The sequence below is a fragment of the Mytilus galloprovincialis genome, chromosome 3, assembly GCF_965363235.1.
Source record: "Mytilus galloprovincialis chromosome 3, xbMytGall1.hap1.1, whole genome shotgun sequence".
NCBI classification, from domain to species: Eukaryota; Metazoa; Mollusca; class Bivalvia; order Mytilida; family Mytilidae; genus Mytilus; species Mytilus galloprovincialis.
In genome coordinates this window covers 90,368,734-90,638,059 of record NC_134840.1, presented here as the reverse complement: position 1 = coordinate 90,638,059, position 269,326 = coordinate 90,368,734, and the positions used below count along the sequence as shown (strand labels likewise).

Below are 269,326 nucleotides of genomic sequence, written 5' to 3'. Positions count from 1 at the left end.
GTATTGTAGCTTGTTCAGGTGCAATCAGTGTTTTTTTGTAGGCTACACTTTTGTAAGGTTTGTAATACTCTTTTCTAATTAGTAAGAAGTTCATCTTGTTTATAGCCGCAGCAATATAGATCGTCGACAATTTACGCTACGACGCCCTCTTGTACTAGGTGTCATAGCACATGACAAGTAAGTTTCTATAACGCCGTCTCAGATTCAGGCATCCCCATTGCAGACCACATATACTCTAACGCCATAGATTTGGGCTGTGAAACAACAGTACTTCATCAAGTCCCTAGATAACATAATTTGATAAAAAGATTTAGACAAATCAGAAACCACAATGTGTTTCCACTGAGCAATTTGTCGAAGTGTAGAATCTACATCTGGCATTAATCAGGGTTGAGGTTTACTGTAGCGACTAACATCGGCAAATGCTGTGACAAGTCGAAAACCCCCGGTCGACTTTTTGATAAGGAAGGATGGATTGATATATTTTTCTGTAACACCTATAATATCTTCTTGTCTTTTCATTACCCCTATGTCTTCGAGTTCATTGAACTTTTCCTGCAAAGTAGTAGCTGCGTTTTGGAATATTGAGGTATCCGCCCCTTTCTTTTTGGTAGTAGAACTGGTCCCATGTAAATTTCTGCTTCGAGAGCTCCAACTGCCTCCATTATAGCCTTTAAACATTGGACAGTGTGATACTGTATAAGGAAGGCCTTAATTATTTACTAAACAAGGTTGTAATTAACCATCGGGGTCAACTTGAACAAGATCGGAATGTAGTAGGTAAACCATATGGACTTGAGATTTAGTAGCAACAGCATATTCCGGATTTTGAATGTCATTATTTCCGGTGAATATGTAGAACGTACGTTACATAAATGTTCATTACGTTTCAAAACGAGTGGTTATTTAGTGAGGTTAGGTACTCGTAGTTTTCCTGCAATGCTAGAAAATTGGGTTTAGGCCAAGTAAAGAGATTTTTATGAGAACCATTTTTGTGAGGATTATTAAAATTTGTGTCATCAGTTGAAGCTATGTTAGTAGGTATTTTTTGCATCTATGTAGTCTCCTGTCCATAAAGTTGTGACGTCTGATGGTGCTCTTGTCATATGTGCTCTGTTAGAGGTTCCATTGACAGAAGAATACATTTAAATACAATAATTCCCTATATACATCAGAATCTAAGTTCGCAACTATTAATCCCGTAAAATACAACTGGTGTTAATCTCTCGTAAATCTGAGTCTTGTTTCTCCCAGAACTGTTGAATGTGATGATAATTCTGCTAAACGGGCTGACTGTGAGATTCCAGTTTGCATTAAGTTTTGTAGACCTTGAGGTACGTATCAAGTCCAGTAACACCCTGTCAAAGTTAAGTCTTATAGGATTGTGACCATAATTAATGTTAATATAAAGTTATTGTTGAATCTGAACTCTGTTTGATGCGACGGGGAACCGGTCTTGAAAGGTTTAATCATTGTTATCTGAATCACTTTTGTCAGCATCATAAATTTCAGATACAACACGAGCTTTAGCCATAAACCGTCGATCATTTTGTGGTAAGTATGTCCATTGACTAAGAAAATGACCTTCTGGTCGTCCTGATTTTTTGAAGATTATTTTATCTTTGGAAAGCGGTTGACAGCTGCTTCCATGGATTTTGCATCCTCCGTTGTACCTAATTCTTATAGAAGTAATTCTAGAGCTTGTGATATTTCTGGTTTTATAAACGCTAGTGTTCTCACCCGAAGCTCTGTACCATATTTCTGTTTTAGGTAGCTCAGGATGGATGATCAAAACCCAATACCAAGAGAATTCTAATGTAGCTGATAAATCTTTGACGTCATCTACGTCCTCATCGTGGTGAGTTAAGTCCATATTTTTTCCTAACAGACTCTTTATAAAGGTCATTAATCGATGATACAGATTTCCTGTCTCTCACCTGTTCTTTTCCATCATTTTCATTTTTGTTTTCTTTTTCCATTTGGTTACAGACACAAGCATGGGTGCAACGTTTTTGTCTAAAGATATTGTATATATAAGGTTCTGGCGCCAGTTTTCAAAAGTGTTCAATATTTGTTAAGCATCAATGATTCGTTGTTTGGTGAAAGTAGTCATGTTTAGCATGATGTGTGTTGTCATTTACTTGCATTCACAGTAATGGGTTTTTTTATTACTGAATGACATACACACATTTGTACGAAGAACGTGGGAATTAATCTCACTTCCACCATGCTAATTTTGAACATCACCACACAAATGTACACAATAAAAAGCGAAGTCATATTAATGGTACAACAGGACAAAAAGAAAGTTAATGTTAAATATCAAAGGCACATCGGAAATCCGTTTCCGGAATTTAAAACTACCTGACGTAGGTAGATGAGAATAATTTGTCTTTTTAAATTCAAGGGATAAAAAAGGAGGCCTGATCATACCTTCTACTTTGAAAAACAAAGTTTCTTGTCATACGTTTCTGTTAAATATTATCTCAATGTATTGTAATTCAATCAGGATCATTTTAAAAATACTAATCAAAGAACGACAACTCGGTCGTCATATAAATGTTAGTTGCTTGATGAAACAAATATTTTTAAGGTTAGTTTTTGTAACAGTAAATCATTAGTACACTTGACTGTTCAACTGCACGTTACGCCTCTTATTAGCTTAGTAAATTGCAATACACAGATCTTTATTCATAATTTATGATGCAATTAACATAACAATAAATGCCTCCATATTACTCTTTTTTAATGTCATTGGGTTTATCTTTTATTTAGTTCATTTCTATTATAGTTTAAGTGTCAGGTACGAAATAAGACGAATAAGATTTTGAAATTTACTATCGCGTTCGAATATATTAAACTTTCACTTGGCTATTCAATACCAAAAACTGAATATCATGGACCCCCCCCCCCCACACACACACACACACACCACCACCACCACCATCACCACCACCCCGCACCCAATAAAAATTAAGTTAAACTATCTTTATTTTAAAGGAATATTTTTATCCTAATGTAAATGTTTTTCTGAGCCGTATATGGCATAACGTTATAGAACTTGCCTTCAACTTTGCATTTGTTTTTGCCTTCTAATTGTTTTATCTTGTGTAACACTGATATAGTAAATCACAATTTTATTCTTGTATTCGCCAAACATATAAACACATACATTATATTTATTACTTCTTCGTCTAACTAAATAGCTTAACTCGAAAGTTGATTTGATTAACTGAGAATGAAGTTTAATGGCCCATTCATCAGCTATGCACTAAAATCCGTTTTTCTCTCCTGTGTGTGTTCAATATCAATCAATTACATGTACCTCGATCCTTATCATTGAGTTTGAAATTACATAAGCAACACGACGGATTCGAGGCAGGATCTCCTTACCCTTTCGATCACCTGTTTATTTCTTCATATGATTTGTATTGCTCAGTCTTTGGTTTTCTATGTTGTGTTTGGTATACTGGGTTGTGACTTTTGGTCTTTTTTCGTTTTTTGTCTTCGACTTTTGATTATTCATTTGGTATATTTCACCTCTCGTTTGTAACCAACGCCTAAATGATTGATACAGAAGTCGAACAGACCTGTGAGGATTTCGAGTTTTTATGTCCCTCTGGTATCTTTCGGCTCTCTTTTCAGTGTGTATTAGGATTCGAAGAATTGCACGAAGAAAAATACATTGAAAGCTTTGAAAGGATTTCATCTAGCTATCAGAAATTCATGCGACTTAAGAAATGGTGACCATGACATGTAAGCTGTAAGGAAACATGTTAGTACATGTAGACCAATCAAGACAACAAGAACAGTCAGCAACTATAGCGACGCTAACTTATTGTTTTCCTGTTTAATTTGTTTTCTTCAATGGGCAATTTTTACAATTTTTAATACCGGTTTAAATTGATAACAATTTTTCTGTGGCTATCTTTCTTTCCTTATGTGCGTTTGTCATTTAGAAATATGCTGATGTCAGATCATATGCTGTCCTTGTTGAACTAAATCAAAGCATATTAAGAGACTTACTTTGACTACTTAAGAATGCTGATTTTGTTTTTGAGACTCCGATTGTTATTCAGCTTGGTTATTACTAAAAGGGATAAAGTGATATCTATATGTACTCAGCGTATTATTTTTCTCCTTGTGCTTTGTACTCGTATTTTTCACCGTAAAGTTAAAACTGACGCAATAATGGGATTGCTGACCTTGAAGGTATATTTAGTTTTCCGTTGCCACGATCCTTTTCACGTCTTTATTAATGAATTTTGATTGTTACCAAGCACCAACATTCAACTGTTTTAATTCAGATTTCTGCGCTGTTTCATGTTTTTTTTCATATGATTTTTTTGATAGGTTATGATCTTGTCTATGAATTGGTCATGAAAACTTTCTGAACTTTCATAAAAAAAACTTTCCAATGTTACTTGCAAGTCATTTATAATGGTAAACAAAAACTCTTCAAGATACCATGTTTATAATTTTGTTCTATATTTATAATACACATCAGTGACGCTTGAGTTAAATCAGCGGAAAGGCCATATCAAATACAATGATCACGAGCATTACAAACCAAAACTTCTAAAAACCTTTGCCAAATAAGTATGTTTAGAAATCTAAAGACTGAGAAACACGAAATCTACCACAAACCGGCGGTGATCTCAGATACTCTTGCCGGGTAGGCAGATTCTTCTCCGGATAAGTAAGGGTAATATAAAAACTAGTCCGCTCTTGCATATTGCTGTATGTTATTATATATTGTTTTTATTTGTGTGCTTTTATTATTTTTTCTTTTGTCATTCTGTAACATGTATTTCTTTTTTGTCTTCTTGGTATCTTCTCACTTTTTCAATTAATAAGTACAATAAATGTAACAGTAGTACCTCTTCAACAAAATTAACAAAAAGTACTATGATTCTACAAAATATTTGAAAGCTGATCCGTCAGATTTGTAAGTAAGTAGACGATAAGTCTGATTGTCAAGATAAAGATCCATAATCTCTTTGTCCCGAACTAATTCTTTACTTCGCTTCCCGTCCTTGGAAATATAATAGATGTTTCCCGAAACATTACCAGCAACGAAAACATCCCCATTTCTGTTGACCGTTAGTCCTATTGGGCGATGTAGCTTGTTCTTTTTAAACTGCCACTTTTCATTCCCTGCTAAATCAAAGCAATAAACAGTATTGAATATCCAGTTAGTGTAAATAATGCTATCGTGCGTAACAAGAAGAAAAGTTTTCTGATTTATTTTGATTGGAATTGTCTTTATCAGTTGCCCAGTTGTATGGTCTAGAACAACAATTCCACGACCTTCTATCACAACGTATAAGTGGTTGGAAACATTTGCAATTCCAAAACAGTTGGTTTCCCAGTTAAATGATTTCACAGCATCCTTCGTTGTCAAATCTATTATTTCGACATAGCGATTTTCACCAAAGCTGACTGCTATGAGTTTACTTGAAATAATAGCTAAATCAAAAGGCCGGCCGGAAAGGTAAATCTTACTTTGAAAATGCCCTTCATCATCATGGATAAGAAGTAATTTTAGATTTGGTTCTGTAAAAATCATGCATCCATTTGCCAAAACCAAACATTTTTTCATAAGAATGTCATGATGATGAGAACTCCCACTGTTTAACACCTTGTCATTCGCAGATTTAAATTTCTTCCATAAATGTAATTGCACATTAATTGTTTGTCTTGTAGGATTGGTTAACCTTTTAGTTTCAGTTACAGTATTGGAGGCTGAGGTTGATTGACCGATATTGTCAGAAGAATTGTTTGCTTGAAATGATGTTTTATTTTCAGGTTGTTGAGGCTTAACTGCAAAAGATACTGCATGTTGAAGTTTCTGCATCTTTTTGTTCACTGAGAAAAAAATATATAATCATCATTACTATTATGTAAAAGTTTTTTTTTTTTTTTTTGCTATTAATTTTATTTAATTTAATGTATATAAATTACCATTCTTTACGACATACAGCTGTTTTGCAAGGTTCACCATCTACCTGTCACCATCTACTTGTCACTATACATCCTTTACTGTGTTACAAACCCCAAAAAGATGACAAGGAAAGACATTAACCGACTCAAGAAAGCTATATTGTTTAAATTAGGTGATCTTTTTATTATTGCGAAAAATGCACAGGGTTATCATCGCAATAATTAAAACTGACACTTTGATATTTTTTTTTATATAAATCAAACAGGATTTTTCTGAATATCGCAAAAATTAAAATCGCATTTTAGTCTAAAATGACAAAATCGCAGTTTAATATAAGTACACGCAATAATTTCTGAATTTAAGGTAGCCTATTTGGTCGAGTGATCTGTGGCGATGAACACATTGCAGGCGGTGTGACACGATGGATCAGCGAATCCCACTGAGGGAGGACAACAATTATCTAACGCAAATTAGCAGATATAACTTTTTTGAACCAAAATTGAGACTCAGTATATATAGTAAATTAGGATGTTAGCCCTGTATAACCACAGGTTATCCGATCGAGAACGTCTGTCGTAAAGTTGTCAAATATTTAAAGATTTATATACATAATAGAAGTCTTCAATTTTTATTTAGAAGACGATTTTGAAAACAGAATAAAGCAGAAGAAACCTTACAAGTGCAAGACTCCACGAAATAGCCTAGCGCATGCATTAGGTTAATTTTTTTTTAACGTTTAAATACTTGACCAAAGATTTGAATATTTGAGATAAAATAAAATGGACAGTACCATATAGTGACTTCTACAGTTGAATGAATAATCTAGATTGCTTTCTAAAAAGGGATGCAAAATGAGAATGATTTTAACAACCTGTAAAGACATTATCAAATACAACTAAGTTTCGCATAAAACTCAATTCTCAATGAATATGATTTATGAAAAAAATACAAAACATATATAGTTTGCTGTCTCAAATTCACAAGCGTTCTGAAATCTCGATAATAGATTGGAAGATAATTTATTACAAAAATCATTTTTGTTGATCTTGCATAGATGATAATTCTATCTGTTTACAGTTTTTCTCTGTCTTCTTTAACAAATCGTCATTGAAGGGCACTAACTTCAATGAAAGAATCTTTTAACGATTTCATCAAACTTTTCTCATTGGTTAATTTTGTCCTGCTGATCATGTTTGCTAAATGTCTATCTATCTTTCATAATTTCAAAACCAAATTATTGGTAAAAATCGCAATTACTCCAATTACGAGTCGACTGACAATTTCGGCCATTATTTTTAGATTTTTTTCTTATTAATCATTTGCTCTTTAAAGTGTCTCTCTATCTATTATAGTATATAAAAAAATCACAAGTGCAGCACATGAGTTAATAATCGGTGTTGTAGTATCACGAGTTGTAATTCGAATTTTGTAGTGCCCAATGTATGTCAAATTATTTTCCCGTTGATTTTCACATATGTATGTCTGTATATTCTTTTTAATTGATCATTTCTTTAAATGAACATACAAAACAAAAGATACATTGTTTGTATAACTTTTTAACTTAAAATCATTATTTTCATAAATAAAATTAAAAAAAACTATTGATAGATATTGATAGATGAAAAACTTACAGTTTATGTGAAATGCCAATTTCCCCTTTTGTTTAACTTGGTTGAAGACGGTCCAATTTCAGTAATGATCTCGAGGGTATTGAAATAAATTCACCGAATGACTAAGTTTGAAAAGAAAACCCTTTCGTTTTTGTTTAATTTCATTCAACAATGAACATTCAAAATAAAACTACAAAAGTTTAAATTACTCGGGAAAAGTGATTTGTTTTGACAGTGTGTTTTATAAACTCGTTCTGTCGCTATTAACAATGTTGTAAATAATGAAATATCGTATATAAAACATTGAAAGGTTTAGCTTCTTTTTATTGAGTAAAAAGTTTTATAATTATTAATAGGTTATCAAAGGTACCTGGATTATAATTTAATACGTCAGACGCGCGGTTCGTCTACATAAGACTCATCAGTGACGCTCATATCAAAATAGTTATAAAGCCAAACAAGTACAAAGTTGAAGAGCATTGAGGATCCAAATTCAAAAAAGTTGTGACAAATACGGCTTAGGTTATCTATTCCTGGGATAAGAAAATCCTCAGTTTTTCGAAAAATTCAAAGATTTGTAACCAGAAATAAGGATTGTAATAAATTACAGAACTTAAGCTGATTAAAAATATTGACGAGTAAACGGGCGACTCATTCCACTCATCAATTGAAAAAAAGTTTGATGAACTTTAGGTTAACTTTGTGATTTACAGCCAATTTACAATAACCTTGACAAATCTCACTACTAGTCTTGTTTGTAGTCTGCTCGACTGTCTTCTCTACAACTTCATTGTCCTTTATTGTTCTTTGTATCCCAATGAGTTCTTCAGAAATTTATTTAGTAACTCTTCGAATACCAGATAATTAGTTAACTTGACCGTATAAACTCGTCAATGGGTTGATAAGTAATTATTATATTATAAATAGCCTCGGAATAAATTTTATTTTATATTACTGGTTTGGGCATAGTAGTATTCACCTTATGTCAGATTTAAATACGCAATCATACGAAGTTCCCTATTATAATATAGATAGATCTATGGCCATAGACCACAATTAAATTCCTCTATTATAATTAGTTCTTTGTAAAGTTTTGTCTCATTAAAAAATGTACCAAGTCTTCTTGTCAAATATGTTGTCTGTGTTAGGTACAGTACTAGTCCAAAAATATATCCCCAAATCAGAAAGATTGAATTAATCCATCTTACGAATTAGCCAATTCACATCCACACCCTTATGGACAAACTAGTTGAGAGATGTTCAGAAAACTGTAAATATGACCCTGTTGCCCATGGCCTAATTATCTTTCCATATCAAAATCAATTGAAATACAACATTCATCAAAAAATATTTATCCTTTCTTTTCATTTCCGGCCTAAAAAAAATAAAAAATGAACGAGGAAGGGAAAGAAAAAAATTGAGAAAATAATACACTTTAATTAAAATGATCTATATTCGTAAAAGAATCACATGTACAAATGGTTTTCCGTGTGAGTATATAGGTCATCGTACGACCTTCAACAATGAACAAAGCAAAGTCTGCTATAACAGGCTCCAAATTACGAAAGTAAAACAATTTAAACGAGAAAACTAACGGCCTAATTTATGTATAAAAAATGAACAAAAACAAATATATTACCCACCAACAAACGACAACCACTGAATTACAGGCTCCTGACTTGGGACAGGCACATTCATATAGAATGTTGCAGGGTTAAACATGTAATTACCGGCATCCAAATCCTCCCACTAATCTGGGACAGTGGTGTAACAGTACAACATTAGAACGAACAATAAAAATCAAGTGAAAAAGGCTCAACTTATCAGATGGATACAAACAGATATACTACACAGAGTGAACATGGCCGGATACTTGTATATCCTATCGACAAAATGACACTAGATACAGATCTGTGAGTACTCGCAGTTACTTACAGATAGTTCAAAGCCACTTACAACTAATTAAACAAAAACATGCATCTTAGTCTATTTCTAGATGAAAACTCTTTATCGATGGAAATTAGAATATGCTAGTCCATTTAGAAAGTCTTGAATTTTGAAATTAGCATACATGTATATAGTTTATTATCTACCATATCCCGTCCGTCATTCGTCATTGTCGTTTTTTTACATACCGGTACTCCAATATGTATGGTATTTTTCACGGATAAGAAAAAAACTGTTGTCCTTTAGATTATGGTTTACTTATATAATTCAGTTAACAACCAGTTGCTACTTTTGGAGGAAGCTAGAATTTTTTTCTGAGGGAAATTAATTTTCAACTTTGTACGATTTTGATGTACAAACATTAATTTTTACTTTTGTACACTTTTTTCTACATTGTTTTGGGTAAAATATTTATAATTTCATTCTGTTTGGTGAGGTTATTTATTTTGAAGTCTTCACCAGGCCAGACTATTAATTTTCACAATTCTGTACCTCTCTTCAGAATATGTGATGGTCCCTTAACATACAGAGTCAAAATAAAGGTGATTACAGCAACTATAAGTAATCAAACGGTCTACACCACTATTAGCAAACCAGATACCTTGTAGTCAATGAAAAGGAACCCGACATTACAAAATGTGAAACAATTCAAACGAAAAATACAACTAATTCTCGAGACAAATAAAGGCAACAGTACTATACCGCTGTTCAAAACTCATAAGTAATTAAGTAATTGATAAGCTATATATACCAAACAAACTAATTTCCTCCCGGTATTCGAAGCGTTACTAAATAAATTTCTAAAGAATTCATTGGGATACAAAGAAAAATAATAGACAATCAAGTAGTAGAGAAGACAGTCGAGCCGACTACAAAAAAGACTAGTAGTGAGATTTGTCAAGGTTATTGTAAATTGGGTGTAAACGTTTTAATCTGTTGGAATAGTTGGTCACTGGTGAGTGTTTTATAGACGAACATTGAACATATGTTTAATCCTGGTGTCTATGATGAGTTTATTCAATACCAATTCACTCCATAGAATAACCTTTTAAGGAATGACTGAAAATTTTTTGCTGTCTATGAATAAATAACATCAAAAAATTCGTGCATACTGAAGAATAGCCCGCGTAGCGTGTTATATTAAAAGTGTGTATTACAGTCATTCCTTATAATCTCGTTCTAAATTCCATTTTAGCCGAAATAAATCATGAGCAAACGTTGATGGTCACGGTCATGTGACAAAATTATGCCTATGAGCTGATAGACAACACACTGTCAGCTAATCAGAAGAGACATTACATCCAAAAATTAGTTATTAATAAATACCACTTATATAATATACAAATCATGGAAGTTATCAACATGTGAAGCACAGTTTTGATTGAGTTGGAATTCATATTTATGATCATGAAACACTTTGATACATTAATAAGTGTTTGGCTGTCAAGAAGCTCACAAATGAAACAAGACTTAACATACATTATTGAAATGACATTGTATCATTAGTTCATGTTTTATTGATTATTTCAATGCTAAATATCGTGAGTTCATATTTAAATCCCCTCTTCATTTTACTAAATTATTTAAAATGAGGCTCAAATCTGAGTTGAACAGTCATATTAAATAAACTCATTATATATACCAGGACTAAAGTTTATTTTTATATACGCCAGACACGCGTTTCGTATACAAAAGACTCATCAGTGACGCTCGAATCCAAAAAAGTAAAAAAGGCCAAACGTAAACACAACTTATGTAATGAATCTGGATTTTTGTTGTTGATAACTAGTGTGTTGTTTGTGTATTTTCTTTCACAAGAGATATATCGCTCAGATTTTCCACTCGCCGGGTATCTGCAAAAGTCCATACAGAAAAAATCATGTAAAATATTTATCTCAATTAGTTTTCATGGAGATAGATGATCATTGTGCGATTTCATTTGTTTAGAGCGTTGGTTTTTGCTAATGTCTTCAGGCAGAGAAATAATGGGAATAAACTTTAAATATTCAACTAAACTACTTTTAAAATTTGTTACTTAACAGATATGTTATGCTCATGATCGGTATATGCGACAAATACCAGCATTGAGAAGAATGTCATTCGTCAATTCGTCCCACTCAATCGAAACTGTGCTTCACGTGTTGATGACTTCCATGATGTGTATATTATATAAGTGCTACTTATCAATTTATTCCAAATGGTGAAGTTGAAATCATCCCGGCGTAAATTTTACGGACGCCTTCATGACTTGGTTGACCGTTATGGAATAACCGTTTCACAGATGATATCGGATATGTTCCTTACTTCGTAACCACAACCCCCTTCAATTTCATGAATGTGACCTATCGAATTAGACTATTTACCGGGTTTGTAATAAAATGAGCAACACGACGGGCGTCACACGTGGAGCAGGATCTGCTTACCCTTCCGGAGCACCTGAGATCACCCCCAGTTTTTGGTGGGGTTCGTGTTGCTTAGTCTTTAGTTTTCTATGTTGTGTCATGTGTACTATTATTTGTATGTTTGTCTTTTTCATTTTTAGCCATGGCGTTGTCAGTTTATTTTCGATTTATGAGTTTGACTGTCCCTTTGGTATATTTTGCCCCTGTTTTAGATTATGTCTTCTCGGCGCTTGGTATTTTCCGTATTCCCATGAAAATGATAAATCTGTTCGAAATTAATGACCGTAAAGCCGGCCAAGCTGGTTGGATAAATAGCCACTTCAAAATTATAATAGACGGATATTTTACGTGGAAGCACATCTTCTTGCGAACTATGAACAAATTGAAACAACAGAATAGACTGTTTTCATTTGTCAGATGACGTGCATAACGTTGGTGACGATAGGCAAGCAGATTGATAACAATCTATGTATTTCTTCGATCGTTAAACAATGAGCCCTTTTTGTCATATTTGCTTTGATTTAGTTTGACTCTGGTTCACCACTTTGTCAGTATAGACCAGAAATCTTCTAATCACATTTGAACTTAACTAGTTATTGAAGGTATTCAATATGACAGCAAGGAAGATGGCAATCTACAAAAAAATGTATATAAATAGCCAAATATTAAAATCTTCGGACATTAAAGAACCGAAACAGTTGAGAGCTACATGTATATGAATGAAATACCTTAAGAAATAACCAATGTATTCACACTTGCCACATTTCATGTTCAATGTGTACACTTTTTCACTGATGCGCCAACTGAGACTTTACACATATGGTCCTTCATGATATGTTATAGTGTGTCTTTCTATATTTTGTATGTTACACTATTGTTTCAGATAAGAGTAGAGGTTTGGTACCATTAAAATGTTTAAACTCGCTGCAATTGTTTGCAACTGTCCTAAGTCAGTTATCTGATTTTCAGTTGTTGTCGTTGTTTCTCATTTCTCGTTTTTTTTTTCATATATAGATTAGACCTTTGGTTTTCGCGTTTGAATGGTTTTACACTAGTATTTTTGTGGGGCCCTTTATAGCTGGCTGTTCGGTGTGATTCAAGGCGCCGTGTTGCAGACCGTACCTTGACCTATAATGGGTTTCTTTAATAAATTGTGACTTGCATGGAGAGTTGTCTTATTGGCACTCATACCACATCTTTCTATATCTTTACAACAATCATTTTGGAGAAAACAAATTGAAGGAATAAAAATATTGGTATTCATGTGTCGGTCACAATTAGTCCTGGTATCTATGATGAGTTTATTCACAAACCAATATAACTCACTGGAAATTTCAAGTGTACAAGCAGCACTTAAAAAATCAGTAAATCTATTACAACAGCTTAACTAACCACTACTACATGCCAGACATTTGAATTGGGATGTACTTGCTATGTTATTATTGGATGCACATCGAACATCAGTTATAACCACAGCATGGGAAATGTAAAAATATTAAAATTTGAGCCTTCAATAACTTAAGTTAAGTTAAGTTCAAATGTGATTAGAAGATTTCTAGTCTATACTGACAAAGTGGTGAACCAGTGTCAAACTAAATGAAAACCAATATTACAAAAAGGGCTCATTGATTAACGATCGACAAAGAAGTTAGCTCTTCAATGAAGCTGCTGGAAAATATGTTTACTCATCTATCCTACCACCCCACCCTTGTTTAAAGACCCAAAACATTTCCCATATTCAAACCAGTTCTTACAAAAACGTGCATGGTAGGTGTACGAAACATTTTTGCTGCTAATAAGATAAAAAAAAAAAACTAAATCAATCAATGGCTTATTCAATTGATTAGTAGAAATTATATTCGAACTTCATCATAGCCCTTTGTCTTCGTGTAAGTAGTTTTTGTGGTTCGTGCCAATCTGATGAGTGAACCCATTTTCGACTGACATTATAGTTTGTTCTTGTGGTGTCCTGTTACATCACTGATCCAGGACAGAAGAGGGGGATATAGCGCTAACACAAGTTTAACCCTTCAATTATCTTTGTGAGCCTGTCCAAAGTCGGGGGCCAGAAGTTTAGTGAGTTTTTAGCTGTATGCTATTATCGGGTTTCGTTTATTCTATTTAGCATAATCAGGATGTTAGTTTTCTCTTTTTTGAAGACCAGAGTGCCCTATAGTATAAGTTGTTTTGATCCTCTTCCAGAGGATCGTTGCCTCACTAGCAATCATACTACATCGCTTAATTTTCATACTTACTGTATTTGCTGTATGATCTATTTCAAATTCATTGTTGTAGATATGATCAACGTTTTAACGACATTATTTATATTGAAAACAGAGAGTTAAAGAATAAAAGATATCTTTTCATTCTTCATGAGGAGCCCATGAGCTGTCATTTACGGTAAAAAGCCGTCGAGGAGAGAAGCACTGGAGGATGACACAGATATGCAAACAGTTTGTTTACAAACATGTCCATACAATTGCAGAGATCGTTTAAATTTGAGTTGAGAAAACTTTCTAAGAACATACATGTATCCAGGAAACAGGGAAGAGATAAGTGACAGTTATATGTATATGTCACAATATGAAGCATAGTACCAAATATCAAGGTGATTTGACTTGGTATTAATAAGAAAGTTGAAAAAACTTATTATCATATACATCAATGAAAAATAAAATTCTGGATCAGCATTTAATGAAAATACATAATTTTTATTATTAATTAAATCTATATAATCATATATGATGTGGATTAAAATGAGTGAGTGGAAAGTAAAATATGTATATCAAAACAAGACATTCAATGAACACAATAACTGGCTGACTATATATCATAAATAAAATAAACGTATATACAATGATTTTGTTCTATATAAACAGCAAAATATTAGAAAATAGTTAGCAGTAAACTAAGATTTATTGTTATCACATTAAAACTTTTATATTTGACATTCTCACCTATCAAAAGTCTCTTTTCAAAGAATAAAAAATACATTCTGGAAAATTACCTCAACAAAATAAAGTTTAATTATAAACTTATGTTGTTATATTGTACAGCAGAGTGAAGGGTTTTCTTTGATTGTGGTGATTAACGCGTTTCATAGAATCAAATAATATTGGCAACTACATCTCAAGTGTTAAAAATGTCTTTTGTGTTTATCATGCTAGGTTAATATATGCATACTTAACGGTATATCTCCATATATTTTACAGATCATTGAAATAAGGATATACGAGAATTTCCCGATACTATATTAGATCTTTATATTGATATAAGTTATAGATCAACAGGAGGACTCTCCAACGGTAACACCAGCTGCACTTGGTCGTTTCTTAATGTGCTTATTCATCATCCAGGCAACATAGCACATAACAATATCATCTAAATTATGGCCCTATCAAAATAAATATACAGTTAGAAAATAGAAGCGGAAAAATAAAATAGATAAGCAAAACTCATAAGTCAAATTAGACAGACAATACAAGGGCAAAACTTTAAAAAATCAAGATTCACAAAAACTGTACATGGATGACTAAGGTCAAAAATACGACACTCTAATGTTATAACATTTCGTTTGGTTCAGTTGCACACAAAATTTATCACATTTTTTTTATGACAGTTATAAAACATTTTCGTAAAGAGGAATATACATCTTTTTGTATACTAGTATCATTTAATACACCAGAAATATTGGAACTATGCATAACTTAAAATTAAGTACTGACCACATTTGTTTCCAAGTAAATCTTCACAGCACTCGACGATTCACCAACAACCAATGTGAATGAGTTTTCATCATAGGCCCAGTTTGGAATCTTGTTGTAACCATATCTTGCTAGTATACCCTGAAAATTTTATAAATTACAAGTGCTACAATCAAATTTATGTAATAAGTGATAGCTACTAGATTTTGTTTATCTCTTAAAACTCACAAAAAATGCCAGCCTTAAAATTTTGTGAGCACTGACATTTTTTACATTAATCTGTGTGAACCACAATCATGTTGTATTGTGTTCTTTATCTGCTTATATGTGTTATTGAGCTTTTTTGTTTCCTGAACATAAACTTTATAAATTGTTTAACTGTTAATAAAATATTTTGGTGTTACAATAAATAATATTTAATACTAAGTTATCATAAACAATGTTTCAAAACTTCTGACTGATGTTTGAAATCTTTATTTCATAGAATTGTCAATCATTTTTATATAATAAATAAATGTAAGATTTTTTAAACGCTATTTCTCTCATTTAGTTACCTTATTACTAGCGTCAAGAAAAATAACACCATCTTTGTTAACAGCAAGCAAAATATTCTTCGGATAAGTCTTTACACTTCTTTGCTAAAATTACATAAGAGAAAGTTGTGTTATTATACTGATTAAATTGTAGAATTCACAAAACAAATGAATAGTTAATATCAGTGCAAATGATTACTACGAATAAAACCACACCATCAAAAGGGCTTATTGCCACACCTTATGTTATTTGAAGCATTATAAATATTATATTCCTTGTTTATACTTTAAAGTTAACTCATTCTCTTTTTCCTAAACATGTAAATTTCTAAACATAGTTATAAAAAACTCATCATAGATATCAGGACTGAAATTTTATATTAACACCAGACGCGCGTTTCGTCTACAAAAGACTCATCAGTGACGCTCGAATCAAAAAATGTTAAAAAGAACAAATAAAGTACGAAGTTGAAAAGTATTGAGGACGACCCAAAATTCCTACAAGTTTTGCCAAATGCAGCTAAGGTAATATATTCCTGAGGTAGAAAAGCCTTAGTATTTCAAAAATTCAAAGTTTTGATAACAGTAAATTTATAATTACTATAAACATATCAATGATAACTCAAGTCAACACTGAAGTGCTGACTACTGGGTTGGTGATAACCTCGGGGAATTAAAGTTCACCAGCAGTGGTTCGACCCAGTGGTTGTAAAAATCAAACGTTCTTTAAGAAAATATTAAGGAAATAAGGAAAAATTCTCGCAATGATATGTTCCTGTATCTAAGCCTCAAATAACACAGGACTTTTTTTTTATTTTTGTTTTTTACTCAACCTAAAGAAATAGAAAAAGACAAATATGATAACGAAAATCTGAAAATTTGCCCACGTAATTGTAGAAGCACAGTATCATAAAAATAATTGAATATCTGTGAGATTGTTGTGAGTTTCTTCGTTTTTCATTTCAACTGTTAACTTTGTGTTCTACAATATTTAATATACCTTCACTTCAAAGAACACGGATCCATAGGTGGGAAGAGTACTCAATATTTTCAGAAATTCAATTTTGGCGTCTTCTGACTTCATGGACTTGTAATTTTGTAAATTACTTTCTATAAGCTAAAACGATAAATAAATTATCTTATAACAACATAATGCATTAAAATAACTTTTTTCAAATTATTATAATTGAAATTGAAGTAATGCGGGTTTTCCAAAGTTTTTAAAGCTTATGAACATGAATAAAATATAAATATACTTTCATTTTTAGATTATATACAATAGCCAATGGAGACACAACTACCTTACTTAATGTAGGAACAAATCATACCTTATCGTTTTGTAGTTTTTATTTTTCCTTTTTTTTGCCATGGCACTTTCAGTTTTTTTTTTTTTTTAGTTCATTTGAATATTCATTTGGTATCTTTTGCCTCTCTATTGTAAAACGCTACTCTGATTGAACGGAACAAGAATGTGTCCACAATACACAGATGTCCCACTCGCACTATCATTTTTTATGTTCAGTGGACCGTGAAATTGGGGTAAAATTTAATTTGGCATTTGAATTTAGAAAGATCATATCATAGGGAACATGTGTCATAAGTTTCAAGTTGATTGGACTTCAACTTCATCAAAAACTACCCTGACCAAAAACTTTAACCAAAAACTTTAACCTGAAACTTGCACAATCATTTTCTATGTTCAGTGGACCATGAAATGTGTGTCAAAAATTTAATTTGACATAAAAAATTAGAAAGATCATATCATAGGGAACATGTGTACTAAGTTTGAAGTTGATTGGACTTCAACTTCATCAAAAACTACATTGACCAAAAACTTTAACCTGAAACGGGACGAACGAACGCACAGACGAACGAAAGGACGCACAGACCAGAAAACATAATGAAAACATAATCCCCCTCTTATATCGTAGGTGGCGCATAAAAATCTCTGAAACTGACATCATCCAGTTTCTAAAGCTTGCATACTACATTAAGGGCAGAAGATAGTCATATTAAATGGTTTGAACAGAATTACAGGTAAGCAACATACACCAGCAGGTTGTATCATTCAGATAATGTATTCTTCAAATTTCATCAGATTTTTTTTTGCGTTTGCCTTCTATAATAAACGTTTATTTCTTGTTCCGATTTAAAAAAAATCCTAAAATGTTGTTTTAATACTTCAGTTCAGTATTTTCAACATTTTAATAGATAAAACTGAGTATTTATCGGGCGTTTTATATTGCACTCAAAACGTTTTACACGACAACTAGAGGCTCTAAAGAGCCTGTGTCGCTCACCTTGGTCTATGTGAATATTAAACAAAGGAAGCAAATGGATTCATGACAAAATTGTGTTTTGGTGATGGTGATGTGTTTGTACGTCTTACTTTACTGAACATTCTTGCTGCTTACAGTTATCTCTATCTATAATGAACTTTGCCCAGTAGTTTCAGTGGAAAATGTTAGTAAAAATTTACAAATTTTATAAAAATTGTTAAAAATTGACTATAAAGGACAATAACTCCTTAGGGGGTCAATTGACCATTTCAGTCATGTTGACTTATTTGTAAATCTTACTTTGCTGTACATTATTGCTGTTTAAAGTTTATCTCTATCTATAATAATATTCAAGATAATAACCAAAAACAGTAAAATTTCCTTAAAATTACCAATTTAGGGGCAGCAACCCAACAACGGGTTGTCCGATTCATCTGAAAATTTCAGGGCAGATAGATCTTGACTTGATAAACAATTTTACCCTGACAGATTTGCTCTAAATGCTTTGGTTTTTGAGTTATAAGCCAAAAACTGCATTTTACCCCTATGTTTTATTTTTAGCCATGGCGTCCATCTTGGTTGGATGGCCGAGTCACCGGACACATTTTTTAAACTAGATGCCCCAAAGATGATTGTGACCAAGTTTGGATTAATTTGGCCCAGTAGTTTCAGAGGAGAAGATTTTTGTAAAAGATTACTAAGATTTACGAAAAATGGTTAAAAATTTACTGTAAAGGGCAATAACTCCTAAAGGAGTCAACTGACCATTTCGGTCATGTTGACTTATTTGTAAATCTTACTTTGTTGAACATTATTGCTGTTTACAGTTTATTTCTATCTATAATAATATTCAAGATAATAACCAAAAACAGTAAAATTTCCTTAAAATTACTAATTCAGGGGCAGCAACCTATCAACGGGTTGTCCGATTCATCTCAAAATTTCAAGCCAAAAACTGCATTTTACCCCTATGTTCTATTTTTAGCCATGGCAGCCATCTTGGTTGGTTGGCCGGGTCACGCCACACATTTTTAAACTAGATACCCCAATGATGATTGTGGCCAAGTTTAGTTTAATTTGGCCCAGTAGTTTCAGAGGAGAAGATTTTTGTAAAAGTTAACGACGACGGACGACGACGACGACGACGACGGACGACGGACGCCAAGTGATGAGAAAAGCTCACTTGGCCCTTTGGGCCAGGTGAGTTAAAAATGCGATTCATTTTCAAAAAGCCTACTGTGCATGAAACACATCAGAATTGTACTCTCTGATACAAACTTGGTCATGTATGTGTCGATATCACCTCAGGTAAGCCTCAATGATTTATACACAGTTTGTCTATTTTAGTTCTCTAAAGCAGTTGTGGTGAAATTTGCAAAACTTTATAATTCCGTTTATGCAGGAAATATTTGCCACTAAATATTCAGCTAACATCAATATAATTATCTTACAAATATTAACTTAATATGAATATTTTAGTAAGAATATTAAAAACTCAAAGGTTAGCGTACTTACTGATTTCCACTCACTTCCTGGCTTTTCTCCATGCATTGTTTGTGGAATTAAAAACGATTGGTCCTTTCTGTAAGAGTCAGATAAAAATTATTTAATCACATTTTACTTGTATAATATATGAAACTATCTGACTGTACATATGAAATTATGGTTTTGCGCAAAATATGAATAAAACAAGAATGTGTTCCTAGTACACGGATGCCCCATCGGCATTATCATTTTCAATGTTCAATGGACCGTGAAAATGGGGGGAATCTCTAATTTAGCATTAAAATTAGAAGATCATATCATAGGGAACATGTGTACTCAGTTTCAAGTTGATTGGACATCAACCTCATCAAAAACTACCTCAACCAAAAACTTAAACCTGAAGCGGGACAGACGAACGAACAGACGGACGGACGCACAGACCAGAAAACATAATGCCCATAAATGGGGCATACAAATCAATCACTTTGTACATACTTCAGTTTCAATGTTTTTAATTTGAGCGTTCACGATGAAGGTAAATTAAGACGACAGTTGTTTACCGATGTTTAAACTTTTAAATCGAGTAAGAATATACAAATCAAGAAAAAAAACTAAACTGAGGGAATATCATAAACTAAACGAGCAAGACCAAGTTCGTTGGACGGTTAAATGGACACTAACGTTCAAATTAATGTCCACCGATTTGACTCAAATTCTCACATTTGATTTATATCAATGCAAAACATTTATCTAAATCATAAAAAGTCTAAAATTAACAACTTATAGGGCATGGGCTCCATATTATTTAACTTTGATTCGTGTGTATTTTAGTATAAACACCAGCTAATTAACTATCGAGGTGACCTCGGAAGACCTCCGATAGCCTTTGTTTCACTTTCAATGTAAATCTAGAATAGTTCAGCGGACACAATAAATATATACACTGTTATTTTTTTATATTTTTGCATCAGATATATAAAATCATTCGGGAACTAAGGCTTCGAATCCTCAGTCAACTTTGAGCCTAGACTGTTTTAGCTACATTTACTATTTGTTATGTCTAATATTTGTCATTTGGATAATCACATATTTATACATAAAAAGTATTTTGCATTCCAATAAAACAACTTATTCCCCTTGAATATGGTCTATGCCAAGACAAGAAGGCGACATTCAATCACCATCCATTTATTGGTTCAGTTAATTGTTACAGTCGAATGTAATTACTAATTAGCCATAATTTAAAATAAAAAAAATATTTTGTATAACATTTTTGTAAATACTAAAAAGCGATCAGTCAAAAAAGATGAAAATCAGCAAAAGCAAATCCAAGCATAAGTGTCATAATGTCATTAACAAGCCCACGATATGAAAGCAGACACTTACTCTAAATTCTTCAAAGCAGTGACATCCTGACCATGCTGAGCAGTGTATAACAAAGATGACAATTTCACAGTTTCCTCCATTTTACATTTGTGATAGCCGCGAAGGTAATTTGGCACTTCCTGAAAAAAATCAATGTTGAATGAATCTTCCAAGCTGGACTATTGTAACAGTTATTTACACTTTAAGGACCCCCTCACTAGCTTGTTGACCGTATTGCAATATTTGTTTCACAGAATTCAACGGATATGTTCTTATGTTATTACTACAAACCCGACCCCTTTCTCCGAAGCTCATCTACCGAATCAGACTTTTTACCAGGTTCGTTTTTACATGAGCAACACGACTGGTGCCACATGTTGAGCAGGATCTGCTTAAACTTCCATAGCACAAGAGATCACCCCAAGATTTTAATAGGGTTCGTGTTGCGCAGTCTTTCTATGTTGTGTTCTGTGTATTATTCTTTGTTTTTTTTTCTTTTTTAGCCATGACGGTGTCCGTTAATTTTCGATAGAACATAGTCGGTTTATTATTTTGAAAACCGAAGTAACAACACAAAAGCACAATTAATCAGAGAGAAAAGTATTATTGATTTTGAATACAGGATGATTTTGATTTTTAGAAATACGTCAACAATTATCCAGCATGAATTTGATGTATTACCTGTGGAAAATGAAATTCAACATCTGATAACACCTCCTCTCCTGGTACAGCATCAACCCACAGCTTCTTCATGAAGAATATAGTTAGATCAACTTTCTGTGTAGTGCTTGATGCTAAAGTAACATAAATATCTGTGTTACGAATGACAAAACAAAAGGTAAAAGAGGAAAAATACCGAACTCTACGGAAAATTCAAAACGGAAAGTCCTTATCAATGACAAAATTAAAACTATCAAGTATTATAAATAATTATTACTATGCAAAATCGTAATACATTAAACCTTACCCTTTAAAACAAAGTACGGTATCGACCTTGATAATCCAAGTTGTTAAACACGAAGGTAGTGTTTTATTGTTCAAATGCGGAATACTGATTTTCGTTGAGAAACTTTTTATTGGTAAACATTGTATGTAAAAAAGTGATAATAAGTTTGAATAGATTTCAAATAACAGTTATTTTCATACATTTTTGTGTTTCAGCATATATAACACTCATTTAGATATCATACTTACTGCCTGGCGAAATTGGTTCCGGTTGCCGTAGCCAAAACCTTTCTACATGTGTAAGAGCATCCATGAAATATTCTGTTTCCCTAGCATTTATCACTAAAAAAAAAGAGGTGAACAAATTTAACATTTTATATCTAAAATGAATGGAAAGTTAATTTATTTTTGAAATATTTAAAGTATATTCCTTTTGCTGTTACAACATAAACAAAATGAAGTTTCGAATACTATTATGAAATTAATATTTTCAAATTCAAAATAATATTTTTTCAGTAATTTTTTGTCTTAACACAAGGTATTGCAGTAAAAATAAACATTTCAGTAGATTTGAAGAAAGAAAACTTTAAGACAGTAAATGTTGCTTTTCCAAAATTTAGAAACTATGAAATACAAATAGTCTTATATTTCTTTTATACACTTTCTTCATTTTCGATAAATGAACCTTCTTGACAATAGGTTGCACATTGTAAATAGTTTTAAGTAACACATATTGAAAATTTGCCGTATGCCACTTTTGTACAATATATTTATCAATATTTTCCTAGTGCTTAAATATAGAAATGACATGCAACATTTAATTTTATTTCTTAATAATACAAAGATCATCTATCTCTTAATTAATTGGCAGTTGTAGTGATTTGAAAAAATATAAATAGAAAGTCAGAAACCTTTTAAACGCATGATACATACATTAAAAATGTGCAAAATAATAAAAAAAAATACAAGGTGCAACTCGATATTGTTTTTACTAATAGAATGACAAGACTTTTCCTAGATAATATTTGTAATAAATAATGCAGATATATGTAGCATACAATACTAAATGCAGTCACGTCCTTTACTTCTACACCAGAAGCTTCTCAAGAAGAGAATATATTAAAAAGGTAGCGACAACTGCTTGTTCGTGAGAATCAAACTCCTTATAAATATGTATGTATTGCTTTATATACGAGTACCTCTGCCATATTTTCATTCCATATAGTTTATGTGTTTGATTATAATCCTATATAACAAGTAGAAATAAACACCTATACTTTATTTATTTCATCTTTAATCACATGCACCATACACTTCTGAATCAGATGAAATATCTACACCACAGGCGGAACAATGAAAGTAATATATCGTTTAATGATTGTCATCATAACTTGCAGTTAAATGATATAAACTTTTCAAATGAATATACTATAAATATCGATAAATGGTGGATCTTAAAAAAATATCAACTCATATTTTGTATGAGTCAATATTCTGGAATTATAGAAATCCGAATTTTAGCCTTCATTTACCGTTATTCAAAATGAGTTTGCACTTATATGCTTGCTTTTTTTTTATTATTTTTTCAGTCGGATTGATTACTTCTGGATGCATTCTGAATTCTTTATGTAGAAACTTCCAAAGCCCGTATGTTTGAAATAGAAAAAAATGGACAAATTGTGAGCGGATCAATATTTAAGGGGTCAAAGATAAATGGCAAAAACTGGTTATTGTCATCTTTGTCTGGGAAAATAAAAAATACATAGTTTTCACCAAATAATATTTTTTCATTTCGTTTCTAAAAAAAAACAAAACATCTGAAAGATACATTGAGTTTTACAAAGTTAAAAACTGAAGAGATCAACTGAAGTCAAAGAAGTAAATAAAAGGAAGAATTAGTTAGTATGTATGAAGATTATTTAACTAGAGGCTCTCAAGAGCCTGTGTCGCTCACCTTGGTCTATGTGCATATTAAACAATGGACACAAATAAATTCATGACCAAATTGTGTTTTGATGATCATGATGTGTTTGTAGATCTTACTTTACTGGACATTCTACTTGCTATAATTATCTCTATCTATAATGAACTTGGCCAAGTAATTACAGTGGAAAATATATTTTTGTTAAAAAATGACTATAAAGGGCAATAACTCCTTAATGGGTCAACTGACAATATTATTTTGGTCATGTTGACTTATTTGTAGATCTTACCTTGCTGAACATTATTGCTGTTTACAGTTTATCTCTATCTATTATAATATTCAAGATAATAACCAAAAACTGCAAAATTTCCTTAAAATTACTAGTTCTGGGGCAGCAACCCAACAACAGGTTGTCTGTTTTGTCTGAAAATTTCAGGGCAGATATATCTTGACCTGATAAACAATTTATCCCCTGTCAGATTTGCTCTAAATGCTTTGGTTTCAGAGATATAAGCCAAAATCTACATTTCGCCCCTATGTACTATTTTTAGCCATGGTGGCCATCTTGGTTGGTTGGCAGAGTCACGCCACACATTTTTAAAACTAGATACCCAAATGATGATTGTGGCCAAGTTTTGTTAAATTTGGCCCAGTAGTTTCAGAGGAGAAGATTTTCTAAAAGAATACTAAAATTTTAGAAAAATGGTTAAAAATTGACTGTAAAGGGCAATAACTCCTTAATGGGTAAACTGACAATTTTGGTCATGTTGACTTATTTGTAGATCTTACTTTGCTGAACATTATTGCTGTTTACAGTTTATCTCTATCTATAATAATATTCAAGATAATAAGCAAAAACTGCAAAATTTCCTTAAAATTACTAATTCAGAGGCATCAATCCAACAACAGGTTGTCCAATTTGTCTGAAAATTTCAGGGCAGATAGATCCTGACCTAATAGATTATTTTACCCCATATCAGATTTGCTCTAAATGCTTTGGTTTTAGAGTTATAAGCCAAAATCTACATTTTACCCCTATGTTCTATTTTTAGCCATGGCGGCCATCTTGGTTGGTTGGCAGGGTCACGCCACACATTTTTTAAATTAGATACCCCAATGATGATTGTGGCCAAGTTTGGATTAATTTGGCCCAGTAGTTTCAGAGAAGATTTTTGTAAAAGATTACTAAGATTTACGAAAAATTGTTAAAAATTGACTATAAAGGGCAATAACTCCTAAAGGGGTCAACTGACCATTTCGGTCATGTTGACTCATTTGTAAATCTTACTTTGCTGAACATTATTGCTGTTTAAAGTTTATCTCTATCTATAATAATATTCAAGATAATAACCAAAAACAGTAAAATTTCGTTAAAACTACCAATTTAGGGGCAGCAACCCAACAACGGGTTGTCCGATTCATCTGAAAATTTCAGGGCAGATAGATCTTGACCTGATAAACAATTTTAACCCAATGTCAGATTTGCTCTAAATGCTTTGGTTTTTGAGTTATAAGCCAAAAACTGTATTTTACCCCTATGTTCTATTTTTAGACGTGGCGGCCATCTTGGTTAGTTGGCTGGGTCACCGGACACATTTTTTAAACTAGATACCCCAATGATGATTGTGGCCAAGTTTGGTTTAATTTGGCCCAGTAGTTTCAGAGGAGAAGATTTTTGTAAAAGTTAACGACGCAGGACGACGCAGGACGACGACGGACGACAGACGCCGGACGCAAAGTGATGGGAAAAGCTCACTTGACCCTTTGGGCCAGGTGAGCTAAAAATGATGATCGTTTCTACAGTAGGTATTATTTAAGAAATATAACATAAAAAAATGTGGTGCACACTGAATAAGCCGCGTAGCGTGTTATTTTAAAGTGTGCATCTTATCTTTGATGTTATTTTGAATACACAGAACAAAATATTACGGTCATTCCTTATGATTTAATTCTTAATTCCATTTAAAGACGGAATAAATCATGACGTCCTGATTACAGATAGACAAAATACTGTCAGCCAACCAGAAGAAGCGTTACATCCCAAATCAAGTTTTTCATGATAAGAAATTGCAGGCAGATAATGGTTTAATTGATTTCATTTTGCAAAAGTTCTACTGGGAAATCTAAAATAGGCAAGCTCTACATGAAGAAGAATTTCGATCGTATTTTTAGACATTTTGAAAATCAAATTAAAACGAAGCAATGATGGTGATTTTTCTTTTAATATCCACCAATTAGTAAATGTATGTACTGTGTTTTAAAGAGCACACCCATTTTTTTCATATTCGTTCTTCATTTTTAATAGTTTATAAAATTGATTTAAACAAAATAATGATTATAAGTTACAGGCTTTTTAAACATTCAAAAAATATATAAGATAAGTTTGGATAATGAATTTTGCTATAACAATGAAGTGAACCAAAAACACAGTGACAGTACATTGAATTAGAGTGAGGGTGAAGAATACGAACACACAGCCAAAGATGATGAGTAAAGGTTGGAACCTCTGTCTTGTAATCCAAAGAATATCCCGTAGTCTTCTGCAACTGCAAGCCCAAGTTTGTTTGCAATCAGGTTTCGAAAGCTTCCCACTCTTTCTGTTGGTTCAATGTCAAACGTCTGGATAACAACAGAAATATATTTAAATTCACAGCATATATTTAAACCAACTATAAACATTGCTGAAAACCAATGGGCGTTAAATCATATGACTTACAATTACCAAAACAAAAACATATGTACGAGAACATTTAGTACTTTCATATATATCTATATTTTGAGATTTTATGAAAACATTGATTTTTGAATTATACATTCAACGATTCGTAATTGTAATGCAACGACTATGAATATCGTCGATAAGTATCGTTATTAATCACAGTTGTATTGAGTTAACCATTACATAATTATGTGTACGAACAAGTGCTCATGGAGTTAAAATATCAAAGTACCTGCTGTTCTCCAAATGGAAAACGGATCTGAATAGAAATCTTTTGAGTAGTATAGCTGAATGATTCATGTTCCCTTGTATGAGGAGGATAACGTCTACAGCCATCTCTGGAAATATATAATATGAAAATAAAAAATGATGGCCTGACGACAGCGTTTGGATACTTATGCTTTATTTATGATCACAAACAACTGGGTTTGAAATGGAAAACAATACCTTTCTTGTTTTTATTTATGTTTATATCTGACTTTTTCTAAATCTTTATATAAACAGTAACTATTTTTCATAAAACAATTTAAGATATTTTCTGATCGTTCATTTGAATTATGGACAAACTGAAGACAATGCCAGTTAGACGAATTATAGTCAGGTTGTTTAATCAACTAATCTTTTCCATGGCAACCAAATAATAATACATGCAAGTAAGTATAAGTGTTTATAAAAATCCCTGAATGGTATTGACACAATTAGGGGGGGGGGTATTAAGATAATACATGGGTTGATCAGCAATGTGCATTTCAGTATATTTGAAATCCCTCACCTTACACAAGATATTGTATGACATACACCATTGCAACATTAATTATTGTGACTTTTCACCTTTGCACTATTGTTTATTGTGACTGTTTATCATTGCAGCATTTTTTATTGTGAATCTTATCAACATAGCAATACAACAATACTATCCAATTTTAATTCTATTAGGAAGTAGTGATAGTAAGTAGTGATAGTAAATGGCAATGTACAAACTTCAATTACACTGTATATCAAAAAATATATATGATAACATTAATGCTAAAAAAAAATAAAGCTCAATTTATTGAGCAAAATGTAAATTGTTAAAGACTATCAAGACAACTACAAAATTGTATTCAAATATTCAAAATATTTCTTTAAATATTAAAAAAAAATCAAAAAGAGCAATTGCCTAAATACTACACTACTTCTAAATAATACTGCCTGGCAAATCACAAAGCAATACTTGCCTGCATTTTGTTACTCCAAATCTAGATAACCATAGCACAATTATTTTTATATCTTTTTAAATTGTCAGTAAAAGAAGTACAGTCTACCAATTAGTGCTTAAATATCTTAATAAATACAGAATTTGGTAGCTGTACACAACACAATTTAATTCTTTCGCCTACAAAATCATGTTTTTACAGTAGAAGGTCAAATATATATTTATTTTTATTTTTTCGTTCTGAAGTAATTGTCAAAGAACGATCAGCGACTATTGAGCAATCAATCGTCCTAAATGTTAATAGGGAGAAAACTGCATTCAATTAGACTCGTGATAGGGTATTTAAGTTGTTATCTAGTATGCTTACACTCATCAAAAATACCAGGATTATGCTTTGGTATACCAGACCCATGTTTCTATATAAAACTCATCGTCGATACTCGGACAGTTAGAAGGTCAAATAAAAATTCTAATGCAATTTTTATGTAACATTTTTTTTTCATTGGCTAAAAGTTACCGTCAAATCTTCAGTTGACCAGGCGTAACTAAGGAGGAACCAGCCATTTTGAATTGATTGAATAAACAAATGTTCGAATACTGCTATATAATCGAAAATAAAACAACACCTATCTCGAATTTGCAGTTATAATTTAATTTTATCCGAATTTGAATCGTACAGGTTACATAATATCCTCCAGTTCGTAAGTTTTCATTTGTATGACGTCTGGTTTACCCATGACGTCTTTGCGCCAAAATCTTAATTTTTGGCGGATTTTTTTTTTTATTTGTCAAATTTAGACATTTTATCAAGTTTAATCGTACTATTTCTTTTTGTAAGGCATTAGAATCGGAATAACAGTACTATAGTTGAAGAGTTGCAACCGTCAATTTTGATTTGACGGTCGCAAATCTCCGTTTTACTGTCTCCGCTACGCGTCCCCAGTAGAACTACATTTGCGACCGTCAAATCTACAATTGACGGGGGCAACTTTTCAACTACAGTACTGTTATTCCTTAAATTTAAAAATCGTAAATACCGAAAGTTGTACCAACTACAGTTTTGACAATCTTTAACATTGTAGAAAACCGTGAATGTAACGAATGATTCATCATTTCATGAACAGTAAATGTAAATAAGATGAACATATCAATGATATTTAATGTGATGAATACTTGGCTGTTGACACTTTTGTGGACTTAACGTCCACCAGCAGTCTCATCAACCCAACAGTTGAAAACAATCATAAAAATACCAGGTTTTTATATGGTCAGCTAGGCGCGCAATTCGGGTACACAAGACTCGTTAGTGGCGCTAGCTTCAAAACAGTCCGAAGTTTAAGAGCGTTAAAACCAAACATTCCGGAGTTTTGCTAAATACGGCTAATGCAATCTTTTCTTTTGGTTAGAAATCACTTAGTGTTCTAAATAATTCACCATTTTAAATTAACAGAAAACAATAGTCTAATACCATTTCAGTTCAACACAGTACAAAATACATATACATGGACATATGATTAAATGAATATACAGACATACATCAAAAATGTAAGTAGTTTTTGAAGTGACGGGGAATAAAAATTTCAAAAGGAATTTTTAAGGAAAACATATGGTAAACTGCAAAAGAAAATACGACCTTCTGTGTAAACGGGTTCGTTAGTTCTATTCCAGACGGTCTTTTTAAAAGTTTACGAGACGACTAGTTCCCTATATGATCTAAATAACTAACAAGCTATTTCATCAGTCTAGCCAAAAATTACATAATATCCCCTTCTTCAATTTTTCCTAGTAACTTACTGCTTTGTTCGTCGCAAACTATCCAAACAAATCTTCGCCAACTTGTGCTTGTTTCCTCTTAAAAATGCTTCACAGTGTTGGGTTAATTCATAGCTTGGGGACACAGTCGAAGTCAGGAAGTATAATAGTTTGAATCCCTTTTCTGTACTTCCCCTGTAATAAAAAAAACGCATAAAATAGTCAATATATCTAGAATTTAAAAAAGGTTAAGAGAATAAAAAAATAGAAAAGGACAATTATTTCGAAGTAGCAACATTCCAGCAGAACCTGCATACGGTGTATATATCTCCTAATTGATTCGATATTCCCGTGCTTGCATTTCCTATCATGATTTTTTTTTTGATAGAGGGTTGTTGCTCACAAGGAAGCTACTCAATCAAGAGTTCCAAATGGTGAAGTTGAAATCATATCTTCGTAAATTTTACGGACGTCATTACGAGTTGGTTGACCGTTATGGAATAACCGTTTCACAAATGATATCGGATATGTTCCTTACGTCGTAACTACAATCCCCGTCCCTTCCATATATTGACCTACTGAGTTAGACTATTTACCGGATTTGTTATCTCATAAGCAATACGACGTGTGCCACATGTGGAGCAGGATCTGCTTACCCTTCCGGAGCACTTGAGATCACCCCTAGTTTTAGGTGGGCTTCGTGTTGTTTATTCTTGAGTTATTTATGCTGTGTCATGTGTACTATTGTGTGTCTGTTTGTCCTTTTTATTTTTAGTCATGGCGTTGTCAGTTTATTTTCGATTTATGAGTTTGGCTGTCACTCTGGTATCTTTCGTCCCTCTTTTATGGTTAATACATTAAAAGTTGTGAGTTGCTTTAACTCTGACAAGATGCTAAGGCTTTTTCTATATAAAGTTATGTTTATTTATATAATAAAAAATTTTAAAAAAAGTGCTTCTTGTGATACGCAATGTATCTGTAAATCTTGAAAATGTATATAACTCACTTTTCAGGATTATTTGTCAGCTGTTTTATTAACTGGCAGTAAACTTCTTCTCGAATGTGACGCTGGAAAAAACGAAAAGAAATTGCCAGCACTCATTGTTATAACTTACAATTCATGTGCTAGTAGTCAGAAAAAACTTACACAGAATTAAAAGAATTCTAATGGTTTTCATGCAAAATCATGAAATGTGTCTCATGATTGTGCTTATTATAGATATTAGGTAGTTAGAATGCACAATCAAACTCAACTCGATAATTCAGATACATACCCATACCACAAGATCCTATTCATCAGCTTTAGTTTGCTATGGAAATCGTGTTATTTTTTTTGGCAAAGGTATATAATACATTCTGAATGTTTATCCATTTCATATTTTTTTAATCGAGTATGAAAATACATTTAACGCCCAGGAACATCAAAACTTAGAGGGATACTACAGTCGAAGAGAATTAACAAGAGTGAGTATGCAGAACTGTAAAAAAAAAAAGTAGAAGACCAATTGAGATGATCAATACAGACCTGTCAAAACAGCCGACGACAAACTGATAGGCTGTTTGAATTTCATGTTCTCTTACAAAACATTTTGGCTTTTCTAATTTTAAGTGACGATCATACCCGATGACGTTTATTCCTGATTCACGAGTTGTGTGCATGGAAATTATATCCTTTGTTGTTTGTTTCATATATAAAATGTGTTCAGTTGTTCATGATTTAAACATAAAATCAAATAACAAAATATAAATACTTACGCTTCTTATAGCCGGATTAATAATATAGTTATTCACTATATCTGACTCGGCAAGTCTGTCCTTATTGATAGCGTCTCCCATATATTGCTGAATAGGTTATATTGTCAAGGATGTTTATCAACTTAGATTTCAAAAAGACATACAAAATATATGAGCAGAAAGTTACAAATCAGATAACTAGTTCACAAATCAAAAGCTAACCTAGCACTAAGTTGATTTTTTTAAAATAAAGTAGTATTTCACATTTGAAAGTTTTTAGATTATTTGCCATCACAAGGCTTTCTTAAATAATAAATACAGTGCAAAACTAAAAGGATATCTAAAAAGCATCGACAACTCGTTGATCGTAGTTCTTCTTTAAATGCTGTTTTGCGTAGCAATGGTTTCTTGATTGGGTCTTTTGAGAATTGCCATGGCGTTGCTGACTTTTCTTTTCTAAAAGATACCTGTTTCAGCACCTTAGTTACTGTATTGTCATTGGAAGGTCTAGAAAAAACAACAAATATTTCAATCATAGAACATATAAAATACCTTACGGTTCTGGATTTTATAATTTCTTTCTAATGTGTGCTTGACAATTCATCTTTTAACGAATGTTCTTGCAAGTGTTCTTTCTATTCAACACTGTTAAAACGCCGTATTTTTCAACCGTACACTAAAAATCAATTAATATAAAAAAAAAGTGGAGTTGCGGTGTGATTGCCAAAGAAGCAACTATCCACCAAATTTTAAATGAAAGTAGATTAAACTGTTTTTCAATTCTTATCATTTCATCAATTTAAAAGCTATCTGGAATGGAGTGACTTGTATCTTTGGCAGTTGTTATCAAATATTCCGTTTCTTTGTATGTTGGTGTTTGTTTTAGTAGCAGCAGTGAATCTGTTATGCCGTTGTTTTCCTTGTATTTGGCAAAACTTTTAGGAATGTTGGTCCTCAATGCTCTTCAACTTTGTACTTTGTTTTGCCTTTCTTTTTTGGATTCGATGGTGTCACTGACGAGTCTTATGTAGACAAAGCGCGAGTCTGTAGACAAAACGCGCGTCTGGCGTAAGTACAAAATTTAAATCCTGGTATCTATGATAATTCTTTTCCTATCATAGTTGATGTGCTTCTCTCGCTCGGTTTTTGTTTGTGACCGGATTTGTATTCACTTAATCGATTTATGAGTATGGAACAGCGGTATACTTTGTTGCTTTTATTTGTATCATCAATGACAGTTCTAAAGTTTACATCTCATACGGTATAAGACTAAGTGACGGTTCAGTATTGATTACATGTTATTCATATTGACGTCCTTAATTACATGTATTTATAAAGGTCATACATAATATGAACATTTTAAGCCTTAACCTCTTAACTTCTCTTCTTCTTATTCTTTGTAATCCAAAAACTCAGTATTGATGTGAAAAATCTCATAGAGACGTTCGTTGCACTGTGTGTACTTATTCTAATATTTAGTTTCGTTTTAATGATACAGTGAGACAATATCGATTAAGAGGAAAAAGCCTAGTGCTTAAAAATTTCGTTAAAGACGTTTTGTTCCACTCTCTGTTTTTGTTTGCCTTTTTCATATAGTAATATATAATTATATCAAATTCATTTTTGTAAGTGTTTTAATTCAGATTTGAACTAGTGTATGACATAATGTTTAACAATCAGAAAAATATAAAACGAAAAACAATAAGTTTAAACTGACCGAAAATGAACTTTGGAATATGCTTCCAGTGTGTGTTCTGTCTTTTCACTAGCTGATAAGTTAATAAATACTGTTGGGTCCTTTTTCAGTTGCATAGTGAGCATACCCTAAAATGTAAAAAATGTTACCACTTTAGTAAAAACAATAGGGAAGAATTTTCAGTAACTTTCAAAAGAATTTCTGCTTTTATCGTACAGATCATCAACAAATCTATACAAAGAAAATTTTTTGGTATGGAAGGTCAAATAATCACATCCAAGAAGGAAAAATACTATTTGCCATTTATGATTTGTTAATTATACCATATATCTTCGAAGCTGTTTATCAAAACACATAAACCATAAAAGATATGATGTATTAAACATGGTTTTTTTTTACAAATCAACACAAATAAATACAATAACACTATGACATATTCACCATTGAGTCGGATGCAGGTTCATCGGGGGTAGGAAGTATGTACAGCAAATCACGTGGCATCACACTTATCTTGTCTGTACGTTTGCACATGCCCGTAATTATATCTGCATCTATATAATTTTCGTAAGGTCCATCTAATATAACTAAATCTCCTTTGGCTACATTCACACCTATTGCACCTTCTACAAATAAAAAAGATAAAAGGTTTAAGGTTTATGTACCCTTCTGTAGCCATTTTTGTACGAATTTTTCAAACCTTAATTGTATCAAAACTAAAGATATAATAAATAATAGAGATAGGCCAATTAGTACATGTTCCAAGGGGAAACTTGATGCAAAGCATTATTTTTTACTGTTTCATTGCATTTGATAGATAAGAGGACTTTGTGACAAATAAATCAAGATTTTTATAGAAAATCCACAGCCTTTAATACAGAGATTTTTGTTATAAAATTTGAAACATAAATTACTCACTTGATTTTCTATGATGTGCTAGTGTTTATTTTTTACAAAAAGTTCTAAGTAACCTGTAAATTCCAAAACACCTCGTGCTGAGTCACTAAAGTCGAGCGCACCCTAAAAGGTGTATTTGATTTTGGCCATATTTATACTTGTCTTAACCAATAACTACATTTATAAACTTGTTTTAAGGAAATCAATGCTAGCACTGCATGCAATAATCCTATATCTATCAGTCATGAAATTGCCAAATATGAGAGTACAAGGATGAAGGCTGTGGATTTTCTATAAAAATCGTGATTTATTTGCCACAACGTCCTCTTTTTCTATTAAATGCAATGGAACAGTAAAAAATAATGCTTTGCATCAAGTTTCCCCTTGGAATATATACAAAATGGCCTATCTCTATAATTCATAATATCTGTAGTTTTGATACAATTGAAGTTTGAAAAGTTCGTACAAAAATGGCTACAGAAGGGTACATAAACCTTAAATAAAACTACATCGTGAATGGATGTTTATCTCTACTTACATGACATAGGAGAGACTCTCTATTGCGGAAGTTTTTTCATTGTGTTTTGGGTATTTTTTTTATATTAGAAAGACGTTCATATGAATAATGCAAAGTGGAAATTTTACTTTAAGCTATATTTAGTGAAGCTGAACGAGAATAACAGCCTGATGAGCAAACCTATCAATAAATATATTACGGTTTTTGTTAAAATATATTTAATCAAAAAGTGTACAACTGTTTTTTTGTTAGTTTAATGAAATAAAACGCATTTAAATATATATAATTGAGACAAACAACACTGACAACGCAGAAAAACAAATTTTATGGTTTTGATTGTCCTTGAAGTTTTGGATGGTCATCAAAATTAAGGAAAATCAAAATGAATATTGCCAACCCTGGTAATATAAGATGAAAGGTGTTTTAAAACAATGTATTGCCATTTTGATATGTCAACAGTTTATATATTTAGATGTTTATCAATCTCTCAAACCTCTATTTTGAGGGAATTGATGCATCAACTATTTGACTTACCCAACTGGGATGAATCCTGAACAACTACAGCATATTTTGATTTCCGCTTTAATCCTTCTAAGAATTGTGTAAGATGAGAATGGAGGTCCTCTGAATGATTTGAATGCATAACATATTCCTCACCGCTCAAAGTGGTGATGGTCGTCGAATTCCTATAACATAAATTATGTCATCAATAACATTTACATGATTTAAAAGACTATTGTCTCATTTGGTGAAAATAAGGAAGAAGAATCATATGAATTATTTGCATATAATTAGTTATCAAAGATACCAGGATTATAATGTAATACGCCAGACGCCCGTTTCATCTAAATAAGACTCATCAGTGACGTTCAGATCAAAATAGTTAAAAAACCAGACTAGTGCAAAGTTGAAGAGCATTGTGGACCCAAAATTACCAATACGGCTAAGTTATATACTCCTGGAATAAGAAAATCATTAGTTTTCGAAAAAATCAAACTTTTGTTAACAGGAAATTTAAAAAATTGACCATATAATTGATATTCATGTCAACACTGAAGTGCTGACTACTGGGCTGGTGATACCCTCGGGGACGAAATAAGATTAAATAAAAAGATTACGACATAAGTATAACTCATTTCAAGAAAAATACTACTGTCATACATTTCAGTTTTTTAAAAAGATATAGTCATTAAGTATGTGTAATACATACGACTACGATAACTGCAAAGTATTGCCTTTAGGCATTTGGGGGACCGTTCCCTGAGTTTTATTCAAAATGTTTTTCCCATTTCTCATTTGTATACTTGAAAATCTTAACCCCGTTTCCGCAAACGAATTCATTATTTTAAACGATGTTTCTATACTCTTGCATTGCAATTAAAATTAAAATACAGCAAGTAAACATTTAACGCAAAACAAATGAAATATAAAGATAAATGATACAAAATATAAATGAAATAAACGTTTTAGAATATGGATACGCTTGTTCTTAACTACGGTAGATATGTTACATATATATACGTTGTATGAGACATATCCTACCTTGTTCTCGATACAGTTCCAATTTCAAGAAATGTTAAATGGTTTCGCGCATTTTCTTTTTCGTCCATAATATCAATTTGTTTTGAATTTACACCAACTATTCCATTCTGTAATGTCATTGCAGGTGATATAACTTTTGATGCATCATAAAACCTAGAAAACTGCGAATGCCATTTATCCTTTGCATATGTCACAATGTCAGCTCTAAGAGATTCGGCTGTCACTTTTTTTCCTTTTGGAAATTCTTCTTTAATAGCTTTTTTCACTTGTTCTTCCCAAAATGCCATGTCTTTTGCTTTTTTAGATTCCTCTGGAAGCCATGAATTTAAAAATGATGTCAAGTTCATTGGTTCGAAACTATCTTGAGATTCACAAAAATATCTTTGAGCCGCCATCAAGACTAGAATTTCCTCCTTAAAAATATAAAATGAAAACAATTAGTACTATGATTGTTAGTTTTACTTTGAACTGTTAATGTCCTTAAAAAAATACACTTAATTTGGGACACAGATTCTCCTGAATTTGATGTATGCTGTATACATGTAACAACTCTACTGATGAATACTAGAAGTTGAAATTGTTAAACAGAAAACTAAATTGGTTACAGTACAATATATTTATTTCAGTAAAAATATTGCCATAATTGATATCTGTGTATTATCATTTGAGTCAAAACCCTGTGATTGTTTCCTGATTGTAACCATTTCTGCGTCTGTCGTAAAAAATTGTAATCCTGATAGTTATGCTGAGTTTATTTACTCCACTGGGTCAATGTCACTGCAGGATTATGTTTCTCCCTGAGGGTATCATCAGCCCAGTAGTCAGCACTCATTTTTTGACATAAATTATCATTGATATATGGTCATAACAATAAATCAACTGTTTATAAAACTTGACATTTATCGAATTTCTCATAAATTTCTACCCTAGGAATGGGTTATCTTAGCTGTAGATGACAAAATTTTTCGAACTTTTGGATGCTAAAGGCTTTAACTGAGCAAACTATATAATGTTTGATTCAAGCGTCACTGTTGAGTCTTTTGTAGACAGAAGCGCGTCTGGCGTACAAAATTTGAATCCTTGTAGCTATAAAATATTAACTACAGTGTACCTTTAACACAAAATATTGTCTAAAAATGCATTTTTATACATCTTTCACACTTGTTGAAAAAAAACAGGGAACTGCCATTTCGATATGTGAACCTATAGCAGTTTCTTTTGTTACGGATATTCTAATTCTTGAAATTCGCTATGATTGCCCCTTTCTTTCACCAGAAGTACTCAAGCATCAACATACTGCGCATTCGATCAGAGGTAGACCAGTGCTTATTTTGGATGGCATTATAATTTTTAACTGCTAATCGACAAATGTAACATTTAGAATGGTAGATACCTTGTCACACTTGTATTCACCAACAGATATTCCTCTCATCACTTGGTGATAAACAAGTTCAGTAGAAATCTCGTCCAATTTTGCATTATGCCATGGAACAAAATATTCTTTCCTGAAATAAAGTCTCCAAGCTGAACTGCTTTCTCTCATTCCCATTTGTTTTGTGTTCTGTTCGCATTCAGCAACTGCATCCATAATTCGATGCAAACCATGACCAAGGCAAGATATCTGTAGAAAACATTTTTTTTACAGCACAAATTCTAAACTTCATTTTATCAATTTGAGTCATAAACAACTTCAACTTACGAATAATATCATCTTTTTTAATTAACATTAAAATTTGAAAATTTTGTTACTCTGTGTTTAGAGGAAAAATGAACAATCAATACGATAGAGTCGAAAATTAAGAATTTAGCAATGTTCTTAATCTAAATTAATTTTCAATACACATACATGTAGTAAAAACACATTTATTTTTAAATACATGTAGACTGATTTTGTAATTACATTAGCTTATAGATTAAATTTATTTTTTTCAGTGTATGTTCACTTGTTTATATTTTTATATGACTTTTGATTGAATTAAGCCATTTCAATTGATATTTTATAGTGTGTCTTTCTATGTTGTGATGTAACACTATTGTTTCAGAGTAGGGTAAAGGTTGATACAATTAATACGTTTAAACCCGCTGCATTTGTTTGCACCTGTCCTAAGTCATGAACCTGTTGTTCAATGGTTATCGTTTGTTGATGTGGTTCATAAGTGTTTCTCGTTTTTTATATGGATTAGACCGTTGGGTTTCCTGTTTGAATGGTTTAACATTAGTAACGTTCTGGAATCTTTAACCGCTTTGTTTTAGGTGTGAGCAAAGGTTCCATGTTGAAGACGTACTTTGACCTATAATGGTTTAGTTTTAAAAATTGTGACTTGGATGGAGAGTTGTCTTATTAGTACTCATATCACATCTTCATATATCTTTACTAGAACACACCCGTGATATCGCGGGTCCGTGACTGAATTAAAGTATATAACTATGCGCAAGCCTTATCTTAGTATTAGTACTGTCATCTGATAAAGTCATGCCGATTATAAGATACACAATTTTCTCTGCTTTCAAATCTTTCTGTTTGAACCCGTCGAACTGGAACTTATCAATTATTGGTAATATTAATTATTTGGAAAACAAAAGGTCCTGGAATGGAGTATTTTTTAATCAAAAGCATTGTCCTATATTAGTTATAAATAAAGTTGAATTTTTGATTCGCTGTTTTACGTCATGCCCGCTAACAAATTGAAACTTATTTTTAGTCCAGATTTTTAGTATTCGTATTGTTATCTTAGAAAGTCTTACGGATTAAAATACTACAATAGGTAACAATTTGACAACTTAGTAGTGTCAACCCTGTGATTATGACCCGTGTATATAGCATATTAATCCTGAATACACCGTTTGGTGGTGCGCCTGTCAGATGCGGAACGTACAGATAAGGTAATAGGTAACAGGTGATTACACTATTGGTATCGGTATCGGACTCGACCCGGAACTTCCTAATTATTGGCAATATTAATTACGTGGAAAACAAAAGGGCCTGGAGTGGTGTAATATTTAATCTACACCTTTGTACTATATAAGTTGTATATAAAGTTGAATTCTTTGATTCGTCGTTTTAACGTGATGACGTCTGACAAATTGGACCTCGTAATTTTAGTATTATAGATATATGCAAGCTGTGAAGTGCATGTTATTTGCAGTAATGGATTCCATTTTTCAACAAATCAAACTAAACTTTTCTCGTTTTTCTTCATATTACTAAAACATTTTGGAATGATTGAATATAACTAGAAATATTCTTTAAAGTAGTGCATACCCTTTGCATCAATGTTATATATACAGAAAAGCCTGAATCATCTGTTATTCCTATTCTATCACAGATCTGATGGCAAAGTTCCTGAACAGTCGTTACAGAATCAGCAGTTACTAACATTCTGTGGTTGTTCATCAAAGCTATAGGAATTAATATTGGTTTTCCATTCTTAGCCGCCTGCAATTATTACACATTGATTAAAACGCATTTTTATAACTTGTTTCCATTAATGAACAACCGTAACAGCCTTTTAAATTGTCAACATTTAAATATATTTTGTTCATGGTCGATAAAATATACAAATAATATATAAGAAGATGTCGGTTTATGTACTTTTTGTTTATCATCTACTGATGGATATTAACAGGGACATAATTGATATCTTACAAAACTTGTTAAAGCCTGTCCTATGCCAGTGACACTTTCAGTAACATTCTAATGTTTTGGTTTTTTTTATCTTTTTTATGAATTCAGTGTTAATGGCAAATCTTTGATCAATTTCGTTAAATTTATTCAAAACAATTGATGATTGTTATTATTGTCATGTACTAAGGCTGCTGTCTCGCTGAGTATACCTCACATTCCCATTTGTTCATATTTAAATTTATTACAAATTAATGACAAACCTGAAACTCCAACCAACTAGGTGGAAACCCACGTGTACCAGAAATAAAGGTCCTTCTAACCAATCTCTCCACTTTTTCTGCAAACACTGGAGAACTGTCTTTTAAAAACTGTAGGAAACTTGGGGCAAGCTACAAAATATCCCAATAAAGTAACTTTTTTATTTATCTGATTGTTAATTTACCATAACATTTCAAACATGCATCAAATAGCTTTTGAAATATCAATAGTAATACCTGTCAAAATTTATCATTATTATTAACATTAATATTTTCAACATTCATTTATGTAACTTAACTTAACTGAAAGGTCAGTGATATGCTTCTCTACACTCGATTTAGCGCTTTTATTACTTACCCGTTCTGATGGTGCAAAGCTACCAGCAAACAAGCTTAATAAAACCCAACCTCTGACTGTGCTGTTTCTCGAAGGATTATTAGTTAACTGTCTACAAACTTGGCAATATAATTCATCTCTGAAATAAAACAATGATAATATTTATATTTTGGAAAATACCGAAATTTGTGACAACATAATATAACTGGAATAAAGAAATAATACGTTTACTTAATGTTTGTCTTTAAAAAGTTTGCACCTGTTTGTTCTAATTAAGACTGGTTATAAATTTTTTAACTCATTTTTTTTATATCACTATAACAGCTCATTGTTCAGAAAGTGTTTCGTATGCAATAAGTTAAGTAAAAACAATATTTCTTTAACTACGATCGCTATTTACAAGTTGTTCATCTTCCTAATGATGAATACCGCTTTGGTCAGTTTCATTAAATGGTGTCAGTTTGTGGTGATCTTATCTATAGTGTTGTTTGTACCTGATTTCTGGTCGGTATATTCCTAACGCTGTAACATACTGTACTTTGTCTAACATACCACCACTTCTTTCAGGTAAAAATGGAATACTGGTTACTCCAGAATGTGCAGGGTCTTTAAACTATACAAAGAAATACACAAATAAGTATCTTGCAACACAAAGCAAAAGAAACATAAAAACTGAAGTGAAATAGACAATACCATAGGCAAAAAATGTTACTTTTTAACATTGAATTTATTATGTGTACAGCATTAAATATCTAAATAACTTAATTACTTAGAAATAATTACTATTAAATATCATCATGGGAATCATGGTAAACTAATTTAAAAAAAAAAGAACATTGCATCTTTAAAAAGCGTTTAATGATTTGGCGTTATTGATAAGATATGATAAATATGTTAGATTGAACCATTTCTTAGCAATGCTTGTGTTAAATATTTATAATTACCAGTTCTGAGTATCTTTTCTGTGTTTCTTCAATGTCTTTCTTTGTATATTTTTTTTGGAAGTATTCTCTAACTGTGGTTACAACAGCAGGTGCAGTCTAAATGTTAAAATATTAAACATGTAACATACAATACATAGTTTTTAAGTCATATCAACTGTAACTGCGTATTTATTGTGGAAAACAATGAGATTGTTACGGTTCTTCCGTTGACAACTCAAAAGCATAACGGCATAGCTAGAATATACTACAACAAAATACAGCCAATGAACAAATAGAACTCAAAAGCTGAATCCATTAAACGACTTAACATCAAGATAAGTTTAAGATAATTTAAGAAGTTTCTAATCCTTAAGACGTAACTTCAATGATGCAATGAGCTCCGGGAATGCAATTAACTTTACTCATAATTGCAAGTTTCCAGCGAAGAAGTTATGAATACTTTCTAATCTTTGACAATACACATTAAAAAATCACAATGTGGTAAAAATTATAAAACCTACCCCTGCTACTGCCAAAGTATCACCTACATCTGCATCCGGAAGATCTCCCATTATTCGTAATATTGTCACCCAAGATGCCAAAGATGCCTGGAGAATACAATAAACTCGTCATAAATTCATATGTACCAGATTTATAATTGTGAACGCCAGACAACGCGCATTTCTTTTACAAAAGACTTATCAGTGACGCTCGAATAAAAAAAATTTAAAATGGTAAAAAAAAAAAATTAAAAGATGAAATTGAGCACTCAAAATTCCGAAAGATTTTGCCAAATACAGCTAAGATAAAACAGTTGTTTTGAATATAATTTCAATTATCTAAAATATTGTGAATGAATATCTTGCATGCTAAGAACTGATTCAATTTTGAGTAAGTATAAAATATATGAAACAGCCATGTTATATTAATAATGTTATCTTTCTGCATATGGTTTTTAAATGAATCACGAAAAAAAACGGGATTAGACTATATATTGTCCTTAACATATGAATTATGTATCAATACACTGAAAACATCAAAATAAGGTATCAAACGGTTTATATTGATACCCAAACGTGAAAGTAACTTGATTATATCTGTCCTTTTAGTAAGTGCTTTCTTTGTCACCTTCCAAATGAGTTAACAATAGAATTATTCACAAATATTTGCTAAATAGTGCGAAATAAAATATTAAATCATTTTGAAAAAAATCTTAAATATAAAATAGAAAATGTAATATTACCAAGTGGTCACTTCTGTCTTTCTTGGGAAGAAGTGGTTGTTGTAAGGAGGAACAACTGTAACTATGGCAACCTTTTGTCTGAAAATATGTCTGAGCAAATTTTGCCCAGCTACTACTGGATGATGACGGGTCACTAAGTTCAAAAGAGCTGGAAGATGAAGCAATCTCATCTGAATGTATACTAGATGGGCCTTCAGAGTCTCTGTCCGTACTTCCGTTTCCATTAGTGAGTCCATTTTCTTCAGCATTGGCTTGCTCATTGAGTGCAGCAGCCTGTAAAAATACATATAAGTATACAATCTTAATTAGAACACAAAATTCTCATTAATCACATAAATGGTAAGGGGAATTCAGCAATCTTTATCGCATTTGATATAACAAAACAGTAGCTCTTAGAGAAATAGGAGACCATGATTACTTTCTGAATGAATGAATGATTTTATGAATGATTTTCTTATAAAGTTTAAATACAGTGGCATGATGACGATCCGACATTTAATCTGTCCGTGATACATGTACTCATGATTTAAAAATAAGAAGATATGGTATGATTGCTAATGAGAAAACTTTCTACCATAGTTCATATAACGTATGCACATGGAAAAAAAAGTATTGCAACACCGAATTGAAATTAAAATTAAAAAAAAAAACACTCTTTATTGTTTTGTGATATAATTTGTTGAAAACGAACTACTTAAACATTCTTCAAATCTCAACTGAGTTTAATCAATAAATGTCGACTCGATAAGTTTTAATTTGCACATGCAGACAATGCACTCGTTAACAATAAAAAGATTGTTTTTATCCTCATTGTTTTTGACGTTTCAAATAACCAAGATTGTAAAGTTAAGTGATTGAAACCATGTAATGGGTCGTCTACAACTCTCAACTGCAGCAAGATGGCAGATTATCAGCATGAGAGAAGCAGATATGTCGCTCTGACAAATTGCTCGTTTTGTTGGTCATCATTCCACTAAGTCGTTTTGTGAATAAAATTCGGCAACAAATGAAGTTAAAGACCTACCGAGATCAGGAAGACCCCCTATAACATCAGCTAGGGTAAACTAAGTCTTATGACTGTTGGTCAGAAGGAAACCCTTTACAAACAGTACAATACTAGCGGTTGTCTTACAGAAGACTTTAAACAAAAACTGTTCGAAATTGACGAACAGACATAAATGGCCCGTATGCAATGTTGCAAAGCTCGCCAACGTTAGAAATTAGCACCTTGGAGGAAGACCCATTGGTCTAATGAAAGTCGGTTTTTCTTCCTTGACCTGATCGTAGACCGGATTCGAACCATATCAAGGAAATATGGGACACTATTGTGCGTGAAATGAGCGAAAGGACACCCTCAGTCCAAACACTTCATGAAATAAACAATGTCCTTTATCAGGAATGGTTGTTGTTATCTCAGCAACACATTCGTCAATTAGTGGCATGAATGAGATGACGTTAAGAGGTGGTTATCCGCGTGACACCAAGTATTGATTCTTTGGTGCCTAACGATCAATCATGATGGGAACAATCATATTACGATTTAATTTTGAAATGTCCGAAAATGCATTTTTTGTACAAAAATTACTTCCTTTTGTTATCAAAACTGTGGTTAATTTCAATATATTTTTCATATTTTTCTTTAATTCATTTTAATACCAATGTTATCATTAACAGTGTTTCAATATAATTATACAAATATTTCATCAATACTGTATCCAAAAAAGAATTTGTATAGAAGTGAGCGCTTATGGGTAATTGTACGGCCTTCAACAATGAGTAAACCCCATACCGCATGGCAAACAATGAAATGCACTGACATTACACATGTAAAACAATGCAAACGAGAAGACTAAGCAGTTTTACTTTTTGAAAAGTTAATTTTGTTTTTTTATTTATACACCATGAATCACAAAGGACTTTTAATATGGAATTTTTAAAATTTTCCACTTTTGAAAGTCAGTTTTATAATATAAAAATAAAACATCGCAATACAGATTTAGCTAAAAGTTGCAACTCTTTTAAACCAAACACATTGCGACCATGATGAGTTCTATATGTCTTCTCTCCGTCGAACTTAAATTAAAAAAAATACCTACACATTTACGTTACATATATTGCAAACACAACATTTTAAGCCTATTCCCTGAATTTTCTTAAATTTTTCTTTTATGCTGACAACAGATGACTTTCTACAAGGAATTTAATCCTATTTTCAAGTGACATTGCACAATCTATATAATTGAATGTATTAGGATTAATACATGAAAGATGTCATTCAAATATTGGAAGAAGGGAGTCATTCATTCGTAAATATTTGTGTATAAAATATATGCATCAATATTTATGTGGTAAAAACTGCCGGTATTTAACTTTTATTTACAATATTTCTTATATAATGTTTAATGCAAACACATTTATCCAAAATCAAGATCAATGCATAATAATAAAGGTCAAAACCTCGTCTAAAAATACTGAAAATACCATAGAAATAGTCAAACTCCTTAGTCAAACTCCTAAGTCGAAGACTTAAATCATGAGTACATGTATCACGGATAGCTAAGTAATTCATGAGTACATGTATCAAGGACGAAAGATACCAGAGAGACTGTCAAACTCATAAATCGAAAATAAACTGACAACGCCAAGGTAAAAATGAAAAGGAAAAGGACAAACAGACAAACAATAGTACACATGACACAACATAGAAAACTAAAGAATAAACAACACGAACCCCACCAAAAACTAGGGGTGATCTCAGGTGCTCCGGAAGGGTAACGCCATTGAATATTCTGTTCTGAATGATAATTTCATTTCATCGTGCGACCGAGGAGCATTCCTAGAATTACCCTTCATAAGGAATGCTCAAGCCCAAATAGTTGAAAGCCAAAGATGTGCGAATACGTAACAACGTTTGAAGCTATATGACCAAAATAGACCAAAAATGAATAGCCCAACTCATCTTATGTCCTCAACTTTATTTATATACATTGATTAGAAGTTGATTTTTAATTCTCTCACTGTGACACTGTTTATAAGTTGCTTAAATCAAAACGTTTAATATCGCAAATAGTTTAAACTTGTAAAAAATATTTTCATTCAGGCAGTCTCACCGGACTTTGAAAATGAAATTGATCGATTTTATTATTTGTATAAGGAACACGATTAAACGTATAAATCATTTGCACAGTAACACATTAAACTACTTCCCCAAATTAGATGTGTAACTTGTCCTAGGAATTGTAAAATGTCTTCGATCAAATTTAAACTTGAAAATCACCGATGATGCAAATTGTGCTTCTATGCAACCAGACATATCGAGCTGTGCGTCTTTTTAATGTTCTTATCCGTTTTATGAATTATTTATATAGGAATAAAGCGGATAAGGTACCAATAGGTTATCAAATCCATATAAGTTGAAGGAAATTTTCTTTGGTCTAACCTTACGTGACTGTGTAATAATATAATATTTCCCAAAAAACGACGGTTTCGGTAGGTGATTTGAAGGACTCTTGTGCATGTAGAAAAATATGTATTAAAAAAAGTTAAAATTCAGTATAACAGTGGTGTGCTGAAAAGTTTTCTGTTTATCTTGATGTTTAATATCAATGAGAATTGTTAACAATGTGAAATTGACAAAAAAGAACTGTTTCCAATGAAGTGTTTTGCAATATTTGTTTGTGTGTTTTTCTGCAACATAATCTACCCAAGTCTAGTTTTGTGTTATACTTCCTAACAAGAAATAGACAATTTTGAAATATATCTCTAACATTCCGAATTTACTAATACATGTATGTAAATATAACACTTGTATATTATTTTGTAAAGTTCTATTATATACCACTTTTTCTGCTATGGGTGCTGATTTGGACAATGTACTGGTACCAAATTTTGGATTAAGCTCCGCAATGTCAGTGGATGTTGATCCTCGCTTAATGCTTGTCCTGTTAGAAGTCTCATCTGCTGCAAGTGACGTGTCAAAATGGCGATCGTCATCATCAAAAGCTGAGGCTGATATTTTCGATGGCACAGCCCGTTCCTTTGTAACAGATATATTACTAATGTTCTGAAATAATAATTTAGAAATATAGATATTGGTATAAAACAACACGTGACTTATTATACTTCTGTCCTTAAACACGAATTGAACAGATATAGGAATATGTATTGAACCGCTCGCTCTCTATGAACAAATACATTGCGTTTATAGAGTTTATTTCTTTCTAACACAAACGATACAAACGGTTCAGCGAACCTACATTGAGATTATTTGTTTCTAACATACGTTTACAAAGTGAAACTATACACGCGCTGAAAATGCGTCTATAGTTTGTCGTTAGTCGTTTGTTAGAACGACTCGCTCCATTTCAACTTCAACTGTCATTTTCAAATTACTTTATCAATTATCTACACAAATTCTTCCCACTGAAGAGATTGATTCTGTGGATTTTATTATTGGCATAACTCAAAACAATGTCAAAAATTACTCAAATTTAGACATCGCACTCCTTTTTCATTGTTGTTTTTTTAATAAAAAGGTTTTATCATCACTTCCTTGTACATTCATCTGATGAAGTAATGAACTGACAATAAAAATTATATATTCAAAGAAAAGCATGTCCTGTGTGTCTATTAAAACATCCCTTCTCTAAAGCTATTTTCCCGCGTAATAAGTTACAAACAAAATGTGCATGCATTTTTTAAAGTTCAAACAGGGTTATTATACACTTATTAACGATGCATTAATTTCTATTTTTGTTAAGGTTATCAAACTTTAATAAATGACATACAAATCTTATAAAATTTTGGTTAGAAGGCAATGCACTCATAAAGTGTATTACGGAATCAGTAAGAAAGGTTAAACGAACATGCACGAGGCAACCCCATATAATGAAATGCAAAATGAACTACAGTAACATTTGGCAATAGCTAAATTTCGATTAAGATTTTAATTTTATTAAGTTGATATTTAGTTGCGTTTTTTTAAGTTGGGAAGTACATGTGAACGCATATGCATTTGATACAATAATTTAATATCAGGTTAGCCACCTGACATGTTGTCGCCTGTTAAATATATATTACTAACAAAATAAAAGTGCAAGTACATATGAAAAACGATTACAAATTTGAAAATTGACAATAACGAACAAAACAATTCTTGCTTCCTAGCAAAATGAACTGAATGAAAGGTTGAAGGTCAATGCTATATTTCAAGTCTGTTATAAGTGACATATAATGTTTTCTTTCAATTAATTTAAACGATCTTAAACGATATCGCCTAAAGTTTGGCTTCAAATGGAGTTGTTATGAAGTCAGAAGATCTGTGGTACAGTATTGGATTTGCATTCTTTAATCCGAATCTCTTTGTTATCGTTTCACTTCCGTCCGCCTTGTTGTCATATGTAATAATGGTGTTATATAAGTGTAATGCTTTGTCTATACTGATTGTTTGGCAGTGAAGAATCAAAGAGAAACAGTGGCGGATCCAGAGGGGGGGGGTTCCGGGGGTGCGCACCCCCCTTTATTTTGGCCGATCAATGCATTTGAATCGGGACAATCGGGACATATGTTTTGCACCCCCCCCCTTTTGCCCTGAGCTAGCACCCCCCCTTTCGAAAATTCCTGCATCCGCCACTGAGAAACATTTGCATTCTTTAATCCGAATCTCTTTGTTATCGTTTCACTTCCGTCCGCCTTGTTGTCATATGTAATAATGGTGTTATATAAGTGTAATGCTTTGTCTATACTGATTGTTTGGCAGTGAAGAATCAAAGAGAAACAGTGGCGGATCCAGAGGGGGGGTTCCGGGGGTGCGCACCCCCCTTTATTTTGGCCGATCAATGCATTTGAATCGGGACAATCGGGACATATGTTTTGCACCCCCCCCCCCCTTTGCCCTGAGCTAGCACCCCCCCCTTTCGAAAATTCCTGCATCCGCCACTGAGAAACATTTAAGAATTGAATGCTTCTTTTTGTAAATTTATTGGGGTGTAAAAGCGTTGACCGAAGTACATTTTGTATGAAGCGCGGAAGCGCTTCATTCTAAAAATGTGCGCACGGTCAACGCTTTTACAACCCTATAAAGTTACAAAAAGAAGCATTCAATACTTATAATTACATTTTTTAGCTATGATATGAAAACACGAATTTTATATATTTTTTTATTTAATTCACCTGTGCACTTTATTGTTGGACCACGTGTTATCATGAATGAAAAGTTGTATTGAACAATGCAACTGCTTACGGAATAACACGTGATGTGCAGTTAGCCAATCAGAATAAAGTATTATAATGAAACATACATCTAATGTAATTATTTTACCATAAATGGCCTTTTACGAAAAGATTCGGATAAAATGAATACGCAACAATCATAACACATAAGACGTTGACCCAAAAGAACGTCGCTGCATAAAACACGGCGTGGCAAAATGCTATTTTGGGTAAGATTGTTACTTACCTAATATCTAAAATAATACAAAAATGTGAAACAATTTTAACAATCTCGTTTATACGTTTCCTCGTTTAAAAGAAGCTTAAATATATGGGTAATATGTTTAACAAAATTAAAATATTAAAGAATCAATATCTGACAAAGGTATTGAATAGTGGAGGTTCCCGTGTGTCCGGGGGTTGGAACCACCCTTTTTTAACGATCAATGTTTCTGAATTAGGACATGTAGTTGGAACCCCCTTTTAGAAAGGCCCTGTTGTAGACATCTGAAAATGTTATTTGTTACATGGAACATAATGTAACCTTGTATTTTGAATTTTCGAGTTCAAAAGGCCAAAAGCTTGATCATGTTATATCCTCTTGTTTGTCCTTTAACCTGGCTGAAACATTGAATAAATATATCCACAAACAAAGATCTAAAGATACATTTATTAATTTATTTATCTACATTATTCACGTCTATTAACTTGATATCGAAAATAACTTTCTCGCCAAATTTAACAGATATGAATCTAGATTTATTTCAGTCTCGCGACCTAGTCGCGCAGTTCATCCATCAAATATACTTACTTTCTTAAAATCAAAGAACAAAATGTCAATAATGATAACTTCATGCAATAAAATATCAACGAAAAATTTACGAAAGAAGATAGTGTAGTGTTAACTTTTTCACAGAATAAACTGTCGATTCAACAAAATAATATGTGCAAGTTAAATGACTTTAATTATATGCGATGGAATCGAACAAACAGGACCATCGAGTTTAGAATCGGATACATATCACCACTGGTTTAATTGGTAAACGGCATGTGAAATTTGCATGAATCATTGCCCTAAATATTTCTGGTTCTATCTTAAGAGACAATTAGTACGGTAATATGTTATCTGTTCACCCCTTTTATAATTTACATAATTATAAATTGCCCCGAAGAAAACACGTATCTTTGTATCTTATTTTCGTATGAAAATGAATATGAAATCATGTTCGACAAAATCATATAGAATTCCACAATAAAGAATATCAATGCAAATTATCTTTTCTTTCATTGGGTGATATTGTTCATTTATTGGACTCAAGTTATGAAACTCTGCAGCAGCTTGCTTTTCTTATTGTGATTTGCTTGATAGAAGGTTGCTGCTTATAAGGTATGTATTGAACCAAAGGTTCTGATAGTTAAAACCGGGTGTTTCCTTTGAAATTAAAAAAAAATGTCATCACCATAAGGTTGACCGTTATGCCATATGGGTATCACAGATGACATCCGCAATGCCATCCTTTTTTTTAATTGTGACATCTCACCGAAGGATCACTTACCGTGAGCTACACGACAGGGTATTATTAGTTCTGATAACCTACATGTAAGATAACCCCAGATTAAGTGGCCGGGTTCGTGTTGCTGAGTCTAGTTTTCTGTATAGTGTTTTGAGGTCTGCAGATTATTTGTGCTTTTCGTCGTTTTTCTTTCTTTTTCTCAAGACATTTTACGGTTTTCTTAGGCTTATGAATTTTGAATGTCCATATGGTATCTTTTGTTTCTACTTTCACCAATGCTCTTAATAAACTCCTATTTACAATTATAATAATAATTAACACAAAAAACTATCAAAAAAATAACGATTAAAAGATACTAGGTGTATAATTTGTTACGTAAGACACGCGTTTCATCTACACAAGACATACTAGTGGCGCTAAAATCAAAACAAAAATGGAAATTCCGAAACATCAAACAGTGTGCATGGTCTATTCACTAGTTATTAAGGTGCCCTGAACTAGTTATCAGATACTGAAAGTACTCTTTGGTCGGTGATAACGTATTTTTGTGCTTAATACCTTATGGTAAGTCAAATTCGTTTTCGTTGATTTTAACAATTTGTTTATATCATAAGCCATATATCAACTGTTACATAAAGGTTAGATAAAAACTGAATGTTCAAAATGATTAACCTTGCCATATACTATAATTATATGCCTCACCCGACCCAGGGATCAGTAGTAAAGGGGTGGTCGTACGTTGTTTTATGTGTCTGCTATAATTTTGTTTTGCTTCAAAAACGGTTGGTTTGGCTTCTTTTCTTTTGAATTACTTCACATTTACTGTTCCTGTTACTGTTATAGCTTACTATACAATATTGGTTTTGCTCATTATTGAAGGCTTTAGTTTGACCTGTAGTTGTTTCCAATCTTGTCTTTGGCGGATCAGTGTCTTATTGGCGATCTTTTTTTTTTTTGCAATGACATTTGATTGGATTATTTATTCAGAATTCATTTATCTGTATCTCTGTCCCATAATTTCTTCGATTAAGGCAGTTTATAACTCTCTATACAGAAATCAAGAAATATGGTAAGTGTTAAGACATTGAATAATCGAATATCTTTGAAGTTCATCAGAAAATAATAACTCCACATCGCTCTTATAGACCAAACATGATGAAACTGCATTACCTATTATTTTACATAGGAAGCTAAAACCAACATGTCAAAACAGGGTGTACACTATACTTTTGTAATCAGGAACAAAAATATGAATAATTGAGGTATATTATAATGTTGAAAGGGGAAGTTAAATGTAGTCACATATGTCTAATCTTTGGTAAAAATGGAAAGCTTAAGCATTGAGGAAGTCCTTTTATAAGTGAGGATTTTTATAATTCAAAAGAGTTTGTAGATTGTTCTGAAATCGATTTTATCCACACAATAAGATGTAAAGGGACTTTTAAAGTTGTGACATGGAAGCAATAATGTTGTCTTTTTAAAACAAGGGAAAAAGAGATTTCAGGGTGAAACCAGTAAGGTTAACAGCAAAATCTATCTTTCCAGAAACCACATTACCTACTTCGACATACCTGTGAAACTATATAAAGCGGTAATCGCTTGCTTCCTTGAGAAGTCGGTTTAGCCGGAAAGAGTTAGGTGTTTAGTCGGTGATTAAAGAAAGGTTGAAGATTTTTTTTTAAAATAGATCACACGTATAGCACGTATTTTCTTCTATTGCAAAACAAACTGATAAAATATCCTTGTGAAAAAAGACATGGGGTATAAGTACCCCCCCCCCTAAAAAAGCATATAGAGGTCAACATACTATCGTCATGAAAAGAAATGATATGTGCATGTTTTCAATCCCCAGCACCACCACGACTCTCCTTTCCGACATTATACGGTTTTCACCAATAGACAGGTGTAGATGTATTATTCTAACCTAGATCCCCCCTTTTTGTCGTAAAATCTAGTTTTTAAATATAACTGCATACTATTTACAACATGTATTCTACGACTACGAATCCTCTCATTTTTACAAGTACAGGTACAAGTATATATAGATATTGTATGAATTGTTTGTCGATGAAGACTAGCAGATACATGTACTAGTATTATCAACCAACCGTTAAGTTCAAACATTTCAATTATTACAAAAATTGCATAATATTGATTATAGATTGTCTATTGATTTCCTTTATAAAATGTAGATTATCAGGTGTAAAAACTTGTAGTTTTACAGGTTTTAAGTATGCTGTCATATACATGACAAATCAATAAAAGAAACATGAAAAAGTTATGTCCTTTTTAATGTAAATTAATCACCATGCTTAAGGGTGTGGATTTGTTTATATTTATGTAATTCCGCCAACAAACAACCACACAAAGCTGATATAATCTTATAATGAACAACGTCACAACCAGGTTAAAAAACCAGATTTGAACTCGTTTAAACAATGATTTACAACAAAATTGTAGATGTTTTATTTGTTACACCTTTCAATGACCTAACGGATAAACCTAATCTTAATAAGTATAAACAAGAAGCTGAATGACTTGCAATAATTGGCATACATGTATAAAATTCCTTCTAATAAATGAATATGATAAATATTTTCCCTCAAATAAAACAATTATACAAGAAACATGTTCAAGACAGGGCCGAAGAATTGAACAAAATATTATCATATTTTAAGTTTAAGAAAAAAAGAACAAATTTATAAAAATGTAAAGATACACAAACTGGATGGATAACTACAGTTTGTTGTAAAACATTGTTTTCATTGGTTGGTTGACATTGCAGAATTACAATTAAGTTATGTCCTCTGATGACCGAACCGATGACAATGTCCCCTTAACCGCCGTTACTTCATATCTTGTCTGATCTTGCTGGGTGTAAAGACATATAAGTATCTAATATAAATAATGCATAAACTTAACTTATTGTATTTATCGATAGGATCTTATTTTCATTTAACACCTTTTACAAATATCGATTATAATCAGACAGACAACATTAGAAAGAAACTTTTGGAATATTGTTAGCTTACCTTAGACCTTCTCTCAGCCATATTGGCCAATTAATCCATAACAATCAAAGTAAAAATTGAAATATAACCAACTTTCTTACGATTAGCGAACCATTTGTCAAATTCCAAACAGGATAAAATAGTGGTTCATATATTGACAAACAAAATTAATGATACTATATCGATATAAAACGTAACTGTTTATCTCAGCTTTCACTATACATGTATCCTAAAGCAAATATATTTAATTCCTTTATCACCTAGCACTTTCGATTTAATTTAACTAAACTTCATTTGAATTCATTGTTCGATATATACATCAGAAACAGCCGCCATGTTGGGTGCGATTACCCTTCCATTTAGAATTCTGTTTTGCTCCGATGGTTATTTGACAATGCGGTTTCGACCCAGTTGTATTAAATGGCGAAAGAATGTGTATAAAGTTAAACCGAACGGGATAGTTTAAGTTACCTGAAGGACAGGTGTATAAATAGATTACGTATGTTATAGCCATTCAAATTTTTGATAATTTAAAAAAGAAATTATGAATTAACAGGCGTGTACCTGAAGCATACATAATATCCGGTTTTTAATTTTGAGTCATGTAATGGGTGGTTTTGTTGTCTGCCTAATATGATCGCTTTAAGTATTGCTCGATATTTCATTAATCCCTGTAAAAAATGTTAATTTACGTGTGAAACTTTTCGTTTAACATAATTATATGCATTTTAAAGTTATAGAATGCGCATCTTATTGAAATTTGTCTATTTAAAGTGCATATTGCATTGGAACGATAAACACAAAGTATTCCAACGATGCTTTACTGTGAAAAGAGACTACCACCCCTAACTACATGCATGGCTTATGATCAAATTTGGAGATACCCATTCGAAATTGCATTGAAAAACATGGTAGCTATTTTGGATAATTCATTAGTAAATAACTGTATACATATAACAGCAAGTATATACAAATATACTACTACTGACACAAATCAATCTTATGTTGAACGTATATATGTGGATTACGTGTTGGGTTAGATAAGTGATCATTGTAGCAGCAGGCTATCAATGTATGATATGCATTTACATAATATTTTGTATGAGAATTGGCTGTCAGGGTTCAATAATCTGAGTTGTCATTGAGATATGTAAAGTCATAGTAAAAGTTTTGAAACATCACCTACGTCAAAACTTAATCAGCTGAATAAAAGAAGATTGTTATGTTATAAATAAATGAATAATTATAAATAAACATTGCGTCATATCCAAACGTACCTACAAAGAAGATCATAAGCCAGATAAGGTAACCATAGCCTGCAAGGGCTGCCACTATTTTGTATTTCAATTATTTAAATCTGACCAGTACCGAAATTATTAAAAGCTTTTTTTCAAATCTCAACTGAGCATTTCATCTTCCCTATTTAGACTGAATGGATTTTACCGAGTCGGGAATATGGCAGTTGTGTTTTACTCGTTTCGTTAAGTAGTGTCACTTTATTTCGTCAGTTTTTATGGACTTCTCTCTTGTTGAATTTGCCTTAGATATCGGTGTATTTGTTATACTTTTTATATCCAGTCATAAGTTTTGTTCACGTTAAAGTATACGTAAGACTACCATACATATCTTATCCTTTATTGAACAAGAATCTATGCATTTGAAATTGAATTTGACAATAGTAATTTTCCAGCATCGTGTAATGATGAATCTCGATATGACTGTAATATGTGCCACTGGACATGAATCTTAATCTTTGTGACATTGTAATACCTAGAAGAATGGGAAAAAGTTAAAGCAACTTAGCTTTCAACTTTTATCAACCCTTCTAGAGGAAAGCTAAGTATTTAGAAAATACCTTAGGAATGCAAGGACCAAGCAACATAGAAGGGACCTATTTTTGAAGGTTGATGCATGTGTCCATCATATTACATATGTGGCAACCTTTTGTAAAAGACATGACATAACACCTCAACTTCATGTTTAAATATATATATATATTATTTACGTGTGTATTGTGCATCAATATGAAATATGGGGTAAACGTCAATGAGACAGCAACCTAGCAACATAAATAACCAAAAGATAAGTATTTGGTTTGAATGGAAGCAGATATATGCGAGTTGTTTTGACTCAACGAGATAGCATCTCAACGACAAAAAATGTATTTAAACGAACTATGCACTTGGCTACTGTTCTTTTTTTTAAACTCTTTTTAAAACCTCTTGCTATATTCAATTTGAGAGATAAAAAACAAAACTACTATCAAACGAAAACTAGATCAAGTGAGAAAGAAGCTTCTTTCATAAGTACAAATTATTGCTTCATTGCTTATTTCAGAGTTCGAAGCTTGGTCCGACACCAAATCTATGTTTGACAATTTTCCAGCCGAATGTCAGTAGTTTTCTCCTGGTGCACCAGCTTTCTTCACCATTATATAGCTGGTCGCCATGAAATAGCCAAAAATAATGAAAGTGGCGTTAAAGACCAATAATGAATAAATCAATCATTGTAAATATCAGACGTTTCACACACATATCTTATCCTTTATTGAACAAGAATCTATGCATTTGAAATTGAATTTGACAATAGTAATTTTCCAGCATCGTGTAATGATGAATCTCGATATGACTGTAATATGTGCCACTGGACATGAATCTTAATCTTTGTGACATTGTAATACCTAGAAGAATGGGAGAAAGTTAAAGCAACTTAGCTTTCAACTTTTATCAACCATTCTAGAGGAAAGCTAAGTATTTAGAAAATACCTTAGGAATGCAAGGACTAAGCAACATAGAAGGGACCTATTTTTGAAGGTTGATGCGTCCATCATATTACATATGTGGCAACCTTTTGTAAAAGACTTGTACTAAGTAAATATTATTTAAGTTCCATTGCTAACTTAAAGTCGACACCTTATAATGTAGAATATCTTTTTTTAATAGAAAAGGGTGTTTTAGATATTTGACGATTGCAAAATTTCCGAGAATGAATCGAGCAGTCCCTATTCGAATGCAGCATTCACTATCTTAATAGACATGTCTTTGACAAGCAATACTGTGACCCACTGACAGTGTCTTTAAAGATCCAATGTGCAAATATGTCAAAAAGGGGTTACAGAGTATTGTCCCTGCTAAACAGAAGTGTGCATGTTTCAGCTCTGGTGGTCCCAGTGAAGACATTTTTTTTTCTCAGTTAAAACATTTGAGGTACACAGTCTGTAAAATGAAACAAAAGTTGAAAAGATGATGCTCGTCTTGGCGTATAACCAAAAACTTACTTATTCGGAACTGGTTAGAAATGAAATGAAGTCACAAGAAAAGTCGCTGCTTGAATAGACACAGTTGCCCTTTGTACAACTTCTGACACGTTGTCCCACAATGGCTCAATGATCTAAAGCATAATAGGGGTAAATTCAGTAAAAAATCTCCCTTTGACTTTAATGCTAATCTATGTGTGGAAATAAATTTATACCTGATTTACCTTTAGAAATTAAAAACTTTCATACATCATTCATGAAAGTACAAATGTAGCCCTATCTTTTGCAACAATAAAAACATAGTGTCATGCGGCATTTTTGGGCATTCACATGGCCTCAGTGGCGGATCCAGGGAGGGTTCCGGGGGTTGGAACCCCCCTTTTTTTGGCCGATCAATGCATTTGAATGGGAGCATATAGTTGGAAACCCCCCCCCCCCCTTTACTCTGGGTTGGGACCCCCCCTTTTTAAAATGGCTGGATCCGCCACTGATTTTCCAGCCGAATGTCAGTAGTTTTCTCCTGGTGCACCAGCTTTCTTCACCATTATATAGCTGGTCGCCATGAAATAGCCAAAAATAATGAAAGTGGCGTTAAAGACCAATAATGAATAAATCAATCATTGTAAATATCAGACGTTTCACACACATATCTTATCCTTTATTGAACAAGAATCTATGCATTTGAAATTGAATTTGACAATAGTAATTTTCCAGCATCGTGTAATGATGAATCTCGATATGACTGTAATATGTGCCACTGGACATGAATCTTAATCTTTGTGACATTGTAATACCTAGAAGAATGGGAGAAAGTTAAAGCAACTTAGCTTTCAACTTTTATCAACCATTCTAGAGGAAAGCTAAGTATTTAGAAAATACCTTAGGAATGCAAGGACTAAGCAACATAGAAGGGACCTATTTTTGAAGGTTGATGCGTCCATCATATTACATATGTGGCAACCTTTTGTAAAAGACTTGTACTAAGTAAATATTATTTAAGTTCCATTGCTAACTTAAAGTCGACACCTTATAATGTAGAATATCTTTTTTTAATAGAAAAGGGTGTTTTAGATATTTGACGATTGCAAAATTTCCGAGAATGAATCGAGCAGTCCCTATTCGAATGCAGCATTCACTATCTTAATAGACATGTCTTTGACAAGCAATACTGTGACCCACTGACAGTGTCTTTAAAGATCCAATGTGCAAATATGTCAAAAAGGGGTTACAGAGTATTGTCACTGCTAAACAGAAGTGTGCATGTTTCAGCTCTGGTGGTCCCAGTGAAGACATTTTTTTTTCTCAGTTAAAACATTTGAGGTACACAGTCTGTAAAATGAAACAAAAGTTGAAAAGATGATGCTCGTCTTGGCGTATAACCAAAAACTTACTTATTCGGAACTGGTTAGAAATGAAATGAAGTCACAAGAAAAGTCGCTGCTTGAATAGACACAGTTGCCCTTTGTACAACTTCTGACACGTTGTCCCACAATGGCTCAATGATCTAAAGCATAATAGGGGTAAATTCAGTAAAAAATCTCCCTTTGACTTTAATGCTAATCTATGTGTGGAAATAAATTTATACCTGATTTACCTTTAGAAATTAAAAACTTTCATACATCATTCATGAAAGTACAAATGTAGCCCTATCTTTTGCAACAATAAAAACATAGTGTCATGCGGCATTTTTGGGCATTCACATGGCCTCAGTGGCGGATCCATGGGGGGGTTCCGGGGGTTGGAACCCCCCTTTTTTTGGCCGATCAATGCATTTGAATGGGAGCATATAGTTGGAAACCCCCCCCCCCCTTTACTCTGGGTTGGGACCCCCCCTTTTTAAAATGGCTGGATCCGCCACTGATTTTCCAGCCGAATGTCAGTAGTTTTCTCCTGGTGCACCAGCTTTCTTCACCATTATATAGCTGGTCGCCATGAAATAGCCAAAAATAATGAAAGTGGCGTTAAAGACCAATAATGAATAAATCAATCATTGTAAATATCAGACGTTTCACACACATATCTTATCCTTTATTGAACAAGAATCTATGCATTTGAAATTGAATTTGACAATAGTAATTTTCCAGCATCGTGTAATGATGAATCTCGATATGACTGTAATATGTGCCACTGGACATGAATCTTAATCTTTGTGACATTGTAATACCTAGAAGAATGGGAGAAAGTTAAAGCAACTTAGCTTTCAACTTTTATCAACCATTCTAGAGGAAAGCTAAGTATTTAGAAAATACCTTAGGAATGCAAGGACTAAGCAACATAGAAGGGACCTATTTTTGAAGGTTGATGCGTCCATCATATTACATATGTGGCAACCTTTTGTAAAAGACTTGTACTAAGTAAATATTATTTAAGTTCCATTGCTAACTTAAAGTCGACACCTTATAATGTAGAATATCTTTTTTTAATAGAAAAGGGTGTTTTAGATATTTGACGATTGCAAAATTTCCGAGAATGAATCGAGCAGTCCCTATTCGAATGCAGCATTCACTATCTTAATAGACATGTCTTTGACAAGCAATACTGTGACCCACTGACAGTGTCTTTAAAGATCCAATGTGCAAATATGTCAAAAAGGGGTTACAGAGTATTGTCCCTGCTAAACAGAAGTGTGCATGTTTCAGCTCTGGTGGTCCCAGTGAAGACATTTTTTTTTCTCAGTTAAAACATTTGAGGTACACAGTCTGTAAAATGAAACAAAAGTTGAAAAGATGATGCTCGTCTTGGCGTATAACCAAAAACTTACTTATTCGGAACTGGTTAGAAATGAAATGAAGTCACAAGAAAAGTCGCTGCTTGAATAGACACAGTTGCCCTTTGTACAACTTCTGACACGTTGTCCCACAATGGCTCAATGATCTAAAGCATAATAGGGGTAAATTCAGTAAAAAATCTCCCTTTGACTTTAATGCTAATCTATGTGTGGAAATAAATTTATACCTGATTTACCTTTAGAAATTAAAAACTTTCATACATCATTCATGAAAGTACAAATGTAGCCCTATCTTTTGCAACAATAAAAACATAGTGTCATGCGGCATTTTTGGGCATTCACATGGCCTCAGTGGCGGATCCAGGGGGGGGGGGGGGGGGTTCCGGGGGTTGGAACCCCCCTTTTTTTGGCCGATCAATGCATTTGAATGGGAGCATATAGTTGGAACCCCCCCCCCCCCCCTTTACTCTGGGTTGGGACCCCCCCCTTTTTAAAATGGCTGGATCCGCCACTGATTTTCCAGCCGAATGTCAGTAGTTTTCTCCTGGTGCACCAGCTTTCTTCACCATTATATAGCTGGTCGCCATGAAATAGCCAAAAATAATGAAAGTGGCGTTAAAGACCAATAATGAATAAATCAATCATTGTAAATATCAGACGTTTCACACACATATCTTATCCTTTATTGAACAAGAATCTATGCATTTGAAATTGAATTTGACAATAGTAATTTTCCAGCATCGTGTAATGATGAATCTCGATATGACTGTAATATGTGCCACTGGACATGAATCTTAATCTTTGTGACATTGTAATACCTAGAAGAATGGGAGAAAGTTAAAGCAACTTAGCTTTCAACTTTTATCAACCATTCTAGAGGAAAGCTAAGTATTTAGAAAATACCTTAGGAATGCAAGGACTAAGCAACATAGAAGGGACCTATTTTTGAAGGTTGATGCGTCCATCATATTACATATGTGGCAACCTTTTGTAAAAGACTTGTACTAAGTAAATATTATTTAAGTTCCATTGCTAACTTAAAGTCGACACCTTATAATGTAGAATATCTTTTTTTAATAGAAAAGGGTGTTTTAGATATTTGACGATTGCAAAATTTCCGAGAATGAATCGAGCAGTCCCTATTCGAATGCAGCATTCACTATCTTAATAGACATGTCTTTGACAAGCAATACTGTGACCCACTGACAGTGTCTTTAAAGATCCAATGTGCAAATATGTCAAAAAGGGGTTACAGAGTATTGTCCCTGCTAAACAGAAGTGTGCATGTTTCAGCTCTGGTGGTCCCAGTGAAGACATTTTTTTTTCTCAGTTAAAACATTTGAGGTACACAGTCTGTAAAATGAAACAAAAGTTGAAAAGATGATGCTCGTCTTGGCGTATAACCAAAAACTTACTTATTCGGAACTGGTTAGAAATGAAATGAAGTCACAAGAAAAGTCGCTGCTTGAATAGACACAGTTGCCCTTTGTACAACTTCTGACACGTTGTCCCACAATGGCTCAATGATCTAAAGCATAATAGGGGTAAATTCAGTAAAAAATCTCCCTTTGACTTTAATGCTAATCTATTTGTGGAAATAAATTTATACCTGATTTACCTTTAGAAATTAAAAACTTTCATACATCATTCATGAAAGTACAAATGTAGCCCTATCTTTTGCAACAATAAAAACATAGTGTCATGCGGCATTTTTGGGCATTCTCATGGCCTCAGTGGCGGATCCAGGGGGGGTTCCGGGGGTTGGAACCCCCCTTTTTTTGGCCGATCAATGCATTTGAATGGGAGCATATAGTTGGAACCCCCCCTTTACTCTGGGTTGGGAACCCCCCCTTTTTAAAATGGCTGGATCCGCCACTGCGGCCTTGTTTACAAACAATGTAGATTCGCACTGAATTCCTATACTGACCCCCATTACTTTTCAACCCTGTAGGAAATAAAATTAGTACATACAGCATTTATTTTTTTTATTTCTTTCAACTCTAGTTTTGATCCATCTACCAAAAAATATTTATTACAAACATTATCTACCAATCAGAAGAGCACTTGACTTCAGTTTTAGACAGAAAGCTCTCCCCCAAATGGGCGGTACCTGATGACGTATATTTATTTACTGAATTAACCCCTATAAAAATATCATAAAGTTCACTATTAAAGAAATAACATGAATACTACTTTGAGCCATTATAGATTGTTATATGAAAAGGGAAACCACAGCAAAAATAGCTTAACTACATAAAAAAAAACCAGGAACTATATTCATAGACAACCGATTACGAGCGACCAAACAGGTCATTCTTAAACATCAGATCATTTCGTCTTTTTCTATTTAGTTCTCTGAGTATCTCTTTTGCTTTTTTTCTTTCACTTATTTACGCATGACATAACACCTCAACTTCATGTTTAAATATATATATATATTATTTACGTGTGTATTGTGCATCAATATGAAATATGGGGTAAACCACTAGTACCGGTGCAGATGGACTTTCAAACAGCACAATAGCCAATGCGTCCACAGTTTATGATATATTGTAAAACTTTATTTTATGTATAGAATGAAATTCAAAACAGTGTGGCTGTGGCCATTGATTGACATATTAAATTCATCCATTGACTGGGACAATTTACGTGAACGTTTGTCTGTAACGACCACTGTTCACGACGTACCTATGATAGACATTTAAACTGTGGGGTCACCAAAGGTTTCTTAACGCCTTTAATTATAAAATAATTCGAAAAATTAATCAGGAATAATCTTTATGTTTTGATTTATATAATTGATATAAATCAAAACATCGTGTTATTTCTGATTAATTTTTCGAATTACTTTATTAAGGTGTTGAGAACCTTTGGCGACCCCATAGTTTAAGTGTCTTTAAAAAGTACATAGTGAGCAGTGGTCGTTACATACAAACGTTCACCTAAATTGTCCCAGTCAATGGATGAATTTAATGTGTCAATTAATGGCCACAGCCACACTGTTTTGAATTTCATTCTATTAACTTAATGTACAAAAACCAAGGCTGCAACCACTATAAACTTGCAATGCTCCTGTTTTAGGTTTTTCCTTTTTAATCATGATATTTTCATAAAAAAATCACAGTTTACAGATAACATTATGAATATACTTCTAACTAAGACTACACACTCACTCACTCAGGCATATTTTATGACGGTTTTGTAAGTTCTAATACGGTCATCTCAATAACACATGTCGTTGTTACGGAAACATGAATCCCACATTAAACTTTATTACTTCCAAATCGTCAATATAACTTTTTAGGTTTAACCGTCTCCATAAGAACATGCGTACCAAGTTCTTGTCAGCTGAAGCATCGTTACTTGCATGATTTCAATGATACATTTTAAATATGGTTAAGAATTATGCAATAATACTTAAACAGAAGTTTCATTTCCCTCCTTCAAAGTTGATCAAATATGATGATGCCTGCAAACATAATTCTTATTTGGCTTTCCAAACATTTGAGAGCTGCATGATGTCTATTCCGGAAACATGTCTCATGTGCCTTGAAATCAGTACTACCTGATCATGGTAAACTATAAGTCCTCGAGGATACTAAATAATAACTCCAAAATGCAGACTTGGCCTTTAGATGGTAAAAGCGTCTAATAAGGCTCATTAGATTTGTTGATTAAAAATTCTTATGCATTTGGTCTACCAAAGATTTGTTCCCGAAACTACAGTAATAAGTGTAATGCAATTATTTTAAAAAATATTGTTCTATTTTCTTTAATACTCCAGAAAGGCATTGAAATTCATATAAGAACAATAAAATTGAATTTGCAATTATAGCCCGCTCTTAACACGATCAGACTACGACCATACTACGTTCAGTAATTTTCAAAAAAATCAAGAAGGAAGGTTCATACTCGATTCGTAACTCGTTCATCGGTCAACTGATCATAATGACCAAACTGAAGTTTCCTTTCGGTTGATAAGGATAAACCTTAGTCTTAGATGCATGATTTTTTTTTATTAGTTGTTAGTGGCTTTGAACTAGCTGTCAGATAACTGCGAGTACTCTCAGATCTGTTCATTGTGTCTTTTTGTGTCGGGATGTATATGTACCCGGCCACGTCCACTTGTAATTTTTGTCCATCTGATGAGTTAAGCCTTTTTCAACTGATTTTTATAGTTCGTTCTTATGTTGTACTGTTATACCACTGTCCCAGGTTAGGGGGAGGGTTGGGATCCCGCTAACATGTTTAACCCCGCCACATTATTTATGTATGTGCCTGTCCCAAGTCAGGAGCCTGTAATTCAGTGGTTGTCGTTTGTTTATGTGTTACATATTTGTTTTTCGTTCATTATTTTACATAAATAAGGCCGTTAGTTTTCTCGTTTGAATTGTCTTTTACATTGTCTTATCGGGGCCTTTTATAGCTGACTATGCGGTAGGGCTTTGCTCATTGTTGAAGGCCGTACGGTGACCTATAGTTGTTAATGTCTGTGTCATTTTGGTCTTTTGTGGATAGTTGTCTCATTGGCAATCATACCACATCTTCTTTTTTATACCAACAGATTGGTTCTCTCAATACCACTACCAAGGTCTGGTCGTAATGATTTTGTATCTGTATAAATGATTGTAGAAGCATAACTGCATGTACATGGCCTTGTGTTATCATGGTTCAATTGAAATTGATGTTTCAAACAAAACCTGTAGAGCTTTGACAATGTCAATGCGAATGACTAGAACTCAAATGTTTGTAATATGAACGAAGTCAGGTCGTAAGAAGAGCGTGATGAGGATGACATTCAAGTGCTAGAATCGTGGGTTAATTTCCATATCCAATATAAACACTCTTGAAAGATACGAGGCTAATTATAATAATTGGGTACGTCAGCTACATACGTCTATCTTCGATAACTGTACGTCTATTTTTGATAACTGTACATCTACCTTTGATAACTGTACATCTACATTTGATAACTATACGTCTACCTTTGATAACTGTACATCTACCTTTGATAACTGTACATCTACCTTTGATAACTGTACGTCGACGAAAACATTTCGTACAAACAACGGTACCTTGCCGGCTCATATGCATATTCTATAAAGGAATTGTCCATTAGATTGACAAGATGTATGTCCGAAATGAAATAGGAATTCATAATTACTATGAGACGGTTTTCCTCGCGTAGTAGTACTAACCATATGCATGTGGACTCTAAAAATTCTTAAGAATTTCTGGATAATTTTAAATCTCGATCTTTCTCTGAGTCGGAATTCCTTCAGACAACAAAATATCAAAGAACCCAGCTCATTTAATTTCACATTTTAATATATTGATGATATCGATGTTCTTTCACTTGCGAATCCAACATTTTTCTGATTGTGTTCCATTAATATAATGATCAGAACTAGAAATAAAAGAAACAACAGACAGCTTTGTAAATTATTAACCTTTACTATTGAGGACATTTTAGTATAATTACACCTTATGTAAGAATCCTGGGTTTTGGTTGGTTGGTAGCGGCAGCCAGTGTATTTTTCACCAATTTACTGTTATCAATAAACTCATCATAGATACCAGGACTAAATTTCATATATACGCCAGACGCGCGTTTCGTCTACAAAAGACTGATCATTGACGCTCGAATCCAAAAAAGTTTTAAAAAGTCAAACACAGTACGAAGTTGAAGAGCATTGTCATTTAGATCCAAAATTTCCAAAAGTGTTGCCAAATACAGCTAAGGTAAATGAATATCGTTCATTTTGTAACGCCGCCGGGGTAGATATGCAAAAAGGATATGACGTTACGCACGGTATTGGTGCCACTCAGCGTTACACGACGTTCCTAATAAAACGACGATTTTGACGTTGTTCCACGGAAAGTTTCAAACGTTGACCTTATATTTTACTCATGTGAAAAGGCCGCTTAAAGTAAAGAGATGTTCGAAGTTGCTTCTTTATATGGTTTTATTTTTTCAAGCCGGTGCAAATGCAAAATTCCATTGAATTAAAACAAAATTTTAGATACATGAACAATTTTTAATTTTTGCGAAGAATTGTCTGCAACAATAGCACAAAATGACAATTTGATGTCTTGTAAAATGATTTAAATATATAAAAAGAAGATGTGGTATGATTGCCAATGAGACAACTCTCCACAAGAGATCAAAATGACACAGACATTAACAACTATAGGTCACTGTACGGCCTTCAACAATCAGTTTCTTCTATTTCTTAAAATTAAGCAATGCACTCTCTGCCAGAAGACGTCTCCTATCTTTGCTAGTGAAATTGTAAATATTTCGTTTCTTGTTTCTGTCTCTTTTCCCCAATTACACGTTTATATATGTTTGTTGTAATTTGGTAATTTCGCTCCCTCAATTAATATTCAAATGCTTCTTGATTTGTCTTTGATTATGTGAAAGATGTAGGTAGTATATCGCAAGCTATTTTTCTTTACATAATCTTATTTTATCAACACTTTAATCCTGGGACTATTATACTGTATACTAACGTTAATATAAAAGTCCAAGAATTTGGTTTTATTTAATTTTTCTTAAACAGTGACTTATAATTACATTATAATTCATATTATTTATTTTAACGTCCACAATCTTAATATCAATCCCGATTTTATGGAAAATGTTAACTATATCATTATTTAAAAAATCTCTAACAAAAAACTTTATAAAGTGTGCATCATGTTTGAAAAAGAAATACGTGCTCTTATGCATGCTGCTTAAATTTTTTAAATCAGGATTGTTTTACCAGGCAAATAATTAAGAAAATTCATGTTATGTAGGAATTTACACATTTTGCACATAAATCAGGCCGTTAGTTTTCTCGTTTGAATTGTTTTACATTTGTCATTTCGGGGCTTTTCATAGCTGACTATAAGGTAAGGGTTTTGCTCATTGTTGTTTGCATATAGAAATTATTAATTGGTCTTATACGGCCGCATCTTCTACTTTATTATGAAAATGAGAACCGTGATTCTGTATTGTTTTGTTTTTGCTTTCGGAAACATATTTTGCAAGCTATCCTTTCATCTGATATTTTTTCACAAACTCAAGCTTCAAAAAAGGGTCGGCAATCAATACTTTTTTTTTTTAAATATTTGAAATTATAGAATTTGGCAAAGTATGGAAAACTTTTACACAGACCAATACCTACATCACAGATTACCAGCAGGTCGAAATCCGATTTTGAATAATACAACTTTTTTTTTTACTAGATGTGATTTTTTAAAGTAACTGCTATGTGTGCATGTTTACATAGTTCAGTGTTTTCTCAAGCGAACAACTATGGACCGTCAGGAATGCATTTCATGCATTTTTTATACTATACAATATTTTTGGTTCCGCGCTTCCATTTCAACATATCACTGAGTATCGGTTTACACAAAATCTTCTTTGACATTCATCTGATTATTTTTATGTTTTCGGTTTCAATCTTTTTGGTTTCGTTTTTACATTGTTTTAAAAGTATAATCAAAGTACTGAAGAACTGAACCTCGGATGACCGCAAGTTCTTGTGGATGGTCACAAGCACTTGTCTCAGAAAAAAAAATTCTTCCGCATGCGTTAGCACAATTTTTCTGTACGTGTGCATTTTTTAATGCATATAAATATTTGTAACGACATAATATTTTCGTATTATAAATTTCTGTTCTTATGAGTATTCATTAAAGAAGTGAATTTATAACAAGCGATAAGAAATGTTATTTTGCACTCGATGATATCCGCTATGTAAAAATTAAAATTCAAGCTATGTTTTGTGGCGTTGTGCGAAGATAAAAAAAAAAGATCTACTTTACACCGCAGATTGATTGGTTGATTTTTTTTTTGCTAGAATGAGTTGGGAGTGTCTGTAAATTAATACCTTGGAGCTAGCTGCTACATGTTTTGTGTGCCATCCATCATATATGTCGGACAACTACTCTCTCACTCTCTCTCTTTCGTTCTTTCTCAAATTATGTTAAAAGAAAAGTTTCAATTTCAATTTACTAGTTTCATCACATGCCTAGTATGTACCAGGCAATTCTGTTGGAGATTCGAGAAAATAATCTTCATTCTGCCACACTACTTCTAAATGTAATAACCTTATTTTTCAAACACATATTGCTAGGTAGATGACTAGGAATTGTTCTACTCACAGTAGATAAAAAATGATCGTTAGCTATACTGAAATGTTTATGACATACAAGTATTTCTCTGATAAAACGTTTTGTTAAATGAGTCAATGCGACAAAAAAAATGATTGCACGTTTTACTGAAATGTTCACGACTAAGGTGTACTTTTTCTCATAAATTTTTTGTGAGAATTTTCATTCATGTGTATAGCTTCGAATCTTTTAATAGCAACGCTAGGAATTACAAATACTATCTGGCTTAGGTGGATAATTAAGAAGATCTCACTTTTGATCGCATTTTCTTTTTCAATGTATCTTGCTTTTATAAAGTGGGAGTGTGGTTATTAGTAAGGTATTTCTGTGTTATACCTCCGGGGCCTTGTCTTTATGAAATATCCGAGTTAAATATTTCGACATCTTATATGCATGAATTAATGCAGATCTGTATTTTAATGCATATTAAACGAGAACTTTATTTTATATAGATTAGACCATATCATGAAATTATGTTATGCCAAATATGCAAGAAAATTCGTATACAGTTTAACGTTATTATAACGCGAACGTCAAATTACGGTTACGGGGACATTTCATTGGACATCTTAGATCGTTTCGGATTTTCTAACTGCAACTCAAACAAAAGTACATATCATATCATTTTAAAGGAAATTAAATGTATTTTCCATTCATATCAGTTAACAGGTGTTAAAAAATTGAGATATAGTAGAATTTCGTTTGATAAAAAGCCTCTGAATTATTCTTTGTGTTATTTTGTCCATCGGGACATTTTATTGGACACGGGAAAAATGACGATGTTTTAAAAATAAGACCGCAGTTACTTAATGATGACTTCAGATAGCTTCTTCGGGACATGTATAATTTTTCTGATATTATTAAAATCCATTTTCGTCCGTTATATCTTATGAAAGTGAAGACAGAAAAAAAATTTACGGGTTGAGCAGCTAATTGGGACATTTTTTCTCTTTTTTATTTAAACTCTTTTGACGATCTTCCTTCTCTTAAAGTTAAAAACGTCTATTGCTTCTTTTTAAGTTAAATTTATACAAAACAATTGCAAAATTTTTAACCATTCTACTTACTAATGAATCCGCACTGGGATTTTAAAGACTCACATAAAACAAAATTGTAACAGCGGGACACCTTTGAAATGACGTTATAGGCATCGAAATGAGCAAAGTTTTTCATTAAAAAATAGACAAAGCACAAAATCATCTATGTTATTGATTTCTGTGGTTTATTTCCATTCGAATGATATGCATAACATGGATATTTATTGTATAGGATAAAAGCTTGAATTTGAATAACCCGCCTTCTAACCCATATTTCCGAAGAGACACCAATATCGTGCGCAACGTCTATGCCTTTTCTACCCTCTCTGCCGTGGTATTTGCCAAAAAATACTTCTATCCGACTGGACGCTTGTAACGTCACGACCATCAATGCGTTTTTGAACGTTAACATTCGGTGTAATTAAAAAGATATAGCATGTTCTTGAGGGGTATTTGCAAAAAATAACAGTATTGAGAAAGAATTTCCCTCGCCTTGTGGCTCGCGAAATTTAACATTCTCTCGACTGGTATTTTTCGCAAATATCCCTCCTTAACATGATATATCTGTTTAATATCCTATGGCGTGGCACGGTACTTATACATCCCGCAATTGTGTTATTGTGCTAAATTAATTGTTTGTATTCTTGTCTTGACTTTCGTTTATGTGCTTTCATATTGTCTATATGCCATTTTGTTTTTCTTTGCTGACAATATATTTGTTTTTGAAGTGATAAAGATTATAACACAATGTTGGCTGTTGAACCTCTATTTTGACATTTTTACCAACTATGTCTGTTTGTCAATACTCACATTGGAACACTCAACATCCCTCCCCCCCCCCCCCCCCAAAAAAAAAAAAATCCCAAGTTATCTTATACTTGAAATGACATCTTATTTATTGACAAAATTTGAGAGAACATTAAATCTGTGAACGAAAACTGAGTTAAACATTTTCAATATGTTGATGTTAACGTCCTTGAAAAGTATCATAAATGTCTTCTAACCGAATCGAGAAGATCACAGATGATTTTCCTCCGACTGTGTTACATTGTAAAACACACTACCGAAACGATAAAAAATATCAATAATCAGAAACAAAAGATAGTTTAAATGTCTAGTGATTATACATAATAAGAAAACACCAATGAAGTTGGTATTGTAAATAATGAAACAAAAAATCCTACATATAAATGTTTTACCACAATAACCACCATATATATTTTACATAGATTAGCATGATGGATGTCATCGTCAAATATCATGCTGTCCAAGAGTGTAAAACAGAAAAATATAAAATAATTATATATACAAAAAAAAACACTAAGTAAACACACACAAGAGTACACACACTGAAATGTCTCGCCTTCTTTACTAATCATTGATAGTATGTTGATAGTCCTAAATATAAAGATTTACTACAACTGTCACATAAACTTCACATTTACCAAGAAAGCTAAACATTGACCAATGAACCATGAAATTAAGGTCAAGGTCAGATGAACCATTTCAGAAAGACATGTACAGCTAACAATTCTTTCATACAACAAATATAGTTGACCTACTACTTATAGTTTAAGAAAAACAGACCAAAACATTAAAACTTAACACTGAGCAATGAACCATGAAAATGAGGTCAAGATCAAATAAAACCTGCACGAATAATATATAGATCATAAAATATTTCCATACCCAAATATAGTTAACATATTGCATATAGTATTAGAAAAAAAGACCAAAACTCAAAAATTTAACTTTGACCACTGAACCATGAAAATGAGGTCAAGGTCAGATGACACCTGCCAGATAGACATGTACACCTTACAATCCTTCCATACACCAAATATAGAAGACCTATTGCATATAGTATAAGAAAAACAGACCAAAACACAAAAACTTAACTATAACCACTGAACCATGAAAATGAGGTCAAGGTCAAATGACACCTGCTAGTTGGACATGTACACCTTACAGTCCTTCCATACACCGAATATACAAGACCTATAGCTTATAGTAACTGAGATATGGACTTGACCACCAAAACTTAACCTTGTTCACTGATCCATGAAATGAGGTCAAGGTCAAGTGAAAACTGTCTGACGGGCAAGAGGACCTTGCAAGGTACGCACATACCAAATATAGTTATCCTATTACTTATAATAAGATAAGATAAGATAAGATAAGATATTTTATTTTCCAATTATGGGCCCCAAAGGGCATAAACATTACAACATCAATAATTTTTTCATAATACAATACAAACAATGAGATAAAAAAAAGAAAAAAGTTAAACGAGAACTATTTAAGTTCTTAAAGAATACGTAGATAAAGAATCTATAGTATGTTTTTTTTTTAATACTAATGCATTTTATTGCAAGTGTGGTTGATATAGATAACAAACAAGCAGCCCAAAAAGAAAAAAAGAAAAATAGATATCCACATATGTATAGTACACAAAAAGTTGGATCAATTAAATATATAATAATTAGCCAAAAAGAAAGTAGAAATTAAACATGTCCATGACTCATCCTGTGTCAGCAGCAAATAGGAAAGCATTATGGTTTCCTAAAGGCAGCTGACACCAGGGGGCGATACCTTATGGGCCATAGGCATGTAAAATGTGTGTAAATGTCTCTTTCCTACCTGTATCAAAAGCAAACAAGGAAGCATCATAAGTTACTTGAATGCAGTTGATACCAGGGGACGATGCCTCAAGGATATAAGAGAACATTTGAATAAATAATATATCTTAACAATTAATTTTTTTTTTTTAATCGGCTAGTATGTTTGTGATATTCAGATGAATATAATTTTCTATGTCCAATCAAATGTATATACACACATAGATTTCCTTTAACTAATCTTCACTAAGGAAGATGTTTGTATATAAAATTACATATTATTTTAAGTAACTCAACATTTTCTACACTAAATAACCAGATAATTTTGCTTTGACTGTTCATATGATTAAAATAAGAATTATATTGTGCAATACTAGCTAACATACAATTTCTATCATCCTCAAATTTGTTACAATCAAATAGAAAATGAGCCTCATCTTCGACAGTATTGGAAGAACATTTATTACATATTCTGTTAATTCGGGGAATACCCTGATATCTACCTAATTCTATTTGTAATCTATGAGAAGATACACGTAATTTAGTAAAACTTCTTCTAAGTTCAAAATTCTTGATCAATGTTAGATATTTTTCAAAACCAAAATTTGTTTTATATAAAAGGTAGGTTTTCAGTTTACTGTCTGAAAATTTATCTATTTGTTTTTTCCAACAGCTAATAAACAATATTGATAGCTTGGTTTGTATATATTTCTTAAATTTGTATAAGGATTCACAAAATGGAGCATTTATGGCATTTGTATAGTCAATACCAAGTATTTTAAAAACAACATTTATTGAACCATACCATGATGTTATATTCATGTGATGTAGTGTCTTTGATTGTGTATATGCCTCTTTTAATAGAGGAAAATTATTACCTAAATTCTCTAATCTATACCAGTACAATAACATTCCTTTTATAATATTAAAATATATTGGAAATCTTCCAAGTTCAGATAACACTGCAGCATTTGTTGTTTTCTTGTGTACCCCAAGTATAAATTTACAAAATTTTATATGAAGTTTCTCACAGGGTAAACCTGAATACAATTTTTCAAAAGATATATCTTCCTTCTTACATTTAGAGGAAAGAGAATTAAACATCCCCCATATTTCGCTACCATATAATAAAATAGGTTTTACAGTGTGGTCAAAAACATGAATACTTGTTTTTACATCAGGATTAAGTGATAAAAGATCTTTCCTTAATTTGAAATGAGCTTTCAGGGATTTTTTGTATAGTTCATTTTGAGCATAACTGAATGAACCAGATGAGCTTAAATATAAACCTAGGTATTTGTATTTTGAAACACATTCCAGATTTATATTCTGAAATGTGAATATCTGTTTTACATGTCTGCCTGCCTTGTTGAAAATCAGCACCTTTGTCTTATTAGTATTCACATTGAGACACCAATCTTTGCAAAATTTATCAAGCATTCCCAGCTTTTCTCGTAGTCCTTCAGCTGATGTAGATAATAAAACAATATCATCAGCATACATTAAACAATGTAGATCTTTGTCATAGACATTAACTGGGTCTCTAGTATCTGACAAATATCTGGGCAAATCATTTATGAATATCTTGAATAAATTCGGACTGAGGTTGTCACCTTGTTTGACTCCAATATCTAATGGGAAAAAATCACTTACTTGATTTTGAATTTTGACACATGATTTGCTAATTTCATACATACTTTTAATAATGTTATAAAAATAAGACCCAGCCCCAATATCTAGTAGTTTAATCTTGATCCCTGTATGTATAACAGTATCAAAAGCCTTCTGAAAATCAACAAAACAGGCAAACAGTCTATAATAAGAGAGAATTTAACATTACAAAAAATTTGAACTTTTTTTTCAAGTAGTCACTGACCCATGAAAATGAGGTCAAGCACATTGGACATGTGACTGAAAGAAACTTCGTAACATGATGCATCTATATACAAAGTATGAAGCATCCAGGACTTCCACCTTCTAAAATATAAAGTTTTTAAGAAGTTAGCTTACGCCGCCGCCGCCGCCGCCGCCGGATCACTATCCCTATGTCGAGCTTTCTGCAACAAAAGTTGCAGGCTCGACAAAAATGTAAATTTTTTATTTACAGTGGAGTATTGACATACATTTTTATGTAATTTCTTAATGAATGGCTGTTATTTATTTTGAATTTATTGAACCATAAAATTAATTTTTGACTCTTCACATTGAATAATCCGCGAAGTGGATTATGTTAAATGTGAAGAGTCAAAAATTAATTTTATGGTTCAATAAATTCAAAATAAATTATTGCCATTCATTATAAATAAATTTCTATCAAAAATAAGGTTCAAAGATGTATATTAATACGAATAACAACGTACACAGATGTTTGCGTATGAATACACAACGTTAGAGTGGGCGTGTCGCCATAAAAAATGATAACATTGAAAATAAAGCTAATTCTTTTAACCAATCAGAAGACAGTAAATACACCAAATTTATTTATTTATGTATGTAGAAAAATCTGCCTTTAGACTGAATATTAATAAACATAAGTTAAGGGTAAATGCCGTTCCAACTACATTTGTACATACAAAAACAGAAACTCCTACAGCTCAATACTGCGACCATTTTAAACCAATAGACATGTATCTTAACAATAACCAAGCTTTAATCAAGACACAGTAGACACATTGTAAACGAATTTTACAAAAAAACAAAAAAAGAATCCCCAAAGGACAAACACATTAATATTATTACATGTCTAAAGATACATATGTAACCACTTACGAGGTTCCCGATTTGAACGGTACATGTATGTGCATGTTGCTGGTCTTAACAAGTTTACTTTTCAATATGCTTTTGATCTTGATCATGACCATTATAAATAAAACGGTACGTAAAATCACATAAAAAACCAACGAGAACGGTATGATACATGTAGATAACAAAATCACGAACACAATTTAAACCAGATTTATAATGATACCGCACAAAGAAAGACTCACAGATACTGAAAGGAGGACCAGGACAATACACTTTGTTTTTATAACCATAAAATGCTGGGTGTAAAAAACCAGAATTTTATGGTTAGTCATATATTACTTCTTTAATACATAGCTACATTAGGGGAAACATTTAGAAAAAACTTTCTCAACGATTCTTATATATCAGTTGTAAACATTATAAGTTTTAACTTTCCACGACTAAGGGGACGACCATTTGATATTCTGATGGTGGTGGGGGGGGGGGGGAGGAGAATTTTGTGGTAGTTTGAAAATAAATTACCTGACTTGCAATATATTGAAAATAAATAACTCAGCAGGTCTTATAGAAAGTATGAGATGGCACTAGATTCTTCATAAATTCATCTTTTCCCCCAAAAAAATCGGGAAAATCTTCCCAATTTTTTTTAATAATAAAAGTATAAATATTATTCAAATATACTTGAAATGTCTGAAAATTGGTTTCATTTTACTTGAGGTATATTGTCTCAGGAAACCTTGCCTCACTTTTATTTTAACAGGGCCGTAACTACATTGAGGCAAATGCCTCATGTAGGAAATTTCAAAACCAAACGCTTGTCTCCATATCAAATTGTGTTCACGGCGAGTCCCTTGCAAGAAGCAAGTTCTGTTTTCCCTCGGACGTAGCCCTGATTTTTCATGATCAATGTTTCTTATTTATTTGTCTTTTATTCATTGTTTGCATGACCTTCTGTATTCTGTTAGTGTTGCATGCCTTTTTGTCATCTAGTAATTTTGGTTATGAACTTGATCATGAGTTTAAAAAAAAACAGCAGCCACAGACTTAACTATGTGAATTCCATTTATGCTTTGCTTTTGCATTTTGCTTTGAGACCAAAATATTATCAACAAATTATTAAAACAAAACTTGTATTTTCAGATTATAAAAAGGTCTTCGGAACACACATAAAGCATATTTTGCATCATTTGTTCTATAGCTTCTTGGGCCTTCGGTAGCTCCAAAACCCTTTAAAAAAAATTTGGCCTCGCTCCGCTCGGTTAAATATGTTTGTCAATACTTTTAAAAGGGGCTAGTTACAACCAAACTTTAATACTATGTATGTATGCAATACATGTATATGCAGTTGGGAATATAAAAGATTCATTTCTGCAGAGGATGATGATTAATTCTGATTAAATGCTAAATAATGACTTGACTATACATATACTATTTATAATAAACAAATCGTTTAAAAATTGTATGTTTTCGAATATCATAAATATAGTTGTGAAAATGAATAATCATTCCATTGCTTTAATTAAAATGAAAAATCTTGCTTCAATAGTGCAGAAAATGAATAAACGATCAAAAACAAATCCTCCTGGCCCCCAAGAATATCAAATGGTCGTCCCCTAACCTCTATCTAACTTTCTACACGAATTAAGCAGGAACTGCCGCTACCCCTTCCGCTTTAAACTGAACAAGAATTTGTCAATTTTCACAAAAAAAGATCATGTCATTGTTAGAACTAAGAAAACCATGATGAATATTATTATTATAGAACCGGTGCGCTTGTCAAGAATTTTTAAAAAGAAAACGATATGAAAAACATACAGACTTGCTGACTTCCCCTCAAAAGCTAACCAAACCTTTAAACAGACTTATTAAGAAGGGATAGATATAGTTACTATACTGTTGTCAGGTCATTAAAGATGACACATTTTGGCTTTTATATTGATGCACTTATTGATGTATTGGAAATAAACACATTTATTATAAAACCAATTGTTGGCATGATACAGGTTATGTTCTTCTCATATACTTTATAATGGTATGATACTTAACCCCTAACGGGACGAATTGTGCTTGAAAATTATATGATGAAGACATGATCTTTCATCAGTTTAATTAAGGTCTGGAGCTGGCATGTCAGTAACTGCTAGTAGTTCTTTGTTAATTTATGTATAATTGTCAGTTTGCTTAATTTCTTTTGTTACCTATTCTGACATCTAACTCTGATTTCTTAAATCTGAGTTTTACTATGTTTGTTTTTTGAAAACTTTTTTCTGCGTTGGCTAGATGTATAGAGGGAGTGTTGATATCTCACAAAACATGTTTAACCCCCGCCGCATTTTTGTGCCTGTCCCAAGTGCCTCTGGCCTTTGTTAGTCTGTCTTGTATGATTTTTTTTTAAACTTTTAGTTCATTTATATGTTTCGAAGTTAAATATGACGTCCATTTTTACTGAACTAGTGCACATTTTTGTTAAGGGGCCAGCTGAAGCACGCCTTTGATTGCAGGATTTTCTCGCTGTGTTAAAGATCCATTGGTCGTCTTCGTCTGTTTTCGTCTTTGGTCGGGTCTCTTTGACACATTCCCCATTTCCATTCTCAGTCAATTTTAATGCTTAAACGCCCTTTATATAAATGGGTGCGTGATAGTGTCCGTAGTGTTTTTTTAACCATTATACAGTTCCGTACTTCTAGTACGAGTCATGAAGTATTTGCCACTGGACGTTAAGCAACCGACACTTAATCAATCATTTAGCAGTATAGACCAAGAACATACTTTTCAATACAAGAGAGATAACTCTATCGCTTGAAATTATATCTATTTCATTTGAATTCTATAAATCATCACAAATTAATCATTAAAAATAAAAGTTTTGACTTAATCATCATTAAAAATAAAAGTTTTAAATTAATCTATCAATTACATAATGTAACTTTTTCTTTAAGGTGCAGCCTGGTATAAAATGACGTTCAAGATTAATTATACAATTGTAACTTAACTTGCCGTCAGACAATTCTCGGTGTTTAATACTGGTTCTCTGTATTTGTGAAATGTGTATAATGGTCAATATCTTTGAAATTTAGCAAAGGTAGTGACCTTTTTGATTTTTTTTTTTTTTTTTTTTTTTTTTTTATTTCATAGTATTGAGCCAAATACTAATATCAGACGATTGTCTTTTGGAAGAATATGCATATATGCTGCGATCATGACTTATTTCTCAAGGATTAGTTATGGATGATTTCATCTCGATTTTTATAATTAAGCTATTTTATCAGATTGTAAGAATGCATTTACTCAAACGCATAACATTTACAAGGTTTTATTTTTATTTACGAGCACTAAGTCGATATCACTGCTGGTGGACTGGTATTGCAAGAGGGTAAGATCAACTCAGTTGTCAGTATTTTTTTAAAATGTATGAAGGTTCTAACTTCCTCATTCAAAGTTGAACTCAGCAGAATAAAGATATTAATTTTAGGTCCTTTTTTGGTATATGCATATCAATGCTTCTTCGTTTTTATAAACTCCTAGTAGATTGAGCGTGCCCAATGAAGTAATTGCACAAAATGCTTTTCTATTTCTTTTGAACGATAAGACTAGACATCAGTTGTATCAGCTTTATCATTAAAAAATTAAAACGGCCATAACATTTAATTTAATATACAGAAATAGTCGCACTGTCATTCTAACTGCTCGGCATTGAATGATATTCCTGAGATTCGCCATTTTAAAATTTGATAATGATTATGTCTTGTGAATATTATTGCAATGCAAATACTTTGTGTCATATGAATTTTCATAAAGATCTTCAAGTAGCCCGTGCTAAAATTCCAGAGATTTTTCCATTATCGAAAGGTCTGCGCAAAGTTAAAATACTTCTCGAACATGATAGACAAGGGCAAGCTGTTGGACCTACTGTTAAGGTTTTGATTAAACCGAACGGATTTCGACAAACAATAATACTGCTCAGAAAGTAAGAATATTTCATTGCAAATATATTGAGCCTCAAACTCAATATTGTCTCTTAGACATATATTTATATTCATTTTGTTGAAGATTTCCCAAAAAGCTCGTCCTGAATAGCATGGCCAATTTGTCACTGGGCGTTCAGTAAACGACAATCAATCTCTCCTGCAATGGAAATTTTAGTGAAACATAAATCAATGTTTTCAAATATTTCGGCCACACGCATTTTTAAGAGAAATCGTTGTGTGAATATTTTTATAATGATATATTTCCTATTTTTAATAATATAGTTGTAAAATAATAGATTAAATTTTAAAGCGCAAAATCATGCATGAATATTTGACTTACATGTAAGGTGGATAGGGCGTCTTAATTAAAATTGATAGAATTTGTCGATAACTTGTCAACATGAAGTTTTTATCCTGATTTTTTTCAAAAATATATTAAAAAGTATGGGTCACCGGACTTTTTTTTACGCTACAGTTAAAACTGTTTGTGCAAAATTGTCAGATTTTGTATAGATTATGCATGGAAAATCAAATGTGTGTGATGAAAAGAAAACGCACTATCATAACTTAAAGATAAAATTTGGGAAGATTGCTCTTGTTACATCCTTTCAGATAATTAAAGGAAATAATGGGGTCACCGAACTTGTTTTCTTGCTACATATCAAAATAGGTAAATTCATAACACTTTCTATTATAAAAATTACTTTATCTGAGTTATCTCCCCTGATTTGGCAAAGTTAAAAAAAAAAACAAGAATATGTCCAAAGTACACGGATGCCCCACTCGCACTATCCTTTTCCATGTTCCATGCACCGTGAAATTGGGTAATGATTTAATCTGGCATTAAAATTAGAAAGATTATACTATAGAGAACATATGTACTAAGTTTTAAGTTGACTTTAATTTCATCAAAAACTACCTTGACCAAAAACTTTAATCTGAAACTTCCACTTTCATTTTCTATGTTCAGTGGACCGTGAAATTGGGGTCAAAAGTCTAATTTGGTTTTAAAATTAGAAAGATCATATCATAAGCAACAAGTGTACTAAGTTTCAAGTTGATTGGACTTCAGCTGCATCAAAAACTACCTTGACCAAAAACTTTAACCTGAACGGTACGACGCACAGACGAACGGACGAACGCACGAACGGAGCCATAGACCAGAAAACATAATGCCCCTCTACTATCGTAGGTGGGGCATAAAAATAATCAAACACAAACAAGGTGTTTTTGAGAAATTACAGCTGTAACTATGATAAAACACACAATTTTCTATATTTATATCAAAAGTGTTTTACATAAAATACATACAACTCTCAAAATTTGCACATTTCATCAAACATCTAGATCAAAGTTATCTGCCTCTTCAAAATCCAAGATCGAATTTGTGATAAATGTTCGAACAAGTAAAATCACAAAAATACTGAAAATCAATTCGGAAAGTCCATAATCACATGGCAAAATCAAATAACAAAACTCTCTGTTTTCTCCCATACAATATGAGGCAAAATAGTTTGCCCCTTAACACCCATTTAACTCTTCATATAAGACTTAATAGCTCATAAAAAGGTCATTTGCCAAAATTTAAGCAGATTCTTAATTTTTTTCTTTGGATTTGAAACCCAAATTAAACCAATTCAAATATATGTAAAAGTTCAAGTCAGTCTTTTTCCGCCATATTTAAAAAATCAAATATCTCGAAAAGGAGCTGCATGACCTATCAATATGTATAGGTTATTTTGTTCCTTAACTAATACTCTTCTCATTAAAAGTATCAATTTTAATTTCTTGATTTTTTTAATTTCACCTAAGTACATCCTTAATCATAAAAAGTTATATAGGAAAGAATACAATATACACGAAGAGTTACTCTTTGTTCGATTGGTTTGGTGTAATAGACAAGCAGCTTATATAAATAAAACATCCCCTTGTATGGAGATATAAGACTGAAAAAGTCTAATTTCCATGTCCCATCTTTCATTATCTTCGCTATCCAAGGGTTACGATCCACTCCCGTTCTCTTCGCTAGCCAAGGGTTACGATCCACTCCCGTTCTCTTCACTCTTGGCGGATTGAGATAAAATTTCGGAGACACAAGGTAAGGATTTTTATTGGTTACAGTAGAAGAGAACGGAAGTGGATCGTAACCCTTGGCTAGCGAAGATGATCTTTCACCAGCAATTATTTTTTTATTCAGGCATCTTTTTGGAAAATTTTAAGTTTCAATATTAACTAGAGTATATAATGCACCATCTGCACCAAATTAAACATTCTTTTTAATATTTCTTCTAATAAAATATTATAATTTAAATGGTCACCCCCCCCCCCAAAAAAATCATATTGTCCCCTGTTATTTTCTGAAAACTAAATCATTCAAAGAATATCTATATTAAGTAAACAGCCTTCCGATTTTCATAAATCTGATAGATTATATAAAAACACTTCTCCATTACTGGCCTGATTTTGTTATAACTAAAACATGTAAGAAAATTTTGCATTTTTAAGGGTCTTTTAAATGTTGTCCCCAGGGGTAATTTCCCTCCTGTAGCCGCTGGGTTTTTAGGACTTGTGGACATGTTTGTAAGACCAACAATTTATTTCTTGTAATGCAATGTGAAGAGCATCATTTCTTGAATGTATGACTACATATGTTTAGGTGAATAGCAGCCAGTTTGAAAAATCTGAACACCCCAAAGATCAGAATTTGGAGAAAATAATTTTGTTGTTCTCTCCTTTTACAGCCTTTTTGTATACATTCTGAGATTATTTCATTGTCAGCCCTATAACAGTATATGTATTTGTATAGTATCTTATCAAATTGACATGTAGATGGAAGTAAACTTCTACACAATTCGTGTAAATGAACAAAAAGTACTGCGTAATTCCCTTCTGTTAATACATTCTGTCATGTTACCTGATAAAAAGTAACAGCATAACCGTAATCAGTAACATGAAGGATGTTCAAGACAATTTCACTGATGAATCAAAAAGTTAATCTACTATATGCCAAACATTTCATTTAATATAAGTTATCATCCCCATATTAAATAGATTTCAAAATAATATACATATATTGAATGAAAAAAAATTTTGCTGTTATCTTCCAATTGTGTGACCAATCTGAAATGATGTATCTTAAAATAAAACTATCTACTATATGCCAAACATTTCATTTAATATAAGTTATCATCCCCATATTAAATAGATTTCAAAATAATATACATATATTGAATGAAAAAAAATTTTGCTGTTATCTTCCAATTGTGTGACCAATCTGAAATGATGTCTAAAAATAAAACTATCTACTATATGCCAAACATTTCATTTAATATAAGTTATCATCCCCATATTAAATAGATTTCAAAATAATATACATATATTGAATGAAAAAAAATTTTGCTGTTATCTTCCAATTGTGTGACCAATCTGAAATGATGTATCTTAAAATAAAACTATAAAGCATTTTTTGGAGACAAAAATCCTTTCTGTTACGAACTCTGTCCTGTTACTCAAGATTCTGTCATGTTACCGACATATCTGACTATATTTTAGTATATTTCTAAACCTTTTGTATTTGATAAAGTAGAAGTCCAATCAACTTGAAACTTAGTATACATGTTCCCTTTGATAAGATCATTCTAATTTTAATGCCAAATTAGAGAATTTATTCCAATTTCACAGTCCTTTAAACATAGAAAATGATAGTGCGAGTGGGGCATCCGTGTACTGTGGACACATTCTTGTTAGAATTGATTCACTTTGGTAACAGGAAAGAACTGGATATTTTTGTACCATTTTTAAAATTGCCATTGTTACAATGTACCACGTTTAAGAATTGTTTGAATTACAGACAACAGTTTCTAGATCCTCAATATGTGTTCTTCGATTTGTGCTATTAAAATACCGGGTCTAAAGACATTTTTTTTTTTTTTTTTTTCTTATTGCCAAAAATTAGACTTTTTCAGAAATTGTCTCAGATGTATCCCTTTATTTCTATTGGAGATAGGTCATGCATTTTTAAACGGTTAAATATCCCCAATTTAGGGCTGCTGATACAACTGGGATTGTTGTAATTCTGCACTGTTTTATTTTAAATTTATTGACAAAAAAACGTAATTTCATTAGCAGGTAATTACTTCCTATTGTTTTAAAAGGTTCCAAACATAATATATACAAGTAAATATATATAATTCTTCTCAAATGTATCCCATTTAACATCATGACGATTTAAGAACAGACATTTCTGAATGAAAACACATAAAAGCGTGACACAATGTTTGCCTACTATTGAATATATGTGTATTTTTATATTTACTTTTTAACTTCGGAAAGAAAAGGTGATTAAATTCAATTTATAATTATATATATGTGAAATTTTTCGGTGTAGTTTCGAGATTCATGTTGACAACAGATTATAAGAATCCTTTTAATTCCCAACCGCCCGCCTGACAATGCTATGCTATAACCCGGTTTGCACTTCGCAGTTATTTACGGATCATTTATTTTGGGTTATTAAATGTTTGTATATAATGTTTTTAATTTTTTCAAATCAATTGAAAAACACCAACAATATGATGGACATCACATATCTATCCTGCTTTCAATTTAATATATTTATTTATTTATTTGGGATAGGAGTGGAGCGAAAAATTTCCCGCAAATTTATAAATGATTGCTGAAAGAAAAAATGACGAGTGTAACAGACAAGCAAATTCCACTTTTTAAATATCAATAACGAGAAGCGCATGCGTCATGTTATAATAAGAATTGGTATGCACATATTATGAGAGTATGGAAGAAATGTTATAGCATACATACTATATCAAATGCTTCGAGACTTTTAAAACATCGAACATTCATTGCATTTTGTACATAAATGGATGATAAATGTACCGCCACCAATCGAAAAACTTCAAACACAGCTGTCCGATAAGAACTCCATCATCGGTAATCGAATGCAAATGAATACCTAGCCCGCCATACAATTTAAAAAAAAAAAGGAAAAATTTGCATAAAGATTAATAAGGGGACGACCATTTGATATTCTGGGCGGGGGGGGGGGGGGGTGTGGCAGGAGGATTTTGAAAATAGATAATTCAGCCTTGATAATCACAAAAATAAATGGTTTGTTCTGTGGTAGTTTCAAAATAAATTACCTGACTTGCAATGTATAGAAAATAAATAACTCAGCAGGTCTAATCGAAAGTATGAGATGGCACCAGATTCTTCATAAATTCATCTTTTTTCCCAAAAAAAATCGGGAAACACTTCCCAAATTTTTTAATAACAAAAGTATAAATATTATTTAAATATACTTGAAATGTCTGAAAATTGGTTTCATTTAACTTGAGGTATATTGTCTCAGGAAACCTTACCTCACCTTTATTTTAACAGGGCCGTAACTACATGTAGGAAATTTCAAAAACAAACGCTTGTCTCTATATCGAATTGTGTTCACGGCCTTGCAAGAAGAAAGTTCGACTTATAGCCCTGATTCACTGTGCTTAAACGGCTGTGGGTAACTTAAGTTACCCACAGCCCAAGATGGCGGACTCTAAACTCGTTGATATTTAATTCATACAAAATGTACCTTTTGCGACGTTTTTCATGCAGAATGTAAATATTTATAGGATTATTGAATAAAGAAATGACTAACAATTACCATAAATTTGTTAATATAGAGTTCACTAAAGCGCAAGGTCAACTTTAAAAAATGCATAAGATGTCCGTAACTTTTTGATCGAAACTAAGCAGACTGTCCGTAACTTTATTTTTAGATGTTGGTAACTTTGATTTAAAATTTTAAGAATTATAATTTCAACAATTAGAAGACAATTAACATCATATTTGTAACTTTCGCGGCCGTTTATACTACTCATTCACCACCAAATGTTACACCACAGAAGTTTTATGTGGGGTTTGTGGTACTCCATCCTGGTTATGGTTTGAACTTTTATTTACTGATGTGCGTCTTATCGACGTTTTTCGCTTGTCGGACCAAGGCTTTTCCATACTCTTTAATGTTTTGAGTTTAATTATATGTTTGCGGTTTACCTTCACCTCTGTTTCTTTCTATGTGTATTTTGATGAATACTCTTTGAAGCGGCTCGGTATTTATACATCCCACCAGTTAGTTATAGTGTTATAATTTTTTGAATATGTTTCCTAGTATGTTTTTTTTTCTCTCTTTGTATGTTATCAGGGGTTGTTAGACTATTAAATTACCCTGTTGTCCTACGTAGTTATTTATATTTTTATATACTATGTCGAATTGTTACACTATGTTGACTGCTCTTTTCCTTTTATTGTCACTGACTTTTACCTATTGTGTCTTTTAGTTTTATTCAGTTTAATGAGATTTAATGCAACTTGCATACAAATGAAATATGCAGCTAGCTGTAAAACTAGGTTTATTCATTTATACAAAATGTCCTTTTTTAAAGTTTTCCCATTTACTGTATTAAATATTGGCTAGGGTGCCGCAATATCACCGTGCGCAACGTCCCCGTGTGTCCAGATTGACACCCCTTTTATTTTACTGTCAATGCTGATGGGATTTGTTTTTGTGGGGATGAGAGAAAGGTGTTTTTGGCTTTTTCCAAAAGACGGGAAAAGTTTGTGCACTTAAGTCTCGTATAGTCTATCCACTGCATGCCTGGGAAATTTGGGTTCCCCTCCAAAATCCCGGATTCACGTACGCTACCCTTGTCGTTGCTGGCAGAAAATCAGTAAGTGTACTGTATACATGCTACATGTATGTGTAAAAAATACTTGTGTAGTCTACTTGTTCAAAAATAAAAACGAACAATGATGTTTCAACAGTTTATCTGCTATGATCGGAAACAACCCTCCGAACTAGGCGATTCGGGTACCTCGACGTTATACAAAATGAGACCCGAGTTTTGCGGATTTATCGTGATTTTTTTCATATTTTTTCCAATTTTGTCTTCCATCGATACAATGAATTATATCATACTAGACATCTACTTCGTTTTGTGAATATGTATTCGATGCAATCTCTATCATCAGTTTAAACATTACATCCGCGTATGTCGATTCTTTGAAAGTTACGGACATCTCTATTGGTATGATGAAAAAAGTTACGGACAAGTTGTTTTGAAGTTACGGACAGCCTAAGTGTTTTTTAAAATCGTGCTGTGATCGTTTATTTTGTAGAATTTAATCACCTTTCCAGTTTAGGAGTTTCCCTAAACGATTAATACAACTTTTAAATTCAGTTGTTTAATTGATGCATTCGTGGTATTGTTATTCTATAGAAGAAAAGTATCTAACCGACGCAAGGCGGCTCCATCTTGGGCTGTGGGTAACTTAAGTTACCCACAGCCGTTTAAGCACAGTGTGATTTGTCGGGATCAATGTTTCTTATTTATTTGTCTTTTGTTCATTGATTGCCCTTCTGTATTCTGTTAGTGTTGCATTCCTTTTGTAATCTAGTAATTTTGTTATGAACTTGATCATGAGTTTAAAAAAAAAACAGCAGCCACAGGCCTAACTATGTGAATTCCATTTTTGCTTTATCATGCACATTGATCTTTTGATGTTGTCCCTAGAAACTTCAGTCTTGCACTGAATTTATACATTTTGCTTTGAGACCAAAATATTGTCAAAAAATTATTAAAACAAAACTTCATTTTCAGATTATGAAAGGGTCTTCGGAACACCCAGAAAGCATGATTTTGCATCATTTGTTCTATAGCTTCTTGGGCCTTCAGTGGCTCCAAAATCCTTCAAAAAATTTTTTGCCTCGCTCCGCTCGGCGTAGTATGTTTGCCAATACATTTAAAAGTTCCTACTTATAACTAAACTTCAATACTTTGTATGTATGCAATACATGTATACATATGCAGTTGGGAATTTAAAAGATTCATTTCTGCAGAGGGGGATGGTTAATCTAATTAAATGGTACATAATGACTTGACTATACTATATGTATTATTTATAATAAACAAATCATTTAAAAAATTGCATGTTTTCGAATATCAAAAAAATGGTTGTGAAAATGAATAATCAGTCCCTTGCTTTAATGAAAATGAAAAATCTTGCTTCAATAGTGCAGAAAATGAATAATCTGTCCTCTTAGTTTACAAAAATAAATAACCGATCAAAAACAAATCCTCCTCCCCCCCCCCCCCCCCCCCAGAATATCAAATGGTCGTCCCCTAACAGGAAATGAGTTTTGCAAGTACAATATATAAACTCCTATAAAGATAACACGATTGTGTTATAGAGAGTATCCCAGAATCGGTAGGCACTTAAAGTTAACCATCGAGAGACGTTAACCACCGAGAGTCGGTTTTTAGACCCGCCCAGTGCACCTAAGCACGCCTACTTTTGGAGCTCTTTAGTATGAAGATAAGAAAAATATATGAAATTACGGAACTATATACCCTGTTTTATCATTGTTGTTGGTGTTTCTTGCGCATGCGCACAAAGCACGGTGATAGTTACGGTTACTGACTCAGGAACCTTGTATATTATATACCTCGGTTTACAGACGTTTAATAAACTGGATCCCTGTTGAGTTCACTTATCGGTACACTACGTTGGAATTACGGACCAGTTTAACATAAACATGGTAAATAGATATATAGACAGCTGATAATCATAATTGATTAAGAAATAACCTGGAAGACGAAATGAGTTAACTATTGATTATAGCAGAGACGAGAATGCCATCGTGTTTGTTCTGCTAAAAAAAGCAGGAACATTGGAGTTTATGGTTAGATTTTAAATATTTATTGTCTCCAAACTGAGTAAATTTGATATAGTAACAACTCCCCCCCCCTTTTTTTTTAAATAACTCGAGAACCACACATCGCGCTCGCTTAACAAAGTAAGAATAAGAAATAATAATGGTTAGTTTCAAGAATAATTAATCGTCAAAACTTTTCCCCTCCCCGACATCAAAGGAAGTTAAATGTATTATCCCAAAATTAGACCAAATTATTATGATATAAGGACGTCTTGACAGGCTATTATTTTATTTTGTTTTGTTGGTTTTTTTTTTTGCTATGACGTCTTCCTCCTGTATGAAAAAAACATAATAGACCCCCCCCCCCTTTTTTCCCCCATAATATAGCTTTTTAAGAAGTCATAATTATTTGGACTACCCCTGAATATATTTCAGACAGACTCTTCCCTAAAATAATGTAAACATGATTTGAGAGAAATCTTTGGAATAGTTTTTTAAATGATTTAATTATTATGTCATGTATATAATTAACATTAACATAGTTATAATTTTTTTTTTTTTTTTTTTTTTTTTTTTCAATTCAAATATTTATTGTCATATAAACTCTGAACAATAAGTTTGTGACAAATAATATAAACATACACAAAATACATTTAACAAACAAAACCATGAAAACAAAAAAAGCAAAAAAGCAAAACAATCTATCTATATGATATATAAATATCTATACTATTAAACGAGAAGACCTCATTTTGGGTGTCGCTTCTCCTCTTTCCACAATAAATTAATCAAGACGCCTCTGTGCCCTGTAGGTTTGGTACATAGTCACATTTGTCATCTATTCATATGATTATTCAGATTAAGTTATTTTGGGAGAAAAACGAGAAAAAAGGCATCCGGATATTGTCCCGCCATTGGACGAAATTTTAAGTCAGATTAGACTTCCGGTTTGCGTTTTTCTGTAATACTTTGAACATACATAAGAATAAAGTGTATTTTCAGAATTCTATCTGCTATCATTTTCAAGTTTACTATCAACGGCGGTCACAGAGTTTATTAAATAGAGAGGGTCTGTATACTATATCAATGACCACCATGGACCGATTAGTAAACTTAGAATTGAAAGTAAATACACTATATTTATAAGTAATGAATTTTCATAATATACAGATAAGCGCTAAAAATATTCATGTGAACTTTTGATACCTTTTCTGAAATTCTCCAGTCATTAAATCTTTTACAAAAAAAAGAAGATGTGGTATGATTGCCATGTTGAGTCAATTCTCCACAAGAGACCAATATGACACTGAAATTAACAACTAGGTCACCGTACGACCTTCAACAACGAGCAAAGCCCATACCGCATAGTCAGCTTTAAAAGGCCCCGAACTGACAATGTAAAACAATTTAAACCAGAAAACTAGCGGCCTTATTTATGTACAAAAAATGAACCAAAAACAAATATTTAATACATAAACAAACGACAACCACTGAATTACAGGCTCCTTACTTAAATGTCCATAACATACTAAATGTATGTTCATATTGAAATTGATAGAAAACCAAAAATTGGGAATTTGGAAATAAAGGAAGAGGGATGAAAAAAGGCATTTTCCTGTCCCCAATAAGCTATAACTTATGATACTTTTGCTGAAATTCTCCAGTCATTCAATATTTTACAAAATTCTCCCAACAACACTTTACATACTTTAAACTACGCTCTGAATGCCCGCGATATCGCGGGTGTGTTCTAGTATTTTATAAATAAATCAAGAGTCCCCTGTCCTCAGTTCTAAACTGAGACTACTACTATAACACATAGTGTTATAGTAGTCTCAGCTATAAACTTTCCATTGTATTGACCAATATGACTAACTCATATGCTCTTTCCCATAAATGTCACAATATCAATATATTACAGTAAAACTGATAGTTTGATGACATTGTTTAAGACTATTGACCTCAGGTCAGCCTAAACTGAGTTTAAAACTGTAATTTATTCATTAAAACAGTTCAAGACATGTACCTTCTGAAATGTGATTGCATCATAATTAAACCTAAGGCATAACATACTTAGTGTGCAGGAAGTGCCACCAAATAAATACTGATTTGTAAAATTAGATGATGATATTTGTGAAGTCAAAGATATTATAGCTAGTTATAACTGGTTTTAGATATAAATCTGAGTAAAAGGTTGATTTATATGTGCTCTTTCATGTTTAGAAATAATTTAAATTTAATCTTTTGAAGTTTTTTTTATAATATTAAGACATTAAAATCACAATTATTTATTTATACACAAAAAAATAATTTTTGTCCTTTTTTAGTTGAATGACTGTACACAAACATTATACACACATAATTTTGATAATTCTGTAATGTTTTTTTTCTATAGCCCCAGAATGTGACAAAAGACTTATTAATCCAAATTTACAAAAAATAGAAATAATTCAGCTACCATAAGACTGCTATGACATAAATTCTGCAGTTTCCAGAATTTGAGGTAGAGTATAGTTAGGAATAGTTTGATTATGCAGATGCTTAGTTTGCCATAAACAATTATGCCCTTGATACAAAAGCAGAGGAAACAAAAAAGTATGAAAATAGTTGAAAAAAGTAATCATTATTACCTAGTCATATACTGTAAATAGAAAAAGAGAAAAGCACTGGTTATGATTTGGTATTTTTAATAGCATTATCATTTGTCCATAACTTGGAATATATACTGGATTGAGCTTGACATTTATTTAATATCATTGACACATGGTTGCAAGAAATGGAGATGGTAATTTAAACCTAGCAATTTTATTAAGATTTAAAAAAAAGTTATTGATTTGGTAGAATATGACTTTCTTTGTTTAAAGCTCGACATGTATGGATTTAGTGAGACTACTGTTAGTTTTTTTTAAGTTGTACCTGAATAACAAAAGGTATACATTTGTAATGTTAACTCTGAACAACAACATGTAAAATTTGGTGTTCCCCAATGTTCTATACCTTGTCCTCTATTGTTTGTGCTATTTATAAATGACCTTCCCTTATGCATTAAAAATTGTGAAACAGACCTATATCGTTGTATATGCTGATGACACCACTATTCATAAATCAGGGGAAACATCTAGAAAATATAAATGATGATGTTCAAGAAGATTTATACAGGGTTGAAGAGTGGTGTAAAATGAATAACATGTTCATAGATGCAAATGAAACAAAATGTTTGAATACTGGAACAAAGCAGAAACTATTCAGACTTTTCAACCAAACTTGATAATAAATTAAAGTATTACAAAATTCTTCATGTGAAAAAATATTAGTTTCAAAATTGACAGCCCACTAAGTAACTGGAGAAATCAAATTGACCAAGGTTGTGCTAATATATCATCCAGAATATACCATCTTTCTTAAATACATTTTTTTTTATATAACTGCAAGAAAACATAATACAATGGGTGTTATGCCCCTAATTGACTACTGGTGTATTATTTGGGATGAAAGTAAAAATTGAGGGATAACAAAAATTTAAAAAATTCAAAAAAGGGCAGCATGATAAATTCTAGATGCAGATCCGTTATCCCTCTTGGTATATAGGAGCACTATATTCTATGTTATCCTCCGACAGTAGGTATAAACAAATACTGTTGATAGACGGTATATAGGAGCACTATATTCCATGTTAACCACCGACGGTAGGTATAGACAAATACTGGTGATAGACAGTATATAGGAGCACTATATTCTATGTTAACCACTGACGGTAGGTATAGCCAAATACTGTTGATAGACGGTATATAGGAGCACTATATCTTATGTTAACCACCGACGGTAGGTATAGACAAATACTGGTGATAGACGGTATATAAGAGCAATATATTGTATGTTAACCACCGACGGTAGGTATAAACAAATACTGTTGATAGACGGTATATAGGAGCACTATATTGTATGTTAACCACCGACGGTAGGTATATAGAAATACTATTGATAGACGGTATATAGGAGCACTATATTCTATATTAACTACCCACAGTAGGTATAGATTAATACTGTTGATAGACGGTATATGGGAGCACTATATTGTATGTTAACCACCGACGGTAGGTATAGACAAATACTGTTGATAGACGGTATATAGGAGCATTATATTGTATGTTAACCACCGACGGTAGGTATAGACAAATACTGTTGATAGACGTATATAGGAGCACTATATTGTATGTTAACCACATACGGTAGGTATAGACAAATACTGTTGATAGACGGTATATAGGAGCACTATATTGTATGTTAACTACCGACGGTAGGTATAGACAAATACTGTTGATAGACGGTATATAGGAGCACTATATTGTATGTTAACTACCGACAGTAGGTATAGACAAATACTGTTGATAGACGGCACATGGGAGCACTATATTGTATGTTAACCACCGACGGTAGGTATAGACAAATACTGTTGATAGACGGTATATGGCAGCACTATATTGTATGTTAACTACCGACGGTAGGTATAGACAAATACTGTTGATAGACGGTATATAGGAGCACTATATTGTATGTTAACCACATACGGTAGGTACAGACAAATACTGTTGATAGACGGTATATAGGAGCACTATATTGTATGTTAACTACCGACGGTAGGTATAGACAAATACTGTTGATAGACGGTATATAGGAGCACTATATTGTATGTTAACTACCGACAGTAGGAATAGACAAATACTGTTGATAGACGGCATATGGGAGCACTATATTGTATGTTAACCACCGACGGTAGGTATAGACAAATACTGTTGATAGACAGTATATAGGAGTACTATATTATATGTTAACCACCGACGGTAGGTATAGACAAATACTGTTGATAGACGGCATATGGGAGCACTATATTGTATGTTAACCACCGACGGTAGGTATAGACATATACTGTTGATAGATGGTATATAGGAGCACTATATTGTATGTTAACCACCGACGGTAGGTATAGACATATACTGTTGATAGACGGTATATAGGAGCACTATATTGTATGCTAACCACATACGGTAGGTATAGACAAATACTGTTGATAGACGGTATATAGGAGCACTATATTGTATGTTAACCACATACGGTAGGTATAGACAAATACTGTTGATAGACGGTATATAGGAGCACTATATTGTACGTTAACTACCGACAGTAGGTATAGACAAATACTGTTGATAGACGGCATATGGGAGCACTATATTGTATGTTGACCACCGACGGTAGGTATAGACAAATACTGTTGATAGACAGTATATAAGAGCACTATATTATATGTTAACCACCGACGGTAGGTATAGACAAATACTGTTGATAGACGGTATATAGAAGCACTATATTGTATGTTAACTACCGACAGTAGGTATAGACAAATACTGTTGATAGACGGTTTATGGGAGCACTATATTGTATGTTAACCACCGACGGTAGGTATAGACAAATACTGTTGATAGACAGTATATAGGAGTACTATATTATATGTTAACCACCGACGGTAGGTATAGACAAATACTGTTGATAGACGGTATATAGAAGCACTATATTGTATGTTAATTACCGACAGTAGGTATAGACAAATACTGTTGATAGACGGTTTATGGGAGCACTATATTGTATGTTAACCACCGACGGTAGGTATAGACATATACTGTTGATAGACGGTATATAGGAGCACTATATTGTATGTTAACCACATACGGTAGGTATAGACAAATACTGTTGATAGACGGTATATAGGAGCACTATATTGTATGTTAACCACATACGGTAGATATAGACAAATACTGTTGATAGACGGTATATAGGAGCACTATATTGTACGTTAACTACCGACAGTAGGTATAGACAAATACTGTTGATAGACGGCATATGGGAGCACTATATTGTATGTTGACCACCGACGGTAGGTATAGACAAATACTGTTGATAGACAGTATATAAGAGCACTATATTATATGTTAACCACCGACGGTAGGTATAGACAAATACTGTTGATAGACGGTATATAGAAGCACTATATTGTATGTTAACTACCGACAGTAGGTATAGACAAATACTGTTGATAGACGGTTTATGGGAGCACTATATTGTATGTTAACCACCGACGGTAGGTATAGACATATACTGTTGATAGACGGTATATAGGAGCACTATATTGTATGTTAACCACTGACGGTAGGTATAGACAAATACTGTTGATAGACGGTATGTAGGAGCACTATATTGTATGTTAACTACCGACAGTAGGTATAGACAGATACTGTTGATAGACGGTATATGGGAGCACTATATTGTTTGTTAACCACCGACGGTAGGTATGATAGACAAATACTGTTGATAGACGGTATATACATTGTAGGAGCACTATATTGTATGTTAACCACCGACGGTAGGTATAGACAAATACTGTTGATAGAAGGTATATAGAAGCACTATATTGTATGTTAACTACCGACAGTAGGTATAGACAAATACTGTTGATAGACGGTTTATGGGAGCATTATATTGTATGTTAACCACCGACGGTAGGTATAGACATATACTGTTGATAGACGGTATATAGAAGCACTATATTGTATGTTAACTACCGACAGTAGGTATAGATTAATACTGTTGATAGACGGTATATAGGAGCACTACATTGTACGTTAAGTACCAACAGTAGGTATAGACTAAAACTCTTGATAGACGGTATATAGGAGTACTATATTGTAAGTTAACCACCGACAGTAGGTATTAACAAATACTGTTGATAGACGGTATATAGAAGCACTATATTGTATGTTAACTACCGACAGTAGGTATAGACACATACTGTTGATAGACGGTATATAGGAGCACTATATTGTATGTTAACTACCGACAGTGGGTATAGACAAATACTGTTAATAGACGTTATATAGGAGCACTATATTGTATGTTAACTACCGACAGTAAGTATAGACAAATACTGTTGATAGACGTTATATAGGAGCACTATATTGTATGTTAACTACCGACAGTAGGTATAGACAGATACTGTTGATAGACGGTATATAGAAGCACTATATTGTATGTTAACCACCGACGGTAGGTATAGATAAATACTGTTGATAGACGGTATATAGGAGCACTATATTGTATGTTAACCACCGACGGTAGGTATAGACAAATACTGTTGATATACGGTGAATAGGAGTACTGTATTGCATGTTAACCACCGACGGTAGGTATAGATAAATACTGTTGATAGACGGTATATAGGAGCACTATATTGTATGTTAACTACCAACAGTAGGTATAGACTTAAACTCTTGATAGACAGTATATAGGAGGACTATATTGCATGTTAACCACCGACGGTAGGTATAGACGAATACTGTTGATAGACGGTATATAGGAGCACTATATTGTATGTTAACTACCGACAGTAGGTATAGACAAATACTGTTGATAGACGGTTTATAGGAGCACTATATTGTATGTTAACCACCGACGGTAGGTATAAACAAATACTGTTGATAGACGGTATATGGGAGCACTATATTGTATGTTAACTACCGACAGTAGGTATAGACTAATACTGTTGATAGACGGTATATAGAAGCACTATATTGTATGTTAACTTCCGACAGTAGGTATAGACTAATACTGTTGATAGACGGTATATAGGAGCACTACATTGTACGTTAACTACCAACAGTAGGTATAGACTAAAACTCTTGATAGACGGTATATAGGAGCACTACATTGTACGTTAACTACCAACAGTAGGTATAGACTAAAACTCTTGATAGACGGTATATAGGAGCACTACATTGTACGTTAACTACCAACAGTAGGTATAGACTAAAACTCTGGACAGACGGTATATAGGAGCACTATATTGTATGTTAACCACCGACGGTAGGTATAAACAAATACTGTTGATAGACGGTATATAGAAGCACTATATTGCATGTTAATCACCGACGGTAGGTATAGACAACTGTCAATAGAATGTGTAAAGGAGTATGTTAACCACCGACGGTAGGTACAGACAAATACTGTTGATATACGGTGTATAGGAGCACTATACTGTATGTTAACTACCGACAGTAGGTATAGACAAATACTTGTGATAGACTGTATATAGGAGCACTATATTGTATGTTAACTACCGACAGTAGGTATAGAAAAGTACTGTTGATAGACTGTATATAGGAGCACTATATTGTATGTTAACTATCGACAGTAGGTATAGACAGATACTGTTGATAGACGGTATATAGAAGCACTATATTGTATGTTAACCACCGACGGTAGGTATAGAAAAATACTGTTGATAGATGGTATATAGGAGCACTATATTGTATGTTAACTACCGACGGTAGGTATAGACAAATACTGTTGATAGACAGTATATAGGAGCACTATATTGTATGTTAACTACCGACAGTAGGTATAGACACATACTGTTGATACACGGTATAAAGGAGCACTATATTGTATGTTAACTACCGACGGTAGGTATAGACAAATACTGTTGATAGACGGTATATAGAAGCACTATATTGTATGTTAACTACGGACAGTAGGTATAGACACATACTGTTGATAGACGGTATATAGGAGCACTATATTGTATGTTAACTACCGACAGTAGGTATAGACAAATACTGTTGATAGACGTTATATAGGAGCACTATATTGTATGTTAACTACCAACAGTAGGTATAGACAAATACTGTTGATAGACGGTTTATGGGAGCACTATATTGTATGTTAACCACCGACGGTAGGTATAGACAAATACTGTTGATAGACGGTATATAGGAGCACTTTATTGCATGTTAACCACCGACGGTAGGTATAGACAAATACTGTTGATGGACGGTGCAAAGGAGTACTATATCGTATGTTAACCACTGACGGTAGGTATAGACAAATACTGTTGATAGACGGTATATAGGAGGACTGTATTGTATGTTAACCACCGACGGTAGGTATAGACAAATACTGTTGATATACGGTATATAGGAGTATTGTATTTTATGTCAAACATCGACGATAGGTAAGGACAAAATCCAACAAATACTGTATACAGACAGTGTATAGAAGTACTGTATTGTATGGTAAACACTGACGGTTGGTATGGACAATTTCTGTATCATGCATCAATTGTAAATAAAAGTATCATGTGAGTGACACAGGCTCATTGAAGCCTCTAGTTTTGATATTATTAATGTGGAGATCTGGTCTAATTTATCATTTTCTCTATTACATGCATGATAACTGCAACAATTGAATTGAAATAAAAGTGATAATATTTCTGTTGTAGGTTATCAAGATTTAGTGTTTCCATGCAAGTGACAAAGATTAAACAACAAAAACATCTCAAACTTTACAGGACAGAGTAGACTTTTTTCACTGTGCTTAGTTTTGTCTTTATGTCTTAATTATGATACCTTTAAAAAAAACCAATAAAATGTGGAATAACATTTATTTCTATCTTATAAAGTGGAGTGAAGAAATAAGGGGTCATTGAAAACATAAGAATATATTGCTATCATATATGCAGATCAGCAGCCCATACATTTGCTATAGCACATAAATATGGGACCAATAATTTCAAGTTGCCTTTTAAAAAAGACCTTATTAATGTTATGCGAGATACCACCAAAGACCACTAGGTGTTGATCAAATGATATTGTAAATAAGAGGGTTGTCCAAAATATTTCCAACAGCTGTTTGATATACACTACCTTAATCAAACCACAATGGTAAAAAAACAGTTTTGGTCAGTCTTAAAAGAAGCAAATATAATTTAGAAAAAGTGCAAGCTGTTGATAAAAACTACAAATAACTGCCAGTCCTAAATGTGGGTGGAGATTACCATTTAGCACAAATGAGTTTCTGGACTAAAGAAAGTAATTTCGGCACAAACCGATTATACCCTTTCAAAAACTATGTGTAGTCCCTTTTATAAAAGTGGCAGATTATCTTTCTATCTAGAGTATCTATGACAACTAAGTGCTGCTCCTAGTGACGTTAGTCTTTGGTTTTTGAAAAGATTGGATATATTGTCACAATTCTTTTCTAAGGTACCGGTCTGATAAACAGGAAGTAGCTAGATTAGCTACTAAATATATGCACACTGAAATATAGTCCCTTAAAATTCCCATGGCTGTGTACATGTTCAGATACGAACTATGAAAATTTTGTTTAAATCTTTAGAGAAGTAAAATCAAGTATGTATGTCTTTAGTTTTGTCAAATTGCTGTCTTGTTTTGTCCTGTTATTAGGTAACAGTACTGATACAATACTGTAAAAATACGGAGATGTGGTATGATTGCCAATGAGACGCCTACATGTATCCACTCAAGTTCAAATAAAGTGGATGTAAGCAGTTATATGCAACCATACAGCCTTCAACAATGAAAAAAATCATATCAAATAGACCCTTGTAAATAGGTGTTGATCAAATGATATTGTAAATAAGAGGTTTGTATATTTCATGACGGTATAATACTAAACCCCTAACAGGAGGGATTGTGCCTGATATTCATATGATGAAGACATAATCTTTCAATCAGTTTAATTAAGGTCTGGTTCTGGCATGTCAATAACTGCTAGTAGTCTGTTGTTATTTATGTATTATTGTCATTTTGTTTCATATTCTGACATCGGACTCGGACTTCTCTTAAACTGAGTTTTACTGTGCGTATTGTTTCGCGTTTTTTTTCTACATTGGCTACAGGTATAGGGGAGGGTTGAGATCTCAAAAAACATGTTTAATCCCGCCGCAATTTTGCGCCTGTCCCAAATTAGGAGCCTCTGACCTTTGTTAGTCTTGTATGATTTATAATTTTAGTTCCTTGTGTATAATTCGGAGCTTAGTATGACGTCTATTATCACTGAACTAGTATACATATTTGTTTAGGGGCCAGCTGACGGACACCTCCGTGTGCGGGAGTTTCTCGCTACATTGAAGATCTATCGGTGGCCTTCGGCTGTTGTCTGCTCTATGGTCGGGTTGTTGTCTCCTTGACACATTCCCCATTTCCATACTCAATTTTATAGTATGATTTACATCTACAATAATCACGAAACAATCAAAGACAAGTTTGGGTCTAAATCTGTATGTCCCACATAATCAAATTGACCGAAGAGAGAGGCGAAAGATACTAAAGGCTTATTCAAACACATAAGTCAATAATAAACTGACAAAACCACGGAAAAAAAAGAGAAAGATTAAAAAACAAACAACTGAATGCAAAACACAACAAAGAACATCACAGACTGAACAAAACGAACCTCGCCAAAAAACTGGTGTGACCAAATGACTAATTTATCTCAGCCTTACATTATTTAGCAGACCCTTTATTATACCAAACCAAACAAAGTTCTTTATGGTACAATGTTTTTGATCCATCGGTCTGTCAGTCCTGTTCTCGTTATTGCAACTCCTCTGAAACCACATAACAGAGTTTTATAAATCTTTGTAGATAATGAGGAAATTATGAAATTATCAATTCATTGATTTTCTATATACTCCTACAACAGTTTGTCATAAAATCTGTCTAAAGACCACAACAGAGTTTCATGAATTTTTTAGATAGTTAGGACATGCTATGTAAATGTGCATATTGGCTGAAAATCATGATTAATTTTTTTATGCCCCACCTACGATAGTAAATGGGCATTAGTTTTCCGGTCTATGCGTCTGCTCCTTCGTCCGTTTTTTCGATTCAGGTTAAATGTTTTGGTCAAGGTAGTTTTTGTTGAAGGTCAGGTCCAATAAACTTGATACTTAGTACATATGTTTCCAATAATATGTTTTTTTCTAAGCTTAATGCCAAAGAAGGTATTTTTCCCCTATTTCACGGTCCACTGAACAAAGAAAATGATAGGGCAAGTGGGGAACGGTGTACGATGGACACATTCTTGTTTTTGTCGAGCCTGCGACTTTTATCGCAGAAAGCTCGACATAGGAATGGTGATCCGGCGGCGGCGGCGACAGCGTTAGTTCACTTCTTAAAAGCTTTATATTTTAGACGGCGAACGACCTGGATGCTCCATACTTTAAATACAGATGCCTTAAGTTTGGAAGTTTCCGTCTGTCACATGTCCATTGTCCTTGAACTCATTTTCATGGTTCAGTGACTACTTGAAAAAAAGTTAAGAGTTTTTGTAATTTCTCTCATATTATGGGTAACTATGTTTAGTATTTGCGTACCTTGGTCAGCATGCCCATCAGACAGTTTTCACTTGACCTCGCCATCATTTCATGGATCAGTGAAAAGGGTTAAGTTTTTGGTGGTCAAGTCTATATCTCAGATACTATATGAAATATGTCTTGTATATTTGGTGTATGGAAGGATTGTAAGGTGTACATGTCCAACTGGCAGGTGTCATCTGATCTTGACCTGATTTCCTTGGTTCAATGGTCAAAGTTAAGCTTTTGAGTTTTGTTCGTTTTTTCTAATACTATATGCAATAGGTCAACTTTATTTGGTGTCTGGAAATATCTTATGATGTCAGCCTCACAAGTCTCATTTTACCTTGTCCTCATTTTCGAGGTTCATTGTTCAGTGTTTAGTTTTTGTGCCAAGTGTCATCTGACCTTGACCTGCTTTGCATTGAATGATTGTAAGGTGTAAATGTATTCCTCATTTTGGTCATATGACCTTGATCTCATTTTCTTTGGTCATGTTATTAATAAGTTTATGTGATAATTGTAGTAAAACTTTATATTTAGGTCTATCAACAAAAATAAGGAGAGAAATTTCAACGTGTGTACTCTTGTTAGGAATTAGGAACTATGCCTTCTGAACTTAGAATTTCGGCCTAAATATACTTCTGCATATCTTCTGAAATTACACAACAGAATTTCATGCGTGTTTGAACTAAATAATCTGTTGAAATTTTGTTTGCTTAGTGACAATGTCGGGCTGTGAAGTATGTGAGCGTGCTCACAAAGGTTCTTTGATTACACACAGTCAATGCATTGTCTGTGCTTCCCAGATACAGTCTGTATGCATTTTCTTTGTTGTAAATTAAATTAAGTTTATGTATTGTACGTCGTTCTTAGTCTTTATACATTGTTTATATGCTTTGACTATGAGTCTAAGATACTTCTATTGTCGGTATATCTTAGATTTAGTCGGTTAACACTGTCTATGGATCAGAGACACAGTATGTATGCATTGTAAGTTGTTCCAAGTTGAAATAAAAGTCTGTATGTTTTGCCTGTTACTGCAAGATAAAGTGTTTCACTGCCTGTGGCTCTTATATACAGTCTGTATGCATTTTCTGTATGCTTTATCTATGGGTCTAATTTTTAGATACAGTCTGTATACAAACTGTATCTCTGACCCATATACAGTGTCCAAAAAAACTCTGTTTTAAGATCTCTAACCCATATACAGTGTGAAAATGATCTTTGGTTCTAAGATGCATTTTGTTTGATTGGCTGAATGCTTAGTATATATTGGTTTCGATATATGGTCTGTATGTATTGTATGGATCTTATATATTTGTATTTTTTTCCATCTGATGAGTAAGCCTTTTTCAACTGATTTTTATAGTTCGTTCTTATGTTGTACTGTTACACCATAGTCCCAGATTATTGGAGGTTTGGGATCCCGCTAACATGTTTAACCCCGCCACATTCTCTATGTATGTGCCTGTCCCAAGTTAGGAGACTGTAATTCAGTGGTTGTCGTTTGTTTATATGTTACATATTTGTTTTTCGTTCATTTTTTGTATATAAATTAGGTCGTTAGTTTTTTCGTTTAAATTGTTTCACATTGTCATTTCGGGACTTGTTATAGGTGACTATGCGGTATGGGCTGTGCTCATTGTTGAAGGCCGTACGGTGACCTATAGTTGTTAATTTCTGTGCCATTTTGGTCTCTTGTGGAGAGTTGTCAGTAGTGTTTGTGGGACAGAATAAACCCATAAAGGTGGACGTCGGACGCTAACGCTATATTTGGACCTGGGTGTGAACGCCGACGCCATATTTGGGCCTTAACGCGGACGCCATGGTCGACTATGAAATCGGGACGCGAATTTGAGGTTGGACCGTATGATTCGGACATCGAGACACCGACGCCATATTTGGGCTCTAAACTTGGACGCTATACCTTAATGTTGCATCAGACTACCCTTTAAAGTGACGTCATATCCTTAAAAGTGGACGGTATATTCTCGAAAATGGACGAGAATTTGTCTTTGATAAACGCTTACCCAACCCCTAGGTAATAAGTCTGTGATAATTCTGAAAAGAATCTTCTACCTCTTAAATAATTAACTGCTTATACATGTTTATAACAACTGTAAAAATTCTCCAAGATATACTATTTATATTAATCAGAAAAACTGTCACTTAATGCAGTAGGCGGAACTATTCCCGTGTAAAAAGAATTGGATTAAAATGTTTGATATCAATACATAAAATATTTGTCTTTATCTTTTTAATTTTTGGATTTCTTATCTTATTAACATGACAATCGTGAAACATTCAGTAGTATTGCTTTCTACGGAAGCCCATTTAGGACCTCCCAAAAGTATAATTTTAATTCGAAATCACGAATTTAAATTGTTATCACGAATTTTATAATTCGTTTTAACAGATTAAATTTGTGATAATGAATTGGTGGAAATCGTTATAACAGATCTTGTAATTCGTTATTAAGAATTAAATTCCTTATCACAATTTTTTTGTAATTTGTGATAACGATTTTATCGTTATAACGATTTTATTTTATGATTTCAACCACATATAATTACTATCATATGATTAGGATTTCAACCCAAATGATTAACTAAAACCACGTCTGGTCATTTAAAATTGTTTCTCATATAACATAATCTTATCTATATATTTGAAAGTTCCACGGTCGTAGTTGGTTTTTATCTTCAAAAATACACGGATAATATATTTAATCAATCAATATGTATATACAAGTAGTTTGGATTGGGTTTACAGAATAGAGAATAATGGACGAAAAAATAAATAAAGAATGATATGGGCGAGAAAAATAAAGAATAAAGAAATATGACCAAAATAAATATAAAGAATAGTGAAATAGGGACTGGTAAAATATATCGAATAGAGAAATATACGGCTGCTTAAATATAAGGAATTAAGAATTATGGGATGTTAAACTATAAAAAAATTTATAGAGGAATACAAACAAATATGACTGTATATAATTGCAGTAGCATTTTTTGTTTGTTTGTGCACGTGCAAGAATTATGTCCGTGCAGAGAAACAAGAACCGGTTTTAACCGGTATAAATGAGATGATTCTGGCTCTGTAGGTGGCCAGCTCTTAGCATACGGTCCAATCAAACAAGTTTTATGTCTATATAGTCCTCAACATAAAATTATGATGAAGATTACTAAATGCTTAAGGAAGAAAGATGATCAGGAGGATTCATTAATTATACAGAAACAAAAAAAAATTGTATTGACTATAATAATTATTTCAGCCGTATAGAAGATGAAGTAGTCTACTTTACTTATATAGTTATATACAACACATTTTAGCCTATTGCAAGGCAAAATTTATGTTCCTATCCAATATATCCTTTATCCCGCGGGGTGGCCTCTTTTACAAGACCTATATATGTATTTATGGTTAACGTGTTCTAAACATTCATGAACTATTTGCCACTGGACGTTAAGCAATCAATTACTATTTCCGTTTATTTCCTTAAATACGGGTTTGAGTATAACAAAGCTATAAGAGAGATACTAAAGGTTTCACTGGAATTAACACTATGGACGAGTTCTGTTTATTTATTAATAGCGAAAACTGGCTTTCATCCATCGTTTGAAAATAACGTACGTGGCAATTTCAAGGTGCGCCTTCCAAAACGCGATACGTTGGATGGATCGTGGGAATGTGCATTGAAGGTGTCATCTTCAAATATGTCGTCTCAAAGATGACCATGTATTTCTCTTGCTATATTTTCGAAAGAAGTGAAGTAAATCTATAAGAGGAAACTACTCACTGTCATTTAGAAAATTACGAGTATGTTTAATTGCAATATTTGCCGTAAAGTATATGTGTGGCCGCACGATCTTCAAAGACATATGAGAAGTAAGCATTCTTCCTATGAGCCACTATACCACCCAGGTGTTACATAGCAGCAGCAAAAGCAGCAACAGCAGCAGCAGCAAAAACAGCAGCAGAAGGCTTTCGTGTTTAGACACCATTTCACCATGATTGTGTCCGGTCCAACCTCCTACGGAAAAACTTATTTTCTTTTATTTGTTTCAACACATAAGAAGGCGGTGAAGTCCTAGTCTAGACAGGATCGTTTGGTTGTATAAAAGGTGGCAACCTCTTTACGAGGAAATACAACGAACAGTGCTTCCACGCGTGAATTCATTCGTGGAATTCCTTTTGATCTTGAAAGGGACGATTTTTTCGACCCAACATTCGAAACATGATCCTATAAGATGACCTCATGTCGACATCGGCCAAAGACTCCAGAATAAATTATTTGTTTACGGAAGGGTGTCACCATAGGAATTTATCGGTCGTCGTTTTAAATAAGAATTTATACTTTGGCAAAGACCCCACCCAGAGACGAAACTGTCATTATCTCGTTCTCTTTAATAACCCCATTGATCGACAGCCCATCGTGACTCTTGGCCGACAGATGTATCCTTCTCGAGGGGACTTCTTTCTACAGAAAATTTGAAGAGGCAACGAGGACACCTTTCGGGTACCTTCTTGTTGACCTAAAAGCTAGAACCCCAGAAGCCTCCAGATTGCACACAGAAGTCTTGCAGGTCGGTCAAGGAGAGACACCAGACGGACAGAGGGATGACGACCGTCTCTCGAATACTTTTGAAGACGATAGTTCGGTCTCATCAGACGAAGATATTGCCGACGAGACAACACATAGTTCGTCAGAGGATGCTGAAACACGAAAAGATCTCATCGCCTGTCAGGATTGCGGAGTAGTGTTTGCTCACCTACGTGGATTAGAAGCCCAACGTCAGCTAGGATGTGGGAATAAAAACGGCATTGCTCTCCTGATGACCGGGAAAGATGTAGAGGATGCTTTGAGTGGATTGCCCGTGACCGTTTGCTGTGCAGAAGACTTGCCTAGATATACGAGCGACGGGCGTAGAAGGTTTGTGGTCAATACGGACAACTGTGATCAAAAGGGGAGTCATTGGGTTGCATTTCATTTCCCCGCATCGGGTCCATCAGAATTTTTCGACTCCTTAGGACGATTACCGGAAAAGTACCAACGCTATTTCAGAAATGTACTCATTGTCAATGGACCGAAATACTGTGTGGTTTGCAATCAAATCCAACCCGATGATTCAGATACATGTGGCCTGTATTGCATTTATTACGTCAAATTGAGATGTCGGGACTCGAGATGAAGGACATTATCAACAACTTTTCATCCACTGACACGATTCAGAATGACAGTAAACTCGTAGCCCTATTTGGTTAAATGAAAAATTATGATACAAAAAAAAAAAGAATAAAAAAAGAAAGAAAAAAAAACAGAAGAAAAGATAAAAAATCTTAAAACACCTACATGGGTGTGTAGCAGGTCTGAAGTCTTGAAAAACTCTCTCTAGGGTCACTAATAGTATCCACCCTGGAGGGTAGCCTGGTCAAACATTAAGATATAGCGTCCAGGATTTAAGCCCAAATATGGCGTCGGCGTCTCGATGTCCGAGTAACTTGGTCCAACCCGAAGTTTGCGTCTTGATTTCAGGGTCGACTATGGCGTCCGCTTCAAAGCCCAAATATGGCGTCGGCGTCCGCGCCAACTTTCAAATATGGCGTCAGGGTCCGACGTCCACCTTAATGGGGGTCATTCTGTCCCACAAACACTACTGTTGTCTCATTGGCAATCATACAACATCTACTTTTTTATATTATATATATATTATCTATACGCATATATTTTCTATATACGAATTTTACATGTTTAGATGATGCAATGAAAATTCAGAAGATATGTGGTAATATTGCCAATTAGAAACTTATCCATCAAAGACAAACGAACGTGAATCACCCATGAGTTACACATATGTATTCATGTAAAATGCTATTAAAACCCATTCCTGACTAGATGTGACGAAAAACGAAAACTAACAGCCCGATTAATGCTGTAACGATAAACGTCAAAATCAATATCAAAGACAGCAACCAATAACAATACAGTGCTCCTATTTACCGGCTACAAACAGTATTAGTCTATACCTACTGTCGGTGGTTAACATGCAATTCAGTACTCCTATATACCGTATATCAGCAGTATTTGTCTATGCCTACCGTCGGTGGTTAACATACAATATAGAGCTCCTATATACCGTCTATCAACAGTATTTGTCTATACCTACTCTCGGTAGTTAACATACAGTATAGTGCTCCTATACACCGTATATCAACAGTATTTGTCTGTACCTACCGTCGGTGGTTAACATACAATACAGTGCTCCATTACACAGTCTATTGACAGTTGTCTATATCTACCGTCGGTGATTAACATGCAATATAGTGCTCCTATATACCGTCTATCAACATAATTTATCTATACCTACCGTCGGTGGTTAACATACAATATAGTGCTCCTATATACCGTCTATCAACAGTATTTGTCTATACCTACTGTCGGTAGTTAACATACAATATAGTGCTCCTATATACCGTCTATCAACAGTATGTGTCTATACCTACTGTCGGTAGTTAACATATAATTAAGAGCGCCTATATACCGTCTATCAACAGTATTTGTCTATACCTACTGTCGGTAGTTAACATACAGTATAGTGCTCCACTACACAGTCTATTGACAGTTGTCTATACCTACTGTCGGTAGTTAACATACAGTATAGTGCTCCATTACACAGTCTATTGACAGTTGTCTATATCTACCGTCGGTGATTAACATGCAATATAGTGCTATATACCGTCTATCAACATAATTTATCTATACCTACCGTCGGTGGTTAACATACAATATAGTGCTCCTATATACCGTCTATCAACAGTATTTGTCTATACCTACTGTCGGTAGTTAACATACAATATAGTGCTCCTATATACCGTCTATCAACAGTATGTGTCTATACCTACTGTCGGTAGTTAACATATAATTAAGAGCGCCTATATACCGTCTATCAACAGTATTTGTCTATACCTACTGTCGGTAGTTAACATACAGTATAGTGCTCCTATACACCGTATATCAACAATATTTGTCTGTACCTACCGTCGGTGGTTAACATACAATACAGTCCTTCTATATACCGTCTGTCAATACTATTTTTCTCTACCTACCGTCGGTGGTTAACATATAATACAGTGCACCTATATACCGGATATGGACAGTATTTGTCTATACCTACCGTCTGTGGTTAACTAAAAATACAGTACTCCTATAGACCGTCTATCAACACTATTTTTCTATACCTACCGTCGGTGGTTAACATGACATATAGTACTCCGATATACCATATATCAACAGTACCTCTCTAGACCTACCATCGGCGGTTAACAAGCAAAACAGTACTCCTATATACCGTATAGTAATAGTATTTGTCTGTACCTACCGTCGATGGTTAACATGCAATACAGTCCTTCTATATACCGTCCATCAATAGTATTTTTATACTTACCGTCGGTGGTTAACATACAATACAGTCCTCCTATATACCGTATATCAACAGTATTTTTCTATACCTACCGTCGGTGGTTAACATACAATACAGTACTCCTATATGCCGTATATCAACAGTATTTTTCTATACCTACTGTCGGTGGTTAACATGCAATACAGTACTTCTATATACCGTATATCAACAGTATTTGTCTATACCTACCGTCGGTGGTTAACATATAATACAGTGCACCTATATACCGTATATCAACAGTTTTTGTCTATACCTACCGTCAGTGGTTAACATACAATACAGTCCTTCTATATACCGTCTATCAATACTATTTGTCTATACCTACCGTCGGTGGTTAACATGCAATTCAGTACTCCTATATACCGTATATCAACAGTATTTGTCTATACCTACTGTCGGTAGTTAACATACAGTATAGTGCTCCTATACACCGTATATCAACAGTATTTGTCTGTACCTACCGTCGGTGGTTAACATACAATACAGTCCTCCATTACACAGTCTATTGACAGTTGTCTATATATACCGTCGGTGATTAACATGCAATATAGTGCTCCTATATACCGTCTATCAACATAATTTATCTATACCTACCGTCGGTGGTTAACATGCAATGTAATGCTCCTATATACCGTCTATTATCAGTATTTTTCTAAACCTACCGTCGGTAGTTAACATGCGATATAGTGCTCCTATATACCGTCTATCAACAGTATTTGTCTATACCTACCGTCGGTAGTTAACATACAATATAGTGCTCCTATATACCGTCTATCAACAGTATTTGTCTATACCTACTGTCGGTAGTTAACATACAATATAGTGCTCCTATATACCGTCTATCAACAGTATGTGTCTATACCTACTGTCGGTAGTTAACATACAATTAAGAGCTCTTATATACCGTCTATCAACAGCATTTGTCTATATCTACTGTCGGTACTTAACATACAGTATAGTGCTCCTATACACCGTATATCAACAGTATTTGTCTGTACCTACCGTCGGTGGTTAACATACAATACAGTGCTCCATTACACAGTTTATTGGCAGTTGTCTATATCTACCGTCGGTGATTAACATGCAATATAGTGCTCCTGTATACCGTCCATCAACAGAATTTATCTATACCTACCGTCGGTGGTTAACATGCAATATAATGCTCCTATATACCGTCTATTATCATTTTTTGTCTAGACCTACCGTCGGTAGTTAACATGCGATATAGTGTTCCTATATACTGTCTATCAACAGTATTTGTCTATACCTACTGTCGGTACTTAAATACAATATAGTGCTCCTATATACCGTCTATCCACAGTATTTGTCTATACCTACAGTCGGTGTTAAACATACAATACAGTCCTTCTATATACCGTCTATCAATACTATTTTTCTCTACCTACCGTTGGTGGTTAACATGCAATACAGTCCTTCTATATACCGTCCATCAACAGTATTTTTCTACTTACCGTCGGTGGTTAACATACAATACAGTCCTCCTATATACTGTCTATCAACACTATTTTTCTCTACCTACCGTCGTTTTTTTACATACAATACAGTCCTCCTATATACCGTATATCAACAGTATTTTTCTATACCTACCGTCGGTGGTTAACATACAATACAGTACTCCTATATGCCGTATATCAACAGTATTTTTCTATACCTACCGTCGGTGGTTAACATGCAATACGGTACTTCTATATACCGTCTATCAACAGTTTGTGTCTATACCTACTGTCGGTAGTTAACATACAATTAAGAGCTCCTATATACCGTCTATCAACAGCATTTGTCTATATCTACTGTCGGTGGTTAACATGACATATAGTACTCCGATATACCGTATATTAACAGTACCTGTCTAGACCTACCATCCGTGGTTAACAAGCAAAACAGTACTCCTATATACCGTATATTAATAGTATTTGTCTGTACCTACCGTCGATGGTTAACATGCAATACAGTCCTTCTATATACCGTCCATCAACAGTATTTTTCTACTTACCGTCGGTGGTTAACATACAATACAGTCCTCCTATATACTGTCTATCAACACTATTTTTCTCTACCTACCGTCGGTTTTTTACATACAATACAGTCCTCCTATATACCGTATATCAACAGTATTTTTCTATACCTACCGTTGGTGGTTAACATACAATACAGTACTCCTATATGCCGTATATCAACAGTATTTTTCTATACCTACCGTCGGTGGTTAACATGCAATACAGTACTTCTATATACCGTCTATCAACAGTTGGTGTCTATACCTACTGTCGGTAGTTAACATACAATACAGTACTCCTATATGCCGTATATCAACAGTATTTTTCTATACCTACCGTCGGTGGTTAACATGCAATACAGTACTTCTATACATCGTATATCAACAGTATTTGTCTGTACCTACCGTCGGTGGTTAACATACAATACAGTGCCCCTATATACCGTATATCAACAGTATTTGTCTATACCTACCGTCAGTGGTTAACATACAATACAGTCCTTCTATATACCGTCTATCAATACTATTTGTCTATACCTACCGTCGGTGGTTAACATGCAATTCAGTACTCCTAAATACCGTATATCAGCAGTATTTGTCTATGCCTACCGTCGATGGTTAACATACAATATAGAGCTCCTATATACCGTCTATCAACAGTATTTGTGTATACCTACTGTCGGTATTTAACATACAGTATAGTGCTCATATACACCGTATATCAACAATATTTGTCTGTACCTACCGTCGGTGGTTAACATACAATACAGTCCTCCATTACACAGTCTATTGACAGTTGTCTATATATACCGTCGGTGATTAACATGCAATATAGTGCTCCTATATACCGTCTATCAACATAATTTATCTATACCTACCGTCGGTGGTTAACATGCAATATAATGCTCCTATATACCGTAAATTATCAGTATTTTTCTAAACCTACCGTCGGTAGTTAACATGCGATATAGTGCTCCTATATACCGTCTATCAACAGTATTTGTCTATACCTACCGTCGTCGGTGGTTAACATACAATACAGTGCTCCTATATACCGTCTATCAACAGTATTTGTCTATACCTACTGTCGGTAGTTAACATACAATATAGTGCTCCTATATACCGTCTATCAACAGTATGTGTCTATACCTACTGTCGGTAGTTAACATACAATTAATAGCTCCTATATACCGTCTATCAACAGCATTTGTCTATATCTACTGTCGGTAGTTAACATACAGTATAGTGCTCCTATACACCGTATATCAACAGTATTTGTCTGTACCTACCGTCGGTGGTTAACATACAACACAGTGCTCCATTACACAGTTTATTGGCAGTTGTCTATATCTACCGTCGGTGATTAACATGCAATATAGTGCTCCTGTATACCGTCTATCAACAGAATTTATCTATACCTACCGTCGGTGGTTAACATGCAATATAGTGCTCCTATATACCGTCTATCAACAGTATGTGTCTATACCTACTGTCGGTAGTTAACATACAATTAAGAGCTCCTATATACCGTCTATTAACAGCATTTGTCTATACCTACTGTCGGAAGTTAACATACAGTATAGTGCTTCTATACACCGTATATCAACAGTATTTGTCTGTACCTACCGTCGGTGGTTAACATACAATACAGTGCTCCATTACACAGTTTATTGGCAGTTGTCTATACCTACCGTCGGTGATTAACATGCAATATAGTGCTCCTGTATACCGTCTATCAACAGAATTTATCTATACCTACCGTCGGTGGTTAACATACAATATAGTGCTCTTATATACCGCCCATCAACAGTATTTGTCTATACCTACTGTTGGTAGTTAACATACAATATAGTGCTCCTATATACCGTCTATCAACAGTATTTGTCTATACCTACTGTCGGTAGTTAACATACAATATATTGCTCCTACATACTGTCTATCACCAGTATTTGTCTATACCTACTTTCGGTAGTAAACATACAATATAGTGCTCCTATATACCGTCTATCAACAGTATTTGTCTATACCTACCATCGGTGATTAACATACGATATAGTGCTATTATATATACCGTATATCAAGAGTTTTAGTCTATACCTACTGTTGGTAGTTAACATACAATATAGTGCTCCTATATACCGTCTATCAACAGTATTTGTCTATACCTACTATCGGTAGTTAACATACAATATAGTGCTCCTATATACCGTCTATCAACAATATTTGTCTATACCTACCGTCGGTGGTTAACATACAATACAGTCCTTCTATATACCGTCTATCAACACTATGTTTCTAAACCTACCATCGGTGGTTAACAAGCAATAATGTACTCATATATACCGTATATCAACAGTATTTGTCTATACCTACCGTCGGTGGTTAACATACAATACAGTCCTTCTATATACCGTCTGTCAATACTATTTTTCTCTACCTACCGTCGGTGGTTAACATATATTACAGTGCACCTATATACCGGATATGGACAGTATTTGTCTGTACTTACCGTCTGTGGTTAACTTACAATACAGTACTCCTATAGACCGTCTATCAACACTATTTTTCTATACCTACCGTCGGTGGTTAAAATGACATATAGTACTCCGATATACCGTATATCAACAGTACCTGTCTAGACCTACCATCGATGGTTAACAAGCAAAACAGTACTCCTATATACCGTATATTAATAGTATTTGTCTGTACCTACCGTCGATGGTTAACATGCAATACAGTCCTTCTATATACCGTCCATCAACAGTATTTTTCTATACCTACCGTCGGTGGTTAACATACAATACAGTCCTCCTATATACTGTCTATCAACACTATTTTTCTCTACCTACCGTCGGTTTTTTACATACAATACAGTACTCCTATATACCGTATATCAAAAGTATTTTTCTATACCTACCGTCGGTGGTTAACATACAATACAGTACTCCTATATGCCGTATATCAACAGTATTTTTCTATACCTACCGTCGGTGGTTAACATGCAATACAGTACTTCTATATACCGTATATCAACAGTATTTGTCTATAACTACCGTCGGTGGTTAAAATATAATACAGTACTTCTATATACCGTATATCAACAGTATTTGTCTATACCTACCGTCGGTGGTTAACATATAATACAGTGCACCTATATACCGTATATCAACAGTATTTGTCTATACCTACCGTCAGTGGTTAACATACAATAAAGTCCTTCTATATACCGTCTATCAATACTATTTTTCTATACCTACCGTCGGTGGTTAACAAGCAATACAGTACTCCTATATACCGTATATCAACAGTACCTGTCTATACCTACCATAGGTGGTTAACAAGCAGTACGGTACTCCTATATACCGTATAACAACAGTATTTGTCTGTACCTACCGTCAGTGTTTAACATACAATACAGGTTTCTATATACCGTCTATCAATACTATTTTTCTCTACCTACCGTCGGTGGTTAACATGTAATACAGTGCACCTATATACCGTATATCAACATTATTTGTCTATACCTAACGTCGGTGGTTAATATATACCGTCTATCAATACTATTTTTCTCTACCTACCGTCGGTGGTTAACATGTAATACAGTGCACCTATATACCGTATATCAACAGTATTTGTCTATACCTAACGTCGGTGGTTAATATATACCGTCTATCAATACTATTTTTCTCTACCTACCGTCGGTGGTTAACATATAATACAGTGCACCTATATACCGTCTATCAACACTATTTTTCTATACCTACCGTCGGTGGTTAACATGACATATAGTACTCCTATATACCGTATATCAACAGTACCTGTCTATACCTACTATTGGTGGTTAACAAGCAATACAGTACTCCTATATACCGTATATCAACACCTACCGTCGGTGGATAACGTATAATGTAGTGCTCCTACCAAATGTATATACTGTCTATTAAAATTATGTGTCTATACAAACTGTCGGTGGTTATCATACAATAAAGTGCTCCTATAAACCGTCTATCAACAGTTTTCATTTATACCTACCGTCGATGGTTAATATAACGTATTATATGGTCCATATTATATAGTGCTCATATATACCGTCTGTCAAAAGTATCTGAATTTACCTACCGTCGGTGGTTAACATACAATATAGTGCTCCTATATACCGTCTATTTACATCATTTCTTTATAAAATTGAGAATGGAAATCGGGAATGTGCCAAAGAGACAACAACCCGACCATAGAAAAAAAAACAACAGCAGAAGGTCACCAACAGGTCTTCAATGTAGCGAGAAATTCCCGCACCCGGAGGCGTCCTTCAGTCGGTGGTTAACGTAAAATATAGTGCTCCTTTATATACAGTTTTTCAATAGTATTTCTTTATACCTACTGTCGGTGGTTAACATAGAATTTATTGCTCCTATATACCGTCTATCAACAGTTTTTTGTCTATACCTACCGTCTGTGGTTAACCTACACGATTGTGCTCCTATATACCGCCTATGACCGTATTTGTCTATACCTACCGGCGGTTGTTATCAAAACAAACGATGTTCAATCGGCAGACCAAAGTTTCGTATCTATATACTTCACTCTGAATGACCGATGACATTTATTTGACCAGTAACATTCCCTATTGTATTCATTATTTAGTTTTCTCCCTGAACTTGTCTGAAATATTTGCGGCTGTACTGATGGCAAACAACAATCAATTAATTTCTTAAAGTACTTCTTAATGTAAAAAATATATTTTTTTTAATCTAACCAGTAATATGTGATTGGTGAATGTACGTATGACAATTACGCCAATTTTGAAAAAGCAAATTTTTTTTCATTTGCGCACATTGACATTTTTTAATTTGCGCCAAATTGATTCGAAAGGTTAGGTCTGATAAATTTAGATGTTAAAATTAAACTTTTTTTAACCAAACGCAGCAGTTCAATGAACACAAGCTACAATATAAATAAATGTGTATATAGACACATGTTGAGCTCATGCGTATCATCATTTAATCACACTTCTGGTACCCGAAAATTTACTTTCATATATGGAACCGATGCCATAAAGAAAAAAACAGGCATTAACTTGTAAAAATGATAATCAGATCTCTCAACGTGGCAGCAAATGTACCATAACATGAAAAAAAAATTAATAAAAAAGGGGATGCTTTATTGTAGGGAAGATATCACAAGGTTGCAGTTCAACAGAAGTGTTGCATGACAATACTCAGTTAAAAAAGATTTGTGCATATGCAAATGTGCTTTTTATGTCAAACTGTTACAATCTTATTTTATAAAGTGCTACTTCAAGTGTGATGTACACAGTTTTTGCAATAAACTTATCCTGCTTTCAATCCCCCTCCTCCTCCCCGTCACGTGTGAGCAAGTGGCAGGTGGCAAAAGGCCTGAAGGAATATTTTTGTTATTATTATAAATAAATTCTATACATCTTATATGCCTCATGACTTGTGTTTACCTGTTAATTTGTGCAAATGAAGAAAATAAATTTGGCGCAAAGAAATAAAAAAAATAGGCGCTAATTAAGTGCAGATTGGCTCAAATGGAAAAAGCCGAAGCAAATATAATCTTTTCTCGTATCAGATCAAATTGGTGTTTTCTTTCTTTTTTTCATTCAGTTTCATCTAGTCCATTTGTTCATTTGACTCTGTCTCCATCACGACTAGGATGCATTTTAATTTATGATGTAAAGTCGTTCAGGTTTTTGTTTTATTATATAAAAAAAGAAGATATGGCATGATTGCCAATGAGACAACTCTCTAAAAGAGACAAAGTGACACCAGAATTAACCATAAAAAAACCTTTAACAGATCACGGTACGCTCACGGTACAGATGTCTGTAAATTCAGAAATTAATGCGAGGTTTTTATTATTGCGACAATAATTAAGACTCGCATGTTGAAATATTGCGTTTGAATTAATCAGGATTTTTTCTTAATCGTTGTAATCAAAATCTCATTTCAGGCTATAATGACACTCACCGCATTAAACATTTAACAATTGCACGCAACAAATTTACATTCAAAGACTATGATTTTGATGTATATTTGACTAGATCAGTATGTTAAACTTGCCAAATATTCTATAATTAGTGTATTATTCTCCCAAGTTTATTTGAAAAGGTATAATTCCTCTATACAAATGGCAAAATCTTCCATAAAATATCCAGTAAGTTGAATAAACGTTTACCAAAATCATCCCAATACAGTTTGATATATATATATTCACTTTGCTATTCCGTTCTTGCACAGTGATATAGTTCACTTTGCGTCATCTCATATTCTAGCAAAGGGAGATTATCTCAGCATCACCGTTACATTAGTAATAGCTCTCGTACATAAAATAGTTAGCTCGAACTGTATGATCCTGTGTGAATCTGATCTTTATATTAAAAGTGCATAAATTATCCACATATAGGTCTTATTTAAACATTAAACAGTATCAAAAACAATTAGTGCATTATAATATAACCAAATAGGCATGCAAAAAAGAATCAATAGGCAAAATATGCTTGTCTACCGTCGAATTCTAATTGCTAATATTTACTGTATTGTACATAGCTAAATTCCATTCCATTCAATTTTATTTATTTTTTAATTTTCAGCAGAAAACAGTATTTCTAACAATTAAATTGAATTAATTTGATATGACGTTGACACACGGTAATCACTCTCATGTTTTTATTTACATCGCTGTCAATCATCCGGTAAAGATGAATATTCATTACTACCCTCGGTAGTTAACGACCCTCGATGGTTAACTTTAAGTGCTTACCCCCAGAATCACTACAACTGTATATCGAAATAGTTTTAATTTTGGATGTAACGCGTCTTGTCTATAAGCTCATAGACATAATTTTGTCATGTAATATCAACGTCAACGTTTTTTCACGATTTACTCAAATTTAGAATTAAATTATAAGGAATGATTGAAATATTTTGTATGTCTATTCGAAATAACATAATAAATGTGTTGCACACTTTAAAATAACACGCTATGCGGATTATTCAGTGTGCATTACATTTTTGATATTATTTTTTCATATACAGAAAAAATAATCAGTCATTCCTTAAATAACATTAACAGTGTTTTGCAAGGATTGAAGAATTTTACTCTTAAATTGCAATTTCAGATACGATAATTTAGTTATCCACTGCTGGTTCTTTATGTATGGTGTTCCTATAAAATTTTATATCACTGAGATAGAAAAATTCTAAATGGTATCTGCATTGCAATAGAGTGAGAATTATCTCTTTCAATTCTTTCATATATATGATGTTATATTTAGTTAAAATCCAAACTGACAACAGAATGATACCTCGTTTTAAGACACAGATTTGTTTCAAATGGGTTCAGAAGTTTTTTTATCTGTTTTCCTGTCTAGCTAAAAAAAACTGTTTCTGTTTTCTTCTAGCCTATTAAGACTTTTGCCATGATTTAACATCAAAGTAAACTAAACATGTAAATGAAATAAAAGCAGTCCACATAAGGACCATAAATAGCACTCAAACCTTCTATAATGTGATGTTTCTCCGTTAAAATGTTTCAAGTGAGTGGCGGTTAAAGTCAATTAGACCACTATTTGGTAACTGGCTATAAATCTCATTAGAGACAAGTCAATAATTTATACAGTGCCTTCTTTTACAGGAATGCCTTAGCGAGTGTATTCACAGACAGCATATTATATCTATCAATACAAAAACTAAGGAGTATAAGCTCTAATCTACTATATACACATTATAATACAGATTTGCATTACTATTAACAGGATGACAACTTAATTAGCTAAAACTGCAATCAATTTCCTGTTATGAGTTTCTATTGAGTGATTTTTTTCTTTGGAATAAAACTTTGAAAAGAAAACTCATTCATCATGGGGTCAGCTGATGGATCCACTACTAACGATAAAAAGAAAAACGTTCATAGAGATAGTGACATTGTTGAAATCAACGAAAAACATGGACCTCTGTATAATGCTATTCCACGGATGCATCCTGCTGCAGCTATTATATTGTGTTTACTAAATATCTGTGCCCCAGGTTTTGGTAAGTATATACGCTTGTAAATAATGTATTTCTCTGTTTGTTTTCAGTTGAAAGTAGGTAATCAATTATGTTTCTGCTAGTTTGACGTACGTTAGGCGTTACTGTTCGTCATGCATATTCTTTTAAAAATAAGATAACATTAATACGCTGCTTAGTGCTCAAAGTTTAACTAAGAAAATATAAGAGTTATTACTTTGATACATATATTTTGACACACGGCAACTGTGAAAGAAGCTGTTGGTTATGTTTCATCTTGTAAATTATTCAGAGATATTTATGATTAACTGGAGCAAAAACCAGTAAATTGTAAAAGTTCGAAATTTTGCGACCTTTGATCGCTTTTTCTTCAACATTTTAATATATAGAGCACCAATATAATAAGTCCTCTTTCTGTTTTGGCCATATTATCAACCTGACTTGAAAAAATCTTATAAATTTACTCTCTCGAGTTTCATATAAATATCTCTCCTACTCAACAAATCTGTAACTGATGTTCAGATAAAATACTTCAGATGTAAAAAATGTATACTAGTATTGGAAAAGATGTACAATTGTATTTTTGGGGTAATGGATATATACTGAGGACGAACAGGAATACAGATTTTCTATAACAATTTGCTAATAAAGATATCTTCTGTCAGGTTTTTTTTGGCAGGAGTTCGTCAGTTGTCATTCTGAATAACTGTATCCCAGTTATTACGTAGAGACGTAGATAAAACATACAGATATCCTTTGCTGTTAAATGCTTTATTTATATTCAAGGCGACAATTACATATGATCTTCCAAGGATACGCCTGCATAGATATGCACGAGAAGTATTCCGGAAATAAACCGCAGAAGAAATGCATAGAAAGTAATATCAAAAAGCAGTTGCTCGTGTCATGGCAATGCAGACCTTCGTATAAAATCTGCAAGCATGAAGGCCAAGTAAAATAAACACAGTTGTATAAACAGATAAAAATATGTTCAAATTCATGGATATAACTACTAAAAAATGACCATACAATCACTAGTTTGAGTCTGAGAAATGTTTTTAATTTACATAATATCAGTTAATAAATAAATATAATCTTTTAAGAAAAAATGAAAATTTATTCCCAAAAAGCCACACAAGCAGCTGAATATTTATTGTCGTGTCCTTGTGAACATGTTATAAACTGGACCTTTCAGTTCATTGAAAATATTCGCCACTTTTATGTTGCATTGTTTGTATCGGTTTAATTTCACATCGGAAACACATCTGCATGGGCATTGCTGTCCAGTTCAACATACCAAAGATATAGAAATATCGTGATTATCCCCCCAGCAAAATTAATAGTACATTTCAACTGATATGGCTTTACAAAATAGTGGTATTGATACCGTTTGTTATATGGTGTACATTGTATCTCTTTCCATGTGATTTGTTAATTTAGCCAAGGATTTGTGAATACATATAGCACCATAACAACTATGTGTTGTCAATAACTTGGTTTATATAGTGTAAATGTGTATTCATGTGGTTTTTTGTTTAAATGTACTTTAATCATTCTAATCATTTTCTGTGCTTTATTTTGTAATTCATTTGATTGTATAGCTCAAATTTTGGGCACCATGATTGGTTAATAAAATTATCTATCTATCTATCTATCTATCTATCTATCTATCTATCTATCTATAGCAGAATAGCGATGAATTATATAAAAGTACTACTCGCATTCGTGAATCAATGAGTTGTTTTGTCTTGTTGAAATTTTTAGATATTTATTGTTTTTGCAGATTAGTAATTCTAGAAATATAATCCTTGTCGACATTATAAAACTTAAAAAAAAACTACAAATTGTAGATTGGTTATCGTCAGGGTATGCTTTGCAGAACGCCATCAAAAGGGATAATTGCAAGTGGGTAGGGGGATCACAAACCACCAGTCGGCAAAGACAATTGCATGACCAAAACATAAACGATGAACAATCAATTTTAAAGTATGAATAAAATATACATATAGGAATCTAAAAACTGAACAACGTGATATCTCCATCATATAAGGAGAATAAACTCAGTTGCCCCGGAACGGTCCGGAGTTCCTGCTTGTCGGCTGACACCTGTCGTAATACAAAAATAAAAGTTTATTGCAAGGTAATACACCTGTTTTGAAATATCTGCATCGTCATGTTTGATGTCTTGGAATTTCAAACGGTAGTTCATAATAAATGGAAGAACGATTGGTTCTTACTTTGTAGTAAAAGTCGTAAAATACTTCTAATGGTTCTTATACAAATCTTGAACATTATTCATATTTGACGTGACTTTGTCTTGAATAATAAGCATAAGGGTAAAATAGATCTTCAATCTATGAGGAAAGGTATGTTAAGGACCTTTAATCATTATCTCCTGAATGTGTTATGATGACTTAAGCATTCATTTTGTGCAAAGAGATCAGTTTGAAGTTACAAACTTAATCGTATTTAACCTACAGCAAGAGAAAAATCTGAAGGAAGATTTATAAAACATCATTTGATGTAGAGCAGATAGACAATGTTATCAATCTAATTTATAGAAATAACACATTTTTCATATTTAACGGTGAACGAAAATGTAATTTGATTTACAAAACAGAACCTAACGTTTATGATCCGCACTAGAATGAGGGAAAGTTGTAGCATAATGCATAATTTGAATTCAAATATCGCAGAACGTATGAGGAATCTAAGAAACTAATATAGAAATTCTTTGCTGTTATTAACAAAACAAACAAACACATGACCTGATTGTATTCTAACACTTCAAATGTAACTGTGGAAAATATTTGCCGACAACCATCAACTGGAGGGGGATACATTTGTGCGGTCATTTTGTGCTGTTGACTAATTATGTTCAAACAATTCCCTTAAATTGTGTGTCATAGATAGTTTTATTTTAAACTTCTATTGGATCTTTTTAAGATCTCAATGAACCTCTAATTCTTAAAGAGGACACATGATTTAAACAACCCTCTAAAGGGGTACACATGGTTTCTATATGGTAGAAAGGAGAAAATATGATTAAAAGCCACTATTAATGTTAGAAAGGAGAATACACAATTAAAAGCCACTTTAAGTGTTAAAAAGAACACACCATTGAAGCCCTCTAAATGTTAAAAAGGAGAACACACCATTAAGGTCTCTTTAAATGTTGGAAAGGAAAACACATGATTAAAAACCCCTCTAAATGTTAAAAAGGAGAACATCTGATTTAGATGACCCTCTAAATCTAAGAAATGAAAATACATGATTAAAAGATCCTTTAATTTTTGAAAGAGGAATTCATGATATGAATGCTCTTCAAACTGTCAGAAGAAAAAAAACGTTTCAACTGTCTTGAGCATATTTGAAAAGATTTATGATTGAAGTTGCCAAAAATTAATTAATGCAATGCAACGAGATTTTTTGGTTGATCGTGACACTCTTAGCATTTTGCCCTGTCAATGTTTTTGTTAACTTATATTGGTTTCTTAGATACACGACAATTAATGATTTTGTAGCATTTTGTTATATTTTAAGCCATGGCAGTCTTGTTTACTGACTGACCGGGGAAACGCAAACTTTATATTACCTTCCCTAAGGATCATTCACACCAAGTTTTGTTGAAAGTGATTTAGTAGTTTCATTTTCTATCATTATTTCCTTGATAGATATAAAGAAGCTATATATAAAACCAAGAGTTCTACGCGGTGAAGTTGGAATCATCCGTTCGTAAATTTATGGACGCCATAACTAGTTGGCTGACCGTTATGAAATATCTTGTTTCACAGATGACGACGTAAATTTTCGTAACTACACTCCCGTTCTCTATTCCCCGATTGCCACATGTGTCGCGGGATCTGCTTATCCTTCCAGACGGTGGTTATGATGCTCAGTCTTTAGTTTTATATTTGTGTTTTTTTGTTTTGTTTTGTACTGGTGTTGGTCTATTGGTCTTTTCCTTTTTTGTCATAGCGTTGTCACTGTATTTAGACTTATCAATTTGAATGTCGCAATTGCATCTTTATTCTTTTTTCCAGAGTAGAATATCTTTGAAAAGTCTACGATAAAAAAAAATGAGTCAACAATAGTCGATTAATGCTAGAAATTGGTACAGTAGCTTCTGAGAACAGTGATAAAAACGTAGACTATGAACCCGATATTGTTTAAAAAAATATTCGATTAATTTATAACTCCTTAAAGATTTAACTAATTGTTTAGGTTTTATTGGCATTTTTGTAAATCTTGTATTTCTGATTTAAATTTTAAGACCGAGTGACGGCAAAAGCTGAGACCAGGTGAGGTAAAATTAGTTTAAAACTTCCAGATCTTTATAACAGAGGAGCGAAAGATACCAGAGGAACAAACTCATAGGCAGAAAATAAACTATAAAAAATCAAAAAAAGACAAACAGACAAACAGACAAATAATAGTACACAAGACACAACAAAGAAAACTAAAGACTAAGCAACACAAACCCAACCAAAAACTGGGGGTAATATAAGGCGCTCTAGAAGAGTAAGCAGATTCTGCTCCACATGTGGCACCTGTCGTGTTCCTAATGTTATTACAAACCCGGTAAATACTAGTCTAATTCTGTAGGTCACATTCATGAAAAGGGATGGGGATTGTAGTTACGACGTAAGGAACATATCCGATATCATCTGTGAAATGGTTATTCCATAACGGTCAACCAACTCGTGATGGCGACCATAAAATTTACGAAGAGATGATTTAAACTTCATCATTTGGATCTATCAAGGAAATCATGAGAGGAAATACAAGCCCGGGAATATCGTATTAATTGGGAAACATATACTCTGTATGCAGGCGCTGCTGGAATGTTGCTACATAGAAATGAAAAGTTCATAATTGGGAAGCTGAAGTCATGTCTTTTGTCGTAAAGTTTTGTTTTCAACCGACCCTCATTGTCAATGTCTATATGTAAGTCAAGATATGAGACCGACTTAATTGTGTCTGTTGTATCCTTTATCTTTAGTTCGATGGAATAGATGCGTTCGACATAGTCAACAAATTTTGAATTATTTAGTGAGAAGAGAACATCATCCATATAGCGGAAAGTAAAGTTTAAGGATATTGCTAACTTCTTATCTTTCTTCATAAGAAGTTCCTGTATGAAGTCAGCCTCTTAATAATAAAGAAACAAGTCGACAAGGAGAGGGGCGCCATTGGTTCCTATTGGAATGCCGACCGTCTGTTGAGAAACACGTCCTCCAAACGTAACAAATGTGTTGTCAATCAAGAAATCAAGCATCTTGCTACTGTCAGTTTCAGAGAATTTTTTGTTTGAATCAGAGTGATCCTTTGCAAAGTAGAATTTATCTCTCCCTAAGACAAGATACTTGTATCTACGTTGGCCATTTTTTTTTTTATGAAACAAAGCAATACCAACTCTTTTAATTTGTCTTTCAGTTTTGAATGGGGAATACTTGTGTAAAGTGTAGAATAGTCAAATGTTTTAATGCTATTGCAAGATAAAAGAGTCTTCGATTGTATGTACTCTTAAAGGTCTGTTTAGTATCCACACCTGATTCACGCCACCTCTAGAATAGGCAGTTTCAAAATAACTTTGAAGCCCAGCTTTGATTGCTGATAAAAAAAGGTGTTAATAATTTAATACCTACAACTTCTAAATGAGATATCATCATATATATCAAGGAAATATCAATGATCTGGGTACTGAGACACAAATGTATATCCGGTGTGGTGTTTTTTTTTTAATTTCACGTTAGTACATATTGATGTAGTCTCTTCTAAATGTAATAGGTTGCGGTCTTTACTGCTCTTTAGGCTTAAATGCAAAACATCGTGATACTTGAGTTTTAAAAAAAAATGCTACATGGGAACAAATGTCTTGTACATATCATGCGTACAGTATTGGGATTTTGTGACTTAATATTAAAAACAAGAATGTGTCCATAGTACACGGATGCCCCACTCCCACTATCATTTTCTATGTTCAGTGGACCGTGAAATTGGGGTCAAAACTTTAATTTGGAATTAAAATTAGAAAGATCATATCATAGGGGACATGTGTACTAAGTTTCAAATTGATGTAACTTTAACTTCATCAAAAACTACCTTGACCAAAAACTTTAACCTGAACTTTGCACTATCATTTTCTATGTTCAGTGGACCATGAAATTGGGGTTAAAACTATAATTTGGCATTAAAATTAGAAAGATCATATCATGGGGAACATGTGTATTAAGTTTCAAGTTGATTGGACTTCAGCTTCATTAAAAACTACCTCGACCAAAAACTTTAACCGGACGGACAAACGGAGGCACAGACGGACGGACGGACGAACGGAGGCACAGACCAGAAAAACATAATGCCCCTCTGCTATCGTAGGTGGGGCATAAAAAGTGCTTCATGCCACGAAGAAAAAAAGGTTAGGCAACTCTGAAGTCATAACTACTTTTGTCTACTTTCTGTTTGCTGTTTTTACTCCTCTTCACTTCGACTTATCTGGTTTGATATCCCTAAATCTTTGTTAATAGATCTTTGAATTCAGCATAATTTTTTTATCAAACATATACAATTGAGTTCAGAAAATAATTCAGAAAAATGGATCATTTTATTTTATTCTATGTTTGACACAGGAAACAGGAGTTGTAATACAAGACTGGTACCCGATGATGTTATCAATTATAACAAGTCCATTTCAGAGTTTTCACTACAGTAAATATTGATAGAATCGCAAAATATGTTCTCATTTTTGTCTAATGAATGCACAAAAGAAAAGTCATTCTGTCACCCCACGCGAAGTTTGATATTAATATAACATTCACGTGACCTTGATTTAAAATGTTTCATCAAAAGAAAGACATTAAAAATATTTTCTGTATTCTATGTTCATTGTCACATTTATGAAATTCATTTTCCGATTACATGAAATAAGTGCTATTAGTTCATGTATATTTTTTTTTGGCGCCAAATTGTAATCCTTTAGAGACAAATTTTCGTGGAAGTTTCCATAATAAAGTAAAAAGATTGAAACGCCACTGAACAAAGTAATATGCCTTAAAATAGGAAATGAATATCGAATAAAACGAACAACATAACAGGAACTGCCAATTTCTTGTTTTCTCAGCTGTAAACTTTTCTCTGAATTTAAATATCTGTAAATCACTGATCAATAAAGTTACCAGTTTATAGGTAATTTTCTTTGATGAAATCAGAGCTTACATTCTTCAAAATGAATGTTAAGTTTGAATTGTTTACATGTTTAAATGTCTTGAAGTTGTAAGGCAATTAATTTGAGTTTGGTCGTAATTTGGTCTTGACAGCCTGAAATATAATCAATGCTATTTGTCGGTGAAATGGGTTAATAAAGAAAAAGTAACCATGCTGATAATTACCAATATAACTAATATCTCCATAGAGAATGTCAATTCAAAATGAAGAATTTTACAATTTAGCGAAAACTTATTATTTGATCTTTTTGTGTTTAAGATCAGATTTTTTGTTCTCCGCAGAAAAGTCTTTTTAATGCAGCCAGAGTTCGGTACATTTTAATCTTGAGAAGCCACAACAACAACATTGTCACCTTATTTATGATTCTTTAACAGTGGTTAAAAAATCACAGTAAATCTTTATACAATTGGCACTGCTTTTAAAATGCATTCATCTTTTTTCTTCCAAGATTTATTGTTGATCTTTGGAGAAAATGATAAACAAACTTTTAGCATTATTGGTTTTTCACATAAAATATCTTCAGATGAAGCATATAATAGACACCTTTCATCAACAAAATTCTGTAAGAAGTTATAAAATCAGCATCTGCTTCACATTTAATGATGAAGTTAAAAGATAGTCACTTTTTAAAACAGAAACTGTGTATACATTTTTAAGGAAATATCAGAATAAATAATACTAGGTTGTCTTTGATTAAACTCGGAAAAATTGTAATGCAACCAACATTATTTCGATAAAGCTGAATATCTTTGCGTAAGTTTAATTTAATTTAAAAGCGTCTTCTATGTAAACTGACAATAACTGGATCGATTTTTTTCTAGAGCAACAGTGATGTTGCCCCTACTGTAGTTTTGGTTGAAAACGTTGAGAGCAATTTCATAATAGCTCACTTTTTACATTTTTATTGTCTTCCTAGAAGTGCACAAACCATTTGTCTCCAAACTTTAAGCGAACACCAATCAATCGTTTTAATTTTCATGTAAAAACCAGACGCGGTAAGACTTGAGGGTTTCAGGCTGTCAAATTTATGTTTAGATGTCGGAAGTCCCTTGTACGATAATAGTATGAAATTCAAAACAGTGTAGCTGTGGCCATTGATTGACACATTAAAATCATTCATTGACTGGGACAATTTAGGTGAACGTTTGTATGTAACGACCAATGCTCACTATGTACTTTTTAAAGACACTTAAACTATGGGGTCACCAAAGGTTCTCAACACCTAAATAAAGTAATTCGAAAAATTAATCAGAAATAACACGATATTTTGATTTATATCAATTATATAAATCAAAACACAAAGGTTATTCCTGATTAATTTTTCGAATTATTTTATAATTAAAGGCGTTAAGAAACCTTTGTTGACCCCAAAGTTTAAATGTCTATCGTAGGTACGTCATGAACAGTGGTTGTTACAGACAAACGTTCACGTAAATTGTCCCAGTCAATGGATGATTTTAATGGGTCAATCAATGGCCACAGCTACACTGTTTTGAATTTCATACTATAACCATAATTGTAAAAAAACTGAAGAAAGAATGTGGGGATAGTAGACCGCTGAGTGTCGTTAGTAAAATATAGGTTTATTCAACTTTGAATAGGAACAGAATATTGAAGACATGAGAGGGAATATATTGCCTTTTAATCAATTACTTGAGAAACAAACCCAAAACTTAACGACAATATGATTCAATAGAATCGTAAGTATAAGTCCGTATTTTTGTCTATAGAAAACGCAAATGAAGTGAAAAATATAATGGATAGACTATGTTTTAGATAAGATTTCTCATAGAACTTTCTCAATGCATAACTAATGGCATCTCTTTTACAAAATAATGATTTCCCTATCCGTCCACATGCTTTTAGATAGATTGGAAAGTAGAGAGTATAGAATTTAAAGTGCTTATTTGGCTTGGGTTATACGCTGTGATTAATCTTGAATTTCAAGGAATACTGTCTTTTTTGTTAAAATAGCTAGATTTATGCACATATATAGTAGAAACACTATATCAAAATCAAAGTTAACAGTCAGCAACATAACAAACTTCGAGGATTTTTTTTCACTGAAAATATTTCAAATTGAGCTTAATGACTATCAAAGTGTTGACTAGTTATAGCCAGCGTTCTCGTCACGAAAACATAATGTATGTGTGTGCTGGTTTCGAATGTTGGAGATCATGCGTGTTTCTATTTTGTTCTTAAATTTAGTAGATCATATGTTTTTAAGTGTTCAATTCGAATGTTCGTGTTGCTTAGTCTGAAGTTTTCTATGTTGTGTCTTGTGAACTATTATTTGTCTGTTTCTATTTAACCATGGCGTTGAGTTTGAATGTCCTTCTGGTATTTTTCGTCCCTCTTTTAGACAAAGCGCGTGTTCTCGTCTCGAATAAGGGTGATGCTAGTGTTTCTTTGGTAGATTCGACCGTGATAAATCATCTGATTTAATAAATGAACTGTTGAATGGAAATGGTTGATTGTCACTGAATACTCTACATTCAGCTCATTATGCATTTTGAGGCAGATATGTTTGTTATGGTCTGTCTATGTGTCTTATTGTTGAAAATGTCTGTTGCTAACACTTTTAATCAAAAAGGCTTAAATAACATGCTCACAAATGTTATTGTACACATAAATAAATGAGTGATTATCAAAATATTTCCGTGATGTGTCAAAATGTTTGCACGTCAGTACTGTACAATAACAACTACAAGTCACAATATGAAACTTTTGTCGATTGAGCGTAGTGTACGTAACGAGTTAAAAAGGATGTACATATTTTATAGAGAAGAATAGTTCAGGGAATGGGTAAAGACAGATAAAAGATCATATAATCAATATATTCAAATGTCTACAATTTTTTTAGCATACAATGTTACGTAAATTTTCCATCCTATATATAGTCAAAGCAATAGTTAAAACATAAATATTAATACCAGGAATAGTTGGCTAAAATATTCGTATGAAGTTGTCTTTTCTTACTTAGCTCCATCAGGAGCAGGCATAGCGTAGTACCAGTCAGAAAACCAATCTGGAAGTAGCGACATTGGCCAAAATTCATATTGACAATCTCTTCCACACCGGTAACGAGCTTTTGGAAACTTGGCAAAAAGTGCATGCTCGATGGCATCTGTTACAGGTGACAAGTCGGGATTCTGTATAGGTAGGATATTCTTGTAGGTTTCCTTCCCTGAGTTGACAAAATAATGTTTCCATATTGCATAAATATATAATGGCAGCAGTGTTGATATTATTACTTAAGACCATATCCGTTATTTTCTGTTTTTTCTTTTTCTTTTCTTCCTATGAAAACTGTCTGTGTTTGACCAATACGTATTTTTTTTTTTGGTTGCGTTTTTTTTTTTTTTTTTTTTTTGTGAGGGGGTCCTATGTTTTGCTTTTTTGCATTGTTTAAATCTTTAAAATGTCATATCACTCCTATTCTCCACAAATCAAGAACTATAATTGTAGTGGTTAGGTAGTACTGTGTTCAAACATTAAGCCTTATAATGAGTACTGCTTATTGGCTTGGCTTATCATGTTGCCTAATGACTGAGGTCATATAACATTATTTTCAAAAATAATGTGTAACCTCAAAATATGTATTTCAGGAACTTCTTATAACTTTAGAACGAATACGACCTGTAATTAATTTTCAAAATATGGAACGCATGGTACCGATTTGTCAGTAGATGAAGAGAAACCTTGCGATAAAAATGTTGTTTTCCATTAGTTTAAGTGAGCACCTACATGTATGTGGAATCGTCACAGAAAAAAGAGAAACTTTGTATAGGTCGCCTAACCATTATTATGTTTGAAATTATTTGGACTTTGCAGTTTCAGAGGGAAAATATTTGTTTGAAAATTGGGCAATCATAATCAAGAATCATACTATACCCACCAGGCAGGCTAGTACACATCATGTTTCTTAGGTGATGTTCCTTATGTACTGTCTAGACCAAAGTTAGCCATGGGTACTATTTTCGTGCACTATGAAGACTTCTGCTTTCTTGTGCTAGTTATATATATCGTACTTAAACTTTGAATAACTTACATTTTTCTAACCAGTTTGGTCCATAGAATGTTCTTATTTCTTTGTCTGAAGCATTATAAGCCTGTTGTAGTTGAGTCGCCATTTCGTCCGGATACACAATATTTGTTTTGAAAGCACCAGGTTCAACACAATGAGCTGACACACCAACATGATACATCTCTTTTCTATAAAGTAAAAAGCATTTTATTGCGTAAAAATTTATTGAAAACCTATCAACCATTTTAAGATTTTTGAGTTAAGACACTGCACGTGTTAAAAATAAACACCACGCACAAGAAACCCCACCAGGGCAAAGTAACAAAACGACAGATACACGCAGATACGTACACACAATGACACTCTGAAATCCAAAGATTGTATACTATTCAATAAAACCAAACTTTTAAGTCTGGTGCATATGATTTTTTTTTTAATTCGCGGTTTTGATTTAATTGTTGAAGACTAGATTGATTTTAAGTAAAACTGTCCGCATTCAAACGAAACTATACAAAAAGTAAAACACTACAATGTAATTGCTTGGTAGAAAAACCAAAATGGTAAAGTTTTCTTGTCTCATTTTTAGCAATAATAATTTTAGAATAAACATATATTTTTTTGTAATGATAAAGCATGACAAGAGCTTAATTAAAATACTTATTTAATGGTGTTTTTTTTCTCAGAATGTTTCTTCGATGATTTTATATAACAAGGCGATGTTCTTTCATAATATCTCATACCTGACTCAAACAATCGGCCATGGTTCCCACTCTATAAATATATGGTGAATATACCATGATTCCCTGTACTTTCCTTTGTTTATAGATATTTAGTTATACTTGCCTCAAACAACTTGACATTGATTCCACTCCACATTTACTTATGTTATAAGCCACTCTACATGGCCAGGCTATCAGGGCGGCATCACTTGAAACACTAACTATTCGTCCTTTACTTTGACGTAGTAATGGTAAGAAAGCCTTTGTGACGTACATTGCACCAAGAAGATTTACCTGCAATGTTTTCTCGATTGCAGATTTTGAATGTAGTTCCAGTGGAGCACTAATGACTTGAAGTCCTGCATTGTTTACAAGTCCCCAAAGCTCTACAAATTAATGAAATAACGGTTACTTTGTCCAAATTCAAAACTTATAGTTGACCTTTAAGTTGACATGACAGCCATCTTGGTTTTGTATTGGGGACACTCCTATAGCACCTATGTGGCCGAGTATTTCAAATTGCTTGTCAACACTGCCACTAAACACCCAGAAAAAACATCAATCAAGCAACCAATTAGCACCGTAGATTTGCCTTTTAAACTTTTAGGGTCCCAAGTTGGTTTGTTGAAAGACATAATATCTTTCCAAAACCGAAAATGCCAAAAAGAATCTTGGTTGAATCTAAACATCTCTTATCTCAATCTAATTAAAAACAGATCTCTCATCGCTCCTGTTTCTGATATGTCGCGTGGGAGATCTAACGAAACCCGCTTTGAGGTCACATGTGAGTGACCTCGTAGGTGTGTCTTTTTCGACCAATGAAATTGAGTCTTCCACGATCTTGGAAGTTTAACGTAAGGTAAAGGGATGTAACTCATTTTATTTACGACGAAATCATCAGTCAAAATAATGCATAAACTTTTTTGATTGGCTTATTAATAGGTCGTCAACTCATTTGCATATCATTATAAATTCATAACTTTTAGTTCACTCACATGTGACCTCAAAGCCGGTTTCGTTAGATCTCCCACGCGACATATCAGAAAACGGGAGCGATGAGAGATCGGTTTTTAATTAGATTGCTCTTATCTAAACTTAAAAAAGGTTAACTTTTGACTGTGACGCTTACTACGTATACCTTGATGTTTTTTTATGTATTCTTTGACGCTTACTACCTAAACTATGATGCATGATTAGCAGATTATGCGTACTCTTGTCAACGAATTATGGCCTCTATCCAGAGTCCACGCTATTCCAATCATGTTTTCTTGCTTCTTGCTTTTTTATAAGTAAGAAACTGCTCATTCAATGAATTTGTGTTTGACCAAAGACCCAGGAAATGTCATCAGCTCTTATAAGAACTTAAGGTTGTTGATGGACTTCAGTTACTACGACACTAGAAAACTGATGAAATGAAGCAATCGTGTTTAAAGGGACTGTTTAAAGTCGAACATTCATTAAAAAAAAGCACGAAAAGTTGGCATAAATTAGAAGGTGAGATAAACACCACATACGTTTAATGACCCTGTATGATTAATAATGGTGTTTTAAGTAGATAAAGTCTGGAACAATACTTTTTTGTGTTGAATACTTTTCTAAAGAGTTTGTAATCATCAATACATCCGGCATCTTACTAACACACCTACGTGTCAGCTTCATATCTTAATTTTCTCTTTTTACTTAAAACTAGTAATTGTAACAAGAGCGATGACATAAGATTTCATGTTTTCACATAAAAAAAAATCTCTGCTCTAGTCTTTGCATGGTGTTCAACTGTTATGTCTATTCTTGACTTTGAGACTGACTTTGTTTACTGTGTAATTATTTTACACTCCGACTAAGAAACCAACTAATCAAAATATTACGAACGCAAATATTGTACTCTGAGAACTGAAAAAGGTTGATGGTTTGCACCGGGGTTCATGTCATTGTTTTCATTCTAGTTTTGCTTGTTTATAATTGGACTCATGATATATAATCAGGACATTGGAACGCAACAGCCAAAAATGAGTTATGTATAAAGTTTGTTGTCATCTTCTCTTGATTACCTTGTGTTTGTTTGATTTCTGTCTCATTAGCGTTTGACGTTTATATACTTTATAGTCACTGAACTGTTTCAGTAATTACATTGTGATCGGTAAACCAGTTGTCATGTTTTCTTCTAACAGACAATTATATATCAAATGTTGGAATATAACTTAAAGCTTTCGTGTTGACATTCCAGCTCAACTTTGCACACTTAGTTGATGTTTTAGTCAGCTTCTAGATCTGTCACTTATATTGTTGTAAATCAAACCGTTCCACATAAGTAATTCTTTCTAGCGCCAAAAAAAAAAAACCCAAACTATTTGTATACATGCTGTTTAGTTATTGCTATAATCTCTGATACAAATGTATCTTTTTTTAACGAGAAATTTTACATAAAAGGATTGCAACTTTTGTTTTCGATCAGCCGGCTGGTTTTTCGAGTTCGTTCATGATATTGCCGATGTTAACCCTTGGTATAATATTATCGGAAATCCAATGTGTAAAGTAGGTGTTTCCTATTATCCGATTTATGACTGATGCAAATAAGGAAATTTGGCACGAAAGATATTGTTATCACATTCAAAAGACGTAATTCGAAAGAAAAAAAAATCGATCGACCTTGATTTTCAAACTCATGCGAGATATTGTTGCTGGGTCTTTCATATAAAGCTTATTAGAATCAATTGCTAACAGCATGTAACAACAGTTCCATTTCCACGTCCTGCTTGACAGGACGGGATTGTATTCTGTTTTCCCAATTACTTAATTCCATATAATTCAAAAACAACCACTTTTATATATGTGAACAATTATGGACGTAAATCAAAAAATGATTTGTATATTACCTTGACCTTTTTCTAGTTTTGACTGTACAAACTGGACAGCTTCACCAATAGACTTCTCATCTGTAACATCAAGTTTAAGTGTCATTAAACGCGAAGAACATCTAGCTTTTAGATTTTTCTGTCCACTTTCCGTTAAACATGCAGCAAAAACGGGAACTCCAATTCCATCTAGATATTTTGCAAGTGAATTTCCAAAGCCAGAATCACAACCAGTAATTAGTACATGTTTTTGTAAAATATTGCGCAACCTCAGTGTTCTTAGGTAAAGCTCAGCTATTTTTAGTAAAATAGTCACTACAATAAATAGAATAAGAATACCACACATCATTGTGACTTTGTGTATTTACCCAAGTACTGATAGTGTCTTATCTAAGTTGGTATGTGGCTTCCTTCATTGATAAGTGACACGTGTATGTTGACAGTTTGGAGACTTTTTGTTTTGTCCAGTTCTATATGGTCAGGTCAAATTAAAGTCGGTGTAAAACAGATTAAGGTTAAACAGTGTCTGGTCCTCGATTAATAATTCTGCTATCTACGTATTCTCTCTTGAATAAACGTAGCAACGACAGATTTTTTTTTATCATTCAAAATTAAAAATTGCAAATCGCCATTGTAAATTTCAGATCTGAACCGCTATCTTTATTCAATTTATTTTTTGATGGTTATAGTTGTTGTTTTTTAGTGTTTAGTTGTAAATGTGCTGATTTTTTTTAATTACTTTTTGGAAGAGGAAATGCTTTTGTAGCCCTACATTTGTTGCAAAATTGATTATAGCTATTCTTATCCTTCAAAACAAAATAAAATTGGCTCATTATATATATCAACTGCAATTTGATGAAACGTATCGAAGGATATTTTATGATAGAATATTTCAACTGTCTCTATATGATACACTTGCTTTTTGAATTCTTATGTATCGTTAAAATCTGAATATTTATATTGTCTGTTTTGTAAAAAAAAAAGTCAATAAATTAATATGTCTGATGATGAATTGTATCTAAATACTATATATGCAATTCATTAGATATTTTTTTAGAACTGATTAATGACTGTGAATGTCTTTTAAGGATACAACTGAGATTATGCAATCTAGTTATTACTTATAACTGATTATGTACTAACGAGATACACTGACTTATCCATAAATAAAGTTCTCATGGTGACCAAGGTTGTCTAGAAGTAATAATTCAATGCTGGAAGTATATTCGAATTGTCATTACGACCCATCACTATTATAATGTTTACTCCGGCCAGTCACAAAGTTAAAACATCGAGTCTTAGTCCATGTATCATATTAACCTCACAAAATTAACATTTTTTAGATAATTTATTGTATTATTTTAGATATGTACTCCGCCACACGAATTTAAGAATATCAGGGTAAAATAAGTTGCAAAGGTACAATACTTCAAATGCTCATTGTTAAATGATATCATCTTATCACTGCGTATTTTGAGTAAACATGATTTGTAAACCGTTATGAAAACTTAATCATTGAAATCCAGCGTCTTGCATATGTATGTAAAAGTTATAACACGAAAGGAAAAAATAGTTGCCTTTTCATAGTCAAAATATCAGCCGTTTAATTAAACAAGGACTGTTTCAACCAGTAATTTGACGAGGCACTTCTTAATATTATTTGAAAAGTGCCGTCTTATGCAGGAAATATTTGCCACTAGACGTTATTCTAACGACAGTCATCACTTTAATACCTTCGCAAACGATTCGAAATAAAATGATATTTATCTACATACACTGTCGTATCAAGAACCCAGCTAATCCTCTTTAAAAAAAATAAGACAACTGAAATCCGACAACCACTGACGAGAGTAGATGCATAAACATGTATTTTTATGAGTACTGGGCATTTTCCTTGTTTTGAAGAATAAAAGATGTTTTGGAATCCACAACAAATATCAACACAAACAGGTGTATGAAGAATTCATTCGAAAATACCATATCAAGTGATGCTTGAGATGCTGAAAGCCAAACCATCTGGCCTATTGTGGTCATAAAACTTTCGAGTCATTTTTTTGTGCTCGAACTTGAAAATCAACCAATCAAAATGTTGGATTTCATGTTTCGACCATAATTATTGTGCTCCGAGCTCTGAGCAAAGTTTTATGACTTCAACCCAAGGCCTGGCGTTAAAACTATCTCTTACATCGGCTGCTGTACTTCGAAATAGTTTATAAAAAATTCTGAACACAAATATTGAAAAGAAAACAATTGAAACAGATGAATCATTGAATTCCACTAAATCGATAAAACATATCTTATGTATATTAGAAGCGCAATTTGATAATTCCAAAAGCTGTAGTAAATAAAAAATCTAAATATTTCGAAAACGCCCTACATGTATCAATAATATCTAAATATATGAGTATTAGAAACAAACATCGATAATAAATATTTTGCATTATTCAATAATGATGATTTAATAAAGGTGAATTATAAATGTTTCAAATAAAAAAACGCAGGGATCTGACAACGCTTCGTTCTTTTTTTCTGTTTTTGTAAGCGAAACTAGTGGTTTGCTTATTGCCTATTGGCACACACTTGTGGACAAACGATTTGTATTTCAACCAGATTGCAAAATTGCATGGCTTTTTCGGAAGACGTCTAGTCAAATATCTCCTTCTATTTGTTGCAAAACATTTCGTTCTGACGTCTCCAAACATCCTCATAACTAATTGATATTTCACTGATTATCCTAGGGAGTTTATTATATAAAATTTCTAATACCTGAATGAGATTCTGAAACAAAAACACTCTTAAAAATATGTCAAAACTGATGCTCATGCTTTCAAGTGCTTTACGTATACACCGTTTGAAACACTTGAATACTACCGTTAACCCAATATATAAATTACGGTATTCCCTCAATTTTTATCTGTAACAACCTGTGATTAGTTATCATTAATGACATTTCTAGTTTTTATACTCCTCTTGTCTATAGTAATAAGTAGCTGTACATGTAGATTTTATTTAAATGTACAGATAAGCTTCTGTTGGTGTCTGTTTCGGCATAGTGTAAAGTAAAGAGTAGTTCATTGCTATGTACGTAAGTATACTAAGGCAAATATATACATTGATAGTACTATCTGTCAGTGGATCAATAGAGCAATTCAAGTGTTAGACACAATTTTCAAGATTACTTTGCGAGTCTGATAAGTCATTTTGACAAGAATTTGCTTCTAATATTTAATAATTAAATTAAACTAAAGTTGTAGTTTATATGGAGAGAGCAATTTTTCGCCTGTCCAAGTGAGGAGCCTCTGGATTTTTTAGTCTTGTATGATTTTTAATTTTAGTTTCTTGTATATAATTCGGAGTTTAGTATGACGTCCATCATCACTGAACTAGTATACATATTTGTTAAGGGCAAGCTGAAGGACGCCTCCGGATGCGGGAGTTTCTCGCTACATTGAAGACCCATTGGTGGCCTTCGGCTGTTGTCTGCTCTATGGTCGGGTTGTTGTAGCTTTGACACATTCCCCATTTCCATTCTCAATTTTAGTTTATATCACTATTTAGATTCTAATGTTAAATTCGAAAAAGTAATATCATATATTATTGAAAATAATGGTAACACATGTTAAGTTAAATTCAAATATGAACTTTACTTGGTATAGCTATACAGCTATAAAACCAGGTTAAATCCACCATTTTTCTACATAAGAAAGTGCCTGTATCCAGGTCAGGAATCTGACAGTTGTGTTATCCATTCGTTTGGACTATGGAATTTCCGTTTTGAATTTTCCTCGGATTGAATGGCAACGTGTTTTGTGGCACTGACTGTGATAACTTTAATAATTATATAAATATGATTTAGAGAGAACAAACAAGTGTTCATATTTTAGAATATACTAATACAAAGAGAAATAATTCTGGAATGTTAAAAGTACTATACTATAAAAGATTAGATATAATCTTGTTGTGAAGAATTTATCTTATGCCAATGAATTTTTATACAAAGTACTAAATCATGTCCGTTGACTGTTTATTCTTTCAGAAGTTTTTAAACTCCATTAAGATCATGTTAAATTCATCTTTAAAGTTGTTTACATTCCAACCGGGAGCATTGCACGTGTTTCTGTTTGGCAGCTACAGTAATATACGGTAACAACTTTTCAGCAAGATTACAAAGAATTCACTTCTGTACTTAACACCTATTTAATACACCTTTTCGCTAAAGATATATAAATCAACTTTGTTCAAATTACAATGTAATGTACAAGCACATGAAAAGTCCAGAAAATTGCCAATTAAGTAAAACGTTAAATGGTGACAAAACGTATTTTGATGCATTGCATTGTTTTGCATCCAAATTCAGATTCTAGGTACCTGATAGTTAATGCTGCTTAAATAAATGAAATAGTACATATTATTAATTTCGTGTGTCCGATGCGCTTTTCTAGGTTTATTCTCATCAGGAACGCTAAAACCCAAACATATATGCAAGCCAAAGATTTAAAAGACTAAACACACGAAGAGATAAATATCTTCTTTATATGTAAATGAAATAAGTTTGTATCTGCATTGTGCAACAAGAGAAATATATGATGTACATATATATCTTACTGCTACGACAAAATAGAATAGCTAAGATAACATAAAAGTAAAAAATAAACAGCAATTGAGTTATTGTTAAACTTTTCGAAGAAAATATATTCGATGCTTAGTTCTATTGATTATCAAAGCTAGTTCTTGTTTCAAATAGCTCTCCGATAAGAGATATCTTCAAATAAATATCTAGCTGTGCTATTGGATGCATGACGAAGTAACGTTGTTAACAGATGGAAAGGAATTTAAATATCGGAAATCCTGCTTGTTCTATACACGTTATGAAATATATCCATAAAAGGTGTTAGAAATAAAGGCAACAGTAGTATGCCGATGTTCGAAATTCATAAAATCGATGGAGAAAATAACAAATTCGGGTTACAAACTAAAACTGATGGAAACACAATTAATATAAGAGGAAAACTACGACACGCTTAGAAAGGCTTAAAAAACCGAAATAATCGTAGAAACAAACTAACAATTAAAAACCAATTCCTGTTTACTCAAAGTTAAAATTGGCATCCAACTTGGCCATAAGATTTTTCATACTGATGCGAAAAAAAAGTGGTTTCCATATACTTTTGAGTGAAATAAGGAAATTAATTAGCCGCTTCTTGTGAAATAAATGTCACTTCCGGTCTCATATGATAGCTTCATTCACACTCATTCCAAAAATATATAGTTTTATATACTTTTGCCTGGAAACCCAGATAAAACTGACCACTTATGTCTTTCTAGTCTTAAGTGATAAGTAAATGTATTTATATTACAAAATATATGGATTCTGGGTACTGTTATGTAATAAAAACTGCAAAAATAGCTACTTTCGGTTTTCTCAAGGTCACTTCCGGTTGTCATTTTTTAAGGTCATATGTCACCCAACCTTTTGGTATGGGTCATATGGCTATATAATGAACCAAGTTGAAGTTATAATCAATTAACCTTATAATTAGACATTTTAGGGACACTAACTCCTATAAGAAGTCTTTAAGAAGATCTTCACTACAATAAAGCAAACATTTTGCACTTGCAAATTTACATATATCTTTTAAGGTGTCGGAGGAAATGCAAAAACTAGGAACAGGCAAAATTGTAAATTTGACCTTGACCTTTGACCTTAACCTCATTTTCTTAGTTAGGATCTAGGGTCCTCAAATAAAACAATTTCAGTGTTATGCAGTTAATGGTTTATTAGTTTAAAAGACATATCAACAAATTTATTTGTTGAAGGTAGATAACTCCTATAAAATTTCATCGATTCACTTCGATACAAATTAGACAAAATATTCTGAGGATGTAACCAACAATTTGTAAAAAGAATTTTGTTGATATCTTTTTCTGTTACAAAGAAGAGGTACACATTGGAAAAACAGTAAATAGGGAGATAACTCTTACAAAGAAAATTGTTTGTCTTAGCAGGGTGAAATTTAAAAGCGCATAAACTGTACGATACAATATACAAAATATCTAAGCGACATATTGCGAAACAAATTTTCGAAACTTGACGGAAAAAGAAATTAATAATAATCAGAAGAAATACAATAGGTCTTTCCACAGAAAGGTGGAAAGACCTAATAATTCTTTGGAAAGACCTAATAACGTGAACCAGTTCTCTCAACACCAGAATTGCCTGATGAGCTAGTCATGTATTGAATTAAATCAAAAACAGCTTTCGATTCCTACGATAAAAACTTTGAAAATTAAAAGTGTATTTGATTTCTTAATTACTGTTTGATTGACTGTTGGTGTTTGTTTAACGTAATAATTACTTGTTTATTTTATTTGCTACCTAAACGTTTGGTTGGAGTGAACTTGATGAAGTCATTGTAGAAACACGTGTCGAGTACTTTGAAATATTGGTATAAGACTTAAAAAGTTTTTATCATGATACTCAGTGTGCAAAGATATTCAGAGTATAATTTTGACGAACCGAACAATATTTTAACTACCCGACCAATGTGAAAATGATTTTCTCGTGTTTGAAGAAATTTCAATACAGAAATGAAATCATCGTTTGGTTATATGATCCATCTGAAATGGGAAAAAAACGATAAAAACATTTCAGTTGGTTCCTCTACTTTTCATTAAATCATATTGTTTCATGCAAATTTTCAATAACTTCAATATTCTTAACTTGGAACTGTTTATTTATCGTGCTTAACATTCTGGGACATGAAAATAACTTTTCATCAAGAACAATTGCCTTGATTAAGGTGGTGAATTTCATTTGCGATTAATTCTAAGGGGTTCGATCTTAATTAAGAAGGTTTGTTTCGGCGGATTATTGAAGTATACCATTTAGATTTCATTATTTATTTTGTATTATGAATCAATAATTTTGTCTTATTTATATAAAAATTAGGACTTTGGTTTACGCTGATATCCCACACATGAGAGAAAATACTTGAAATTAACAAAACTGTCGACGCTGTTTCAACAATAGTTTCATTTCAAAAATTGCTCGTCTACTCACAAAGATCCACAAACAGTGATTTTATAATAAGGAAGTGTGATATAGTTAACTTTGGTCTTGCTATTTTTCAGACTGTTTATGAAGTTTTTACATTGAATTCGTCGTATGTGTTGTGATGGATATCTAAGTCTCAGTGGCGGATCCAGAAATTTTCATAAGTGGGGGCCCACTGACTGACTGCTCCAGTCACGCTTCAGTGATTCCCTATATAAGCACCCCCCCCCCTAAATCCGCCTCTGAGTCTGAGAAACATGCTGTATTTAATTGATGAGATGGGTATTGAACAAGTTTCAATAACTTCGTTACTATGTGTCTGTTATCTTTTTGTTAGTTTTTGTCGAGCTCAACATAGGGATAGTGATCCGGCGGCGGCGGCTACGGCGGCGGCGGCTACGGCGGCGGCGTTAGCTCACTTCTTAAAAGCTTTATATTTTAGAAGGTGGAAGACCTGGATGCTTCATACTTTGTATATAGATGCTTCATGTTACGAAGTTTCCGTCACATGTCCAATGTCCTTGACCTCATTTTCATGGTTCAGTGACCACTTGAAAAAAAAGTTAAATTTTTTTGTAATGTTGAATTCTCTCTTATTATAAGTAATAGGATAACTATATTTGATTGTGCGTACCTTGCAAGGTCCTCGTGTCTGTCAGACAGTTTTCACTTGACCTCGACCTCATTTCATGAATCAGTGAACAAGGTTAAGTTTTGGTGGTCAAGTCCATATCTCAGATACTATAAGCAATAGGGCTAGTATATTCGGTGTATGGAAGGACTGTAAGGTGTACATGTCCAACTGGCAGGTGTCATCTGACCTTGACCTCATTTTCATGGTTCAGTGGTTATAGTTAAATTTTTGTGTTTTGGTCTGTTTTTCTCATACCATATGCAATAGGTCTACTATATTTGTTGTATGGAATGTTTGTTAAGTGTACATTTCTAGCGGGCAGGTGTCCTGTGACCTTGACCTCATTTTCATGCTTCAGTGGTCAAAGTTAAGTTTTTGAGTTTTGGTCTTTTTATCTAATGCTTTATGCCATAGGTCAACTATATTTGGTGTATGGAAATATTTTATGATCTTTATGTCAGTCGAGCAGGTTTTATTTAACCGTGACCTCATTTTCACGGTTCATTGCACAGTGTTAAGTTTTTGTGTTTTGGTCTATTTTTCTTAAACTATAAGTAATGTGTCAACTATATATGTTGTATAGAAGCATTGTTAGCTGTACCTGTCTGCCTGGCATGGTTCACCTGACCTGGACCTCTTTTTCAAGGTTCATTGGTCTTTGTTTAGTTATCTTGGTTAATGTTAAGTTTATGTGACAGTTGTAATAAAGCTTAGCTTTATACTTAGGACTATCAACATAATATCAATGATTAGTATAGAAGGCGAGACATTTCAGCGTGTGCACTCTTGTGTTTGTGTTTTGTGTCGACCTTACAGTTTCTTATGTTGAGGGGACGTTTGAGTGTTCGTAAACATATATAATCCCACCAAATTATGTATGTGCATGTCCCAAGTTAGGAGCCTGCAAGGCAGCAACCATTTGAATTTTTTTGGAAAAAAAGTTTGTTTCCAGTTTTTTTTTTATCTGTGTCGTGTGCATGCTATCGATATCATAAATCATTGTTTTTCTTCAAAATTTGTGTTCTTATAAAAAAAAAGATATATTTGTGAAGGCTTAAAGCTGATAGCAACATAAATTTAAAGATGGATATTAAATGCTCAGCTGATAAGTATTGTAGATATATCCTGTATGCAAAAGACACAAGTTTGTAATGTACTGGTACCAAATGATGTAAAACCTTGAACGGGTGTCCATACAATTTGAAAAGCTGATCGTTGACTAGTTGTAAACAGATACGACAAATACATGCTGGTGAGAAAAAAAACAGAAAAGGGATAACGGCATATAGATTCATATAAACCCCCTTTTGTTGTTTGTTTAATGGTTGATCATTTATCTCTACATGAGAAAAAAGGTGCTTACTGGTATAATTGAATAAGTATAACATATGCTTGATTTGCCGCATCGTATAGTTATTTAATTGTATCAAACTGTAACCAGTAAGTACAAGTCATCAATCTTTAGGTCAATCAGAATAATGAGGCAGTTTTAATATGGTGGTGAATGACAAAATAACTGCATGATAGTGTGATTCGGTCCGTCTTATAGAAATACCTTACTCACAATTGATAAAGCAACGTTTTTGATAAGTATTTTTGTATGTCCGTGGTCTTTTTTTTTTTTTTTTTTTTTTCGTTCTTAGCATAATAACATGCACCATTAAGGCCAATCATCATCCAATCTATAAAAAAAACAAACATTTATGGTAAGAGCGATAAATGTACAGACAATTGCCACATCACTGATTGACATGCGGAAGATAGGTTGGTAGTTGGACTGAGTTGTGTAGTCGTAAACGAACTGCTGCCTTTCTAAGATGGATTGTTACTGTTATTTTGACATTCTATTTAACACATTGATATTACTTAAAGTATTACTTCATGGATACTTATAATCTATTGTTTTGATATCCGTAAACGAAAGAAAAACGTCTTTGTTTGAATCCTTATGTATAGGATATGTATATCCTATATAAGAATTCAAACAATGTATATGTGTCTACTTTTTATACTTTTAATGGAAATAAAAATGTCTATATTTGAGGTGTCTAGCTCACTATATAATGTATAATACAACATTTCAAAGTTTTTCAATATCAGCAGTTCAGAGATTTGTATCTTCAATGTTTTTCAGATATATTTGCTCTTCTATTGGTATCCAATTGTCCAACTATGCTTACTTTACGTGCATGACTTGATTCCAATTTTAACCATGAAATGTAGAATCGGGCTTAGGCATACAACTCCGAAATTTATATATTTATAGGCCCCTATACATGTCTCTTCTATAGAAGGATAGAACAAAATTTCTAAAAACAAATAATGTTTTGTTCGCAACAACAGGTATTCTTCAGTATTGAAGCCTTGTTGACCTTAAAGAAAAAGTATACCATCTGCAGAAAAGGGCGTGCATTTATATAATTTAGGGGCTTGCTTCGTTAAAATAAACGTGGAAGAAACAAAGTTGTCATTCGAGTCTATACATTGTACATTCAAATCCTTCATAAATCATCAAACACATCTTATGCTTGCAACTATTCCAATATAAATCAAATCATTTCAATAAACACACAACGCCGTATGTGTATACTTGAGTTTCATCCAGTTCCGAACAAAATTGATTGCAGTTTTTAACATGTTTTGAAAATGTTCAAAAGAGTTTACTAACATGCATATGTTCTAGTAATGGACATCAGAACACATTGGGTACATAAAACATACAATTGATCTTAATTTATGCTTTGCTTTCCCTTCACTGATCCACGGTACTTAACCTGAAATACAGCAAAGAACATCTGTTTCTACAATATGGCTTTCATTTTGTTCCCATTTTTTAGGTAATGTATGTATTTCATCAATGGAAAATAGTTTACACAAATATAATCGAATAGGAAATAGTTGTTAAGATAAATATTGGTGATTGATAAGGCTCCTAGTCATGTTCAAAGCTCTCGTTTTTGGCACAAGTAATTGATCAATTCTATAACTATTTCCGGGATGGTAAGATACATAATTATCGAATCAATTGTATGAAATACAGCAGAGACTTCAAAATCTAATTGGATTTGTTAAAATTCGTCAATCTTCTCATTGTGTACAAAAAATTGGAGTTTGTTCAATTGTAGTTGGCATTCTTGGCAGGAAATAACATTTTGCAAATCAACGACTAAATGATAGGAAAAACATATAATGTCTCATAATGTCTATACCAATATTAGACAGTTTGCACGTGTACATAATAAGGGAAGCACCAGAAAAAAAACAGCTATCATGCAGTTACAATAACTCTCAAACCATCAATGTTGTCAATTCTGATTTATAAGGGTTTCATCAGTTAAACAAGTAACAATGAAACTGACAATATGAGTGCATTCTCTGCAGTGGATCACGCTTGTGCTGTACATTTTGGCTCTACTTCAACTGATCACACTGACATAGGAATCGGCAAATTAAAGATAAAGATTTTTTGTATATTATGATTATTTATTTGAACCCTTTGGAATGTACCACCCGAGGGCTTGTATTTTACCCTTCCGGATATCTTTTGGGCGCGATTTGCATGATTTTTTTTCCGTTAACAGAACTTACTAACGTAGACAACAAAGCGATAGTATACACCTATTTACTAGATAAAACGCTTGTTTAGGGAATTTTAAACATTTTTGGATATAAAACACCAGACTGACCAAATGAGTTCTAAAAAGGACCTTAGCTACGATTTTATAATTAATAAATCATAGTTTTTATTTCAAACATTTCTTAAAAGTGGAATAGAGTAAACAAAAATCGTTACTAGCAGCCTGATAGGTTATATTTTGTCAAAATAAGCTCAAAACTGATTTAACTTTCGTTGAAAATAAGTAGATCAGCATGTACAATGATTCAATAAATGTCAGCTGAAAAACAGTGGAAACAGGGAAGGCAGCAGCAAGAAGACCGATTCTTTACATTTGACAGTTAGGTGTTTGACGCTACATTGAAAGTATAACCAAATTCACGCTGGTAAACGTTGTCTGAGTTTATAGTTTGAACCTTTTTTCTTGGTATTTTCTATTTATTTATGAACGGGGAATTTTGAATAATATACAATGTAGCATATCATTATAGAAGCACACCGACCTTTTGATTGATACTATCCTCGGGGACTAACAGACCACCAGCAATAGAATCGAACCAGTGCTAGTAAATGAACTAAGCATTTTATAAATCAAATATCTTGTGTTCGAAGCGCTGTTCTGTATTTACAGTAGTCAAACCTATAAACAGTCGAAAGCCAGGAATGTGTAAAACATCTATTCCAGTGACGCTTTGTTCTTTTGAACTTTTATTGTAAGCTTTCATTTTAATACATACTAGAACACACCCGTGATATCACGGGTCCGTGACTGAATTAAAGTATATAACTATGCGCAAGCCTTATTTTAGTATTAGTATTGTCATCTGATAAAGTCATGCCGATTATAAGATACACAGTTTTTTTCTCTGCTTTCAAGTCTTTCTGTTTGAACCCGTCGAACTGAAACAATAATATTAATTATTTGGAAAACAAAAGGTCCTGGAATGGAGTATTTTTTTAATCAACAGCATTGTCCTATATAAGTTATAAATAAAGTTGAATTCTTTGCTTCGCTGTTTTACGTCATGCCCACTAACAAATTGAAAACTGTACCTATACGCCTTATTTTTAGTCCAGATTTTTAGTATTCGTATTGTTATCTTAGAAAGTCTTACTGATTAAAATACTACAATAGGTAACAATTTGACAATTTAGTAGTGTCAACCCTGTGGTTATGACCCGTGTATATAGCATATTAATCCTGAATACAACGTTTGGTTGTGCGCCGGTCAGATTCGGAACGTACAGATAAGGTAATAGGTAACAGGTGAATATACTATTGGTATCGGTAGCGGACTCGACCCGGAACTTCTAAATTATTGGCATATTAATTACGTGGAAAACAAAAGGGCCTGGAGTGGTGTAATTTTTAATCTACACCTTTGTACTATATTAGTTATATATGAAGTTGAATTCTGTGATTCGTCGTTTTTACGTGATGACGGCTGACAAATTGGACCTCGTAATTTTAGTATTATAGATAAGTCTGTCATGCAATTATGGTAATGAAAATAAAAAAGAGAAGAACGCAGCTCAATATCCAATTATATTAGTTATTTGAAAAATATATAGTTTTATAAGGACAAGCTTTTTGCTGTAATTTTTATGTTCACAGAAATTTCGTTGTAACAGAAATACATATTTATATGGTGTTTGACTGTTTGCCAAACACTTCTTACTATCAAGTCTAGATTTATATCAGATGTCACTGAACCACGGTACTTATATGCAATTGACCTTAACACATTATTGCATTGCTGATAATTACAATTTGAAGCAATATGTGTTCACCTATCTTTGAGACTTCAGTTCTTTGTCAACCTGAACTCATTTCCCCAATCTCTGATCCATTCTTAAACAACATTGACACATTTTATTCGCAAACGAATCGACAAGATGTTTCAAAAAGCTTTAGCCTATGAAATATACTCGAGGAAATAAACATCATTCCCGAAATAAAAACGAAACATCCACACATACCAGAAGAGTCAGCAATTATCAAGTATGCCTCTACCAAATAATAATCACGAATAATAAAGATCAGGAAGCACAGTAACTTTAGCTATAAATTTATCGTGAATGCACAAAACATTTCTCTTATGTTTCGAAGTAGTATACATATAATGTAGATATAATGGTAGATATAAACTACGTGTCTAAATGAAACAAGTGATAAATACAACAGAAACTCCCATTTGATTCTTGATATTTTATAGATAAAAATGTCAGTCAGGCATGTATTAAGTAAGACTTGTGCAGTACATTTCGAATATTACTAAAATTTTTACATCGTATTAAACTGATAACTTTGTTCACTAATTAAAATGTACAAAGTTGAGGTGCAGCAGAAGAAACAAAGGGGCATTCTCGTATCTAAATTACGGCATTTCTTTCAGTGTCTCTATTTATAATTAAAACGTCGAGTTAAAAGTATTTTTCTTTCTGTCCGACTTTTACGAGATTTTTGGTTCATGGATTTCGTAAGTCAAGAACTATTATACTACCACTCGATTGAACCACGAGTGTAGTCTTTTACTTGTAGTGGATATGTTTGGCTCAGATGTTTGGCTGTGGTTTTTGAACACCTTTTATGACTGGAATACAAGTGGAAGTTTGGCACTGCTTACCGTTTCAAAGTTTCTGAGTTGACCCTCGGTTTTTGATTGGGTTCGAGTAGCCCAGTCTGGAGTTTTCTTTATAGTGTTATATAGCTAGTTTAACCTAGGTGTTGTGACTGATACCCCTTTGGTATAATTCCTTCTTGGTTTTATTTTCTAAACAACCATTGTAGCAACATACAGTTATGTTTTGTTGAAGCCAGTACCATGCCTGCCACTGATTTACCATTTGTCTCTTATCCATTATCTTCTGAATAAAAACTCATGAAAGTTTTATTGAAACTCATGTACGTATATATTATCGCGTGATGTAGACATTGTGGAGAAGTTATGTGGTGTAAGATTCCATCAGTTCTAGATAAATCGGTATAAACTTCAAGTAAGCAATGTTTACTACTGGAGTTTCTTTGTGTTTGGAAGTTTTACATCTGAGAATAAAAGTTATTTAAAAAATGAAGCTTTCTTCAGATGGCTTCAATTACTTTTTTTGTAATATTTTAATTAATCCAGTAAAGATAGCATGATGTCGTTACTCCTACAAAACTTTCAAATGTATACAATTGATAGCTTTGTGCACAGCAGTTTAATCCGCTGCAAAACTATATTTATGAAAAGGAAACATGTGCCATTTTCATGCAATTTAAACGCACTTGCATCCAATCAACAGGTAACGTTATAACAGATTTATCAAATATATAATGATAAATTTAACAAAAAATGACGGTTGTAGATATATGTTTAAAACAAGTGCATTTGTATATATTTTATAATGCAACTCCCTTTTTTATTTGTTGGTAAGTGTTAAACGTTGCTAAGAAAGTCGGTAAAGTGTAAATTAAAGCCAGAATGATGATTTTTGTAAACATAATTGACACAACTATATTTATAAGATGTATTTTAGGAATTACGCTCATCATGCTTTCAGATTTATTTCAAATTGTAGTCCGTACATTTAATTTGATTTTTAATCAGCAGCACAATATTTTGGGGCGATATTTTGTTCTGTTTTGTCTGTATTAATAAACTTTCAACAAATAGAACAAACAGTTGATGGCTTCATGAAATTTACATTTAAACAAATAGATTACAAAACAAGGAACATGAAACAATCATTGATTTTAAACTGGATGAATTAAACTGTGTTAGACAATTATTGCTAGTAGTCACAAAATAACACTCATCAGTAAACCGATATCAGCGGCTAACCCTGGCTTTAGGGAGAAATAAAACTGTAAAGAATTTCAAAATGTACAATTTTCACGTTAGAATTTACATAAAAAATTGGTATTTAATGAAGCAGTTACCGGGCGATTTCAATATTGGTAAACAAGTTGCACAAATGTGAGCACGGCCAATTATGCTGGCAAGCGGAACACACAAATTGGTTTCCCTTAAAATGAAAATTATTGAAACAAATAAAATCAATGGCATTGTCATCAACTTGTTAGCTTGAATATCCTTTCCATTTTTATTTCAGGTACATTGATATCTTCCTTTACTGTTTTTTGTGGAGCTCAGACAAAGATAAGTAAACGTAGGAATGCCTTCCTGTTAAATCTGCTGGCCGCTTTCCTACAAATGGTGACATTTCTTGTTATTGTTGGGTGGATATGGAGCATTTTATGGGGAATGAATTTCGTACAGATTGCACGTAAGTACAAATAATTAAAAGTAAGATGACAAACTTAATTGAAGCACAACAAATTTGAAAGACCCGGGAAAATGTTCACTCTGATTTGTATATGGTTTGGTCTCAATTGTACCTGATGCATGTTTTCACTGATAAACGTGGCGTCACGGTCCTCTGGAATCGGTATCATTCCTTTTTTCTATTCTAATATATTATATGGGATTGTTTTGCTATGTAGTTAAATAAAATATACAACTCGTCTAAACATCATTCCAACAATGTTAGATCTGTAAATATATATATACAAGTCTAAATTGAAAACTGCGTTCAAACCTATAATTGCGTTGGATAAAAACCGCAATTTTTATACGTGTGCATGTAAAACAAATTTCGTTGTAGAAGGGTCTAAAAACAGCACAAACAACATTTTCCAAAAGACCAAAAAAGTGAAAAAAAGTATATTTAAACAAAACGCATTTGACTAACAGGTGATGTTCTTTAACTCTGCTGACTGCCATTGGCGATTGACAAATAAAATTGATCACAAGATGTAACAAAATGGATCTTAATATAAATTTAATACTAAACAGAAAACAATAAACTTTTGGCCATATATATATATTTAATATTCGTCTAAACATCAGCCCAACAATGTTAGATCTATAAATTTGCTTTTGGAAATTTTTTGATCTTCCCTCGCTGGGATTCGAACTCATGCTACTGAGATATCTTACACCAATCTTGTGTTTTTGGTGATGGGTTTAAAAAGGATTTGCTCGTAATTTAATCTACGTAAAACTAAGGGTTCAACTTGCTCATTTGAAGATCTTTCACAACGATTTCATTTCTTCCTTTTTTTCTAGTTCAGCTTTAATGCTCCCAATACACTTGTAAATTTCTACTATCATCATATCCATTATAAAAGAGATTTTGGTTTTTTTTTCAGTGAAGAAGGATGACGACGTTAAGATTCCATATTATGCCCGCCGACAAAGTAGTGTGGATTTTCTTACTTGATTGATATTATTACTGTTATGCAGATTATTTCTCGAAGTGTTCATTCCTGTACGTTGAACGGACTGGTATGTGTAGTGAAATTACCGAAGACATAATTTTTTCTGTTTCATTTTGGATATTGTGCATTATTCATATTCCAAAGATGGCTATAAACAATAAATCAACAACTGCAATGTTTGTGAAAATCAAATCCAAGCAACAAACACTGTTGTTTTATTTATTTAGCAGAACTTTTATTATAGTAGCATTTAACACAGGTTTAATATTGACAAGCGTCATTGCTAGACACCTTCCTTGTTCTGTTCTTGCTTGTTATACTTCTATGTGACCACTGTGGAGGAGTTAAACTACTTTACTCAATGTTTAACCAAAGTTTTTTTCATACTAATTTCCTGCATAGTATCAAAACTCAACAACATGAAACATTCAATGTTATAAAAGTCGGTGAATTGTAAGGGGTAGATATTGAAATATGCTCATTTTGAAAATAAGTTGCAGAGGCTAATACAAAACTCCTTATGTTTACCGTTATAGGCTCCAGACTTAAAAGTGTGAAAAAAAAATTTTGATGGCATGATCACAAAATATCGTCGAGCATGATACGACGTCAGCATTTTTGTTTTCTGATTTTTTGCTTATATAAATACGGTCACAATTGTCATTGACAATGTACCGTTTTTCGTCAAATTTGACGACGAACATATAAAACTTTGCACACTTAAATTGCAGTGAGCTGTCGTCAAGATAGTAAAAGTTTTACATCTCAATATATACATATATTTAACTTAGTTTGAAGTTTAGCTTAGGCTTTTGTATTTTTACATTATGTATATTTTGAAATATTATAACATATTACTAGAATAAACGTTCAAATATTTCGTTTTGTTACAAGTATGAGATGCATTAAAAATACAGAAAATGCTGAAATATCGAAAGGAATAGTGGTCTGTGATGTAACTAGGGGACAAGTAATCACTCAGTAATAAGTATATAAACTCACCATAGATACCAGGATTAAATTTTGTATTTACGCCAGACGCGAGTTTCGTCTACAAAGACTCATCAGTGACGCTCAAATCCAAAAACGTTAAAAAGGCCAAATAAAGTACGAAGTTTGAGAGCATTGCGGACCAAAATTCATAAAAAAAATTGCCAGATACATATAAGGTAATCTATTCCTGTAGAAAAGCCTTAGTATTTCAAAAATTCAAAAGTTTTGTAAACAGATAATTTATAATTATGACCATATCAATGATATTTTTTGTCAGCACAGAAGTGCTGACTAGTGCTGACTACTGGAGTAGTGATACCCTCGGGGAATTATAACTCCACAAGCAGTTGCATCGACCTGTAGGTTGTAAATTAACTCATCATAGATACCAGGATTAAATTTTGTATTTACGCCAGACGCACGTTTTGTCTACAAAAGACTCCTCAGTGACTCTCAAATCCAAAAAAGTTAAAAAGGCCAAATAAAGTACGAAGTTGAAGAGCATTGAGGACCAAAGTTCCGAAACGTTTTGCCAAATACAGCTAAGGTAATCTATTCCTGATGTAGAAAAGCCTTAGTATTTCAAAAATTCAAAAGTTTTGTAAACAGATAATTTATATTTATGACCATATCAATGATAATTCATGTCAGCACACTACTGGGCTGGTGATACCCTCAGGGAATTAAGACTACCAGCAGTAGCATCGACCTAGTGGTTGTAAATAAACTCATCATAGATACCAGGATTAAATTTTGTATTTATAACTGTACTCATCAAAATTCCTCTATACATAATAAATTCGACCGCCACTTTTGAGGAGAGCTGTGGGTTCAAACCCTGGGTAGATGTCTTTAAAACTTAGTATTAGATGCGTCTTCGCTTAGCGCGTGGCGTTTGGCAATAAAACAAAGACTGGTTGGCTTCATTTGGACCGTAACACAGTGTGACCTATTATGACAAAAAAACGCACATGTAGAAGATAGTAGGGTAATGTATTTTTTTTTAATTTTCAATTATATGGTAGGGAAAATCTTTTAATTATTGGTGTTTTCCGGAAAGAAGAAAGGTCACAAATTTTCAGACATCTATGGTTGATGGTTGATCCTGGTATACACAATTTAAATATCATTATACCTTTTCAAACCAAGTAAAACTCATACTTCTGAGGGGCGTTCGTTTGATGGAAGAGGATGTATAGGTGTAGGGTGTAGGGTGTATTAATACAATACAGTTTCAAATTATTTAACACTAATCTTAGCAACAAATTGCACTGCCTAACAACTGTTATCTTCTTCTTGGTTCTGATCATCGGAATTTGACGAGACTGTCATCAAAGTGAGAGGGTTAGCGTTATAAAACCAGGTTTAATCCACCATTTTCTACATTTGAAAATGCCTGTACCAAGTCAGGAATATGACAGTTCTTGTCCATTCGTTTTTGATGTGTTTTGTTATTTGATTTTGCCTTGTGATTATGAACTTTGCGATTAGATTTTCCTCTAAGTTCGGTATTTTTGTGATTTTACTTATTTTGTATAGTACAGACAACCGGAAGTTAAGGAGACTTTATAAAGCGTTGATAGGGTTCCCTGGACCATTTGTTTAACTAAATGTTTCTTTTACCGCATTTGGCGTGATAATGCACTATGGAGTGAAGAAAAACTCATCTATGTTTATGAACAGAGAGAATCTAGTTAGCCTCAGTAGCTCATATAAGTCTTTGTGCATTTTTAACATTTAGAAAATAATACAATTCATAAACTCTTTTTTTTAGTTTGTATTACTGATATTTGTTCTATTTTCAATTTCCCGCTATCTAATAGTTTTTTTGCAAAATACGAAATTTGGGTAAATGAAGGCAACAGTAGTAAACCGCTGTTCGAAAGTCATAAATCGATTTAGAGAAAAGAAATCTGGGTTACATAATAAAACTGAGGTAAACACATCAACTATAAGAGAAAATCAACGAAACAACAGAAACACTGAAGTGCGACAGAAAACATAAACGACAACACAACATACACAGAAACGAACTAAAATGTATAAGATAATAACTGTCACTTTCCTGACTTGGTAAAGGACATTTTAAAAAAATGGTTGGTTGAATAAAGGCAACAGTAGTACGCCGCTGTTCGAAATTCATAAATCAATTGAGAAAAAAACAAATCCGGGTTACAAACTATAACTGAGGAAAGGATCAAATGTAAGAGGAGAACTACGACACAACAGAAATACAACATTAAAATGTAACACACACATAAACGAACTATAATATAACAATGGCCATTTTCCTGACTTGGTACAGGACATTTTCAAAAAAACAAATGGTGGGTTGAACCTAGTTTTGTGGCATGCCAAACTTCCCGCTTTTATGGCAATGTTAAATATAACATTAAATTGACAATATTACATGACAGGACTACAATACGAAAAATGGGAGAACATTTAGGACAGAGAAACACACGAATAATAGCTAACAAAAGGTACTAGATTTAAACTTTAACCCCCAGACGCGCGCCTTGTCCACACAAAACCAACCAGTGACGCTCAGTTGAAAAAAGCTCAAAAACCAAAAAAGTACAAAGTTGAAAGGCACTGATGACCAAAAGTTCCAAATAAGGCGTGACCAATACGACTAGGGTTTTCTGCCTGGGACAAGAACATCCTCAATATTTAGAATAATTCATACTTTTTCAAACAGTAAATTTTATAAAATGACTATATAATAGATATACATGATAAAACCGAAGTGGTGACTAACTACAGAATAAAAACGGATACATTACATAAAACAACCCAAACCAGCACATAAAAATACACAGCCGATATAGCCAAAGCCATCAACGCTCAAAGTGACGTCACATTTGAATTTCTAAAAAGATTTCCCCAAAATAAGTTAGAATTAAGATAGAATTCAAGAGTAGATTTGTAAGACTGATATATTACATTTATTTATTAATAACAATGAAAATTACAATACTAATTATCATCAAATTGTGGTAGTAATTAGATAATTAATTGTATTATCTAGCTATGTCCTGCATTGTAATGTATTATCTAGCTATGTCCTGCAAAAACCTGGTTTTGTACAATTTATGTCTGTTTGGCATGTTGTTTTTAATTTTGATTTCTGGAGTTTTCTGGTTTTCCTCTTTAAACAGCGTAGGCACACCAGTGCGAAGCTTGTACAACAGTTTTACAAACCATGATTTTCCATATTGAATGATTCACTGTAAGTGTATTGCAAATCATAAGGACAAAAAGAAGAGATAACAACATGACATCATAAGCCAGAAATCATGATTCCGAATTTCTTTAGTAATACTTGTTTTCATACTGAAAACTTATCTTTGTAATTTAATAGTGTAATACAACTTCAAAAAATTAACGCTTTCATGATGAAATGACCCGTTAATCTATGTGTACCAAGGTTGAAGCTATGGTAACGTGGTAACCGTGAATTTCCCGATTGCCGGTAATTCCATGCTGAGATGTTGCATCTGCATAGCTTTGCGATATGAACTTATAAATATGTAGATACTTCTTAATTCGACATTAAATCCGATGTCTTATGTGACCATGTACTAAAACATGAAACTTCAATTAAGTACCTGGGGTGCACCATCACAAACCAACTAGACAGGGGAGAACACATCAACACCATTACCAGCAAAGCAAGCAGAAGCCTTGGTTTCATCCATAGAAAACTACACATCGGCTCTGAAAGCACTAAAGAGCAAGCATACAAAACTCTAATAAGGCCACAACATTATGTGACCCATATCATTAAAAACATAGTGAACAAATTGAAAAAATCAAAGAAAGGCTGCGCGATACGTCACCATGCGCTACAGAAACAGATCAAGTGTCACAGATGAGATTAATGAATTGGGCTAGAAAAGTCTCCAAGAACGACACAGAAAGGTCAGGGTCGCAATGATGTAAAAGATCGTTAACGACAAAGTAGCCATCACCAAAGACTTGTACCTCCAAAGACAAACTAGAGTATCAAGACATGCACAACAGCATGTATACTTGGTACAAACACCAACCAAAGACTGCAGGAGATGGCCCTTCTTTGTGTATACCACCAAAGACTGGAACAAGCTTCCCCCGGAGGTCACCACAGCACAGTCATTTGAGACGTTAAAATTTCAAATGACTAATCTCACAAAATAAAGATGAACAATTGTTGTATCCTGTTTTTAACCATGCAGAACCAATTTGCAAGTATATATTCAGAGAGTTCCATATGGGCAGTATATGGAAGAAGAAGAGGGAGTGCTCAACTCTTTCTGCGCGTTAAAAAAAATCCGTAAAGTGACATGCTGCAGGACAAAATTATAACCACTATCAAACATTTCTTCCTTTAGTTGTATTTTCCTAAATTACCCGATCTTCATCTCACTCAGTCATTGTTTTCATAACCAAAATTTCAGTCATTGTTCTAGTCCTGAACATCATTAAATATTTACCACTAAACATAAGTCAAACAAACAAAAATTGTCTCTTTTGCAACTATATACGATGAAAAATATTGTTTTTACACGAGCTCGACTTCCTAAGCCTCACTACAAACAATAATGTGTTGAACTAAACAAATTTCAAGTCAGGCTACGAGAGTTTGAGGGTCAATTTTCAATCCTAACTTTTTCATGAAATCTTCACTGTACTTTGAGATGAATAAGACTTAAAACTGGTTTTGACTGTCAAGTGCATGTATTCGATACTGTGTTTCGTGAATTAATAAACCCTGTACAGGTCACCTGTCCGTACTATGATACGACACAAATGACTTTTGAATAAAACCAAAGAAAAATAAATGTTATATAATATACATACATAAAATATACCAAACTTTACATATAATGAATGAAAGTCAATTCGAAACACTTAGGTACAACAAACAACAGTTCTTTAAACTTGAACGAAAGTTATGAAACTGCTGTTTCGAAAGGATGTGCGTCTTCACTGAATGCTTTAACACTGTATGTAAACGCATCATAAATACTCGGACAAAAAGCTGTTCGCCAGACGCGCGTTTCGTCTCCTAAAAACTATGCAGTTGCTCGAATAAAAAAGTTCAAAAGATGAGACAAAGAACGAAGTTAAAGAAAGTTGAAGACTTAATATTCCAAAAGATTTTGCCTGGTCTATTCCTTTGGAGAAAAATCCTCTATGTATTTCGAAAAGTTCAAAATTTTGTAAAGAGATAGTTTACAATTACCGGTACAAATAAGACAATATCGATGATAATTAATGTCAACACAGAAGTGCGGACTACTATGCTGGTTATAACTTCAGTGAGGATAGTAGAGCTTTACAGGGTAATCTCAATTAGAATGCTGTCATAATTTTACAGTAAATACTGAAATATATGAACCATACCTAAACTACAACCTAACCACAAAAATCCGTCGTCATCAACGGCAACGGAAAACGGATTCTTAATGCCATCTTTTTCGGTTAAGATATTACATAAATGTTGACCCTGTTGATCTAGTAAATGAACGCAGTGGTTTTTGTAGTCTGTAACAAGGACGTGGCCATACCTATCACATGTCAAACCACATGGTTCCCCTATTAGATTACCTTCTGTTCCCGTGTATTTTCTCTTATGACGTCCCTCTAAAGTTAAAACATGAACACATGATTCTTTATGGTCTGAAACGTAGATATCACCATTTATATTTTCTGTTATTCGCCTAGGATATTTCATGTGTTGTTTCGACCTTTCGAACTCCGTAATGACCTTTCCGTTGTGAGTATATTTCATCACAACGTTTTTGTCAGAATGCTTATAATTGTCATATGTGCTTGATTTGGTCGCACATACTAACAAGTCACTAGTATGCGATAAGGCGATCCCGCGAGGGTAGTCGTTCAAAATTGCCAGATCTCGGATTCTTACGTCCCGATTCAAAACTTTTACACATCTGTTCTTACGACAAGAAATATAGACACTGTCATTGCTGTCAGAAGTAACATAATCGATGTCTATCTCCTTTCCAAGGCGGATTGTTCGGATACGACTTCCCAGACGGTTTATTAGATGCAACCGTTGATCGAAGCCACAGGCAACCCATGCTTTCCCTCCAGAGACGGGGGCTATTCCGCGAATTAAGTGCTGCCCAGGGACTTTATAGGATGCTTCCTGTTTAAGATCCATGTTTAATTTGCCTCTCTTCGAAATGTTACCGAACATTTCTCTGGAAATAGTATCTCCTGAATTAGAAGATGAAAATATGACGTTGACTCTCGGTATGAATCCGACAGGAAGAAGTTTGAATGCGGCATGAAGATGACGGCGTAAAGTGTCTCTTCCTGCTGCAACGTCTGGGTTCGATCCAAATGATATGTAGTGGTTAGCTGCTGTTATTTGTTGACTTGCAAATCTCACAGCTTCCGAGACACGAGATTTGAAAATTTTTGCACGATCTTCTTCGACCTGAATTTCTTTTTCAATTTCTTCGAGAAACTTATCTGATACATCATCGATTTCTTTATGCAAAGCGACAGCACGTGCCTTAATTACACCTGCTAGGTTCTGTTTCGCTGTAACAAACTCCTTCTCATTAAGCTGCACATCGGTAAGCCTATCTTTTAGGGAAGGGAGATAATTATTTAACAAATCAATAGAATTCTGCAAATCTTGTTTAGTTTCCTTTGCATATTCAACAATGTTTTGAAGATCGTGCTCCTCATGACTGTCTATTTGACAAGCATCACAAAGCGGAATAGAACAATCACAACAGTATAATGTGATTTCTTGTCGGTGATCATCACAGAACGTGTAGGACTTCATTCTATGGCCATCTTTTTCAGCCGTCTGTAGAGAATTAACTAAATGATGTTCTTTTGAAAGCTTCATCTTTAGGTGAATGTTTCCACATTTGTTGCAAAAATTCTGCTTACATTCAAGACAGTAAGTTTGTGCTTCCAGTGCTTCTTCGCAAGTTTCGCAGACTGATTTCTTTGCCTCCATCTGGAGAGAGGCTTGCATAGCACTAACATAAATGTTAGATTTAAATGCAGTGACGCCACCGTTTGGAATGCTAGTACTAATTTTACAGAGTGGACAAGGGAATTTATTTTCTTCTGAAGTCTGTTCAACAAATTCATCAAGGCACTTAAAACAGAACGTATGCATACACGGTAATATTCTAGGGTCCTGGAAATCTTCATAACACAGACCACACCAATCAAATTTGTCGTCACTTTCTTTTGTTTTTATATTAAGTCGTTCATTTGGTGTTGGAGTTTGGTAACCTTCCCTGTCGGTGTTGATAACTTCTTCTGAACTATCTATCCTCTCCATGAATTTCACGTTCCTGGACTTCCGAACTGGTTGATCACTATTGTCCTCATCAGCCATGATTAAGGTTAGTTGCAGATTCAATATTTACCTTGAAAACAATAGTTTAAATTTGAAAGACGGACGACCATATTGTGAAATTAATTCAAAATGATAAAAATGAAAAAAAGAAAGGAATTACTGACATAGTAAAATCATTATAACGACATTTTCATTCTACTATTTTCGCTTTTTTATATACATGTACAGAAGTGTATCTTTCCACTTTAGATTTTAAAGTTGATTTTGTGAAATGCAGGATATTGTCTAAACCGTAAATGACCTTTTCCATTTTTCAACATTTACTTTCTTGTTTTAATTGAGAGAATGCTGTATTACTTTAGAACGAATTAAATAGAAACAGTAATGTACAAATATACTTACTTTTAATACATGTTATAAATCACATTGACAAAATTATCTCTTTGAATCATTAAGGTGCAAAGTTCTTAGTGTTGTAAAGACAATGACTTTTAAACAAATAAATTTAAATGAAATACCTAAATGATCAGTCGTTCGTATCGCGTACTTTATGTAAAAAGTAAAACAGAAGGGTTTAATAAGGTCTAATGAAGTGAAATAAAGACAGTGGTATAATATTACATTTTTGAATCTACGCTTTTTCAACAAGTTTTATTAGCATGACGGCGTTTTTAACTTTTTGTTGTAATTATACGATTTTTTTTAGGAAACCTTGCAACCCTATAAAGTTACAAAAAGAAGCACTTCATACTAAAAATGTACGCACGGTCAACGCTTTTAAAACCCTATGAAGTTACAAAAAGAAGCATTCAATACTTATAATTACATTTTTTTAGCAATGATCATGAACACACGAATTTTTTTATTGTTTTATTTAATTCACCTGTGCACTTTATTGTTGGACCACGTGTTATCATGAATGAAAAGTTTTATTGAGCAATGCAATTGCTTACGGAATAACACGTGATGTGCAGTTACCCAATCAGAATAAAGTATCATAATGAAACATACATCTAATGTAATTATTAGAGAATACCAATGCTCAATGTATATAAAATTCAAAACCCGCGCATATTCTTACCAATTTTGGATTGTATCAACTAGTATCTTTTCTTTAAAATACAGAAACAACTCAAATGGGAAATTGTCACTTGTACAATTGGAGCTACGATGAAACTGTATAGTCTAGGGGCGGTGTATTATATGTTAATTCTAGAATACTTCTCATGGAACACTTTATATATTTGTATTCCTGACAGACTGAAATAATTAGTCAAACTTTATTTTTTTTTATTTTCCAAATTTAAGGGCCCATTAAGAGCATAACATTAATTACAACATGACATAAACATTACAGAGTGATTAAAGAAACATAAAATAATAATTCAAATGCACGAGGAAAGAATCAGTGGTCAAGGGGAGATAATTTTGATATCTTTTAGAGTATTTATGTTAACAAATTTTCTGATTTTCTAAAGTGCAGGCCTTTATCGAGGTATGCATATATAATAGATAAAAAGCTGCTATCTTCATTTACCATGATCCATGAAAAAAGATCTTTTCTGTTTGAATTATCTAAACTGGGGTATTTTTTGATATAATCAGTCACATCTCTTCTGAGGTTATTGTAAAGAGGGCATTCCAGAATAAAGTGCATTTCATTTTCAATTCAATTTGAATTACAATATAAACATATCCTCTCATGTCGAGGTAATGTTTCATATTTACCACATACCAGGGCCGTAACTACATTGAGGCAAATGAGGCAAATGCCTCATGTAAAAAATTTAAAAAAAAAAAATGAAACAAAAGGTTGTTTTCATACTCAAATTGTTTTCACGGAAAGTGTCTTGCAAGAAGCAAATTCTCTTCACTCCCTGGTGTATCCCCTGGCTGTTTTTTTCGTTATCCATGTTTCTATTTTCCTTTTAGTTTTCAGAGTTGATGGTCTATTGTTTGTACTTCTGTGTTCCGAGTTTGTCTTTTGTTCATTTATTTTCCTCCTTTATGACTATAGTCTGAGCGATGATATTCATTTGTAAACGTGGTTTTGCAATGTTACATGTCCAACGATGTCCAGAATTGTTAGATAAATATATTTTGAACACAAAAAAAATGTCCTTTCTGCATGAATAATTGAAATTGATATCAAAGAATACAAAACAGTTTGTTTTATTGTAAAAAAAAACTAGATAGCTGACATGGTTTGAATTAAAGTAAGGTCACATATTTCCCGGTATCAAATAATTTGAAGAAAAAAACAAGGTATTGCCATATATGACCTTTTACATTGAAAGTTTAAACTTGCATTAAGTCGTGATGAGACCCTTTAACAGATAATAAAGGAGTATGGGGACATAACCGCACATACAGTCAATGCATAGAAAAAATACAAATGATCAATGGTCAAAGTTTGTGTTCCTGCTCTTCATCTTGATAGTTGCCGGATGGTCTTCAACAATACTTTTAAAGAATCATGAATACCGTAAAAGATCGTAAAACAAGGTGAAGATGGTCCCTAGTGTGGACTTAAGCAGTACTAGTACTTAAAGTATAATACTGCAATGTCACTATATTCAAATCTAGTCATAGGAAAAAATCACCAATGTCTAATCACAATACAAGACAAGAACAGACAGACAGATACGGTATTAATAATTATGAGAATTACAATTTTCGCTTTATCCTACATATTAGTCTTTTAATGTTGTCTCTAATACCTAAAAGTCTTAAATTACAACAAATGGAAGTTCTAAAATTACTATTAATATTTGTTTTTGCTTTGGGACCTGATTGTCGAAAAAAATATCTAAAAACTAATTAAGCCGTTTCAATGCAAGAAAAAGTCTGGGAAACGCTCAGAATGCACGATTTTGCGTTATTTTTCTCAGAGCTACTGGGGGCCTTGAGTGGCCCCCAGACCCCTCGCCCAAAATTTTTCGACTCGCTCCGCTCGGCGAAAATATATTGCCTCACTATTAAAAGAGGCTAGTTACGGCCCTGCATACATTGGTAATTCTTTCATGTCTGACAGTTTCTATTCTTAAACAGTGATTGCTGAGTCTGTATTTTGTTAACAATTTTTTTTGTGGGTGCTTTAAATCTAAATAATTTTGAAGTCAAATGATCTTTTGAATGAAAAATAAGTGTCCAATTTGCCTTGATTCTGTAAATAAAAATCTCGCATTTTCTCCCAATCATTTTGAAAATTTAATTTGAGCTGTTTTTTCAGTAATTTTTTTAATTTATTTTTGCCTAAATTTTTACATATATTTAGGTATATACCCAATTTTTCACTGTAGAAAATGATATTAGAGAGCCATGAATTATTGGAGCTAGTTTGAGCTTTACTCTCAATCATTTTTAACTCAGCATAAGCACTTTTCAATAAATCAGATGGAGAATTCTCCAGTCTATGCCAATACATAAACATATATGTTAGCAAATTTATATAAAAAAAAAATATCTACCCAATTCAGACAGGACTGCTACATTTGTGCACATCTTTGTAACACCAATATACTTACAAAATTTTAAATTTAGCTTCTCAAACTCCCAATCTTTAAATATGTTATAAAGGGATAATTTTTTCCTTTTAGGAGTAATGTTAATGACACCCCAATTTTCACAACCATAAGTTACAATTGGCTTTAGACAGTGATCAAATAAATGCAAAAGAGTTTTAATAGAAGGATTTGATGATTTCAAATCTTTATAAAGTTTAAAACTGGCCTTTTGACCTTTTTTGGAATAATTGTTTCCTGGCTTCATCAAAGTTTCCAGTATTATGAATGACTATGCCAAGATATTTGTATTGTTTAACACATTCAATAGAATTATTTCCTACATTGAAATCTTCATTAAGGAGTCTACAACTCCTATTGAATATAATAATCTTGGTTTTCTTCACATTTATTTCCATACACCAATCTTTGCAGAATGTGCTCAAAGTATCAAGTCTGTTCTGAAGCCCTTCTTTTGAGTCAGATATTAATACAAGATCATCAGCATAAAGTAGACATGGTATCTTTTCATTATTTAAATTGACATCATCATAATTTTTTGATAATATATCTGGCAAATTATTAATAAACAGTTTAAACAATGTGGGACTCAAAACATCACCTTGTCGTACACCAACATTATATCTAAAAAAAAATCAGTTATTTTGTCTTAGAACTACTTTAACACACACTTTGTCACTACTATACATAGATTTCAGTATGTTATAAAAAATACCATTATTTGTATTTTGTAATAATTTGTATAATATACCAATATGAATAACCTTGTCAAAGGCCTTGCAAAAATCTACAAAACATACATATAATTTACCTTTGCCTCTTTTAACATATTTTTCTATGAGACATTTTAGTACAAAAATATGATCCGAAGTGCGAGCTTTCTTAGAAAAACCAATTTGAGTTTTATTTATGATGAACTTCTGAATCGCCCACCTCTGTAAATCTTCAACTTGCCAGCAAAGGACAATTCCAACGTTGTGGACTAGGTGATAGAGTTCATGACATCTCTCTTATATTGATCTAGTATAGCTGGTATTTTTTTTTCGGTTTACAATTTCTCCTTATCTTCTTTCATCCCTCCCCCAAAAAAATCACTACCAAAGGCAATCAATCTTATATCAATTATATTCGCGACTATTCAGAGTAAAAAAAGGCATATTGGTTTTCACATAGTTCAAATAACGTATTTGTAGGTCTTGTCTATCTGATCATTTTTGCCATTTAAAGATCCTATAAATCTTTTAAATTATTCATGATAATAAGTCAAACTTCAGTCTTGTTTGATTTACTTGAAGATTTTGTCTTGTTACTTATTTTTGATAATAAGTGAAAAATTTAAGCATAAGTTGGTAGATACCTTGTTTTAGGTCAATAACTCATATAAGGAGTTGTCTGACAGTTTTGATGTCAATAGGCTGAAGGTAGTTCTCATCATTATGAACATGTTTGCCCCTTTTGGAGTTTTTCTATAGCTATTTTCACAATAATAAGCTACCTAAAGGCTCTCAAGAGCCGGTGTTGCTCACCTGTACATACTTATGCTTTGGAAATCATGTAAAATAAGGTTAAAATCATAATTAATAGATCTAAGATAATAATAAAAAAATTGGCAAATTTCTGTAAAATTACCAACTCAGAAGCAGCAACCCAACAAAGGGATATTGGGATAAGTCTGAAAAATTCAGGGTAGATGAATAATAAGAACATTTTTGCCACCTGTCAGATTTGCTCATAATACTTTAGTATCAGAGATATAAACAAAAAAACTGCATTTTACCCCTATGTTCCATTTTTAGGCATGTTGGTCATGTTGGTTGGAAGGCAGGGTCATCAGACACAATTTTTAAAATGCCATATGATGATTATTGCCAAGCTTGTTTAGATTTGTCTAAGTAGTTTCAGAGAAGAAGATTTTTGTAAAAGATTACATAAATTTATGAAAAATTTATAAAAATGGACTATATAGGGCCATTACTCCTTAAGGAGTCAACTGACAATTTTGGTCATGTTGACTTATTTGTAGAGCTTACTTTGCTGAACATTATTGCTGTTTAAAGTTTATCTCTATCTATAATAATATGCAAGCTAATAACAAAAAGCTGTAAAATTTCTTTAAAATTACCAATTCAGGGGCAGCAACCCAACAATGGGTTGTCCAATTCATCTGAAAATTTAATTTAAGATCTTGTGTTGATGAACATGTCTACTCTTGTCAGATACCCTAGTGATGCTTGTTGCCAAGTTTAGTTAAATTTAGCCCAGTAGTTTAATAGATTTTTGTAAAAGTTAACAGATATCGATGACGGACGACAGAGTTTTTAGGTCAGGTGAGCTAAAAATACATTTTACCCTATGTTCTATTTTCATCCATGTCAGTAATGTCTTTTAGCAGGTGGCAATTTGGCAAATTGGACACATTTTTTAAACTAAGATACCCCATTGATGATTGTGGCAAAGTTAGATTAAATTAAACTCAGGAGTTCCAGAAATGATATAAAAAGTAAACACAACTTGTGACAAAGGATGCCAAGTGATGGTAAAACATTATACTGTCACTTCATGCAGGGTCAGGTCAGCTAAAATTTTAACCTGTGAACCATCCACCTTTATACAACACTACTTATTTGTTTGAATTATCTACTCAAGCACTTTTTTATGAGAAAAAGTATTGATTTTTGAGTGGTATTTTCTGAATATGCTGACCAGTTACAATCATTTGTTGATTTATTGAGTGGTGTTTGCTTTACAATTTTGATTAGTGTGTGCAACAGTCAAGGAAGGGGGGTTACCAAGCTTTCAATAGAAATGCATCAGACCTTTTTATTCGGATATTTAAATAAATATCAACCTTACATTTGGGGTATTTTATCTCTGTTTGATCATTGTCTCATTGGCAATCATCATATCTTCTGAAATATTTTTGTATCTTAGGTATATGTTCAGTAACTGCTGACATGCTGTTGAAAATAGATATACTGTATAAGTTCAATGTCGCAAAAATTTTAACAATTTTGTATTAACTTTAGAAACAGGTGACGAGAGAGGTTTACCAAGCCTTCAACAGTTTCATGCAAAATACAAAACATTTGATATTTTTCTGGCATTTACCTATTGCTTTTCTTCTGAAACTTAAAATTGGTCCAGTCATGTTTACGAAAATATTAACAAAGAAAATTCTTCAGATGTGTTCTAGCTGCAGTATAAATTAAATTAAATGGGCATCCTAATGATTGTTTATATTTTTCATGGCTGAAGCCTACTATACAGTTTTAACTGGAGAGCATGATTTGACATACAAGATCATCTTTGTCTCCACCAGGACTCGAACCCTCTGTGTTACAAGGCAGTGTGTTAACCGACTTTCTTAGCTCAAACGCTTACAGCTGACTAAGTATCTAACTTGTTCTAAGGGAAGCAATCCCATCACACTGTATAGGTTTTTCTTTAATAGTTATCCCATAAGGACGCGGTGTGTCAGTGAAAGATCAACCCGATGGCCGGAGGCCAGAGGGTGATCTTACACTGACACACCAAGTCCGAATGGGATAACTATTTTACATCCCAGCTGTTTTAGATTAGACGAAAAACCATTTACAATTCATAAAATCTAGTTTAGAACGCCACACAACCATTATAATATACTTAATATATTACTATATGATGTATACCCTTTATGACCCCCTAACACGATGAGTAGATATCAAACAATGTCAACTCGCCCCGGTGGCCAATCGGCCCACACTATATCGCCACTTTATGAAAAAATCGCCCCACTCTTGTAATCGACTCGCACAACTTTAAAAAAAGTGTAAAATCAAATTGGACAATCAGTCTGACAACTCATTTATTTAACGAAAAGGGTTAAAACCCCACTGAATAAAGGTCTGCCAACTCGCCCCAGTTATAAAAATATCTTGCTTCCTTTAAGTATGTTAAATTTCTGATAGTTCGTATCCAGTCGTCCTGGTGAAGTGGTATGTGTCGTGGCTTGATATGCTAAAGGTCTCGAGTTCGAATCCCAGCATGTACACTGGATTTTTTCTACATGAATTTTGATAGATAGTCTACTCCGTATAATTAATTATAAGTTTTATACTGGATTTGACATTCCCGCCAAAATGTTACAGAACAAAGGAAAGCATGCATAACAAAGAAATTTAAACTGGGGTGATCTGATTGGGGTGATCCGGCTCAGATCACCCCTGTTAGAACAAAGGAGCTGGGATGTAATATTGTTGAAGGCTGTATAGCTGCCTATAATTGCTAACATCCACTTCATTTAAACTTTGGTGCATAGTTTTCTCATTGCAATCATACCACATCTCCTTCTTTTAAAATACTAAGTCTTATCTCCCCTGAATTTAGTAAGAAGACTTTTAAGCTTATTTAGCCCTTAGTTCTATTCATATTTAGGTTGAGTGAATATAATTGTAAATGATTTGTTTATACATGTAGGTAAGATTTTCACAGTGATGACAATAGCTCTAATCAACCTTTGTCTGGGAATCTAATTTTATTACTACTAGAACACAATTCAGTTTTAATATTTTTAATAACAATACTATAAATTAATTTATTTAATAAAACATGTATATCTATATATTATGCTTTCATAAACGAAGCTGAAAATGATGACCCTAATGATTTAAGGCTAACAATCCTCCTTCTGTGATGGAATCTATTTTTACCAGTTAAACACACAAAAAATGTCAAACAGGCAGAAAGCATCATCAGAATGTAACCAAAATTAAGTGAGGATTCTTCATTCTGAAAACAAATATAATTTTTAATTTATATTGAATGCATAACTTGTATAAACTAATGGTGTTACTGTTATGGTTCACTTTATGTCAGATTTCAAATTTGCTGTGATTTAATATAAATAAATGATAAATTGTACCACTTGTTTCTGGCATTATCTCCATCCAATACAACCAAGATTATAAATTTTGTAAAAAAAATCCAAAAATCCAAAATAAATGTTGTTGTGTGTTCACAGGAGATGTGAATTGTTAAGAATGCACTAAATAGGACATTATATGTCAATTAAATCTCCCGACAGTATTTAGATATACATAGGTATATACATAAGTATATCTAAATACTGTCAGGAGAATTTATATTATTATAAACATCAATTTTGCCATTTTTAATAGCATAATAAAAATATGAATCAGTGTTGTATGGTGGTCTTACATCTTTTTTTTTAAATTAAATGATTCTTATATGGAATGCTACTCAAAATTTTAAATGAGAAAGAAATGTAAAAAGTAATCTTAGACAAAAAAATGATTTTTCCAAATGTCTATCATAATCTGTTGATAAAAGATTTCATTTCACCCTTGCTTTCACTGTGTTTTTATCTAAAGAAGTGGCATTACTTACAAATTCTTCTGTTATATGTCTAACTTGGCTTGATTTCCAATCTATCATGTATCTGAGCAGTTGAACATATAATGGGTGAATTGTTTCTAAAACTTCCTGCAAATATAAATGTAAAACATATATATAATGAAATCTATATTTTTGATATTTTCAAATTATTCTCAATTTTGTTTGGCTGACATAAAAAATCAGATGCTAAACTGTAGCTTTTATGGTCCCATATACCTATTTTATAATGTGAAATATAGTCTGCGTAAAAAAAGTTCTGACTTATCAGACATGCATAATAAAGCAATTAAACTTAATTTGAGATATTTTCAAACTATTTTTTTCTGGTTAAAGGGAAGTAATACAGTTTCACCATGTGTCATGAATCTTTTGAAATGCACAAATGTATAATAATCATTATCATATTTCATTTTCAAGAGGGTTCTTGTATTTCTTTGTTTAATATTCTGGTATAAATATGACTGGATTTTGTATATGTTGAACTATTACATGTCTTATTTCACATGTGTATATTTGACAGAGTGTTTTTAAATAAAACATTGTTGTATTTCGCTTTCATTGAATATGAACTATGCATGCTTTATACCTAATCTCTATTTGAAAACACATCTATCTGTGGATATATCTTTTTTGAGTTACATATGTGCAATATCTTGTTTTTATTGGATTCATTATTTAATATTCAGTAATTTCTTTTTAAAACTGTATCAATTTATTTTGATTTCTCCTACTACAAAACTATCAAGAATAAATTGCTCAATGTTTAAAAGGTACAAACTATTTTGAAATTGGCTTTACAAACAGCTCAGATATAACAAAATATGGAAAATAATTTTGGTCACATTTAAATGGGCACTAGCTGTCACATTCATGTTCATTGATTCAAATTGGAATTTCTTATATTTGATTTTCAACAATGTAAAACATTTATCAAAATTATTAACAGTCTAAAATAAACAAGTTACAGAGCATGGGCTCAATAATTTGTAGCTTCATTTGTGTGTATTCTAGTCTAGACCTCATCTTATTAACTATCGAGTTGACCTCTGAAAACCTCTGATGGTCAAAAAAGGTATATAAACATAAATAAATATATATAGATTACCAGTAAGGGAACTCGTGCAATTTGATTTTTCTAGGTCTATTGAATTTCATATTATATATTAATAAATGGGGAATGTGTCATGGGACACAGATGATGCCTTCGCTGCATATGAAATTATATAGAGACATAACTCAACAAAAGTGACACTTCTTAAAGTTGAATTTAATCTGTGCCTTGTTGTAATAAGCATTGTGTATAAGTTTCATAACATTTGCTTGAGGCAAACTTTAGTAATAGAACAAAAACAAAAAAAATTGGTAATTTTTGAATTTGTAAAGAGGCATAACAGTAAAAGTGATGCCACTAAAATTCTATTGTTTGAGGTAATAAACATTGCAAATAAGTTTTATAACATTTATTTGAGGCATACTCAATTAAGAGAACAGATACTCAAAATTGAGCAATGTTTCCATTTTTAAAGGGGTATAACTTTAGAACAGTAAAAGTGGGTCGTCAAAATTCAAACTGATTTGTGTTTTGAGGTAATAAGCACTGTGTGTAAGTTTCATTACATTTGGTTAAAGAGAATGGAAACAAAAAAACTCAACAATTGTTCCATTTGTAAAGGGGCATACCTCTAGAATGGTGAATGTGACTCTACCCAAATTCAAACTTGATCTGTATATTGTGGTAATAAGCATTGTGAAAATTCAGCAATTTTTCCATTTGTAAAGGGGCATAACTCTAGAAAAGTAAAAGTGACGCTACCTGAATTCAAACTTGATCTGTATTTTGTGGTAAATAGCATGGTGTATAAGTTTCATAACATTTGGTTGAGGCAAACTAAAGTTAGAGAAAGGAAACCAATTATGAAATGTACATACGGAAGGACATTCAGACAGATAAGGGTAAAACCTAATGCCCCCTCTGCAGGGTCATAAAAAACATATGTTTATCATCGTTTTTAGATTTATCATCATTTTTATCTGTATAAGAATGATGTTTTGTCGATTGAATCAGTCAATCAAATGATATATCTTTGTTTCACTTTCAATGTTGATATTCTTTTCCTTTAAATGACTGATCACCTAGATTCTTTCGTTATCCATCTCTAGTTAAGGGGTTAAATTGAAGTTCACACATATACAGTTTCAATGACGTTGAATTATTCACTTGCAAGAGATTAATTAATCTTCAATGTTTCCTAGATTATTTGTCAAAATTGAACCATACTTGCTGCTAAAAGCAAATTATTATTTCACTCTTTCACTTTCATTGATGATTGAACAAAAAAAATCCTATTTTAGACTTTTTATATATCTTGAAGCTAGTGCCCCTTTAATATGCAGTTGGGTTAATATAGTTTATCAACAGGCTGAGGGTATTCCTATGAGCACAAATTGCATCCTTTTTAATAACAGAATTATTCCTTTATTGTTTTGAATTAAAAATGAATCACATTTTATTTCCAAACTCCTTCTATTAGTTGATTAATTTTTGTTTTGTGTTGATCTTCTTATGTGTCAAGTCCTTTTCAATTGATTTTTCTAGTTGATTCTAGGGGCCTCAGTGGCTGAGCGGTCTAAGTAGTTACTACTGTAATCACTAGCCAGTCAATACTGAGGTTGTGTGTTCGAATCTCACATGTGCGGGTGCACCTGATTCCAATCTTGATTAACTAGGATTGTGAGTTTCCTATAAATCAAAGGTCAGTGGTTTTCTCCAGGCACTCTGGCTTTCTCCACCAATAAATACTGGCCACCACAAAATAGCTTAAAAGCGGTGCTTAAAAGTGGCTTTAAAACACAAACAATCAAATCAAAATCTAGATGATTCTTATGTTTTACTACTACACCATTTCCCAGGTAAGGTGGCCGGTTTTGGGCCAACAATATGTTAAAGCCCTGTCACCTTCTGTATTGCCTGTCCAAAGTCAGGAGCCTGCACTGGTTGTTGTTTGTAACTGTATATCATACTTGTTGTTTGTTTGTTGTTTTGTACCTCAATTAAATCAGGCTGTTGGTTTTTCTTGTTGGTTTTCTAACTTGAATTGTTTCAGAATTTGTCATATTGAGGCCTTTTATAACCTGCTTTGTGATATATAAGGTTTTGCCAATTTGTAGATATTGTGACCTAACTTGGCTTGCTTCTATGTCAATTTGTCTCTTGTAAAAAAATTGTCTCATTGGCAATCATACCACATCTATATATATATTCATATTCATTTGATTTAACAGAACAAACCTTCAAATCTTCATTTGGTGGATTAAACAAATCAAAACAGCTGGTTCCTTTGTGATTTTGCCCCCAAAGTTCCACTGTGTACGAGAAAGGAATCTGTAAAATAAGAAAATAAATTTGGGAACTTTTTCATGTATAATTATTGCTTTTAAACAATAAATTGAAATCCTTTTCACAATGTATATTTCTTCACTATGTATACAACTGGTTCTAGTTTGATAATGAGAAATCATTGTACTTGAACTGACATAACCAATGATTGGGGCATGCTTGGGAATAGTGTATTCATTATCATATAATATCATAAATAGTAGGTGGTAAATTTGATATTATTAGAGTATAAACTTGCCTTTCTAACTCCAGCCATAAAATCAAATATAGTTCCATCCGCTGTGTAATCATTTAACTTATATGCTTGACCATATTTATATGTATACTTTGTACAATGAGATAGCTCCATAGCTAAATCTAACATATCATTGAGGTTATCAACTTGTCTTCCAATCTTCTTTGACTTTGTATCTATAAACATATAAAAATTATTAGACAATAAGTTACCAGAATAAACTTAATATCCATATAACAATAAGGAGATGTGATATGATTGCTAATAAGACAATTATTTACAAGAGTCCAACATTAATGTGTACATACAGGTACCATCCTAAAATACAAAAGTTATGCATGAATTTGTAATTTTTTAAACTTGCAAACACATTGTCATAATGTTTTTCTTCTAAATAATATTAAGAAATGTATCATTCTCTTGTGCTCTTTTCATGCATGTTTTTTTAACTTAAGCTCACAAAAACTAATTGTTCAAACAAATTAAAATTTTGCTTTTTCTCTGTCTTTCTGCCATGTCTACTATAGTTTTGAAGATAGTACTGTATGTAAACATACTTAAATCAGATAAAAATTATCAATTAACTGCATTAACCTCTGTTTAAGAGTCAATCCATTCTTTCACTCATATTGGCATTTTTGAAGATGTTGTATATACATTAAGTAATTGAAATGTTTAAACAACAGAAGAATTTGAAAATTTTTAGGAATTAATCCAAAATGAAAATATTTGTTCCCAGTCTTGCAAGAATGTAACTTTAAGGCATGTAATAAGGTCAAAAGTTACATTATATTTAATTTGTATATGTATTTATTTAATAACTTATTACTATAGGAATTAATCTACAACACAATTGATTGATGCACAGTGTGAATAATACTTCTTAGGATACTGTAAGAAAAAAACCCATTGTGTAATAAAAGACACATAGATATTGTCTTCTTATGAAAAAGGGGGCAATTCAATGTATAGTTTGCACCGATTATTACTCACCTGCAAAAGGAATGTAAATATGTTTAATACCAGAATGAAAAGACATAAACAGATCAAATTTAATCTTTTCTGTCAGATCTGTAAATGCTAGAGATTCAGGCTCTGAAATTAAAAAACAAAACAAATTAAGTCCAATTGATCAAACAAATAATTTGATAACACAAAAAGAGATCAAATAAAATTGATAATAATTATTTAAAGGATGAGCACTCACTCCACTGAAAAAAAAAATGCTTTCAATATAAATTGTGAACTTACATTTTATTGTATAATGAAGCTGAACATATTAAAAAGGCATCATTTTGAATTTGAGTTATTTGCCTTTGTCTATAATTGTAGAAAGAACAGATAGATTCTTAGGCTATTCATGATTTTCTGCAACTTATGTATTTTTTTGTTAAAATTAATGGGGAATGTGTCTTTTATCCCCCTGCTTGCATATAACATGATAAAGGGACATAACTCAAAAAGTTAAAGTAATGCTACCCAAATTCATACATTTTTGTACTTGATCTGAGTTTTGTAGTAATAAAAATTGTATATACATGGTATAAGATCCATAACATTTGGTTGAGGCAAACTCAAATTAGAAAACAGAAAAACAAAAAATCAGCAATTTTTCCCTTTGTAAAAGCTAAAGGAATGTAACTCCAAAATGGTAAAAGTGACACTACCAACATTCAAACTTGATCAGTGTTTTGTGATAATAATTACTGTGTATAAGTAAGACTCATTATATTTGGTTTAGGCAAACTTAAATTAGAAAATGGAAACCGAAAATTCAACAATTTTTCCATTTGTAAAAGGGACTATATTTCTAGAAAAGTAAAAATGATGCAACCAAACTTGATCTGGGTTTTGTGGTATTACAGCATTGTGTATAAGATTCATAACATTTGGTAGAGGCAAACTAACATCAGAGAAGGAAAACTGTAAGGACGCCCAAGGGTAAAACTTAATACCACCTCCACTATAGCAGGGACATATAAAAATATGTCAGTTTATTAACAAGTATGGTCCAACATGTATTCATACACATAATTTTGTATCCAAGTATAAATTTTGGAAATAAAATAAATTACTTGTATAGGATAATAACACATTTCCAAAATAAAAATAATTTTCTTGGTACAATTACATGTTACAATGTATTACCATTTAACAATTTCAACCCGTGATTTTTACTACTACCATGACCAATAAATACTGAAGCTTCCATGTAACAATCTATACCTAATACACTGTACTGTGCTGTGTGATCATATTACATTTTGTACCTGAAAATTTATGTAGACCTCTGTATTCTTCATCTTTAGGATCTGATGAACTTCCTTTCCTTCCATACTCCCAGTCAAAGTTTCTATCCAGATCTACGCCAGTTTCAGTTCCTCTCCAGCAATAATTATTTGTAGATTCTATATATAGCCTTCCATCAGGGTTAGCTACAGATATTATATAAATATCTATATGAGATAAAACATAACGTGAAAATTGCTCCTCAAAACTTCCATGTGGAAATGTAAGTCCTTTGGTTAAATTTTTCAATAGATATAACAAGCTTTCAGTTGGTAAAAATTCCCTTGCATGAACACCATAAGAGAATAAAATTTTAAGTCTGGAATTCTCTGTATATTTTGAGATTTGGGTATTGAAACTCCCTGTGAAGTTTGTTATATGGAGAACTAGTTGTGAAACTTTGTTTCTTGATTCATATTCTTTCTCAATTCTCATAAAGTTTGGATTTCTTTTAACAATCTGAGTTATCTCCCTGTGTAACATAGAATAATTATGATATACACTATAATCTGGAATGTACTTTTCTCTCTGTGCTTTCACATCAATAGTAGAACAAAAGTCCAGGAAAAACAATATCACAGACACAAAACAAAACAGTTCAGACTTAGTAATAAATGTGTACATGACATCAGCTTTTGGTGGGCAAATCTTCAGGAATAACGGAAATTTCATCTTGTACTCTCACAATATGCAGAATTTAATGACTGAAAACAGAAACAACATACAATAATTAAACATTCATTTATAAAGTTTTAAGTATAATAACATGTTACATCAACATCACATTTGTCATAGTCAGGAATTCAGTTTTTCATTGTTTGAATCACAGTGAACCTTTTTATACTACCAAACATGTACTCTTGTCAGTTTCCATCTGACCTATTAATTCACAATAGAGATTACATTGTTAAGTTGTAGTCTCCTTCTGATTGGTTTAAGGAAAGTTTTACCTGATAATTCAGAACTAAAATATCAACAACTTTTAATCTTTAAAAATTTTGTTTTATAAACTCAGGTTTTCTTTCTTTTCAAAACAAACAAACACTGAAAGTTGCTAAGCTGCTAAGAGAACAAAACTAGTCTAAAAAATAAATAAATAAATGGAGAATGTCTCCCCATGGACTCAGATGATGCCCCAGCTTGCATACAATATTATAAAGGGACATAACTCAAGAAGTGATGCTACCAAAATTTGTACTTGATCTTAGTTTTGTGGTAATAAGTATTGTGTATAGGTTTCATAATGTTTGGTTGGGGCAAACTAATTAAGTTACAGAACAAAAACATAAAAAGGGGCAATGATGAAATGGTTAATGTGACGCCACCAAAATTCAACCTTGATCTGTGTTTTGTGGTAATATTCATTGTGTATAAGTTTCATAACATTTGGTAGAGGCAAACTCAAGTTAGAGAATGGAAACCAATTTTGGAACATATGGCATGTACATAAGTACACAAGAGTGCACACGCTGAAATGTCTCGCCTTCTATACTAATCATTGATATTATGTTGATAGTCCTAAGTATAAAGCTAAGCTTTATTACAACTGTCACATAAACTTAACATTAACCAAGATAACTAAACAAAGACCAAAGAACCTTGAAAATGAGGTCAAGGTCAGATGAACCATGCCAGGCAGACAAGTACAGCTAACAATGCTTCTATACAACATATATAGTTGACCCATTACTGATAGTTTAAGAAAAATAGACCAAAACACAAAAACTTAACACTGTGCAATGAACCGTGAAAATGAGGTCATGGTCAAATAAACCTGCGCGACTGACATAAAGATCATAAAATATTTCCATACACCAAATATAGTTGACCTATGGCATATAGTATTAGATAAAAAGACCAAAACTCAAAAACTTAACTTTGACCACTGAACCATAAAAATGAGGTCAAGGTCACATGACATCTGCCCGCTAGACACGTATAGCTTACAATCATTCCATACAACAAATATAGTAGACCTATTGCATATAGTATGAGAAAAACAGACCAAAACACAAAAATTTAACTATTACCACTGATCCATGAAAATGAGGTCAAGGTCAGATGACACCTGCCAGTTGGACATGTACACCTTACAGTCCTTCCATAGACTGAATATGCTAGCCCTATTGCTTATAATATCTGAGATATGGACTTGACCACCAAAACTTAACCTTGTTCACTGATCCATGAAATTAGGTTGAGGTCAAGTGAAAACTGTCTGACAGACATGAGGACCTTGCAAGGTACGCACATATCAAATATAGTTATCCTATTACTTATAATAAGAGAGAATTCAACATTACAAAAAATTTGAACTTTTTTTTCAAGTAGTCACTGAACCATGAAAATGAGGTCAAGGTTATTGGACATGTGACTGACAGAAAGTTCGTAACATGAAGTATCTATATACAAAGTATGAAGCATCCAGGTCTTCCACCTTCTAAAATATAAAGCTTTTAAGAAGTGAGCTAACACCGCCGCCGCCGGATCACTATCCCTATGTCGAGCTTTCTGCAACAAAAGTTGCAGGCTCGACAAAAAGTACAGTCAGATAGACAGATAATGGTAAAACTTAATGCCCCCTCTGCTACGGCAGAGGCATAAAAAAAACTCTTGATATATACAACTTTAGAGCTAAGACTAATATAAATACATATAACTAAACATTGTTATTTCACTGATGCCATCCAAGCCAAATATATAACTACAAATGTGTTTAAAGCATGAGTTGTCTGTTGTTTAGGGTTTCTCTCTTTTTGTATGTATCTGAATATACATCATGTATATGTAACATGATTCATGTACATGTTCCTGCACTTGTAATGCCTAATGGTACTAATTAGTAGCCTTTCTTTTGTCAAGTTTTTACCAATTATATTGAATATCAGTCTTTCAATTATTTCACTGATTGTTGCTCAATTTCCGGTGTCAAATACTTCATACATATAAAAGATCTATTGAGAAATAATATGTCAACAGTTCAAAAATGTATGTTGGATATGGAAAGAACTGTTGCCTTGAAACAGACACCTCAGAGAGTTTATGTAATTATATAAGGACTCTGCAATACTGTAAAAGCAGAAATTCTCGTGGAGGATTTAATTTTGTTTATTTCGTGGGAACAATACATAAATGAAATAAACACCCATCCACCCCAAAAAAACTTAACCTACATATATATACTAAAAGTTCCATTTACTGGAAATAACGAAATTAAATCCCCATGAAATCTTTTATAGAGACAAAACCATGAAATTTTAACCCCATGAAAATTAATGTTTCTACAGTTTTTGTTGCGTTTTTTTCATTGTTGTATAAATCAGGCTGTTTGTTTTCTCATTGTTGAAGTTGGTATAGTGATCTGTAAATGTTCCCATCTTGGTCCTTATATAGATATATATAAGAAGATATGATTATAAGTGACAATGAGACAATTCTCCATCCAAGTCACAATTTGTAATAGTAAACCAATATAGGTCAGTGTACGGTCTTCAACATGGAGCCTTAGCTCACACTGAACAGCAACCTATAAAGGGCCCCAAAAATGACTAGTGTATGTAAAACCATTCAAACAGGAAAACCAACTGTCTAATCTACATAAAAAAAAACAAGAAACTAGAACCACATCAACAAACGGCAATGATGCAGCAATTGTTATTGTACATTTATAATTATATTTGATAGCTTTCTATTATTTTAAACTGTGTTCAAGAAAAAATCATATCATATAATTCTTGAAACAAATCCCTGTCGAGTTATGTCCTTCACCAGAAAAGTTTGTCAATTTTGTGCATCTTTTTTTATGTCATTTACTAGATAGAGGGGGTTGCCTTTCCCCTGCTCTTTTTTAAAAAAAACATCAAGCGTCCTTGTGATCATCATTATGCAGGAAAAAGTTGAAATAAAACAAATATTTTCAAAAATGAGGGCACATCTTCAATTTGAACTGAAGACAACTACTTTGCATGTAAAGTGTTATAGTAGGCTCAGATCAGAATACCAAAAGGAGTGAAGCAGTTATTAGACCGGTTCTCAATTTATTTTTACATTATTATTTGTAATTATGCGATTGGAAAGTTTAAAATAGAGTGAATTATTTTTTACAGGATATATGAAAATAACTAGTACATGTAGCAGTGAGATGTTTTTAGAGAGGATTTTCAATTTTAACCATTCAAATGAGAAATTCTACTAGTTACATAATCACATAAACAAAGCAGAATCGCTAAAATTCTAGTGATGAAAATATGGGAAATTTAAAAAAAAAAATAGTGGTATATGAGGGGGAGGACAGGGGGGTACCCTTCTCCCTTCTCCCACCCCTCTTCTCCTACCCCCGTTCTCCTTTCTCCCATTAGAATAAAACATCTCCTTTTGAGATATTTTTTCTTGAAATATTAAGATCATTTTTTAAAAGGAGAGATATTTTATTTTTTCTCCTTTCTCCAACTTTTTCTCCTTTCTCCCAGCCTTCCTCTCATTTCTCCTATCCCCTTTCTCCCTGTCTCCCTTACCCCTGTCCTCCCCTTCATATATTATAGTCTTGAATTTTCATGATAAAAATATGAAAAAATAAATAAGCCTTGTAAATAAAGTGGTATCAGAGACCAAGGACGTATATAGGTTAGGGCATCTTCACCTCAAGAAGTAGTTTATCTGACAAAGGTGAAATTTACAGTACAGGTTACAGGTTGGAAAGAAACCTAAAATAGCCTCTGAAGTGACAGGTGATCACAGGTAACATTTGGAACTGGAAGTTGTAATTTGTGTTGCAACAGAACTTACACATGTTACAGTAACATAATAATTTATCGAACAATGTAAATCATATCAGTAAAGTCCCTAACATTGCATATATATAAATGCATCATGGGTAATTCTAAACAATTATGGCCATATTCAGTATATAATTTTACATGCCATGGTACATGTACCTGGACGTATACAGTTTCCACGCACATGTAACTGTGGCAAATTTGTTTGTTTTGTTGACATTTTGTTTTCGTATGTTGGTGTGATTAAATGGATACTTTCATACTCGTGTTCTATAAAGTCATGTCAATACCTTTTCAATTTATATGTTTCACACAATGTGTATTGACTAATTTTCTTCCATTATATACATAGATGCGAAATACACATTTAGCCTTTACCAGGGAAAGGTAACTCCGAATGACTTTTCCTTTGAAGCAATTATTTCTATCAACAAATTTGTATGGTCTGCCTACAACAAACTTTTTTTAAAGGGGACTTTTGCAGTTTCTCATTTTAGGTAAAGAAATGTTTGTCTTCGTCAATTTCGGGCTGAAGCAGTAAACAATAGGGTTATGGATCTCTGTAAATAATGCAATGTGCAAATTTCGAGAGTAGAATGTTATTCATGTGTGAGATTCTTAATCTTAATTCAGAAAATTATGTGTTTTAAAATATACGACTGTATTTTACAAAAGCAGAATACATTTTGTTGAATTAATATTTTTTTGTCAACTCTGCTATATAAGGGGAGGTAACTAATATAAAGTACTTAATTGATTGAATCATACATATATACATCCTTTCTTAGTAAAAAAAATCCTTATGGGGTCAACTGACCATTTTGGTTGTGTTTGACTTATTGGTGGATCTTACTTTGCTGAGTATTATTGCTGTTTATAGTTTATCTCTATCTATTGTAATATTCAAGATATTAACCAAAAAATGCAAAATTTCCTTAAAATTACCAATTCAGGGACATCAACCCAACAAAAAGTTGTCTGATATGTCTGCAAATTTCATGGCAGATGGGATTTGACCTGATGAACATTTGGTTTGTGTCAGATTTGGTCTAAATGTTTTAGTTTCAGAGATATAAGCCAAAAACTGTGTTTTACCCCCCCCCCCCCCAATCTTCTATTTTCAGCCATGGCAGCCATCTTGGTTGATGGGCTAGGTATCAGATACATTTTTTGAACAAGATACCCTAATGATGATTTAGGCCAAGTTTGGTTTAATTTTGCTCAGTAATTTCAGATAAGTTTCTCCTAGTTATAACACTAAATCATATATTATAAACTTAAGGTGTTCTCCACTTACAAAGCATTTGAAATTTTAAATCTTAATAAGGACCTTTGATTTTTCCTCTTACTGTATGTTCACATATTTGGTTCTTTTGCAGATCTATTGAGAACAATTTTGTTGGAATGTAAGCACATACTTGCAGTAAAATGACTATGCTTTTGAGACGAGGATGGTTTAAGTTTAGGTCATACCAAAGTCAAATTTTTCTGGAATTAAGATTTGCAAGTAATGGAAAACCAAACCATAAACTGGGGAGACCTCAAATTCTGATCAAAGACGCCTTCCATCAAGGTCATCTCTTTCTCCAGGACAGCGTCTGAATTCATTGTTACCAGAACAGTTTCAAGTTGATGAACAACAAAAGACAACCGATAAGTCTGACAATAAAAATAAAGTAGAATACACAACAAAGAAAAGAACAGTGAAGAAGTACTCAGCATATGATAGAGTTAAAGATCAGCTGTCTACATATACAAATGACGATGAACCTGAATCATGACAAATTGAAGTATTAGAATTTAGGTATGCATGTATTAAGTTTAAATAAATTATTGTAAACATTGAAAATTAAAAATATGGGTGGCTGCGTAAAAAAAAATGTGTCGTCCAACCTTCCTCCCAAACCACCACATATTTTTTTCCTGCAATATCAGTATGTTGAAAATAATCATAACGAAAAACTAGAGGCTCTAAAGAGCCTGTGTCGCTCACCTTGGTCTATGTGAATACTAAACAAAGGACACAGATGGATTCAAGACAAAATTGTGGTTTGGTGATGGTGATGTGTTTGTAGATCTTACTTTACTGAACATTCTTGCTGCTTACAATTATCTCTATCTACAATGAACTTGACCCAGTAGTTACAGTGCCAGTGGAAAATGTTAGTAAAATTTTACAAATTTTGTGAAAATTGTTAAAACAAGAGTGCACACGCTGAAATGTCTCGCCTTCTTTACTAATCATTGATATTATGTTGATAGACCTAAATATAAAGCTTTATTACGACTGTCACATAAACTGAACATTAACCAAGAAAACAAAACATTGATCAATGAACCATGAAAATGAGGTCAAGGTCAGATGAACCATGCCAGGCAGACATGTACAGCTAACAATTCTTCAATACAACAAATATAGTTGACTTATTGCTTATAAATTAAGAAAAACAGACCAAAACACAAACACTTAACACTTAGCAATGGACCGTGAAAATGAGGTCACGGTCAAATAAAACCTGCGTAACAGACATAAAGATCATAAAATATTTCCTTACACCAAATATAGTTTACCTAATGCATTAAGTATTCATACCTGCCAACTGTCACTATTTGGGGGGGGGGGGGGGGGGATTTCCCCCATGGAGGCTCCCAAATTGAAATTTTGAAAGAGCAATTTTGTTCACAATTTTAAACAAAACAATTAATTTTTCAATGAATTTAGGCTTATAAAAGTATGAAGAAGCCAAAAAACAACATTAAAATGAATTTGCAGGCCCCCTTGAAGATTTTTTTGGGACTATGACAGCCATCTTGCATGCAAAACCCCCATGGGCATTTTGAAAAGTTGGCAGGTATGAAAGTATTTGAAAAATAGACCAAAACTCAGAAACTTAACTTTGACCACTGAACCATGAAAATGAGGTCAAGGTCAGATGACACCTGTCAGTTAGACATGTACACCTTACAATCATTCCATACACCAAATATAGAAGACCTATTGCATAAAGTATAAGAAAAACAGACCAAAACACAAAAACTTAACTATAACCACTGAACCATGAAAATGAGGTCAAGGTCAAATGACACCTGCCAGTTGGACATGTACACCTTACAGTCCTTCCATACACCGAATATACTAGCCCTATTGCTTATAGTATCTGAGATATGGACTTGACCACCAAAACTTAACCTTGTTCACTGATCCATGAAATGAGGTCGAGGTCAAGTGAAAACTGTCTGACGGGCATGAGGACCTTGCAAGGTACGCACATACCAAATATAGTTATCCAATTACTTATAATAAGAGAGAAATTAACATTACAAAAAATATGAACTTTTTTTCAAGTAGTCACTGAACCATGAAAATGAGGTCAAGGACATTGGACATGTGACTGACGGAAAGTTCGTAACATGAGGCATCTATATACAAAGTATGAAGCATACAGGTCTTCTAACTTCTAAAATATAAAGCTTTTAAGAAGTTAGCTAACGCCGCCGCCGCCACCGGATTACTATCCCTATGTTGAGCTTTCTGCAACAAAAGTTGCAGGCTCGACAAAAATGACTATATAAAGGGCAATAACTCCTTAGGGGTCAATTGACCATTTTGGTCAGGTTGACTTCTTTTTAGGTCTTACTTTGCTGTTTACAGTTTATCTCTATCTATAATAATATTCAAGATAATAACCAAAAACAGAAAAATTTCCTTAAAATTATCAATTCAGGGGCAGCAACCCAACAACGGGTTGTTCGATTCGTCTGAAAATTTCAGGTCAGATAGATCTTGACCTGATGAACAATTTTACCCCATGTCAGATTTGCTCTAAATGCTTTGGGTTTTGAGTTATAAGCCAAAAAACCCATTTTACCCCTATGTTCTATTTTTAGCCGTGGCAGCCATCTTGGTTGGTTGGCAGGGTCACGCCACACATATTTTAAACTAGATACCCCAATGATGATTGTGGCCAAGTTTGGATTAATTTGTCCCAGTAGTTTCAGAGGAGAAGATTTTTGTAAAAGATAACTAAGTTTTACGAAAAATGGTTAAAAATGGACTAAAAAGGGCAACAACTCCTAAAGGGGTCAACTGACCATTTCGGTCACATTGACTTATTTGTAAATCTTACTTTGCTAAACATTATTGCTGTTTACAGTTTATCTCTATCTATAATAATATTCAAGATAATAACCAAAAACAGCAAAATTTCCGTAAAATTATCAATTCAGGGGCAGCAACCCAACAACGGGTTGTCCGATTCATCTGAAAATTTCAGGGCAGATAGATCTTGACCTTATGAACAATTTTATCCCATGTCAGATTTGCTCTAAATGCTTTGGTTTTTGAGTTATAAGTCAAAAACTGCATTTTACCCCTATGTTCTATTTTTAGCCATGGCGGCCATCTTGGTTGGTTGGCCGGGTCAGGCCACACATTTTTTAAACTAGATACCCCAATGATGATTGTGGCCAAGTTTGGTTTAATTTGGCGCAGTAGTTTCAGAGGAGAAGACTTTTGTAAAAGTTAACGACTCTGGACGCCGGACTCCGGACGCCGGAAGCAAAGTAATGGGAAAAGCTCACTTGGCCCTTCGGGCCAGATGAGCTAAAAAGGTCATGTCAATACCTTTTCAATTTATATGTTTCACACAATGTGTATTGACTAATTTTCTTCCATTATATACATAGATGCGAAATACACATTTAGCCTTTACCAGGGAAAGGTAACTCCGAATGACTTTTCCTTTGAAGCAATTATTTCTATCAACAAATTTGTATGGTCTGCCTACAACAAACTTTTTTTAAAGGGGACTTTTGCAGTTTCTCATTTTAGGTAAAGAAATGTTTGTCTTCGTCAATTTCGGGCTGAAGCAGTAAACAATAGGGTTATGGATCTCTGTAAATAATGCAATGTGCAAATTTCGAGAGTAGAATGTTATTCATGTGTGAGATTCTTAATCTTAATTCAGAAAATTATGTGTTTTAAAATATACGACTGTATTTTACAAAAGCAGAATACATTTTGTTGAATTAATATTTTTTTGTCAACTCTGCTATATAAGGGGAGGTAACTAATATAAAGTACTTAATTGATTGAATCATACATATATACATCCTTTCTTAGTAAAAAAAATCCTTATGGGGTCAACTGACCATTTTGGTTGTGTTTGACTTATTGGTGGATCTTACTTTGCTGAGTATTATTGCTGTTTATAGTTTATCTCTATCTATTGTAATATTCAAGATATTAACCAAAAAATGCAAAATTTCCTTAAAATTACCAATTCAGGGACATCAACCCAACAAAAAGTTGTCTGATATGTCTGCAAATTTCATGGCAGATGGGATTTGACCTGATGAACATTTGGTTTGTGTCAGATTTGGTCTAAATGTTTTAGTTTCAGAGATATAAGCCAAAAACTGTGTTTTACCCCCCCCCCCCCCCCCCAATCTTCTATTTTCAGCCATGGCAGCCATCTTGGTTGATGGGCTAGGTATCAGATACATTTTTTGAACAAGATACCCTAATGATGATTTAGGCCAAGTTTGGTTTAATTTTGCTCAGTAATTTCAGATAAGTTTCTCCTAGTTATAACACTAAATCATATATTATAAACTTAAGGTGTTCTCCACTTACAAAGCATTTGAAATTTTAAATCTTAATAAGGACCTTTGATTTTTCCTCTTACTGTATGTTCACATATTTGGTTCTTTTGCAGATCTATTGAGAACAATTTTGTTGGAATGTAAGCACATACTTGCAGTAAAATGACTATGCTTTTGAGACGAGGATGGTTTAAGTTTAGGTCATACCAAAGTCAAATTTTTCTGGAATTAAGATTTGCAAGTAATGGAAAACCAAACCATAAACTGGGGAGACCTCAAATTCTGATCAAAGACGCCTTCCATCAAGGTCATCTCTTTCTCCAGGACAGCGTCTGAATTCATTGTTACCAGAACAGTTTCAAGTTGATGAACAACAAAAGACAACCGATAAGTCTGACAATAAAAATAAAGTAGAATACACAACAAAGAAAAGAACAGTGAAGAAGTACTCAGCATATGATAGAGTTAAAGATCAGCTGTCTACATATACAAATGACGATGAACCTGAATCATGACAAATTGAAGTATTAGAATTTAGGTATGCATGTATTAAGTTTAAATAAATTATTGTAAACATTGAAAATTAAAAATATGGGTGGCTGCGTAAAAAAAAATGTGTCGTCCAACCTTCCTCCCAAACCACCACATATTTTTTTCCTGCAATATCAGTATGTTGAAAATAATCATAACGAAAAACTAGAGGCTCTAAAGAGCCTGTGTCGCTCACCTTGGTCTATGTGAATACTAAACAAAGGACACAGATGGATTCAAGACAAAATTGTGGTTTGGTGATGGTGATGTGTTTGTAGATCTTACTTTACTGAACATTCTTGCTGCTTACAATTATCTCTATCTACAATGAACTTGACCCAGTAGTTACAGTGCCAGTGGAAAATGTTAGTAAAATTTTACAAATTTTGTGAAAATTGTTAAAACAAGAGTGCACACGCTGAAATGTCTCGCCTTCTTTACTAATCATTGATATTATGTTGATAGACCTAAATATAAAGCTTTATTACGACTGTCACATAAACTGAACATTAACCAAGAAAACAAAACATTGATCAATGAACCATGAAAATGAGGTCAAGGTCAGATGAACCATGCCAGGCAGACATGTACAGCTAACAATTCTTCAATACAACAAATATAGTTGACTTATTGCTTATAAATTAAGAAAAACAGACCAAAACACAAACACTTAACACTTAGCAATGGACCGTGAAAATGAGGTCACGGTCAAATAAAACCTGCGTAACAGACATAAAGATCATAAAATATTTCCTTACACCAAATATAGTTTACCTAATGCATTAAGTATTCATACCTGCCAACTGTCACTATTTGGGGGGGGGGGGGGGGGGGGGATTTCCCCCATGGAGGCTCCCAAATTGAAATTTTGAAAGAGCAATTTTGTTCACAATTTTAAACAAAACAATTAATTTTTCAATGAATTTAGGCTTATAAAAGTATGAAGAAGCCAAAAAACAACATTAAAATGAATTTGCAGGCCCCCTTGAAGATTTTTTTGGGACTATGACAGCCATCTTGCATGCAAAACCCCCATGGGCATTTTGAAAAGTTGGCAGGTATGAAAGTATTTGAAAAATAGACCAAAACTCAGAAACTTAACTTTGACCACTGAACCATGAAAATGAGGTCAAGGTCAGATGACACCTGTCAGTTAGACATGTACACCTTACAATCATTCCATACACCAAATATAGAAGACCTATTGCATAAAGTATAAGAAAAACAGACCAAAACACAAAAACTTAACTATAACCACTGAACCATGAAAATGAGGTCAAGGTCAAATGACACCTGCCAGTTGGACATGTACACCTTACAGTCCTTCCATACACCGAATATACTAGCCCTATTGCTTATAGTATCTGAGATATGGACTTGACCACCAAAACTTAACCTTGTTCACTGATCCATGAAATGAGGTCGAGGTCAAGTGAAAACTGTCTGACGGGCATGAGGACCTTGCAAGGTACGCACATACCAAATATAGTTATCCAATTACTTATAATAAGAGAGAAATTAACATTACAAAAAATATGAACTTTTTTTCAAGTAGTCACTGAACCATGAAAATGAGGTCAAGGACATTGGACATGTGACTGACGGAAAGTTCGTAACATGAGGCATCTATATACAAAGTATGAAGCATACAGGTCTTCTAACTTCTAAAATATAAAGCTTTTAAGAAGTTAGCTAACGCCGCCGCCGCCACCGGATTACTATCCCTATGTTGAGCTTTCTGCAACAAAAGTTGCAGGCTCGACAAAAATGACTATATAAAGGGCAATAACTCCTTAGGGGTCAATTGACCATTTTGGTCAGGTTGACTTCTTTTTAGGTCTTACTTTGCTGTTTACAGTTTATCTCTATCTATAATAATATTCAAGATAATAACCAAAAACAGAAAAATTTCCTTAAAATTATCAATTCAGGGGCAGCAACCCAACAACGGGTTGTTCGATTCGTCTGAAAATTTCAGGTCAGATAGATCTTGACCTGATGAACAATTTTACCCCATGTCAGATTTGCTCTAAATGCTTTGGGTTTTGAGTTATAAGCCAAAAAACCCATTTTACCCCTATGTTCTATTTTTAGCCGTGGCAGCCATCTTGGTTGGTTGGCAGGGTCACGCCACACATATTTTAAACTAGATACCCCAATGATGATTGTGGCCAAGTTTGGATTAATTTGTCCCAGTAGTTTCAGAGGAGAAGATTTTTGTAAAAGATAACTAAGTTTTACGAAAAATGGTTAAAAATGGACTAAAAAGGGCAACAACTCCTAAAGGGGTCAACTGACCATTTCGGTCACATTGACTTATTTGTAAATCTTACTTTGCTAAACATTATTGCTGTTTACAGTTTATCTCTATCTATAATAATATTCAAGATAATAACCAAAAACAGCAAAATTTCCGTAAAATTATCAATTCAGGGGCAGCAACCCAACAACGGGTTGTCCGATTCATCTGAAAATTTCAGGGCAGATAGATCTTGACCTTATGAACAATTTTATCCCATGTCAGATTTGCTCTAAATGCTTTGGTTTTTGAGTTATAAGTCAAAAACTGCATTTTACCCCTATGTTCTATTTTTAGCCATGGCGGCCATCTTGGTTGGTTGGCCGGGTCAGGCCACACATTTTTTAAACTAGATACCCCAATGATGATTGTGGCCAAGTTTGGTTTAATTTGGCGCAGTAGTTTCAGAGGAGAAGACTTTTGTAAAAGTTAACGACTCTGGACGCCGGACTCCGGACGCCGGAAGCAAAGTAATGGGAAAAGCTCACTTGGCCCTTCGGGCCAGATGAGCTAAAAAGGTGATATAGGGTATATGTCAATGAGACAGGAAACCAACAAAAAATAAGCAAGACATCTGGAGTGTGTTAAGCATTTGGGTTTTCATTAGCAATAGCAGGTCATTTTATTTACTGTATCTAAGTCCTGATTTTACTTGAGCTAAACTAAATAAAGCCTTATGACATGGTATCTGGTATGACAGATTTTACTTTCAACACATCGTACCTTAAGAATATCATAAGGATGAAGGAAATTTGTATTGGCATATGTGGTAAACAAACATAAGGCTAATATATGTCATAGTTTAATAAACAATGAAATAATTGGTATAAGCTTGCAAACTGACATTAAAAGACAGTAATCATGGTAATAGAAACCTGACAGAACCATTTTTTCCCCAACTCTAAAGTTTTTTTCCTGCTGAAATGAGGCTATCCTTACCAATATAAGACTAATAATTACTCAACTTCATTTCATGATTGTTCATCATTTCTTAAATAAAACTGTAAAGCTGTAACAGCAGGTAACTTTTTCTTTCTACATTTTGGTGAATTTATGTTAAAATACATGTTTTAGGTTGTCATTGAAATTTAGACAATTTATTAAAAAAGCTAAATAAATCATTTACTGTTTCTTGAAATACAATGATGCTCTTCAAAAGTTTTGTTTGAAATTAAAATATTAACATAGACATTGTCAGCAGGAATTGTTAAAATTTTGCTGTTGTTGATAAAAAATTTAAATCCATGTAAATAAAAAAGTAAAAGGAATGGTTTAAACACAAGTATTAATTTTCACACTATAAATGCATTTTTTTCATCAATATTTAATTCATCTAATTTTCATAAGAAACAAAATAAATTTATGAGAATACAGTTATACATTTATTGCACTTCCTAATTTTTGGCCAGAGATATTACATTTTACAGCATATTTTTTCTAGATTAAGACGCTGTCCATTAGCTTAGTTTTTAGTGTTTTCTTCATGTGGAGACATAGTTTTACAATATTTATGAACTATTTGTAAACTTGGTTCTTATATAAATGGTTACTAGATCAGAAATAATCATCTTTAAGCCACACAAGAGCCTCTAGTGTCAGAACTATATAACATAATTAAAACTGTATGTCGTTGAAACTTATTTACTATAATTTATGATAGATATAATAACAATTAATGTTTGTCATAGAATTTCTTTTAAAGAAGATCATAGTTCATAGCAGTCTTCACAATAACATTTAAATCCACTGGTCAAAACCAAAAAAAAGTAGTTTTATTCTAATATCAACTTGTAGAGAAGATAGATTTTATAGGCCTGAAAGCAGTTTTACAAAGCCTTGGCTTGTTCAGTTAGTTAAGTGTGAAAACTGATGCAAAGGACACAAATATACAATTATCTCTTTGCTTTTAAACAGTGTTCAGTACTTAAAGCATAAGAGCAAGTCTATTTTTCAAATATATAATGTACTGAACTCAGAATTATCACAGATTTTTTACTACATGAACATTTGTATACAATATTGTCCATATTTAAACAGTATCACATTATGGTACTACTTGAAGTTTATGTTTACTCCTCAACAGATGGCCATGCATCATCATCTTCTTGTAAAGTTTTCTTCAGTCCTACAAAGTAATATGCATTTAGAATAGTATACAGAGCAAATTTAACACAAAAATTTATAAGTTGTTTGGTTTTAGAAATGTATAAAATGTTACTATGCTCTTTAGTTTTATTGCTAAAAAAAGAAGACAGGTACTTAAGGTTTGTCTGTTTGTCCACCTGTCAGTCTGACAGGTAATTCAGTTTTCCACACTTTTTTTTTTGTGCTTGAAGATATTAATTTGATATTTGGTATATATTGTTTTATCATGACAAGTTACAGATCAAGTTCAATATTTTGTTCTGGCCAGATAATTTTGTGCAGAGTTATGGTCCTTAGACCTTAAAAAAAATCACTTAAGTACCGGTCTTTGTAAAAATCATGCAGAAGGTGATTCATGGCATGTCACAGAAGTAATTTTTTTTGCCCTATATCATAAGAACTTTGGTAGATGGTCAAAATTCTGTCTTTATTTTCCCTGTATTATGCCCGTTGCCATGGTAACCATCAAATCAACATTTTGCCTGAATATGTGAAAAAAGACCCTTTTTGAAAATATAAAATAAGGGAATTTAAAGTCCCATAGAAATAAAGTTAATCAATACAAAGGATATGTATATTTACAGTATTGACAAACAAAACCCCAAACTATATAAAAACGTTAAAATTGTGAATTTACTAAATAGTTTGTTTCCATAGCAACCATTTAAAAATGTGTTAAAATTCGAAAATGAAAAATTTCAAAAACTTTAAAATTTTAAATCTGTTTATCTCCCAAGACCAACAATACCATGACATGTCATTGACAAATTTTGACAGACCACATTCTATATATTCAGAAAATAAAAAGAAAGTCGTGTGTTTTTTTTTCTTTAAAAAAAAAATTTAGTCAAAAATTGTCAATTTTCACCAAAATTCAGATTAACAATCAGATGAATAATCAAAAATTTTGAACTTAAAAAGCTAAAACATTCCATTTATATGTGCAATTCTGACACACATTTGTTAATTTTAAAGGAGAATATATGATAAATGAAGATATACTTGTACAAAATGAAAAATCATCACTCTGGGTATGGTGCACCCCCCTTTTTTTTCGATTTTTTTTTTTTTTTTTTTTCAAAATTATAAAATTTGTTGAAAGAAATGTGGTATCTCATTGTGTTTACTTGTGAACTAAGTATTTTAAAAATTTAAGCATAACACAACTTCTAAAGTTGAGGGCAGCATGTGTACCCCCTCCCTTCAATCTAATATGTAAGATTTCTCAGAAGTTTAAAAAAAAAATGGTAATACGCATAACCCGTTGTCGTGTCTAAGACTGATGCTGTCAGTGAAAAAGAATAAAGTTGAATCCAAAACTTAATTACTAGTAAGTCTATGTATAAAGATAAGAGGATGTGTTGTAATTGTCAATGAGACAATTAACTCTCAACCAGAGAGAGCAAAGACATAGAAATAAACAACCACAGATCAACGTATATCCTTCAACAATGAGCATAACATGATTATCTATAAAACAAATCTTAATAAACATTTAAAAAAAAATAGCTCAGGATACTTTCTCTTTCAAAATGGCTATAAAGAAGTTACAGTAACAATTTAATGCAACTCATTGTTGGTTTTTGAAACAGATTGATGCTTTAAAAACTTTAACCCTAGACTAAGATCTGCTAAACAAGAAGACTCACCCTGAAATGTCTGGTTGGTTTTATTTATAATTGAATTACTTTTGAAACTCTGTAAGTGTTATGTAAAGATTTTAATACAAGTATCATATTAACTTAACATTATCAATGTTCTAAGAAAATGAGGTCAGGGTAAGATGAACTATGTCAGACAGACGAAAAAAAGAGAACGGAAACGGAAAATTCAGCATTTTTTCCATTTTTAAAGGGGCATAACTTATTGACAGTACCTGTTACACCAATAACATTCTAACTGTTCTGAATTTTATGGAAATAAGCATTGTGTATAAGTTTCAAAACATTTGGTTGTGGCAAACTTAAGTTAGAGAACGGAAACAAAAAAGTCAGCATTTTTTTTCCATTTGTATAAGGGTATAACTCTGGAACGGATGTACTTACAGACAAGGGTACAACTTAATGCCCCCTTTGCTACAGTGGGGCATACAAATTCTACATGTTCTATCTGAGGAAATATATACCAACGATCTACATTAATTGTGCAAGAATTTGTCAATGTTTCTATTGTATATGGTGGAAAAGGACAGCTTGTCTATTATTTTTTTTAAAACCTAACTGAATTATAATATTTGTATACCGCAGAATAATCGCGTTTTTTTATGGTTCTCAAAAATATTATCCTTGTGGCCCTGAGGAAAATTTGCTGGTCCGAACTATTGTATACTGTTTTGATTCTCAAACCTTTATGACAACCATGTGCAATGGCCATTCTTGAATTTTGCCTAATTTAATCAATTGTTATATTTACATATTTTTATGACCCCGCAGTGGCGGAGGGGGCATTAAGGTTAACCCTTGTCCGTCCGTCAGTATGTCCCAATGTTGGTTTCTGTTCTCTATCTTTAGTTTGCCTCAGCCAAATGTTATGAAACCTAATCACATTGCTTATTACCATAAAACAAGACTAAGTTTGGTGGTGTCACTTAAACCGTCCAAGAGTTATGCCCCTTTACAAATAGAAATATTGCTGAATTTCCGTTTCTGTTCTCTAACTTTAGTTTGTCTTTACCAGATGTTATTAAAATTATACACAATGCTTAAAACCACCAAATGCAGATCAACTTTGAATTTTGGTGGTGTAACTTTCACTGTTCTATGCAATGCCTCTTTATAGAGGGAAAAAGTTGCTGAATTTTTTGTTTTGTATTTCTTTCTTTAGTTTGCCTCAACCAAATGTTACGAAACTTTTACACAATTCTTATCACCATAAAAGTTAGTACACAATTGGTAAGTGTCTTCAGTCATGTCCGTTTATGACTTTTATGATATGGAAGCGGGAGCATCATCTGTGTCCAATGGACACATTCCGCATTTATTTCAAATCTTTTAGATAAGTTAGATTATTATATATTAGAATAAAAAGAAAGGTTCTGTAGTTCTTCTTCAATTTCAATTTTAGCACAGTTAAATCGACATAGTGACAAATAAGTGTTTGCATAAAGGTTTCGATACATGTCGATTTACATGGGAGGTAAATAGTAACAGCCATTATGTGTACATAATCTGACTCTGTGCAATAGTATACTAGTCCACAAAAGAAACGATGCAAGGCAATGTATTTTCCATAGATAATGAAATTGGAAACACTGTACCAAGATTAAAACTGTCCCATTTGTCTAATCTTTACAGAGTGTTATTATCTTATCAAAACCACTGATTTAAGACAAAAAAAATATTTTATTTTTTTTATTTTTGTTATATCAAAAATAGTATTTTTATAAATAAACCAGATGCTCCACATGGCGCAGCTTTATACGACCGCAGAGGTATTGCACAATACTTAACATAATAATTTTGGACCCCGATTTGGACCAACTTGAAAACTGGGCCCATAATCAAAAATCTATGACCATGTTTAGATTCAGCATATCAAAGAACCCCAAGAATTCTTTTTTTGTTAAAATCAAGCTAAGTTTAATTTTGGACCCTTTTGATCTTAATGTAGACCAATTTGAAAACAGGACCAAAAATTAAGAATCTGAATACACGGTTAGATTTGGCATATCAAAGAACCCCAATAATTAATTTTTTGATGAAATCAAACAAAGTTTAATTTTGGACCCTTTTGGCCCCTAATTCGTTGGGACCAAAACTCCCAAAATCAATCCAAACCTTTCTTTTGTGGTTATAAACCTTGTGTTAAAATTTCATAGATTTCTAATAACTTATGCTTAAGTTATTATGCAAAAACCAAGAAAAATGCTTATTTGGGACCTGTTTTTGGCCCCTAATTCCTAAACTGTTGGGACTAAAACTCCCAAAATCAATCCCAACCTTCCTGTTGTGGTCATAGAGACCTTATGTTAAAATTTTATAGATTTCTTTTTACTTATACTAAAGTTATTGTGCGAAAACCAAGAAAAATGCTTATTTGGGCCCTTTTTTGCCCCTAATTCCTAAACTGTTGGGACCAAAACACCAAGAATCAATGTCAACCTTTCTTTTATGGTCATAAACCATGTGTTTAAATTTCATAGATTTCAATTTACTTTTACTAAAGTTAGAGTGCGAAAACCAAATGTCTTCGGACGACGACGACGCCAACGTGATACCAATATGCGACCAAAAAATTTTCAATTAATAAAAATCGAAATTAGAACTTAATTTTTTTCGTTTAAACATGGTCTGCTTAAAATTTTGATTGCCATCCGTCCTTGTGTCCATTTGGCTGTCCTTGCAGCGCTCGCACATGTACAAATTATGTCAGATTTTTAAGAAACTAATACTTTAGGTTATTATAAGCAATATCTCGAACAAGTTAGATATTGGTGGTCAATCGACTTTAATAAAAACATTTCTAACCCTTGAAAATAATAAATTTATGGAAAATAGCCCCTTTAACGCTCCCACAGGTACAATTCTTGCCAGATTTTTAATAAAACTTATACACTAGATTAATATCAACAATATCTCGGATGAGTTCTATAATCATGGACAATTGACTTTTTTAAAAGAGTTATGACCCTTAAAAATATTAAAATTTATGGAAAGTTGCCTTGTTAGCGCTCTCGATGGTACAAATTTTTTATTTTTTATTTTCAGTTTATTTCTGATAGAACGGACGTAGTTTTTTTAGGTCACCGTTTCAAAGGAACTGTGAATTTTGCCATCACTTTGCTTCCGTTGTCGTCTGTCCGGTGTAAAATATTTGAAACATTTCCACTGAAACTACTTAACCAATTCCAGTAAAACTTATAAACTGAATGATCCTTAGGATATCTAGAATTAAGTTTGTGTTCTATTTTCTATTTTGTAAAAAAACATGGCCGCCATGGGTAAAATAAGAACATAGGGGTAAAATGCAGTGTGTAGCTCATATCTCAAACACTAAAGCCTTTTAAGAGCAAATTTTCAGATGAATCTAACAACCCATTGTTGGGTTGCTGCCACTTAATTGTTAATTGTACGGAAATTTTGCAGTTTTGGTTATTATCTTGAATATCATTAATGACAAAGATAAACTGTAAACAGCACAACTTTCAGCAAAGTAGGATCTACAAATAAGTTTATTATGACCAGAATTGTCAATTGAATCCGTATGGAGTTATAGCCCTTTAAAGAAATTTTTCACAATTTGTTCATCTAGTTTGCTTCCTTTAAAAAAAATCTTCTTTTGATATTGAATATGCTTAATCAATTTCAGCCCAACTTGGGAGTTATAATCTTGTATAAATTTAGTTTTTTATTTCCTTGTACTTCAAGAAACTTAGCCACTATGGCTAAAATGGAACATAGGGGTAAAATTCATTTTTTGCTTTTGAAGAAAAAACGACAGATACAAAGAACATTTAAATGGAATAATTATTGTTAAGCCACTCATTGATATATATTGAAGGGACAAATAATCATTGATGCAAGATTTAACCAAAAATTACAGGTGATCGATTCAGGTTCTTTAGAGTCAATTTTAAAGACCATGAAATAGAATCTAAAGATTTTAAATTTCTGTTTGGGTTGTTCTCTCTTTGACACATTCCCCATTTCTAAAAAAAAATCTAATATATAAAAATGGTGTAGGGGGTTCTATTATTGCCCTCACCCTTTGAAGAAATTTCATGTTTTAATGCTCAAAATGTTCACAATTGAATTCCATCTTTTAAATTTATTAATAATTTTTTGAATTTTGAAAAAAAAGGGGGGGCACCATGCCCAGAAAGAAAAAATGTCCTTCTCTACAAAAATATCTCTATCAATCATATTTTCTCATTTATAATTACCAAATTTGTGTCAGGAATGCACGCATAAATGGAATGTTTTAGCTTTTTAAGTTCAAAATGTTTCAGTATTCATCTGTTTGGTAATCTGAATTTTGGTGAAAATTGACAATTTTTGACTAAAATTATTTTTTTAAAGAAAAAAAAACACACGACTTTCTTTTTATTTTCTGAATATATAGAATGTGGTCTTTCAAAATTTGTCAATGACATGTCATGGTATTGTTGGTCTTGGGAGATAAACAGATTTAAAATTTTAAAGTTTTTGAAATTTTTCATTTTCGAATTTTAACACATTTTTAAATGGTTGCTATGGAAACAAACCATTTAGTAAATTCAAAATTTTAACGTTTTTGTATAGTTTGGGGTTGTGTTTGTCAATACTGTAAATATACATATTGTTTGTATTGATTAACTTTATTTCTATGGTTCTTTAAAATCCATTATATTTCAATTTTCAAAGGCTACTTATGGACGTATTTAGGCAAAATTTTGTAAGGATGGTTTCCATGGCAACCAAAGTTGAAAAGAAAAAATTAATACAGAAAACTTATTTTCATACCATACCTTCATCATAAACAAAATATAAAGACATTTGAAGAGGGGTCATGAATCGCCCATCAACAGGAACCTGCATGATTCTTACAAAGACCGGTACTTAAGTGATCAGTTTTTGTCACATTTTTCCCCTCATACTTGAAGATATTGACTTAATAAATTGTCATATATCAAGTAAGCATTTTGTTCGAGTACAATTATTTTTAACCAGTAGGGGACTACTTGTTAACTCTGTTTTATAAGTTTGTTTTAAAACAGTCTGAAGTAAATGTTCAGATAATCTCCTATATTACCTATCAGATTATAGATTTGAGCAAAAAGCTGGTTAATTTTGTTACAAAATATCAAAGAGAGTTTAGGCTTAAATCTATAATCTGATATGTATCATAGTAGATTATCTGAATATATGGATTCTTTGACATCTTTTTTTCAATACAAAGATTTTTGTAAACATGTGAAAATATCAAATTACTTTGGAACTTTCATGATGACTTATACATTTATATTGAAAACACCCTCAAAAGTAAATGATTTACTGTTCTGCTAGAAATGCTATCACATGTTAAATATGTTTAATGGCTTTCTAAACTTTTATTTCACCCAGAGTATACTAGTTAAAGGTTGTACCAGAATTGTGTGCTGTAGATCCTTTAGTAATTAATAACCAACTTTTTCTATGTATGATGTGTCTATGATAATGAATAACAAATGTGAGTGAGTGATTTTTCAGCACTTTTTAGGACCATGCAACCTTCACAAAGGGTAAAAATATGTGTAAGTCACATCTAATCCAGTAAGTTTAATAGTAGGAATATAACACTGGACTAAGATGATAAAAAAAATTATAGATAGTCCAGTGTCCTTTTCCAGAAGTTCACAGTACTTACTATTCATATCAAATCTTGATTTTCTAGGATCATTAAAGATGTCGTCAGGCGAGTTGTCACCTGAAGAAATGTACCATGATGCACTTGCAGGACTAGCAGAATCATACTGACTGTCATGATCACACTCTTCACAACGTTTTGGGGAAGCATGGGGACCTCTTGGATAGCCATCATCATCAGGATCCTTCATGTAACTTCTGATAGCTCCTGCATGATGTAAAGCTCTGCTACGTTTCCAAACTTGATGACTGATATCTATTGCCATAATCTGAAAATTTAATTTTGATTTATCATGAAAAGTTGTGGTCTTGTAAATACTTTTCTTATATAAATATTTCAAGATAATTTCATATGTTTTATATTTTTGAAAAAATGCATTCCTAAAATGAACAGAAAAATATTTAAGTGCAGACTATTTAAGATAATATTAAAGTAATAGTATACACTCCTACAAGTTTATGATTCTTTTGAATTTTTTCATTAGTTTTGCTGATCAGAATTTCTTCTCATTTAAGTTTGATTAATGATCCTAAGCTTCCTTTAGCCTTATAACATTAGGTCCCAAAACAAAGTAATCGTCCTTTTGTTTTCGTTGTCCACAAATATATTCCCTAGTGTGGACAGTGTGTTTCTTGAAAATTTATTTTATACCCCTTTCAAAATTAAATTTATTTTTTCATGTTTTATGCCTCAAATAGCATGTAGGGGGTTGAAATTACACTGTAATAAAATTTTGGTAATGAATTTAAAGTAAAGAAGTAATTTGGTCCAGCTGAAAAAGGTTAAAAATAAGATTTTTAGACCCCCTTAACACAATATTTTGAGTAAGACCTGATGAAGTTTTTTATAATTTTAATAATGTCCCAAAAGTAGTACAACACAGTGTAAAAATATTATTGAAAAAGCGCAGATGGGATTTATTTTTATTTTCATTTATTGTCTATAAAATATGCACTACGAAATAACTGTGTTTTCCGGTCATTATTTAAGAAAAGTAACCAAGTTTTTTTCAGACAATTTTTTTCCATTTTCAAACAAGAGTCATGAACAATTTAGAAGATGATTCAAAATAAGAGACATGTGATAAAATATGTCGTTGACAAGATATTATATAAAAAGGGCTACCAAGATGCAACTATGATCAAATACGAAAAATAGGTGTTTAAATATATATGAGAAATGGGTGTTATTTAAGATTTGGCAGGTGTTATCTGTAAAAGAAGACTAATAAAATTGAGAATTGAAACAGGGAATGTAATACTTTGTCTTCCTCCATCAATAAAAGTTAAACTGACCCTGGTGCCATGAAATAGCACAATATTGCAGAAAGTGTCATTAAACATCAATCAATCAATCAAAACTATTAATATAAAATTATTCAATCACGATAAGTAAACATAAAAGGCATGTTAGCATAAATTTGCACTCTTGTAAAAACAGTTTCAAGCTGTCATCCCAAAACCGGTTAAATACATATTTTATTTGTGCGTCAACAGTTCAGGACATTATAATTGCTGTGCAAACATTTTATGGCTTATAATTTGAAACATCTCTTGAATAAACAAGGTACTATGTCAGAAGTTTGCAATAAATCTTCTAGGTATTTCTTTTAAGAAAAGTGCCTGATGTTTAATTAATGAGTGAACACAAATACCTAAAAATAGAATATATATTTTTGTAAAAGCTGCCTACCTCTTCACAGCATCGTTTACTAACAAGTGCCATGTAGTTAATCTTTGCCCATAGATGATCTCGCTTTCTGAGAAATCTTGGAAATTTGTCCTGCCATTTTTGACCAAGTGCCCAAGGAAATATCTCATACTTGTCCTCTTCTTCATCTTCTTCCATGTCATTACCTAAATACCTTCAATATTTAAGAGAAATTTGTCTTGATGGCACATCTTTTGTAGCCTGTTTATTTTTTACTTGTCAACTTTGGTCAATTTAAAAAAAAAGATTGAAGTATGCCATATGATATTGTATTGACACATGTCAAATGTTCAAGACCATATGTTGGTATTAAAATGTTTTTAGCTCACCTGGCCCAAAGGGCCAAGTGAGCTTTTCTCATCACTTGGCGTCCGGCGTCCGGCGTTGTTAACTTTTAAAAATCTTCTCCTCTGAAACTGCTGGGCCAAATTTAACCAAACTTAGCCACAATCATCATTGGGATATCCAGTTTAAAAAATGTGTCCAGTGACCCGGCCAACCAACCAGGATGGCCGCCATGGCTAAAAATAGAACATGGGGGTAAAATGCAGTTTTTGGCTTATAACTCAAAAACCAAAGCATTTAGACCAAACAATTGTTTATCAGATGATGATCTATCTGCCCTGAAATTTTCAGATGAATCGGACAACCCGTTGTTAGGTTGCTGCCCCCGAATTGGTAATTTTAAGGAAATTTTGCTGTTTTTGGTTATTATCTTGAATATTATTATAGATAGAGATAAACTGTAAACAGCAATAATGTTCAGCAAAGTAAGATTTACAAATAAGTCAAAATGACCAAGATGGTCAGTTGACCCCTTTAGGAGTTATTGCCCTTTATAGTCAATTTTTAACCATTTTTCGTAAATCTTAGTAATCTTTTAGAAAAATCTTCTCCTCTGAAACTACTGGCCCAAATTTAACCAAACTTGGCCACAATCATCATTTGGGTATCTAGTTTAAAAATGTGTCCAGTGACCCGGCCAACCAACCAAGATGGCCGCCATGGCTAAAAATAGAACATGGGGGTAAAATGCAGTTTTTGGCTTATAGCTCAACACCCAAAGCATTTAGACCAAACAATTGTTTATCAGATGATGATCTATCTGCCCTGAAATTTTCAGATGAATCGGACAACCCGTTGTTAGGTTGCTGCCCCCGAATTGGTAATTTTAAGGAAATTTTGCTGTTTTTGGTTATTATCTTGAATATTATTATAGATAGAGATAAACTGTAAACAGCAATAATGTTCAGCAAAGTAAGATTTACAAATAAGTCAAAATGACCAAGATGGTCAGTTGACCCCTTTAGGAGTTATTGCCCTTTATAGTCAATTTTTAACCATTTTTCGTAAATCTTAGTAATTTTTTAGAAAAATCTTCTCCTGAAACTACTGGCCCAAATTTAACCAAACTTGGCCACAATCATCATTTGGGTATCTAGTTTAAAAAATGTGTCCAGTGACTTGGCCAACCAACCAAGATGGCCGCCATGGCTAAAAATAAAACAAAAGGGTAAAACACAGTTTTTGGCTTATAACTCAAAAACCAAAGCATTAAGACCAAATCTGACATGAGTTAAAATTGTTTATCAGGTCAAGATCTATCTGACCTGAAATTTTCAGATGAATGGGACAACCGGTTGTTAATTGCCCCTGAATTGGTAATTTTAAGGAAATTTTGCCATTTTTTGTTATTATCTTGAATATTATTATAGATAAAGATAAACTGTAAACAGCAATAATGTTCAGCAAAGTAAGACCTAAAATAAGTCAACAAAATGGTCAATTGACCCCCTAAGGGGTTATTGCCCTTTATAGTCAATTTTTAACAATTTTCACTAACATTTTCCACTGAAACTAAATGGGCCAAGTTCATTATAGATAGAGATAATTGTAAGCAGCAAGAATCTTTGGTAAAGTAAGATCTACAAACACATCACCATCACCAAAACACAATTTTGTCATGAATCCATCTGTGTCCTTTGTTTAATATTCACATAGACCAAGGTGAGCGACACAGGCTCTTTAGAGCCTCTAGTTTGGGGTTTTATTTTGTTGTTAGGTTGTTGTCTTTTAACAAATACCTAAAACCTCTTTCTATTCATATGGTGTTCATTTAAGTGTCAGATGTAAAGAATAGTTTGCCCTAGTTTTTCAAGTTAAGATGTAGCATTTTTTCTCCTTCTGAAAATGATCACTTATTACTGAAATTATAATTTACCAACAGAATGTGATTCTTTCAAATTAATTAAAATTGATTTTGTAAACTTACTCTTGTATATAAATTCACAAATAACTACGTGCAATATTCACAATGTGCTTACATTATAATGAGAAAAGAACTCATCAAGTGAAAATTTTAGTTGTGTGCAATTATATCAGTACTCATAGATATTAAAATAAGATGATGATTAATGAATTTTTCATATCAATTTTTTGATACTTGTATAAAAAAAGTTGTATAAAATATAAAAATTTATGGAACGAAGTAAAAGCCTCAAGTGGAAATACTATAATTTTGGCTTGGTCTCATGAAAATCATGATAAAAGGGAAGTTACTTTTCTGATGCCTTTATAAATGGCTGTTTAAATGATTTGTGTCATATAAGTTCCAATTAAGGAAATCTACCTGTACATACAGTACACCTTCAATTAGCAAGTGTTGAAGTAATAGTTGTAAGTTTGTTTTTAATCCTGGCACAGACTTTAAAATTTTACTCAGTCTAACTAAGTTTGAACCTCAAACTAATTGCAACAGAAAATGATTTAGTTCTAATCTATAGCATTAAGCTAAAAAATAAACAGAAAAAAGTTCCTTAAAATCTAACTTGAGGAAAACTCAAAATCAGTATTTTTAATTCCTAATAGAAATTATCATTGGAAAGGGAGATAACTCCGGCAAAAATTAGTTTGATTTTCTTTAAAATTTATATAAAATATGATTTCTTTAATTGGTTTATAAGTTCGTATACGATAATATTATATAATCTTCTGCTCATGAAATGTACAAACCCAAAGTGTTATGGGTATTTCTTTTTTTTTTTTGGCACATTTTTCATTAAAGAAATTGCTAATTTATGGCTTTGTGATCATTTTGAAAAAATAATGTGAATATTTGGTATTGTTTATATTCTATAATTTAAATTATATTTGTTCAGCATCTACCTTGTTTAAATAAACTTTAAACCACAAAAAGAAGAATATATGCTTAGTTTAATTGTTAGTTTTATATAATTTGAGAATCTTTAACTTGACATGCTGAAAAATCTAATAAATGGTCAACTAATGAATTATGTAGCTTGTTGATAAAAGATATGAAAACACCTCTTAATAGAGATCTTTGTTATACTCTAAGGACTGCTAAAATATCAAGAATCAATACATTCTGTTGAATAAAAGCGTTAAAATTTTAATTTTGTCAGTCTTCACGACGAACTTTTAAATCTACAGGCCCGGAGCTCAATTTTTGAAATTTTTTAGTTAGTTTCTGTTGGCCTGTAGATATGATTTTTACAGGCCCGAGAGCAATTTTACTAGCCTGGGCTGCCTGGGCTGCCACTCAGCGTGAAGACTGTTTTGTATCAATTTTTACTGATATTTCTGCCTTTTTGCAGAGTTATCTCCCATATCAATGCAAATTTCCATAGGAGTTTTAAAGCCATGATTTTTTAGTGGTCCTCAAGTTAAATTTTATGGGACTTTTTCTTTGTATATTTGGGGTATAATGCTAAAGATTAAAATTTAAAAATCTTCTGTTGCAATTACTTCAAGTCTAGGGTCAAATTTATGCTAGATTGACTGGACTACGTGTATTTATGAAGAAACTATTATGATATTTGATAGACTTTTGATATTTGACTGGTGTTGCATTGGATTTTTAGTAAATTTGAAAAGCCTAACTCCTTCTTCCAGATGTATTGAATCAGTCTGTTTCATGTGTAAAGCAAATTCTTGTTTAGCTTGACAGGCATTTATTAGGTGTCTGGTCACTTTTTGAAAAGCACAACTAACTTTTTACCAATTTTATCATGCTTAATTACATTAATGCTTATTGCTATATTATGGCTAGTATGCCAGTATAAATATACATACAAATAAAAACTTACAAGTGCTTTTTAATATAATTATAAGATGTGGTATAATTGCCAATGAGTAAACATTCCACCAGAGACCATTGAAATTAATCCCTGTAGATTATTCATTTTGATTTAATCTAAATGACCTTAACTCTTTTATACAAGCATATGAATTGCCAAATGCCACAGTTCATAAAATTGCTGTAAGCAATTTTTCAAAACCTTTGCTATTTATGTTTTTAATTTGCATATCAAAATCAGTTCTTCAGAAGAAAAGTGTAAGGAATTTACAATCATACAAAATAAATGATAAATCTGGAGTTTCTTCTCTCTATTTTTTTATTTGAACAAATAAAAACATTAATAGAAGAAGAAAACAATCATGTCCCAGTGTTACCATTAATCTAAATCTGTGGATTATTGAAATAAATTCTTATATTAAGGTGGTACTACAGGGAGATAACTCTGTAAAAAAAACCTGAACATTTAATATAATTTTAATTTCTAAGGAAATCTCAAGCTTTTCAATGATCAAAATTAGTGTTTGCCAAACTACTTTATTATATATCCAATGAATACTTCCCGATAAAGTGTGAGGTTCAAGTTTTTTTTAAATTTTCATATTTTTGTCAAAGCATCAAAGGAAATATTCTGTCAAAATTTTATGAAAATTAAACAAGCCAAATTAATTTTAGTCAAGGTGTTTGGTACCACCTTAATGGCTTTTAGAATAAAATTGAGAATGGAGATGGGGAATGTTTCAAAGAGACAACAATCTTCCCAAAGAGCAGGGAGAAAATCCCTCAACAAGAGGCATACTTCTGCTGGCCACTAGCATATCAGTATTCAATGAAATTATGGAACAAGTCTCACTAGTATGTAGCAGAATTATTAAAATAAAAAAAAATAATCACACATCAATTGTGCTAAATTGTGGTACTGTGTGTAAAGCTACTGGTACTTACAATGCTACAAAAAAGTTTGTTCTTGTATATTCTCTGATTTTCAGATCAGCTCTTTTGAAGTATGCAAAAACCATGGCTATGAGATACTAAAAACAAAAGATTGAAATGTATACAAAATGTTTTATCATTAATTTGAAACTTGTAAATAGTTAAATTTCTTAAACTTTATCTTATGTAGATGCAGTTAATTTCACAAAACATACTTACTTAACCCCGACACATTATGTATGTATGTGCCTGTCCCAAGTCAGCAGCCTGTAATTCAGTGGTTGTAGTAGATATTTGTTATTCGTTCATTTTTTTTATATAAATAAGGCCGTTAGTTTTCTCGTTTGAATTGTTTTACATTGTTATTTAGGGGCCTTTTATAGCTGACTATGCGGTATGAGCTTTGCTCATTGTTGAAGGTCGTACAGTGACCTAAAGTTGTTGATTTCTGTGTCATTTTGGTCTCTTATGGAAAGTTGTCTCATTGGCATTCATACCACATCTTCTATTTTATAATTAATTGTTGTGTTGCTTATTCTTTGACAGTATTATTACCCTAACCTATAAATATGGCCAAAGTTTAACACAGATCTTTTTATAAATTTACCCTTTTTTCAATTTAAGGAACACCCACTTGAATTTCAAATAGTGGATACATTTGATTTAGAACAGGTAGCACAGCAGACAGTCTTCAACATTAGAAATGTGTCTGCTCAGCTTAAATAATGCTAAGTTTTATTTAATAAGACAGCACTACAGAACTAATACCTTATCAGATATTTTAATGCAACTGTCAGCCTCCAAAAAGTCTTGTACTACTTCATCTTCTGTTAAAAAAAAAGAAGATAATTCAATAAATTAAGTATAAACCAGAAAATTAGCAAAACCTATTTGTGTTGAAGAGTCAATTTTAATGGAAATTCATCTTCATGTGTAATTTTCCTATGAAAATACAAAAAAGGAATTAGGATGTTCTAATTAAAATCAAAATCCTGTTACTGCTTCTGTTCTGATAATTTGCATGGTTATGTTAAGTCTTCATGATGTCCATAGTGCTTCATTGGCGGATCCAGGGAGGGGGGTTCCAGGGGTTGGAACCACCCCTTTTTCTGGACGATCAATGCATTTGAATGGGGACATATAGTTGGAACACATCCCCCCCTTTCTCCTGGGTTGGGAACCCCCCTTTTTAAAATGTCTGGATCCACCCTGATGTTTGGTGACAGGAAAATGTTTTTTTTTCCCTTACCCTTTTGTCCAAAATCTGTCATTTTATTATGCCCTACCTACGATAGTAAAGGGGCATTATGTTTTCTGGTCTGTGCCTCCGTCCGTCTGTGCGTCCGTCCGCTTCAGGTTAAAGTTTTTGGTCAAGGTAGTTTTTGAAGAAGTTGAAGTCCAATCAACTTGAAACTTAGTACACATGTTCCCCATGATATTATCTTTCTAATTTTACTGCCAAATTATAGTTTTGACCCCAATTTCATGGTCCACTGAATATAGAAAATGATAGTGCGAAGTTCAGGTTAAAGTTTTTGGTCAAGGTAGTTTTTGATGAAGTTAAAGTTACATCAACTTGAAATTTAGTACACATGTTCCCCATGATATGATCTTTCTAATTTTAATTCCAAATTAAAGTTTTGACCCCAATTTCACGGTCCACTGAACATAGAAAATGATAGTGCGAGTGGGGCATTCGTGTACTATTGACACATTCTTGTTGTTTTTCTATTAGTATTAATTTCAATTTTGCTCACATTTTTCTGTACAATAGCAACATTAATACATTAGAACTGATTAAGAAACAATTTGTACTTGCTATTTACAATTCCAAGTTTACTTCCACAGCAGGCACTGGTGTCTCTTGTAAATTTAAAAAAAAACAATCAGACATTATACAATTATGAATAATTCAATATAAATTAATTATTATAAATGCAGAAAAACGCGAAAACTATTAAAACTAACCAAAAATAAATAATAATAACGATTTTGGGTAAAAGGGGTAAGGGCTAAACAAAATAGTGCCCTGTCCCTAGCCCAAGGCCTAGGTACCTATGGTCTATTCCTTAAGTGAGTGATGCCTTATGCTTAGCTTACCGTAGAAGTTTACTTTTATCTTGAACTTAATTAGTCTTAGGTGACTTACCTAAAAGGCGAAAAAATGCTCTCATTTCTTTTCCTTTGACAATAAAACTTTGTTTCCTGGATACCTCATGTCTTTGGAATAACGAAAAGTTGCTAGAAGTTGTACTTGCAACCAAACTACAGTGTCCATTTGTGTCAGCTATTATTGGCATTGATCTTGGTTGTGTTATTATCTCGTGTCCTCGATTTGCTTCGTAATGACAGCGATTGTGATATTCTGTGAGTTCATTTGCTTGTTCCAGTGGTGGTATTTGTATGACTTGAACACGTTCATTCGGTCTATGCTTTTTTGGAAAATTTGCTGTTTCATGTTCTGCATAATCAACTACATCCATAAATTCTGCGTTCCTGTCTGAATGCAATACTTGACAACTGTTAGTTGAAAATGACTTGTGGCGTTTTAGTTTTGGCTTAAGAAACGAATGTGTGAAACTTGGAAGCATCTGTGTTTCGAGCAAAAATGTCTATAAATGTCTATATTGCAAATCAGCTGTTTCGGTCGCACCTGCAACTTTGTCGTCTGCAAATGTAAATAGATATTCGGGTTTCTTGGGAGTTAGCGAATCGATATCATTGGATCCAGATACTTTCCGAGTAGCAATGCTGAATTTTAAGTTGTCTCCCTTTGAAAACAAAGTCTGACAAGTCCAAACTTGAACCTCTATGCCCAGACTCGCGAAAACGTCAAAAAAACGTCGAAAAAAATATTACGTCAGCTATCGATTTATAGGAGTAAATAGCTGCGGAACCGTAGCTCTTAGGTCCTTGTGCTATTTTTTGACCATTTGCGGACCATAGATATATATGGTCCGCAAATAGTCAAAAAATAGCATAAGGACCTAAGAGCTACGGTTCCGCATTTTTTGACTATTTGCGGACCATATTATTATACTAACACTATATATATTAAATAGAGGTTAATATCGTAACAGTGTGGGCAACCACAATACTTATCATTGTAATAAATACTCTGAATCAGTCATTTACCTAACTTGTCGAAGTTTTTCATCGCTACCGATCATCGATAACAACGATTTTACGCTTCCTCAGTCTATCAGAGGCAGTTGGGATTAAAGTACGATGCATGTGCATAAAAATAAAGAATGTTTAAGTATTCAATATTAAAATTTGTAAGGGTTTTGTGGAACCCAATGTCTCGCGGCCTACTTTTGCTGTTAGTCGCAATGGTGAAAAAATATTAAAAAAATTACTATCTTTTCATTGTAAGAAGCTTATGTACCCAAGTTTGGAAAAACAACCAGGATGGTTTGTGAATCAGTCTAATAATTGTAATGTTAACTGGAAGAAAAACCATTTATAAGTAATTATACGGAAAAACAGGAAATATTTTTTTTTACAAAATTTACTTCTGGATAAAATTTTAAGATCATAAACAAGCTTTTGTCCAAGTTTGGTAGAATTCCAGGATAGTTTAAGAAAGTTATTAAAATTTAAAGAACTTTAACCACAGAGTGAATGTAATGTTAACTGGCAGAGAAACTAGGTCCATTTATAAGCAAAAAATACGGAAAAACTGAGGGTTTTTGGGCTTTTTTTTTAATTACTTCTGGATACTATCTTATGATCATAAACAAGCTTCTGTCCAAGTTTGATAGAAATCCAGGATAGGATAGGGTTTGAGAGTTGTTTAAATCTAAAAAAAAATTAACCATAGAGTGAATGTATTTGTTAACTTCCAAAAAAACTACATATATATATATATATATTGATGGCGATCCGATGGATACATCTGTTGTAGAGTTGTCACTGACTCAGACGTACTTATAAATATAATTATTTTCTGTGACTGTATATTACATTAATTTGTAGGATCCTTTACTATAGATAATTTAGCTGATCTGTAACAATAACATCTTCATGCCTTATATATCATGTACTGTAGTACGCCGCTAGATTAAAACTGACGAGGAAAGGTAACACACGGCCAGCGAAAGCTCTTTTTTTGAAAGCCCAGGTGGTCGTGTGGTCTAGCGGGACGGCTGCAGTGCAGGCGATTTGGTGTCCCGATACCACAGTAGCATGGGTTCGAATCCAGGCGAGGGAAGAACCAAATTTACAGATCTAACATTGTTGGGATGATGTTTAGACGAGTTATATATTATATATATATATATATATTATGTACACAGCCATGTATCACCATGTATGGATACATCTGTTGTAGGGTTGTCATTGACTCAGACGTACTTATATATATATATATATATATATATATATATATATATATATATATATATTATATATATATTAAATGACTGAATAAATAGTCAACGATAAATCTTACGGGGCGATGGATCATAAAAACGATTCGGTACACTACAAAATATAATATATAACAAGTCTAAAAGGGTACAACATCACCAAAAACACAATAAAACGAACAATATGTTACATATTTCGGATACCTCGGAAATAGCACGATGACAAATGAATCATACCAATTCAAATTAAGCCGTGACTCTATCAAAATCTTGAAATTTATACAATTTGAACGAACGCTGGAACAATTTATATATATATATATATAAGTTCTTTTGTAAGCAAAATACGGAAAAACAGGAATTTCTTTTTTACAAAATTTACTTCTGGATACTATCTTATGATCCGGCATAAACAAGATTCTGTTTGGTAGAAATCCAGGATAATTTAAGAAAGTTATTAAAATTCAAATACTTTAACCACAGGGTGAATATTTGTGGGCGACGCCAACAACGACGACGCAGGCTCGACAAAAATCAACACATAAGGTTTAGTAATGTGATAGTTATTCGAACTATTTTATTGAGGCGTTTAGAACCTCTGGTTATCCACAGTTAAAATATCTATATAATAAGTATGATGTGATAGTTGGGCGTTATATATATATATATATATATATATATATATATATATATATATATATATATATATATATATATATATATATATATATATATATATATATATATATATATATACAAAAGAACATTCATCTAATCTAACCAAGTCAATAAATAACCCGAGCGCGTTGTCCACAAATATTCACAGTACCGAAATTGCACCTATTCAGCAAAAATAGTATACTGAATTCTTACAAGTTTTCTTAGAAGTGTTAACAAGTTGAAGACAAACATCATCCTGTTAGACTTCGCAAAGGCCTTTGAAATAATAAGGTTCCACATACGGTACCAGACTACTTCATAACATGAACTGCTAGGGTAAGAGGTTTCTAACTCGAATGACTTAGACATAACTCAGTCTGTGATTCTGGAAAATCACAAGTCTGACACTCTTGACGTGGTATCTGGAATACCACAGGGCACTGTGATGGGCCCTTTATTCTTTCTGGATTACATCAACAAACTCCCAGAAGCAACAACATCAAGCGCTGGACTGTTTGCTGATGACTGCATTTCTCTTCTTCCGATCAGGAAAACAGAAAAACACTTGCTGTAAAAAAAACCTAACCTCGCTGGAATAATGGGAAACGGAGAGGCAAATGTGTTTCCACCCGGAAAGATGTAGTCATCCGGTTATCAGGACGACTTCAGCAACAACAGTCGTCCTACTCACTCCAGGGACACACACTAGAGAAACTAGACAGAGGAAAATACCTTCGGCTAACCATTTACAAAGACCTCATCTGGAAAAACACGTCAACCACACCATAGGGAAAGCCTCAAAGACACCTTGCTGTTTACGGAGAAATCTTGGTAGGTGTACTCCAGCAACAAAAGCAACAGCCCACTCCACACTAGTAAGACCGACTCTGGAATATGCTTCCCGAGTATGGGTTCCTCACCATATTGCCACTATACGAGACATAGAGCAGGACATAGGGCAGGTACAAAGACGAACAGCTCGCTTTGTTTATAGTTGCTACCAGGACAACTCTGCTGTGTGTGTTTCAAGTTACTGGACCAACTTCAATGGGAATCACTGCAGCGCAGACGATCATGGATTGAAACGTAGTCGTGTGCTGTGTTACAAGACCAGCCAGTTGATTGCCATTGATCCAGCCAAATACTACACATCAAGGGACAGTTGGACCATGAAGCGACAATCACAAATTTAGACAAACTAAAGTGAAGAGGGATGTCTACTATCACTCATTCTTCCAAAGAACAACTAGAGAGTTTAATAAACTCCCCAAATCTGTAGTGGAGTCCGTATCACTAGATGACTTCAGGGCCCATCTCCTCAGTGGACCCACCCACATCTGAATTAGACAGCAGGATAACCAGTGTATTGTAGTTGTAATTAAACTTCATATTTTATTTTAAATACCATCCAGTTTTCCCCGGACTATTACTTTTGGCCAAAGGAGTGGCCTCCTGTTTGCTATAATTACTTTACTACAGAGTTCGACTCGTAACCGGGAAGAAGAATACAAGTCAAATGCAAGGAAACCTCGCCATGCGATTTTCCACAAACAGTCATCTTTTTAAAATGAGCAAATACAATATGTTACAAGCATCCATTTCTTAAAAAAATAATAGTAAGTATAGGCTCATGTCAAATTGTTCTAAATATTTGAAGAAATAAAGCAAAATGTCAGTTATTTTATTTTTAAGAATGTGAAATTGAGCAATTTGGGTACTCCTCATTATGTACAGATCGTTTGGAGGTCTGTTCAAACTCATTTTTCTATGATTTAATATTGTCTCAAAATCAAATTGTTGAAACCATACAGTAAATAATGATACATATAAAAATAAATATTGAACTGTAACTTAGATTTTGTCTAGTTCATAAACAAACGTTGGTGAAAAAAATGCCAGAATAGGTGCTATTTGGGTATCCTTGTACGTTATATACATTGTATAATTGTAGTTTAATTATTCCTTTGGTAAAGTTTAGAAGTAACTTGTAACTGGGAAAAGTATCCTATTATGTCAAAGCTTGTGGTGAAGAACTTCCTGGCCGACTTAAAATTTCTTTAATGCCACATAGATAACTAAGGGGACGACCATTTGATATTCTGGGGAGGGGTGGGGCAGGAGGATTTGTTTTTGATCGGTTATTTATTTTTGTAAACTTAGAGGACAGATTATTCATTTTCTGCACTATTGAAGCAAGATTTTTTATTTTCATTTTCACAACTATATTTTTGATATTCGTAAACATACAAATCTTTAAATGATACATATAGCATAGTTTTTTTAATGGTTTTGAAGCCACTGAAGGCCAAAGAAGCTATAGAACAATTGATACAAAATCATGCTTTCTGAGTGTTCCGAAGACCCTTTCATAATCAGAAAATGAAGTTTTGTTTCAATAATTTTAATACAATATTTTGGTCTCAAAGCAAAATGTATAAATTCAGTGTAAGACTGAAGTTTCTAGGGAAAAATTGGAATTCACATAGTTAAGCCAGCTGTGGCTGCTGTTTTTTTTTTTTTAAACTCATGATCAAGTTCATAACAAAATTACTAGATTACAAAAGGAATGCAACACTAACAGAATACAGAAGGGCAATCAATGAACAAAAGACAAATAAATAAGAAACATTGATCCCGAAAAATCAGGCCTATAAGTCTGAGGGAAAACAGAACTTTCTTCTTGCAAGGCCGTGAACACAATTTGATATGGCGTTTGGTTTTGTAATTTCCTACATGTAGTTACGGCCCTGTTAAAATAAAAGTGAGGTAAGGTTTCCAGAGACAATATACCTCAAGTTAAATGCAACCAATTTTCAGACATTTCAAGTATATTTAATTAATATTTATACTTTTGTTATTAAAAAATTTGGGAAGTGTTTCCCGATTTTTTTGGGGAAAAAGATGAATTTATGAAGAATCTGGTGCTATCTCATACTTTTGATTAGACCTGCTGAGTTATTTATTTTCTATACATTGCAAGTCAGGTCATTTATTTTCAAACTACCACAGAACAAACCATTTATTTTTGTGATTATCAAGGCTGAGTTATTTATTTTCAAAATCCTCCTGCCCCCCCTCCCCCCCCCCCCCCCCAGAATATCAAATGGTCGTCCCTAACGTTCATTCTTCTGAAAACATGGCTCACTTTATACTGATTCTATGCTCAGTGTATTTTTGGAGACTTCTTTTATACGATTTACGTTGTTTCTATAAATGTAATATAAGTTCTATAACTATTCAAAAGTATGTTTAGAGTCAACATATTTTAATAAACAGTTTCTCGTGACAAAGGATTTTTAATTCTAGCAGATGTGTCCCTGACAAAATGTCCACTACGACTGAACGAAGTCATTAAATTTTGTGAATAAACAGTTTAATATAATCAATGTTTGCAAGAAATGGACTGGATATAAACATAAGGGTCTTACAATAGAAGTGATGATTTTATAACGGCAGTAAAATTGTTGTCAAAAAAAATTAAGACACCCGCATATCCAGAAATCAACGCCACTTTGCTTATTTGAATATTATACTAAAGAAATCGGATACGTGTCACGGAAATTACATTAAAATGATAGGGAATTTTGAAAAAAATGTCTGTTTTAATTTTAATTTAAGTGATAGACAGGTTGCCGGGGCAGGAAATGAATATACACAACAATATACACCATTTAAACGAAACATAATGACTGTTGTTGCAAAAATACAGGTTCCTGAGCTATTTTAAAAATCGAAGCGAGAGGCTTTTAACATTGCAGTGTAAAATACAGGCTAAAATGGCTGAAACGTCAAATTTGCAAACTTCGTGTTGAAAATTGGCTTACAAGGTCATTACAAAAACAGGTTGCCGGGGTGAAATATGAAACTTGAATTTCCAAAGAATAAGCAAGTCCAAACCTTGTATGTGTAGTCGTTGAACTCTAGGTTCCCACGTAAAATTAAATTGTCACTATTTCAAGAAGAATAAACTCACGAAAGCACGAAAAATTCACTAAATTCGCGTTCATTGTTTTGATTTTGACCGCCTGACAACTTTACGGAAATATCAAAGTGATTGTAAATAAGGACTCTGTGACGGGCAACTTATAATATCCGTGTTTTAAAGATTTTAATGATATCAAGCCTATCAAGCCAGTCCAGTTCAAAGTACTATCACGTGGTACAATTCTCATTTACATATTATGAATATTAATTAGCAAAACCACTACTAATTTCTGGCTATGCGGCAAATTGTGAGACTGAGTGATACCGTACTTCTTCTCATGTCCACTAAAAACGGGGTAAACTCTCATTCAGTATCTTGATTTAAAATTATGAAAACATATCAGTGTACAGCTTAGCATGTGCTTTGATAAAAGATTAATTTTTGTTTCTATATTGCAGTATAGTGATTGCGGGGAAAAAAATATAAAACATATGAATATGTCCACTACGAAACAAGTTTGGGAGTAAAACGTTTCGTAGTGTACACTACCAGTCCACTACCAATGATGCAGCAGTTTTTCTCTCTTTTTTAATTTTTCTTTCGTGCAAAACAAATAACAAGGGTTAGTTTCATGTCATTTTCAATATATTTTTATCAACATAGAATATGGTTGATGTTTACAACGAAACTTTTTGTCCACTGACTCACGAAACGGATTTTGTCAACTACGAAACTCATCAAAATGTCTACTAGTTGTACCTTTATTTGTGAAGTACTGTATAATCTTTATCGATAATAAAAAAATGGATTGAGATCTTTCCAGTTTATAAAATAAAAGATTAGAATGTCAATAGGAGACATTAAAATACCAGCACATGTGCGTTTAGAAGCCTGAGTTTCGTAGTAGACATTACGAAACAGAATATAAATTTTGAAGAAAAAAAATCATTCTGAAGAGTATTTAAGATTGCACTTTTCATTTACCGTGAACAGGTCTATAATAGAGGTATTCAAAATAACTCTTGAAATAAAATTTTAGACAACTTGATTTTTCCATTTTTTAGGTCTGAACATTGCACTTTTATTGAAAAACACGCACTAAAAATTACCTAAATTATAGACACATTTACAAGAGTGTATATTTAAAGACAAATCATTTTCATTTCCAACTAGCATTTCCTCAAATAGCTCTGTATGTGCAACTTGAGGATTTTATAGTGAAATCGATTGAATCTCACCAAGGATTTGTATAGTGACTATACAAATCCTTGACTCTCAATATAGATCAATATACGTTTACGATTCCCTTTTTTATACAGAATAAAAACATCCGTGAAGTCGCGTCGTATTTGCCACGGCGACGCGTCCTCCCTATTTTCAATAAGAGCAATTAAGTCTTAAAAAATCGCGTTACGAACGTGGCAATCCAATTTTCATTTAATACAAATCCAATAATGGAAAGCCACGACACACTAAAGGGAGGTAACTTTAAAAGCTGACAAATCCGTCTTTTTTGTCAAAGGGACATAATTCATACATCTTCGGAATATTTCTTATTCTTCGGAGTACATCTGGTTTTTACTCTAAAAAACGCCATTTTGTGATGAGATGTCAAACCTAAATGTTTTGAAAATGAGAACGGTTTTGTTGACGGGGTTAAGTTTTGTTCTTACAGGAGCAGTAATTGGAAATGCATACTACCAAAAGAAACAGTTTTATCCTTCTGTTGTTTACATTACCAAATCGAACCCCAGTATGGCTGTAAGTGAAACTGGAACTTCTGTACAATGTATGTGTACAGGACCATGTACATGTATCTGTTGATTGCATTGTACACTTCCATCTCAGTTTCTTTATAAATTCAACAATGCAATGTCCCTTTTTACCTTGTTGGATGAACAAAGCACTACCTAAAATGGATTTGTTCGTTTCATAATGACAGTGTCATTCGCATAGTCCAACAACAACAAATTTATACCACTGGGGTAGATGCGTAACTTCATTCACGGTCATCCCAAGATGTTGGATGAAAAATAAGGTCTGTTTCTGTATTGCCTGTTAAAGGGTTTCTATATCATTTACTTAACAAAGCATACATTGGTACGATGTAATTTTATAAAAGATTCACATGGAAATCGCAAATTGCTACCAAGAAATGTGTATAAAAACAGGAAATTGGATTTGAAAAAATCTCAGATTGCTTGGGATGACCGTGAATGCAGTTTTGGTCATCGGCTTTACCCCAGCGAATACTGTATTTTAGTAAAGATATACATTGTAGATAGTTAAAATATATCCTTTGTTAAATTTGATGAATATGACTATGTCTATATTATGAACATGAATTGAATGAACAATGGGCGTTGCTCATTGTTGAAGGCCGTACGGTGACCTATAGTTGTTAATGTCTGTGTCATTTTGGTCTTTTGTGGATAGTTGTCTCATTGGCAATCATACATGTACCACATCTTCTTTTTTTATATGTTTTAACTTTTAGGGGAAAGAAACCCAAAATAAAAAAAACTTGTTGAATGCAAACAATGAAACACTTTTCAGTGGTACATTATTAAATTCATTATTATTAAAGGCGATAAGGGTTGTATACTAATTGGAAAACAATACTAGCAATAGGCCAGTTCTGTGATATGATATTCAGTTAGTTTTATCTGACTTCTGTCATTTGACTTTCATCCCCACATGACTTCATTTAGGCATCTTCACTTCCAACACACACATTAAATGTCATATGAGGCAGGCATTACCTGTGAAAGGGGAAGAAGTCTGTATAATTTTTTTTTTATACAAACATATTTTAACTTCCAAATCTGTTAAAAAAGAAACGGAAATACCGTAATGTTTCAGATTTTGGTTCTGTTGTTAGGAATTTTAGTTGTGACATTATTTTAGTTATGACGTCACATTCAATGTAAACAAAGAAACGCTATCATCAGGTAACGTTTTATTCATACCAAGGAATAATTAAAAATAAAATTGTTATTGTGTTCCTTCCTATATTTTTCTGGACTGATAAGTGTATATTTCACTCAAAGTATCATGACAAACAAGACATGCAAGACCGGAAGAAGGAAGTAGATTTCTGTGCAAATGCGGTAATTAAAAAAAGTGACAAAAAAAGAGTAAACGATTTTGGGTTCATTAGGCCAGGTTTTTTTTATTTGTTAGTTTACGGATTTTCCCAATGAAAAAGTTGGGTCGGTTGGTCGAAAAAAAAAATTTAAAAATCTTTCAAGACAGAAAAATATGCAAACAAATATATTTCACCTTTCTAACAATATGTTTGGTATGCTATTTTGTAATCATCTTCAATTTTAGTTCGATGAAATATTATTGCTCAGCTGTCATAAAACAGTTACATTGCATGACATCGTCTAATAATTTCCAAAAAGGGGGGTTGTGTCCACAGAGACACAAACGAAACTAAATCGTCATAAATTTAAGAAACAAGAAAAAAACAGATTAGAGTAGCTCTTTATCAATTTCAGGAAACTTGGTTAATAATGATCTTCAAGCACGAAAACTGATATTAAAGAAAAAGTTGCACTCACGTCGTACAAATTTAAGTTTTCTACATTCGTGTCAAAAACGTAATAGACTCCTCCACTGGAAAAACAAGGATATCGGGTTCATCACTCAGTTGTCATGCATTCCCATTTTTGTCGAGCCTGCAACTTTTGTTGCAGAAAGCTCGACATAGGGATAGTGATCCGGCGGCGGCTACGGCGGCAGCAACGGCGGCGGCTACGGCGGCGGCGTTAGCTCACTTCTTAAAAGCTTTATATTTTAGAAGGTGGAAGACCTGGATGCTTCATACTTTGTATATAGATGCTTCATGTTACGAAGTTTCCGTCAGTCACATGTCCAATGTCCTTGACCTCATTTTCATGGTTCAGTGACCACTTGAAAAAAAAGTTCAAATTTTTTGTAATGTTGAATTCTCTCTTATTATAAGTAATAGGATAACTATATTTGATGTGTGCGTACCTTGCAAGGTCCTCATGCCCGTCAGACAGTTTTCACTTGACCTCGACCTCATTTCATGGATCGGTGAACAAGGTTAAGTTTTGGTGGTCAAGTCCATATCTCAGATACTATAAGCAATAGGGCTAGTATATTCGGTGTATGGAAGGACTGTAAGGTGTACATGTCCAACTGGCAGGTGTCATCTGACCTTGACCTCATTTTCATGGTTCAGTGGTTATAGTTAAATTTTTGTGTTTTGGTCTGTTTTTCTCATACCATATGCAATAGGTCTACTATATTTGTTGTATGGAATGATTGTTAAGTGTACATGTCTAGCAGGCAGATGTCATGTGACCTTGACCTCATTTTCATGGTTCAGTGGTCAAAGTTAAGTTTTTGAGTTTTGGTCTTTTTATCTAATGCTATATGCCATAGGTCAACTATATTTGGTGTATGGAAATATTTTATGATCTTTATGTCAGTCGAGCAGGTTTTATTTAACCGTGACCTCATTTTCACGGTTCATTGCACAGTGTTAAGTTTTTGTCGAGCCTGCAACTTTTGTTGCAGAAAGCTCGACATAGGGATAGTGATCCGGCGGCGGCTACGGCGGCGGCTACGGCGGCGGCATTAGCTAACTTCTTAAAAGGTTTATATTTTAGAAGGTGAAAGACCTGGATGCTTCATACTTTGTATATAGATGCCTCATGTTACGAAGTTTCCGTCAGTCACATGTCCAATGTCCTTGACCTCATTTTCATGGTTCAGTGACCACTTGAAAAAAAAGTTCAGAATTTTTGTAATGTTGAATTCTCTCTTATTATAAGTAATAGGATAACTATATTTGGTATGTGCGTACCTTGCAAGGTCCTCATGCCCGTCAGACAGTTTTCACTTGACCTCGACCTCATTTCATGGATCAGTGAACAAGGTTAAGTTTTGGTGGTCAAGTCCATATCTCAGATACTATAAGCAATAGGGCTAGTATATTTGGTGTATGGAAGGACTGGAAGGTGTACATGTCCAACTGGCAGGTGTCATCTGACCTTGACCTCATTTTCATGGTTCAGTGGTTATAGTTAAATTTTTGTGTTTTGGTCTGTTTTTCTCATACTTTATGCAATAGGTCTACTATATTTGTTGTATGGAATGATTGTAAGGTGTACATGTCTAGCGGGCAGATGTCATCTGACCTTGACCTCATTTTCATGGTTCAGTGGTCAAAGTTAAGTTTTTAAGTTTTGGTCTTTTTATGTAATTTTATGTGCCAAAGGTCAGCTATATTTGGTGTATGGAAATATATTATGATCTATATGTCAGTCCCGCAGATTTATTTGACCATGACCTCAATTGCACAGTTCATTGCACAGTGTTAAGTTTTTGTGTTTTGGTCTATTTTTCTTAAACTATAATAAGTAATAGGTCAACTATATTTGTTGTATGGAAGCTTTGTTAGCTGTACATGTCTGCCTGGCATGGTTCATCTGACCTTGACCTCATTTTCATGGTTCATTGGTCTTTGTTTAGCTACTTGGTTAATGTTAAGTTTATGTGACAGTTGTAATAAAGCTTTATACTTAGGACTATCAACATAATATCAATGATTAGTGAAGAAGGCGAGACATTTCAGTGTGTGCACTCTTGTTGTGTTTTGGTCTATTTTTCTTAAACTATAAGTAATGTGTCAACTATATATGTTGTATCGAAGCATTGTTAGCTGTACCTGTCTGCCTGGCATGGTTCATCTGACCTGGACCTCTTTTTCAAGGTTCATTGGTCTTTGTTTAGTTATCTTGGTTAATGTAAAGTTTATGTGACAGTTGTAATAAAGCTTAGCTTTATACTTAAGACTATCAACATAATATCAATGATTAGTATAGAAGGCGAGACATTTCAGCGTGTGCACTCTTGTTATATCCAATTCATTATTGGACGATTTTATGAAACAAGAAAATTCCAAATGATTTGTTTATATTTAGTACTTTAACTTGACGTCTTCCATGTTTGGACAAGTCCATTTTCCATTTTTCTATGAGACAATGCATCGTATGGAATGATGACAAATACGGAAAACGAACTTATTCTGTATTGGGTTTTAAACACAGGTTTCGTTCTGCAAAATTATTTGCGCAAAAGACAATTCAAGGTCAGTTATGATTGATTTGTCTATTTTTAGATCCATACACATAGCAGAATACGGATTATTTTTGAAGCTTTATTTTTTCACAACACAACTTTATTAGTGTTATCAATTCTGAAGTCCGAAGACGGATGGTTTCGGGATAATAACTTTAGTATTAGTAAATAGAAATCAATAAAATTTTAACACAATGTTTGTAACCACAAAAGGAAGGTTGGGATTGATTTTGGGGGTTATGGTCCCATCAGTTCAGAAATAAGGGGCCCAAAGGGGCCTTATCAAGCATTTATCTAGTTTCAGGACAATAAGTTGTGTATAAGTATTTCAATTGCTCTGATATTGTACCACAATGTTCATATCAGTAAGTAGAAGGTTGGGATATATTTCAAGGGTTATGGGGCATACAGTCATGACAGTCCAGGAATTAAGGGCAAAAAAGGTGCCAAAAACGAGCATTTTTGTAGTTTCAAGACAGTACACTTATTTGTAACTGTATGGATCTTTCTGACATTGTACCACAAGGTTCAATATAACGAAGGGAAGGCTTTGATTCAGTTTGGGGTTAATATCCCTGAACATTTAGGAATAGGGGGCAAAAAAAAGAGCCAAAAAGAAGCATTTTTGTAGTTTTCAGTCAATAACCTGTGTTTAAGTGTATAAATATCTCTGAAATTATACTACAAAGGGATGGTTATGGCGGGAGAGGGATGGTTATGGTTCAAATCATTAAGCAATTAGGGGCTCAAAAGGGGGGAAAACAAGTGTTTTTCTGGTGAAAGGACAATTTAGACAATTTAAAAGCAGTGTAAGGGAGGTAATACAATTGAAATTTAACGAATACTCTTATATATATGTTTGATTACTTGATAACCTCCCTTACATTGCTTTAAAATTATGTTTTAAGAAATGAGGATTGTCCTGAGATGTTTAGCTGTAAATTATTTTTAGAAGTTACTGATAATTAATATTAATTTTAACCATGACTGTAAGTAATTTTTTATATTTTAATACTCTATGATGTATTTAAATGAGTAGTTATTGTTGCCAACACCATTTAAAATTTGAATTGAGATTATTTTTGAAATAAGGGAACAGGGCAGATGAATTAAATGGGGAGAGGGTAAAATTTTTCTTATTTCAGATTTCAGAAATTAAAAAGATTTTTTCTTCAAATATTTTTTTAAGGGATTGATATTCAACAAAAAGCAAAACAAAAATTTTAAAGTTCATTAGACCATATTAATTCTGTGTCAGAAACCTTTGCTGTATCAACTATTTAATCACAATCCGAATTCAGAGCTGTATCAAGCTTGAATGTTGTGTCCATTTTTGCCCAAACTGTTCAGGGTTGGACCTCTGCTGCGCCCTGCGGAGCATCTGGTTAAACTTAAAATTTACTGAACTTGATCATACCTTGCAAATACTAAAAATATATTATTTATTATTTTTGCAGATGCTGTATATTCAGGCCTTTGTCTTTGTGATACTGATGGGTAAACTGATGAGGAAAGTATTCTTTGGTCAGCTTCGACCTGCTGAAATGGAGGTAATAATTTAATCAACAAAGTACTACTGTTAGATGTTCTGAACTGAGTGATAACTGCCATCAGAGTGGATCAAATTCACATATATATTGGAAGCTTAAAATGTATACATAACCAAAATGCACTACAAAGAATAGACAAAAAATTTCTAAAACATGATTTTGGCTGACAGTCATGGGACTCATGAGTAGAACTAGTTGTCAGATTTAATTTTTTTTTCTTTTCAAAATTTCAATAACTATAATTATGCAAGACATTTGTTTTACATCCGTATTAAATCATCAAAAGAAAAAATGACATAAGTAGTAAACAGTAAAAAATCTGGATGAAGAAGGGAGATAACTCTACTCTCCATGCCTAACTATGTATTTTTTTCACACTATTATTGCGAACCCAATGAAAGTTTTCCACAGTACCATCTCTATCTTTACAAGGTATTTATACTTTTGTAAGTTCACCTGTCCTATTGAATAAATGCAATAGCTATTGTTTTCTGTGTAGATTTTTCACTGGGACCTTTAAATTTCTTCTAAGCTTGGGCTAGGGCATGCATGTCCTCAGACACATTCTTATTTTATTTTATTAGTCAATATTTCATAAATTATGCATTATCATTGCCAGATATTAACAATGATTATTCATCTATTTTCAGCATCTAATAGAGAGGTCTTGGTATGCAGTTACAGAAACCTGTCTAGCCTTTACAGTATTTAGAGATGACTTTAGTCCAAGATTTGTGGCTCTTTTTACAATTCTTCTCTTTCTTAAATGTTTCCATTGGCTAGCAGAGGATAGAATAGACTATGTAAGTATTTGCATTCCAGGGGTAAAAGTCAGATTACTTTAAAACTTTTAGAAATAGTTTTATACATATATTTGGAATTGGTAGCAAACATAACAGTCAACTAAATCAATCTTTTTGATGACATCAATGTTAAAAATTAGAACAAGTGTGCTAGTGACCTAATACGGTATATATGCGCAGGGTTCGACACTAACGCTAGCCCGCTAGCCCGAGACTAGTAACTTTTGTGTCGGGCTAGTAAATGTCCGTGGCGCGGTAGCCCGAGGGGCTAGTAAATTTATTTGTCATTGAACATTAATCTGTTGTACTTTCGGCAAAGTACAGTCCAAACGCCGGTCATATCTGACAACTTCGTCGAATTTTGTCTACACTGGTTCCACGACCTCTTTATTTACATACAGATACAGATACTGGAGGGTAAAATTTCTACCGTAAACCAGTCGCTATATATAGTCAACTCGGCCTAAGATTACACCACGTTTCAAGATAACCCGTTTTGAAATAAACATTAATTATACTGCATATACATTTTGGTTTTATTATATTTTATTAATAATCACATCAGAGATCCTAATAAATCGTGTGCATAGTTTAGCCTTATCTATTACATAGTCGTCGCGTAAATAGTTTAAATTGGAAATGTCCTTTCGTTCTTAAAATAGAGCATTGAAAGGTTCCCTGTTGAAATTTTCCTTTACTCCGAAGGTACACGTGGTGATGAAAACTTTTCGATCTTCTCTGTCTTTATAGAATTAGCGTTTGTCATGTCGTCATAATTCTTTTCGTATTGCTCGGGACTTATCATTACAGTTGCAATGGGCTGAAACGAAAGTAAATTTCCGAGGGGTGATGATGATAACAAGACTAAGCCATTGGTATTAGAAAGCGTCCATTGCACGTACCGGGATGTATGCACACAGGCACTTGTTTCTGTCCATACGAAGGTCGACTATCCATATAAATAGATATTAGACTATTTATATGGATAGTCGACCTTCGTATGGATAGAAACAAGTGCCTGTGTGTATGCATGTCATTATACCCCCGCTTTAAAAAAGGGGGGGTATACTGTTTTACCTCTGTCTGTCAGTCCGTCCGTCCGTCCGTCCATCAGTCCGTCCGTCAGTCAGTCAGTCCGTCCCACAAAACTTTCGTCACATTTTTCTCCGGAACTACACATCCACCCTTTCTGTAATTTGGTATCAACATTTATATATGTCAGCCATACCGTGTGATGCGTTTTCAGATTCATCACTTGACAACTTCCTGTTTACCGAACACTTGTATGATTTTACACATGATAGCCAAATTGAAAATTTTCGTCACATTTTTCTCAGGAACTACAATACAAGGATTTCTGAAATTTGGTTTTAGGATTTATATAAGTCAGCTTTACCGTGTGATGCGTTTTCAGATTCATCACTCGACAACTTCCTGTTTACCGAACACTTGCATATTATTATCCACTTGCGGCGGGGGTATCATCAGTGAGCAGTAGCTCGCAGTTTCACTTGTTATGCATAATTTAACGAGAACAGGGTTAAAACTCGTCATGAGACAAATCAGTTGGAACATGAAGACTCAGCATCAGAAACCAGAAGTAAAATAGGGGACAAGTCAACTTATTTATGTAAATAAAATGAAACAAAAATATCGTTTTTTTTTTTAATTTGATTATTTTAGTTGATGAGTTTTTTTGTAAGCCAAAAAAGTGTCCCATGAAATTGTGTCTTTTGTGAAATTTCGTTCACGGGACAGAATAAGACATTTTTAAATTGAAATTTAAATCAGGACAACAGAGATGAGGGGGGATAGGAGGGATCCTGATCCCGAAATCCCGGACTTAAAAAAACGAAATCCCAAGGTCCCGAATTTAAATAAAGTAAATCCCGACGTCCCGAAATCCGAAAAAAAGGATTCCCGGATCCCGAAAGGGTCAATCCCGAAATCCCGAGCTTAAAAACACCCGATCCCGGAGTCCCGATAAAGGTCCTATCCCCCCTCAGAGATGTAAACAAAAATGGAAAGTGGTGAACATAAACAGCTATATGACTTTTTGTGTTATGGTCAATATCCTCCAGAGTTTGATATAATAATGAAAGAAGATCATTTAGAAGGAAGGCCAGGCAATTTGAAATTAAAAACAATGAAATGTTTTATATACATGTTGACCAAAAAAAAAAACCAGGAGAAAACATTAAAACTTGTTATTCATAAAGACAAACTGAAACAGTTATTGTACCTATGCCATAACGAGAGTGGATGCAATCTTGGGGTTAATGAGACCTCTTGTTAAAAAATGACAATAAAAAAAATGTTAAAACAGTTCATTGATTCCTACTGTATATTTAAAAACAAATGTCTATCTAGTCTTATTATTTTTTGTAAATTAAATTATTTGGTATTAGACAAGACTTTTAATGCAATTTGGACATGATTTCACTATGAAAAAATATCCATCAAAGGTCCAAATAGAATATATTTTCTAGGGACACTTTTACACAGAAGTGGACAATATTTTATAATAAAATTCTGTTCTGAACAAAATGTCCATGGGACATCATTTCATGGGGGACACTATTTAATCCTACACCCTATAAACGTAGTCCAGGTTTTGAGGTAAATATCTTTAATCTAGGAACTATTTTTTTTTAAAGTAGGTCTGGAATATACAAATGTTAATGTTTGACTAAAAATGTTAACACAATAAATATTTAAGATATATATCATCAATTCATTAACAGTAAAAATGCAAGTTTTGACAAATTCCTGCCGTTAGATTTCTTTGGTGTTGTTTTTTTTTTTTTTTTTTTTTTTTTTTTTATGAAGATATTAACAAGTATGAAATAGTTATTTTTGAGACTGAAAACGTCTTCTTAAAAGGCCTCAGAATGCCTCAGAATGCAGGATTTTGCATCTTTATTTCAAAAAAATTCTGGGGGGGGATGCCCCCAGACCCCCCTAGCAAGTTCGCTGGCCTACGGCCAGCTCACTCGTGGGCCGTTGGCCCACTCACCGGGCTACCTGACACAGAACAGGGCTAGTTAAATATAATTTTTACTAGCCCTTTGGGCTAGTGCCTACAAAAGTTAGTGTCAACCCCTGATGCGGTAAATACATTCCATATGGGGTCATCGTTGAGAGCGAAGCTGGAATCCCCATATGGAATTTACTGACCCCATATATACCATACTTGATCATTAGCACACTATGTTACAAATTTATCTTAGTGACTATCTTAACATGTGGTATTTAGACTTGTGACCTATTAAAGTGAGCAAGTCTTCAATACTGTTAGCATTATCGAACTACATCCATTGGTCATACAAAAACAAATGCCAACAAAAAAAATTTGTTAGCTTTAAATATGTTTTATGAATTTATTTCAATCTTTCATCATCAATAGATTTGTCTATTGAAACCTTTAAGATGTTTTCCAAATTTCAATCTATTTTTATAAAGGGACATAACACCATTACTAAACATGTATTAAAATAAGCCCGCCTACTAACCCAATATGGAATATACACTGTCTCCATGTGATTGCTTTTTACCAATCATATTCCTAGATATGTATAGGAGATGAGATAATAACATTTATATATTTATCATATATTTACAGATTGAGAGAAGTCATACTATTTCATTACATTTATCATATATTTACAGATGGAAAGAAGTCCTATTATTTCATTACATTTATCATATATTTACAGATGGAGAGAAGTCCATTTATTTCATTACATTTATCATATATTTAACTATTATTTCGTTACATTTATCATATATTTACCTATTATTTCATTACATTTATCATATATTTACCTATTATTTCATTACATTTATCATATATTTGCAGATGGAGAGAAGTCCTATTATTTCATTGTTGTTTCATTTGAGAGCAATAAGTAAGTACTGAGTTAAAAGTTAATTTGTGAGTGAAAGAAACTTTTCATTGTCTCACAACCCTATTTTAATTTGGTGTATCGATTTCTAAGAGGGTGGTAAAGGGTTATTTTTGTGCAACGTGTTTTGCCATTTTTATTTCATGTGCAGTCGTGAAAAGGTTCGTTATTCACCGTGTTTCGTGAAATCGGTAAAAAGATCAACGTGCAAGAAATTTTTAATTGTTCGTTCAACGTGAAATGGCAATTTTATTTCGCGTTCTTACGTGCAAATACCCCCCCCCCCTTTACACCCCTCTTCTAAAGACAAACTTGTAAATGTAATTATGTGTATACTTTCACAAATAGATGCAATAGTAATAAGAATATCGAAATTGTAAACCAGAAATTGACAAATTTACAAAAAAAAAATTCCTTTAGGTTATTTCTAGTCAAATCTTTGGAAATTTTATTCATCTAGTACAAGAAAAAATATAAAGTGTTTACAATATAGATATTTATTTTGCATAATTTTGATTTTAGTATTAATAAAAAATTTAATTGACGGAATTGAGTATGTCATTAGTCTTTCATGTATAACATCTATTTTTTTCTTTTCAGCCTTAATTACATTGCTTGGAATATTAGATCTGTATTTTATCAACCATGCATACTATAGTACTCTGGTGAAAGGAGCTTCTGTTCAACTTGTGTTTGGATTTGAGGTAATAGTTCATATAAAATAAGCCTATTGGAATTCTGTAACAGGGTTTAAACACATTCACAAAAAGCTAAAATTGACCCGTAGATTTTTTGTATTCAGACCAAAATACTAGAAATTTTATATATATATAGATGACCCTTAATTAAGCATTAAACATATTGTAATGTCAGTTTTGGTCCAGTTTTTTTTAAGCTATTGAGTCCAGAGAACACAATAACCATGCTGTTTAAAATAAATTGATTAATACCAACTGAAGGTAACTATTGATAGTCATCCAATACACTTTCCAGCAGGGTGAAAAAGTAGATTCCTACTGACCAAAGTGGTGCTCATGAAATGTGCATTATTGAACACTTGTAAAGTGGCCTCCATTTTATAAAAAGAAGCTTTATTGAATTTCAATAATGTACATGCAGATGTAAAAAACATAGCCGTTAATAAAAGTCAACAAAAATAAAACACTTACAATAATCCTAACCTTTAAATAAGTTAAAAAGTCTTTAAGTAATTTGAAAATTTTGATGATAGTACAATATACCGGTATGTAGTTCTCTATAATTTTTGCAGCTTTTCAACTTTCATGTTTATGAATACTAATAACATGTCTAATGCATGTTACTGTGATATTTTAATTTCAGTATGCTATTCTTCTGACAGTGTTATTTATGGCGTTTGTGAAGTATATATTACACACATTAGATGCACAGAATGAGAATCCATGGGAAAATAAAGCGGTTTATTTGTTGTATACAGAACTAGTATTAGGTAAATATTGTTATCATCCTACTGTTCACATTTCTATGTTCAGTCTTGTAAGACAGTGGGTGGATAGAACACACTTTATAGGATTTCTGTAGGGTTAAGATGGTGCAGTGTTGATATATTTAACCTTTAATAATCAGGGGTGTAAATTAAATGATGGTATATGTCTGAAAGAAATTAAATAGAAATGTTTAAAGTAAATGATACATGTATTTCAACAAAACAAACTCTTCCATTTACTTCTCTGATGAACAGAGGATAGCTTTAAGAACCAAGATAAATCTTTAATGTGGAGGAAGTGGGAGTGTCCAGAGAGAACCGTTTCAACTGTAAAGGAGAATGACATCTTATAATCTGGAAAGGATGGCAACTCAATTTTTATAGTTATTATTTTCAAGAAAACTGATCTTTACAGATAATAGAAAGAGAAGATGTAACTATAAATTTTATATATATGTGCTTCCTTTTTCATCAGTTTAAAAATATTTCAGTGTGCTGTTCATTAAAAATATAGATATACAGATTTTATGAAGTTTAAACTATTATGTTAACGTGTAAATTAGCTTTCTTATTATCTATTCTAGGTTTTATTAAAGTTGTATTGTATTTGGCATTTATGATGATCATGATAAAAGTGCATACTTTCCCATTGTTTGCCATAAGACCAATGTATTTATCACTCAGGTAAGCTACAATTATCTCCTGGTTTTCAAATGTTTTTAAGGTGGTACATTACACAACAGGGAGATACCTCTTTAAAATCAGCTGAATGTTTTAATCATATTCTATTGTTAAGGAAATATTAAGCTTTTTGATGATCTAAATTAGTGTTTGTTGAAATGCTATATATCTCATGAAATTTTTCCAATAAAGTGTGATTCAATTTCTTTGAAATTTTTATATTTTTATCAAAGGGTCAAAGTAAATATTTTTGTCAAAATTTTAGGAAAATTAAAGGAACCAAATTAATTTTAGTTCAGGTGTTTGGTACCACCTTAATTGGAATTGCAATCTAGAAATATATTTATGAGCAATTCATTTTTAATGAGGAAACTATAGAACAATATCGAGATGTCGTATGGTTGCCAACAATACAACTGTTCTTCAGTCAAAATAAAGTGGTCTAAAGAACCATACAAACTTCAACAATAAGTAAAACCATTACAATATAGTCGGCTATAAAAGACTCATACATGAAAATATGTTAAACAATTTAGAAAAGAGAAAAACCAACAACAGAATTTGTGATAAAATAATCAACAAAATATTTTTATAAAAAGGATATACATGTAAACTCTTTATGTAAGGATGTTATTTGGTTCATGAGGGTTTTCACTCTACATGATTTATTAGTGTAACAAATGCATCAAAATGACAACTTATATGAACATGGTAAAGTTGTGACAATATTTTATTTTATACATTATATGGATAAAATTTTAAACTAAATGTCCTTTTTTTCCAGGGGATTTAAGAAAGCCTTACATGATGTGATTATGTCAAGGAGAGCCATAAGAAATATGAACACACTGTAAGTCACACACAAATCACTCGCTGTTGAAAGTGTTATCTGAAAAAGAACCTTTCCTTGTGTTTAATTACAATGCCTCCACAACTGATTCAGTCTGGTAATATACCTTTTATATCATGTATAGAAGTTGCCATCTAAATCAAAGCTTTGAATTTTTTAAATTGTTCTTTGTTTCTTAATATTTTTACAGTGAGAGAGATGGACTTGTTTTTATACCTCTGCAAATGGTGCTGATATTAAGGTTTACAGTAGTCCAACTGTACATCCTTCTGTATGTTCCAAAATTCGTTTCCATTTTCTAACTTTAGTTTGCCGCATACAAAATGTTCTGAAACTAATACATAGTGCTTATCAGGGCTCAATTTTCTTTGTCCGCCATTGACCGTTTACTAACTAGGGATCAGAACCAGACCAGCTATGACAGAAATTATTATTTTTACAATAATAACTACAGACACATGAATGGAACAGCTGACAGAAGAATATTGATCCCAAAAGGAAACATTACACTTTCCACATGCATTTACAGACTTTCCATTCTCAATTTTATTTTGGTTAGATCTAATTGATTAATGTATATAATCATATATAATTTATATGGATTGTTTCAAAATATTGATTCAAGTTTCTGAACTCTGAAACAATTATTAGTGCCCAGCTTAACTTTGTATATCTAGTGATGAGAAACACTGAAGTTCATAAACCTGATAAACAAGATAGTTTTTAATTGAATTATAATTGATATATTATAATTTCTTTACCTTTTTGACATAAAAAAAATTCTTTTTAGTGCTAGATTTTCAGTTGGAAGTTTCTCACAAGAACAAAAAATTAAACAACTTTGAATTTGAATTGTTACTCTAATTGTATACTCAGATATGAATTAAGCAATATGAAAAGAACATTATTTACATATGACCCTTTATACTATAGTAAAAACATTGTAGCGCAGCGCTCGATGGAGCACTTCTCTCTCAAATCTCACCACTTCTCCCTATCAGTTTCAAAAAAGAGAAGTCACTTCTCCCTATGAATCTGAAGTAGTGTGAGCCGTGGTGCTTATTACTACCACACTCAGTTCGTGAGTAATTTGTGTGGTGTCACTTCCACTGTTCTTGAGTTATCTCCCTTTATAGATTTGGCAAATTCTTTCAATTTTCCCAGTTTGTACAAATAAAATGGACTTATTCGTTTTTTAGGGTCATCTATAAGGTACTGTGAATAACTTTTCAAACCTTCATAGAATTTACAAAACTTTTACAGATGCTTCTACCAAGGGCAAAATTTTGATATTTTTTTTATTCCTTTTGTATGTTACTGGTAAATGGACTTATTTGTCAATCAGCATCATGTTTTGACACATGACAGCAGTAATCACAGATGAGACACAAGGTTCAAAGGAACACTTTATGAATCTTATATTCATTTTAGAAGATTTGTAGGGATCATAAGGGATGGTCTATATTTATGCTTCAAATGTCTTTATAATTCAGTTATCCAGATGCCACACCAGAGGAGCTACAAGCTGGAGATCATACTTGTATTATATGTAGAGAGGACATGCTTGAATTCAGCAAGAAACTTCCATGTAACCATATCTTCCATACAAGCTGTTTACGGTCGTGGTTCCAACGGCAACAGACATGTCCAACATGTAGAATGGATGTTCTACAAGCTCCAAGACCACAGCAAGTGCCACAAACACCACCACCACAACAACAACAGCCACCTCAACAACCACAAATGCCACAAAACTGTAAGTATTGTAATTTTTATTAATCTTTGAAATCTTAATTTTTTTATCAGTATTAATAGGGCAGTAGACAATTTACATCATTTTCATTACTGAATGAGATTTTTACCTGTCATTTTTGGTAATGTTTGTTTAGCAGTAATGTATTTACTCCTCCTGAGATGACTTTTTACTTTGATTTCATTGTCTGAATTTTAATCATCCCCTGTTTCTAACATAATTGTAATCTGTATGTGGAATGATTTTTCAAAAACTCAAAATGGCCATGTTTTAAATTTGCAAAATCTATGAATCAGAACTTCCTGCTATTAGGTTCTGTCATATTGTTTCTCCTATAAATGAATAAAAATAAATAATAACAAATCAAAAGTTAATTTTTAAATGCATGTAATAAGGTTTCTCTGTGACTATTTTATTTTGTTTTATTAAGTATATTTAAATACATCTACATGGCACTGACCATTTGACTTTGTATTTACAGTATTTCAAGGATTTGGCGGTATGCCACCTATACCAGGATGGCCACCACAGCAACCTGTACAACAACCAGGTAAAAAAAGGCTTGTCAACCAATGAAATCTATATTTAGACTTAAGAACTTACTTTATTTTTATAATTAACTCAATAACATTGGAAAGTACTGTAAATTCAGAAATTATTGCATGCATTTGTTATTTCGATTATGTCATTTTAGACTTAAACGTGATTTTAATTTTTATAATTTTGAGAAAAATCATGTTGAATTCATATAAAATATTTCAAAATGCGATTTTAAATTATTGCATTTACAACTTTGTTGCATTTTTAGTAATAATAAAATCTTGCAATAATTTCTGAATTTACAGTATTATGTTATATTACTATTCAACAATTTTGCAACACAAGTTCATTTTTTACACATTTTTTCAGTGTTGATGATTTTATTTATGAAAACAAAATTAAGGGTGTATTGAATGCATCGTGTCTGTCTGTACCTAGGTTCAAACTATGCTCTCTAAATGTAGAGCATGAAAGTATTACACCATGACAATTTATAGATCAAATTATAATTTGGTTCAATTCAAACAAATGTTAACCAGTAGGGACCTTATATGCAAACATGCGCTGATTAAATTATTTTACTATCTAAAGCCATAATCCAACTTTATCTTTAAGGTACAACAGGAGCATCTACAACTGGCACCCCAGCTACACCAACCACACCTAACGCTCCAGGGAGTGGAACTCATACCGTATCAGCCACTGGAACACATCCATCCACAACTTGGCCCACAGCAGTACCAAATATGCCACCCTTCATGCCACCAATGTTTCCATTTGTTATGCCATATGGTGGTCAAGGTAATATGTCAAACTAACAAAGTGTAGCAATATTGATGTTTTCTCCTCAGTAATAATACAAAATTATCAATATCTCCTCTTATGAAAGGTTGAAGTTGGACAAATACTATTAATACATATCAATCATGCCGCAATTTACACTGTACAACTGACAGGTTTCATTTGACATTTCATTTGATTTGACATTCCATCGTTGATAGCTCTTTTCTATCTATGTATATTTACAATAGGTTTTCAATTTATATAAATGCTAATATTTTATTGACTGAAATTCACATCACGTCATGCTGACAAGACAAAAAGTGAATAAATAAATATCACCAGAAATATTGCTATCATCAAATTTTTGTCAGCAGTTTTTAAATATTTGATTTGTACTAAATTTCTTGTATCGTACTCTTCTCAGACATGCACTCTCTTTATGTTATACCATCATGTGAAGTTAATTCTAATATGACACCCTTCTTTCGCTTTGAAAACAATGCTGTATTCTGATTAGCTAGAAATATGTTTGACACATGCACACAAATTTACTGCTTACATTCACGTTATTTTCTTTTGTCCTGGTAAACTATATATATTTAAAAGTTGATTAAATATTGTTAATCAAACATCATATAATTTCCCTGCTATTAGTATTTTGTTTTTGTTTGTTTCAAATTTAAGCAAACCACCAACTAGTTATGTGTATTTTTTTTAATCTTTAAATTAAATGATTTATCTTTTCAGGAATGCCTTTACCACCAACAAGACCTGAAGGTTTAACTGATGAAGAATTAAAAAATATGGAAGGCCAAGAGAGACAAAATGTAGAAGCCAGGATACAATGGTTAAGAGATATACAGTGCCTTTTAGATGGTGCTATGATACTGATACAACAATATAACACAGTAGCATCACAGTCTAGGTACAGTTCTTTACATGTCTCCAGACATACATATAGTTATGTAATTAGTAGAGTGGACAAAATCACCAAACAATTTAAAGAATTTGGGGCAGCTCCTTATTACTATTTTGTTCAGTTTTATATGATATTAAGTGAGTTATATTTGGTATGTAGTTGCATGGAATCGTTAGCTTTAAGCACTTATTATTTACAGATATAACTCAGAATTTAAGTCCTTGATGAAATGTTGTGACTGTCAGCCTTAAAATTTTAAAATGGCATAACGCTAATAATAAAAAAATTTGGTTCTAATTTTAAACCTTCTCTCCAACTTACAGTTCTCGATTGATTTTGATAATAAAAAATATTTAATGTTTATATCATCAATATTTTACATGAGTTCAACATAAATGATTAGTCGCTGGGCTTCCAAAATGTTGTATATGACTTTGGGCTAAAAGTACTTTTTGACACCAATGGTCTGGGCGGGAGGAAATCTTTGGTATAACAAAATAACATACAGTTTATAGACCAATCAAAACGTTTGAAATAAGACATATTACAAAATTGCCAATGTCAGTTGTTTATAAAGTTTGCTTCCAAAATGTTGCATGAAATCTTGTAAATCGTGTATAATGACTTTGGGATTAAAATAATTGTACATTTCTTTAATTCTGTGAAAATAATTTAAGTTCTCGTATAATCCAGAAATGTCATAGTTTTTATTTCACTGCAATTTACAAAAATGTTCAAGTTCACTAAGACAATTTGGAAGCATGCACTTTGTCAAAATTTTCAAAGCCTGTTTGTGAGATATTTTTTTCTTGAAAAATTTGTAATTTACAACATTTGGAAGCCCAGCGACGAATGCAAATCAAAATGTTTAAGAAATAAATTTCATATGAAAATTGTTCTTGGCAAATTTTGAAGTATTTTTCAAGGAAGACAACATAATATTAATCAAATTACGAAACTAGGGTGTAACAAATCGTTTTTACCTAGAACAAATAGCATTGGAAGCACTATTTCTCCTTTATCAACCAATTTTGTTAGTGAAGTTATGCTCCTTAAAATTCTTTTTTTTAAGAAATTGACTTGCTTCCTAAGCACCCTTATCCAAGCAATTCAGAATGGATATTAAAAGTTTATATTATAAATATTTTGAATTAAAAAAAAATCAAAAAAGAATGCTGATTGAAACATTCTTTGGGCTATTGTTCTATTAACAATAGGTCAGGAATGATTGATTGTATTTGCACACAACATCTAGTAGCTATATGATTCTGGTTGGCAAAGGAAACACTTGTATTTAAAGACAACTGATCTTTTCTTTCAGCATACCTAATATAAATTTATCTGGTACACCCAGTAATAATACACCAACAGACACAAATAATGCTTCATCATCTAGTAGAGAAAAATCTAAAGAATCATCACCAGTAGTTAACAATGATAGAGATTTAGGTAAGATCAAATATTTATTAGATGTAAGTAAAGTTAATGGAAAAAATATTAATATAGTCAATGCATCTCTTTAAAATGTGCTCCTGCTTATATTGTTCAGGATTCCTCAACACACATTTCTATGATAAAGCAGGCAACATCATTTTGCAAAAAAGGACTGAAAACAAGTTAAAAACAAGCAGCTCCAATGAGTCGTAACAAGTAATTTTGAAAGTTGAACTTGTTATGATGTATTCATCTTCTTTTTTTTTTTTAAACAAAGTTTTAATTTATTTTTGTTTTCTTTCTTAAAATGGAATACAACATTGTCATATCTTTGGGGTTTTGCAATTTTAGGCCATTAAAATCATTTTGATTTTCATACCATCACATTCCTTACAAAAAATTATTAGAGACTTTCAAAAACATGTTTAAAAGAGTAACCTGTGAGGTTATGACATTTTGAAAAGAACAAGAAATATTAGAACAAATTGACATGGTAAAACAATAACAAAAATTAACCAAAAAAATATAAAATGTTGAAAAGAGCAATGAAATTATTGAAGAAAATGAATTCCCCTATTAAGGGGGTCTCATTGGGGGTTCCGATCCCGGATCCTGCTTACTGTTTTGTCAGATTCCTGTATCCCGCTTACACTTTGTACATAAGCAATTCTCATTTTTTTGTCATTCCCGGGTCCCGCTAGACCTCATTTCTGCTTTCAAGACACATGGAAATTATACCAGTTCATCATGTAAAAGGGGAGAGAATGGAATTCACTTACTTCAATATACTAAAAGTTTTGCAGGGCAAAGGGTATCTGTTTGTGATTTTGGTCATTAATTAAATTTGTTTCTATTTCAGTTAAAGATTTATCAGATTTAGAAGGAGCTACAGGCTATACTCCGCCTATAGAAGAAATGATACCCACCTGGGAAGATCCAACACAAGAAGAACATGAGGATGAACAACATGAAGTGCGACGAAGACGATTAGAAAAGTTTTCACACCCTAGTCCTGATAATCATACTGTTAAAGAGAAGACAGCCACAGACTAAAACAATAGCTTTGACTAGCTTATTGGAAATATTAATTCATGCATCCGGAACACACCTTGCCTGAAATGACAAAAAAATATCTATCTAAAAAAGCAGTTTTGCTAATTTTAAGTTTGCAAATGTTGAGTCCAACAAAAATTATTTGAATTATCATTTTTTTTTAGCATTGGTATTTTTTAAAATGCAGACACTTTCTTGATCTCTGTAAATCCAATTAGCATGTTATTGTTCTCTGTCATGAATGTTGCTTGGGCATTTAGATTACCCTTGTTTGTATGTCTCTCTGGAAAAAGCATTCTATATAAAATATGGAGATGTGGCTTGATTAACAATGATTCAACCAGCCAACAGGGTCCAAATGAAAGGGATTGAAGCAGTTATAGGTCATCTTAAAGCCTTTAATAATAAGCAAAACCTATGCTGAGATAACTGTAAAATCAGCTATGATAAAAAAAATAAACGTAAGACTTAATTTGAAACAACTCAAATGAAAAAACCAATGGCCTAATTTATGACAAAACAAGAAATGAAAAACAGATGTAGCACCAAATCTCAAAAACCATAGTTCACCAAAATTCACCTTGGTAATCTTATTACATATTAGAAATTTGTTTTAAAAATAATGAAGTCACCTTTACCTACATTTGCATGCTTGTATGATTTAATGTATTTATGATAATACATCTGCTAGATCTTTGTGGAACATGGTAGTTATTTTAATGAAATATATTTTTCCATAAAAAAATATAGTGTCCACAAATGAATTTAATACACCTGTTTAGGAGGGACTTATTTTGGTTTATCAATTTCCATCAATTTGTCCTTTCATCAATTCATTGTACAATAACTTAATTTTGCTTTCACCAATTTTCATGTACTGTGGATTCACTATTATTTGTTGGATACCAATTTAATGGATTTTCAATTTGACAGAAAAACCACAAATTTAGATGTTCATTGTATTGTAAATTTGCTGTCTGATTATATGCAGACTCTTGAAATCCAAGAAATCAAATATCCATGAAAATGCAAGTTTTCCTCAATCCCTGATAATTGGTACCCACACAAATAAATTAATCCACACTAATTTAAATATAAAATTCAGTTTGACTGAAATGAGCTTACTTTGAATATTCACATATCAGACACAAACTCAAGTATGTTAGAATTGATTTCCTCTGCTCCTTTTCAATTTTTAAAGTTTTCTGGCTTGGGTTTCTAAAGTTACAGACTTTAGTGGTCCAATTTAAGTATATTTTTGTCATGTTGTATCATATCTTGAGTTTGATTGGATTGATTTACTGTCAACTGTTTCAATTGATAAAAATAATAATTAAGATTTTAATTTAAACAAATTTCTGATAAATCATTCCAGAGTTATTGGACTTTGATTGTTAGATAAATTATGGGTATTTTAAAATTTTATGTGCTCTAGTATGCTTCGAACGAATATCTACAAACTTCACACTATGGTTGGGATTGTTGATTGTACAATTTCTTTAGATTTTGAACATTTTCTTATTTATCATTCTCAGTTTATATGCTGAAATGAATTTTGTCATTTCATTTGTAAACAACTGTATCTGTTTTTACTATTTCAAACAAACTACATCATAGAGAGAATTATTGACTACAGTAACCATTGTCATTAATGCTTGATCAGGTAAGAACTCTTTTTTATTATATTTTGCATAGACATATATATGCTTTAGATTAAATGTTCTTTACTGTTCAGGTTTATGTACCAGAGTGTCAATAGTCTGTTTTTTTTTATAATTTGTTTTAGGTAAGGTGTGTTCGATTCTTTGTTACTATAGAAACCTAACAAATCTAGTGCAATTAATGTAAGCACTCTGCCAATTGCTGGTAGTTGGTGATTTTCATACTTAGCGTGATTATGGGTTTTTTTTGTGGGTCTTAATATCTGTTCCTCAGTAGCATATCAGGTGAAATTTAAGTACTGTTACTATAAACTTCAAATCTTTTATTATGGTTTCATTTTAATAGTATCTGACAATGATAACATTTCAAAATTATTTTTTGAATTTCATATAAAATCTCATGTCCCTTGTATATCATATACTAGGGCAGAATATATTTGAAAAAGAAGTATTGGTTTCCAAAATGATAGCAAAACTAGTGCTACATACATTTTTCCTGTTATGATTTCTTTAATCTTTTTATTGTATTACTCAGCAAAAAAATATGTATATTATATGAAGTATCATTGGGATTTTTTTAGTTATTGTCTGATTCAGTATGCTTTTTTAGCTCACCTGACCTGAAAGATCAAGTGAGCTTTTCTCATCACTTGGCGTCCGTCATCAGGCGTCCGTCGTCCGGCGTCCGTAAACTTTTACAAAAATCTTCTCCTCTGAAACAACTGGGCCAAATTTAACCAAACTTAGCCACAATCATTATTGGGGTATCTAGTTTAAAAAATGTGTGGCATGACCCTGCCAACCAACCAAGATGGTAAAATGTAGATTTTGGCTTATATCTCTTGACACCAAAGAATTTAGAGCAAATCTGACATGTGGTAATATTGTTTATTGGGTCAAGATCTATCTGCCCTCAAATTTTCAGACAAACTGGACAACCTGTTGTTGGGTTGCTGCCCCTGAGTTAGTAATTTTAAGGAAATTTTTCAGATTTTGGTTATTATCTTGAATATTACTATAGATAGAGATAAACTGTAAACACCAATAATGTTCAGCAAAATAAGTTCTACAGATAAGTTAACATGACCAAAATTGTCAATTGACCCCTTAAGGAGTTATTGCCCATTATGGTCATTTTTTTTACAAACACATCACTATCACCAAAACACAATTTTGTCATGAATTTATCTGTGTCCATTGTTTAATATGCACATAGACCAAGGTGAGTGACACAGGCTCTTCAGAGCCTCTAGTTTTAATTCTCTCTCTCTATATATATATTGGACAATATGCAGAGTAATTATACATCCTTTGCATTTCACATTTTTGGTTGAAACATTTCAGATAATGAAGGTAATTACTTTGAAGAAATTAAGAAACAAAAGGTCAAAATAATTATGTCTGAGATGAAGGAGTTTCTGTTATATGCAATTTGTTCCTGATTTTTTAAATTTAATCTCTGTTTACAATCATTAAGATATTCCTAAAAATATCAGATCTCCATTTCATTCACACTTTCACCCATACATTGTACCGGTCACTGATCTTTTAAATGAATGTTTATGTATAACTGATCATTGAGGTGCTAGCCATTTATCATTCCATTATTGTATGTATGTGTGACTGTATATATAAGCATGTATGTGTGTGTGTGATAGAGGTCCATTAATTTTATTCTAATATATATATATATATAGTTTGTTATAAATGAGAGAGTTTGCTTATAGTTGTTTATTGTATGAACGACTTTGACGTATATTTCTTATGTCACAATGTTTATGTTGTTATGTCATAGTAAGAATCGATTGTTTGGTGAGGTTGTTTATGCTGATTTACCTCTGGTCAATAGGTGTAACTCATTAAAAACAACTCTAGATTGGTGTGTGAAAGTTCATTGTGATTTCAAAATTATTCGTAAACTGTTTGATAGAGGTGGAGTTTTACATTGGTAATATTGTGGTGAATTCATATATAAATAAAAGCCACAATTTTAACAATTAAATAACTTTGCTTTCAAAGTAATTCTATGAGCCAAACAAACTGTAATATATAAAAAAAAAAGCTTCAAGTTATTATTATATGGGTGGTTTGATTGGATGATATATATAGTATTACCTGTATTGTAAAGGTGATGATCAGGGCTTGTGATCATCTCATTATCATCATTATGTTGGATATATAAGGTAGTTTGTTGTGTCAGTTAATTGATGAATGTAGAGCCATGATGAAAGTACATTGCTGAATAAAAGGAAAATATAGATATTGAGTTATGTCATTATTTCACACTTTCGGAAAAAAAAACCTGGGAAAGAATTTTTTTGCTTCATAACCATTCTCTCTAAAACTTCTTAGAAGAAAATTTAGTCATATGTCACAACTTTAGTATAACTTCAATCAATAATTTTCAAAATCATAATTTTTTTGTCTCCCTGCAAAGAATGTGAGAAATATGTATTACTAACCTGCAGCGTCTAAACAGTTTTTATAAAACTTTTTTTAGTTAATTAGGGAAGATGAGTGGGATGCCTTGTATGCAGATGGCTTATATTACAAAGGTTCTACCTATCACATTTCTATTGTCCTTCAACTCATTTCCTTGCTTAGAATTTAAAAAAAAATTGTCATGAATAGTGGGATAGTTATATTTGCTAAATGGGATCCTTACAAGGTCTACATGTCTATCGGAAAAAGTTTACTTGACCTCAACCTTGACCTCAACCTCATTTCCTGGATCAGTGATATAGGTAAGGTTTTTGTGTTCAAGTCTTATATCTATACCATTAAAAATAGGTCATCTTTATTTCATGTATAGAATTTGAATTATAATGATTGTAAGGTGTACATGTCTGTCTATCAGGTTTCACCTAACACGAACTAGTTACTACAAAGAACAGGTCAGCTATATTCTGTATAGTAATGATTGTAAGGTGTACATGTCTGTCTGGTAGGTTGATATTACCTTGACCTCATTTTAATGGTTCATTGGCCTATGTTAATATTTTGTTGTTTACATGATTGTTTCTTGAGTACTATAAGTGATGGGACCACTATATTTGGTGTATGGAATGATTGCTAGGTGTACATGTATGTCTGACATAGTCATCACTTTTATGGATCAATGAGATTGTTAGGTTTACGTTGTAAAACCTTCATATAACAGAATTTTAGCATGACTGCAATCCTAAGTAAAACAGGTGAGACATTTCAGCGTATGCACTCTTGTTTACTTTTGGTCTCAGTTGACATGATGAATAAGCTCATCATAGATACCAGGATTACATTTTGTATTTATGCCAGACACGAGTTGTGTCTACAAAAGACTCATCAGTGACGCTCGAATCCAATTGAGTTAAAAAGGCCAATTATTCTATAATAATTTAATGTTATTTTCTTTTAACTTTTTTTATTTCACGTTCCTGTTTGTTTCGTTTGGCGGTCTATGTACGTTTTGTTCTGATCAATCTGTAAGGAAAGAATTTACTAAAATGTAAATAATGTACTTATATTACATTGAATAAAATCGGTCTAATAACACAAAATTAACTCAAGTAAACGGTTAGGGTAATTTCATTTAAATTATATAAAAAAAAATCCATTAAAGTTAACTTATTTTTTCTGTTATAAGTAAACAGTTTTTCCCTGTTATCATATAATTGCATGTTGCAACAAACAAATCTATCAGATTAAACCATATAATGAAAACGTCGACATGTCTGCCTTCTCTAAACTAAAATGTCAGTTTTAGATATATTACAACAAAAGGGATGGTTAAAGTGTTAACATGACAAAATTACCAGTTTAGCAATTAAAGTAATTTTCAATTTTTTGCACGTTAAAGTGCAATAGAGAAATGAACGCAAACACCACAATTACCTCCTTGCATGATATGTCACTATTAATTTGAATGAACAATTCAGTTGCATAAATCACCTATCGTATTTATAGACGTTGGTTATTTTCCAACTGAAGTGTTGCATCATAATTAACCTTTTTTCAATTTCTATTTCTTTAGTTTATTGAATTAACAATATAGAAAAGTAAAACTTCAATTAAATCGTCAATTCGTTTAATAGAGTTGCAAGAATTGTATTCATGCTTTGACACATATAGAATTTATGAGACAAGACACGGCAAGTACTTACACAAAAGGATAAACAAAAAAATGTTGTCGCTCAAGAATTGAACTTCTCTGATAGATATGTTTGGTGCAAGTACAAAAATAAAGTCTTAGATAACACAATTAATTTTTCTTACATTTTGTTTTAACTTCAAACGTACTAAGTTATATGATTGCCTATTGATTGCTTAGCGTCCAGTCTTGGACAGTTTTCTATGATATTCAACACATTTAGCAATGAACTATTGATAACCGGTTCTGCAAGATGTGACATGGATAAAGAATGGTAAATTTGAACTGCCATTTAAGTGAAATGTTATGTTGGATAGGAGTAGAAGTTTTGTTTTGCAACAGGTCACATTCATACCCCTCAAAGAGTTGCTGGCAGATTAACCAATTTAGTGCCAAAGAGTATTTCTGGTAACTGATTCTGTGATGTGCTCTGTCATGGATACAGACAACAGTAGTATACCGCTGTTCTAAAGTCATAACTCGGTTGAGAGAAAACAAATCAGGGTTACAAACTAAAACCGAGGGAAACACATTAACTATATAAAAAAGGCAACAGTAGTACAGCGCTGTTCGAAATTCATAAATCGATTGAGAAAAAAACTAATCCGGGTTACAAACTAAATCTGAGGGAAACACATCAAATATAAGAGAACTACGACACAATAGACTGACTTGTTACATGACATTTTAAGAAAAAAATGGTGGGTTAAACCTGGTATTGTGGCTAGCAAAACCACGCGCTTTAATGGTAATCTTAAATATAACACTAAAAGGACAACATTACATGACAGGACTGCAGTACAAATACATTCAAGATTCGGGACAGAGGAAGACACAAATAAACAATACAATAATACATTTCGACATGCAAAAAGGAACCAGCATTATGATTTAATTAGCCAAACGTGCGTTTCATCTACATAAGACTCATCAGTGACGCTCAGTTAAAAAAAGTCAGAAAGCCAAACAAGTATAAAGTTGAAGAGCATTGATGACCCAGAATTCCAAAGAGTTGTGCCAAATACGGCTAAGGTTATTTATGTCTTGGATAAGAAAATCCTTAGTATTTATAATAATTTTTAATTTTGCAAACAGTATATTTATTAAAAAAATGACAATGTCAACACCGAGGTGCTGAATAACCAACCATAGAATAAAAACGAACACGTAAAACAGCATAGGACATCACACAAAAACAGCACAACTGTACCACGCATTGTCTATAACACGACTAGACTGACTAGTCTCACTACGACATAGACTACTCTGTTTCTTTCTAGTAATGGAATTTGTGATGTGTTCTGTCATAGACTACTCTGTGTCTATTTGGTAACGGATTGTGTGATGTGTTCTGTCATAGACTACTCTGTGTCTATCTGGTAACGGATTATGTGATGTGTTCTGTCAGACTACTCTGTGTCTATCTGGTAACGGATTGTGTGATGTGTTCTGTCATAGACTACTCTGTGTCCATCTGGTAACGGATTGTGTAATGTGTTCTGTCATAGACTACTCTGTGTCTATCTTGTAACGGATTGTGTAATGTGTTCTGTCATAGACAACTCTGTTTCTATCTGATAACTGATTTTGTGATGTTTTCTGTCAGACTACTTACTCTGTCTCGTTTTGGTAACTGATTTGTGATATGTTCAGCTATAAACTACTCTGTTTCGTGCAACTAACTGATCAGAGACTATTCTGTTTTGTTCTGGTAACTGATTTTGTGATGTAGTCTATCATACTAGACTACTTTGTTTCTTTTCGGTAACTGATTTGTGATTTGTTTAGCCACTTATCTATTTTTAGTCAATATATAGCTTGGTGTAAAATGTATATTTCTGCACTGCGTGATGTTGTCCCACAGTTCATGATATATCTTCCTTGATGCACAGCACTATTAAAAAGTTGACTACAGTGGTATTTCCTTGTTTAGCTATTTTTTTGTCTGTAGGTTTATTGCATTTGAGATTTCATGTTCTGGAACACATTACTACTGTTTCAACTGTATCTTTATGCCATTTTCTGTTTTTTAAATGGCACAACAATTCTCTGTGTTTTGACGTTTCCGTCATCAAGTTTCTCTTTTGTTTGTTCGTACAGTTGGCATGGTCATCTATATCTTCTCAATATTGTTATAATGTAACTGACAGAAATTTCTACCCCCTCCCCCCTCCCCTCTTTACATGAATGTACAAACCACATCTAGCCAGTCAATACATTTGTATGAAATATTAAACAACTCAGATCTGCTGTGAAGATATTTAAACGACTACTCTTTTCTTCAAGTATATCAAGTATATTATCAAAATAACAGTATCTAATGTAGATATCGTACATAGTTTTACCTTATATCTTAGTTTATATGTTCAGAATTAATGTTTTGATTAATGTATCATTATATAAACATTTAATATAGCGGTTTTGTTCACTTAAAGTTTAAACCTATGAAACTAAACTAAGAAAAAGAGGTACACAGAATATATAAAACCTTAACCGTTGAAGTTTGTCCGCATTTTGTATATTTCGATCTGTTTCAATCATTAAATAGGGTGTTAACTGTCATACAGTGTTAAATTTCACACAAAAAGTGTGAATCAATGAAAACTATACCATATACTTTGTAAATCTTTTTTTATCAAATGATACCATGGAAAACCTTAATGCGATTTTCCTAAACCTTTGTTTTGTTATTTGAACAATAAATAGTAATTTAAAAAGTAATTCAATAGGTATGAAAACGAATGAGTGGAACCTTGACCGTCAAATGACCACCAATTTTCCAGTCAAATTAAAGTGCATATCAAAGAATTCACAACATTAAATCACATCTTAGTCATTTTCTACTGTCATATATAGGTTGGTAATTTGACAAAACGCGTATTGCTTTGTTTAAAGACGAGTTAAGAACCGTATTATATTTCCATATACATTGAAGGATTATAAGACTCAGGAACAGAATATACGAAAGGTCTTTTAGGGATAAGGATTGTCATATTGATGGAACACCACAAATGAAATTCCGCAAACCTATTTTAATACAACTTAGTGATTATTCAAAATTGTTTTGAAAAGATCAGATATTTTGCACGCAAGCATATACAGTTGTCAATTACTAGACAATTACTTTTATGTCAACCTTATGTTTATGTATTCACGAAATTCAAAATCTAATTCTTTAAGTGTGGGTACCGAAATATAAGTAATTAAGCAAGTTTATTTCTTCTATTTCTTTGTTGTTTATTTTACATTTCTATACAAAAATATACACTGACTTCAATGTAAAACAAACTCCCAGCTACAGATTGTTTGCAATTAAAGTAGGACTGAGCTGAAGAAAGGTATCTTCACGGCGAAATGCAAGCTTATGAGAAATATATTTACAATATCTTTGATCAAGACCTCATGCAATAAATAATAAGTTTGATATGATCACTAAGTGTCTCACTGTCTTGTTAAATATATTTGTTGGCTTATCTCATACACATAACACTTAATTCATCCAAATAATCTTTTGTGAAATATAAAACAAACTGGACTTTTTTTCATAACAGCTTTCAGAATTGCATATTTATAAAATTTTAAAATACTGTTCTTACAATATTTTAATTTTATGTTTATGATTGTCATTTTATTGCACCAACATTATTATAGTCGGCGTAAAATGATTTTTCATTCAAAGTTCCTAAACAGGGTGTACATTGTCAAGTTACAACCATTTTTGGCAAGGTGTCATTAAACGAATGTAAATATTTGCGAAACATTGCATTTTTTTTGTTTTCATTCACGTATTTATTAAATGTTCAGGTAGAAATTACAACATAAATGTATGTTTTGACTTTGAAGTATCTATTAAATATATTTGTGTGTGTAATCATTGCAACATAAATCTAACAGGTATAGGATGTATATGATAATAATGCTATCTGGGTTGATCAACATGATCGTTTTTTAAGTGCGTTTCACGCTTAAAAGAAAACTTTTGTGAGAGATAAGACAACTGCATATATAAGTTAATATATGTTACCATTTACATTTTTATGAGTATTTAAGGAAATATAAAACTTTAGAATTAAAACACATTTTTAATGTTATTAAACTGATGCATATCATTAAATTCCCCTTTTCACGTTCAGTGTAATTTAGTTCAGTCTCATTATAATGTCCTTATCAAACTTTCATTAAAAAAAATACTAAAAGGATTTTTCATTTAGAATTGAAGTACTATTATTAGAAATGAAAGTGGTGTTTTTTTTTTCAAACTAGAAATTTAAATAATAGTAAACATTATTAAAAAATGAACATACATGTACATGTTTACACATAATTCGCAATTCCCGAAAGTGCTGATTTGCGTTTGAAGTATTTTCAACTAAGTTGACAATGAAGGAGGTCAAATCTGCGATGTTGATCTCGGTCATTTTCAACTTATTTCCAAATTATTCGAAATTACTCTTTAGAAATCGACAATGCTTGTCTTTTGTCTTCACCAGGAAGGGATGCAGTATCGCAAACTTTATTTTTTTTGCTTATATCGTTGAAATTTTGCTAAAGCATATAACAATTTTGGAATCATTCAAAGTGATGTTTCGGCAACTTTCCTGACATTTTTACGAATGGTCTCAATTATAGAATTGTCGTTTTTCAAAATGAAATACAAGCGCTAAAGGTGTAAAGAACAGTTCTGGAGATAAAAGGTGCTGCGCTGTAGATACAAAGTCAAGCACTGCAGACTAAAATGCTTTAGATCTCTGATCCAGCGATTATTAGTATTTCGCTGTTTATGTAAAGTCAAACGATGTAGATATTCATCTCTACAGCGCTAGACCTTACCTGTATGATCCCAACAGAACTTTGTAATTCTATGTCACCTGCAAACAAAAATAAAGTTCAGAAATTAGTGATTTGCACACTACAAAGAATACATGAATTTATAGAAATTATTGAGATATAGTGTTTCTACTTCAATAAAATAGAAGCTTATATTATGTAAATATAAGCGCTGTTTATTTAATGACATCATAATCTGCATGGGTGTAGCACAGGTTTTGGTACTGATAATCCCCTGGACTACAGTCTACATGATCACTCCTTATTTGGTTATAAGGCAAGGAGTAATACATTCCATTCTCAAATTTCACAAGGATGCTAGGTAGTTGGTCATTTTGAGTTTTGCTGCTGACAGGGAAAGTCAAACATAAGTTGTCATAAAGTTACAAAATATCGTTTTTAACCATAATATTAACTAGGTGTTAATATCCGTATATTATTGCAATATTGCAATTGGACATTTGTGTTTATCTTCATATATATGTGAGTACGAACTACACTGCTTATTATCTTTCTTTTGGATCGTTGCGATTATTTTACTAAAAGGAACTTAGTGTTTTAATATTGTTGAAAATTTAACATTCCGTTCACGTACTGTACAGCAATTTGAAAGAACTCTCCCGTAAATACAAATATACTGAACTTTATAATTATGGCTTCCAGACGTAATTCAAGGAATCAGCCGTATTCAAATAGACATTTGGACCTAAATAACCCAGACAATTGGACGTCACAGCAACTGAGGATAAAATTACAGCAGCTGGGGATTGTTGTACCCAAGAATATTGCTAAGAGTGTTCTTAAACAATTTTATTTGGAAAATAAAGATCGCCAGATTGGTAATGCTATTATTGCCCAGACCGAGGAAGTTAGTGATCCAGAACGCGCCGTACCGAATCCTTTAGCCTCAGCGAGTGCCCCAGACAGTTCCGCAAATGTGATCGACGAATTGCGTAATCCAACAGCTGATGAAAGTAGTTCGCGGAGCAATGAAGCAACCGGAAGTGCACATTTCGACAGCGTCGGTGGCAACAACATGGCTGCAATCATGCAGTCCTTCAGCATTGTTTCGCAGTCCGTCGCACAATGCGCATCCGGTCTCCAACAAACAGTTAGCCTTATTGCTAATCAAAAATGCTCAGAAATCAGTACTTCCAAGAAATTTGATCTCGCTCAGTGGTACCACAACAGAAACACAGAGGACGCACCACTCATCGGGAATGGAGCCATACAAAGCCGGCTAACACCACCCTCATTAGGATACTCGTCCATTACACCGGGTACAACAGGTGTGCGATCGGATTCATACTCCAACGTAGATATTGTGGCACCATCAGTACAGAGGAATATAATTGAGGGTAAGGACGTTAATTTAGGTACTCTCCTCATTCCTAATTTTGAAGCTCCTCTGACCCATTCAATAATTGCCGATGGGTTACACGTAAACATGGCCAACAAACCCGATCCGAGATTAAATAGGCATCTTTCCATCCAAGAATTCATCCAAGCTTTTGGGAAATTCAAAAGAATTATGTGTAATGCATATCCAGAACGTAGGGAGGAACTAGATGCTTATGAAGCCGACATAATTAACATCCATAATTTCCATGGCCTAAAATTTTATGATTACCATAAAATATTTTCTGCTAAAGCTGCAGCTCTTTTGAGAGAGAAACGTGTTAAAGTCGATTGGAGTCTCCGCGACCGTGATATCCTTTCATTAATTACAGCAGGATCCTCAGTAAATGTGTGTAAAATCTGTAATTTAATTGATCATGCTACACAATACTGCCCATTGCAATCTTCAGTCCAGGTTGAAAGTCCGTCTTCAAGATCATCTTCATCTAGTAACCTACAATCGGTAGACAAGCAAGGTCGTTCAAGAGTATTTCATGAAGGTCTGGAAATGTGCAATAATTTCAATAACCCCAAAGGTTGTTATAGGAAAGTGTGTTATCTACTCCATCAGTGTACAAAATGTCGTGCAACAGGCCATGGTGCCGCAACCTGTAGGAAATCTAATGTGCCTGTTCATTCTTCAACATCTTCTATGTCCTCTAAGAATAAACCAGAGAAACAAAATTCAGGATGACTATCCAAGGAAAATTTCTCGTGTGAAGCTTCAACACCAATAAATGTTGATAAATTGGAGGAAGAGTTATCATCACATCCGGATAGAAATTTTGTATTATATCTATGTAATGGCCTGAGACAGGGTTTTGATTGTTTAGTTCAAGGGGATATTTCAGAATCTAAAGAGTGTAAAAATAATTTTTCTGCAAGGTCTCAGGTTAAAGTTGTATCAGAGTTAATTAAAAATGAATGCCAAAAAGGTTTTGTACATGGACCTTTTCAGTCCTTACCTTTTGCAAATTATAGAGTTAGTCCACTTGGGGTTGCTGAAGGAAAATATTCTGGGAAGAAACGTTTGATTTTAGATCTTTCATCTCCACATGACAATGACAACTTTCTAAGTATTAATGAAATGATTGATAAAGAAGAATGTTCCATGTCTTATGTTAAAATTGATGATGCTATAAGAATTATTCTAAAATTAGGTAGAAACAGTACACTTTGTAAATACGACATCTCAGATGCGTTCAAAATTTGTCCTTACTTGCCATCCCAGTGGCCTTTATTTTGCTTCAAATGGCAGTCTTTTTATTATTATTATGTAAGATTAACTTTTGGCTGTCGGTCTAGTCCTAAAATTTTCGACACCATATCACAAGCAATTTGCCATATTGCAGAGAAAAATTATAAGATTAAGAACATTTTACATCTACTTGATGATTTTCTTACTATTGATCACCCAAGTGAAGATGGTGAAAGAAGTATGGCTATAATGATGACAATTTTTAAACGTTTAAATATTCCTATAGCCAAACACAAGACTGAAGGACCAGTTACTTGTCTAGAGTATTTAGGTATTATTTTAGATTCAAACAAAATGGAAGCAAGACTTCCAAATATTAAAGTACAGAGAATATGTGAGTTTATTTCCAAATTGTTGTCAAAATCATCTTGTACAAAGAGACAGTTATTACAGTTGTTGGGACATTTTAATTTTGCCACAAGAGTTATTTTACCTGGCAGATCTTTTTTGTCATACCTTATTAATTTGTCAACTACTGTTAAACATTTAAATGAATTTGTACATTTAACTAAAGAATGTAAGGTAGATTTAGAATTTTGGTTAAGATTTTTGTCAAACTGGAATGGTATTACTATGTTTCATGATTGTTATTTCACATCCAGTTATGACTTTGAATTGTATACAGATGCTGCTTCTACAATAGGCTTTGGGGGATATTTTCAAGGCAAATGGTTCTCTTCTTATTGGCCTGTTAATTTACCTACTTTAACTGACAATTCGTCTATGGCGTTCTTTGAGTTATACCCTATTGTAGTAGCAGCATTGTTATGGGGCCACCTCTGGCCCTGTAAAAAGATATTATTTTGGTGTGATAATGAAGCTACTGTTGCTATTGTTAGAAAGGGACGCTCTAAATGTTTAGAAATTATGAAACTTATGCGTCAATTAACATGGTGTGCAGCTCAGTTTAATTTTCATTTTAGTGCTAAACATGTACCTGGTCATATCAACCAAATTTCTGATGCTTTGTCTCGTTTTCAGATGACTCGTTTCCGAAAATTGGCTCCCCAGGCAGAGCAGAACCCTCATACATGCCCCAGTGTGTCAGAAGTAATGTGGTCTTAACAAACACAGTCAACAAATTATGGTCTAATGCTGTAGCTATGAGGACAAGAGCTGTTTATGAGACAGGATATAACCATTTCAAAACATTTCTTCTTTTAAATGGGGTCAACCTGATTGGGAACAAATTACCTCCCATATCTGAAGAACTTTTAATTTATTTCGTTAGTCATTGTTTTCAAATTCTGAAATTACAATATTCTACTATTAAGCTGTATATTTGTGGTATTAGATACATGTGTCTCAAGGACAACATCCCCTCACCTTTTCAATCATCAGACAAAGACCACAAATCAATGGTTCGACTATCTTTATTTCTAAAGTCCGTTAAACGTTCACAAAAACAGTCAGTTAGGCCAAGATTTCCAATTACTTCTGACATACTAAAGCAAATGTGTGTTAAACTGAAGAGAGGCTTTTTTTCAGAATTTATAGACTTAATGCTGGAAACTGTTTGTATAGTAGCGTTTCATGGATTTTTACGTTGTGGTGAATTTACTGTAGATAATGCATCTAACTTTGATTCAGAATCTAATTTATGTGTTTCTGATGTTACATTTTATGAAGATTTTGCAATTCTTCATCTAAAGCAGTCTAAAACCGATCCTTTTAGGAAAGGCATTGACATTCAACTGCATAGGCTAAACAATATCCTATGCCCTTATACAACTTTAAAGCACTACTTACAAATGAGATCAGTTAAAGGGAAATGTGAACTTTCAGATCCTTTGTTCATTAATGAAAATTTTTCAGCTTTAGAAAGAAAATATTTTATTACAAATTTAAAATTTTTATTAGAAGCCTGCGGATACAAAGCAGAGCTATATAATGGCCATTCCTTTCGTATAGGCGCAGCAACCAGTGCTGGAAAAGCTAATGTTGAAGATCACTTAATTAAAACATTGGGTAGATGGAGTTCTGATAGTTATTGTCGCTATATAAGAACAGATAAATCTTCTATTAAGAATGCACAGCAACAAATTTGTAACAATTAAAAATTTCGAACTGTAATTATGTATGTCTTCATATACTTGCATGTATATATAGATATATGCTTGTAAAATCTATGTAGCATTAAGAATAACTCTTGCTAATTTTATTTTCATGAAATAGTCAGTTGTGTGTATGTTATGCATTGTGTATCATTAAACTATGTACAGCTTAAATTGTGTTTAATAGAATTCCACAGTGTGTAGTTGAAGGTTAATTTATTCCATTACCCACTTTTTCCCATTTATTACCTTGGGGGTCACTCAGCTGCTTCACACCTGACTTTTTGGACCCTTTCGAAATTGGCCACTGGTCTAATTTCTCATTTCCCCCAAGTCATTAAATGTAATACATCTACATTTATTTCTCTCTCCACCGTCAATCTAACCCCCTTTATCGTAGCCACCTGCTATGAGATGGAGCAACGCTTCATACCCTTATAGGAACTCATCTGGTTCCGGTTGGTTGACGGAGTGTCCATGTCCATGGGGCTTGGTCCATCTACACCAAGTGTCGTCGACAGGGCCTGGAGCTAAATTTCCCTTAGCTGAGTACTTGACTCCCAAGGGCCAAATTATTTATATGTTTTATTAATAAAAAATAGAAATTAAATAATCTTGTTGTCAGCAGCAAACTCACTGATATAATGTTTGGTCTTACTAGATTCTCGGTTTCAATCTTATAGGGATGTCTTATGTCTGAAGGTCACATTAAATGTCAGTTTGTCAACACTTCAGGAGTATGTTAAGAAATAAGTTACAGTACAGGGTATAAAAGAACACCAGAGAACACCTAAACAAGAGAGCTACAAATACAGGGTATAAAATAATCACCCAGAACAGAGGAGTTCTCAAAAGGTCACAGTTTACTGAATCATGAGGAACACCTAAACAAGAGGCAACCAGCTAAACAAGGAACATGAATCATTATCAATGAACCACAGAAAATAGATAACAGACTTAACAATGAATAAGTCATCACTTGCTGTATCCGTCGTTCGTCAATGTCATGGTTACTTCTGTTAAGTTGTGGATTTCAGTCGTTCGGTTATATCTCTAAGTCCCTGGAGTCATTAAATAAATAGAAGCTTATATTATGTAAATATAAGCGCTGTTTATTTAATGACATCATAATCTGCATGGGTGTAGCACAGGTTTTGGTACTGATAATCCCCTGGACTACAGTCTACATGATCACTCCTTATTTGGTTATAAGGCAAGGAGTAATACATTCCATTCTCAAATTTCACAAGGATGCTAGGTAGTTGGTCATTTTGAGTTTTGCTGCTGACAGGGAAAGTCAAACATAAGTTGTCATAAAGTTACAAAATACCCACCCACCTCCCTTTAATCAACTTCAACTACTCACTGTATATGGGAGCAGTCTCAGCAAACCAGTGGTTTTCTTCAATTTCAAAACTCCCTTTCGAAATTGACCACTGGTCTAATTTCTCATTTCCCCCAAGTCATTAAATGTAATACATCTACATTTATTTCTCTCTCCACCGTCAATCTAACCCCCTTTATCGTAGCCACCTGCTATGAGATGGAGCAACGCTTCATACCCTTATAGGAACTCATCTGGTTCCGGTTGGTTGACGGAGTGTCCATGTCCATGGGGCTTGGTCCATCTACACCAAGTGTCGTCGACAGGGCCTGGAGCTAAATTTCCCTTAGCTGAGTACTTGACTCCCAAGGGCCAAATTATTTATATGTTTTATTAATAAAAAATAGAAATTAAATAATCTTGTTGTCAGCAGCAAACTCACTGATATAATGTTTGGTCTTACTAGATTCTCGGTTTCAATCTTATAGGGATGTCTTATGTCTGAAGGTCACATTAAATGTCAGTTTGTCAACACTTCAGGAGTATGTTAAGAAATAAGTTACAGTACAGGGTATAAAAGAACACCAGAGAACACCTAAACAAGAGAGCTACAAATACAGGGTATAAAATAATCACCCAGAACAGAGGAGTTCTCAAAAGGTCACAGTTTACTGAATCATGAGGAACACCTAAACAAGAGGCAACCAGCTAAACAAGGAACATGAATCATTATCAATGAACCACAGAAAATAGATAACAGACTTAACAATGAATAAGTCATCACTTGCTGTATCCGTCGTTCGTCAATGTCATGGTTACTTCTGTTAAGTTGTGGATTTCAGTCGTTCGGTTATATCTCTAAGTCCCTGGAGTCATTAAATAAACCTTTATTGAGTATCTCCACATAATAGTTTTTTATCATGGTTTAGGTCTATACGTATCTATATTATATAAAATTTGAGGCAACCCATAACAAACTACTGACTTTATCATTGTAACACGTGCTCGCATATACTGACAACAAGTGAACATTGTTTAAACTGTTTGTGCGAAATTATACACTCTAATAGTCGTCGCTGATCTTCGTGTATTAGGTACGTCTCACAACAAAGTGTACAGAAATTCAATACAGATACAAGACATCAACATCTTACTCTTTAAAGTTTGATTAACGAAATAATGTTTATCCTCAAATACGCCAACAGAGACTGAACCATCTCCGCTTACCAAGGGTTACGATAAGGTCTACGATCCAGTTGACTAGATCACTGGATCGTGATCCTTGTCTAGCGAAGTTGGGACTAACGACAATAGTATAATTATAATCGGGTCAAATTTACTAATCAAACAATATAGGAAATATACACTCTATAAGTTTCCCAAGCAACTTCACCATCAGGAATAGAAAATTTACAAATGAAAAGGTAAATGTATTTAGATTTTCATACATATTGGTTTTAGGTATCATAATTAGACTAAAAAGAGGAATTCTGATAGAACATTGGTCTTAATCAAAATTGCATATACTAGTAATGAGAATGAAGCTAATAAAGGTTGTTCATTTTTATGCTATATTCATGATGCATGACTTATTTTAACTTACTATATATAACAATAATAAGCAAGTGAATTGATAGATTGATTATTGCTTGTTTAACTGCATGTTGCATATATTTCATGAGCATAAAGGCCGAGTTGAACAATTACCATGCAAAGGGATAGATAAAAACAATTTGAAGTGCCATTAGGAAAATAGTACGTTTGGCATAAGTTGAATGAAAAAAAAGTAAAAACACTAAAAGGAATACCAAGGACGTGATTAATAGTGAAACTAAGGTTAATCTAAAGAGAATAGGATTTTATGGACATTATGAAAGATATGAACGTTATTTCAAAATGTTGACAAACTTTAAAGAATTTTGAAATATGGAAAAGGTTTTGAGGTTAAACAGAGAGCTTTAAGAGGTTACACACAAGCGGTGACAGAAAACTTTGTATGATATTAAACTAGAAACAGACAAGAGATATCATAGTCTGTTTTGAGAGGGGATTAAAAGAAAAACCAATCATTTCAATAGTCAAAATATATGATATGTCAACTTAAATATGATAGCATTTGATAATTAAATATTTTTAAATAACGGAGACAGTTTGATGAGAAGATTGACCATGAGTCGATATCTGGCGGTGAAATTGAACTCTCGATCAATAGTATTGATAGATTTATAAATCACTAGCTTTTTATAGTTGAGACCTTAAATGACTTACTATCTGTCAGAAAAGTATTTAGACTCTAATCTTAATGTTAAATAACATTCACTGCAATAATATAATTAAAATGAAATTTATAATATTCCATTGAGAAATCAAAAACAGTTTAAACATAACTCCAATTGAATCCATATAAAACATTTTGAAATTTTGTTGAAGGTTCGTCCAGGAACAATTGTTTCTTTGAGATTTTATACTTATAACTTCATTAAATAACAATAATTTAAATAGCACAACAATATCAAACGTAATTGTTTTGCTTGTTTCATCTTAAACTACCTTTAACACCTAATTCTTCAGGCTTTACCAAAAAAAATGTGGTTAACAATACGACATCGTGTTATAATATTCTCAATGTGCGACATTCGTTGGTTGTCCCCATGTTCACTTAAATGAAAGTGATGGACTGCATCCCAACCATAAATAGCCAATAAAAGGATGCCATTTATTTGAATGAGTGGTGTTGAGATAGTGTACAGTAGATGTTACAGTACACGTTTTGCTATGCCACTGTTCAAAAAATAAGATTTGCAATATTGTTGAACGACTATAAGTGTTTTATAAATTTAAAGCTTTTGATAAATTAAAATCATCATGTATAAATTCATATTCTTCCTTTTCAAAACACGATGATTTAAAATGATTATTTTAATACTGTCCAGTTAAATCACTTGAAGTGATATAGACAGAACCACTTTTAGTTTAAATGTTTACTCAATATTTATAAAACGTAAAATAAATATCGTACTGTGTTGGATATTATTGACAGTATTCACTGGGGTAAAGCTGATGACCGTAACTGCATTCACGGTCATCCCAAGATGTCGGATGAAAAATTAGGTCAGTTTCTGTATTGTCTGTTAAAGTGTTTCTATATCATTTTCTTTACAAATCATACATTGAAACGATGTAAATTTATAAAAGAATCACTCGGAAATCACTAATTACTTCTGAGAAATGTGCATGAAACGGGAAATTCGATTTGAAAAAATCGCCAAGATGACCGTAAATCACAATCGAGATGACCGTAACAGAACCAGCGATTCATAACAAGGCTGACCGTAACTGCTTTTAAGATGACCGTAATTTGTAAATGATGACCGTAACTTTTAAAGGATGACCCTCAATTCTAAGAAATATCCGTATTTATATAACTATCTTTTTGTATCAAATGATTAATCGTGTTGGTATACACATATTAATTTGAGAGTTTTATCCTATAGGTAGAAGAAAATAAGACGTGCTTCAAATGCAAAGATTACCATATGTATCTTTTTTACAGTAGAGGGTTCAATTTTTAAAATGAATTTGCCAAAAGACATGCAAATGAACAGGAAGGGAAAACATGCTACAAAAGCGCAATAAAATGACACCTTACAAGCATAATGAAAAAAATGCGGTGCACAGCCTTCAACTGCTCGACAGAAGATTTTGTTTTGTTTCTGGAATTCCTTTGAATGACATATAATAAATACACATTTTTAAAAATGCCAAAAAATTGCATGTACACCCATTGATATTATATCGTCTTTCATTTTGTCGTGCAAATAAAATAACAAAAATATTTTGAAAATATCATTCAGCAAAGTAGATCCTTAAAATAGTATTGTACGAAAAGCGTATCACAAGGCGGAACGTTGTCAATTTGTATATATATATACAGAAATGTTATTCATACAGTCAGGATTCTACTTCTTCAAAATTATCTCCCCATTATGCCAGTTCATGCTCACAATCGTAGAAATGGAAGCCATTGTAGGGATGACGCTCTGCCAATTTTGATCTTGAAAACTGATAAATTTATCCACATAGCACCATTACGATCGATCGTTATATGTCAGTTATATTTTAAAAGACAAATGTATCTACTAGCTAATGAGCATTAGTTAATGATCTTGTCTGCATTGATTCAACTTAAAAATATTGTCTGTTTGGATGTCAGATGGAATTTTTGAAAATTCTTAAGCATTTAAAAAAATTCTAATTAAATATTTCGTGGAAGGGCAGACTAAACATTTTCAGTGGTTGAAGATTATAAACCCTAGTTATCACACACAAGAAAATCATATTTTTTCGAAGATATCCATTTTCATCATCCAAATTAAAAAAACTGTCGTCAAGTACTTTTAGAAAAAAATAGCGATTCGAACACACCTACTCTGTTTTTGTGATTCATTAGATAGGTATCTCAATTGACCCATATATTTCATCTTTTTGTACTGTCATTTTTTTACGTTATAAAGTCAACCTGTAGCTTTGATATATAATAATGATAGAATCTGAAGCGAGATGCTATATAAAATACTCTTGCTTTATACGTTTTAAAGACAAAATATACACCCCAAACATGCCCTAACATAAAAAGGTGCACTCGATTTTTCTCTTTTCGATACAATTGTTACCTGTTTTAGGGAATTTTTTCTTGATTTACATAATGGAAGGGCAGACACGAAAATTTCTGAACTAAAAGATTGATATGTTCTCCGTCCGTGATAAAAAAAAATCGGAGGTTATGCATTTTCTACATCCAACTTATAGATACTATATATAAAAAAGAAGATGTGGTATTATTGCCAATGAGACAGCTATCCAGAAAAGACCAAAATGACACAAACATTAACAACTATAGGTAACCGTAAGGCCTTCAACAATGAGCAAAGCCCATACCGCATAGTCAGCTATAAAAGGCCCCGATAAGAACCATGTCGTCGACTTGATATCTTATTATTTTGCATTACTATGTAATAGATACATTGAAAATTTATGCAAATGGTGTTTTTAAAATAAGAAAATTGTCGTTTTAGTTGTTTCTATTAACTTTTTAAAATTTTGTTACTATATCAAACATTACAGTTAACTTTTATCGCTTTCTCGATAAACACAGAGCTTCGATTCTTTTGTTCTGTTTCAAAAGTTATTCCGCCTGCATATATCAAGACAAATTAAGATTTTAATCTGCTTCCTCTGGAACCATACACATGGGCTCGATTACCAAATATTCTTATGTATTATTAATGTTTTTAATGCTCCATTTATTGGCATTATGTTTTTCTTGTCTGTGCGTACGTTCGTCCGTTCGTCTGTTTGTTTGTCCGTTTGTCCAGCTTCAAGTTAAATAAAATTGAAACTTAGTACACATTTTCCCTATGGTATGATCTTTTTAATTCTAATGCCAAATTACAGTTTTATCCCATTTTCATAGTCCACTAAACATAGAAAATGATAGTGTAGATGAGACATCCGTGTACTAGGGACACATTTATGTTTCTTCAAATTTTCGTCGTATCGCTGTCAATTTGTGTTAAAATTTTAACGTCGATATCAATAAATATTTCATTGTTTACGAGAAATATGCAATTTACTATCATTGTTATAAATCCTAAATATGGCCAATTATATGATAGTTAAAAAGAAGAAATTTATGAAACATATTTATATCCGCTAACCGAGCCCCTATTGAGATCGACAAACTCAACAAAAAAGCTTTGAATACAATACGGATATTTCTTAGAATTGATGGTCATCCTATAAAAGTTACGGTCGTCCTATATAAATTACAGTCAGTCTTTACAAATTACGGTCATCCTTTACAAGTTACGGTCATCTTTTTACCAATCACGGTCATCCTTGTTTTATGTTACGGTCATCTTGAAAATATTTTGATTATGATTTACGGTCATCTTAACGATTTTTTCAAATCGAATTTCCCGTTTCATGCACATTTCTCCGAAGTAATTAGTGATTTTCGAGTGATTCTTTTATAAATTTACATCGTTTCAATGTATGATTTGTAAAGAAAATGATATAGAAACACTTTAACAGACAATACAGAAACTGACCTAATTTTTCATCCGACATCTTGGGATGACCGTGAATGCAGTTACGGTCATCAGCTTTACCCCAGTGAGTATTAGTAGGCCTGAGATATTACCACACTATTTCAATTGACAAGACTTTAATTGGCCACGGAAAAAAATACTGTTCACAATGAATGATCTTTTCCTCTAATAGACATTTAATTTTTAAAGATCGATGAGTATTGTCTTTGATAGCTGTAAAGACGCCATATATTAACACAATTATCGATATAATTAGTATTTTTCTTCTCATAAAGTAAGCTAAGACGATCTGTACTTATTCGTTTTAGAAATTTGCGCTACCTGTTATCTGTTATTTTCTCGGTTATTTTGCGTTACACATATAGAAAAACTTATCAAAAGAACTAGATTCTACAAGATTTTTCAACAAACGTTTTGATTAATCTTTGTCAACCATTCAGCGGATATTATTACAGTTTAATCAGGATGGGAACAAGTTAAAAAGTTAATTAATTGACATCGTCTGAGAGGGGAATTGTACTTAAGACATGTTAAATAGTTTTAACTTTCATAATTGAATTATGCCTATTGATTTGGTCAAACATTTTCCTTATCAAGGTTATCTTTCGAACGAAGAATATTGTTGTACGATCAAACTTAATGTTCGTCTCCTGGACTGAAGACATTTGAGACACTTTATCCTGTAATGGAAATCTAAATAAAAAAATAAAAAATAAAGTAAGATTTAATACGAAATTAACTGTTGACATATCTAATAAGTTAAACAACTCTCTATAAGATTGAAGCCTCGCATGGCTATACAACAACTGGCTTACGTTACGCAAAATAACTTATGATTTAATTATCCATTTTTACGGTTTTGTCTGATTTACTCAAATGTACATAGGGTTATCCCAATGTCTATATAGGCAAGATCAGTAGTAGGGCGTCTATCTTCTGGTCTAATTTATCAAACTTATATGATATACAAGGGGAAAAAATGGGGGAGGAAATGTGAGACAAGACTGTTTAATTGATATATGTATAAAAGGCAATATTATTTTACATATAATAGAATAAAACTAGGTGTATAGTTCGTTGTGTCAATTGCTTTTTTAAACAGGTAAAAATAGTTCTTATACATATTCTTTATAAAGTATCAACTATCTAACCATATTCTATTTTTTAAGCAAATGTATCTCTCATGTTAACTCCCACTTTTCAAATTCCTATCAAATTTAAAGTAAAAGCAATCATGTTTAATAAACAACATACTTTCTTTATATACAAATAATTCAATATTCAATATATCACAGGCATTCCTCTTGAGCCATCTATTTCATTTTTATAGTTATGAGAATTTTGAAGTTATCAAATCAAAATTAAGCCCTGAAATGTAAAAAGAATCGAATCTGAAGCGAGATGATATACTACCTTACTTTTACACATTCAAATAAAAGAACCGACATGCAAGACTTAAAATCAATTTTGAGGATGGTTCTAAATCAGATAAAAACCGAAAAATCGACCAGTGGTACCAACATCATATAGAATGAAATTCAAAACAGTGTGGTTGTGGCCATTGATTGACACATTAAATTCATCCATTGACTGGAACAATTTACGTGGACGTTTGTCTGTAACGACCACTGTTCACGACGTACCTACGATAGACATTTAAACTGTGGGGTCACCAAAGGTTTCTTAACGCCTTTTAATTATAAAATAATTCGAAAAATTAATCAGGAATAACCTTTATGTTATGATTTATATAATTGATATAAATCAAAACATCGTGTTATTCCTGATTAACTTTTCGAATTACTTTATTAAGGTGTTGAGAACCTTTGGTGACCCCATAGTTTAAGTGTCTTTAAAAAGTACATAGTGAGAAGTGGACGTTACATACAAACGTTCACCTAAATTGTCCCAGTCAATGGATGAATTTAATGTGTCAATCAATGGCCACACGTCACACTGTTTTGAATTTCATTCTAAACTACACTGTCATACTCTAGACATAGTTGAAGCTAGCAAATACCTAGGAATAACCATCAGCAACAACCTAACCTGGGATAAACACATAAATAATACAGTAGGCAAGGGTAATAGAACTTTAGGATTAGGTAAAAAACTCAAAGGCTGTACAAAACATGTAATTGCAGCTGAGTATGTATCCATGATAAAACCTACAGTGGAATATGAATACACAGTATGAGACCCAACAACCTAAAATAAGATCATGTCAATGGAATAGGTACAAAAAAGAGCAGCACGATTTGTGAATAACAGCTACCGAGACCAAACACCTGGCTATGTCACATATATGATAAAAACTCTAAAAGTTGGAAAGTCTCGAAGAACGGAGGAAAACAAACAGACTATACATGCTATTCAAGATCCAGCATGATCTTATAGACACAGACCGTCACCAATATTTAACCCCAAATGATAACCGGACCAGAGGTAAAAACAACTTATACCAAGAAAGATCATGTACAGATGCCTATACGGCCAATCGTTCTTCCCGAGGACCATCAGGGATTGGAACAACTTACCAATAACAGTTTCACCGGTCAACACAGTTGATGAGTTCATGGCAGCCCTAAAGGCATGCGCTAAAAGGAAGAAGGCAACACCAGTGGTACATAATTTTAGAAAGAAGAAATACCATGAAATGTGCATGGCATTCATTTATTCAAATTAATATAGAGCACCCTACATCACACTTCCTCCGCAGAAAATGTCGACATTAAGGTAGCAGTTTCTTGTGAACCTCTCAATTCAGTGCCTGCTGATATGCTTACGAAAATATCTTTTCTTGAATTATTGCTGAACCAACCTCGCCTAGAGTTTTGCATGTCCCAGCCTCTTTATTTCGGTGTACCATCAAATCCATGCAAGTAAATGTCGGCGTTTCAATACTGCGTAATGGTAAGGCAGTCTGGAATGTTATTTGTTTCCATGGAGACGTTTTCTGTCTCTGTGTGCCGATAATCGTTTGAGATCAGGCGGCACAATGCATGCTTTTTCTGTCATCATCGGGTCATTTTTCCAAGGTGAAACCCCGAAGTTACCGTTCAATGGATGCTACATAAAGCGATCATATGTTGACTGGAACGTTGACAAATAGAACTTTGAACCAGAATGCTGGTTCCGTTACAAGAGTCTCGATTGCTTCGGTGAAACTTAATAAAGTGCAGCGACTGCAAACTGTAATTCAATGGCCTAGGGACGACCAATGACAACGTTTGTGTACCGTTTTGTAGTCTTGGCATATTGGAGCAGGTTTGAGAAACAATGTAAAGTCTTAATTCAATAAAGCAGTTAGGTGTCTTAATGTTACACATGATGACAGGATAAAATCACGTGTGATCAACAGTCCCTACTCTATTGAATTATAGGCCTTTTAATTCTAACATGGTCATGTTTTCATGTCGTAATGACGAAAATTTTTGGGAAAATTCATATTTGCCTGATACAATTAAACCCAGAAAAAGAGCTTCGGATGCATGCAATTCATAATGTTTTATTTTTATTTTTTACAGCACTGGGTCAATATATTTCTGCTGTTGGACTATTTTTCCCCTGAGGGTATCATAAGCTCAGTAGTCAGTACTTATGTAATCACAGAATAGGGTACCAAAACAGATAACTACGAGAAATCACAGAACAAGGTACCGAAAGAAAAAATACTACATGAAATCACAGAACAGGGTACCAAATCAGAACACTACATGAAATCATCGAGCAAGGAACCAAAACAGATAACTACGTGAAATCACCGAACAAGGTACCAAAAAAGATAACTACGTGAAATCACCGAACAAGGTACCAAAAAAAGATAACTACATGTAATCACAGAACAAGGTACCAATACAGAAATCTATGTGAATTCACCGAACAATTAAGGGACCAAAACAGAAAACTACGCGAAATCACCGAACAAGGTACCGGAAAAAAAATTAACTACATGAAATCGCAGAACAAGGTACCGAAAAAAAATACTACATGAAATCACAGAACAAGGTACCAAATCAGAAAACTACGTGAAATCACCAGGCAAGGAACCAAAACAGATAACTACGTGAAATCACTGAACAAGGTACCAAAACAGATAAATATGTGAATTCACCGAACAAGGTACCACAAAAAGATAACTACATGAAATCACCGAACACGGTACCAAACAGATAACTTTATTAAATTACAGAAAACGGTACCATAAAAGATACCTATATGAAATCACAAAACAAGGTACCGAAACAGAAAACTACGTGAACTCACTGAACAAAGGACCAAAACAGAAAACTACGTGAAATTTCCGAACAAGGTACCAAAACAGATAACTACTTGAATTCACCGACCAAGGTACTAAACGCTTTCCTTGCAACGTTTTTTTTTTTTTTTGCTTCTCAAAATACAGAAGCTGTTTTTCTTTATTTGTCGAAAGCAGAAGGGTTTTTTGAAATTGATCATGTTACCCAGATCTATATTTAAATTTTAAGAATATCTACGAGGAGGTATATCATAAATAGCATTCAATATTTTGGGTTAAATGCTTGCATCGCAGGTGGTTCGTGTACATTTCATAAAGGTATTTTTGTAACTTTTCACTAGAATATATTCATTAAAATACTTTTAAAAATTATTTTTAATTGTACTTTACTTTTTAATTGTACTTAACTTTCTTCATGTAAATTAATTGCTGTCATTTCTTACAATAAAAGTCAGTTCAGAATAAGCTGTCCGCTATCTATATACTGGTATAATAGACAATAACATCAAAACTTATGTATAAGAAAATTTAGCAATAAATAATACCGTATCAAAATATTTGCTCTGAATTGCAACTAGTAAGCTCAAAATATTAACGCTGTTACTGAAATCATGACGTTTCACCATATAATTTCAAAGGCTATACTTCGGAGTAGATTTCCAACAGAGACGTCATGAACAGTCGAGGAAGACAGAATTTTGTGCCTCTCCAAAAGTTTATTTGGACGGAATTAACAGAAACAAAAGAAAACATAAAAATTGTTTTGTTGAAAATATCGATAAAGGAATAGATTCTGTTCCACACATCAATGGCGCAATGATTGAACCACAATAGCATCATTTGTCACATTTGATATATGTGAGACACTTTTAGATTGTCCCATGATATCCCTGAAAGTTTTAGAAAAATTCTTTCGAAATGTTAGTATTTCATAAAGATTGTGATAATGTTACTTATGCGTCTAGAATTGAAAAGTTTATGTAAGGCTTGTTTTCCCATTCAATCTGTTTATAATTAACGAAATGGTCTTTACTTTTATAGTTATACCTCAGTATACATTTCAATTCTACTGATTTATATGATATGATTTGATATCGTAAAGAGCACCTGTCTTTTCTACTTTTCTATTTTAACTGTTGAAAACCGTAGAAATATCATCGTAGGTGTAAGGTTCTACTGCCATAAAACAGTTTTTTTCTCTCCAAAAAATGTGTATTATTAATTCATAATAGTGATCCTATACAAAGATGTGCACTGTCATAATATAGGATTAATTATTTAACAGCTAAGGTTCCAAGGATGAATGATGAGCATTCCTTTGAATTTAAATCTATACAGAGAAACGGTTCGGCTGCTGCATTTCTATAAATTGTTATTTCTATTTTTGTCAAGAAAATAAACTCATCATAGATACCAGGATTAAATTTAGTATTGACGCCAGACGCGCGTTTCGTCTACAAAAGAATCCGAAAGAGTTAAAAAGGCCAAATACAGTACGAAGTTGAAGAGCATTGAGGACCAAAACTTCTAAAAGTTTTGCCAAATACAGCTAATGTAATCTATTCCTGAGGTAGAACAGCCTTAGAATTTCAAAAAATTAAACGTTTTGTAAACAGTTATTTTATAAATATGACCATATCAATAGATGATAATTTATGTCAGCGTAGAAGACTGGACTGGTGATACCCTTGTGGAATTGAAACTCCACCAGCAGTGGCATCAACCTAGTGGTTGTAAATAAACTCACCAGAATTAAATTTTGTATTTACACCAGACGCGCGTTTCGTCTACAAAAGACTCATCAGTGAGAAGGAATCAGTGTGTGTGTGTATTTAAATAATTTTGAATTATGGTTACAAAACCAAGGGTTGACACAATAATTATATGCCAGTTTTTAACCGACCTCAACAATTTGAGGAAATCATATTACTGTTACTACGGTCCGTATGTATGTTTACTGCTTAAATTTTGTGTCGAGCAAAATTAAGGACAATGACCTTTTTACAAAATGCAGCCGGAGAGTATAATTATCAAGCACAATATTTTGACTCCTCCAGGACTGGAATCCGGGACCTCAGTGTTACTAAACAGCGCTCTAACCACCTGAGCTATATACGTACTATCTTGACTCAACCGCCTACGAAACTATCCCGTCACCCTGTATTAAAGTCGGTGTCGGTGTTAATATCATTTCAAATTGAGGTATCAGACAAATATTGGAGAGTAACATGCATCCATAAGATCTGAGACAAAGTTCACAGACAAAGTAAGAATCCTTCATTATACATAAATCGACCGGGCATACGAATTCAAAGTCCTATAACCAGAAGCCAGTGTAGGGATATAACAAACCGGAAATATCATTCAGACAATGGAGGTGTGGGATCTGTGATAGAATAACTTGATTTTATTTAGTTGAGACGCTAACACATTAGTAAAGAGAGACTACTTAAGAGATGGCTGTATTGTATTTGAAGCTTTAAGGACGCCCATCGGTAGTTTTACTGTCGCAAATTTAGTTTACCTGGCGACGTCATAGGTATGCTTCCTGGCGTCAAACATAAACACCAAGAGTTTGTTTGGCTTCTATGCCGCTTCAGAATGTAATAACATTTGATAAAAAGAAGATTTTAAGGTGCAATATGTAAGGTTTTTTTTGCTTATTATTGTAGAAATTACATGTCAATACATTCAGCAATTCAAAATGTCGGCTTCCTTAGTTACAGACAAGAAGATAGAGAATTTTACGCTAACTATCATCCAATCAGAACCATTGATACAAAATAATTGCATTAGAATTCATGATTCATACCTTAGAATTAGTCGTGTGTTTTTGCATTCGTTTCATCCTGAATACAGGGCTTGAATATTTAGAAATGTGAGTGCCATAGACTGGGGGAGACGAACTATTTCTTTTTGAGTATAACAATAACATAAACTATACCAATCATAATGTTAAATGTAAATACACGCTCATTCCACCAGACAGAATATCTCGGAACTTAAACATCAACGGTTTCCAATTACCAACATGTAGAACAGAAGAGATGAAAGAATCGTTCTATCCAAGAACAAAAAGAGACTGGACCGCACTCACCACCACGAGTGCATGCGTAGGTAGTCTTGGAAGTTTCAGCACTCACCTACATGAGACGATTTAGACCACCGTCCAGGATGTTTTTAACCTCACTGGATATAGAATGTATAGAACACAAATTTTCGCATATTTTTATCTAAAACATTTAAATGCGCATCCTAAAGTGGCAAGCTAATCAGTTTATTGATGGTGGCCGCAAAATGGTAGAGGTAGAATAATGCATCAAATGCTCATTTCGACAATTACTGTCTCTTCAGTGATGCTCGAGGCCAAAAAACATGAATATCCAAAATCTAATACTAGCACAAATGTTGAATAGCGGATAAAAAAAAGACACAAAGTAAAGCCAAATATAAACAAGAAATCAGAGCTTGGCATGAGAGAGATGTGGTTTTTTTTTTAATTTTAAATTATTCAAAGAATTTCGCAACAGCAAATTTTTATCAAACAATATCGTATTTTTATAACAGTACCGAGGTACTACTGAGCTGTGTTACAGGTTGATTATTATTATTATTGCAATATACTCACTATGAAACACGAGATGCAAATACTCACTTAAAATATATTATTTAGGAAAAGAACATCATCAATATATTTATAATAGAAAGTAAAGGATCTGATATTTTTCCATTCTTGTCTTGAAGGTTTTGAGATCAATTTTAATTTAATTAAATTGGCGCGAGTACACCCAGCTGAATACATCAAGTCAGACAGGTAGTACAAACAATGATACAAGGTCAAGAAATATGTTGTTAAAAAGTTGAGCATTTTGATAATTTCTACATATGTATTAATGCAATGCGACGATGTCCTTGGTTATAGTTCAATCGTTTTACCATAGATATATCATATTAGTCTTAACAGTAATTTATGACTATGTCCCAGTGTTTGTTAGGTACAAAGGATTTGCATGACTAATTGAAAAATTCATGTTAAAGCATTCAGAAATAATTATATTTTAATAGATCTGATAAATCAAAACCTTAATGATTTTCGATAACATTTTTTTAACGAAAAAAAGTAAAGATAATTCTTAAAGATCCCTGAATCTAGAAATGTTGAAATATTTTCATTTATGATTTCTATTTAAATAATGAACTATTTGCAGGGAGTTCACAAGTTGTATCCCAAGCATATATAAACTCATAGGTTGTATCTGTTCTGTCATTTTTTTTGCTGTAAATAATATCATTTATGAAAGAAAATACACTTTTTATAAATTCTTAGGTATTATGTAAATGAGATTTTTATTTAAATTTAGAATTGAAACGCTGTTGATACTCAAAGATAGTATGACAAAGCAAATTTAATGTATAGTGTATACCCATATTAGAAAAATCTAGTGCATGTAGTATGTAATGTATGTATGAATATGTCTGGTCAATCCATATAAAAAAAGAACGCTGATATATAATTATACTATTTAATTGAAGTTACTGCTTGTGGAGATATATAAATTAAACAGAGTATTTATAAAACGTCTCCATTCATATTACACTGAAGTAGACAATTGTCATTAAATAATTGAAATTATAAACTATCGCTCTATGTAATATATTAATCCAAAACTTAAGTGGTTCTCACCATTACGACATTACAAAGACAAATCATTTCACAAAACATTGAACCTCGGCAAAAAAATGTGTACATTTCAAAAAAGCATGATAACAAGGTACACAAAGATTGTTCACATATCTAAAATGAGATCTTGTCAGCATACAGCCTTCAACAAGAAGCAAAACCCATATATTATTAGTCCCGTGGTGGCAATAGTATTTTGTGGGTGTCGCATGCTCATACTTTCAGACGCATTTGGTGCCACTTCCAGTTTGTGTGTGTTTGTCTGTTGGTCTTCTGCATTCTGCACTGTAATTGCATCTGTTCTTGTTGCAGTGTAATGGCTTTCTGATCTTCTGAATTACAGATGCGGCCATCGTCCAAAGGAATTTCATTACACACACACTTAAAGAAAGCAAGATCATGGTACGTATGAAGTATAAACAGTTAATCAATACATGTGCTAGAAATAATAATACGATAAGTAAAAATTCAACACAAAACTAAAAGTTTTAGATAAATTTTCTCACTGAACAGTATCGTAATAAGGAGGTTTTGGAATTTGTGTAAAGTGTTCGGACTCCTTGTTTTTTTTCCATAATATGCAATGTAAAATATATTGCCCCATAACACCCATTTATTTTTCCTATCAGATTTAATAGCCCATAACAGGTCATCTGCCAAAATTTAAGCAGATTCTTCCAATACAATACCAATGCAGATATAAGGTAAAAGTCCGGGTCTGCCTTTCCCGCCATATTTTTTAAATGCAAATATCTCGAAAAGGAGCTCCATAACCTATCATTTTTTTAGCTGATTTTGTTCCTTAACTAATCCTCTTCCTACTTTAATTTTAAGTTTCTTCCTACTTTTCTTTTAATTTCTTGATTTTTTAAATTTCACTTAAGTACATCATTAAGACGAATCGGCCAACATAAGGAAACTGGTAAAATAAATATACATCAAACGCTGTTTAGTCGAAAAATATTCGTGGAGACTATTTCTAGATATGTATGGTGATTTACAATATAAAGGAAAAGTCACTTCATACACATAATAATCTGATTTAATTGAGAGTGAACTATTTTTTGTGGTATTGTTTCTTACACACATTCAATCTGGCTTTTGAAAAGCTCTGGGGAATAGTTTTTACATCTTTCTTTAATGTTTACAAAACTTCATCCCGTATCAAAATTATAGGTCAAAGTCATTGTTATTTGGGTTTGCTGCTCTCTTGGTCTGTGGTTTTAGAACAGGAACTGATATGTTGAACCAAATCACTGTTTTAACTGGACCAACAACGAATTTAAAGAACGAAGTTTTTGCCAATCGTTGCTTTGAAATTTGATGTTTATATGGCAGATACCTATCTAATTATATCATACGTTCAGACGATTTAAAAAAATATGGTATTAATTGTGTTTAACAATCGAATTTAAAAAGCTACCTACTCGTAGTGCAGAAATCTTGAAATTGATTTTGTAGTTAAGAAGTAAAGTTGGTACAAAATAAACATTTATTTTCTTATTTGTGCGACCCCGCCTTCAGTTATGGAGGATGATATGAAATCAAATTGTAATTGAAATATTTGTTGTATTTGTATTCCAATTCTATCATAGCCTTGAATAAGTCAAACTGCATTAAACTGTATGAGGCACTCAATACAAAATATTAATTAAAGTAAATTTTGATTTATGTACACCGACGGCAGGTTTAATTAATATATTCATACAGTCTAAGTCAGACGAGAGATCATCAATATCCTATCAATTGGGGTATTGTTTTGTCCTCATGCACTGTCTGGTACTGTCACCCTGAAAAAGAAGGCCATGCATTCAGATTCATTCTTTATCTCTGACATCTGTACAGATTATACTTTGCATGAGATAGGTTGGATTTTTGTCCGTGTCAATAGATGAGAAATAGTGTCATAGTATGAAAATATGTTTCAATTGATTTTCATTTTTTATACTAGCCTACTGCGGGGTTTTAAAAATGATATATCTATATAATTCACGACGGTGTCGTCTAAATATGTACATGGAACACATTTATATAAACTGATTTTTTTTATAACACAGTAACCTTTATACGGATTTTTTTAAAGGTATTTATAAAATTAAATGATACGAATTTAGTGCCCACAAGGGTAACTGGAATGACTCTCAAAAATCATCTTCATACAACATCTTTTTATACAACATCAACATCTTATATTCTAGTTTTGAATTAATGATAAGCAACATATGTAACCTAATAGTTCACAGCGAAATGATGTGGCTTATTTTTAAACAGTTCAATGCGTTACAAACGTCAGAAGATAGTCGCTAACCACAATTTTGACAGATTTTGTAAAACTTGTGGCATTTATTCCAAAAATGTACACGAAAGACATTGTTTTTCAAAACTTAATTAGTTTGGTAGTAGAAATTTGCTTGTTAATATACTGACCATATATGAAGTCATTCTTTTCTATTGTTTTTGAGAATTATTTGACGAAAATATCTGTTTTCATTTACCTGTTGAAATTTAAGAATAATGTAGGTGTCCAACAGATTAAGCAAGCCCTCAACATTCAACTCATCATTGACAAAACTTATGACAAAATATAAGAATTGAAAATTACATAACTATCAAAGATTTCCAATTTTACACTGCAATAAGATCGTTTAAAGATTCTTAAATATTCATTTTATCGGTACTTATATTGATTTTGTTATTAATAGATTAAATCATAACTCAATTCCTGGTCAGTAATGAAAACCTAAGGTCCTTCATTCCGTTGAGACTTATATTTACGAGATGATTTTATTTTATCCAGTGGAAACTTTCCAGTTATGTATAAATAAAGGCAACAGTACATTGCTACTTTTGCATAGTTACTATTTCTGTACTAAAAATCTGTAGTACTTGAAATTCACTTTTAATATTTAGTACTTTTTGCCTTAAACTTTTGTAATATTTAGGTACCTGTCTCTTATAGTACTTTATTTGTACTATAATTTTTTGGTACATAAATGATAGCAACAGTGATCACAATATTCCATGTTTGAAAATCATAATTTTAAGAGACTTGAAAAAAGATATAAGCTTTCAATGTCAAATGAATGTGCTGAAAATGTAACGGTGTAACCAAAATTCTGCAGTACTAAAATTTCAAGTACAAATCAAGTACTGTAAAATACAGGTAACCAAATATTACAATAATTTTACAGTAACAAAATAGTACTGAAAATTATAAGTAAATGTCCAGTACTAGAGATTTCTGGTTCAGAAATAGTACCTATGCAAAAGTAGCTATGTAGTATACCGCTGTTCAAAAGTCATAAATCAATTGAGAGCAAACAAATCCGGCCGGACTATAAACTAAAACCGAGGGAAATACATCAACTATCAGAAGAAAACAAGAAAACAACAGAAACACTTAAGTGCAACAAAAAACAAAACAGCATTCCAGCTGCGCCTGCATAAGGTGTATATATCTCCCAGTTGATGTTTAATGGTTTATGTTTTCTATCATGATTTCCTTGATAGAGGGTAACCGATTACAGATTATGGGTTATCTATTGTAAGTTTCAGATAGTACAGTTAAAGTCACTCCTTTGAAAATATTTAAATAAGAAGGATTTGGTATGTTTACCAATGACATAGCTCTCCACCAGAGACAAAATGACATAGAAGTTAACAACTTTAGGTCACCGGGCAAAGAGAAAAATCCATACCACATAGTAAGCTATGCTATTGAAAATTGTTTTTGTTTCTGTTGTTTTTCGCTATAACTTTGGCCATGGTGTTGTCTGTTTTACCGGACTTATGGTTTTTGGTTGCCCTTTGGTATATGTCCTTTCTTTTAACTTATGACGTTTTCTATATTAACACATGTTAATGACAGGGGAAAAAACCACAACCTATAGTGAATCTGTAAAATAAAGACAACAGTGGTATACCGATAATCGAAAGTCATAAATCGATTGAGAGAATACAAATCCGGTGTACAAACTAAAACTGATGGAAACACATCAAATATAAGAGGAAGAAAACAACAAATCAACAAAACAACAGAAAGACTAAAGTGCAACAAACAAAAAAAAACCAAACGACAATGCAACCCACACAGAAACAAACTATGAGATAAAAATTGCCATTTTTCCTGACTTGGTACAGGACATTTAAAAAAAATGTGTAAAAACGCTATAATTGTCATTATTATTATAATTATGATAAAACAAAATTAGAACCGTTAATGTTCTAATCAACAACATCTGAGATGTTTATCTAAAAACATCGTTTATTAATGTAATACCATTTATGTGTACATTGCAAACCATTTCTTCCTTTTTCATTTTTTAAATAAATCATACACTTTGTAAAATTGGTGTATAAGTATTTGCATTTTAGCAAATTGATCGATTGTGGTGCACATGAACCGTTGTGATTTTAAATTAATATGTTCAGTCTAAAAATAGTAATATACAATATAAACCTGTTGAACCTATAACCTGAGGTACAAACGTCAGTTGACACATCCGTAAATCATCTCCTTCAACTGAACATGTCAAATGTATTTACCAAAATTATTGATACCGTAAAAATGTAATTATTGCTTTTATTAAAAAAGCAAAATGTCTAGCTTTTTAAAATTAATTAAGGATAATTCATTTTCAAAAAGAAAGTTAAACATGCATGGGAAACGCTAAATGTTAGGAATAATTGTCCAATTATAAGGGTGTGCTGACCAATATTTGTTGAAATTCCATTAAAGCATTAAGGAAATACTTCTAGAATGCTCCAACATTCCGGAAGATATATCATTTATGATTGTGTCTGTGATTGTCCTTCTTCTTTTTAATTTGTTTTTTGAATGTGCAAAAATGCTTTATTGCTTGATTTACCCATGTCTGCTCACAAATTGATCAAGAGTAAACAGGATGTGCTTGCTTCACTTCTTTCAGATTTTTAGGCCAAAGAGCAATTACAGTGGAAGCGACGATAGTTTGGGCGATGGAGCTATTGTTAAGAGGTTTTAGAGGATCATGAACAAAATATCTTTCTGAACCAAGTGTTTCCTTTACAACAGCGAAATATCTAGTTCTCTAGGTTTGTGCAGTTTTTCACATTTCAACCATTGATCTTCAATCGTTGCATGCCCTATGCATTTAGAGGAAGAGTTTTACCTTTATTCTTACCAAATCTTACCAACTAGATTTCCTTTGGTACCATCTTAATGTTAATTATCCTTAAACTTTCCAATGTTTTAAAAATAATTAAGGTCTGCAGTTTTAACGTATCAAGTCAGGTTATTTATATGAACAGCTTCAATAAAATGGAAAGTAACAAAGTCAGGAATACGACAGTTGTTTTCCATTTGTTTGATGCGTTAGATCTTTTGAGTTTGACATTAGATAAGGAACCTTCCGTTATGATTTTTGTCGAGCCTGCAACTTTTGTTGCAAAAAGCTCGACATAGGGATAGTGATTCGGCGGTGGCTACGGCGGCGGCGGCGGTGTTAGCTAACTATCTATTGTTGGAATTGTAAATTTTCATATTCAATTTTTGTTTGTTTAAAGATGACCATTTTAAATAAAGATTTTTTTAAAAAGCAAGTGTTAGACTTGTGCTTTTATTGCCACTCAGTTCATATAACCTGTCATTTTAGTCGAGCCTGTAACTTTTGTTGCAGAAAGCTCGACATATGAATAGTGATCCGGCGGCGGCGGCGGCGGCGACGGCGGCGTAAAGTAACTTCTGAAAAGCTTTATATTTTAGAAGGTGAAAGACCTGGATGCTTCATACTTTGTATATAGATGCCTCATGTTACGAAGTTTCCGTCACTCACATGTCCAATGTCCTTGACCTCATTTTCATGGTTCAGTGACCACTTGAAAAAAAAGTTCAATTTTTTTGTAATGTTGAATTCTCTCTTATTATAAGTCATAGGATAACTATATTTGTTATGTGCGTACCCTGCAAGGTCCTCGTGTCCGTCAGACAGTTTTCACTCGACCTCGACCTCATTTCACAGATCAGTGAACAAGGTTAAGTTTTGGTGGTCAAGTCCATATCTCAGATACTACAAGCAATAGGGCTAGTATATTCGGTGTATGGAAGGACTGTAAGGTGTACATGTCCAACTGGCAGGTGTCATCTGACCTTGACCTCATTTTCATGGTTCAGTGGTTATAGTTAAATTTTTGTGTTTTGGTCTGTTTTTCTCATAGTATATGAAATAGGTCTACTATATTTGTTGTATGGAATGATTGTAAGGTGTACCTATCTAGCGGGCAGATGTCATGTGACCTTGACCTCATTTTCATGGTTCAGTGGTCAAAGTTAAGTTTTTGAGTTTTGGTCTTTTTATCTAATACTATATGCCATAGATCATCTATATTTGGTGTATGGAAATATTTTATGATCTTTATGTTAGTCCCGCAGGTTTTATTTGACCGTGACCTCATTTTCACGGTTCATTGCACAGTGTAAAGTTTTTGTGTTTTGGTCTATTTTTCTTAAACTATAAGTAATAGGTCAACTATATATGTTGTATAGAAGCATTGTTAGCTGTACATGTCTACCTGGCATGGTTCATCTGACCTTGACCTCATTTTCAAGGTTCATTGG

At 32.8% G+C, this 269,326-nt stretch overlaps 7 protein-coding genes and 4 long non-coding RNA genes across 18 annotated transcripts; 5 read left to right on the top strand and 6 right to left on the bottom strand.

Moving 5' to 3' along the window:
* Positions 1-4,457: 4,457 nt before the first annotated feature.
* Positions 4,458-7,737, bottom strand: LOC143069341 (uncharacterized). The gene is made up of 2 exons (XR_012976367.1): positions 7,576-7,737; positions 4,458-5,868 (listed from the first exon to the last, which is right to left on the bottom strand). It is a non-coding gene; the product is annotated as an uncharacterized LOC143069341 (long non-coding RNA).
* A 6,843-nt stretch (positions 7,738-14,580) lies between these two features.
* LOC143069335 (myosin-VIIa-like) lies at positions 14,581-53,709 on the bottom strand. Of its 3 annotated transcripts, none has more exons than XM_076243916.1 (29): positions 53,329-53,709; positions 46,411-46,635; positions 42,573-42,845; positions 41,851-41,937; positions 41,351-41,446; positions 40,901-41,019; positions 40,428-40,545; positions 40,073-40,201; positions 39,450-39,623; positions 37,581-37,808; positions 36,188-36,600; positions 35,180-35,331; positions 33,676-33,857; positions 33,256-33,362; positions 31,879-32,045; positions 31,560-31,654; positions 30,811-30,872; positions 29,847-29,999; positions 28,075-28,095; positions 27,090-27,195; positions 26,610-26,757; positions 22,464-22,556; positions 21,951-22,063; positions 21,291-21,409; positions 19,935-20,001; positions 17,141-17,257; positions 16,162-16,245; positions 15,629-15,748; positions 14,581-15,297 (listed from the first exon to the last, which is right to left on the bottom strand). In XM_076243916.1, exons 1-29 carry the CDS (start codon positions 53,347-53,349, stop codon positions 15,187-15,189), a joined length of 3,900 nt encoding a protein of 1,299 aa, XP_076100031.1. In that variant the 5' UTR covers positions 53,350-53,709; the 3' UTR covers positions 14,581-15,186. The 3 variants fall into 3 exon arrangements, with proteins under 3 accessions (XP_076100031.1, XP_076100033.1, XP_076100032.1); XM_076243918.1 differs by having other exon boundaries at positions 26,643-26,757; positions 53,329-53,708; XM_076243917.1 differs by lacking the exon at positions 28,075-28,095 and having other exon boundaries at positions 53,329-53,708.
* A 32,719-nt stretch (positions 53,710-86,428) lies between these two features.
* On the top strand, positions 86,429-96,020 carry LOC143066625 (uncharacterized). The gene is made up of 3 exons (XR_012975705.1): positions 86,429-86,562; positions 88,931-89,038; positions 95,861-96,020. It is a non-coding gene; the product is annotated as an uncharacterized LOC143066625 (long non-coding RNA).
* Positions 96,021-115,889: 19,869 nt separating this feature from the next.
* On the top strand, positions 115,890-148,519 carry LOC143069339 (protein stum homolog). Its single transcript, XM_076243923.1, has 3 exons — positions 115,890-116,274; positions 146,472-146,645; positions 147,571-148,519. Exons 1-3 carry the CDS (start codon positions 116,103-116,105, stop codon positions 147,639-147,641), a joined length of 417 nt encoding a protein of 138 aa, XP_076100038.1. The 5' UTR covers positions 115,890-116,102; the 3' UTR covers positions 147,642-148,519.
* On the bottom strand, positions 122,673-131,460 carry LOC143069338 (retinol dehydrogenase 16-like). The gene is made up of 5 exons (XM_076243921.1): positions 131,094-131,460; positions 128,345-128,606; positions 127,526-127,689; positions 126,454-126,661; positions 122,673-122,759 (listed from the first exon to the last, which is right to left on the bottom strand). The coding sequence occupies exons 1-5, from the start codon at positions 131,419-131,421 to the stop codon at positions 122,732-122,734; spliced, it is 990 nt and encodes a 329-aa protein (XP_076100036.1). The 5' UTR covers positions 131,422-131,460; the 3' UTR covers positions 122,673-122,731.
* A 4,927-nt stretch (positions 148,520-153,446) lies between the features above and the next one.
* Positions 153,447-156,488, bottom strand: LOC143069331 (uncharacterized). The gene is made up of 2 exons (XM_076243912.1): positions 156,371-156,488; positions 153,447-156,038 (listed from the first exon to the last, which is right to left on the bottom strand). The coding sequence occupies exon 2, from the start codon at positions 156,005-156,007 to the stop codon at positions 153,989-153,991; it is 2,019 nt and encodes a 672-aa protein (XP_076100027.1). The 5' UTR covers positions 156,008-156,038; positions 156,371-156,488; the 3' UTR covers positions 153,447-153,988.
* Positions 156,489-164,025: 7,537 nt separating this feature from the next.
* On the bottom strand, positions 164,026-176,002 carry LOC143069328 (carboxypeptidase T-like). Of its 6 annotated transcripts, none has more exons than XM_076243904.1 (7): positions 175,873-176,002; positions 170,789-171,511; positions 169,512-169,613; positions 168,522-168,694; positions 168,176-168,268; positions 164,878-164,973; positions 164,026-164,259 (listed from the first exon to the last, which is right to left on the bottom strand). In XM_076243904.1, exons 2-7 carry the CDS (start codon positions 171,477-171,479, stop codon positions 164,095-164,097), a joined length of 1,320 nt encoding a protein of 439 aa, XP_076100019.1. In that variant the 5' UTR covers positions 171,480-171,511; positions 175,873-176,002; the 3' UTR covers positions 164,026-164,094. The 6 variants fall into 6 exon arrangements, with proteins under 6 accessions (XP_076100019.1, XP_076100020.1, XP_076100023.1 ...); XM_076243905.1 differs by lacking the exon at positions 175,873-176,002 and adding an exon at positions 175,742-175,829; XM_076243908.1 differs by lacking the exon at positions 175,873-176,002 and adding an exon at positions 175,728-175,806.
* Positions 176,003-180,300: 4,298 nt separating this feature from the next.
* Positions 180,301-193,646, top strand: LOC143069330 (uncharacterized). Its single transcript, XR_012976363.1, has 3 exons — positions 180,301-180,413; positions 181,300-181,724; positions 193,512-193,646. It is a non-coding gene; the product is annotated as an uncharacterized LOC143069330 (long non-coding RNA).
* On the bottom strand, positions 184,806-202,926 carry LOC143069329 (speedy protein 1-B-like). Its single transcript, XM_076243911.1, has 6 exons — positions 202,373-202,926; positions 200,992-201,050; positions 200,236-200,321; positions 195,177-195,348; positions 193,485-193,752; positions 184,806-186,141 (listed from the first exon to the last, which is right to left on the bottom strand). Exons 1-6 carry the CDS (start codon positions 202,812-202,814, stop codon positions 186,086-186,088), a joined length of 1,083 nt encoding a protein of 360 aa, XP_076100026.1. The 5' UTR covers positions 202,815-202,926; the 3' UTR covers positions 184,806-186,085.
* A 7,817-nt stretch (positions 202,927-210,743) lies between these two features.
* LOC143069327 (E3 ubiquitin-protein ligase synoviolin B-like) lies at positions 210,744-231,491 on the top strand. The gene is made up of 14 exons (XM_076243903.1): positions 210,744-210,939; positions 216,753-216,845; positions 217,496-217,648; positions 221,508-221,556; positions 222,154-222,257; positions 222,895-223,021; positions 223,603-223,702; positions 224,484-224,549; positions 226,043-226,305; positions 226,784-226,852; positions 227,458-227,643; positions 228,373-228,550; positions 229,866-229,993; positions 230,838-231,491. Exons 1-14 carry the CDS (start codon positions 210,787-210,789, stop codon positions 231,029-231,031), a joined length of 1,863 nt encoding a protein of 620 aa, XP_076100018.1. The 5' UTR covers positions 210,744-210,786; the 3' UTR covers positions 231,032-231,491.
* A 10,305-nt stretch (positions 231,492-241,796) lies between these two features.
* LOC143069340 (uncharacterized) lies at positions 241,797-248,100 on the top strand. Its single transcript, XR_012976366.1, has 2 exons — positions 241,797-243,006; positions 245,286-248,100. It is a non-coding gene; the product is annotated as an uncharacterized LOC143069340 (long non-coding RNA).
* Positions 248,101-269,326: the final 21,226 nt, after the last annotated feature.

What these genes read in the sequence shown, in the direction of transcription:
- LOC143069335 (XM_076243916.1), bottom strand. Translation starts at nt 53,349, where the DNA reads ATGGCTGAGAGAAGGTCTAAG. An exon ending in CAGGAAGTGAGTGGAAATCA is followed by an intron (nt 17,258 to 19,934) that starts GTAAGTACGCTA and finishes TTATCGTTTTAG; the next exon opens with CTTATAGAAAGTAATTTACA. An exon ending in CCGTGTTCTTTGAAGTGAAG is followed by an intron (nt 16,246 to 17,140) that starts GTATATTAAATA and finishes ATGTAATTTTAG; the next exon opens with CAAAGAAGTGTAAAGACTTA.
- LOC143069339 (XM_076243923.1), top strand. Translation starts at nt 116,103, where the DNA reads ATGGGGTCAGCTGATGGATCCACTACTAACGATAAAAAGAAAAACGTT. An exon ending in TATCTGTGCCCCAGGTTTTG is followed by an intron (nt 116,275 to 146,471) that starts GTAAGTATATAC and finishes TTTTTATTTCAG; the next exon opens with GTACATTGATATCTTCCTTT. An exon ending in GAATTTCGTACAGATTGCAC is followed by an intron (nt 146,646 to 147,570) that starts GTAAGTACAAAT and finishes TTTTTTTTTCAG; the next exon opens with TGAAGAAGGATGACGACGTT.
- LOC143069338 (XM_076243921.1), bottom strand. Translation starts at nt 131,421, where the DNA reads ATGATGTGTGGTATTCTTATTCTATTTATTGTAGTGACTATTTTACTA. An exon ending in AAAACTAGAAAAAGGTCAAG is followed by an intron (nt 128,607 to 131,093) that starts GTAATATACAAA and finishes ATTAATTTGTAG; the next exon opens with AGCTTTGGGGACTTGTAAAC. An exon ending in ACCAAACTGGTTAGAAAAAT is followed by an intron (nt 126,662 to 127,525) that starts GTAAGTTATTCA and finishes TTGTCAACTCAG; the next exon opens with GGAAGGAAACCTACAAGAAT.
- LOC143069331 (XM_076243912.1), bottom strand. Translation starts at nt 156,007, where the DNA reads ATGGCTGATGAGGACAATAGTGATCAACCAGTTCGGAAGTCCAGGAAC.
- LOC143069328 (XM_076243904.1), bottom strand. Translation starts at nt 171,479, where the DNA reads ATGAAATTTCCGTTATTCCTGAAGATTTGCCCACCAAAAGCTGATGTC. An exon ending in AGGTCTACATAAATTTTCAG is followed by an intron (nt 169,614 to 170,788) that starts GTACAAAATGTA and finishes TTTTAATTTCAG; the next exon opens with AGCCTGAATCTCTAGCATTT. An exon ending in TATTTACATTCCTTTTGCAG is followed by an intron (nt 168,695 to 169,511) that starts GTGAGTAATAAT and finishes ATATGTTTATAG; the next exon opens with ATACAAAGTCAAAGAAGATT.
- LOC143069329 (XM_076243911.1), bottom strand. Translation starts at nt 202,814, where the DNA reads ATGCTTCCAAGTTTCACACATTCGTTTCTTAAGCCAAAACTAAAACGC. An exon ending in AGCATTTTTTCGCCTTTTAG is followed by an intron (nt 201,051 to 202,372) that starts GTAAGTCACCTA and finishes TTTTTTTAACAG; the next exon opens with AAGATGAAGTAGTACAAGAC. An exon ending in ACAAACTTTTTTGTAGCATT is followed by an intron (nt 195,349 to 200,235) that starts GTAAGTACCAGT and finishes TAAATATTGAAG; the next exon opens with GTATTTAGGTAATGACATGG.
- LOC143069327 (XM_076243903.1), top strand. Translation starts at nt 210,787, where the DNA reads ATGTCAAACCTAAATGTTTTGAAAATGAGAACGGTTTTGTTGACGGGG. An exon ending in GTTTCATTTGAGAGCAATAA is followed by an intron (nt 221,557 to 222,153) that starts GTAAGTACTGAG and finishes TTTTCTTTTCAG; the next exon opens with CCTTAATTACATTGCTTGGA. An exon ending in GTATACAGAACTAGTATTAG is followed by an intron (nt 223,022 to 223,602) that starts GTAAATATTGTT and finishes TATCTATTCTAG; the next exon opens with GTTTTATTAAAGTTGTATTG.